Raw genomic sequence first — 249,329 nt, 5'->3', positions numbered from 1 at the left:
CAGCACAGTCTTGTTCCCTGACCATGGTGACCGGTCTGAAACTTTGGGCAGGGCCAAAGAGAAGGACCGAGAGAAGGTGGGCTTGTAGGGTGACTTTGCATTTGCTTCTGGGTCTCTCAGGTTGAGAGGAGTTTTGTGGTTCCTCTTCTCTCTTCAGTTTCCTTCAGTACTCCACAGTGTTCCATTTTTCTTGTCCTTCACTAGACTCTCCTTCCCTTGGTTTGCCTTTTTATTTTTAATTTTCCACTGTTATAGCAACTCCTAGTTCCCTGTTGGCTTTTCTCACTCTTTTGGCTCTTTGCAGAAGCAATCAGTAATTCAACAGTTAAACTGGAGAACTGAGATGTTGTTACTGAGTTTGAGGTAGAAGCTCACATCTCTTGAGTTGTTCATCTGAAGGTCTGGGCAGATGTCCATAAATAACATGCACAACATGCCCACTTGGAAACCTCACAGCAAAGAAGTCTATAACTTTACTTTAAGACTCAAATTGCCATCTGGTATAAGCACAGCACACCATTTGGGTCTGATCTGTCAGATATTTGATGACACTTTAGCAATTAATGTACTGGATTTGTCTTCTGAAAGGGAGACTGACACTTGTGTATCAAGTGACTATTTACTGCTTCAACCATGGTAAACTTTTGCCTCAAAAAATGATTACATCCAAAACAGTATTCCAGGTTTCCTCATTGCATTTTCTTAGCAGCTTTCAGCGCAATGCATGTTCGGGGAGAGTATTTAATATCTTCCAAGGAGCAGGAAGTGCAAAGAGCTCTGAATAAAATTCAGGTATCGCATTGCTGGCAGTGAATTGTAGTTTAAGAGGGATGTAACACACCATGATGATACAATGACAATCACTAGGAAGGTATGTTGTTAGCATCTTTCACAAAAAAGCAGCTTGCCAGTCCTGGCAGCAATGTATCTTTCAATATAGATTATAAAAAAACAAATTTAGAATGATACAAAAGTTTCCTAAAACCATCATGCATCTCTTGTCTCTGACATGAGTGTCAGCTCACTCAGAAAATGCTAGTTGTGCTGCCACTCAGAAGACACCACAGATGGTGGCTCATTTTTGTTCCTCTTGTCTGCTGTAAGATTGATCATGTTTGGATTGATGAAATTATTTGGGCAGGAGCTGCCATTGCTGTCCTCCTGTCTGTCCACTGTTAAGAGAAGTGGGAGGAAAGGGGATATAAAATATACTTTTTAGTGTCTTTCTCTCTTTGGTAATGTTCTATTAACACTTAAAAATATTTATGGAGGAGAGTGTGGGCTTGCTGACCATGCTGCCTTGCAATGAGCTCTTATCAGCAAGCTTTATATTTTATAGCCTTCTCTGGGCTTGGTTTTTTTTTTTTTTTTTTTTTTTTTTTTTTTTTTTTTTTTTTTTTGTAGTGCTACAATTTGCAAGTTAAAGTTAGGATGCAGAGCTCTGGATATTTGTATTCAGCAGTGGCTAAATAACTGCTCCTGTGCAATGCAAGTCAGAGGTTTTCATTCTCACTGCACACTGGTGCCATGAAGACCAACCATTGCATTGTTGGAAAAGTTAGCAGGTGCCTACCTGCATTTTGCAGAGCTTCTCTAGAGTTAGTATCTTACTGCCAACATTGTTTTAGGGAAAACAAATTTTCTTCTTGTATGAGTCTCTTTTGCTACCAAGATGTGATTATGCAACCTCTCAATTTTGTAACTTAACTTTCCCTTTGAAAAAACAACTTTTGCTTACTGCTTTCTGTAGTTACTTATTTTAGTGATTCCTATGCTAGCTGCAAATGGAAGAAAGAAACAATAAGTCTACAGCTAGCATGGGATTTTTGGCCTCTATTTAAACAGAAAATGCAATTTTATAGTCAGACTAAACCCTTGCCGTGAACAGATCCTCCTGGGAACAATGTTAAGGTGCATGGGATATAAGTAGGTGATTAGTGACAGCCAGCGCATCTTCACTAAAGGCAGATGGTGTCTGATGAATTTGGAGGTCTACGATGGGGTTATGGCATTGGTAGATTAAGAGAAGAGCACTGACATCATCCGCTTGGGCTTGTGCAAAGCATTTGACACTGTCCCAGATGACATCCTTGTCTCTAAACTGGAGAGACATGGGTTTGATGGATGGACCATTTGGTGGATAAGAAATTGCCTGGATGGTCATGGAGAAAATATGATACACTCCAGAAAGACAAATAGCCTGAGGTTAAGGTAATTTTTCATTATGTGGGAGACCCCAATCACTGTGTTAACAGCTCTTCTAATGTGAAAGCTTTCCCAGATTTTCTGAGGTTTTCACTTTTCATGTCACTGACAAAATTGTATCCAAAATGGAATTCTTATTTTCTGGTTCATCCTCACCAGACTGTTTATGAAAAATTAATTGTTATAGGAAAAATGTTCTCAGAGTGTGATGAATGTATTTTGTGGCTTAGTTCAGGCTTGTTTTTTATTAACCACATACTTTTCCAACAAACTGTACTAAATCAGTGACTGGAGGATATTCCCACAGTCTCATTACAGCATGCTATAAGCTAAACTTTACCAGTGCCTTTTTGGCTTGTGAGCCTTTCCCCAGTGTGAGAGGAACAAGAAAGAGTGAGCATGAGAGTCCTGTTGGGGTGATGATCTCTTGATTTTGGTGGGGTTGTGTTCTCTTGACTCCAGTGCACAACTGTTTTACCAGAAAAATATTGAATGCATTAAAAAAGCTGCTGGTGCTCCTGTTCTGTAGGCTCATCAAAGAATCAAGTGTCACTGTGAGTAATGACTTGTTCTTGAATCCTTTTGTATAAATTGGGCTTGGCTTTTGGTTACATAGTCAGACTGCTGAGGAAAATAGATAGTGAAGATCAGGAAAATGGTAATCTAGTACACTTTTTTGGGGAGGAAACCTTAGGTGTTTTTCTCTGACAAGATGGAGGTGAGAGCATCTCTGTAATCATCTGCATATAAGCCTTGATCTCTTTCCCAGGGAATCCAGTCTTAGTTCTTAGTGGGAGTGGAATCATGGCCTCTGTTTAGTAAACCAAAGGATTGTGCGAGGTACCTGCTGTAAGTTCAGGTAACTGTAATTGAGTGATGCTTTGATAACAAGCTTTCATTTTCATTTGCAAAATAATAACATAGTTGCCTTGACAGATAGGTGGGAACAGATAGCTCCATTCGAAATAAACCTTGACTGAGGCACCCTGACACAGGCACTCTTATGTGTGTGCAGGCGTGCTTGTGTTAAAACACTATGTCTCTCAAAGCTTAATCTTTCTGGTGACAGATGTGATGTCTTCTTACATTTTTATTACAGTAAAAATCCACACTATTTTACTACATCCATATTTCAAGTCTTCCATAGCTTGAGCTGTATGCCCTCAGGATTTTATTGCTGCTTTATTCCTCTAAGAGATAATTATTGACTGTTTTGGCTAACTCCTTACTGAATAGCACAGTTGATGTGTGTGATCTTGGTTTTGTCTGCTCTCTCATCCACTCTGGATGGATGGATTTCCATATGGAATGCACTCTGAGAAGTTTAGGGCATCTTGTGGTGCTACTTGTAAAGAGTTTTTGAAAACAGGGAATGGTACAAATCCTCCTGGGTGGAAGCTGGAAGCTCTACTTGGAAAGGACTTGTGTTTCCCTTAAATGCCTATCAAAGAGCCCTATATTTAGGTTTTGAAAATTTAGTGGTTTGGACCTCCTATAGTTTCTTCTGCTGCCCATTGGTGTGTTCAGTAGCCATAACTGAGGCAATATCCAACTGTCTCAGTCTTGCCCCTTTGAATCTTATTATTCAGTGGCATAGGTATAAAAACATTCTGCTCTTCTGCTTTTTTCATTTATTTGTTAGCTCTCACAATTTGGGAACATCTAATTTCTGGCTACTCTAGTGTGAAAGGGTTTCATGGAAACTGAATTATGCTGAACATGGTAATAAATGCCTTTTCCATTTGTTGTGGTTTAGGAATGGTACTCCAACATTTAGTGCTCCCACTGAGACTCTCCCAAACCAGATGCTGCTTATTCCCCTTCCTCCCCACTCTGATTGAAAGCACAAAAGGCAGAGATCATGTTTGAGATAAGAGCAATGCTGGAAACAGCCATGAGATAAGAAAACAAACAGGAGCAGCAGCAATATTAATAACAAGAGGTATAGGACAAAGAAATGACAAATACCAACTGGCTCTTCCCTACTACTCAGAGTCCCTTTCTCCACCCTACTAATGATGTGAGGTGGTATCAAATAATATTAGGGTCTGGCCACACCATGCTCCTGGCTACTGTAAAAAATTAACCCTGTTCTGGCTGAAACTAGGACACCAGGGCACTTTGCATGTCCAAGTTCCTTAACACATACTGAGGTTCATAACCCCCATGTAGGAGTGGCACTGAGTGCATATAAAAAGATCACTTTATCTAATGCTGAGATAGGGAGGACTCTTTTAGTATATTATAGCACACAGAAATGCCACAAACTATTTTAGCCTGTAGAACAGAGTGCTGTATTTAGATAAATCTGTAAGATTGATTTAGGTGGTTACCTAAATTGGATTGTCTCCAGGCCAGTTGGATTAAGAACCCGCTCTTTGCAGAAAGTGTTATGAGGCCTTTAATGATCGTACAAGGTCAGGACCCGGTTTTATGTCTCATCTGAAAGACCATGAACTTAAAACTACTGATCTGTCACTGTCTGATCTGACTATCTGTTCTAGAGACTGCTTTATTTTAGAAGAGATTTGTGTAGCCAGGAGTCTAAATGCCGTCAAAGCTTTTAGTCTTTGCTCTGTTCCTTGCCTGAGGAGTTTTCTAACAAGTTTTTTGTTATGAAATATTGTCTTGGATTGTTTTTCCCTTTCCATGGCAGGCCAAAATGAGGCTGCAAAAAATATTTTGCAGTTTGTATGTCTGTCATTTGCTGTACTGTGCACAGAACTGCTTACTGATCTGTGCCTGAAAATTAGTTAATTTCTGGTTGTTCAGGAGGGTATGCAGCTCTCAATACTTTTTCTGGCTAAGTTCATCTTTCTGTCTACATGGCCACCTCTCTGTAAGGCCACTTGTTCCCCCTTACTGTAAAACTGCAGCCACAGCAAACTGCATAAATGTAGCAGGAATGTGTAGACTATGCCAGTCCTGCTTTAGCATATCAGAGGTAACTGGATTCTATGTTTGTGTCCCATGTTAAAAAACCCTCTACTTATCATATAAGCAAAATTTTTCAGCACAGTAGCTGCACTCTGAAGAGGCATGTGGGAGGAGGTTAAAGAAGCTCTCCTTCCCCACTTTTCTCATCATATTATATGTAACTTAACCAGTATTTTCCTTTATGTCAGCACCCAGCTCATAACCTAATTGTTTATGTGGTGTGGCCATCTGATTCCCACCCTCTCCCATACACTTTACCTGTGCCCATACAATTTCCACGTTGCCCTCAAAGACACACTCACTGTAGTGCTGCTTGATAGCACAGGAGTGTGTGTTCCTGTGGTTCCTGTCAAGAGCCTGTTTGGCCTGCAGCAGGGAAATGTGTCTGTGCCAGATCTTACCTGAGATGGGAGAAAACGGACAGAAGATAATGCTTTCCTCTTCCAGAGTGTCCAACGAATGAGCTGTGCCAAGTTTTTCCATCGATACAACATTTTGCCTACGTCAAAAAAGACGTTGCTTCGTGTCATCTTCACTTTTAGCAGCTTCATTTTAGCAGCAGCAGAGGAGATGAAATTGAAATCAGAAGGTCTTAATTTCAGAGAGAAGTAAATTTGTTCAGAAACAAAAGGCTTTTCTCTCTTGAGTCACCAATATATTACAACTCTTGATTGGATTTGGAAGCTAATTAGGATGCTTCAGTTATGTGGCTGGCTGGCAGTCTGGGTAACCTCATCACTGATGTGCCCATGAATGGCAGACTGTGAGTTGGTCACACCATACTGTTTGACTCATGAATTCTGAAGGTCAAATGCAACAGCCTTGTTTGACAGACTTGGTTGGCACCAGCAGTGAAAAGGGACACACTACAGGAGTTCACAGTGAAATGTAGCAGCAAATCAGTCCTTTCTGAAGAGGTGGGTGGAGAAGGAAGCCAAGTACACAAAATGAAAATATAACTGGTGGTATTGTACATTAGTCAGAGTTTCTGAATCATCTGGGGAAGTTATGCCAGCCAAGCCTACTTGTCTAGAGGAAACTTCTTGTCTCAGAGCTGAGGTCGTAGAGCAAACCTGAAGGGCTTGTTCAAGATTTTGGGACCTGTGCATTCTGCTGTTTGGAACAGAACAGAGTAATCAAATTTCCTGACCAATTCTGGGCTGACCAAAGTAAAGCAGTTTATTAAGGGCATTGTTCAAAGGCCTTTTGAACACTGTCAGGCTGTGGAATTGAACACCTCTCTAGGAAGCTTGTTCCAGGGGTTGACCAAACTCTCTTGGTAAATCAGTGTTTTCTAATGTCCAGTCTAGATCTCCTCTGGTACAGTTTTGAGCCATATTCACATGTCCCTGTCTCTGCATCATAGGGAGAAGAGCTCAGCACCTCCCCCCTGTCCCTTCCTCAGGAAGCTGTAGAGAGCAATGTTGTCACCCTTTGGCCTCTTTTCTCCAAACCAGATAAACCCAAACTCCTCAGCTGCTCCTCAGGACATTCCAGCCTCTTCACCAACTTTGCTGTCATGCCCTGGACATGTTTAAGGATCTTCACTTTCTTCTTAAATTATGAAGCCTAAACTATGCACAATATTCAAGGTGAGGCTGCACCAGTGCTGAATACAGCAGGGCATCTATGTATATTCCCCTGCAAGGCCTCTTGTCCTCCAGGAGTCAACAGCACCTCTCAGTTTGGTACCATTAGCAAACTTTCTAATGGCACATTCAACTCCTGAATCCACATTATTGATAAATATATTGAGCAAAGGGGGGCCTGGAATGAACCCTGAGAAACACCTTTAAAGCTGATGCCTCAAAATTTGATCCTTGACTTGCCCACCCTCCCCAAGTTTTTGTTTCCCCCTGTGCTCAGCATATCTTGAGGCAGACTATAAACACTAATACACTGAGTAACTTGTTGCCTGTTTGGAATGGTTTGCTTCTTTCTCTTGTTTGACAGATGAGAAAATACAGCACAAAATGCAGGGACTGCTCTTGTTCAGTCTTTAGGATCCTGATGAGGTGCATCTGCCACCATGACTGACCCCCAAGTCACGATTGCTGCAAGTGCACACAAGTGCATTCCAGCTCAAGTATGTTGAAAGACTAGTTCCTTCAGGAAGGAGTTCTAGGGACTCCTGCAATCCAGTCAAATTGAAACTGTGTGACAGAACAGAAAGCAAATGTATGGAGTGCTTGTGTGTTCCATGGGAAGTGGGGAGTGAGTAGAAGAGAAGTGGGCCTCTATTTGTGTCTCTGCTGAGACAATAGCTCTGCTATTTCTGCCATGTCTGCTCAGTCTGGTTGGAGCCAGCTGGCCAGTTACACATCCCTACTGGCCACGGAGCATCCTGCTCTTCTGGTGTGCCCCTCCATAAAACAGGAAAAGGCATGGGAGCCTGAAATTGACAAGTGGGGGATGTCTGTGTAGGGAAATGGTAAATAGCAGCAATGTGGCTGAGGAGCAGAGTCCTGGACAGGCACAAGTATTGCTGAAGGGCTTGTTCTGTGCAAGGCCTTGACTAATGACTGGGGAAACAACAAATAGCCCATTAGTTCACTGATGCTGCTAATGTGGAAAGTGGTGTTGAATACCACATAAATACAAAGGCAACTAAAATGTTGAGATCTGGACAGAAGTCAATACAACAGGATTCTAACAGGGGAGATCATATGAAACGTGGCTTAACTAAAACAATAAATCTGTTCGAAAAGGGGTTGAGAGTGGTCAGCCTGGTCTCCTTAGGAACAAAATGCCAGCTGAAGCCATTGGGCTTGGGTGTGCACACTGGCCTCTTCCCAGGGATTGAGGTAACAATAAGATATGTTATTTTATGCAATTTGGAGCTTCCATCCAAATGGCATTCCATGACAAAACTCCCCTGAGCAAAATTGCTCTCTGATTGAGTAGAGAGAGCTTCAAGTACAGAGTCCAGTGCAATATTTCAAATGTGATGATGTGGTCTTTTGGGTAGAGTTCAGAAAAGAGTCAGAGAGACTGTAGAACAGTGAGGACCAATTTTGAAATGCTGAAAGGAGTAAAGTAGGTAATTGCTAGGCTGTACACAAATAATGAAAATAAAATGAGCAATTTTGTAATAGCTTGTAGCCAAAAGAAGAGGAGAAATAATAAAGACAAACTGTTTCGAGAGAAGTGTTCCCAGAAGAGTAGTGGGGATTACTGGGAGCAAAATTTGCACAGAAATCATCCCTACTGTTTGTTGTTTTGTTTTGAATAAAGGACTTGTACAAAGAAGGCCTAAGGCATCTTACACTACAGCAGTCAAAGTTCCAGAAATTCTCTGATTAGCTAGAGAGACTAGAAGTAAACTTGAAGATGTAATTTCCTTGTGTGGAATGTGCTTGGAGGCATTCCTCTCTTCTGCTTGAGAATAAAAAAGCCTTAAAGAGCAGTGACTCCTCTTGGATCCTTCCCATTTCCACTTTGATTGTGTTTGTTTTCATTCTTTTTTGCTGGAATGATACCTCCCCTTCAGTGTATATTTTGATGAGGTGTTCAGGTACAAATGTATTTTCCCAGAAAACCTCAGGCACATCAAACTGCAGCAAAGGGACATGTTGTGGCACTAGATTGTGTGGCACTGCCAATCCTCTCTGGACTGAAGTGCACAGTTCATGCTGATTTGCCTGAGTGGTTCCTGGAGGCAGTCCATACACTTCAGAGGCTGTGCTGGTAAATAACACCACTTCATCTCTTCAAAGGATCATGGACATATTTGTTTTCTTAACAAGTTATTTTCTCTGACTAGGAAGGGCAATGCTTTCTTTCCTTTCAAATGTCCCCGAGCTTTTGGTTGATTTTTTGGCCATCTGTTTTTCCAGAGGTGATCTTACAGCATTTGGCCTCTCCCATTTTTCTCTGTTCTCTGTAACCTGCTCTGTGGAGTGCCAGGATGCAGGGGTTGTGTCCTTGTGCCCCAAACACCTTTATGTCAGTCTATTCCACCTAATTGGTGCAGTTGGTTTTGTTTGATGGAATAATTGCAAACTCACTTACTATGCCTAGGGCAGGGGCAGGAAGAAATCCATCTTTTATGTCATTAGAAGTACAGACAAAAAAACCCAATCCAAACCAGATTCCCTTGAGGGTATCTGTGGCTTTTAATGTCATTTACATGTAGCTTGATTTTTGCTAATCAACAAACTGTTTGTTTAGGGCTCTTAAATGAACCTTCAGCTTCAAGGGCTGCTGCTGAAAGAAGGGAGAAGGAAAAGGGCAGAAGAAGAATGTGTAATGCCATGAGGATATTCATGTGAATTGTTCTCTTTTTTTTTAGCTAGATGAGCTGCTCTACTTTGTACTCCTCAAGCAGCTCCTCTGTCATTTGCAAGGTCAGGATTTTCTGGCTCACTTGGAGAGGATGCTCTCTGACCAATGAGGCATGAAATAGCAGTTGGAGAAGGGCTTGATAAATATTGATTCAGAAATTGCCATGGCTGCTGACTTTGCGATTGGCTTGTTTACCCAGCAAAAGGAAGAGGAATGGAAAGAAGTTGTCTATTTCTCAGTGATGGTGGCACATGCATTTTTAACACCACCCTAGATATTTGAGGGGAAAGGGTTTGAAAGCTCAGCCCAGTAAGTTTTTTTAGGACAGCATAAATCCATCACAGCAGATTAGACTTTGGAATCCTTCCTGCTGCCAGGAGCCTTCCCTTCTTAGTTTCATTAGACTCTGTGTAGATGGCTACACTGTCCCTCCAGGAGGAGGAAAGTTTTCCAATGCAAGCAGGATAGGCATTTTGCTGCTTTGGGGAATACCTGTACAGTGTTCGGACTAAAATGGGTACACACTATCTGTGCTCTAAATTGAATGAATTATGTCTCTCTTAGCCAGCTCTGAGCCTGAATCTGTGGTTCCCCTTCGAGTGGTTTATGTCTCTTACCCTGCTGGGTCTCAGCAGTATGAAATGTGAACCAGCAGAGTGTTATCAGACCATTTCAGTGTTCTGCATTTTGCTGTTGTGCCACTGCTAACCTGCTATGAGGGACCCAACATTCAGGTTTCCTGTATTTCCAACCAAAACCTGAACTGAAAGCCAGAATTATGGTAATTAATTCAAGCTCTGCGCTATGGCAATGCTATTGCCAGGTTGTTGGAATGTCTCAGAGTACAGGTGAAAATGAACTCAACATCTGATAGCTGTACTCAGCAGAGGCATCCCCTGGGTGAGCTGTTTCCAAATGCCACCTGAGCTTATGGCAACCCTGGCCAGTGTTACAGGGTAGCCCCTTTCCCACACACTTGAAAGGAATCCTATGCTTCTGCAGTGCTTCCTATCCATACTTTTCCTGTTAAATATTAAACTCACACACAAATTGTAAGAGGCTATCACTGAGTCTCTTCTGCCACAGGAATTTTAACACCTTCTAATCCCTCTGGTCTATACTTTCGGTGTGTTCAAACCTCTGAAAGATTAATGGGTATGATTTTGTTTCCATTTAATTTCTGCTTCTTGATAAAGATGCTTCGATTAGAGAGGTGGCTGGGGACTTTTGTCAGAATCAGGAGTTCTCCAGATTAAGTGTGTTGAATGCATGTAGTGGTACAGAGAAGGCTGGAAAAAGAAAACTTTTGTTCTGAGGGGCTTGTGGTCTAGGCAAACAAAAATGAGAAGGAGAAACCAAGCACTGAGTTCAACTGAGGGGAATCTTTTTGTGAATAATGAGCCAATCAAAAAAAAAACCCAAACATTTTTTGTAGTATTTTCATTAGTCAGTTTGAATTTTCTGATGTGTTTTGACTAGATGTGTTGTTTGAAAGCCCTAAATTCACAAATAACTTACAGTGATGAGATGGAGAGCTTGTTCCTCAGCACTTTCCTGTCTGGTAGCTCAGTTGTCCTATGACAGTGTTAGATTCTGTTCCCCAGCTCTTCATATTTGTGTTCTCAACACCAGAGCTCAGGACCCAGAGGAAAAGGTCATCACTAAGCTCTGTGTAGCCTGTCCTATGACAGCTCCCAGGCCCAGAATCACCATCATTTGACACACCAATCCACCAGTGTCCTCCTAAGCCAGCCCTGCCCCTTCACAGCTGGGACAGTCCTGCCCCACAGGGACAGAAACTGATGTCAGTTCCTTTCAGCACGAGGTATCACTGTGGTCTGGTCACAGAGTTCCCTTTGCTTAGCCCCTCTCACCTGGCACACAGGTGTTTCCTACTGCTCCTGTATCCTTGATGTTGTCAGCAAGGGCTGCCAGTCTTTCTGGCCATGCATCTTGCCTTTTGCTGCCTCTGGGGAATTAACCCTTTTGTACCCTGCTACTGTGTGCTGTGGGACACCCCTCACAGGCCAGGAGGTAACTGCATCCTGACCCTCTGGGGAAGGAAGGGAATTGAGGAACAGAAGTATATGAAAGCTGGTATAGGCTGCATAGTGACAGGGCTCTGCTCTGCCACAGGCACCTTCTCTTGCGCTCGCTCCTCATGACTGCTCTTCTTGGATTAATAACCTTCACAGGTCACTGTGCAGTAATACCTAAATCCTGATAACCTCCTTCAACCTGCTTGGGTAGTGAGCTGCTTCTAGAGAAGGACACCTTTTTATTAACATCCAGCTATAAAGAAATATGGCTGTGGGTTGGGGCAGGGCTGAGAGGGAGCGGGGCAATGGCGTATGGTGAAAACATTCCAGAGGCTTATGGATGTATCTTTAAGGAAGGGAAGGGCATACAGAATTACCACTGGAATAAATTACACTGATACATTTTTGGAAACCTAAGCTGTTAAACATTGATACAGTGACACTGCCTGTCTTTTTCTTGCTAAGAGAATTGGTTTAGAAAAAAAAAAAGTCTATTTAGCATTGCCCAGAGGTCAGAGCATGAAGATTTTCAACTGAGTTATCAGTTTTATTCGAGCTTCATATTTAAGAAGGAATGATTCTAGCCAACATATTGTACTCAGCTGTGAGAAAAATGCATACAGTACTGGCCTCTAAGATGACTTGTCAGTGCAGGCTGAGTTTTCAGGTGGTTTAAAATTACTTTATGTTTTTTAAAAAAAAGAAAGTCTAATGTAGAAACAAATTTACTTTCAATGAACCAGCAATAATGTAGTGGTGTATTGCTTTTGAAATTGCATAGCTGTTTTTTTTTTTTTTTTGTAGTTGCACTAATGCAGGTTTTCCACAGTTAGTGGGTTTTGTACACCAGCCTGTTATTACAGGAGAGACATCTCTTAACTGGATATTTCTGCAAACCAGCTTGGTGGTGTTTTACAGCTTTGTAACATTGCTTATCAGATACTGTAATATTAAGAAACAACTTCCTATCCAAAAAATGAATTCTCTGAAATTGAAAAGAGGGGTTTGTCAGCCTGGCTGATATGATGTTATGATCATACAAGAGTGGTAGGAATAGATTAGTCTATTTAAGACTTTCTGTTGCAAGGCTTTGAAACTACAGACTAAGCAGTAAAAAAGCTGAAGAAATGGCCTCTGTCAGAAAGATGTTACAGGTGAAATGTAAGACTGTAAGATAAATATGGTAATACAAGAAGTGATAGAACTTTTCTAATATCTTAAAACAGGGGACTAGGTGGTTCTTGTCTTCATAGCTGTGACATTGTCATATTTATTCTCAGAATCTTAATTTTTTCCCAAGAAGTCCCTGTCCCTTAGGCTAAAGATTCACTGGAGTTAGGAAGTCCTGGCTACTGCCTTTCATTCCCATCTTTGGAGTTGTTAGTTCATTATGAACAATGTGCTGCTGTTTCCTTGGCAGATGAGAAGTGGCCACATCTGGTTTGTCTCAGAGGACTCTCAGTATTGGGACCTTGCTCAGGCTTTTAGTATTAGCAAAGATCAGCAACGCAAGGCTGAAATGGTCACCTCCAAGCAAGACATGCTACAGGAGAGTGAGGGGGTCTCTCTTCTCTCAGTTCTAGCTCAAAATCTCATCAAGGCACTTGATTGTTCTACATTTTGAGCTCATTTTAAAACCTGGTATTTATTGTCTGGCCTTAGGGCAGTTTGAAACACCAGGTTTCCCATCACTTGCATAGGAGCCCTGCTGTGGTGTATACTCAGTGCCAGTTCTGCATCCACAGTGAGTCCTGTCTGAAGGGTCTCAGCAACTGCACTGGCTCTGAATGCATAATGTGCTGATTGGATGCAGATGCAGCTACTGTGTGCTCCTCATGTGCTGCTGTGCATTCCTGAATACTACCTACCTTCCACCCTTAGTATATACACATGAAGAACACTATACATCTGAAGGGAGACTGTCCTGGATGTATTTCCCAGGAGTACTGTTATTGGCCCTTTATTATAAAATACTGGTTTTGAATGTAATTCAAAGCATTTTACAGAGAAGATCAGTTTCATCATATTTTACAAATGTTAATTCCCAAAGGTAAGTGCAGGAAAAAGACGTACCTATGGTTACAGAGGTAGAGGCCTAGATTTCCAGTTTTCCACATGCAAGAATGCCACTTGATCCAGCAGGCCTTGCGGCAATGGATGGTGTTTTCTATAGATCAGGGTTTTTTGGGATCATTTGATTGTTGTGATGAAGATGTTACATTAAAAGGAAACACTAATTAATCTAGCTCCAAGTTCTAGATGTTGTTCACATCAAGGATTTCATAGCTCCAGCATTTCTGATGCAGCTGTGACATGTGCCTGTGCAATGCTTCTGTCTGTACTTTGAAAGACTAAGAAACCAAGGCAAGGAATAACAAAGTGACTTCCAGAAGTCAGGTGTGGAGGAAGTAACAAGTCAGTGGATTTGTTTGGAACGGTTTGTAGATGTAGTACGATGATGTGCTTCTTCAAGCCCTGCATACACACATATCTCCACGTACCAGAGAACGAAAACTGGCAGATGGTGATGGAGAACACATGCATCCAGGCTGTGACGGTGTTTCCCAATTGTTCTTAACACACAGTGAAGAGGAAATGGTGGAAGGACAATGAGAACAAAGGCAAAAGACCCTGACCCATGTGTGTATCAGAATAACCCTCTCCATGTGTCCAGTGGGAGGGGACTGCTTGTGGCTGTACTTTGGGACGAGATGGGATGGGGGTTCCCAGTGCTCATCAATAGTGTACAGCAGCTGGTTCAATGTGGATCTTTGATTGCCTGTAGCCCTGGAGCCCTTCAAGCGTGTGTATGTTTGCATGCAGCCTAATTAGCGCCATTATCATTGTCATTAAAGGCTTTTAATGAAGAACAGATGGTCCTGTCAAGGTTTCAAGCTGTGAAGTTCGCTGACCCATTTGTGCTAAAAGGAGGGGAAAGAAAACAAAAAACCCTCTCTGGTTCCAAACTGATGGTGGTAGACTGAAAATGAAGATCACCCAAACATAAACCTTATGTTTTCCTATACAGCATGATTTGAAGGCATATGCAGATGCTGACCAAAACCCTGCTTTCTCTGGGGAAAACAGGATTTCCTGGCACTTATCTTCACGAGGCTTTGGCACATCAGTTATCTTTGTAATGTTTGAACTGAGACTTCGCCATAAAAATATGGAGGAAGGAAGGGATTGAAATGATACACTCAGGCCTAGGAAAGGGTCATTAAGCTTGGTCAGTACTATGGAGGTAAGGAAACAGAGAAAGGGAACATAAATTTGGAATGATTCTCACTAGTGTTCAAGTAACCTAAGTGAAGACTCCTAAAGAATTTTCACTTTATTCTCTTATTCTCTTTAAATTTTTCTAAGGCTTGATTATCACTGGCTGTGAATGACATTTCTCTTCAGGGCTATAGTTAGAAGGTTTTCTTCCAGAAGATGGAATGCTGCTGTTCTTCGTTAGGAACTCAGATGGTCAGCAGTAAGTATGGGATCTTGGTGGAGAAAAATTGGAAAAGATGAATCCCAAGTGCAGATCGTTTGCTAGGATGTAACTGTCTACCCAGGTAGCAGCTTTTCTTGTCTTCTAATTTGCTTAATAATTATTGAGCAAAAAGGGATGTGTAAATTATAAACTCATATTGATCAGTGCAAGGTCTGGCTTAATGAAAAGAAACTCCTTTTCTCTTTTAATTGTGAAGGAAGTTTTTAGTCTGCCTATGATTCAGGATTAGCTATCTGCTTTTGGCACGGTGCTCTCGATCTGAATAAACAGCATGCAGATAGTATGGAGTGTGCTCTTGGTGTTCACTTTTGTCTTCTGTTACTGGACCCACCCCATTTATATGGATCATTCAAGAGTATCTGCAGAGCACAGGAAGGGCCCGATCAAAAATCTTATCATTATCCTGATCATGTTCAAAAGCTTTCCTATCATAATTCCAGTTAGAATTGCCAGTGTGTTGAATGCAAGTTGTGTTATCACTTTGTAGAGGAGTTTCACACAGGATCATGTGTTTATCGCTTCAGATCCATGTAGGTCCTACTCTTCAGTGTGGACAGGTGAGATTTGGAGCTTGAAATAATTATTGGCTCAATTGCAATGTCCTCAATTTGAACTTTCAATGTGCTCATTTCTTAAAAAATTTAGAAACATTTGAAGACATTGGTGAAAAGTATTGTAAGTAAGAGTAATAAATAATTTTATCCTGGTGTTGGAGGAACACACCATAGGAGTAAACGGTAGATGTAAATTCATCTTCTCCCCTGCCAGCCCTCTCTTCTTTCCCCTCCCCTGGCTTCTTGTTTTTACTTCATACTTTCATTTGGAAAAAGGAAGACATTAAATCCATTAGCACTGATCCAGTGCCATATTTAATTAGCTGCACTATGGGGCACTTCTGTAATCTTGTATACTGAGTTCTGTGAGTTAAGAGGTTCTGTTTAGTTTGGGTTTTTTTCTCTTTCCCCTGCACTAGCATCTATTAAGGATTAAGTAGTGATATATCTGATTAATTTACATTGCCTTTATCAGGCAGCAGAAATAATTATCTCTCACTGGGAGAGTTTTCAAACAAACTCAGTCATATCCATGAAGTAATTTCCCAAGGAGTCTTTCTGGAGCTGCGAAAGGAGACTTAGAGCATTAACAATCAAAAATTCTACTGTTCTTCCCTGAGTCCTCCCCAGCTGTTTTACAAAGCTTCACTGCCTTCCTGCCTGGTTCATGCCTATCAGGAAGAGCTTAGGCTCATAGAAATGAAGACCTCTTATTTCATGAGATGATTTCAAGAGCTGTCTTGCCACAATCCCTTAAGTTGTGTTTTAGATGTGTGCCTGGGAGTAATGCACTTTTTGTTATACTCTGTCCTGTGGAACTTTAGAGAGGAGGGATTGGGAAGGCCTATGGAAGTGGCTTCAGCAGAGCATCCATATGCAATGGCTTTAGGTGCTTAAGCTTTCCTACATAATGTGCAGAGGAAAGGCTTTTTCATTAACTCCAATACCAGGCAGCAGCTGAAGACCAAGGGTGAAGAGGAAGCATGGCAAGCTTCACTAGATTGAGTGGAAACATTTTCACAGGGATTTATGGAGAGTGAAAACGTCACGCTGGTGATCAGTAGAAAGTTTAAAAGCTGCAAATGTCTGCCCTAATTCCATCTCAAGCCAGGCTGGAGGATCCTTTTTTTCCTTACTTCTCTTTAGTTAATACTTCATTATTTACATATACAGCAAAGCTGTTTAAGGGTTCTTTTTAGTATTTTCTTTATCTTAATTTCAGTTTTCCTGGGTTTTGAGGTGGGTCAGGTGTGTGTGTGATTTTTTTTTTCAAGGTCTGTAACCCATATGGGAAAGTGAAACATTTTCCAGGTAGGAGCCTGCAGGAGAGACAGGGATGAGGAGAGCTTGACTGGCTGCAGCAGCAGCCAGCTGTTGAAAAAAACACTGACCACCAATAGCAAGTTGAAGCTTGGCAGAAGGAAGGGTGCAAGTCCAAAGAGAAGGTCTTGTCTATGCAGATGGGAAAATACTCTAGAGGCTGCTGAGAGACAAAGTAGGAAAACACTCAGGTATGAGCCAGTTTTGAGAATCATCTACTTGGATGCTTTGGAAAGTTCAAAGAGATTAAAAGAAAGAGCAATCTCTGAGCAACAGCAAAAGATGTGGAGGCTTTCTAGGAGGGTGGCTTGGGAAGCACAAGCGTGAGAGAGATGACTGAAAAGGGATTTAAGGAAAGAAATGAGGGGAGAGTCAGGACAGGGAAGGCTCTTGCATGGGGCAGTCTAGTGCTTGGAAACTAAAGTATTTCCTGAACAGGTTTGGATGTATCAGGGTAGGAGTCTGAACATTTGTTTTTGAGAAATAGGGTAGCTCTGTTCACTGGCATTGATGTGCTTCTTTATTTCCAACTTGGATGCTTTTGCCAGGCCTTTTAATGTACTAACAACTTTCTTTTGGAAGGCTTTCTCACCCCTGATTAATACCTGTATAAAAAAAGCACAATTCTAGTACACTCAGATTTGGTCCAAAATGTGGTTTTCAGGTTTAATGTTAATTAGTGCATCAACACCTGTTGCAGTCTTAATTGGTTTCTATCTGTCCTTTAGTACCTAAACATTTAGACAAGGGTGTAAATACAGGATCTTCACAACTTGCTCTTCCAAGAATTAGTCACTTTTCAGTGCTGGCAAATCGCTGTTCCAAAGTATATCCTGGGGCAACAATTGTCAGTTAAGATCTAGCTAAGTTAAGCCATTTATTATTTTAGATCTTTGATTTCTTTCAAAACTATGCCATCACCACTGTTTTCCACACTTCAAAAAGTATTCAAATACATAATTGCCTGAATGAAATCTCTCACTTGTATTTTTCTCCTGTTCTGAGATGCACCACATCATTAATTTTAGAGGGGGAAAAAAATTGATGAAAAATTTGTGGCTGTATAGCAGTTTCCATGGGAACCAAGTATGTGATACAAAGGCTGGGCACATGGCTCATCCACCAGCTCTGCCCAGGGAACCTGTGCAGGTGACAATGAACAGATGATGCCATGTGACTGTCCTCACATCATGATTTAAGTTATAACTGGGCACATGCAATATTTACAGAGAAATTTGAACCCTGAACCAGTTCAGCTGGCTTTGTATTCTGTTACAATTTAAATCACCAGTTTAAACTTGCCAGTACAAAAATGTCAGGTTACAGCCATGTTTGCAGAATTGCAATAGGAAATGGCACCAATAGAGCAGATACCGAGGGTGTGTAACTGCAAATATTACTTGATATGTTTAAGACACTTGACATTTTTTTAAGCCATCTGTAAAGTGCATCTGAATGTTCACTTAAATTTCAGTAATCTCTGGAGAGTCCTAGACTCAGTTTTCAATGCAGTCCTATTTTAGGGTGTTGTACCCTAATTTACATGCAAATAGTATCCGCATACTATTTTGAAGCAAAACCCAGGGAGGATCTGGTAGAGGTCAGAAAGGCTGAGCATATGGCTTGTATTTAGAAATCCCTGAAGTTTCATTTAGCTGTACTTGGTGCCTCATATGACTGTGAAGTGGATAAATACAAATACAAATGTACTTGTAAAAGTGATACTTAAGGTTGTGATGTCAAGGTTATTCCACAGTCAAGAACAAGGTGTACAATGAAAGAAATTTTCCTTTTTTTTTTTTTTCTTTCAAGAGGGAATATATATATTTGTGGAGAGTCTTGTTTGTCAGCCCCCTAAATATCCTTGGTTTCAGCTGCTCCTCTTTGGAGTGCTGTATTTGTTGAAATTTGTTGAAAATCACCTGCAAGGCAGATGATATTCAACAACACTACAGCAAACAAGCTTTGTGGGCACCTAACTCCAAATTCCCACGTTTCAAAGTAGGAGCCCAGAGTTCAAAGTGGGAGCCCAGAGTTTGCCCATTACTAGAAAATTGAAGTATGTGGGATACAACAAATAGTGAGTGTCCAGTATGGGGAGGAAGAAAACAGGTCTAAGGCAGGATTCCTCCCTGCTGGGCACAGGCTGAAATTATGGCAGAAATGTTGCAGGGCATTTTGCTGACCAGCTGAACCCGTGGGTACCTGTGTGACTGATCATTTCTGATCAACTTGATATTCAAACTGATTTCTGTTACAACTTAATTACTACCAAAGCTTTGAACCAGCAGTGTTCATGCTGTCAGCCCACAGGACAAGTAGACATGGCAGCTGTTATGTCTTGATTTTAAGTAAGGCTTGGCACAGTGCTGCGTGGCACTCTTGTATGAAAACTCAGGAAGCAAAACCCACACAAGATTGGCACAACCAGTGGAAAAACTAGACTGAGTAATCTATCAATAGTTCCTTGTCAAGCTGAGAGAACATTCAAGTGTGGTCATCAGAAATCTGTCCTGAGTCCAGAACTATTCAATATTTTAATTTGTTATTTTGACAATGGGAGGACAAGCACGCTTATGGGATTTGCACATAATACGAAGCCAAAAAGGATTGTCAGCCTTTTGGAGGACAGAATTAAAATTCATAATGACCTTTGTAGACTGAAGAAACTATGTAAAATTCAATGAGTTAAAATTCAGTAAAGACAAGTGGTTAGAAAAAGGAAAAATCAAATATACAAATACAGAAGTATCCAGTTTTGGCACCATGCTTTGAGAGTGATAGACAAATGTGAGAGAGATCAGAGTTGTAGAAAATATAGAAAGATGAAAGGAAACTGTGTGAAAAAGAAAGGAATAATATATATACATATAATTAATATAATAAATAATACATAATAATGTGTTATCTAACAATATAGTAATAAATATAGTTACTAAATATATATTATTATGATTGTTGATATATGCCAGGTAGTTGCAGTGAAGATTAGATATTCTCAGTATCTAACAAGGTAAGAATATGATGAGTTTTATTTGCAAGGAGAGTTTAGGATTAGATTTTAAGGTAAAGCTGTTTGTACCTTTAGGAGATAACAGTGTAAGAAGAGCTGCCTTGAGAGGTTGTGAAATCTGAATTTTTCAAGTATTGGTGAGATGAAAATCTGTTAATGATGGTTTTTGTATACCAGTTCTACCTCATGTGAGGGAATGTAAATGTATTAGGTGGAAGCTTTTCAATGAATCTGTGCTAGACAAGGATGTAAAGGAGAATAATGTGTAGGTATGAGTGTGTGAAAAATTGAAGTATCTGTCTTTTTGTTCTGTAGTATAGCTTCACCTTTGTATTCTTGCTGGTCCTCATGGGAGACCATCTTATGTCTGTGGTCTTCAAATAATATGGGCAAAACCCTGTGCAATTTTATTTAGCTTCAGAGTTATTTCTGCTATGGCAAGACTGGCAGAGTTGACTCCAGAATTGTCTTCACCTTCAGTTAATCTGTGAATCTGTTTTATATGGCCTAAGATTATCAAAGCTCTTGTTGCAAAAATTTTAAGGAAAAAGGTTTGACAATTTCTACAACCAAATAGATAGGAACTTCTGAAAATGTTGGTCTTTCTTGGGGTTGATAGAACAGCAAAAGAAAGATTAATAGATGCTTAGTGTTTATTTCCTTTGTATTGTATGCTAAATCGATACATTTTAAAATATGTAACTAACTCCATTAGGAAATTATAACAAACATTCTCTAAATATCACAATCCAGAAGCTGTATGCCATATTTGCATAAAAATGGGCAGGTTCAAATTAATTCAAAGATCTTTTAAATATTTGGTAACTTTGCCAGTATAGAGAGAGCATGGCAGTGGAAACTATGAGTAAAGCATGTCTACTTGCAGGTATAAGAAATTCGATGGCATTCACTTGCTTCTATGTGCAGCAGGTCAGGCAACTATGACAACTCGATGATAATCATTGTACTCTGCAGCAACTTTTTCCATTTAATTACTTGAAGCTGATCCCAGAACAAGAGGATGTATATTGCTGTGTTGGTGGACAGCTAAGTGTCTCCCATTCAAATGTAAATACAGAGATTAAATTTATAGCAGGATATGGCACAGTAGACTGTGTCATGAGTCAGAGTGAGATAATGTATGAATAGCTTCAAGGTCAAGAGACAAAATGTGATGGGCTGATCTTCGTGTTTAGCTTATAGATAGAGAAACTTGAAACATTTGTGAACATGGCTTTTGTTTCTAAAAAGCTGTTTCATGGAGCTGGTTGAATGCCAGCTTTGCTTGTTGCTTCAGAAAGAAAATCGAGTTGCCTGGTGACCTGTGTGTTGTGCATTCTCACACTGGTCTTCTGGCCTGTCTTTGGTGGGGCAACTGGCTGATTTCCTGGACAGCCTCATGACTTCTGTGATTGTCTGGTTCCTTCTTACCAAGGTACAAGCATTGAAGGTTTACTAGCATGTTGATCCAGTTGCTTAAGATTTTGAAGTTCTGAACAATGACCAACTGAGGGATTGTCTCACAGTACAGAATGGCTACCTTCTTATGCTTCCATTGGGGAAGCTCCACTGTAGTTTCCTGGGAAAGTTCAGATATTGGATAACAATATGATCCTTATGAAGGCTGGAATGAACACATCAGTTAGTGGACTACACACCCAGGTGCATAGGCTGGGCAAAGGAGACTTCATGAATTCTATTGTCACCCAGCATTTGCACACTGGTAGACAGCACAGCCTGAAAGAACAGTGGAGCTGGAAATGCAAGGCAGACTGTGAGGTACAGAGAACATGGACCACAGGAGCACTGAAAAGCTATGTTTGCCTTATCATATACAACCACACACTAGTTTCCTCTTCCCACCCCCATCTCTTTTCCTTCAAGGCAGATTTTAGATTCTCAAAGACCTTTTCAAGCAGGATATGACTGAATTTCAAATCTTTTCTTTATTGTGCATTGTGAGAAGGGAAACTGATGGTAACCTCCCACATGACTTAGTTCAAGCAATACTTTTCTCTGGCTCTGTGTGATATTTCCTGCTCCAGTTCTCTATATGAGCTTTAATTAAGCTGTAGCAAGTGGGACAAGGCATGGGTCCTTTATTTTCTTGAACAAATGGCTGGCCTCTAAGACAGTCTTCACTGTCCTTTAGCTGTGCTGCTCTAAATGTCTGTTAAACGTGCAAGTGGCATGTACAGTGTACATTGAAGTTAAAAATTTACTAAAAAGGTAAGAGGACTGTATTTATTTAGTCTGCTGGTCCACTTTCAAAAACTTGCAGTGCTTCCTTCACCCTGACACACTCATGCATCTCACATGAGCATCAGGACTGTTAATCAATGCAGACTGACTTTTTGAAATTACAGACAGCTTCTTTGTATTGTTTTTGCAGGCAGTGACAAGCATCTCTTTATTGATTTCACAAATGCTATGTACAGTACCCAACATAAAGACAAGAATAAATCAGTGAGGGATTTGCCCCAGCTTAAGGGCTCAAAGTTATGAGAAGGACATTGCCTTCACAGTCTGCCCTACCCATGCTGTGGTCTACTGCCTGCTGGTAAGTTTGCCAAATCTCTGTATCCCAGTTACTATTGCTATTGTTTGCCTGTGGGAAGTTGGTGATTTCAATGGCTGACCTGTGAACTGCAGTGATTAGAATAATAGAAATGTAGAATGGCCTGGATGGAAAGGGACTTTATATAGATCAACTAGTTCCAACTGCCCTGCCCTGGGCAGGGACACCTTTCATTAGGTCAGATTGCTCAGAGCCTCATCCAGCTTGGCCTTAAATACCTCCAGGATTGAGGCATCTCCAGCTTCTCTGGGCAACCTGTTCTAGTCCTCACCACCCTCATAGTAAAAAATTCAATTCTACTATCTAATCTAAACACACCCTTCAGTTTAAAGCCATTCCCCCTCATCCTGTCACTATATGCTCTTGTAAAAGTCTCTCACCATCTTTCTTGTAGACTCCTTTCAGGAACTGGAAGGCTGCCATATGGATAGCTTGAGGCCTTGTCTTCTCCAGGATGAACAATCCAATTTCTCTTCACCTTTTCTTGTAGGAGAGCTGCTCTATCCCTCTAAACACCTTAGTGACTCTCTTTGGACCCACTCCAACAGGTCCCTGTCCTTCCTGTGCTGAGAACCCTAGATCTGGATGCAACACTGCAGGTGGGGTCTCATGAGGGAGGATTAGAGAGGTGGAATCCCCTCCCTTGCTCTGCTGGCCATGCTGCCTTCAATGCAGCCCAGAACATGGTTGGCTTCCTGGGCTGCAAGTATAAGTTACCAGGTCATTGCAAGGTAAGTTGTTTAGCCCCTCATTCACCAGAACCCCCAAGTATTTCTTGATAGGGTTGCTCTTGATCTGCTCATGACTGAGAACAGAAGGATACGCTAAACATTGTGTGGACTCTCCTGTGGGAAAGGTAATCACAGGTAGGAGCCCAAGAACTGCTGTCTTTGTCCTCACAAGTGATCTCTAGATCAGTGAAGGTTTGTGAATCAAAGCCCTGTGCTACCTAAAAGGCAGTTCAGTTTTCTCGTGTAGCAGAATGTGTAGGATTGCTCACTTAAAGGCATTCATGACAGCTTTCAGTTGAAGGTGTTCATTGCAGGAAACTGAATCCACTCTTGGATTTGCTAATTCAGTGCTAATTTACACGCCAGTCAGTCCAGCCTAAGTAATTCTTTACTACACAGCCTTAATCCTGTGGGATACTTCAGCTCATGAACTGTCTGTCCACTCTATACAGAACACATTATGCCACAGCTTCCAGTGGTACTGCTGATTGCATTCACTTGTTTGCATTGCTGTAATAAGAAAATATGACTTCTCTCCAGGACTCTAGGTAAAGACATGCATTGTTAACAACTCTGGAAATCAGCTAAAATAGGTTTGGTGGGTGGGTTTCTTTTTAATTCTTTTCATGTCTACTGAAGCTGAGATGTAATACTGCCCCTGTGTAACAGAGTGAACTTGAGGGCACAGATTCCCACTATGGCTTCTCTTGCATTTGCTACGTCAGGTTTGAAACCCAGTTTCTGTGGGAAACATAAAAAGTGCTGAGGTGATATGCTGTCAGAATGCTGGGGCTGGTACAGATACACAAATTCCCGGCTTTGCTGCTGCCTGGGTAGTCTCTGACATGTCATGCAAACTCTGTGTCTGCTTTGTAAAGCTGTGCAACAAAGCTACTGTTTCCATGCCCCCCGTTGTGTGCTTGTTCCACTTGTTTGGCTGTTGCCTTTTGAGATTCTTTCAGTTCAGCTGAAATGCAGTTCAACTTACTGTGTTCTTTCTGACTTTGCGTCTCGCTGACGTTGATTGGTCATCTTCTTTCCTCCTTTGCATGTCAGTATGTACATAGTATCACATCACAAGAGGATTGGCTGCTCAAGGTAATAGCAAATGTTTTTCAAAATATGCAGCTAGGTAACAATTTTTTAATGCATCTCTGCTTCTATTATGCTTCACAAAGCAAGCTGAATTTCAAAATGTGCATGCAGTTACTCTGATATTTTCTGGTGATGGTGAAAAGAAGTTTTTCTATCCCACTGACAGCAAGTGCTTCAATTTGTCAAATACTGTATTATGGATAGACAAGTTGGGTGCTCAGCTTCTCCCAGGAAGAAACTAGTTTGGAAGAGGTTAATAGTTGTTGCCATAGATATCTCTCTCAGTGATTCCTCACAATTGAATAAAGGTGTGTTTTTCCTTTGAAGTTCAGGTGAGGATACATTTTACAAGTAAGGAAACAAAAGGACAAAGAGGGTTTTCTTTCAAAGATCACATTTTGATCAGGAAATGAAATTAAATCAGAAACCTGAAAGCAAGTTAAACTCCCAAACTCTCAAAGGTTTCAATTGATGCTAATTATAAACTAATTTAAAAATTTTTTTTAGGTCCAAGGGTATTTTAGGGATTAAAAGTTAAGACTTGGGGTCAGGAGGTGGGAGTTCTGCTCCTGCTTTGATCATAGTTGAAAAAAGGGTTTATGTACAATTCTGTCTAGAATTTGTGTTAGAAATACTACTTGGCTTCTTCATGTGGAGAAAAGAACTGCCACTCATCCAATGTTTCAATTCCGTGTAGAAGCCTTACATGTAACCACATATTTCTGTGGTTTTTCAGCATTGCTTTGTGATTTTCTTTGGGAAGTATTTTGAGATTATTGAAAGAAGAAAGACACCAAAGGGAGGCAGATGCAAAGCTGTGAATTTAACTTTCACAAAGGCCAGTTTTTGTTTGGTCACTCTCTGGGGATGACTGGATAGAACTCCTATTGGGTTTAGTTCGTAACAATCCAACTGAATCAGTAGTATGATGTTTCAGCACTTTCCTTCCTCTGTCTCCAGAAGGTAGATGTGCTACTTAATTCAGTAGACCTATGCTTGTTACCGGCAGGAGGATGGGACAGACCCAGGAGCAAAACATGGCTGGACAGAGGTTACAAAAGTTATTTTGAACAACTCTTAGTGATGTGTCTTGGTTGTAGGGGAAATACACACATCACCATTGCTTGCTATTCAAGACAGCAGAAGTGAATCTTTTATTTAGCTTAGTCCAATGTGCAGCTCTGAATGGGCTCTCTCATTAGAAGTGAGTGACTTAGTAATGACATTGTACAAATTAGGAAGAAGGATGGATCACAGGTGCTGGAGGCCAAGGCTGCTAGGAAGTGAGGGAGTGTGATTGGTGTGGAAAAGGGCAGGCTGTCAGCATCCTGGTGTCTGGCTTAATACCTTGGCCAACAGTGATTTCTGGCAGGCTGCCAGGTTTCAGTGAAAATGAACATCAAGTTGGTGATTCATAGCCAGTGCCTTTAAAAGAGCCTGTTTGCTTCCAGATGGAGTTTGAGTCATGGTTCCTCTATGCTTCCCTACCTTGCTTGCAGTCGTGTGCTTCTGAACTTCTCTCTGCTGGTGCCCGCTGACAGTGCAGTACTTCAGTCCCAGTTCTTTAAGCCATTTACTGCCCCTTCTCCTCCTGTGTTCCTTCCTTAGCCAGCTCCCAAGCTGCAGGCAATGCTCCCTGCAGAGATCTTGCTCTTTGAGTACTGTGGCACTTCCAGAGTTCAGGTTCTGGCTGTTTTTAACTTTGTTTTGGAGAGGGACTCCACAGCTGGACAACACTAATCTTTCCTTCCTGCTCAGTTGGGGTGAGACGTGTTTTCTGGTAATGGACCAACAGATTACTAAGGGATGCATCTATCACACAGACAGAGAGAAAAGCTGCAGGTTTTCTTACAGGGCTGAAGATTTCAAAGGATGCTGAATGCGTCAATGCTAATCCTGCACTGGGCAGAATGCCAGAGTCTGCCTAATGCCTTTGCTGGTCTGACATTTGAGCCTCCATCCTAATGGATGCCAAAGCGGATCCCTCCACCTCGCAGAGCCATTAATTAGAGCTTAATGACTTTCTGAGAGAAAGGCCTCGGAAATGAGATTCAGAGAATTTCCTACTGATAATGTGTGGCGTAAGTTCCAGGTTGGCTTGCTTTGGTCAGACTCTGAGGTCTTTTAAGTCGAATGGTCTGTGCTTCTGTTTACAGTATCCACCTTTTTTTCTGTCACTGTCACATAAAACACAAAATCTATTCTGTGTAGAATGCCACCTTCTCTTACTTCTGAAGCCACTTTAGGTCTTCTCTGGGCATTAAATGAGTTTTAAGCTCTGCTGATACTGGCATGGTTTTTGGAATGACAACTCTGTTTACACCCAGAACTCCTTTCAGTCCCAGGTTCCTGCAATTGTGGTTTCTATAGATTTTTGCTTTATCTGAAGTTGGGTCTAAATGTACAAAGATCCCGTTTTGGTGTTTTTTGGTTTTTTTTTTTTTTTTTTTTTTTTTTTTTTTTTTTTTAGATAACATTACTGCTTTTTTTTCCCCCTAGACATTGAATTCAGTGTCCATTTTCCATCAGTTTAATTTTGAAATTCCCATTTTCTTAACAGAACCAAAATGTGAGCTCTCCAAGGACAGGAAGCAGTTTCCCTTCCTAAATATTAATGCTTTATGTATATTCTAAGATTCTTAGGCTTTAACCTCTGGCTATGAACTGTACTTGTGTGTTGATGGTAGAGTATATGAATATGAGGTGTCTGTTTTTTGAGAAGTCTGGTCACAATTATGAGGGCTGGACGTATCAATATTTTCTATCAGTCTCTTTGTAAGGTGACTGGAAGTTCTGAGAAGTTCAATTCATACTGGTAGCAATCAAATATATTTTCCCAGTAATTTTCTTAGAAGTACTTGTGTAGTCTGCACAATCTACACAATGCTTTTGTCAGATACTCATTTGGTGTTGCTACTGTGGGATTATTGTGCAAGGATTGGCTTGCACAAGAGTTGGAGGAAAAAAGCTCTCTGAATTTTGACTTGAAGGCACAATCATGTAATTTTTCCAGTGTCACCAGCAGCTACCCTGACTTCAAAATGGCTTTCCAAGAATTTGGTTTCAGTTAATGCAATCAAGTTTTAACAGAGACTTGGTTCTGAAGACAAGCCTCTCCCATTTTGTTTTTCTCTGTTGGATACATGTATCTAAGAGCTTGGATCCCTTCTAGAAGGTTATTTAGGACATATTACATGTCAACTGCTATACCTCTTATATAAGCCTTATACAAGAATTTTGAAGTATAAGGCTTTTTTTATTTTTTTATACTTCAGTGCTTCTACCTGTTTTATTTTTGCCAAGTCAGGATCTTCAATTTCATTATAAAGTGAACCAAAGCTGAAGAAAAGTTGAATGAGTATGGCTTTTTATTTCTTCATCATTGTATTTTTTTTAATGTGTAAATTAACTCTTTTCAGATTTTCAAACTTATATTGAGAGTAAAATGTATATTTAGCTATATTTAAAATCCTAGTATAATCTTACAGTTGAAAATGCAGGAGAAAAGAAATGCCAGAAAACATTGCCCTTCTACTGTGCACTTTACATTACAGGGTGGTGCTAAACTTCAACTCATAAAAGGGAGAAAAGCTGTGTGGGAGCCATGGGATGTGCATGTGGGTACCTGTGCAAGTATGAGGCAGGGGGCTGATTTAGTTAGAAGCAGGATGGGAGATATTAACTATGGATGGAAGAAGAGAGGGGTTCTGGGATGTTTCTGAGGAGGTCTGCACACCAAATCCTCATGGAAGGACATGGGAGTTGTGCCTTCTGTAGCTGAATGGTTCACAGTGTGTAGTGCCAGGAGCACCCTTCTGTCCCAGTGCTGCTTCATTATCTCAAGACTCAGTTTTACTGTCATCTTTGTTTCTCTCACCCACTTATTTCCTCTTTTTTGCATGAATTATCTTTTCTCTTTTGAGCTCAGGATGCCATAAATTTACCAGTGTGACTCACAGAAATAATGTCCCTCTCAATGCTCTAAGGAAGAGATTGGCACCCTTAGCTCCAAGGCAAAAGTCCAGTTGGACATGACTTCATGGTGTCAGGACATTGTGACCAACCCACTGTGTGATGGCCCAGCACATGACTGACTGGGGAGGGGGCTGGTTCAGAGAGGCCTTTGGCTCAGGCTTGGGAGGGAACACGGGATGTCCAGGCTGTGCTGGGATGTCCAGGCTGTGCTCGCTGGTTGCTTTAGCCATTTTGTTGTCTGCTGCATTTGGTAGCAGGTGCACTCACTGTTTCTTTCAGTTAAGATAGCTTGGTGCTGGAACAAGAACACTGTTGGTTTTTTGGACTCTGAACTGATTTCTAGGATGGGGAACTGTAAATTTTATTTTGGTATGTAGATTTGATAAGGACAGGAGACTGATTATTTGAGAGGGATGGTAGTTTACCTCTTACTGTGTACCTACAGACCTTTCAGCTATGTAAGCATAACATACGTAACAGCCTGAGTTGTTCTCATCAGAATCTAAGGAATCACTGGGCTCAATTTTACCAGATTGATACTGTGTCTATCCAAAATGCAGTCGTAAGCTGTGTCTGACCTGTGGACTCTGAATTTCTCAGCCACACAATGTGAAAACAAGAAAACATTCAAATTTGATTTTTGAGGGCTCAGATCTATTTTACTCCAGTGATAGTAGTAGTGGCTGTTGCTGTGCAACATTTTGTTTGGACATGCAGAAGTCAAAATCTTTAAATTATATCTTCTGGCAGAGGGGAGGGAAGAAGGAAGAACAGATTGTTTAAATGTATGATTTTAATCATGTAGGAAAGTGGCAGGAGAGGAGGTTTCGTAAAACCCCTAACTTTCACATGGCTTCATTTAAAGATTGTAGATTTGACCAGACTTCTCCTTCTTCCTTTTCTCTTATGTCCTGAAAAAAAAAAAAAAAAAATTGCCTCCTTTTCATAGCTATTTCCCAGCAAAAAATTTGAAAAATTCTCTGGTTTTGTTTAAAAATAATTGCCTAATATTTTCACTTTGCTGCATGATTACAAAACCACAGATAATGATTTAAGTCGTATCACTTGCAGGGATTGATGTCAGAATGGAATTGTCTAGTACCTCGGATACAGATGGGAGCCTGGGTCTGGCCTCAAGGCTGGTGCCTTGTAAGACTATGGCTGCAGCACAAAGGCTTTCTTTGGGTAACATGAAATTATTAGAACGTGAATAAAATACATGAAACACATATGTGTTCCTTTGGTGTGGGGTGGGAATGATGGGAACATATAACTGCATACATACAAGGCCCTAATTCTTGGACTTCCATATCCCTTAACCTTGAGGAAGCTAGGGTAGATATAATTTTGGAGGAGCATATAAGGGAGCATTCACCAAGGACAATTTATACAAAAAATTCAAAGGAGACAGGTTGCTGGTTCCCCTTTGAACAGGAGGGGCTGGGGATGGGGAGAAAAGTTGAGAGAGAATGGCATGAGAATAAGGTGAAAGAGGCCAATTCAGCAGTCAGCACTTTCCCATCTCCGGAGGCTTGCATTTAAGCACATCCATCCAGTGCAGCTGCAGCTTCATTTTAGGAATCAGGAAATAAGCTGAGTGGCAAAGAAAGATAGGAGCTGACAGCTCTCAGTGTTCAGGCTCTCCCCTTCGCACTGGGAGAGCAAGTAGAGAAGAGCTTTTCTCCTGCGGAAGCGTGTACCATTCAGCAGTGGGATCATTGCTTAGTGGAGAAAATGGGATAGAGAGAGAAGGACTTGGGAAGTATATGGTCCCAGCTGCCTGGGTGAATTAAGCACGGTGCCTGTGTGAGTTTTGCTGACTCTGTGCCTCCACAGGATCGGGATGGGGAGATATGGGCTGGGAGAGCAAATGACAGGTGTGAATCTGCTGACATTTTGTTTCCAGTGGCTTCACCATTAACAGCTAAGCTCATGCTCTCTGCTCTAACAAAACCCTTTTAGAGCCCCATTAGCGCTGTCTTTGTTTCTTCTAGCCTGTTTCATATATAATCGTATCTTGTTTATGGAAAATCCTGAGGTGAAGTGGAAGCAATTTCTCTTCATTCCAGGTGGCAGCAGAGTGGAAGCCAAATCCTGCTGATGCCAAAGACCAGTGCATTCCTGATCCTTAATGCTTCTTCCCTTTTTCCCCCCCTCTCATTATATTTATTCCAGGACCAAAAAACCACCAGCGTGGTGAGCTGTTTTTCTTGGAATTATTGAAGATGGCCTATGGGCCCTTTCACACCATATTGAATTTCACTGCCTTTTGTGGAGCCTGGGGTGTATGCAGGCAGATTGTGTCCTTGACTGTGTCGCAGCAGGGTGCTTCCATCACATCTCTTATGGTAGTGCTTTTGGCAACTGTACTTTCCAATAACAGAGTGTCTCTCCCAGCAGCTTCTGGTGTTTCATGATTGTCTGCCAGAGGCTTTTAAAAACTACTTCTCCTATCAGAAACCAAGACTAATTATGAATTATGTCCCCAGTGGGTAGCAAGTAGGAGTTAGCAGTCAGTGGTATCTGCAGATGTGGTGGGTAGCACTAACTACCCATCCAGCTGTCAGCTAGTCCATAAATAATACACATGTGTAGGGCACTGAATGAGACACTGAATAAGGAAGCTGCCTGAAGTGTAACCCCTGCCCTAAAAATGCTTGGTTACAGAAGTAGCAGAAGAAATACTAGATTGAACATATTTTTTTCCTTGTGATTCTTTTGGTCACTTAGTTGGCTTCTTTTCAGGGGTGCTTGTGTAACTTGTGAGTTAAAAGATCACAAGAGGCCAAAGTAATGTAGCCTGCTCATCATTTCTATAGTGCAGTGGGCTGTATGTGGTGCTTTAAAAATAAACCTACATAAACTTGTAATTTCTAAGAGGTGTATAGAAATTGGCCAATTGATTTACACTTTTTTCAAATCCTAGGTCTCATTAAGCAAAACACTGGATTGAAATAACTTTTATTTTTGGTTCTCCCTCTACCCCCAAACTAGAACTAGAAATATTTTAATTTGACTTCAATTTAATGTTTCATTTAGAATTAAGTATTTTCATTTCCAGGTAATTACAGTAAAAGCCAGTGAAAAGTAAACTTAACATGTCAAAGAATTGCCTGATACCCAATTTTTTCATGTTTGGTATTTGAATTGTTCAGGTATTTTCTCAGAATATGGGAAAGAGAAGTTCAACTTGCTCTTCTGGATCAAGACCCGGACTCTAAATTACATTCTCTTTCTGTCACCAGGATTGTGTTTTTAAGTTTGCTTGAATTACTATTGCAGTATTTTGTTTGTAAGTCTCATCTTCATTCAAATGTGATGTGTTCTGCGAAGAGGTTTGCTGAGCCCATCCTAATGGCTTGTGAAAGCCACAGTACTCTGCCTTGCTTTTGTGCTGCTGTTCTTGTTTCTTATAGATAGTCCATCAAGAACATTTTCTCTTGTGACTTCAGTGAAGGTAAAATCAGAAATGGAAAGTGACTGAGGAAGAGTGATGGAATATGCTGCAGTTGTTAATCTACTTTAAAAAACAAATAGTCCTTCCATACAGACTCACTGCAACTATACCAACATCTACTAATCACCAATTCTCTGCAGTTCCTTCAGTCCTGTTTGTTTCTTATTCTCTTAGACTTTAGGAGCACCTAAAGTCAAAGAAAATACCCTGGAAGGTGTGCCTTCTTTTTTTGCATCATTTACTCATACCTCACCACCTCCTGTTGCTGATTAACTTAATATCATCTCAGTAGATCTTGTTGCGGGGCAGGTTACCCTGAAAGGTGGCCTGATACCACATATCAAGTTGTTAAAACTACTTGAATGAGAAACAAGGAACCTTTCCTGTCTTTGAAGGAGATCTCTGCAAGGGCTTCAAAGCATGGACTGAATAACAAACAATTTCCAGAGAGAAACCATGTGTAGAGACTTAAACATTTTGCCATATTATGGAGGCTACAATTCATAAAAAATTGCAGATAGGATGCATAAATACATATGTAAGTATATGCAATTGCAGAGTATTTGAATGAGAGAAGAATTAACTTCCTTAGGCCAAGTGAAGTGCTCTTGTGTGGGCAAGAGCACATTCCCATGTTCCTCACCTGCGACAGTAGCAGAAGAAAGCTGTCATGCAATGATTTTAAATTTCTTTGTGTGAGAAAGCTATCTAAATTATTGATGTTTCACCTTGCCACCAGCAGCTTGTGTTATGGAGATGTAATAACAGCTTCTGCTGTAGGTCACAGAGATCAAGTAACTTCATCCTCGAGAGATGACTTTATTGGTTCTTTCTTTTCCACGTTACGTACAGATTGTTCAGTTCATGTGGATGGCTGTTGTGTCCCTTTGACTATGTGTCTGATTTTTGAGGGCTACCTTTACCTGAATTTTCTTTTTTTTTGTGAGGCACGTATGAGAGTGTATGAATGAGAGTTGTGGCTTTGCAATTGTGGATTTTCCTGGGTTGGTTTTCCAGTGTGTATGTGTGCCTCTTTCTATAGCTTACAACTATACTGCTGTTTGGCTTACAATTTTCTTTTACTGAGCTTTTCTTCAGTTTTACCTTTTTTATGTAACTTCTGGAACAGTCCTTTCCTTGACCTCTCATCCCACTTTGTATTCTTCCATGCCTATGTCTGCTTTGCACAGTCTCCCATCAGTTTCATCTCCCACCAGATTCTCCTGCTCTTGAAGGATATAATTTCTGCTCACGTTTTTGCTCCTGTCCACTGATTTTAACTTAAAATTACTCTTCCCCCTCTGCCAATAATTTTTGTCTTGATTTCTTGATTCGTATTTTTATGACTTTACTTTGGATTTACGTTGTGTTTGCTGGAGTGTTTATTTTCAGTCTGTAATTATATTTAAGGCAGAAAATATGTCTGCATTTAAACCCAACATGTAAATCCATGGTGCAATGTATATCTGACTTCAAGAGTTACACAGAATGCATATCTGACTTCAAGAGTTACACAGAATAATCCATGGATTCAACGAAGGGAGGCAGCACAACCAGTGGGGTAAGAGTTGCAAAAGAAGTATTCTACTTCCAAGGCATATGGGCCTAGGAAAGGGACAAACTCAGTACTTCTGTGCTTCTTTCTAATTTTCATTTATGTTCCTTAAAAGATGTTCAGATTCATGGTACAGCTGGTTAAGGGAAGGATTCAGACATAATATTGGTGATAGAAAAGAAAAGGTGGTTCTCAGATACTTCTTTTGCTGTCTTCTTTACTAATTCATCATGGAGCATCCTGCTGATGGCAGCTAAGACCCTACACATATACCCTGTGCATTGGGTAAACCTAGAGACAGACCTGTGCTTTGTTAGTGAGCAGAAATTTCTTCCTATCAAAGTTGAAGAGTACTGAGGACAGCTCAGACACCATCACAGGACCAGACCACTTGACCTCATTTGGTGACTGATACTCCCGCAATTGTAGTCCCTAGACTCCCTAAGAATCTCCTACAATTGGCAGTAAATAATTCATGACACAGGTTTTCATAGCTGAAAGTCTGGAGCGTGAACTGGCTTATTTAGGATTTAGATTCTACTGTAGTTCCCATTTAAAGTGTCTTTTTTGTATTGTGGCTCTTTGTATTTTGGGTAACTCATCAGTGCTGTTCCCCCAAGGCCAGATAGAGAGGGCTTTCGATTGTCATTAACCTATCCTAGATGTCAACTCAAAATGAAAAGTGAAAGCCTGATAGCCTGTTAATGGTCTCCTGGGATGTCCATTTATTCCATGTGTCATTTTCTAGTCCTTAAACACTTGAGTATCACAGAACAAGTCTTGAATGTGTCACTGGCACCACTCAGAGAGGATGCAGCAAGAGACAATTCTGACAAGCACTGTGGCATTTACAGCCCTGCTATTGTGACCTAATCCTGTGGTAACATGAATCACTTTAATGGAGATGCCATCTGCAATTTGAGTCCTCAGAATCCAGTCTGACCCATCATTACATCCACCAAATACAGCAACATAACTTAATGATGCTGCTCAATTTATACCAACAAAAATGCAAGGCATTCATCCTGCAGAATACACAGTTACAGCCAGAAATGTTTAATTAAGAGCTGGTGCTAAAGAGTTGAAAACTATTTCACACACCTTGTTGTGATCGTGTTGGAATGAATTAAAACTTCTGTCCTTGCGTGCACATTTTCTGATTTATATTCCTCGTCGCAAATAAATCTCTGATTCTCTTAAATGCATGGTCAGTAATGTCAGAAAAATATTTTAATGGCATTGAAGTAAAAAAAGAAGGCTTTTTCTAAAGCCTGCTTTCCTTTAGGGTAGGCATGTGTGAAGTCTTAAACAGCTATTTTGTTATTACCATTAGCTGTTTTTTCTGTATGTTTAGCATAGAATAGCCTAAAAGATATCTATTCAAAGGCAAAGCATGTGGCTTTTTGTTGAGGTATTTTACCTATACTAGTTTGTGTTAATAATAGAATTCATGTTTGTTCACATTATCTTGGAATAAAATTCCCCCATTAGTTCCCATAACTTAAAAGAGCATAAAGACTTAAAAACTTAAAAGACTGCATGGGTGCTGTGGACTGGCACTGGTATTGAGTGAGACATGGCTTTAGGCTGAGTTGGAGCTGGTGTAGGTCCCTCAGATGTCATTTTGGCCACTCTAACTTAATGTTAACTTGCATCCCAACTGTAGAAGAAACTGTTCTGTATCCTAAAGCAAAGTCTACTTCAGGATTCTGACAATGGCCTGAAATTTAGAAACATTCTTTTCTTTAAATCAGGTTATTCTTATTTTGTGTCCTCAACTGCTGGAGTGAAAACCTTGAATCCTAGAGATAATTGAAATGGGGTAACTTACATAAATTGCTTCTGAATTCTTCTCCAACAGCTTGAAAACAATTATAATTTAGAGAGTATATCAGAGGGCTTTCAACTGTATTTGTATTTTCCTTCTATTTGATCCATTGTCAACAGAGAGGAAAGTAATAGAATTTGTTAATGTAAGTATTAAATTATTAGGAAATGTTCTCCAGTTTTCAGGAGTTAACTGTGCTCAGGTTGTTTCATTTATGTCAATGGGATTATTTAAATCAGTAATAGTTTCAGATCTAGATAGTCTTCGAAGGATAAAAGATAAAAAGAAAAAGATAAAAAGAAGAGGTTAGGAATAGACGAGAGTGGTCTCACACTGCGATTAGCAGTGAATGGGCCAATCATCCTGAAATGTGGATGTAAAGGATCTGTTTCTTAGAATGCAGAAGAGAGGGCTTTTAGCACTCACACGTGTGCACACACGGACAGGGAAGAAATAATGATAAATAGAGTGGAAGCAGCAGAAATGTGAGACAGAAAGTGAGAAAGTCAAGCTGGCTGTTCTGTGTACTCCTTATGGCTCCTCCTGTCTGTGGATAGCCAAGAGAGAATGAGACAAGTGGTGTAGCTGAAGACTTGGGGGAACTGCCTGAGCATTGCAATGTGCAGTGCTTTGTAGGATTTACCTCTCCTTGTGTATCCTTATCTGTTCATGCAAGACACTATTTTGAGCTGTGGAGTCCTTTGGAGCAGTAGTGTGTTGAAAATGTCCCATTGCTAAATGTCATCTCTAAAGCAGGGAAGATGGGGTTGATTTAACCCAAACTTCTTTACCTGTGTGTTGCTTATTAGTGAACCTTTTAAAGGAGATGTTAAGGGTAAATAAGGATCTTGAAATATGCTATTGAATTTTTAGATGACCTCTCTTTTTATGGCCCCTCTCTGGGGAGAGTAAGAGAATGAGAAGTCACAAAGTTTTCATCAGTCTTAGTTTCTTTCTGTGATAAGAGGGTAAAATTCTGATGCTAACAGAGACAGAAACCTTTAGCTGATAATGAGGTTTATATTTACCTGTAGTCTTCCTCAGGTTCCTAAGGTATATATCCTGAAGGCTAGATGTTTGGCATACCTACTCCTGAATGCAGCCATGGTTTTAGATCTTACTGGAAAACGACAAATCAGTTTTAGCACCATAAAATTAAGGAGGGAAAAAAAAGCTAGCAATGTCTTTAGCTGTACCGCTATCTTTGTCCAGAAGGTTGCAAAAAGGCAGTTTGGTTCAGCCCCTGCAGGAGCTGGCACCTGTATTTAAACATTTCTGCACTTCTGTCTCTTGATACAAAGCTAGGCCTTGAGCAGCTTCTGTACAAACAACATCATAAATTCTGCTCTTACACTGCTCATGTAAACTAATTGAGACTGTGAGGTGGTGCCAGCTTGGCTCAGGTACTGCTGGCATTGAGGTGGCTGTGTGGATGGGTAGAATTTCAGGTTGGTGGGCAAACTGCATGCCTGAGTAAATCCTGGACTTCCTGGACACAAGAAGGACCACCCAGGTTATCAGGGTGCATCGATTCACAGGCATTTTGTTCCTGTCTAGCCATATTTCTATGGTGATGTGTCCAGGACATGCATCTTTTCTTCCCATAGACTCCCATGTGGACAATGCTGCTCAAAAAGTCTAGCAATAAATGGGGTCTAACTTCCACTGATGCTGATAACAAAAGCTGATCAGGTAAGATTAGAGTCACTATAATTATATGAGGCAGTGTGGGACCATCCATCTCAGTTAAGGCTGAGAAGCTCTCTTTCATTAAACTCAAAGGCTGGCACTATTGATCCTGATAATTTTTTTTTCAAAACATTTATTATGACAAAGCTTTCTCACAGATGTTTTCACTTGCATGGTAGGGAAAACAAGACAAAACAGGATGGTATTCTGCAAAAAAGAAAACGTCAGGAAGAATAGCTCCCTATTATCTTTGCTAATTTACATGCTCATCAACATCCAGTTTGGCCTTACTTCTCAAACCAGGGTAGTGAGAAATGACACAGCATGTGGAAGGCACAGCTCTTCACCTCAGCTGTTGGCTCCAATTTCTCTGTCAGCTCTTGTTATAGCTTGGATTAGGTGCTAAAGGTTTACCTTGACAGTATGTCTGTCCTTTTTCATTCACTGAGCCTCTTGAGAATGAGCAGCAAGTGATGTTTGTGGTGCTTGTGTGATTCAAGGCCAGTAGAAGAATTGCTCTTTACAAGATATTATTCCAACAACACAGGAAATACAGAAGCAGTGGAAGGGAGAGTGGAAACCATTCTCTGTTTCCTGGATACATTAATCTCAGGGAAAGGAATCAAGAGAATAGCTGTTTCTACATCTGTATAGAAAATGGTCCACTGATTTGCAGTGATGTGCTTTCAGCTGTCTGCTTCCTGCCTTGGACCTCTTGTGTCAGTGGAGTGGTTTTATTCTCTGCACTCCCACTTCAGCTCACAGATGGAAGAATCTGCCTCTGCTGGCACTGAGGCCATGTTTGGGCTAAGAGAGAAATTTGCACCTCCTACACCAGGAGCATGTTCTGCCTTGTCTAATGCACTGCTGCTTAGAAGATCTTGCCACTGGTTGTCATGCTTGACTTTGTAACTGGTACCATTGGAGGGATATTTGGAAAGCATTCCTGCCTTAATTGCTTTGGATGCATGCAACTGGACAATTGCATCAAACACTAATCTTCTTCACAAAGTTTCACAGAGGTCACATCAGTTTTAATTTTTGTTTAATTTGATTTTTTGAAGATCATTAGATGCTCTGATTTCCTTCTAATTCACTAAGCTTAACTGTGATTATTTGTGTGATTTAGCTTAATTGCTTTTTGTAGGGTGTGTCTATATGGATAGAAAGAGGGGTCAGTATGTAGTGTGAGCTGAGGCTTGCTTCAGTTTTTACATTTTCCACATTTCAATTTCCTAATATTGTTCAGTTGCCAAGAAAACAAAGGAAACTGGGTTGTGCCTGAATGAAAAAAAAAAAAATTAGTAATTGATGTGTGGCTTGGGCTCTTATTTAATGGGTTAAAGATCTCCATGAAGGATTTAACAATTGATATAGCCAATATTAAATAAAGCCTATGTTTGAAGAAAGCTCCATTACTTATAATGGAATATAACCACTGAGAAATGTCACTGCTCACTTCTATTTGTCATGAAGATGCCTCTAGGGATTTGGACAAATAGCAGAAATGTCTTCTAAAGGGTGAAGTCATACACATGCCAATGAGAATGTGCCTCTCTGAAGGCAATTTTAACTGCAATGTGTAGTAACTGGTTAATTTTAAACCTTGCTAAAGAGTAACTTTGAAATGAGTATATAAAAGAAACAATATTTTGATATTTGCTAGAAAGAGTTGACATTTCAAACCCACAGGACACAGTCTTTTATGATTAAGAGCTAAAATAACAGCATGGATAGCTTTTCAGGTAACAAGATAATTGAGCATAGCATCAACTTAGATATACATTTTTTAGGGAGAACCCTATTTGAAAAAGAGCTTTCTTAAGAAGCCTTTCATGATAGCTTTTGTCTTTTTTGTGTGTGCAGATCCACTGTCAAACCAGGCATGATACTCAGGGTACAAGATAATATACTGGTTTTAGCCAGTCCTGCAGCAGAAACACACAGTGCTGGTTTAGTCTCAAAATGATAAACAAATCAGAGATAGAAAAATTCTCCTTCACTGAATTTATGGTTGGGAGAATTTTGCTTCCTGGAAGTGCATTTGAGATATGCACTCCTCATGGCAAATCTCTGCTATATATAACAAGTACTTTTATCAGGGTTTCTTTTTTTCCTCAAGGTCCACAGAACTACCCTGTACTTAAACTGTGCAAAAGATGCAATAGTCAGCATGACAAGAAGCTCAAAAAGTAGCTGTCTGGAAAATCCATGTTTTATATGAGCAGATGAGGATCCTGTGATTGATTGTTAGGTTATGGGTATCCAGGGGTAAATATCAACAGGTTAGACTGTGCAGCAGCTTAGAAGATGGAAGACCTAATTTATTTGTGTTCTGGACACCAATTTTCCATGTGCCTTTGGGACAAATGTCAAACTGTGTTGCCTGAACATGTCCATTGCTCTGAGTCAAACTTGACTTTGTACCAGCTAAAGCATTTCCAATTCAGAAACTGATATTACTGAGCACGGGGGAAATATCAGAGTTGAAGTGTAACTTTCTGCAGGCAGTTTTCCATTGTTGGAACACCCTTAAGAGGTTTGGGTTTTTTGAGGACTGGTTATTGTATTTGTTCAATTTGTGTGGTGTACTTTATTTGATGTCTGCAAGCTATTGAGCTGTCTGGAGTTTCAGCCTCTTCTACAGACACATCTGCTAGTGGAAAATAATTTAGTGGAACTCCCTCTTCTGTTGTTTGTATTTTGAACTATGACTGGTTTCTGGTATTAGAATAGCAGCACTGTGCTCACCACTCTGTTGTGTATCAGAGAATTGTTTTTTCATAACCGCTTCAGCTGTAGTTGGCTTTGGAAGTTGGTAGCTTGTGGAAAGCCTTAGACTTTGTACATTACATATAGACATTTCTTTGTTTGTTTATTTTACTTGAGTGATAGGAACTTTCATTTTTGATGTGTCTTTTAAAAAAAGTTGATACAGACAAAATGTTAAAAATTAATTAGACCTGGTCACAAATGTTTACTAAGAAAACAGAAACAATGCCACAACTTCAAAATTGAATGACCTTCATTGTTGTGTTGTTGTTGTAAAGAAAGAAGAATAGACTGTATCTCACTTTGATTAATTGTGGTTAACGGGATTTTTAAATGTTAGCAGTGAGGTTGCATTGATTTTTTGAGCTTCACTAAGTGAACATGTTGGCCAGTTTTAACAGTTGTCCTGAAGATAACAGTAGATTTTTAAATTAAAGAGATTTGTAAGTCGTAATTCCCTACAGTTGTTTAAATGAAAGCATCTTATTTCATTAGGACTGCTTTTGTAAGTGGGGATTTACAATTGTGTCTAACATACCTGTGGCTGAAAAATGTGTCCTCAGGTAGAAACATTGTTTTCAGCTCACAAACTTGGTTTGCAACTTAGTTTGATGTTGAACCTCCGTAGTCTCAGAATTCTCCTAAAAACCGCGAGTCTCTGGAGCACAGAATTTCTGCAAAGTATTCCCCCGAGAGTTTTGTTGTACAAATGTGTTAATAACTTAAATGAATAACAGATGAAGTTTTTGGAACTACCACTTAATGCAGATTGATACTGGGGTGAAAAAGGAGAATTTATTTGCTTGAGAAACCATGTCAGTCTGTTGTTAAAGCTCCATAAAGCTCCATTAAGTTTTTTTTCAGAGCAATGACATAACTGAAACAGCATTTCTGCCTTAGAGATTAATTTCAAGTAGAAGGAGGACCTGTGAGGTAACAATAACTAAAGCCGCGCAAATTCTTTGCAATTTAACAGAGTTTTAAAGAACTGCAAAACTTTGTAAAGTTTGATGACAAAAATAATTCTTTAATGAGTGGGATAATCTGTACATACCTTATATGAGGAGAGAGCTATGCTTTCATGTAATTGTCACAAAGTTAAGTGATTTCATTTGTCCCTTCTGAGCTCATAATTGCACATTTCACATGCAAATACTACCCTACAGCAGAAGTCATTGGAAAAGGTATGCATTAAAAGAAAAAGGTTGGAGGATTGTTTAGAATGATTGATTAAATTTTTTGCTTATCTCCTGCTTATTATGAATGATAATGCTTGTCCTACGCTTTTCACCTGCAGGTGTCTTCACCTCTGTAAAGCCCATTTAAAGGGAAGAGATACCTTAAGTTGCAGGCACAATAAAGTCAAACCTTCAAACTTGGACCCCAAAGGTTGATTCAAGTGCTTAACAGCTATAGTTCTCTTGTATACGTGGCCTTAAAATGGAATTTGCAGTCAGTGGGGGCTCTGTTGGCTTCTTTTCTCAGAATAATGCTATTTTATTTATTTTTCCCCACACCTGGCACTGGCTGTACACATGCGCTTTGCAGAGGGTCTCTCTGGAGGTGTATGAAGCACCTGGCAATTCCACCAGTTCCCAGAGGCTTACACAGACTCTTGTAAGTTGCAACACAGTCTTACAGCCCTTTGACCCCAGCAGTTTTCCCTCCTGCCACCCCTTGAACTCTGCCACTTAGGACTGCTCTGCCCTGTTTGCCAGCACTGTCAGGAGCACACACAGCACCCACAGCTGTGATTTCTGTCTCTCAGGGCTGATGAGTGCAGTGCTGCTGTTACCTCTGCCTCCTTCCTTGGGTGGCTGATTTCAGCAGTGTTTGTGTGCAGCCTGCACTGCTCTGCTGGGGTTCGTCACAGGCTGCTGGGGAGCCTGGGCTTTCAGTGGCCACAAGTCCATTCTATCTTTCTCAGTTTCTCAGGCAAATCGACAAGGTCTGACTTGGGAAACTCTACAGCCTCCAGTGCATGCGACCCATGAATATTTGCATGCTGTAGGTTTCTAAGCCCCTTCCCATGGATTCAGGATCTTCCTTTTTGGACATGGTTATGAGCCCAAACTCGAAGTTTTTGGGGATTCTATTCTAACTGCAGGTCCCAGGGCGATAACTGAGGTCTTGGCTCCAAATGTGATTTGAAATTAAGAAAGATGTTAGAAAAACAGCTGTAGTGTTGGTAATGTTTTTCACATCTATAAAACAAAGGATTTTAAGTCCACAAAGATGGAAGACTGTTTTGTGTTTCTAATATATTTTCCAGTGCCTATTGATGCTAGAGTGATCTGTGAAATTCTTCATCACCTGTACTAGCCACAGCCCTCTTTTTTAGGTTCATCTTTGAGATTGTTATCATACATCATTTCAGGGTAGTGTTAGTGGTTCTAGGGGCTCACCCTGTGTTTGCCGCAGAACTTCATTTAAAGAAATGGTCCTAAACTTGTGTTCTGGGGATTGCACTGTGGTGTCAGGAAAAGTTACAGGCTCCAGTGTCTATGTCATGGAGTCAAAGCTGTCAGTGTAGCTTTCTTTGCAAACAGGTGTGTTTGCAAATCTGAGACCTGAGAGAATAAATGAGTTAAGGCTCTCTAGAGAGATTTCCTTAGTCCTTTCCTTTATTCTGTTATTTTTTTATGCCTATTTTCAGTGCAATTAAAAGTGAAAAAATTTTCTGGGAAACTGAGGCACAAGCACACTTCTCCGTGTCTTGAACTTTCCAGAGGGGAAATCTGGAGGGGAGAAGGGAGATGTTATCAAGGGACCCTTCCCAGCCATATTGATTGACTCTAACACCAACCCTTTCAGAATGTCTTTACCCTCCTTGAGAAGAATATTGTATACATTTAAAAGCTTTATTTTTCTTTTATATTTCTTGACAGTGTCTGCACTATTATATTTTACTTTCTCTGTGGACTAATAAAACCATACAAAACTGGGCACTAGAGTGTTAATTACTTCTTAATTAGATTGATTAATAATGTATTGAATGATGAAAGCTTTCCATATTCCTTCTCAGGCCTGTTTCCCACTTACCCATTCTTTTTTAATTGGCTATGGTTAATTTTCTCTCCTTTCATTAGCTAGAGTGATTTTATTTTTAGCAAGTATTTTGTTCAACTGGGAATATGTCTTAGGTTTCCATAAATAGCAGCTTAGCTTCCTAATTATCTTTAATCTATAAAGAAAGATTAAAAAACAAAGGTTGAACCAGTCATAAAAAATTAAGTCAGGCAGTCTGGAGGAAGAAATAGATACTAGAGGTGGTGGTATTGCCTCTCCCATTTGAGACATTGGAGACCCAAGTCCAAACCCTGTATTTGCCTTTGAAAGTGTGACTCTGTTTCCCACATGATTGTTTTGACAACCAGACTACAAAATATTTGGCTTTCTTTCTCTCATTGTTTCTCTGATACTGCTGGTATCTAGAGGAGGAGGGAAGCTGTTGCCTCCTCAGAGATTCTGTGGCTATTATGAAAGATAACACGAAGTACACAGAGTTAAGAGAGGGCTAAAATCAGAGCAAAATGCTTTTGGAGCTAGTTGTGCAAAATGTTTTATTTTTCATAAAACAAAAATGCTTAAGTTCACTGCTCTCCAGCACTGATGTTTTCTTTGATGGTGAGAAATGGGGGGGATATTCTTTCAAACAAAGGTTATTCAATATGATCCACTCTTAGAAACACCATGCTGTGTTTTTTTATATTACTGCAACCCACTAACTTCTGGAACCATGGTGATACTCTGGTTTGTCCCTCAGTGCTGTCTGGAGAAGCTTGGCATTAGACTGGAACCTCAGAGCTGCACTCCTTCCCCCTGGATGATTAGCCCTAGGCACCAAACCCAGATATTTCTGCAGTCTGGGAAAATGCTGATAGCTGCATCTGAATGCTGTAGCAATGAAAAGAGCCCTAGTATGCCATAAGGGTGCATTTGTGGACTTGTTACACTTGAGAATCCAGCTGAAAGAGAAACAATATTTGCCAAGAAAGTTGTCTCACATGCTGCTGGTCTGTTCCTACCCAATGATATTGGAAGCAAATTGTCACAGGTGAACCTCTTTGATGAAAAGTTGACAGACCTGATCCTAAGACCAGGTTTTCCAGGAAGCTAGCCACTACTTCTTGGTGCAGGAAAAATCACAAGTCAAACATTTCTGACAGGTGTTTGGCATTTTTTTCTTCTTAATGCAAAAGTATGTAGAAATAAAATTAGCTCATTTGCAGAGATTAATGGAATTCATCAAAACTGCTACAACTTGTTTATGTAGGATTTGAGCAAATAAACAGCCTAAGTTCGTACTACTGAGGATATAGAAGACAGTACTGTACTTGCTTCTTAATGCACATGTTTCCTCACCTGGCTACCTACACCAGATAATTTTTTGAGGTAAGTTATTGTTTGTGGTTCCTTTGTATGAATTGATGGTCTGTTGCTTCCTGCTAATCAGATGGTCACCTTTAACAACTATTATTAGTGTGCACCTAAATCCAGTGTAACTACACTTGCAATATCAGAACCCTGTAATGGCTGTGAGTATACAGAAACTTGCTTTTTAAAAATTGGAGTTGGAGCAGGCTTTCCTTTGTGAGAGAATTCCAGGGAGGCAGCGGGGTGGTAGTGTATGGTCCTCAAAAGAGAACACATAGTAACCCTATTATAAAATCAAGGTTATGCAAATTTGAAAAATAATTTTTGTTTGCTGTAGCCAGAATCTGTGCCAAAGCATTTCTTATGCAAGGCATCTTGCTCTTTGAGGAGAAAGACCTGTTGAGCATTTGACGCTTGGCCAAATGATTTCTTGCTTTATATTCACAGCTTTTGGGAAAGACTCTGGCTGATTATTCTGTGCAAAGTACAAACCAGTCTTAGCACTCATTTTCTACAATATATCTGAAAATGAAGCTGAATAGAAAATCATGAAAAAACAGACGTTATAACAGAAGTTGGCCTTATGGCCAGCTACATTTTCTTTTTGACACTTAAGTCTTTTCCTGGTGTGATAGAAAATTCTGGAATTTATTTAATGAGCTTGAGAATCTCATTTTGGTAAAATAAGTACGTAGAATACAAATGTATGTCATTATGTTCACCAGGCTTCTGAAATCTAACAGTAATTACTGGTGACTCTTGTAATTCAGGAGAGATGGCAGGTTGCTGTAATGATTTACCTAAAGAATATGTTACAATAATCTACACTAATAGCTGATTTTCCATGCATTTCCTGGTTTTTGCTCTGGTTTGGGAGCGATATACAGACAATGTCATTATCTCTGAAAACTGGAGGCCTACAATGGAGAACAACAGTCATCAGTATTTGCAGCCCACTTGGAGGATGATGGTAAGTAGCTTTTGACAAACTGGAAAGTTGCTGAAGAAAAGAGAGTAATTATGGAGAAGAAAGTAGATCCCTGAAACTTGCCACTATATGATTTGTGTGTATAAATAGTGACAGATACATCAACTGTCAGTCATTTATATTGCATTTCAATATCTATTTTTGTTGTCAAGAACATCTATATTGTGCTATGCACACTTGAACTCGAGAATTGGAGTCCATAGGGAATGTGTGCTCACATAGGATTATTTCTTCCAATGGGAGTATTGGAAGGGGGCCAGGATGAGATCTCTAACACAGCACAAAGCTTTGGGAGAGCTTTGACAATGCTGAAGTAAGGATCAACTGAGAAAAGATGTAGAAATTCAGTCTTGAAATAGAATATCTTGCTCTTTCTTGACAGCATATTTAGCATGGAGTCATGTGATGCAGCCTGTAGTTTACTAGCTGTGTATCCAGAGAGTACTGCTATGAAGTTGCTCCTTATCAAAGGGAAATACAGAGTCCTCAGTAGCTATGAAAACATCTATTGTACATCAGACTGAATTTCTGCATGGTTCAGTGTAACATTAATGAAACATTGACAGCTCTGTAACAACAAACCAGCAGAAATGCAGTGCAACTCAGTGTAATAGAGGCATAAATGACAAGCTGTAGCGTAACCTTCAGGCCTTTGTTTATGTAGCCTAAATTTTTTTGCCTCTTTCTTGCCTACCCTTTCACCATCCTGATTTATCACAGCATTGCTTGGTGGTGGCTTTCCCATTTGCACCTCTATAAACCAAAGTGTTTCAGCCTACCTGTGTGCTGCATAGAACATGGACAGATGGAGTGATGGCAGATGTTATTGCTTTTGGATGTCTTCCTTAACTTGAATTTATCCTGCTTCCCTACATAATTTCATTCTGTGGAAAGTTTCTTTAATCCATTTCTCTGGATGCACTTTCATGCTGGTATATCACAATATTCAAAATGGGGTTGTCTCTGTGTTATGTTTGTTTCTGCAGTTCTTAAAAGACTTCACACTTCAACCAAAAGTATTCTGTCTAGTTTGCTTTTCTATGCAATCCTATTCAGGGTTGCAGGTGCCACTGTATTGAGATGAGAACATCAAAGGCTCTGTGTAAGTCATTATGATTGCATTCATGATGATCACGGTGCTTATGTTCACGGTATTTGGATTAATCTTGATCAGTAGTATTTTGGGATCTAATGCTTGTATTCATTGTTGTTTACCTGCTCACAAAGCCTAGATATGTAGCTGGGCCCAAAGAGGTCTTGTGAAGCCGAGGCCACAGACAGTAAGATCCAAGACCATTTCTGCAGGGATTAATTCTGATTGTAGATGAGAGCATTTCCATAACCATACCAAGCTGTGAAGTTCACCAGGAACCTCTACAGTCCTTCTAAGCCCCCATGTGATTGTTGTACTTGTAGCAGATGCTTTAGGAACTAAAAAATGACTCAGTGCTACAAGGGGCAAGTGAGAGTGTACACTAAGAAATCAGTAGTTTTAAAGGCAACATTGCCAGAATCAAGTGTAAAGCTGCACTCACAGGCTGCAAAAATAGCCCTGTGTCTAGAATACTATCTTATGGAAATTCTGTAGGAAATGAGATGTATTCTCTGTAGCGGTGTCTCTCAGAGGTAACACAAACAACTTAAAGGAAGATGTACAGAAGATGGCTTTGAACTGACTTGAGGACTGACTGAAATCTATTGACATCTGATGTCTGCTCAGTGCAAATAGACTCACACTTTTCTATCCCTTACCCTGAACCAGGAGATGAACTGGACACGTCATGTAATGGCATGGCTGGGTAGGATTTTATTCCTCACCCCTAAATGTGCATATTTCCCTGTATTTAATTTCAGGTTGCAGAGTTTCAGGTGCCTTACATTTAAGATGGAAAGTATAAAACATATCTATGGCTGATTAACAACAACACAAACAACTCAATATGATACTAAAGACAACAAATTTACAGAGCAGGCAGAGAGAGAGAGACCAGTGGCTGGATGGACGTAGAGACTACCAGTCACTCTTAACAGCTGTGCCTTATTGTCACAAAAATTGTAAGATGCTAGTGTTGTTCAAGTATGTCTAGGAGGCTACATCCTTTTTCAGGATTTCCAGAGCTACTCTTTCTCAGGCTACCAATCCACCATCCTTCAGTTCAAGATCTGGCAGAAGCTGGAAGAAATCTAGAAGTCCTTCCCTTAACTGACAATAGCAATATCTGAAGGTACCATTTTCATTGCTTGCCTTTTCTAAGGCCTAAGTCCTTTTGATATTAAAGAGACTAGTTGTGTATCTGTCTGCCTAGGTATCTAAATGCCTTTAAGACTTGCTTGTTCATATCTTTGTGCTTCAAGTTTCTATTTCTTTTAAGAAAGAACAATAAGCACTTTCCTACCACACATATAAAAACCAAAGTTCCGGAGGACTATGAATATTTCTTCTCAGTGGTGGTATGAGGGGAAAAAGGAACAAGGGAGAAAACAAAAGATTTTGAACGAATCTGCAGAGCTAGTAAATCTCTGCCTATGCAAATACTAGGTTTATGATATCATGAGGAGGTGACTGATGAGCAATCTGAGGTAGAAACTGTTATGATGAAAGCTTAATATAATAATAGATGCATTAACAGTCTCTAGAGGAAAAAGGTTGTAAGGCCTGAGATATTTGTGTGTAACCACACACACATTACCAAAGCTGATGAAGGAACTTGTTTGAGACAGGGTGTTCTAGAGATCTCCAGGAGTCACCTGAAAGGCACCCTTGAAAGTCTCAGTAGTAACAGGCAGGCACCACTGTTAGACATGTTGCCCTAGCTCAAGAGGTGGGAGTGACAAGGAGCAGGCAAGGGCATAACTAATCCTTGCCCTCACTGCTTTCTGCTGGGCTTTGTGTTTATCCTCAGCAAAGCAAACTGTGAATGCAGATCATCTGCAACATCTGTCTCTTGGCACGATCATGTGCATGATGATGATGCAGCAGATTGAGTTCTAATGACTCAACTAATTGAGCCACATACCTAAGAATGAAGCAGCTAGTTGCCTCCTCATAACCCAGAAATGAAATATTAGAAGAATTTCTGGAGCAATTCAGATATGACAGAAATTTATAGTGATTCTTCAAGAAAACTTTGGTCTTGATTCCTTAGAAAGGTGCACAATTACACACCACTTAGCCACATGATCAGTTCAGAACAGCAAGTATATAAAATCCTTTCTCTCTTCCTGCCCTTTTTCCTACCATCTTTTGAAAGTGCTTTTCTATCTTTCAGTCCCCAATTACCAGAAGCAAGTGAGAAGAGCTTTTCCTTAAACTCCAATGTGTAAATGTCAGTCACACTCATAGTTTTAATTTTCAACCAGGGGAGGCAGACAGACAGGTGAACTCATAATCAAATGGGCTAGAGGGAAAAGACTTTTTCTGCCTTCAAGCTGGGCTTGTACAATTCATTCTTCCATGGCACTCTGAATTCAGGCATAGCTACTGCATGTCTGCATTAATTCTGGTACTTTGTTATAGATATTCTCACCAAGAAAGTCGGAACTGGTGAAGTTTGGTTTGATCAACTGCTTGGACTTTGTCAGTGCTATCCACCTGTAATGCATAATTTTGTGGGCTTTTCAGTATAGAAGCTGAATCTTGTATGTGTTGTTAGACCTAAAGGAATATATTAAGATTAAAACCATGGGCTTTAATAAGACATTAAAGGGGCCTGGAAGGCCACACATTGAATACTGTGCTCAGTTTTGGTCCCTAGCATGCAAAAAAGATGTGAACAGGCTAGAGAGGGTCCAGAGAAGGTCAGAAAGATTATCAAAGGACTGAGAAGCCTACTGTGTGAGGAAAGGCTAAGAAAGATGGGTTTGTTCAACCTTGAAAAAAGAAGTCTTAAGGGAGACCTTATCAGCATATTCCAGTATTTAAAGGCTGGCTAAAAGAAGAGACTCTTTTTACAAGGCAGCACACAGAGAAGATGAGGGGTAATTGGTACAAGTTATTCCAAGAGAGTCTCATTAGACACTAGAGCAAAATTTTTCACAAGAACAGTCAGCCATTGGAAAGTGGTATATTCCTCAGCACTGGAAACTTTTTAGATTTGTCTGGACAGGGTGTTGGTCCATCTTGTCTACACAGTACATTTTCCAATAAAGTTTGGGCCAGGTGATCCTTAAGGTCCCTTCCATTTGGTATTCCATGATTCACTTACCTGCATAAGTAGTAACATATGGAATCAACTCAAGAGTATCCAAAGCTGGAACAATAGAAAAGCATGCTGGAATGTTAAAAATATGCATGAAACATGAATAAATTATTATCTTAGGAGGGTGATGGCACCACATCATCTGAAACTGTCAAAAAATATATTACTTGGACAGTAATATGGCTGATTATAGAAATGACTGACTCTGAATTTGAATAAAATTTTGTGGCTATATTATAGAAAATAAAAATGCAACACACATTCTCTTTGAACTCATTTAACCTGCCTAATCCACACTATCAATCAACAAGACCACTTGAATAATGTTTCTATTAAAATGCCAGTGTTGTTTATAATCACTCTCTTCTTATTTAGATGTTTTTACAGCACATCTTGACAGTTTCTTTAAAAAAACCTAAGGCAGGTAGTGAAAACATCAGGTGAAGTGGTCTCTTGGTTTACGAAAAGGTTGCATATTGATTCTCATGCCACTCTTTGAATCCCCTTACAGATCAATGAAGAGTTGCTGTGTGGCTGGGCTGTAGTACTTTACTGAGATCCAGCTATCCCTCATACCTGGTTTCTGTACTAGATAACATCAGGCCCTACTAGGAAACACTAAGTGCCTTCTGTGATGTTGCTGCAAGAGCAGAGGGTTCAGCCATTACTGTGGAGAATGACTTGTGATTTAAACTCAGGATCTCAGTAAGAAATTGTGAGTCATTCAGGTATCTATGAGCTTAAGGTGCTATTGAAAGAAGAATGCTTTTGTATCCATAGGTGCTTAGGAACTTCTGGTCATATGTGTTGCCAGACAGCATCAGTAATTCTAAATGTATGTAGCAGGGTCTTCAGAAAATGCAATTTCCTGGGAATGTTACACAGCAACTGATTCGCAGGGTGGCCTTCCTTGTGTGATGCACTCCTGTGACTTTTGAACTGTCTTGGCATCCATTCTGTTGTTTTGCCTGTTACGCTTTTGCATGTGTAAGTTTGCTGTCTTGGGCAAATGGCATGGGCTCCAGGTACTTCAAGTAATTTTTTTCGATTGCTGTTTTTCCTCATCTGTCTCCTTAGATAGCTACAAGTCCTCAGGGGCTCTTGACATCCATTCCTGTTAGCACAGGCACTCTTGTTTTCAATTTTCCATTGAATGAAATGTCAGCAAATGACACGCCATGTTTTGCTGGCGCCATGCTCTGATTTAACAGGGCTGAATATAGCCTCTATCATCTTTCATTAGTAGGTGCTTTCTTATTTTGACACTGCTTTCTACTGACTTGTTGTGCTGGAAATAATGGGGACTTATAGAGACATGCCTCATATGTACTTCGCTGCAAACTGCTAAATCTCATGTTCATTAATGGTGTCTTGTTGTCAGACATTACTAGCACAGGTACTGTAAAATGCAGCAAGGATAGCACTTTGTCCATGACATTTGTCATGGACAAATGACTTAGCTTTTCTTCTATGTAGGAATGAATTTGACAGTTGAGGATGCAAATAAGTTTGTTTTCTCCCTGCAGCAGTGAAAAATCTATGCTGCCTTTGCTCTGGGGTATTATTAGGTAAATATCAGGATATTTTTGCCTTTTTCCACAACCTACATCTTTACCTCTCTTTCTGTCCTGTGCAACAAGCATAACAACAATATCTTCAAATTTGCTGTTCATCTGAGGCTAGTGTAAAATATCATTGGTCCTATTTTTAGATTTTAAATCCATAAATAGTTCTGTGCATGTCCTTTTAAAAACTTTTGTTTTGCCTGATGTCTGAGGATTTAATTTGCATTGAAATAAAATCATACTTAACAGTTAAATTTAATCCTTTTTTTGCTTATTATAATTTTAAGGGGTAAAGCCTGACTTTTAGCTATTATGCACCACTTGGAGCACTGGTGTTATCTGTGGCACTAGCCCCAATCACTTTTTGTAGGGGTGCGCCCCCAGCGATGTCTGTAGCAATCAAAGTTCACATTTTTTCTGACCCTAGATAGATATTTTTTCTTTAAGAGCTTGTGTGTGCAACAGATATAAAATCTGTTTCTGGGTATATTTTCTTCATAGTTCCTTTGTAAAGTACTCCAGAGATCGTGTGTCTAACCATCATCAGATCTTGCTCAGTTTTTATGGAACATTGAAATCATATATTTGAAACCAAAATACTTTTGTAGCTTTTTTGCTTGTGGGAAAGGTTAGGCTGAGAATTTCCAGGTCCCTTAGGCTGTAAAGAGTTTTATGATCAGTTTCAGCTCACAAAGTTCTTCCATGCATGAAGACATGAAGCTTTAATGGCTATGGAGTAAAGCCAAATGTTTTTTTCTTTATTCATTTACACTAACACCAAGTTTATTTTATGGATAAGTGACTGGTTTCAAAATCTGACTATGCAACTTAAAAAAAAACCAAAACAATATTCTCAGTAGAAGAATACAAGGACAAATTAGTCTTGTGCTTAGATACCATCTCTGTAGCTTTGGTCTTCAGGTTTCCAGATGTTTTTGTAGTAGTCAAATCCTATGTCTGTCAAAGAGTTTTGTGGACCAGTATTCAGGATGTTAAGGCAGGCTGACTGAGCACAAATTTCTTTACATTCTTTGTGTTTGTTTCAAACAAATCTGTACTCTTTCATTTTAGTGTGCCCAGTCTGTACCATCTCACCCCAATCACCTTGCTCTGCTGGATATTATTTCCATCGTAAGGAATATTTTTTAGCTTTTGCCCTACAGCTTGTTTCTCATACAGGATTATGAAATCTCTGACTGCATTTTTCTCATATTTTTCTCAGATTAATTTATCATGATACAGACTTTTGTCCTGGCTATGCTATCATAAACATGCTGTATATTTCTATGCACCATGCAGCCCAAGAGAGAACAGTATCTTTCAAAGATGGTGTTGGAGCTATGTGAACATTTGTCTTGCTTGGTGTCCCACGTAGAAATGCATTTTGGAGCAATCACCAATCAATGCTTTTTTCTGTTATATGGGAAATATTTCCCACTGTTTATAATTTTTGTCCCCTGAGGGTACAGGTAAGTGAAAACCTTTTTTATGGCACTGACCAGACCTCCATTGTGGAAGCTCTGCTTGCTTAGCAGCTGAGTGTCTCATCTCCCTTCAGTTCTGAGGCATTTTCTTGGTAGCATGGTTGGAACTTGCCTTGCAACCCTATTCCAAATGTTTTTGAGATGGGTTAGATTTCTGTGTAGTGTTTGCAATAGATGTCTGTGTCTGTTTGCAATAGTGGATGCCCTCAGAAGAATGTAAGAATAGCATAAGCACATCTTCTTCCCTCTCCTGGGCTCCAGTAAGTTGCTCCTGTGCTGCTGAGCCAAAGATGGTATCATTATTTAAGACTAGTGGGTTTTTCAGTTGCTGGTCTCCAGAATTTGGCAGTGCTCTAGTGCATAAGTGCCCAATTTAAAAGCTTGTAATTGTCCCAGTTCCTTCCAGACTGGCAGTTCAGCTCTCTGATGATGCAGCATTGTCCACTGCTCCTAATTACTTCTACAGAGGTTTCCTCTGCAATAGTTGTGTTGCTGCCATTTTCTTGTGCTGTTGTTGGGCTTTTTCCCTTTTGATGCATGCTCTTTTATCACTTGCACACTGATGGTGAGTGGCACTTGCTTTTAATTCCTATCCCACTTCCAAATGCTGGGCATTGTTCTGACTCCTATTGTTTTCATACTCGGTATATCTTGTAATACTTTTCATTGTGAAACATCTGTTTTTCTGTGTTCTGTCCTTTATCATTAAAATCTTTAATTCCCTAAAATATCAGTTTTTGTCTGGTCTGGGTGAATCCTTTGCTTGACAGATGTGGGTTATCTTGCTGAGGATTAATTATGGACCTTCCAGTAGACCAAGGTCTACTTTGCTTATCCAGGGCTCAACCTCTCAAAAGTGTCTAATGAGGCAGTTTGTCAGAGATTAGTCACCTTATCTTCTGCTTTTGCCCTCTGCTTAAAAGCATCACATGCATCTATCTATTTTTTTATAGAATGCCTCACATTTCTGTAATGAGCCTCAGAATTCATCTGTCTTTGCCAAACTAAATGAAAACCAGTTCCATAACCATGGAAAATACAAATTTACTTAAAACAGTATTAACAGAAACAGTGTCTGCTGCTGCTATGAGTTCCTTGAAGATGCAGACTGTTTACATTTCTGTTCATGGGAGGGTTTAGGTAAGTATGGAAATTTCCTGAGGTGCCCCTACTTTTTACCAGTTGGGAGTAAAAAATATCTGCTTTGTAATCCCAGAGCTTCAGCCAAGATATTTATTTATGAAGAGATGGAAAGCTGGCAGCTTTTTTTTTCTCTCTCTCTCTCCCTCTTTTTTTTCTTTTCTTTCTTTCTTTTTTATTTCTGGTCTTGGTCTGTTACTTTGCTTAGGAGACATTTTATATAAATTTAACTAGTAAGCAACTAATAATGTCTGTCCTCTTGCTACCATACTTTTGTAATTGATGTGGCCATAGAGGAAAGCCTCAGAATGATGTTTGCTTCCAAATCATCCAGGTTGTGTTAAAAATATGTTTCTCTAAATCTGCTGAAAGTAGCAATATGTTGCTGAACAAAAAGCAATTTTCTAGATCCAGATAAATTATTAAGATACAAAAATAAAATCTACCCTTCAGGGCTGCATAGATATTGGTAGGAAGACCCAGAGAAAGTTAAGTAAATTAAATAAATTTTTAGTCTGTTCTGTGAACCAGAATTAAACATGGCATGCAAGCTTCTGCCTTGTAAGTGCCAGCCCCACCAGACATAGGGCTTTAACTCAGGTCAGCTCCAAATCTCTCCAGTTCCTACAATTTTGAATGGTATTTTATTCAAGACTCAGGTACTACCTGTTAAATTCACAACAACCACAATGAATTATGCTAATTTGGACTAAAGCACCCCTATTTCAGAGTAAAAGTATCCACCTGGAGAATTAGTCATAAAGAATGCATTCTGATTATAAAAAGAACATCAATTTTAGAATAAACTCCCCATGAAGGAAAGACACACCTGCAAAGAGATTGAAGGTGGAACGAACTAGGGCAGTTGAAATGCTGATGGTCCTGAAGAAAACGGAGTTTGGAGTGAAGTGTTTAAAGAGCAAATGCCCAAGCTCGCAAGGGGAGAGCCCACACTTGGCTGTGCTGCATGTCCTCACTGTGTGTCTCCAACAGGGGCTGTCTTGCTCGGGAGATAAGAGGTTATAAGTGACCCTAGGGGAAGAAAGGTGGGAATCTAGGTTGTGTATATAGCTCCAATTTCTCTTTCAGGTCAGTCGGTGAACACACTTCCAGGCCGTGGGAATCCTCTCTATCATCTTAAATATGAGGTGAGCAAGTCCGGGGGGATGCATGAGTCTCGTGTGTGTCATTGGGCCAGCCGCAAGGGAAGACGGAGAGAGGGGAACGACCCACTTAGATTATGAATTCATCTTGTCCTGATGAATACTAATGCCTCAGAATTTATAGATGGATGTGTTCGTGTCTGAAGCAACTGCCTTGTGAATTTGCTGATCGTGCAGGAACGGTATGCAAAACGGGAGGAGGAGGAGGCAAGGAAGAGAGGGTGGCTCTAGGACCCATACGAGCCTTCCCGAGCAGGAGGTGGGAATTTTCCTCCAAGGCAGCAGGAGCCCGAGCCCGGTCTCAGAGCTCCAGCGGAGCCCGCAGGAAGAGCCTGGCACGTCCCCTCCACAGCCGCGCACCCGGGTGGGACCAGCCCGCACCCCGCAGAGCCATGAACCGGCTACCACAGCTGCTGCTGTGGGTCACTGCAGTGGGTAAGGAACTTATTTTTCATCCCTATCATCTCCTTATTTTGCAAAGTCTATCTTCTACCCAGAGGCTCAGACTTATTTCATTGCCCCTTCTCTTTTACCTTTAAAACCAGAAAATCATTATTTTCAGAGCAGTAGGGAAAAAAGGAGGGTTGGGGTTTGAAAGTGCTGGCATGAAACATATGTGAAGCGGGTGACATGGAGGAAAATAAATCTTGATTGTAAGTAAATTTTGTTCACTGAAACGAATAGGCAATCTGTAGTTTTAGAAAAGCTGCTGCTCTCGAGGCTCTGAGGCTGGATGCAGGCAGTCGCTGTACAAGGGTTTGGCATGAAGCTAACAGCTATACCCCAGGACCATTTTGCTTCTCTGGCTGCGGGATTGTTTTCTTAGGGGCTGTTTTGGAGAGGGGGATAAGAGTAATGCTCCAGGAGCAGTGGAGGTTGCTTACAGGAAAAGGTGCAGTTTGGAGAGGATGCTTTGTCTAAGCAGAGAGATTAGGGACATGGATAAAGAGAGGAGTAAGTACTGGGACTATGAAAGGGGGACTTATGAGCTCCCACCTAGAAAGTGGTTCTCAGGCTAAGTTTTGAAAGGAATCTTTGTGCTGCTCTGCTTGTCACTGTCAGCTTTGGTTCTGAAGTACAACAAAAGAAAAGAAGTGACAGTAGGAGAGAAGAAGAGGGATATTAGGAGGGAAGCTACAGGAATAGGAGAGAAGTTGGGGGGTGGTAGTATGCAGGCGACCAATGATGGGAGAAAAAGGTAGGAGTGGGACACATATACTTGATGTGTACAGCGGCAAGAAAATTTGTTATGAATATTAGGAAAGAAATGCCTCTATCAGGACATGCTGAACTTCTCAGAGAGCTGCAGTTACAGTAGTACCCCCAGTGTAGATACAGTGACTACAACGTGACCCTTAGACAGGACCAGGATACACTTTGTATTTCTCAGTGTAACAGAGAAATGTAACTCATGTAACTTCCAGGCAGGAAAGGAAGAAAGGCAAACAGGTTGTTGGGTGCTCTTGCTAGAGCAGTGCACTTCCTCTCTCTGGCTAAATGATGAACTTGTATATATTTACTTTTATATGCAGACACACTGTGACGTCAGTTTCTAAGCAGGTTTTATAATTTATTTCTATTTACAATTGCATGCCAAGGCACAGCACAGAGTTTTTGAGTCCAGGCTTTTTCTGGCCTTTTATTTCTGTTGGGAGGAAGGAGGTTGTTTTACTGTCGAAGGGTCCCAGGACAAGTGTACCTCATGCAAGCAGATCTGTATGTCCCTACCTCAGCTTTCATGGCATGTGGTCTCATCAAGAATTGCTGAGTATCTTTCCAGTGCTTTTGGTGGAGTGGCTTGCAACATACAAGAAATGTTAATGTAAGGAATAATAGTTATATTTGCTGCATATCCAAGTCTGTGACATGAAGCATGTCTGTATTAGGAAAGAGATTTTAAAAAGGGTGTGTTACAGAGAGAGTAAGTAAGTAAAGAGCTACATGAAAATAAACGTACATTTTACAATCTCTGTCCAAACTTCTGCCAAAAATAATCTCAATCTCTCGAGGAGATTTCAATGCATGAGCATTTAACTATGTAGCTACTGTCATAATTTTCACATGGAGGTTGCTTGCCTCGCTATGGGGGCTATTGTAGTCAGCTCTCAGACTCTATAGTCTATTAGTTTAAAAACCACTTGTATTTCCACTGTACAATTTTTACTGGAGTGGCTTTACATTTCCTTCTTTATTTGGAAAGTCCAAGATCTAAGTGATGAAGGATTTTGCAGGTCTTCTTCTCACTCTTTTATTTTCCTGGCTGGCATACATATTTCTAATGAGCTCTATAATAAAAGGATGATTTCAGAGTTTCTATCCACCAACAATTTTTGGCACATGGAAACACTGGAGAATGTTGCAAGTTCCTCTTGGTGCAAAAATTAAGACACTATGAGAAAATTCAGAAGGTTGTAGAGAACAATAGCAGGAAAAAAACCTCTGAAAAAGAAGCACCAAACCAAAGGTAACAAAAACAGGAAAATACTTAATCCACAGGTATACATTGTTCAATGTCAAAGCAACTTCACAATCTTTTTGAGGCTGAAGTTGCACACTAGCCTCAGCTCTCAGGAGGTGGTTGGGAAGAAGGTGATAAAAGCCACTAGATCAATGTCTGGGAGAATTTCCTTTTCATTTTAAGCACAAGTATTACTTTGAACCTTCATAATGGACTATATTCTTTTGATTGCTTGAGCTTGGTAAGGGGTGGGTAGGTCAGTCCTTTTCTGCTCTGTGAGAAACCAGGCTGTGCTTGGCTAGATGTCATAGTCTTGACTTTGAATGTGGAGAGCCAACTATCTGCAAAATTACAGCACAGCATACATCCTGAGCAAACCTCAAACACCTTTCCAAATGTGTGGTCATGTTTATGTCATTGCTCAGAGTGTAGCTATTGAGTATAACCACAGTCCATGAGATAATATTAGTAGAGGCACTTTGACAGGATTTCTTTGCAGTCCCTTCCAACACTTGCAGTGCAGCCATCACAGAATAGGGTAACTTAGGTTTAATTTCAGCCCAGTGAATAGTTATGGTTTTGGGTTTTGTTGGATCCTTTCTGAGGCAGAGAAGCATAGGAAGGTTGATGGCAGGTTTAGGAGTAAGACAGTCAGCTTCTCTTTTGTTTGTGGAATGGTATATCAGCATGGCAATGAAGAACGCCTCATTCCCGGGTGCGTGCATTTGTCTAACTACCGGTTTTCAGAAACCCCAAACATTTTGTTTCTCTCCCTGGATTTATATACCTGTCTGGACTGAGTTTGCCTGTTTTGTAGAAGGAGTATAAAATGGCTTAAGTTTAGTCAGTCCACATTGTACAGGAAGATACAGGAGTACCTTATTTTGTTGTAAGCCAGCTTAAGATAAACCAGTGCATCTATTTCACTTAGACAAACCTTTAGAGCTTTGTGTATCCCTTTGTTGGAGGAGAGCATGCCAAGCATTGGAAGGGATGAGACCCTGTGTTCACTTTTGTCTCTTCATTGAAGAACTTTTTTCTTATTTTCTTCTTCTTGTGCCTATCTCTGCTCAGGTAAAGTAGCACACAGGTACAGTAGTGATTTCACTTAAATGGTTCCAACCAGAACATCGAATGATCCTTGAAATTTGTCTTAGGAGTTCTATCCACAGTCCTTTATTGTGCAAATGACAGCATGTCTCCATATACTGTGCCTAGTCTGAATATCCAATTCAAGGCACTATGGCTGTCACTGAAAGTCAAATATGGGGCGGATGCCTTGAAAGGAAAATAAGACAGTTCTTTTTAAGTTACAGACATTACAAAGTTATGGACTCTTTGAAATACAGTGGAAAAGGATATGATAAATTTATGGGAATCCCACAGTAAGGGAGCACATGCAGAGAAACACCAGTGATTTCTAAACTGCATCAGGAGGGAGGACTAAGCTGGAGGAGGTAAAAATCAGATAGTTGTGGAAGGATAGAATATAAGAAAATAAAGGTAGTGCAGAAGGTAGTCTCACACCTGAGGAGTTGCAGCTGTACTAATCACCAAAGATTAGGAACAGGCATGCCCTTAATAGGCCACAGCTGTGTCCAATAAGAAGATGAGTCCTACAAAAGAGTGGGTTAGCTAGGTGAGAAGAGAGTTGGAGTTTGTTGGTTGTGCTGTGAAGGGGGCTGGAGTTTGTTGGCTGTGCTGTGAAGAAGAAGGAATCACCCAGAAGGTATGGAACTTTTGCAATAAGATGACAACAGATAGTGAGTCATGTGTAGTGTTACTTTAGCGCTGAAGTCAATGTCTTATGAGCAGCCATAGAATAAATCAATCTTTCTATCCATGCTATGTAGCTACATAAATTCTAATTAGCCCATAGGATTAAAGTCAGAGAAAAGGATGCCTCACTTCAGTGAAGTTTCTAAAGCATTCTCCTACTCCCTGGAGTCCCAAACAGATCCACAGGAGGGTCCCTGTCTTCAGCCTGCTTGTATATATAAAGGAGCTCAATGCTGGCTGTGCTGGTGTGTAGAAATGCATCAGCGATATCTGTGACAAGAGCAGAGAGAAATTTTCACCTTGAATTAATTTTATGAAGACTGCTGATGTTTGACACTAAGGTGCTTCATAAAGTGCTCTAGGCTTTGAGCTGTTACATTTGGTCATTTGTTTTGTGTGTGTACCAGTTAGTTTATACTGAGACATTCAAACAAACCTACACATTTAAATTTTTTTAATTTCAAACTTTTGCTCAGAAAAGCCTTGCATTCAGAAATCTGGCATATTTATTTAAAAAGCATAAAACATGATTTAATATCACATGCTTAGTTTTTACATTAACTGTTCTAGTCCCGTACTCCCTGAAATGGGTTGGTCTTTGCGATTTTATGAAACTTTTGATTCAGAAGATTTTTAGGTTAACCTGCGACAGGTTTTTGTTTGTTTTGATTTTTTTTAAAATTTCTTTCGGCTTGCCAATGACTTGGAAAATCCTGTATTAAAACTTCCCATTTATCTTATAATACCACATTCCAGTTTGTACTTAGATTTGTGCATGCAGGTGGTTGTCCTTGGACTGATGCTCTTTACTCTACACGCACACTGTTTGTAGCTTGGTATTGGATCAAATTACTCAGAAATAAAAGAAACAAAAATAACTTTTTACAAGTCTTTAGTAAAAGAAAAAAGAGCAGCTGCTGAGAGGAGAGGCAGGTGAGCTCCTTCCAGAAATAAATGGAGAGGAAGGAACCCACAGAGTTCATAGTTAACATAATATGATGGATATCTATGGGAATACAGTTACAGCTATGCAACATCTTGTCTTCTGTATCTGGAGACTTTTATCTGAGACTCCTATGAGTAAGCATGATTCCTGTATTGAATCCTTAAATCAGAGGAGGAAAATAATGACATTAATTATGTTAATTAATTGGATCAGGCTTATAGTCTTTTCCTGCCTCTCAGCATCAGTCCTTCCTCTTACAATTCCTCTTCCTCCCATTCCATTATAATTGCTCCTCTGCCTCTCTCCTCTACCGGCATGTAACAAACCCAGTGCTTTGATGTAGCCTGCTAACAGCATGCACAAAGGTGAAATCCATGGCAGGTAGGAGAGCAGGCCAGCTTGGAAAAGGGGGAATTGTAGTGTTTGGTGAGGGGTGACTTGTAGCTGACAGGTATGCTCTGAGTGTGTAGGGACAGCAGGTCCCTTAGGTCAGTGGTGACAGGTCACGCTGGTGAGCAGGAGGAACATGTAGCGCTTTTGTTTCAGGTTGTGACTCGTTCAGCACCACTAGGTTATGGAGGGCTTGTGCCTGGAGAATGTCAGGTTCCTGACTTTTTATGCTGCATGCACAAGAGGGAAGTCAAGGTGTAGAACCTTCATGATTCAGTAAATGCCGTGTCAGGACCTCCTCGGACCTCTGCAGTGCTTAGAGGATTACAGCTCCCAAACAATTGGCAGGGTATCACTGAAGCATTTTGCTTCCCTCAGGTGTGCTGTTTCCAAGAGCTTTCCTCAAGGTGCTGTAGCTCCATGTGCTTTCTCCCAGTTGTGTCATACCAACACAGCTGGACCCATAAGGAGAAATGGAAACAGAGGGAAATGACATAAAAGGAATCAGAGGTGACATTCCAGTTGTCTTCACCTAGAAAAAGCAACTCAGCCATATGCACTGAGTAAATAAAGAGCTCAGAATTTCAGTGAGTTGTAGAGTCACGGGCCAAATGTTACCTTTTTAGGAGAATTTCGGGTTGGTCTTCTACATGTTTTCTTTAACGCAAAGCTGGCTGTAAAAACATGAGACTTTACACAATTCTCCACTTGTTGGTGTAAAACTTCTTAAGATTTCCAGTTGGCTTTTTGTTTATTTTAATTATTTTGACTATATTATTGTTGTAGATCCCTTCCAACTGAACTATTCTATTCTCTGTGAAGGTATAAACATCCCTGGCACCGGCACTGATTGAATTAAAAAATCTATTGTACAGCAGCCTCATCAGAGTTAGTCAAGAATGAGAGTGAAATATGGAATTATAATATAGAATTATAGAATTAAATGCTGAAGTCTTTTCAAAAAGCACAGATTTATCCTTGCAATTCAGATGAACTTTTGCCCTGTCTAATTGGAGAACTCTGTCTTTTAATACGGCATCACAGATTTTCAGTTAATTGGTATCTGAAATCCCATAAGATTTGGCTTATCAGCCAAGAATGATGCATTTATTCATGCATTTCAATTGCTCAGTTAGGTTTTTTTTTCCCAGTTTGTAGCACAGCATGTGTTTGAGGGCATAAACAGCCAAACTTTCTGGAGTTAGAGCATCCACACCTCTCCTCTGTGTCTATGTTTGTGGTGATACATATTTATATATTAAAAATATAGGAGTTATAAAGTAACTGAATGTGACAGTAGGAAGTGACATGGAAGGATGTGATGGTGTTCTGCTGCACAGAATTAAGTACAGGAGGTGAGAAGAACCTATTCCTATATTGTTCTGGTGAAGAGTTTTTGTGTTATTCAGGAGCCAGTAGAAAACCCAACTGCAAGATTTTCCTGCCTTGAAGCAGAACTGACCATCACATTGGAACCTCAATGAGAATGGAACCAGACCAGTTACCGGTTCAGAGTCACAGTTTGCTGGAATCACAATTTTCACATCAGAGGTGCTGTTGGAAGCACTTGCTTCCCTGCAGTGGTGCAGGGCTGTTTTGAGTGGCTCTGCAGCTGGGACCAAGCCCTTTTGCTATTTGCTGAGGGTGAACTCAGCCCTTGCACTTTCCCCCTTGTAGCTCTGCCTTACAATATCTGCTCTGCTCTCCTGGCCTTAGGGAGGCAGGAGGAAACTCTGGGGATGCACAGAGAGGATAGGAGGTGGCCAAGGCTGGGTGGTGAAGCAGGATGAAGGAATTCTGTTCCAATGGAGATGAGGAGCCCAGCCAGTGTGGTTTTGGATTACCAAAAGAAGGGTTAGCAGCTGTCAGCCTGAACTCAAGCAACCTCAGGCAAAGCTGAATTCACTCTGGAACAGAACTGAAAAATGGCTTTTCTTGTCTCAGTAACTAATTTGGTGGTTTTGCAGATCCATGTGCCTTGACTAATATTTTAGACAATGTAAGGGGCATGGATGATTATGCTTAGGCACTTTTAATAACTTGGATGTCATGATATTTTTTTTTAATTTTCTGTTTCTGTTGTTATATTTAACTGCAGTTTAGATTTTCCAAGTATTTTCTGTTTATATTTTTTTTCCTACCAAGCTCTGAGTGATTAAAGACTTATTTATTACTTTGACTTCAGCAAACAGAATCTCAGAAAAGCATGACTGCTTAAAATTTCCATGGTTTTTAGCATGTTTTCAGAGTTTTCTCTGTGGCATTTTGATGTGTACTGTGCTGGAGTTCAGATCTCTTCACATGAGTAACACTTTTAAAGTATGTAGTTCACAACGGGAGTATTTTCTGTGTTTATAGTCACGGCAGGAACCCAAATAGTATTTAAAACCTCTGAAGGAAGCTTTCTTTAACCCCATGCAGGCAAACAGTTCAGCCTAGAGCTTAGTGGGACACTGGACTTTATGAATCTTTTAAGCCCTGATAGCATAGTAATCACTATCACTAACTTTTTTCAGCTTTCCTGAAGTCCCACATACCTCCTGGCCCTTCAAGATCTATCAGGTTCTTAGAAGAGTTTAAGCTTTCCCAGAGTTTGACATTGTGTTTGTCAGTCTGTTGCAGACCTAGAGACAAAAGTTAGTAAAATTTGCAAAAATAAACTTGTGAATTAACTATAAGAAAAACAAGGTGAATAAACCAAGCTGGGGTTTATTTAGCTGCGTTAAAAGGGCTTGTGTTCCAGCTATTCAGAGGGACATAAAACTGGGAGATATATGCAAATCTAGCTCTTTTCACCTCTTTTAGGGCTGTGCTAGGTTAGTCTGATGAGACTCAAATATTTAGCTTCCCTTCCAAAAGCTATTTTCATTTTTCATTTGCAAAATTTTGGAAAGGGCATAGGTTTTTATTTCTTACCTTCGTATTTTTGATTCCCACAGAATTTTTTTCCTCTCTTATGTGCCTTCCTGCATGCATATATATATGTGTGTATGTGTGAAAATTAATGGAAGGAAAAATAAATGGAAAACGTCTTTGCTTTAAACATGTTGTCTTCCCTCAGTGGATACAGTTATCCAAAACTGTACACTACTCGGGGGTTGCTTGTTATTTTGTGTGATAATATTTTAATTACCTATTTTATATAGAGATTACCATTGTTCAGGGATTTGTGCTGCATGTGGGTGCACGGGTTATCAGCTTTGGTAAATCTAGCCAATAGTTATTTTTCAATTAAATTTCAGAAGAAATTACATTCATTTTTGTACTAAGAAATATGTAGAGTAAGCTGGAGAAGTTATTTTATTATTGGTAGGAATTGCTTTGTGGCTGCAAAAAAAAGGATTGATGAGAAGCAACATCCCAATTAATACTATTATTGATATTCTTCCACTGAGAAAGGTGAGGGGAAACTTATATCAAGTTGTTGAACTTTATTCCCACCCAGCAAAAATGTCCCATGCAGCCATTCACTCCCCCACCAGTCAGAGTGGGGGGAGAATCAGAAGGGTGAAAGTCAGAAAACTCATGGGTGGGATAAAGACAGATTGACAGGAAAACAAAAGCTGTGCACACAAACAAAACAAAACAAAGAATTTGTGCACTGCTTCCCGTAGGCAGATGGGTGGTCACCCATCTCCAGGAGAGCAGGGCCCCATAACATGTAAGGCTTACTTGGGAAGAAAAACATCATCACTCCAAACATCTTCCACTTACTTTTTCTTCCTCCCACTTTATATGCTGAGCATGATGCCGTATGGTCTGGAATATCCCTTTGGTCAGCTGCAGTCACCTGTCCTGGCTGTGTCTCCTTTCAACCTCCCATGCACCCCCAGTCCCCTCACCCCTGTGGCAGCATGGAAAGCAGAAAAGGCTTCTACTCTGTAAGTCCTGCTCAGCAAAAACCAAAACCATCTCTATATTATCAACCCTGTATTCAGCACCTATCCAAAATACAGCCCCTACCAGCTGCTGTGAAGAAAATTAACTCTGCCCCAGCCAAAACCAGCACACAATTAAGTGCAGAATTTCAGAGATAGAAGTGCTGATTCTTCTGCTGGTTTCTTAGGGCTCTTGAGACAGAGTGAACATGGAGGTCAATATCTGGGTGATGTTTAGCTTGTGTCTCCAGCTTGTATGCCCCTCTCAACCTCTCTAGGCAACCCCCAAGTAGTAGCATGGTCTCATCTCAGCTGTCAGTCGTACTGCAGGGATGCTTTGCGATGATCTAGAATAAAAGCTAGCTTTCTTGGTTTGTACATCATTTTAATGTTTCAGTTATGATGTGACCCTTTTCAGCTTGTGTTCAGTACAACTGAGGATATGGTGATTGCTGCACAAGGACAAGAAGGGCATCAGTCTCAGAGTGGGGTTGAAAGGACAAGAAGGGCATCAGTCTCAGAGTGGGGTTGAAAGGAAGACCAGCTGGGGCAGAAGAAATTGTTCTGGGAAACACTTAGTCTGCTGGGTTTTTTCTAAATTTCTCCCAACAGTCACTGAAACAAGTATCTTGTGAAACCAGCCTGTAGGATTAGACACCTGAATTCAGACTATGTGAATACACCCCGATCTAGCTTAGGGATGCCTGCTTTCCAATCTCTGCAAGGGAGCAAGTGCTCAACGCCAGCCTTGTCAGCTTGGAATCAGTGAGTTGGTAACTGCCTTATGAATTTGTACTACTGTGAAAACACCTATGATCTCATTGTATAACTAAAAAATATTTGGTTTAGCTGTCATTTAGTTCTGCTTTCGACGGTTTCTTATTTTTGGAACCTGTTAGTGTTTTTGCATATAGTTAACAGAACTTGTAACAGTTTTAGAGGACAAATTTGGGCTGATAGTCTGAATCCTATCATTGATGCTATGATGCTGAGGAATAAGAGATACACCATGATGTTGTATGGTGTTCAAGTCTCCCCTTTAGCCCTTCAGGTAAAATAGTCTGTTTTCAACATTGACCCCTACGATTTACAGAGTGTTCTTAAGAGGAGGTGCTCTTAAACATTTACGGATAGGACTGAATCTGTTCTGAAGGTGAAGAGTGGGGGTTTACCTTTGTCATCTTAAAGGTAGACAGTAAAAAATGTTTTGAACCCTGGCGTAAATTTTGTGCACAAAATATTTCATACTCTCTAGTATACACAAAGTGCTCCCATGAGCTTTTAAAGAAACATCAGCTACGTATAAGATTATTCTTCAGTGTGTCTTTTCATTCTTTGTGACACTAATACACAAAGGGGTAGGAAATAGAGCTGGCTAAAGCACCTTTGCATAGTGTTTCTGAGATTTGCAAAGGGAAAACTTATAGCAAGCACCATTTTCCTGGTTTTTAAATTCTCCAAGCTCAGGTTTCACAGATAGGGTTAAAAATCATCAAATTAAACATATTTATGAGCCATCTGGTTTCTGAGTCTTTCCAGTTTGTGTTTGCTATCCTGGGTAACTATTAAGTCATTTTTGTTGCTGTAATTTTCATGTCATTACATGGCTCCAGAAACTGCATGTTTAAGAAAAACACTGTAGAGAACTGAATTCAGAGTAAAATTATAAGCACTGGCAGCACTGGAGACATTTGTCATTCTTTCAGTCAACCTAACATACTACTAAAAGTAAATGTACAAATTAAATCAATTTTTTCTTTTAACGTTTATCTAAGTTAGGCAATGCAATCTTTCAGCTCTCTTTGCATACCTTTCTTACAATATGGTAATGAGAGTCAGGTTTTCTAGGGCTAGTTTTCAGCCACAACTTTTCCCTATGATTTCAGGAAGATTCCTGAGCCTTGGTGCTGTAATCCTTGTCCTAATTTACCTATTTTATCTCCCTTATTCAGATGTGGTGAGATATAAAGCAGTATATGTTCTAGTTCCTTCAATTAGGTCCAGTGCACAGAATTACAGATTTTTTTCTGTTTTATAGTAAAATAGAATTAAGAAGACTCTATAACTCCATTTCAGTGGAAATTTGCTTTGAAAAAAAAATACTCTTTCACATTGAATGTTGGGTTACTGATTAAGTTTTCTAACAGCATTGGCTTTTCTGTTGGTAGAGGGACAAAAGTGTTTTCCTTAAAAGGTGTACATTGGTATTATTCTTCCATAAAGTATCCTTATCTGCTCCTGAGAAGGCACAGCACTGATGCATAGTTGCAAAATACCTTCTTTTTTTTCTCTGGTGACCTGGTTGATATTCTTCATGCCAGCTTTGTCATTTGTGACACTGAGTCAATTTTCAGAGTATGGTTTCATCTTACGACGAAAGAGAAGGGAGGAGATGTCTGTAATTGCTGGTGTTTGTTTTCTACGTGCAACCAAATGCTTATGCTATTTGAAGAAATTTTGTGAATGCTACTAAAATACACTAACCAAGTTCTCTTTCTCACTCTGCCTTATCATTTTGACAGTGCTGTGTTCTGTTATCAGTTTTCCAAAGTCAAATTCCATTTTATGGGTTTTGGAACCTTTCTGGCTATTTTGTGTGCTGTGCAAAGCATTCCCAATTCCCTGCACTTTATTATCCCTGATGTTTGTCTTGCTCTTTTGCATGTGTCTTGGTAACCCTTAGACACAGTGGATAGCAGTACCTGGCATGCTGATCTCAGTGAAGGATGGACTGGCATCTTTAGGTCTTGTAAGAAGTACACAGCTTATTTATCTCATTTTCTTATTTGCATCTGGCATGAGCTTTAAAAAAATGCAAAACAATCACCTCATGACTCTATGCTTTTACTTTCAAAGCCCAAATTCCCAGATGCACAAAGAGGAAGGAATAAGCATATGCAAAATAGAGCACACATTACTCTGGCTCTGTGTGCTTTGGAGCCAGGAGTTCCTTACAGGAGCAGAAGGTGCCATGATGCAGAGAAGGCATTTGAAATCTTGGCTGACAAACTGTTTAATACACTGCTTAAACTTGTGCTCAGTTTCACATTCCACCTCTGAGTGTTTGTTTGACTGCTTTCCTCTTCTGGAGTCCAGCTGGCATTGAGAGGCTCAGGTACTAGGAAGCACATTTGGGAGTCTCATCTGGCACTGGCAGACTCCACATGCTGCTGGAGTACTTGCTGGCAAAGCTGTGGTCCCTACCTTGGAAGCTGTCAACAATTTCTAGCTGAGGCTGTGAGAGAGATGTCAGAAAGGTGTTTGACTCTAGAGCTGCAAGGCTGGGGAGCTAATAGGAGGGGAAGGTGTTTGTCCACCTTCACTGGCACAGCAATGGCACTCTCTTCAGACACACAAGCCTGGGCACTGCACTGTGTGCTCTCAACATGTTGGTGTGCAGATACAGCAGTGTCCATGACTGCCTTCAAAGCCAGGTGCAGGCCTCCCTGTGCCCTGCATGCTTCAGCCTGCTCCTTCACAAGGTTGTACCAATGAGGCCTGTCTTTGTAGTGTCCTGGGAATGGAGCTGGCTTCCCACCATCCCTGAGAGTAACTTCAAAAGCTAGTCTTCTCTCAGAAGGCTCTGAGTGTAGAAGACAGTGAAGTAGATATTCAGTGTCCCAACAAAAACTACTTCTACCCAGACATCCAAAAATACCGAGATATAGGAGGATAAGGTAACAGATTCTAGCTTGGATTTTTCAGATATGGTTATGACATAGGGCAGGGTATACAGCAGTTTTTTCTAACATGAGATGGAATTACTTCCTTTGTGGAGGAACACATGTAGATATAGATGTATACATTTCTTTGCCTGTGTCCATGTGTGTGCCTTGATTATGTATGAATGTTGTTAATGTAAATAATTAAGTCACTCTTACAATTATTGTAAACCCTATTGAATTGATTACTTTATAATTTTTAAATCAGTTAATGATTAAGTGCTACTAAACTCTTCTGCACCCTTATCTTTTGTGTTTATAAATTTGATTTGATTTTCCTTTTTTTTGTTTCATTCATTTGGTAAGTAATAGAGTGAAGCTTGTCACTGAACTCTGTTAAAAGTTACAAATTCATATAAGAACTTGTTTTTTGCCAAAAGATTTAATTCTGATTTTTTAAACATCACAAACCACTTACTTGCAACAGAAGGCAATGCAAACAGAATCACAGAATTATTTAGATTGGAAAATATCTTTGAATCCAGTTGTTAATCCAGCACTGCTAAGTCTACCACTAAACCATGTCCATGAGTGCCAAATCTACACATCATTTGAACACTTTCACGGACGGTGATTCCACCACTTTGCTGCACAGCCTGTTCCACCCTTTCAGCAAAGAAACTTTCCTAATGTCCAGTCTAAACTTCCCCTGGCACAACTTGAGGACATATTTTCTTGTCCTGTCACTTGTTATCTATCAGAAGAGGCCAACCCCACCTGACTAGAATCTCTTTTCAGGTAGTTGTAGACAGAGATAAGGTCTCCCCTCAGCCTCCTCCAGGCTAAAACCCCAGCTACCTCAGCCTCTCCTTGTAAGACTTTTGCTCCAGAGCCTTCACCAGCTCCATTGCCCTTCTCTGGACATGCTTCAGCACCTCAATGTCTTTCTTGTCTTGCAAGGCATCAACATGTGCTTCCAAAAGAATATACTGTTTACTCTTGACTGTGCAGTTCCCTTAGAGTGCATATGTTGTGCTCTGTCACACCTCATTACTGTAAATAAAGTGAGGTTTGTACTCTGGTTGCCAAGAAGCAATAGCTTTTATTACAATACCAGGTAACTGGCTATTGTGGCAACAGGGATTCTTGGAAGTTCTTGGGACACTTCTTGTATTTACAGTGTCATTTGCAACTTCCTGACCCAGAGATGTTGAGGCTTTTTCAGGAGAAGCTGGTACAGAAAGGATGTTTTGAAATGTGTGACTCTGTGAGAGATCTGGAAGAAGTTCTGTTGAACACTCTCTCCTCTGTTGGGAAGATATCTAGTTGAGTACCAAGTGGGCAATGAGAACACTTGACAAACATACACAGAAAAAAACAGTACTACTCAAATATGTATTTGATCTTTTCGTATGGATTATAATCTGCCAATTACAGCTACAATTTCAGGCTGTTTAGAACTGAAAAGGTTAAATTATATGCTGGATGAGTAGTCTATGTGTGGTCTGAATGTACAGAAACTGACAGGTGTGCTGCATTTGGTGGGCATAAATCAAGAAACCCATCCTTGGTCTGGTAGTGCCTTTCTGGATATCAGAAGAGTGTGCACTGGAAATGTAGGAATTGTGTGGAATTAAAGAGCCTTTCAAGCAGTGTCTGTGTTAACTGTTATAAACTATGTTCTGCTGTGAGTAAAGGACTTAAGTCTTTTATTAAGGACTCCATGTTGATATACTGCACTGGGGGCAGATTAACTTTAGGACTTGTTCATCCTCATTAAAAGCCTGAATCACAGAGAAGGAAAACTGCACAAACTCTTGACCTCATGTTGTTTGTTTTCCTCATTGTGCTGGCTGGTGTCCAGGGAGCAAAGAACAAAGGCTGTCTGCTGTTCTTATGTTGTTCATTTGAGGACTGAAGAATAGAAATCTCATTTTTCTCCCTTGCATGGACAGCTCTGGACTAATCCTTTGCCAGTGAGGAAACTGGCAGCCCTAGGCCAGCAGTAGTCAGACATTGATCTTTAGGGACACTCTACTGGAATATATAATATCCTCCATAATTCTCTGATAAAAGCCTGGCTAAAGCTGAAAGGAGCTGATGATCTCCTACCGTTTCCTCTCCTATCACCTCCAGAGACTGAGCGCTCTTCTCGTGAACCCAAAAGAACTTAGTACATCACAAGGTAAGTGGTGGTGAAAGTGGTCTGGCCTCCAGCAGTCACAGTGTTTCATGGATTCACTCCAATAGAATACAGTTTTATTTTCTCTTGCACAAACCTAAGAGCTTGATATGAGATATCCAGAGAATTCAATATTTATGTGTTCTGTTTGTATCTAGTGGGTTTTATGTTCTTGTTTCTCATGCAAATAAGCACTTTCTAGATATATCCAGAAATGCATCCAATTATGTTTCCTTACTGCCTGTAAATTAAATAGCTCAGGACTGTCCCCAGTCATTTTCTTTCAGGCACTACTTTTTTCATTAGTGCTTAATCAAATTACCCATGGTCTGAAAGGAAGTCAGAAATTTTTCCAAGAATCTTTGTTTCTTTGCAGACACCCATTCTGGTTTCTCTTGTTTTGTTATATTATTGCACTGATTTCTCACTGAGGTGGTGGGTTTTTTGTGACATTCTCATCTCCATGATGAAGCTTGAGATAAACTGAAACATCATTGAAAGCAATGAAGGACAGAGACCCCCTTGTCTTAAAATGGATCAGGTCAGTGCTTGTGTTGTCTATGACCTATCAGCCATTTGGATTTTCTACTACTCATTCCCTTCCATGAAACCATCTGAATGTAAGAACTGGAGGATATTTTCAAAGCAATTCATGGGTGTTAAAAGTATCAGAATAGCCACAATATTGTTGGCTGTGCCACCCTCTTGAGTAATGCATAAAGGTGTCAAACCCTTAAGCTCACGCTCGCAGTAATGAGAGACAGTAATCTGAGGTCCTCTTCCTTGGCAGGATAGACATTCTCAACTTCACTGTTTTTGTTTTGGGACTGATTCTGAAGGGCTCCTTTAAAGAAAAGGAGGAGCTCGTTATATTCAAGGATTTTGTGTCAGAAATAAAGTAAAAGCCTTAATAGGAAATATCCCTGCTTAGCTGCATTCCAGTCAGAAGTGTGATATTGTAGCCCAAAGATTTAGTCTCTAAATCACATTTCCCTCCCTAAACCACACCTTACTCTCTTGGAAGCCAAAAATAAAACGAAATGTAAAGGATGCTTTCAGTCCTAGTCATTATTTACAACACAACTGTCTGTCTTTTGTTTTGTATGTTCTGAGAGCAGTGGAAACATCTGGCTTATCATCTTCACTGCCTTCTACATTTCTTTACTAGGGGAAAACAAATGATAAAACTGAAATACAGGTGATTGCTTTTCTGTTTGCAGAGTCAGTTTCCTACCACACACAGAGTGGTACAATCCATGCATCTTGGTTATTTTGTTTTAGGCCACGAGCAAAAGCTGTCTTATTTTTTCAACACAAGGGTGACTTTTTTGGATCAAAAAAAAAAGTTCAGGTCTTGGCACAAATTACAGAAGTGCCTTTAAAAATAAGGAAATGGTTTGCCAAAAAACAATAAGGTAGTCTAAGTCATCCCTGACTTTTAGATCTTTCAGGAAGTTCTGAATTCCAGGGCTGTCCCACCCACTTGAATTCTGTTACACAAAGTTCATTGCTCACAGCAGTAATTCCAATTGCAGTTTGAAAAAAGATTCTGCACCTCTTTCATTGTACTGGCTGTGAGTGAAGACACTAATACTGGAGAGTCATCTTTCAGATGGTAAATGCTTTGAATGGTGCGAATGAGCTTTGTCCTAATATTTTCCATAAGAGAGCTGTACAGATCTTAGGAGACTGCCCAGACTCGCTTTCTTCAGGCTTGACTTTCTGAAGCAGTGGACAATGAAACCATCCCTCTTTTTAATGTTCAGCATACCATCAAGACTCCATGCTTATTAAACTGTCTCACTATTAAGAGGACTGTTTATATTGGTGCTGAGACTCACATTAACATCCCAGCCCTGTCTGCACAGATTGATTTCCTGATGACTACTCCAAGTCTTACCTTTTTTTCTCAGGTCCCTGCTAGTTCACAGTTTTTCTTGCCAAAAGTGGTTTCACCAACCTCATAAGTACTATGCCCTATAGCCTGCCAGGCGTCTCATTGACAATGGCCATCTACCCCTTTCTGTACTTCTTGTCCTGTTGCTGTTGAGGAGGGCCTTCTTGGTCTCTGATGTCCTTCCTTGACATATTCATCTTTCTTTTCCTTTACCTTCTTAATTTTTTGACCTCCTTGGACTGGAACTGGTGTCTGCCTGCCCCAGCATGTCCTTGTCCTCAGCTTTGCCTGCACTGCTGAGTCTGAGGTTACCCGTAACTTGGTTTTCCTGTAGTTGCCACCTTTTGCCACTGATTTCTGTAGCTGTGCATGGGCCTGCTCCCCTACATGCAGTGCACTTGTGTCCAAGGCCACAGCAGCATGGCCTTGGGCAGCTTGTGTACCCTGGCACTTCCCTTTGTTACACTCTGCTCAGCTCATCTTTTTCCCTTTTGGGCTGTGGCACATTATGACCATGTGGAGCTGTCTAAATACTTTGAGTGCACTGATTTCTGCTCTCTACTTCTGAAAGTGTCTATTGTGATGATACAAAACTGCCAACTAATAGTTCATCCTCATATCTCTTTTTGCCCTATGGTCATTTCTTTCTGGTGTTTTTAGTTATTTGTTGCCTTTCAAGTATCTTTTTCTACCTCTCTCTTGCAGTTAAATCTGTGGCACTTAAGACAAATGTGACATGGTCTGTAATTTATCCATGGTGCTTTTTTCATTAGTTGTGCTGGACTGTGCAAAATATTCCTCCAGTTTCTTAATTATAATTCATGTAAACATGCCCACTTCTGGAGAATGGCTGAAGTGGCGGGCCATGGTGCTAAGATAATTTCTGTCATTAAAGAAAAAAATCCATTCTTACTTTGCCAAGCATTGGGTTGGGATTTAAAAATTGTGATCTGTCCTCTTGTTTGAGAGGTATATTGTTTGCATGTCTTGCATTGTTTCATTTGCACCTCTAATTAAGTACATGCTTTTACGTACAAATAAAACTGGAAAATTAGTAATTCTTGTTGAACTTCAAACAGCTCCTCTCACTCTTCTTTCATTGTATCTTTACACCCTCCTTCTCAATTCGCATATTTTGGTTTAGTCATAGCCTACCTTGCAGTGTTCCTTCAGAAATCAAGAGATGTCTGATGCATGGAGTCTTTATTCTGACTCTCTTCTGACTTTCATCTTATGCACATGTACTTAACAATTACTTTTTTATGTCTCTTTGTTAATTGTCATGACTGGGTCTCATGATACAGGTTTGTCTCCTCCTTGACATGATTTCTGTTCTCTTATTTCCATTCAATAAGCAGGAATGTCCTCGGCATTAGCTGGTTAGGGGTCAGTGCAGATTAAGTGGAAACACTTTTCACTGCAGTTAGCCTAGTCACAGTTGAATGGACATTATGAGAGCTCTTTTTCTTCCACATTTGCTCATTTCTTTGCTGGGGACTGTGCCAGTGCTGATAAAATTCTGCATTTTCCTGGGCTGCATGTAGAAATCTTTTTTTAACTTCAAATTGCTCCCTAGAGATCCATTTTTTTGTAAACCATTCTTTTTATGCCATGTGACTGCTTGACTGGTTCTAGCCCTTCATCTGTATCTTTTATCTTCAGGATTATTCTTCAAAGTTACTAGTTGATGCCAAAGTTCTTCACAGTATAATATAAACATCCTCTCCCTTTCTGACGTCCTGACTTTTTGTGGGGGAGGGGAATACAAGGAGTAAAAGAATAGAACGTGATCCTGAAGAATTTACAGGAGACATCAAAGGATGAGCAGGATTATAAGTTCTTCTGCCCTCTTCTTACAGTAGTCTGGACACTAACAGATGAAACCCCAGGTAACAAGTGTTGGGAATTTAATCTGTGGTCTTGATCATGAAGAATGCAAGGGATATTGACAGAAGATTCAGTTTTTAGTCTTGTACTTTCCTGCAACCTAGTTTAGCCATTGAGGGGCTTTTTCAGGCATCTGTCTTTTATTGTCATGTCAGAGGTTCTTAACACGTGTTAAGAGGTATGCAGTGAATGTGTGACAAATCCATTCACTGCATGGCACTGACAATAGAGGTCCTTTGGGCCAACTTGAGCCATTCAGAAGTGAGTAGTTTAAGTCAGTCTTCTCTATGAACTAGCTTAGTGTTAACATCCAAGTAGTAGGTGCCTGAAGTTATAAATCCCACTCTCATGTATTTGCTGGACAATTTATGGTAAGACATAGTTTAATCTCTTACCAGTATTCTTGTGCATCCTACATTTTAACAATTTATGCCTATGAAAGCTAAGTTTTGGCATGGAGCAGTTGGAGCCTCTCCTTCTGGAAAGGAATTTGGCAGATACTGAGAGGAGACTTGTGGCAGTGCTTCCATATTTTCCTGGCGGTATTGCAGAGAAATTATGGAGGATGGAATCTGTGCTGCTCCACATAGCTGCTGCCAAGGTACTGCTGGTAGGCATACTGCTAGTTGAAGTTTAGCAAAAAAATCCTGTATTCATAGTCTCATATAAAAATATAATTTGAGAAATACAGTGCTTTTTGATGAAGGAAAACCACAAGACTACAAGCTCTTATACAGCTTGTAAATCAGATATGTTAACTGGAAAGTTAAGCTGAAAGTTGAAATCCTTGTGTTATAAGGGAAAAGTAGGATGAAGCAAGTTACTGGGGAAAATATATTGGGCACCTGTAGGAAATTAGTTGTTTGTAAGGTTATATGAGCAGCATTTCCCTGGTATTAGAATCCATTGGACACCTATTAGTAACCTGTGGCTGGCAGAGTGTAAACAAGAGTACATAAATGTCAGTGGTCAGATCAAATTGTTTCTGATATGATGACAAAGAATTCTCTTATAAAATTAGGAAACAGAAAATGCAAAGTCTGTACGCTTCTGAAACCCGCTGTCCATGAACAGAGCTGGAAGGTCCCTATCAAAGGACATCAGTTTATTATTTGTTTCTATTACATGAAAAGCTTCTGAATATCATTGTGAAAGGCAGGAGCTTGCTACCTTAACACTTCCTGATCTATTCCCTGGAGACCTAACATGTTCTATAATATCTGTACCAGACAGTGGATGATAAAGAATGCAATACCAACAAATGAACTAATAAATGCCGTTAAAAAGAAAATTCACAAAGTAATCAAGAATGTGTTTTCATATAGGTTTAGCCCAAAAGATCTCAGAAGCAATTTCTTTGCCATATTTGGAAAGCTGGTGGAGTAAGTCCCTAAAATCACCAACTGCAGGTGTGGTTTTAAATTGATGGTTTGTTGCAACTTTAGGGGATGGGAAGACCGCAAAGAGTCTAGGATCTGTAGGATATGTTCATGTGGACAACACCATTATAGTCTCCAAAGATTAGGGTGGGTTTAAAAGAAATTTTTATTCCATGAAACATTGTGTTTTTATCCATATTTCTGTTGTTAATTAGTCAAACATAATACAATATTCCCATTATTTTCTTCAAGATTGTGATCAGGATCTGGCAAATCATTTGGCTCCCCTTTTACCCTTTTTTAAATGTCAAGCAAATATTCTCTTTCTTTGCATACTGTGATACTTTCAGCATTTTGAGACTTTCTAAATTGAGTGTTAATGCAGAAGCACCACCAGCCAGTTTGCGAAGAACTTTTGAGTTCAAGCTCTGGATTTTTAATCTGTTTATGCCTAAGGAAGTAGTGCTCTTACATTCTCATATGGCATTGATGTACTGTGGGTTTTTATCCCCTTTTATACAGAATCTTCTGTTAATAGAACATTTGCCTTTTCAGCATGATTGAGAATTTTATAATTTCTGTTTAGTAAATATTCATATCTTTACTTCCTCTTGTGCTCTGTGCTACCTAATACTAAACCAAGTACATTCAAGTCTCCCAGCTCTGAGGCACCAGTGATGTAACATAGCATGTCACTGATTCATCTCTTCTCTAATAGAACCTTTCCTTCCTATGCAGGTTTATAATCTCACAGCAGCAGCTTCCCTAATATCTCAAGGGTTCTGGAAAGATGTGTACCCAGGAGCTAATTACAGAGATAGACACACCAGTTGCTGGTTCACTGGATATCTGTTAAGAATTTGATACTTCTGACCTTGTTGAATGACCTCAGAGTCTCTTTCTCCTCTGCATTGGAGAACATGTATTCACTTCTTTTATTTCTGTACTGTGGTTATTTTACTGCTCATCTATATCCTTGTGGTTATCTGATATATATCACTGTCATATGAGAATAAAAGCATCAACCATGACTTCTTAAAATCAGTCAAGGAAGATTTGTGCATGCATCAGCAAAGAAAAGAGAATAGAAAAAATGTTAGTAGATATGTCAGATAGTACTTACAGCTGTTGTATATGTGATCACACAGATCTTGGAGTTGTGTCTGTCACTAAGGTGCATAAAACACCAGGTGTCTGATCACTACAAACTGTGCAACACAGAAATGAATGTTAATTTTTGACTGGGAAGAATGATGGGAAGAGGATGAATGTTGAATTCTGTGCTGCAACATGTCGCCAAAAAAGCTTGAAAATGACCAGGTATGGTTAGACATCATCTGCTATATTTTGTGGCAGAAATATTGCAAAAAATACACAGTTTATGTGGAAGCAGATGAATCAGCAGTAAATGGAAAAGACAGCAATACAGAGCATGTTAACATCTAAGCATATTAATTTTTAGGTTAACATAATCAAAATTATATAAAAAGAAGTTCTGGTAGTGCAACAGGGCTTTGATGTGCCTGATGAAAGAATAAATTAAGCAAGGTTTTTAATTATTTTTCACAAAACCTGTGGAATTGGGGTAACTTTGAAATTAATGGAAAGCATTGAGTGGAACATAGAGTATTAACTGCTGGATTCATGAGGATAGATTCATTGAGGACAGCAAAATAGAATTGCGACCAGATTGAGGAAAGACAACGTTAGACTAAGTGATACATGTTTTTTTATGGGTAGAAATCACTGAGTACTCAAAGCCTGTGTTACAGATACTGTAACAGCATCTATGTTTCAGGAAACAAACATAATGTTGCAAAAGTACTTGCTGAGGATAGAGATCACAGGCTGTCTTAGAAGCATGCTTGGAAACAAACAAGCTATAACATAATGGAAGGGTTAACGTGAATTTAAAGTTTGGGGTTAATTAGGCTGATGTCTAGTTCCAGGAGCATCATGTAATGAGGACTGCCCCCTCCTGTCCTTCTCAAGCCCTAGGCCTGCCTCTCCCTCCCAAAATAAATCTGTGTCAGAAAGATGGGAACAAGTTTAAATATAAGACTTTGAAGACTATTTCCAGCAGCACCCGTTTCCGGAGGAAATGGCAGCATTAAGAAAACCAAATGATCTAATATATACATTTAAGAGTATTTTATGCAACTGGCCAAACTTCCGAGCATAAAAATGTACTGTGTATAATAATATAAAATTGCTGAATATTTAATGACAATGTACATATGATTATATGAAAACATAATATAGCATGCAATCAGAGATTTCAGATCTTAGCTTCAGCATACAACTTACTACTGAGAAAAAGAAAGAAACCTCTAAATTTCATCAGTGTCAGTTCTGTTGATGTTACAAGTAAATATCAAGGTTAAGAAATATGTAGCCAATTCAGGAAGCTACAATAAATTCCTAGCAGTGTTAATCCATGGCTGGTGTTAGTCTACTCGGAAGAAACAGGAAAGGTTTCCTTTTATTAGCTGTTACTCCAGTTTATTTTCAACTGAGTTGGAGCAATTCCTATCCAAATGCATCTGGATAAACTTTAATTTACATAAATTAAATGACATACTGAAAAAGTTGAGAGCAAAATTTATTCTCTCTTAATTCAGATGAGGCTTTCTCTACTTCCCTCATTTTCTCAGTGCAGTGATGGGGTAGTGGTTAAGAAGTGTGTGAATATGCATATGAGATTTTTGGAAAGTTGTTTTATTTATTTTCAGAGCTGCTAGTAGGCTGTATGAATTTAGGTAAGGAATTGAAAGCAATGGTTCAGCTGTGAGTTGTAGCTATGAACATTCTGGGATCCTTTTAAATCAAGTTCATGCTGTCTGTACTGTCCAACTCTTACTCCAAAGAAAGAAGAAAAAGAGCATCCTTGATATTATTTTCTGTTCACCCTAGCTGAATAATGCTTTAGTCACATTCATGGTGCTGTGGGCTCTTTTGACAGTGTCATTGGGGTTCTCTGTGGAGAGCCAGGCCAAGCTTTGACAGGCAAGTGCCAAGGTACCGTGGGTTTGTTTGTTTTAGATGTGTTTTAAAACTCCGGCTAATGTAGCCAAAAGCAGGATCTTACAAGAAAATTAGATCACACCACCTCTTTCTAGGGTGTGAAAGTCACTTAGCTGTCCCTGGATTTGATATAACAAGGTTCCTAAATCCCTTAGCAAGTGGGAGCCATCGCAGTATTGATAATTTTTGTTTATTTTTATTCTTCAAAGAAAAATTATGCTTATTAGGCAGAGGGCTCCTTCTCATGATTGACCACTTGTATCAGCAGAAAAATATCTCCAGTTCACTTTTGTTGGCTGGGACGTTAAGACACTTGTCCTTGGCTATATCAGTGAAACATTTCAGTCCTGAAACACTGAGAAACACTTCATCCCACCTAGCCTGTCCAGAGAGAATTCAATTCTGTCACTAACCCACAGCTGGCAGACATGCAATGAACTGCTTTTTTTTTTAGAGAGACTGTTCTCTGCCCAATATGTGTACAGGGGGCCTGTAGATAGACCAGGTGATTTGGACACTTCTCTGTCTATAGAAAAGAAATCTCATTTTATTTCTAGTTCTTTTTCATCACAAGCTGCTGTACTGTTTGCTGCTGTCATCTGCATCTAAGCTTTCAAGGCAAAGAAAAACCCTCCAAACCTAAGTCTCATTTTCCCTTTGTTTAACCTTGAAGGATAGAAACTTTCTTGTTCATTACCCTACAGAAATATGTGGAGTGTCAGGATGGTTGAAGTGGTGGGAAAAAATGTTGTTAATAGTTCCCTGCATGTAAATGAGACCTGGATAGGACTTTTGGAAACACATGAGGAGGTGAAGGATTGTTATTCAGAGCTAGTACTGTGAGCTAATGGCCTGTTTCAATAATGACTTCCATTAAACGTTCAGGGTTTTGTATACAACATCAGAAGTAAGACCAGAGGAGTAAGTCTGTGTAACAACAATGTAATACAAGAAAAAAGCTTGCTGCTCTCTCTTAAACTTGTTTGACAGTTTAAATTCATCCTGGAATGTTGTGTTCCACAGCAGCTGCACCATGACCACTGTGCTAGAACAGAACCAAGGTGCAGCTTCAGATCAAAGAAAAACAGCCATCACTTCCAATCTCCTGGTGGAGGATTGATGAAAAGCAATTCTATGTGTGTTAATTTTGTGATTTGATTTGATTAGCTGATGCATTCATTCGGTGATTTCAGAATTTGATTATCTAAGACACCAACATTAACCTATTTGATTTACTGATCCATATTCTTTGTGACATGGCTATAGTTAGATTTTAATTTACAAAATTTAAACTAGTTTTGGCCTAGTAATATCTTTGTTTGTTCCTAATATTTCCTTACTAATTTTTAGAGAGAAAATCTCTGCAGAGTGCATAGGTCTATGTTTTGTGTATTATTTGTTCTTTAAAACCCAGAAGCCTTCAGGGAAAAAATGTAATTTAGTTCTGGTGTTTGAAAGATATGGCTTTCTTTAAATTAGATTCTTTGTTCCCACATATTGCACAATATTTCAAGCAGCAGGGAAGCAATACCCTGTAAGTTGCAGTTTGCTCATTATAAAATCTGAAATTAACTAATAGCTGGTAATTATCCACAAACTGTCAGTCATTCATTTCAGTAAATCTCTTAAATACATCAGTTCATATGCATAAATCCCAATCCTTACTGTCCTGTGAACTGACTTAGCAGAAATATAATTAGCTAAAGAAAATAGCATCCAAAATCTCAGCATTTAGTTCCACTGAAATATCATAATGATGCTCAAAATGAATCATCAAATTCACTTATTTGGAGACCTGGTTGGAGGTCAAAAGCTTTTATATTTAACAGGCTTCTTTAGTGAAAGTCAATTAATCCTGAGATAGTTGTGAGCGAATGCAGTGTGCAAAGGAGCCAGAACAGAGGGAGAAAGCCACAAAAATGTCATCTGTGGGTGGGAATTGATACTGGATTTCAGTGGAGAGGTGAAAGGCTCCTACAGATGAGGGCTGGCTCTGTAGGAAGTGAGAATATGTTCTATGTCTAGGAGGACACCTTGACTGTCTCTTGCTTGGAAATATGAAGAATTGCAAAGTGTAGTTGTGTCACTAATGCTGAAGCAACCTTACAGCTTGATTTCTTTGTGGCTCTGTTTGGTTTGGTGTTCATGCCAGACTACATGGTCTTATGTAATTGTGCTGTAGCCTGCCAAGGCAAGGAGTCCTCAAGTGTGTGACTTACTGACAGCAGATTTACTTGAGCAGCCAAGCCTTCTGCAAAAAAAACCAGAGGACTACAGGACCCACTGAGTCCCTTGGGTTACTGAGTACGAAGTGCCAGAGATCCAGGCAGTCCTGTCATGAGAATTTAGATGAGAAAGGACCCCAAAACATTCAACCTATGCCAAGAGTGCTGAAAATTAAAAAAAAAAAAAAAGGGGCAAGAGCTGGCTGAGACACTAAACTCAAATCTGAGGCAATGGAGCACAGCTGCCTGATGGGTTTTCTGACCCAGGCCAAGTGTCAGAGCCAAAGATTAAATCTGATTTCATTTTCATGTGCCAGTTGCAGCATTCCACCTGAAAAAGATGGTTGCTTCATTAAATAGTGATTTGAATTGTTGCAAGGACTGCTGTAGTATTGCAGCAGTGTCAAATTAGGTAAGAGGACATGCTCTGATAGTGGGAGTAAGAAAAAATAATTATAATAGAATGAGTTCTTTTCACTAGCTTGATTTTTCTAGACATCTGAAAACAATTTTGGGAAGCTTAAGTAAGAGTACCCCACAAGCTAAGATTCTTCCTGTTTAGTGGAATATGCTGAAAGGAGATTTCTTTGCTTAATTTCTAAAAAACTGGTTTAAAACATCTCAAGAAAATTGTTCTATATACCAGTCCTACCAGGAAGGAAACTAAGTACTAACTGTGCAGCATGCCTGCTACCTTGGTTTTTAAGATAATAAAGAAATTAGGGTCATCAGTCTTTGTTCCTCTGTAACTCAGTTATTAGACTGATTTCTAAAGAAAGAGCAGGCTTAGGATCTAATACCAGTAGCAATATTTTCCATTAATGTCTGTGCTAATGGCATAATACAATGAAAAAGATGAGCTTTTGTTTTGCTGATCCCCATCCTCTGAGCTGCAAGTTCAATTGGATGTTCACTGATCTGCCTCTTACCTTCCCAGGGTCAAATAGCCATATTACAGGAAATAGCAGAAGCAGCATGAGCAGAAGAACCTTTATTCAGTCTTGGTTTATATGTTGAATGCAAAAACCATCAAGACGGGTTAGAGAAAATTGATCACATGAATAAAATTAGCCTCTGCCTAACTACATGTTTTCGTTACTTTCTGTTTTGCAAAAAGCAGAAGTGATAGGATCTCAGTCACTAGTAGTGCTGACCCACACATAGTTATATTTACAGGTGTGCTCAGTGATACCTCTAAGTGAAGGCTAGGAAATGTATGAGCTGCAAGTAACAATACATACTCAGATACTGCCTTCTTGTATGGAAGCCCACCATAATTACAGTGTGGTGTATTTTTCCCCTCACCAGTGGGTTAATTAAAGAGTGGTGGGTAGGGCTTCTGAGACAAAGAATTCTGAGGAAGTCAGTATGGCAAAAAGCAGATGCTGCTGTTCTAAAAAGGCATAGGTCTTGTACTCCTTTACGTGGTTCCCAAGGTCTAGCAGCTACAGCCTTTGGCTGCCTGAAAATGAGATCCTGATGAGTGCCTGCTTGTGAATGAGAACATAGCTTTGCTATCATACAGCAGTTTTATTAAGTACACTTTGCCACTAACACTCCTGGTATGTTCTGTAATTTTCAGCAGGTATCATATCTTCTGCTTGGCAAAACAGGATGGCACAGCTTGTGACAGTTGGAGACTATTCACTTTGGGACTCCAGTGATGTATTCTTAAAACAATGGGCATTACCTGAGGTCATTGCTCCAGGTTCTTAAAATCAAAACAAAGCAACTCCAAACAAAGACCACAACAACAACAAAACAACCCACAAAACCCAACCAACCAACCAAACCCCAAAACCAAAACACAAAAAACCCAACTCCCCCCAAAAACCAAAAGAGAAACAATGTTTTAAATATTTGAATGCAATTCAGTTGGGTATGCTTCTTTTCTCATATGAGTTTATTCTTCTTCTCTCTATGCAACTTTATTTGCGGTGCTAGTTCTTCATTGTTACTTATCTAAGAATGTGAGGTGTGAGCTGGGAAGTTGGCTTCCTCTACATAGATAGAGCCTGATTCTAATTATCTGTGTTATCTCTGTGGAGTGTATTGTTGATCAGAGCTTCTGCCTATGCCTAGACTGTCAATAATCCATGGAAGAGCTGAGATTGGGACCCAGTTCTTCAGGTCTTAAGAGTTTCTCTTCCCATCCTGAATTTCATAACAGATGTTTCATACAGCTCTAAGAGACCACAGTCTCATACAGCTTAAAAAGAGGTGGCCAGCAGCCAACTTCCAAATAAACAACCTCTGCTCTTTCATTAAAAGAAAACATTATCATAATATTAAATTACATGTCAAATGGTGAAGGTATCTTTCCTTGTGTACAAGATGTTATGCTTTGAAGTCACAGAGCCCAGAGTGATTTTCACATGAGGGTGACCAGATAGGAAAGAGGGAAAAAATAAATAAAACAGTAACACTGGCTGCTTTTCACATTCTTCTTCTGGTTATAGAAACACATGTGTTTGGATAACAAGTTTCTTGTTACCCACATCATCTTCTTCCCCTGAACTTTAATGCCCAATATTCTTTATTTTTTTATCTAGGGTGCGTTACCTTTCTGGTATGCTTCTCCTTATTGACAGAAAAGGTTTACTTTGCAGCTGTACCTTGGTGAAATATTTTGAAGTCAGGTATTCTATCCAAACTCTAGTTGCTGTTGGGGGAAAGAGTAGGAAGCTTGCCAATGAATCTAGTTGAGATAAAGGAGAAATTTCATGAAAGAGCTGATGAAAGGCTAATTTTTATCCTGGTGCTAGGTAGCAAGCTTTTAGATGAAAGAGATGACTAGCAGCTAACTCTACTGACTATTACTATTTTTCTTTCTTTTCAAACGATGCAAATAAAACTTCTCACTCATAACACACCAGTTCTTTGTAGAATACAGGAAAGTCAGGAAAGTGACCTGGCAAAGCAGTGTGAGAATCTGCCTCATTCTTCATTTGCACCAATAACTTATTTGAACTTTGGTTTCACACAGTTTTTTGTCCCCTGACCCCTTCCAGCTCAGTTGGGGACTATTTCTGGGGCTGACAAGTGTTTTTGTTGGCAGCTACTGATTGACAGTCTGGATCACCAAGTATTACAATGTATTTAGCATTCTAGATGCTACAAGAAAAACAAATCTGGTTGTCCTTGAGTTTATTTTGTCTTTTTTGGTGCCAAATGATCTCTTAAAAATTCTGAACACCTGCTTTTAATCCGATTGTACGGTTGCTGCCCTTTAAAGTTTGCTATTGACTGTGTCTTTAGAATTCTGATACTCACTTCTGCTAACTGGGAAACTGAGTGACATTCTTAGTGAAGTCTTGCTGTTCTGGTTTCCCAGCACATTAATATTTTAACTGCCTCCCAGTTCATTTTTCTTCAGAGGTAAAGACATGAAGTATAAGCAGTAACAACTGCATTCTCCTTTGTTTTGTGAGTTTGAATTGGTAAGTCATGAATGATATATTGCAATAACTATCATGTCAAAATAGTTGTTATTTGTTCAACTAACCTTGGCACATTTGAAATTATTGTTCAAATTAATTAACTAAAATGAGAGTGTAGATATAACTATAGTAATCAAAATGTAGTTTACAGTGTTTTGCTCTCTTAATAATATGAAACTTCACTACAGAAAACTAATTAATCAGACTAGCTCAGTAATAATAGGTACCATTTCTTAACAGATCTCTATTCGAATCAGACCAAAGACAATCAATAATGTCATGGTTCTAGCATGTCTCTCATTCTACACCCCATGGTCTGTACATACTGCTGACTCCTCCTGTGGATGGTTTTTTAACAATAACACAATATTTGTGTTATTGTTATGATAAGAGTTTTAAGCCTCATTCTTACACTTTCATACTCAGATCAGTACTTTAAATCACACATCGTGCTTCTGATACCAGACTACATTTCAGTACTGTAAGGAGGATTGTAGCTGTGAGCTTTTCCCGTTGCAAGATTTTCTGCCTTCTTTACAGAAGTTCATGTACCAGCACAACATCAGGTGTAACCATTTAAGTATTGTTAGAGAGTTGATAGTTTAACAGCATTTTCCACAGTCTCCTAAGAAAAAAATCAAGTATCTGGCAGCTCTACATCTCCTCCCCGTTTATTAACCACTCTGCCCAAGCTGAGTGTGGAGGGGTGGGCTGTTGGCTTCTTTTTTGTTTTAAAGTTGCTTTTGGGGAGGGAAGGGGTTTCTTGGGTTTGATTAATTTATTTGTTTAATGTTGAATTGCAATACCTATGAGTTATGCTTTTGCTAGGTTTATTTAGATCCATCATAAGCAGTTGTTCCTTCTTGGATTGAGATGAACATCATCTCTGGGTCAGTCTCTGGAGTGATTAAATAAAGATGAGTAGAAGCAAATAATTAGCAGGCTCTTTCAGTCTTTGGTCTTTCTATAGGGGTGGTATAACTCTTTGTTCTTCTTCCCTCTTTGTTTCTGTTCTTCAGCAGTGAGTGGATTTTATTAAGTCTTAATGAAACTAGGAGATGATGATGTTTCTGATACAAAACGGATGGATTTATCTGCTACATACAAATTAGTTTCTGATCCTTCAGCAATCTCCAAACAGATTCATCAGAAATTGAATGTTGGAGAAAAGGTTGTAGGTTTTATTGACCAAAAGACCTGGAGAAGGAAATTAGTGTTGGCTGCGCTAGTTGGTTCCTTGTCCAGGTGAACCAGGAGAGCTGATAGGACAACAGCAACGAAGTCTTTGCTTCACAGTTTTCCTTTTTTTTTGCTAAAAGCACCTTCCCCAAGAGTTTGATCCCATCATCTGTATTATTGCACACAGTGGCTCAGAGCATTAATAGCAGGATGGGAATGGGGACTCTTCTCTTGAGTAGTGTCTGCTCAACAATGCTGTACCTTGAGAGCCTCTGTTCCTGTCTGGGAAGAGTTACCAGACAAAGGAATGTACCAAAAAAAAAATCTTTTAATGATATATGGGCATCCTTGTAGCTGTCCTGCACTGCTGTGCAAGGGTTAAGTACTCAAAAGGGAATCCTTAGATGATGAAGAGCTGTTGACAGTCATCCTTGTGTAAAAAGTAGATCAAGGAAAAAGAAGTGCAGGAAATGTGCCTTTATGCTAGGATAGCCTCTGTGAGCAAAGCAGCCCCTGAGGGATTCTTAAAGCAGTGCATGCATTTTGAGCATTCCTGAGGTTCTTACCAGTAAAACAAGGATGGAAAGGGACATTAAGTAACCTCGAAGATCAATGGAGCTCAAGGACAGATTAAAGTCACTTTTGTCCTCTCCACTTATGTTGTGTGAAATCAAGTAATTGAAAATAATTTTATTTTTACTAAACTTAATTCTGCAGGATCAATTGCATATTCATTGTAATAATTTAATCAAGACCTGGATCTGAAAATCATATTTCTTTCACTTTCTTGCTGGCACACAATTCCTCTTTTTCTGTGAAATGTTGCAGTGCTGTTATGTGGAAGTTGAAGAGTGGGGAGACAGAGCTCCTGTACACACACTACAAAGTGCAGAGGCATCCTGAAGCTGGAAGATGAGCATCTCCTGAAGGACAGATCTCTAGCAATTTCTCTCTCACCTATTTTTGCTGGTTGCTCTGGGCAACTTGCAGATTTTTTTTTTTTTTTTTTTTTTTATCTTAGCATACGAGGTTGTTAAAAACTAGATATTCTCTTTCATGGGAAACTGATTTTAGAAATCTTTTTTCATTCTAATGATGATGAAGACTCATAATCGTTACATTTTTCACAAAACAAATTGTTGCATTGACTTTATTAAAAGTAGTCATTCAGTATGGCAGTCTGTTTTGAGAACATTATTTTCCTTTAGCTAGATATCCTTTTACTGTATTAATGTTAACTCTAAACTCAGAGCATATTACAGAGTGAAGATGACATGCTTCAACCTTAACAAAATGATGTAATATTTTCCACTTGATTATTTGGAAGATAGTAGTATTTCCTATTAAGTAATGGAGCTGACATTTCCATACAAAAACATACCATGAGAAAATGGTCACTCAGCATTTTGCTATCATCAGCAGAGAGTGAGGCTTCAGGTAACCTTTTGAGGGATCCCATCCCTTCTGCTTTTGTCTCTGCATCCACAGGCTTCATATCTTCCTTCACCTTCTATTGTGCCTGTCACCCCTGCATGTGTGAATTCATGCATGCCTCCTTTTAAGCTGCAATTGAAAAACCCTAGAGTGCTGTTCTAGAGGAATAAACCAATTACATTTCTTCCTCTACATTTATGTGCAAGAGCACATCAGTTTGGAAGTGCTGTTCCCTTGGAAGGTAAAATGTATTTCAATTGTGTATTCTTGGTTATTTGTAGCTGCTTGAAGTGCTTCATTAGGAATTGGACACATTCCCTTACATTTTATTCATTTCAGTGTAATACGTTACGTAAGTCAGTCATCTAAGTTGCATTCTCTCTGGGAGGATGGGTCTTTGGCAATTTGCTGTAAAACAGGTGTCTTAGGGTGAAATTTCTTATCTCTTTTCTCAAATGACAAAGGCAGATTGAAAGGCTTGAGTCCTTCCACTCTCCCCATCTTGTCATCCTTCTGATTTTGGCAACAGCCAGTGTGGCCTGATGTGAACAAGACTGAAAATATTGAAAGTTAATCTAAAACATTTAACCAATGAGAAAGGAAAATTTTCCTTAAGAATGGATAGTATTTTTATTGCAGAAAAATGAAAAAGTATTTTGAGGTTTGGAAAAGAAAGAAAAGTTCTTGAAGAATCAAAGAATTTCATGGTTTTGGTTCATTTAACACTTTTGCTTTTTTTCTTTTTACTTTTCTTCTATTTCCCATTTCTGTTTTTGGTCAGTTTTCAAGAACCCAAGAAAATCCGTATTCCTTTCAGGGAAAGCACAGTTATGCATCTCTTAAATGAATTTTTCCCCCATTAATGTGAGTGGAGGAGGAAGGGAGGAAGAGGTACCAGATTAAGAGCTCAGGATGTGGAATTCTGCTGTCCCTGACACAGGTGTGCCTTATACATGATGTCATCCCAGCAATGTCCAATTTTCAGATGCAAGTCTGTAGTAATGGCAATGGAATCCTACCAAGAAGAACAGAAGTTGATTGACAGTGAAGCTGTAAGTGATATGGAGAAATCCCTCTTTTTCAGAACTGACATTGATACAGCCTTTGATAGCTGTCAGGATCAAATCTGGACACAGGTAGCAGGAGGGCAGTAGGTGCTTCTTCTACCACTCACCCCAGCCTGAACAGAGGAGAGAAAATAAGTGGAGCAAAATGAAGTTCCAAACACTACATCTCAAATATCCTTAGAAAACCTTTGTGCTGTCGTGCAGCACATGATTGACTCTGGGCAGCCTAAAAAGAGGTGAGACACAGTGCAAAATCCAGCCCTTATTACCTGTAGTGGTAATGAGTAGTGAACAGTTACTATTATAAAAATAGACATTTCAGTATTGAGCAGCTTAGCTATAAAAAGAGAAATCTTTCCAAGTTAATGTGGCAATACGTGCACACATAAGTATGTGCATGTGTACAACACACAACCAGTAGGATGAAGTAGATGCCGTATTTTTGGATTTCAAGAAGTGGTTTTGGCATCCTATTTCTCAATAGTAATTAAAATAGTAATTCAAATCTAATTTAGGAGGTTTAGATATACACTGAAAACTGAGTAAGAAATCATAATTAGCAAGTTGCTATTCAAAGGCAATATGCCAAGTTAGGGAAGTATTGAGAGGAGGACCCAGGAATTTCACCTTGCGTCCTATTCAATAGGTGAGGTTTGTGAGAAAAATACAGATGGCATGGGCAAAATTTTTTCTGGGTGAGTTCTGTCTAGTGGCTGTAGCACAAGGGTGGAAACCTGCAACGTACTGTACTTAGTGCCAGAGCTTCACAAATCTTTGCTTTTGAAGGGAGACACAGTGATTTTGTTAGAAACAAGTATTTGATGCACGAAGGGATGAGGATGCACTCTACAAAGTGTTGGGGAGAATAAAGAGTCGTTGCACAAAATGATTCAGGAAACACCACTATCCAGGGAAGGAACTGGCCACTGAGTGACCGAATAAAGAAAGCGAGGAAATGTGAGACAAAGCAGCATTTTGTGTATCCAGGGGCAGCCAGGAAGTAGCTTGCTGTGAACAGCAGGAGAGGGGACTGGAGGAATTTCATACAACCCTAAGTGTCTAGTCATTCAGTATATCATGGAAACTGCATATAATCTTTGGCAATCCAAGTGAAAATTATAACAGGGACTTACTGGTTGTGAAAATCCCTTTGGATGGATTCACTTACCACCCCTCATGGAAGATTCTAGTCAGCAGGTGGGCAAGGAGGTGGTGCTCTGTCTCTTGGGATTGCAGCATCTGAGAAAGTTCTCTGAAGAAAATATCTACCAAGGCAGCTACCAAGTATAGTCCATAGCATAAGTGACTTGGTTTAGTTTTGCAGAATACAACTAACTTTTAGAAATTTTGTAATGGTGCCAAAGAAGGATGGACAAGGTATGTTTTTAGATACTATTCATGTTCTGCATATAAAGCAGGAAGAAAGTTAAAAACAGACCAAATAAATAAAGGTCTTCAAGTATTCTTCTAGTCAGATAAGTTGTATAAGACTCGGGTCAATGAAATGCATGTCTATATTCTCCAGTGAGAAGAGATTGTGCAGTTTGACTGGCCTCCAGCTCACTGGAGAGGAAGCCAACTTCCAGATTTGTCAGGACAGACTTTTTCACATGGTTAAATTAACAGCCAAGGGAAATGATAGAAAAGGAAAAAATAAAAACACTTGCTTAACAGAGAGGCAAGATATTGAGAATAAAATTAAACAAGACCCTAAGGACTAAAAGAGGAGTTCTCCAACTGCCTGTGATCAACGTGATGAGGCTGGCTAGTAAGCAAGTAGCAGTGAAATGCAATTAATAATTTCTAAACCTACAGTGATGATAAACTGGAATTTCTCAAGCTAGGAGGAAGAATTCCTGTAATTCAAAGGACAGAAGTAAATTTGGAACAGTGTTGTATGTAAAATGACATTGCCTCTTTCCCCAGCCATTGAACAAAATGATCTTGAAAGTCAATTAATACCTAAACTAAATGTCAATGGGATTGCTGATGATTGCTATACACTGTCAAACCCAACTAAAGATCTGGATAAGATAATGACTAGCCTGTTGTGTATAAGGGGAGGGAAAAAAGTATTTTTTTTCCTTGTGTGTGCATGTGCATGTGAAGCCATCAACAAAAGTGGCATATTGGTGGTTTCATTCTGCTAGCGTGGGAGCAGATTTGCAGACATTGAATAGATGACACTATCAGAATGAATTCCATTGTCACTTGTTGGGATAATACCTTCCATCCATTCTAAGCAGATCAAGAATTGAGGTAAGAATTGAGTTCAGAACCAAACTCAGATGTTCAACAAGTGGAAGTGTTTGTGGCTTGAGTACACCTTTCTTGGAAATAGAATAAAAATCTTAAGTGATCTGATGTGTACCTCAGATGAGGTATTCAAATAAAGGGACTTCTGTGCCTAAATAACATCTGAAAGTGGTATATCTTGATAGTTCCAGAAGAGCTAAATCTCAGAATTTAAAACAGTGCCAAAGGAAAGTGCTCAGTTGAAAGAAAGTTCATGGACAGAAAGATTCAGGTAATAATTGCGTTGCTTGTTTAAACAACTAGAAAGCTACAAGCCTATAGCTGACAGGGGAGGCTATGCTGTTATAAAAAATAAGGAAAATACTACATTGCTTGCACTAGAAGGAAGTTGAAAAGTTCAAAGTTTAGCTATAGATTAAAAAAAACAAAAGAAATTAAGAAGAAATCAGCAGGAAGTCTAAGGAAATTTTCCAAGTACATTAGTAGCAAAAATATTTCAGCAATTATGTGAATCTGTCATAAATGTGTGTGGTAGGTTTGTCAATAATAGAGACACAAAGAAAGATTATTCAGTAAACATTATTATTCTAGGAAAAAATAAAACAATTGATTTTTCACTGTCACATAGAAATTGTGCAATGGCTTTCTTAACAATGAAAAAAATATTGTGACGAAAACTGTTATTAAAATGCCTACTTTGTAAAACAACTGGTTGAGACAGCTTGTGTTCAAGAATTTTGAAAGAACTAGTTAAGAAACTTTGAAACACTTCCATGTGTTGATATTTACAGCAAGTGTGTCAGGATACTGAGGAAATTCTGCAGAACTGGAAGAAAACTAATGCTGCATTAGTACTTTAAAAGGGTAAATAGAATAAGCTGGATGACAATACTTAATTACATCTGCTCTACTCCTGCAAAGTAGGACTGCTTGGTAATATGAAGATTGCTGCCTTAACATCAGTCTGAGTAAAAATACCATAATAATATATATAGGATCAAAGAGCTAGAAGAGGGTTTATAAATACTTGTCAATCTAAAGGGCTTATTTGAAGAGCCATTTTGTTGAAGCATCAGTTTGTCAAATGCATTTACCAGTGTGACAAAAGTCCTCTAGGACATTGTACCTTCAGTCACATTCTTAAATTGATAACTCCACATGTGTACTTAAGTGAGTGTCTGGTGCAAATTGCTGTGTCATGTTTTTGGTTTAAAACACAAGTATCAACCAGAATTATTGTCAATTAACTCTACCTGTAAGTTTCCTGTAAATGTTTGTTCTGGATTATGTTCTATTTGGGAGTTTAAGAATAAGTCAGAAGACAACATTAAAACTGTACTGCTGATCTGCTGATAACTTACAGATTAAGGCAGGAAAAAAAAGGCAGTGTTCAATGGAACTCACCCATGGAATTAGGTATCTCAAAGAGAACTACAGTAGAGGTTGGGAATACATGTCGTAGAAGGAAATATGTCACAGGACACTTGATGTCATGGTAGACAATCAGCTACAATAATTTATTTTGGCCAAAATGTTTTATGAGATTGGTGCATGGATTAATAGGGAGATCTCAGGAGAGAGAGAATGGCCATTCTGCATAGCATGACATTAGTGTGCACTGATGTCTGCCTTTCTACCTTTTTCCCTGAAAAACTGGAGAGGCCTCTAGAAAATTCTGAAGTAGCACCTTGTAAGCCTTGGGAAAATTGTATTTTGTTGTGTTGCTCCCTTTTGACCATTACCTGCAATCTGTCCAGACAGAGTACAACAAGAGTGATCAAGTAAGCAAGGGACTTGGGGTAGAACCAACTAATGAGCAAAGAATAAGAGAGATTAATAACAAGCAATAGGAGATCCCAGTGATATTTTCAAAGAGCAAGGTTAATAACTTCAGGCTGTAAACGCTCATGAACAAGAGAGACTATTTATTGAGCTGAAAGTGGAAGTTTTAGGATCATTAAAAAATGCTTGAATTTTTAGCATAGCAAGCAAAGAGTCTTCTTCAGGCTTAGTGTGACTTTCTGACAGAGCTATTAGTCTGTATATTAATCTTCTCAGAGAAACAGTGAGAAACATTAAGTGGCTATTTTGACATTAGATGGAGAATACAACTAGAAAGTGCTCTAAAGGAAATTCCTGTTTTGTCAGAAAGATGCCTTGGCTCGTCTAGGATTGATTTCCCATCAGGAGTTCTATAAGTATTTTCTGGAATTTTCTTCTCTTCTGCAAGGTAACAGCAGGATGCAGGATAAAAATCACCCCTGCAGCTATCTTCTTGCTTTTTTTTTTGTAAGATAGTGAAAGAAATGGAATTACCTTCTCAGCACTGGAGGTTTCTTATTTTACTGAAAAAGAGATGGATTTGTGATGTGCTGTTAAAAGATCCCGTCTTTTTCCTGCGTCAGTTGAATATGTTATACTGTTTCTTCCTGATCATTTTATGTTCCTTAATTACAGACTTAGCTTAAAATCATTAATCTCCTTCCTCTCCATTTTATATTTCTTTTCACTTAAACAATTGACTTTTGCTGATCAAGGTAGAGAAATCATAGAGGTGAAAAGTAATAGTCATTATTTTTTTCAGGCTAAAATTTATGTAATACAAAAATTACATGCAAATATGTGTGAGAGGACATGATGTGGGATTATCAGAAACATCTTAGCGACTATGTATGCTAGATTTTTCAATTCAATCAAAGAAGTTGAAAAAATTAGAATGAAAAATAATTGGGAGATAAAGTAAGAGCATATGCTGGACTAGAGGCTGCTAAGCTGCTACTGTGAGTCTTCTTCTGCTCAGCCATAGCCAGACATTCTTTGCTCTGATGAAATGAATTAATGGGGACCTATTTCTGTGGGTGCATTGTCTATCACTGAGTCTAGGCTCCTCTGTCCATTGGCTGTAATGACTGCCCTTCCTTCCTCTCAGATGTCCAGTTAGGTAAGTGGCATCTTCCCAGGACAGGTAAATATGGTTGTTACACTCATTAGAATGAACTCTTGCAGTTTTTTGCCAAATTGAGTAGGGTGTTACCATTGTTTTGTATCTTATTTGTCTCAACTATCACCAATGGCAATGGAGGTATTTTCCACACTGAGGGAGTAAATTCATGTTTCAAGTAGCTTAGGGCTTCTTTGCTGGTAATATGCCACTGGATCTTGTGCTTGTTAATGAAAAACAAGAGGAACATCCCAAAGGTGCTTCTAGGGGAGGGGGGTGGGGGTGTGACTGAGTAAAATATTTTGTGTAAGTTTTAGTTGTATCAGGAAAATTGTCTCTAGCAGAACTTCTGCTATGACTGTACTATGTTTGTGGGTCCCATGATACTCAGGCTATTTCCAAAGTATACAAGCAGCTTGGAGTGTGTGAGGAGACGAGTGGGTGGAACAGACTTTACATAAAACCCTGAGGGAAGTAAATACTGAAGCTATAGCAGTGCTGAGTGAAGACTGGGAGATAGAAAACTGAGCAGTATCTCAAAACACACAGAACGTAAGTTGGGAGGAGCAGACTTCAGTTGTCAAATGCCCTTTACATAGCAGAATTTCTTTTCATATAATGAAATAGATTTGTTTGCAATATATGATTGTTCATAAGCATGGATTTTTCATAAGGCTGGCTAAATTTTGGCCACATAATTCCCATTCTTTCTGAGGATTTCATCCTGTTATTGAAGATACTTTGCTTATCAGGGCAGCGCCTGTGTCATATATGCAGTACAAAGTCAACTTTTCCTATTTTAATGTCCCTAAATATTTGGAAACAGGAAAAAAATATAGTGTTTGACAATTGATCTGTGGAGACCCCAAATCTGTCACCAGTAGAGCATGTGTCTGCTGCAGCATAATGCTGTTCAGTTCTAAAATTGCTCTTCCTTGGAACCCCTTGAATTACTACTGTCTTTAGTAACATAGTAAAAAATGGAAGGATGCAGCATTTTCGTGCTATGAAACATTTCACAGCATTTTACTCACTGTGTGATGCATTGTCATATATACTAAAATTAAAATTGTAACAGCAATTCAAAATCAGAGCAGATATTTCTGAAAACTTATATGGAATAGTGAGTGAACATATGGACATATGTTCAAGTTTGAGGGGTTTTTCTTTTTATAGATATTGATGCAAGTGAATTCTTATTCATGTGAATAAGATTCCTGTCCCCTCTGACATGATTTGACATTTTTATATTGCTGAACTCATAACCCAAATGGCCAAGGTTTGAAAGTAATTAATTTTGCTTTCTGCCTGTGAACACCTTTTAGCAACAAATATGTTTGTTTTTGCCAACTTGTTTATGACTTCTAGGAAAGACCAGAGATAATCTTAGACACAAACTATTGCAAGCTTAGCTCAGGACTTGTGTATTTTCACATGTACAGGTTAAATAAATAAAAGAGCTGCTCTTGGTATGAATTGTTCTGGAGACATCAGGATGGTACTGCCCCAATGCACTGCAATGAAGGTGAGAGTGATGTAGCAGGGCTTTGTTATATATATGCACATGCTTTATAACATGGAAGCAGAGTTTTGTAAAGCAACATCAAACGCATCCCTTCCTCTTTTTATTTTGTTATAGCTGTTGCCTTCTGCTCTGGATCACATGAAGAAAACTCTTCTTCACCAAATCGAACTCAGAAGCTCTCCCTGACAAAAAATAGGATGGTTTCATTACATCAGCCTTCTACACCAGGTACCACACATCCTCTTCCTTACATCCTCCTTATTTCTCCTTCAGAATCTAGGTGTAAGATAGGTCACAAGCAGTCACAAGCACCTCTTACCAGAAAGCTATGGCACTGTATTTCTGACTGGAACTAGAGCAATGACTCAGAAAGACCAGTGTAAACTGAAAGGAATTACTTATTTCTGTATTAAACCAAAACAAAAACCCCCACCAAACCCAAAACCTAGCAAGCAAACCAAACCACAAAGAACCCGAAACAACCCTCCACAGAAGAAACTTACTGCCTCCCCCCTCAATAAACCAAAAAAATCCCCAACACAGCAGGAAAAGGGAAAAGAAAGAAAAAAGAAAGAAAAATACAACCATGTCGATCAGCACACTGAAATCCATCAGATTTGAGACTGGGCGTTCTTGAAATAAAAGCTAATTAGTGTCGGGTTCGGCTGTCTGTCTCTGCCCCGACACGGGTAGTGTGGTTCCTGGGTGGCACGCATTTCAAAGGATGAGTCTGGACTCTTCAGCTTTTCGGTCTTCGAATTGTTTATTATTTCTTATCTACAAAATTTTCTGTCTGCCCAACAGAGGTCTGATCTGCAAGCAGTCACAGGCACTCTCTGATCACCCACGGGGCGGTCATGTCTTTTTATACTAATATCTACGTACATAATATTTACCTTTATTTCCCAATGCTTTTCACACATGTTAGCAAGTGCACCTTCACCATAAACCAATCCCCAAGTGCCAACATCACCACAGGAGATGGAGGACAAGAAGAAGAAAGAAGAAGGACGAGACACGCCCTGATCCCTCCATCTTGTCTCCATAACCCCCCTGTACCAAAAACCTTAAAGTCTATATTTCACCCTCTAAATGTGTCCCTTTTACACCTTTTACTCTAAAGTGATTCTCTTGTCCTCAAACTCTTGTTATTTCTGTGGATGGATCAAAATCAAGCCACCAAACACTTCTGGCAACATCCCAGGATTTTCGAGACCCCCAAGGGTTCTCCTGGCATCTCTGGACATCGGGAACGATGTGCTGAGATCCCACAAATTAGTAGAGCTGCTTTCCCACTACTATAGAACAATTTTTTTTTTTTAATACTGAATGAAGCTTTTTTCCAAATGGACTTTTATTTTCAAGGCATTGTGAAAACCAAGTGAGCTGTGAGGTTTTTTAACACGTGTTCACTGCCTCTTGTCCTGTCATTGGACACTACTGAGAATGCCTAGCTTCTGCTTCATTCCCTGTCATCAAAGTGTTTGTACACATTGATAAAATCCCCCATACCATACTTTTCTACAGACTTAACAATCCCAGCTGTGCCAGACTCTCCTCTTATGTAAGATGCTCCAGTCCCTCAGTCAGGACCTGTGCTGGACTTGTTCCTGTAGGTCAGTATGTCTCTTGCATTAAGGAGCCCAGAGTTGAGCACAGATCTCCAGCTGTGGTCTCACCAATGCTGAATAGAGAGGAAGGATCACCTCTCTTGATCTACTGGCAGTGCTCTTCCTGATGCTGCCCAGAAAGCTGTTGGCTGCCTTTGTTGCATGGGTGCATTCCTTGCTCACAGAGAGCTTGCTGTTCACCACGCTCTCCAAGCCCTTCTCTTTAGCTGCTGTCCAGCCACTCAGCCCCCAGCACATACTGCTGCACGAGCTTATCCCCTCGAGGTGCAGCACCTTGAAGGAAAAGCCCATTGAGATCCCCAACCTGCTGAGGCTGCTCTTCGTGGCAACACAGCCCTGTGATGTGTCAGCTGCTCCTCTCTTTTGCAACCTCTGTGAACTTGCTGAGAGTGCACTCTGTCTCCTTGTTCAGGTTGTTAATGAAGATGCTAAACAATAAAGAAAGGCCTCTGGGTGTCAGAAAAGGCACACATTCCTCCCAGGGGTGGCAAGGTGACGTAGCCTTGCCAGATGAATGTTCCTTACAGTAACCTCCTCCAGATGGTATCTAATTCTTTAAAGTCCTTTCTGACAAACCCTGGACTGTCCATGAGCTTTTTTCAATCCAATCTTTGGAGCATTTTTGTAATATCTTAAAATATGTTCTTTGCTGATTGTAGTAATACAGATCTATTTCTCTATTATACCTTTTTTTTTTGCTTTTAATTTGTCATATTCTTCCTTTTGCTGACTTGTACTTGAGGTTCTACAAGTTCATAAGCAAAGCTGGATAAGAAACACCTGTAAGGTGGTACATTAGTGGTGTTAGAGGTTTCAGTTTTCAGTGTTTCTTTCACTGTAACCACGAGTGTACCCAGTTCTCTTACTCTGTGATTTGTGCTAAAAACCAGCTTATTGTTAATCCATCACAATGGAATGCATATAATCTCTTCCCAGAGAAAACAGTCTTTTTTCTACTGGATGTCAAAAACTTTCCAGATCAGTTTCAGACTCTTACAGGTATTCAGATTTCTTCAGTGTCAGGTTGTGGCAGACAGACATTATAAAGCTCAGAGAACTGGGAATTAGGTGCTTTTCAAGGGAAAAGTTGTGTTCACCTATCTCAGCTGGGAACCACCTTGTCATGTATGACACACCCAAAGGACTAAGTCTGCATTGTTACAGTCCTTGCCACTGCAAGCTGAGGTATTAGTAAGGTTTGATGAAATGATTTTGTCATTAACAGTAGTTTCAAGTAACTGTCTACTTGAGAAAGGAAATTTTTCTTTCCTGAGCTTTCACTTTGGTCTCTTTCACTGTTATTCTCTTGTGAGAGAAATTGCTTTCTGGGTTTAACCACCAACTAAAAAAAATTATCTGATAAAAATATTATTTCTACTAACAATAAGTCTGTAGGTACTGACTTAACCTGTCAAACCTCAATAAATTTGAAACAGCACAACAGGTTTGGGTCAGGACTCTGCTTTGTTTCACATATCTATGGAGTTTCTGAGCTCTGAGATCCCTTAAGTTTTTTTATTGGATCATCAAACCATAGCCCAGAGCTGTGCACAGACATTTCTCCCTAGATCCAATAGAGCCAGGAGTCCTCATTCCTGTGTGCTGCTGGTATCTAGCATTGCATAAACACAGGCATACACAGTTTGCCAGTTCATCTGCTTGTGGCTTCCATGTAAAAATGATGTGCTGAACAGTGCCCAGGCCTTTCCTAAGCTGTATGCATTTCATGAACTGGGCAAGGAAGGCATTTGGATGGTTGGCCCAGGTGTCAGTTTGAGAGAGGCAGCAAACTCCAGTATGAGCAGTCCAGAAAGAGTTGGGGAATATCCAAAGCAAGGGAGTAGAAGTGTTTGGGCGGGAGACCACATTCTATGCCAACCCAAAGTTATGTGCAACTCTGTAGCATCTGTGTTTATTTTTCCCCTGCTTACTGGATGTTGTTTTATAAAAATGAAGTTAGAATTAACTTCAGTAATTAGGAGAAAGCTTGTCTGCTTTTGTTGTCACATTCAAAGTTTCCTTTTCTCCTTTGTCTAAAAGTTTAGTTGAAATATAGGCAATCTTCTGGAGGCTCTTATGTTTTTATTTTTGCCATACCTGTGCAGCCACACTTCCTTGTTATATCTCTCACCTTAATTCTGTCCTTCCTACCTGCCTGTTCTCCTCCACAGGAATAGGACTACAAAAGCATTTCTTTGTGTCATTTGTGTTTGCAAGGTTTAAATACCCTCTGAACATCAGGTTCCTCAACATGAATGTTTAGTCTCTTAATATTTCTTACTTGGCCTGGGGACACTCCAGTTATTATTGTAATATTATTATTACTACTGAAAAATATCATGCAAATTAATATCAGCTCTATTCAGCTCCACTCTGTGTGGGAGAGCTTTGTGCAGCGAACATCCCTCTAGGGAGTTTATATTAGATTGATGAGAGAACAGTGAATTACTTCTTGTCTGGTTTATAATATGCTGATCATGAAAAATTCTGGCCAAGATGATCTAGTGTTTTTAGTACTGCGAGCGAACTCTGGAGTTTGTTGAGAAGGAATTCTTATCTATCCTGCTAGAGGAAAGTAAAACTATTTTAAAAAGACAAAAATAAAAAAAATGTGTAAAGCTTGCATTGCTCATCTATTTAGCTTGAGACCCTGTCAGGCTCTTTCTATTGCTAGGAGAGGGTTGCCCTGAGAGTATCAGTTCTTTCTTTCTGCCAAAATGCTAAATCCATACAGTTTCAATATCCTTGTTGATATTATTGGTATTATTCTCCTTTGGGACTTTGAATACTTGTGGTCTAGACCTTCAACTGATATAAATTCATTGTTGATACCAGTGGGAGGAATGACTGACATTCTGTCAAGAATTTGCAGGTTAGTTTTTCATTCTTATATGTTCCTTGACCTGCTCTGGGAGAGATTCTGTTGCTATAGCTCAGGACAAAATTTTCTTTTTCTCTTCAATTCTTCTATTTCTTGGGAGATACAGCCCCCATACACTGTACATTCAGTCACTCATGTGCCCCTTGAGCTGGGATAGGCCTCACTGAAACCTTTGGTTTCTCACAACAGAAATCTCTTGTGTCATCGGCTCAAGCTGTTCATGGGTGACGTCCACAGACAGTTTTGGAAAGCCAGACTGGGTGTTATCTTCCATTGGTGTCCTGGCATCCCAGGAGAGGCAGCAGATGCTTCTGGAAAACAGTTCCTCCCATGGAGATGTTGAAGGTAGGCAGAGCTACAGTTCCCCTTGAATGGATCCTGGCTGCAGCAGGAGTCAGCAGGCTGAGGGCTCAGGCCCATGTCACTAGAAGTGCCACCATGTGCTGCTTCTGGTGCGAGGCTCCCAAAGGCACAGTCAGTGCCCAAGAGTCAATGAGAAATTACCTTGTAATGCATGTGTGCTGCCTCGGTTGTGTATGAATGTACCCTCTAAGGAGCCAGCCCCTTTATACACTTATTTCCTGTCTCCCCATTTCGGGATAAGCTGCTTTTATTTACGGGGTCTGCATTTTTCTTTGGAAATTCAATCCTATACAAGCCAGTGCTGGCTTCACTTGTCTGCTGTCTGACTGGCAAAGTCTTTGGCTTTTGGTCTGTTGGACATGTCTTCAAGCTTTTTTTGGTTTCATTTTCCTCGTATTATGTCTCTTCCATCCATGCTGTGTGTCTCTTGTTTTGTTCTGTTTTTTTTTTTTCCTCTTCACAGGGGCCATTTTCCTCCTGAACACCAGTAGACTTCCAGATAGATGTGAGTTCAGCCTGCAAAGCCCCATCCTGCCTGGGAGCTTGGATTCTTGCTTGCTGGAGCTGTCCATAGGTTCACAGGATGCTGTTCCTCTTCTCCAGAGATTCACAGTTGAAATCAAATATTCAGAGACAAACAAAAACACAGTACCTTCTCTGAGAGCTGGCCATGAGGAGAATGCCGGGTAAGACAATCAATTTTCAACTGTTGAGCCTTTGAATTGCAAGGCAGAGTTCCTCCAGGCTGCTGTTTATCAGTGTCTTTTGCCTTCTTGAGATCATTACTGCTATTACAGCAGAAAATAAAGGTATGACTTTCAGGACTAGAGCACACAGCCTCTTGACAGGATGCCTGTAATAGACACAGGTTTTGTGTGTCCCCTTTGCAAAGAACACACTAGCTTAGGTCTTACTCTGCTTCTCTCACATTTGGAAGGGTGAAGAGTGATTAATTTTTTCACTGATTCTAGGACTGCAGCTGTAAAATGCATTCAGTCCAAAAACTGCCTTGGTAACATGACTGATATCTCTATAGATTCAGTGGATTCTACCAATGCTACAAGGGTCCCAATTATCATTTTGAGGTGGGGTTAATTTTAGTTCTTTATTGATTTCCTCCCTTCTAGTAGGTTCAGTAGTATCCACTTCTGCTCCAATTGTAGAGTTCAGGGAGGGAAAAAACTGAGGTAAGAAGAGGTGAAGGAAAACAAAAGAAAGTGTAACAACCACAGATCTTGTCCTGTATTCCCTTTGATGTGCCAATGTTTTACTTCTTTATCCCTGTGTGTACCAGAATGCAGTAAGGAAGAGAAATGGGTAAAGGGAACAAATCACAACGGAAAAGAAAGAGAAAAGTCGACATCTCATCTAATTTTTCCATTTTCCATGTGCTTGTTTTTCCTTTGCTGCAGTCCAACTTGTAAGAACCTGGGTCAGACACATAATAGAGTTTTTTATTTCCATCACCTGACTGACTCTCAGGGAGAACTTAAGCAAGAGATCCCAGTTCTTGTTTTCTTTGAATTCTTTGGCACTCCCCAGGCTGCCATGGAGATCTGTAGTGAAGAGTCCCCGTCAGCCAAAGATAGCAGAGTTTGACTAAAAAACCTTTTTTTTCCCCCCAGATCTCTCTCTCCCTCTTTCTCTCTCATTTTCAGCTGTTGCTCAGTTCCTTCCTGGCTATTCCTTTCCCACCTTCTTGCCAATTTCACTGGGAATGTGTTGTGTTTTCTGGAATTAATTTCCAATATCCTTTTTTTACTTACTCAAAGCTGCCCTTGCTGCTTTTTGAATATTTGACAGGCCTCTGCAGCTGCAGCTCCATTCCACAAAGTAAACTCATAAAATACCCTTTTGCTACACCTTACTGGTCAGACCAGGCTTTGCTGGTAGTCACTGCAGCATCTCTGGAACAGATCATAGATGTTGTTTAGCAGCTTATTTGAGCACTGCAAAACAATTCTATGTGAAGTCAAGATTATCATCTCTCTAAAAGTGATGGCATTTAGATTTATTAGAATGAAGTTAGCTTTATTGGAAGTTGGCACAGACACTGGTATTACTTTTTCTTACTGAATGAAATGAAGCACTGGTAAGTTCAGAGAATTTACTCTTAAGATTTTAAACAGGCGAGGAGACCAAGTCCTGTTTGAAATCAAGATAGAAAGGAGGATAGAATAGAGATAAAACAAAGTTAGGAACTATCAAATACCCTTCCTTTCCTCCCTCATTACCGGGGAACTTTAAAATCTTGGTACAATTAAAAAAAACCTCACCATGTAGGCAGAACAGAATTTATTTCTAACACAGTGATTGACTTGCTTCTTGCTAGGCAGGTAGCCTGAAATGAGTATTCTCTCTATGATTAAGATTTTAACAACATGAGGTGTTAAGGAGAGATTACCCTGAAGGGTTCCCACCTTACAGGGACTTTCCACAGGGAGTAGGAGTTCTACAAGCTTTTCTGTCTTAACCAAACCCTGCTGCACAATTTAGAGCAGAACACGGGGGCACAAGGAGCAGATGACCTTGAGATAGATGCCTATGTGTAGTACCTAGTGTAACCAGTGAAAATTACTACCAAGGGTTTGCCTTCAGATCAGAATAGAAACCTGGACATAGAAAAAAAGTCTAGGCGGCACTTTTTTCAGATAATCAGACACACCAGGAAATCCTGCTTCAGACCCTTTTGTCACCTCTCAATTCCATGACCAGGCTATACTACATCATAAACTCCAGCTGCACCAGATACTTCAGTGAATTCTCTTTCTGGACCTAGAAATATTCTCCTGATGGTGTTTTCTCCTTCAGGATCCATCAGCTACACAGTTCCCAAAAGCTTAGATATATGTCACATGTAAGAGAAAGTTTCCTGTTCACCTCACCAACTAGTAGGACTTATAATTAAATTGGTAGTATTGAAGCTTTTTCGCACATAAGCCTTAATGAAAGAAGAAGAAGCAGATAGACTTTTGGTACCATGTTCTCTGAACAAGTAGGGCAAGGTCACAAAGTCATGTTGTTTATTTTTAAATACCACACCTGTAGATCATGGGTGTTCTGAGCTATTACTGTTAGAAGGAGAACTGCTGAGGGAGTGAGGTGTTTGAGATTCTATGTATTTACAAAAAATATATAACATTTAATTTCTCATTATATCAGTAAAGCTCAAACATCAGGACCCTGTAGCCTTGCTTGCAAGGCCAAGCCTTCTTTGTCTGGCACCTAACTCAGAAAACTATTTTCACTTCCTCAGGGTTATGGTTACGGTGCTTATTCAGGTCACATCTAATATATGTTTTCTATTTTTTTAAAAAACCTTTTTTTTTCTTAAATGCTTTTACTATTTTGCTTATCCCACCTTTTCATCTTTACCACACAGACCCAGAATCAGCCACAGTTGAAAATTCTTGAGTCCTGTGTAGTTTTGAGTGTTTTCACATGCTTGTGTTTGTTGTGGACCACAATTATTTCAGTGTTCTTAGCCAAAACTGTTTCAGTAAGAAGCTAGTTTCTTTCAGCTCTAAGTACTCACACTTCATTTAAAAGAAAAAAGCATCATTTGGGGCAGGGATGATATTTTCACTTTCTGTAGTCAATAAGCTTAGCTAATTTTGTTCTGTTTTCATTCTGGAATGACCACGGTAGTCTCAGTAGATCAGAAAACAAAGTTCATGGCCATGTGCACACATGGGTTTTCAGTTAGCCAACCTCACAAAACTGTTTTGTGTTTTCTGGGTTGCTTAGTTTTTTGTGTCTTCCCCCTTTTTCTTGAAGGGATGGTGATAAAATGCTCCACCAACTTCTGAGACACTAAAAAAAAATTTGCTGTCTTTGACACTTCTACTAATGTGGTTGTTTTTTTCCACAAAAGTTATTTAACTTCTCCTACTGTATGGATGACAAGGGAGTAGCCTGGTAAGTCTTCTCAGATAATGTCTAAATGTGTGCTGACAACAATGAGCAGGACTCTTTTGATTAAAAAATGTATCTAGAAAGGGTGGGTCTGTCCAGCTGCTATACACGACTATGAATTTTGAACACCAAGCTGGGAGTATGATTCAGTTAGTGCCTCTTGTGCCTCTCTTGAACTTGCACCCAAAAATATACTGTGTCAAAGAATAACCCCCTAAGAGTTTGGTGAAGGCTGGAGTGGTAGGCATGTGTTTTGCACTCTCTATTTCCTTTTAAGTCCAGTGGTTAGCACTGGATGTATGTGAGGACATGCAGAAAACAACTTCCTGTGTGTATAAAAGTAAAGTACAACATCTAATCTTTATATTCACTGATTGAGTCTAGAAGCATCTAGCATACAGAGCTTTGTGCAAAAACCCATGCAGTGGGACCCCCTAATTTAGAAAATATTTCAGCTTTCATATTCTGCTTTATTGCATTTTTCAGTCCTAATGAAGAAATCGTTATTCTTTACATAAAATATTTCCTAAAATTAATCATCAATTACCTTTGTTGGATATTAAAAAATCACATCATAGAAAGGATTGGTAGGAAGAGGGTGGAAAACATCTGTTCAGCAGAGAAGATTGAGAGGCTAATGAAAACCCGAAGTAAACCCTACAAAAGAAGATTTGGAATTAAATTTTTCAGGGTGAATCTTGAATTTTCTTGCATTAAGCATTAGATAGCTTGCAGCACTAAACTTTCTATCCATGCAAATTTCTCCAAATTATATCAGACCCTAATAGTTCTTCCATGCATACAGATGAATTTTAACATCTCTTTTTAGGAGAAGAGTAATATTGCCTCAATACTTAAGATCTGGTTTGACATAAAATCAATAGTGAAGTTATTGCCAAGTCTGGTTTATCTGGAAGCCTGCTGCAATGATCCATCTTCTGCTGGATCAACACTGGGCTTCGTTCCTGATTCCATTAAGAAAATTACATTGGCTCTGACGAGCTTCCGTTTCAATGGTGGGAGCAAGCAAAGAGGTGTAATTATTTACAGTGTTAGAAATCTTGCTGCAGTTGGATCTAGTGGGGGAGGCTTTCTCTGAAGGGGAATACCTTGATGATGAAGAGACTTTATATACAAAAGCACTCTATGTAATGCAAAGCCACATGTCATTTTTGCACCCTTTGAATGCTAGACAGCTTCTTCTGGCATGTTATAAATGGAGAAAATTTCAGTAGCAGAGATAGTTCAGAACTGGGATGTTTCGTGGGAACTTAGCAGCTCTTCTGAGCCAGCGCACTAATTCACAGAAGTAGTGGCTTAAGATGGTGGCCTTGTTCTTCCACCAGATACCACAGCTCTCCCAGCAAAGATGGCAGAATGGGCAATCTGTCTTCCTAAGTCATGGCATTTCAGAGCTTGCTTGATTGACTTAGATGGCTAGTTTTATTTTGATGTACCAGTCTGTAAACAGCGAGTTCCAAAGTGTCTGGCTCATAAAGCATATAGTATTAAGGTGCAGCAGCTGAAATAGTCATTGTTTTCAGCTGTGGGGCTCTTCAGTTGCTACTGCTAAATGTACCACTGGCTGTGAATCAGAGGCTGTGTGCCACAGGTTCTGCACTCAGTGTTGTGTTAACACTGGCAATACTGTGGTGTCTCAGCTGGAGTGTGGGTTGTAACTTGGTAGAGGTACTAGAACTGTGCCTTATAGCTAAATTTGAAAGATTGTCCTTACCTTTATTGGCTTATTGCACCAATTTGATTATGGCTCGTTCATTCTTGTGGTCAACAGGATGCAATGGAGTGATGAACAAAGCTGTGTCATGTAGCAGAAGTGACTCAGTTCTGGGTCAGTGCTGGATGGTCTTGGATGTTGTCCTACAGTGTGGCAGGGGGAATATTTATAAGAATATTTATGAGATATATTTATAGGTGCTGGATGTTCCTGAAGCTGCACTGCAATACAAATTGAAAGCAAAGCAGTTTTCTTCCATGTTGGGAAGTAGAGATTGTGCTGTTGCAATTCAGGGCTGTACTTTTCTGAAGAAGAATTAAATTATAATGAGCTATTGAATATATTATGATGGGACAGGAAATAGAGGAAACAGGGTCATCTTCATGTAAGAAGAGCTCAGTTTCATATGAGTTCAGAATATCTGTGGGTATTTATGTGTGTGTACAATTGTGAAGTGAGAGGTGGGTGGATGCCATAGAAGGGATAGTAAAAAATTGTCCAGACAAAATTATATAATTATCAAGGGAAAATGCAAGAGAGGGTGATAAAAAATTAAAGTTGCTCTGGATTTTTTGCAAGTGACAAATACAGTTCTGTGATTTTTATACTGAGTCCAGAAGAGATGTGCTTATACTCTAGTGTTGCCTTCTAAGGTGTTTCTGGTGCAGGACTAAGGCTACATGACCACTTCAAGGCAGCTGAAGGCATTTCCTACATGAAAAAATAATCCTAGGAGCAGAGCTGATCAACATGTCTTAACACTGTGGCCTGGCCTTCTTATTACTCCATTGGCAACCACTTCGGTCACTTGTCCAGAGTAACATCAGCAATGTGTAGGATGTGGGTAAAATTATCTCTGTCTGATACTATTTTCAGAAAAAGAACTTAGAGCAAGGATTCCTTTCTCACCAGCCTTGCTCCAATCTATTTACAAAATAATAACACATATATTTAACTGTGCTTTGCTGTCTTGCTAACATAAGATATAGGAACATAATTGGAAACAAAAATAAAGTAAAAAATATTTTTAAGAATTCTGCTGTAGTTTTTAAATGATACCTGGATACCCTGACTTCCATCAGACTTAATCTGAGTGAGGTACTTCAAAAAGCCCCTTTTGGTATCTCTCTCTAGCTTGTGACGTCTGACAACCATCTTTAAAATTAGGGTACAGGGATCATTTGTTTTTCTCCAAACTGCCACAACTGCTGCACAACTGAGAAACCTTTGCAGTCTAGATTTGCAGGTTATGGCATTTGGTCTGTAGTGAAATGTAAATGGCACAAGTAATCTGCATTTCCTGGAACAGCACTTCTCTTCTATCCCTTGCTTTATGGGTGCACTGTGGTTTGCTAAGGTGGAAAATCAGGCAACATACAGAGGTTTTCATTCAACACCTAAAGGTTTTCATTCTTGACACAACCAAGAAACATTCAGGGTCAGACATTTGCTTCCAGAACACACAATGTCAGTGTTGGCTCGAGGAGATCCAGAGTCTTGTGCAGCTGCTTGGTTGATCTGTACTTTAAAGAGCAAACAGGACACAATTATATGTGAAAAGCACATATTGGGGTAGTGTGTCACCAAAATTGGTGATAATTTAGGATCCGTTTAAGAATCATTGGGAATGGTTGGATCTCTTCATCATTGGCAATAGGCTCTGCAGCAAAGATAACCTTACATGAGCTTGCTAGGCTGAACATCACTTGTTTTATATTAACACCCATTTGTTATCTTGCTATTTGCATTCATTGATCCATATCCCACATGGATACTATTACTTCTCTTTGGTACAGTGCAGAATCATTATGCTGGAGACTCCATGGAATCCGATGTGCTGTGTGTATGTCTGATAACATTCTGTTGTCCTCTAGGATGAAATGGAAACACCTGGTGGCCCAGATTGGACGAATAGAAAGACCTTTCAAAATCACCCTGGTGTATTCAAACTGTGGAGCACAGGAGGTTGGAGTACTGGCAGTGGGCTCCTTGCAACTCAGGAACTGCTTTCATGGTATGCTGCAACACAGACAGGTTTGGAATAACGAAACACATTCTCACCAAAATGGGGGACAGGATAGGATTTAGAAGAAAGATGACTAACTCAGAATTATAGAACTAATTCTAGTGATCCTCTCTGCTTTTGAACTTTCTTTGCTTTGTTTGATCTTTATATGGGAAAAAACCAAAAACAACTGGACTTATGCTGAATCCAAAAACAAGGATGAAAAAGTCTTTATCTAGATTATTTTAGCATTTAGTATTTTTCTCTCTTAAATAATCAAGAACAGTCTACCTTGTGTAACCAAAGCCTTTTCCATACTTGGGCTTTATCTAACAAATCTATGAAGAAAAGAAACAGTTATCTGCCCCTGATGGGATCTGTTTGTTACTGCTAGGCTGAGAATTTCTATCTAAAATGAAAAGAATCGGAATGCAATTATTTTCTTTTATGTGCTTAGTGTTCAGCTAAGACCTCAGTTTTACCTGGAGCTTACAGTTTTGTTCTGAATGTCATGCAAATGATCCTCAGCGGCAGTGCAGAACCTAGCTAATGTCATTTAGGCTTCTTGGAAGTGCAGGAGTCTGTCAGCACAGGCAGTCTTAGGTTGGGGACATAATCATCTTCAGTTCCTGAATTTCATGAATTAATATAATGTTATTGTTTCCATTTTGCAGACTCTGTAGAAATTGCCTGGAATGTAATGTAAAAAGAAAACACTATTGTGAGCATGGGTTTGATCATATTAGAGCTTTAATTCTAGTCATTATTCTTTTAATTTAACATGCTATATTTTTTATGTAATTTTTTGACAGTCCTAGAGTTTTGAGGGGATGCATACAGCCTGAAGCACTGTGCTTTCAGTCTCTAAATAACCTGGTGCATGTATCTGGCACAAAACAGTGTCATGAAAAATTATTATTTCAGAGTGTGTACCTGGATTGCTGCAGAGGTGTTCTTTTCTCTTTCTCCTGCAATTGGTTCCCTAACTTTTGCATTTTTTCCAGAGTAGTAGCGGTCCCAATGTAACTTCTGTGCAGAGCTCTGCTAAAGGGCAGCATGTCCCTAACTGGCCTGGGCACAGGCCTGCATCCACAGAACAGGCTGGGTGCATTGAGAGTTATGCTTTTGGGAAATATCAGACTTAAAAATCATGTTCAGCCTGGTTGATGGATACCTGTGAAGTCAGTCTAATGCTCCCAGACTAGAACTGACTAGACTAGTTAGGGTGCATGTATAAAATTTGTGTACAGCAAGCCAGCTTGCTGGGGAAGCAGCTTCTTCATGGACTGGATGCCACAGCTGGAAACTGGCACAGAAATGAGGCAACAGCCCAAGTGCTGGTTAAACTTGAGCTTCAACAGGGCATAGCAATGTATCTGGAGATAAGTGGGTGTCCCTGCCTCCAGCAGCAGGGTGCCATGCAGCATGTCACAGCTGCCTGGCAGGTGCACAGTCATGTGCGCAGAACTGAGGAGCGCATCACAGTAGGAAACTGCTAGGCCCTTCATTAAAAAAACCTAAAAATTGTCTAAAGATAGAACAAACACAGCAAAAGCAGTACATCAGAAAGAGGAGGGCAAAAAATTTGGTCCAGGAATCTCACGCTGGATAGAAACCTACATGAAAATAGCAGAGATTTATCGTACGAAGGGCAAGGTCCTACATGTGAAAACTAGTACACACAAAGGGTCATACATGTTCTGTCAATTCATCTCTAGATTTAGTTCTCTTTTTTTTTCCCCATTAGATAAAGAAAATCAAGACCTTTTTGTATATGACAAAGGCTCAACCTTCCCCTGCTTTCATGGAGGCTGTGTCAGCCACCTACAGATCTGTGAGTTCATCAGTGATTGCCCTACCAAAGAGGAAGGAGTGAGGTGTGGTGAGTATGTGGCATGACATTTCATGGGAACCTTCATTCCATTAGAAGAAATAATTTAGAATGCAAAATAAGTTAAATTGATTCCATCTTTAGATTAATTCAGTATTTCACCTCCTGAATTAATTTGTCCCATTTACATTAATTGGATACCAACATTCTCTTTGAAAATTCACCCTGTAAAGAACAAAATGGATTTCTTTTTTAAAATTGGTTTGGTTTCTTAAGTATTGGTGGTAAGGAGCTCAATGACCTTCCCTTCACAGTTACTGCTATTTCAGAGAAAGGCAAAATTTTATTTACATGTCTGCAGGTGGGTGAAAATTTCCTTCTGGACCCAAGATCTAAGCCTTCCCTTCAGGGAAAGGTATTAATCATCTTTCTACTCTTAGTTACCTACAGTGTCATAAATCTGTTCTTCCAAGATCCCAGTTCAGGAGTTCTTGCACACCAGGACAGAAAAATCCACTAACAGTGTATGAGCTGCTAAGAAGTAATTTTAGCTTTAGCAAGTACACTGGTGTTTTAAAATAATCTGTTGATTTTCCTTCCTTTAAGTGGACACAAAACTTTGTGATGCCTGCAATTTCATATGTAACAAGACCTTTGCCAAATTTGTGGCTGTGATTTGCCATTCCTGAGGTTACAGGGGCTGCAGTTTTGCCCAGAATTTAGAGTATGACAGCACAAAAAAGTCTCAAATGTTTACAGAGGCAAAGCGTTGGCTTTCTAATGGTGACTCTGGAAATAAACAAATGAGACCTATTTTGATAGTGTAGCATATGTTGGATAACTCGGACAACAATGGATTTTAAATTTTGTTTTTGTTTGTGTTCTTCCATAATCAAGTTGCTCCTATTTTCCTACTTTTTCTTGTTCTCAATTGTAGACAGTCTCCCAGAGGGTTCACATTGCTCATTTGAAGAAGGTCTGTGTGGCTGGACACTGAATGAAACTGCAGCATCTCCTTGGTCTATTCGGGGCTTTTCCAAAATGATTCAAGAGGACTCATTTATAGGGTCTACTTTGCAAGCCACTGGTGGTAGGTTCTTCATTGTTCTCTCTCCCACTCTCTGCATGCATGTACACAATAGCCTTGAACTTAAGTTTATTTAAATTGGTTTAAAAATTTTGGCATCATTGCCAAATGAACTTCAGCATCAGTATTATGTGTAACAACTTCAAATGTAGCTAAAATTAACTTTTGAACATGACTCAAAACTTTATAATAAACAAGTTCTGCAAAAAAGTTAACTCAAAACTCTCAGAGATAAGGATTCTCCTTCACCTTTAAAACATTGTATAAAGCATATTCTTCCCTCCTCCTTCCTGTTATGAGCTGTGCAGTTGCAGAGCACCTCAGCAGCAAAATGATAACTGCTGCATCACAAGGTAAAAACTGCCCGACAGAACTGCAGAACTGTCAACTTGCTAAATAAGAAGGGGGGAGGCCAGACCCTCAACTGTTCAGGCTGAAAATCAGAAGTGTTAGCACATATGAGTCTTGCCTCACAGTTCCCTGCCAAAATGAAGGGTTTCCATACAAGTATCCTGTTTGTCTCCTGAGAGCTTATGTAATCTCTCCCTGGAAACAAAGACTGCAAACAAACTCTTCCAGCCCAGTGTTTTACTCAGCAAGAGTCATTGATGCTAATGGTGTAGGAATTAGGAGTGTAGTTTGGTGTGCACCTCTGTATGGGAAGACCTTGAGTGGTCTCTGAAGTTTATCCACTCACATTCCAATAGGGGGTTTGGGATGATGGCTTTTGTGCTGCTGAAATCTACCAGAGTGTTTACTACAACCTCACCAACCTCACCAACCATACAACCTCACCTACACCTACATATGCTTACATACCTAGAGAAACATTAATGTTAAATTGTTTCAAGTGATTACACAAAAAATCAAGAGATCATTTTGTCTTTTTCACTTTTGTGTTGACAGGACACTTCCTCTACCTGCGAGCAGACAGCACTCAGACAAGTGGTATGGCTAAAGCTTACAGTACCAGCTTGCCAGCCAGTCTTGCCACTGAAGACTACCAGGTGTGTCACTCTAAGCACCTCTGTAGAGTAAATCATCAGGCTGTACCTGACTGTACCACATAGGAAGAGTTACTGAGAGGTAACTCTGAGAGGTGCCAACAGCTAAATTGTATGGGGCAGCCAGTGTTTGCAGAAAAGGGAGCTGTCTGGCTGGGCCATTCAGTCTTTTAGTATATCTGCTGCTGAGATTTTTCTTCATAAATTCTGCAATACTTGTGCAGGAGTTAATAAACTTGATAGTTTCACTGAGAACAGGAGTGTGAAGTTAGAATGCATTGGATTTTCCAGAAATAGATGAATATAATAAATTTCTGTTCATATTTTTCAGGAATTTCATAAGGTTAATGCAACCTGGCCTTGATAAAATCACACAACTTGCCTTGCAGCTCTGAGATGCTGGAATTGAAAGTAATAAGTAATAGTGTAATCACAACACTTAGGAAAATTAAGTTGCAAGTTTGAGCTGGAGTCCAGTCTTGCTAGGGGAAAAAGAGAAAGTTTGATGCCTCCTAATTAGAGCTGGGAAAATAAATACAGTGCTGATGCCAGAAATGTAACTTTGGCATTTATATTTATTTATAAATCCAGGTAAAATATGCTGGGTACAACATAAACAAGAAAATAAAATGTGATTGGAGATAGGTTTACAAAACCAGGAGAGGAGAAGCAGTAGCTGTTGGATATTGTGCAGAAGCCACAGGAGATTTGGATCCATTCTTTTCTCCACTGGCAAGGATTTGAGGCCACATTGAAGGATCAAGGAACATCTGTAGTTGTTCTTTGCAGAACACGTGTGTGTTCCCTTTCCTGCTGGTACTGGAGCTCTCTCTAACATTAAGAACAGCTGAATATTCACAGTGGAGGTAGAAATGACAACTTTCTCTTGCTCTGTGGCAAACTGGAAGTGGTTGCTTCAAAGAAAGAGGAATAAGTCCTGCTTCAAAACATTCTTTGGCCTGCTGATTTTGCTGTTCACTTGTCTTAGAGGTGCTACAATTCAGGTGGTGCCTATAAATTGGAGCAGGTAGATGGACTGAGGTTTCCTGCCTCTAGAGATAGTCCTTGTTTTAAAGGTATTCAGGGTAGGACAGCTCTCCCCTCAGAGAAGGCAGTAACAAGGAAACCAGTCCTCTCACGCAGATGGTGTGAGAGGCTGTAGATATTGTCATCCGTGGTTGAAGAACAGCTGCCCAACAGAGTGTCGTCAGTTCGGGTCTTTCCTGAGAGAATTCTGTGCTAGTAACGGTGCTGAGTCAAATACAGTCAATGAGTGGGGGCTTAGTGATTTCTGTCATTAAAGAATTTGACCCAGACTCGGAGGTTTGGTGTCTCAAATTCCCAGGGAAGGGAGAAGTGACTACCTTTCCCTTTTGTCACATTACCATTCTTTTTCTCCTCTTCCTCTGTTACAGATTCAATTTTCAGTGCATGTTTTTGGAAGCTACAATGGTACAGTCTCCTTCTCTCTCAGGGAAGAGATAAAGGGAGCTCCAATCACCTTGCCAATGTGGGAAAGGGCAGGGAGCTGGAGCGACCACTGGTTCCTCATCACCTTACCGATGCCAGTGCTTCAGAACCGGTAAGAGCTCCACTGTCAGCAGCCAGGGTTATCCCTATAGATTTAGTAAATTGTTCCTATCCTTGTTGTGAAGTGTCACTTTCATTCCTGCCTTCTTTCAGAGCTGTTTTTAAGTGACTCTGCTTGCTCAGGAAGTATTCTGCCATAAGTGCATATCTTTGTGCACATGCACAGCTTAGCTCAACACAAGCCCACACCATGTGACTGCACTTCTGTGCAGCCTCAAACAGTACTTAGGTTTTGGGAACAGCAAGCATCCGTACTAAAAACCTTTTAGCAATCTGAGCAAGCCAGTGTACTTACAGGGGCAACGTGCTCCCAGCAGAGAAACAGCTGCATTAGAATAGCTGCACTTCATACTCCCACAGTAGAAAACACTCACATGAGTCAAAGGGATGGTAATCCCACAATTCAGCCAATAGAGCTGTCCAGTTTAGGATCTATGTCAGTGTAGCCTGGGCAGCTGGAAATCCTTCATTGCCACTTACTGATGCAATGATTTCAGAAAAAGACTGTTGCCCAAATGAGCTTTACACTAAAGTTTTCATGGGTTTAAATGTAGAAATGCAGTGCAACATTGGTTTTCAGATGAAGTGAAATATTGAAGATTTAAAGAATTTCAATGCAATCAAATTTAATTCATGTATTTCTTCTCCCTTACTTAGTGCCACTCAATCTCAAGCCATGTAGCTGGTGTTGGTAGCTGTTTTTTTTTTTTTTTTTGCATATTCCTGAGGAAGGCCTGTTTCACATGAAACTTAAGGAAAAAAAAACCCTCCAAAGTTATACAGTGAATATTGTAAATGTTGCTCTACCCGCTTTCTGGTTTAATTTCCTGATTACTATCTTTGGTGTCAGTATTATCACGTGTTCACCATGCACACATTTGCCATGAATGATTCCTTTAGGGTAGGATTGGTCTGTCTGCTAGCACTGCGTTTAAAATTCTTGTCTGACACAATCTGAAGCCCTGTGGATTAGTATCTGTTAGTTATGAATATGTAAAGTATGGCCAATATGTAAAGAATTAGTGCAGAATAGCTCATTTCTCTGGGCACTCTACTGTGGACCTGTCTGCAGCAGAGACCAAGGGGCTCTTCAGAGCCATTTAAGACCTTCTGCCTCCTTGATATACAGTCCCTTATGCTTGTTCCTTGAAGCCTCCAATTTCTGTATTGGCCCTTAATTCCAAAGCAAAATGGATCTTATGTGGCAGAAGGGAATGGACAGCAAGACATTTTTTTTGAGCACTAGCCAGGATGGCATGAAAAACAAATTGATATTCAAATGTTCAAATACGGTAAAGTTTGAAAAAGTTGAGCACTTAGGCAAAATGAAAGATGTAGTTAGGTTATGCATGCATTAATTATTACAGTCTGTTTCAAGTAGCTCTGTCTTGTTTTACTTCATGTAACCTTTCTGCATGACATTTTCAAATTTAAAACTGAGTGGCATAACAGCGATGATCACAGTGAGTAAGGATGGGACTGTTCAGTCCAGAAGGCAAATCTGTACCAGCTGTGATAGCCAGGTAAATGGCAGAAGTAATAAGTTGCCATTTGCTACATTGATCAGTAACAGACACAGAACAAGCACACACTGAGTTGAAGGTGCTGAAGCTATTTCCCTAAGGGAGGAAACCCTGGTCTTTGTGCTCCTAGGACACAGTCTCCATCCCAGTCCTCTTGTCTTTCTGTTTCCATGCTCTATTCCTGTGCTGTTTTATCTGCTACTGTGGGCACTTGTTGCCTTTCTTCCTTGTTTTCATATACTTGGTCTCTCTTTCTTTTGCTTCAGCCTCCCATTTGGGAAACCATTTTATCTATCTCATGCCTCTGGTTGTAATTTCCTTTCTGAAACCCTCCCTGCTTCTTGTTTCCATCTCTCTTCTAGCAGCTGCTGTCTCTGTGTGTTGTTTGGTTTTTTTTTTTTTTAATTAAGAAGTCTGAATCTCTTCCCTGCACTTCCCTTCTCCTTCTAGCTATCTCTTGTGTGCTTTCATTTCAATGCTCCCTACAGTAAAGGTTTATTCCCAGTACTCCTGTTTGATTGGCTATTTAATTCTCTCTGTAGATCTTGGGCCCAAATCCCCTGCACACCAAGTCTAAGCCCCTCTGCTGTAAAATTCCCTCCTGCAGTGAGCTCCCACAGTGAGCTCCCAGCCTCTCTCCAGGATAACACCTTGTTAATGCTGGATTCAGTTTAGGCAGCTTTTTTTTTTTCTTCTGTTTGGCCAAAATCAGCAACAGAAAGAAAGGCTGGGGAAGAAGCTGTTTATCCATTAATTTGGAAGGGTAGTTCTCACCTCATGTAGCTGAAGCAGGACTGACATGGATCATAATAGCACTGTGTGGAAAGTACCATTTTGCCTGAGACTTTCAGATATCCAGGGAAGAGGAAACTGCAGGATTAAAAAAAATACCAGGCATGGAAATGTCAGAGATTTAAAAATTTCAAAGATATTTTCTTAAAATTTTAATTGATTCTCGTTCATGTGGAAAAAAAACCACCTCAGGCCTGCCATGTGACTCTCTTCCTCCCAAATTTCAGATCCCACTTCCAACACCTAGTAGCAGAGAGTGCTTAAAAAGTTACCAGCATTTTTGAGCATGGTCAGAATCATGAATCCCTGCATTGCCTCATCCTCAACACTCAGAAAATGTTTTGACTGCTAGAAAAGCCATACCAAGTCATCCAAAATAGAAAAGTTCAGTCTAAGTGACTTTAATGTTAGTGAAGTTGAAAACAATTGTGAACAAAGCTGTGTGATAAACATTGCTGGACAATTTTACTACAGTTTGGTATATAACTTCATGAATGACTATTCTGTGTATTTATGGATGTTGTCAGCTTTCCTTGGTAATGCAAGCTCTAGCAATGCTGTGCTTGGGTTCATTTTTAGTGCAGATTTTGAGCTGGGATGCTGTTTTTCTGTATCCCAAATCTTTGGGAAACTCCTGTTCTTCTCTTGCTATAGGAAAGTGCTGTACTTTTCCCTGGTTCCTTAAGGGGATGGTAGGCAGTAGTAAAGTGGGCAAGAAGGGCACAGACCACACAGGGGGAAGAGTAGGCATGAATTGAGACATAACAAGTTGCAGGCCATGAGCTGCTTCATGGGGCCAGAAGTAGAGAAACCTCAGCAAAAAGAACAAGAAGGACACAAAGGCTCTATTTAGGTAGTTTTAAGCAACACCTTCATCCAATAAATTTATTTCTTAGGAGAGAAGGAAGACACAGTTTGCTGATCAGCCTCCCAGCTGGGCATCTTGCTACTTTGAAAAAATGCTTCTGGTGATTGGCTGGTTTTCACTTACTTGTTTCACACACACAAGGAGAAATAATGCTACCAGAAGAAAACCAAACAGGCAGAAGACCAGACAACAGGGAGCTGGAGAACATAAATTGTTGGGGTCAGCAAAAAGAGATCAATGAATAGGATATCTGGAAACCCCTCAGGCCAAGACAGACTGAGTTCAAAAGACAAATTCCTCCCCATTTTCTGAAGTTAAGAGGAAGGGGAGGCATACAGAGCCTAGAGGTTATGAAATGTCAATTCTCATGCACTGGGGATGGGGAGGGGCTGTCATTCCTCAAGGTCCCCCTTGTACTGTTCTGCTCCTGCTTGTGGAGCAGAAACCTACCTTGTAGTGCAGTGCCAGGGACCCTTGTCTGCTCTATCTCCATGGACCAGACACAGCAGACTGACCTGACCAAGGGTATAGTGCCGTATGAGTGCTGTAAATAAGGGGTAGGATGTGGTGCTGTGCCCGTGCCTGTGGGTCCTGCAAGTGCCCTGGTTCTGGGGTCAGGGTGCTCTGATTCTCTTCCATCAGACAAATTGGGGAATTATTGTCATTTGTCAGTGGACTTATATACAAGGTTTGAAAATGCTCTTGCTAAGCCTACTGTTGAAGAGGAGGGTTTCTGTAGAAAGGGGTCTAATGAAAAATTCCTCCTCTAACACCACAGATAAAAGGTCTTTCAAGAGACCCTTGATTTGCATTTGCTGCACTTACTCTGAGTGCTCAGATCCTGAAGGTGTGGATGCTTTCATTTAAGCACAAGGGGTCATTCTTGAGTTGGTGTAAAAGCAGTTTATCCCTAAAGATTTTTGTGCAGCCATGCAACTAACTGTGGATATCAACCAACATTTGGTTGGTGGGTGGAATGCACACACATATTTTACTGCCACTAATTTGGGACAAGTGTGTTTCTAGGCTGAATGATTAATGTGTTAGGCAGGTCAGTGCTTGATCTCTCATAAATCATCATTGAGCTTTACCAGAGACAGCAATAGAGGTCTTGCCCATATGCTTTTAATAAGCTCTAAATGGACTGGACATCAGACATCTGTTTATTATTGAAATGTAATGAAAAACAATTCAGCTCTATCCATTAGAAGGAGATCCTTCAGCTCATTTTCTTTCTTCCTTGTGAATTCAGAAGGTAGCAATACACATGGACATGACTGAGCTCCTAGATAAGGAACACCTGGTCATAGTGGAAAGAGATGAGACAGCCCAGGGAGTTAAATCTTCAAGGAATTATGGCTGAAATTTATAATGTCCTACCCTTCTGAAATAAACTCATATCACCTTCTGAGTTACACTGGCTGAGGAACAGGTCCAAGACATTTGGATATTCTGCTCAGTGTTTATCTCTTTGGGGGTGGAAAGAAGGAGATATTTTTTCCCTCAGTCTGACTCTCTGACTGTTTCTGGTAATGAATATGGATGGTTGTTTGTGTATAAAAATTAGTGGGGGTCAGTTGCTTGTATGTATGTGCAGATAGCAGGGGAAGTAGGGCTCTCATTCTTGTTCCCCATGAAATGTGAAATTGTATGAATGTTGTGGCACTTACAAGGGGTTTATATGTGTCTAAGACTTAGAGCAAGCTCTTTTGGCTGCTCAGCTGGACTTGTCTGGAGGAAAAATTCTAAACAGCAATGATGTTTTTTCCATCATAAAGGAACATTGTATTTTTAGGGAGGTTGTTTGTTTGTTTGTTTTGTTTTTCCCTCTCCTTAGTCCTTTGTCAGTCTTTAAAACATCTGTCTTATTGCAAAGGTTTCAACTGGAACTCCTGGCAACCTGGGGCTGGAATTCCCAAGCTGACATTGCTATCGACAACATTACATTTGGCCTGGACTGCTTCACTGACGGTGAGCCACAAATGTCACAGAATCCCCCAAAAATTTAGGTAGTGTAATCAGCATCCCACAGGTCCAGGACACATGTTCTGTTCTCCCCACAGAGTGTGTATGGATCATTTGTGTCAGCTTTGTCAGCACAATGCAATTTTATCTCAGACCTACTGAAGATTGCAAGTAGAGGCAATTTTACTCTGTGTCAGTCTCCCAGTACTCTTTCTTTTTTCTCTAAGCTGGGATATTCTGTATCACATAGTTGAGACTTGTCTGTGTTTCTTGGCAAGAAACACTGAACTTATTCCTCAGCCCTAAATGGAGGGATTACATCACACTCTTTTTCCACAGTCCCTGCTGATCTATGCACCCTGGTAATTGATACCTGAAACAAATCTGTTGAAGTCAAAGGCAAAAGTCACCATATTTTTGTGCAGAAAAGGAAGAAAATGAAGGAGTAAATTGACTCTCTGATAATAAAATTTAGATTACTCCAACAAGTTTGTTTTAGTCTGTAAGGAGGTGTGTTAGCTATCACTGCCAGATATATAACGGCTTTCCTTTGCTTCATTACTGTGAACGTGACTGACAACTATTGCAGAGAAAAATGGAGCCAGTGCTACCCTTTGAAACATGTTAGCAGGAGCTGTAGTGGATTTTCTTAGCAGACAAGGGGAAAGAATTTAGGTACTTGGACTACTTGCAAATATTAGAAACTGCCTTCTTTGTCCCTGGGGAAAAAAAATGCTTGGTTGCAAAGGAACTGGAAGATATGCAACACTTGAATGGTGAATTCTGTTGCAGACAAAATGTGGATTGGTGATATGGTGCCACTCTACGTGTCACCACGCTCAATATGTCAGCATTTAGGGTCACAGCATGTCCCTGCAGTCGCTACCTGTAGCCTAACATAACATGTGGGAAGGCTTATGTCAAAACAGATGTGTTAAAAGCTCATCAACAGAAGCTACTATTTCTTCCCATCTTTTTCTGGTTCAGTGTCCTGTTCTCTGTCCCTTTGTTCTATGGGCATTGAAACCACTCTTCTATAAAATGCTGAGTATGCACAGTTTCACTTGAAATTAAGAGGAAAAGCTGATCCTTTATGGTAATTTCATTTTTTCACTCCAGCTCTTTACAGTCCTCTCTCCCAACTTCCATGCTAACAGCTAGTTTTGGAATCTTGAGAAAGATGGAGTGACTCCAGATGCACTTGGGCCAGCTGATGGGCACCCAGCTGCTGGAGTTTACTGCTCTCAGATAGACCCTCCAGTTTACCCACAGACATTTTGCTGGGAGTGGTCCAGGTATGCATCCTTTGGCAAACAGGTGGGGTGTAAATGCCCCTGCAGCAATTTTATCAGAGCTTGTCCATTAGACCACCCAGGCTACTCCTTATTTTCAATTGGGATGAATTGCACTGATGTCCAGGAGCAACTGGACTTAGCCGATCTGAAGGCACGACCCAGGGATGTGTGAGTCACAGAGATGAAACATAGCACAAAGGAAACATTTCTCAGAAGCCTTGCACTTGCCCCTCTTCCTTGAATCCTCTTTGCGAATTGACGTTTTCTCGCCTCTGAGAGCAGCCCCCTTGTATTTGTCTTCTCATTACTTTAATTCAGTTAGGTTACAGAGAAGCCCAGCAGCTCTGCTGTGTTTCCAGTAATGAAATTACTTTTCCCTGGCAGGGACAGGTTTCAGATGTCAGAGACAGAGCCAATTAAAATCCAAGCAGTGAATTCTTTTCATGAGGGCAGCAGGAAGGATGTATGGCAGGAAGGAAGGATTTGCTGCTTGCTAGGATGTAAATATTATTTTCTTCATCTATTTAAATTTTGTAGTTCAACTCTCTACAAAATCCAGTGCTGAATGAAAGCACTGTTTCTGTATGCAAGATGGGAAAGAAGGTGAGATTTTCCACAGACCTTAAAATTGAGAGGAAAGGTTCAGTAAGATTAAAGTGAACAACTGAGTAGTGAGGGCAGCTCAAGAGACATCAATAAGGACAAAATCCAAACAGCCCATTCTTTGGATGGCAGCTCCTGGGTATTGACAGATGTTTTTCCCTGTGGAAAGGGTGAGGTGAAACCACATTTTGGCTTATACCATCACCTTGTGTAAGACAGTGTCACAGACTGGATGGCATGTCTGGTTCATTGTGAGAACTTCAGGCAGGCAAGCATAAAGATACTTCATAGTTTTAGTGAAACAGTGCTCATATAAGAAGAGGTCTGAATTTTGAGTGTTTTAACATGAAAATGTGGAGTAGCACAGCAAATAGAATACTGATAGTTGAGTTGCGCTTCTCATTGCCTTACTATTATGTTTTGGTGCTCTAAGCATCTAATTGTTCCAATTAAGATCACAGGTCTGTGGTCTGTCAAACTATACTGCCCTGGCCTAGAAATTTCAGTCTGTGCATCATTTTCGATTTCCCAGAAGATTGCTTTATAAATGGCAAGACTGTCCAAAGAGAGCTTTTGTACAGATTACCTCTACTTCTTGATTTTAGAGTCCCTGATCCAGCAAAATCTGATTTTCAGAAGTATTGCAATCATCATTAGTGAGGTGAGATCTCTGAGGAGACCATTCACACCTTGAGGATCCTGTGAGGCATCTCACTCTGATTAATCTCAGCCACCAGATCTCTATCTCCATTTTCACTACAGTCACAGAGATATTGAAGCAGTGAATGAATGAATTACTTTAGCTCTCTGCTTGCAGAAGATGTCTCTTTCTCCTTTACACTTCCCTCTGTCTCATTTCAGTGGGGAAATCAGTGTTAGCTAAAACCTGGAAAGAGGAAGTCTGTGCTTTTTGCATTTTTTTTATATAGATACACCTTAATATGGATTAATTCTTGTTCCCTTCCATTCACTCTGCAGTCAACATGTTGGCTGTTAGAAGAGGAAGTGGAAACTAAAATAGACTGAAGCACCAGCCCTTGGGTCCCAGGCTACACTAGGTCTGTAGAAAATGCCACCTTACAAGTTTGTGTCTCACAGTGCATAAATCAGCCTTTAAAGCCTTAGCAGCTGGTGTGGACAGGGCCATGCTCAGCCTGTGGTGGAGCTGATCTGCTGCTTAGCACGGAGGAGACAGAAAGTTTCTTCTGGAGAGCAAGGGTTTGAGACTGTTTGGAAAAGGAGGAAAGACTGTTTGGAAATGAGGCATTGCCTTAGGATACTCATTGGGATGGGATGCCACAAAAAAATCCATGCAGACACAAAGATCAACTCTCTGTTTCCGTGAGTGATTTACATTCCTTTGCTCTGGCAAACATAACCAGGCTTCTGGTACATCGCTAAGTGCCTGAAACTGTTGTGACCTTTGGAATTTGCAATTCAGTGCAGGCCTTGGGGAGCACCTTTTCTGGCCATGCATTGTATTTTTCATTCTCTTTCCTCCTTGCATTTGATTAATTTCATTTGTTTTGGGTTAATTTCATTTTTCACTGGCTTGACAACTTCATCCATTGAAGTTCTCCCTCTCAGTATGAGCAGAGTGTGTCAGTACAAAGCTTTCTTCTGTTTGCATGCATCAATGTGCTTTCAGTCAGACCTGGGGGGAATATTCTCAGGAGTAAAAGCTCAGCAAGGTCTCCATGCTTCAATTAGTTATTTGGCCTTTCTGACACAGCTAACAAGGGTGTTAATTATTGCTATTTAGAGCAGTGGCTTTGTGGCAGAGATAATTGTCCATCTGGAACTGAGTGAGTCTCTTTTCAGTAGAGCACCAGACAGCTGTTAGATTCTCACAACTGGAACAAATTGAAATATTTGTAATGTTTTTCCACTGATGAAAAATGTTCAATATTAAATTAACTGAGGGCTCACAAAAAAGAAAGAAGCCTGCCCTTTTTCTTAGACATTTTCCAATCAAAAAATTTGCATAAAAATGGGTAATTTAACTCTTGATACAGGATGCTTGCAGATTATGAGGCAAGGGTTCATTATTACTTTTTCCTGCTGTAAGGCAGCATTGGTGTTGCAGTGTTCTCAGTGCATTCAGATTATTTGGATCAGCAATTGATTTTAAATTCCTCCTCTCTGAGAAAGGGCTGGTTTTCAAAGGCCTATCTCAGTGGTCAGAAGTGTATGGTTTTGCTCTGTGATTTTCAAAAATGTTTGTCCAAAGATTAACAGTTTGTGACAAGGGTATTTTTCTGTTACTTAACTGTGTATGTTAGTGAGGCATGTGATTTTATTTAGTTATTTATTCTCTAAGTGAGCTCTCAGGGGCTCAGAGTTGGTTGCTGAGGTGGGAGTGATCTGTTAAGCTGGGTTACTTGCCATGACACTATTCAGAACCAAAGACAGTGATTTATGTCACCACTTTCCTTTACACCTCCAATCATTTGACTGTCCAGAATTGTCACCTGCCTGTTTGACCAGCAGAACATCAATACCTGGTATCTGTTCTCCCACACTACATTTTTCCTAAAATCTCCTGTAATCACAGCTATGGGAAATTGCAGACCAAGGAGCTTATCCTGCATGGAATAACGTGGAGGGTCTGTGTTCATGTGAAGACCCACTGCCTTCAGCATAGATACAAGTAGCTTACCTAAGACAAGGGCTCAAAAGAGTAATACAAAATTATGATTGTTGAAAACACCTTTTCTACCCAAGGTAATATTTACTTATCTTAACCATACTGTTGTATTTAATTAATTCATGTAATCTTTAATTTTCCATCACTCTCTTCTATCATCCTCCCACCTCTTTCTCTGTTCTACAAACTATTACAGGAAAACAACTGAATCATTTTGGTGGGAAACGCCAGTACCCACGTGAGATTAGTATCCTGGATGAGCATCTTCTGAACCCCCTGGAAGAGCCCTCCCTCCCAGGTACATGATTCAGTACTGAAAACCTGTCTCTTGGCCATAAAAGGTGGCTCCCTTCCTGACTCCTGTGTGTGATCTGCCTGCCTACAGCAATGAACCAACTATATATAATCCAAAGATGTTTGGCTATAGGCAAGCAGTTTGCTGGAGCCCAGCTCACCAGCCCTGAGATGGCAGGTCCTCTTTACAGAAAAGCAGAATCTCTTCAAGTGAAAACTGCATGAAGTTTGTATGAAGCTGCATGGCTCAGATTTGTAGTGCATGGAAAGGCAGCTTAGGAACAAAAGGCATAACTCTGTACAGAAAGTTGGGAATAGAAAGAGTGCTGAGCACTGAAGCTGAATAAAATGAGTGTAGAAAAGTGGTGCAAAGATGAAAATCCAGAGAGAAGAAAGTAAGGATGAGGAAATACACTGAAGAGAAAAATTGGATGAAAAAGCAGGAGGACAAGAGAACACTGGGGACTAATTTACTGGTAGTGGTAGAGATTGCTACTCTGGAGGACAGATAAGGATTGTGTGGGTGAGAAGAGCTGTCTAAAGGAGAAGGTCAGGAGGTGAGCTTTTCTTGAGGCTGTTTTTTCAGTCAACAAATACCAGCATGTGACTGTCCCATCTCCTGAAGGCTGTGTCCACCTAGAATGTGACAATCTGTACTGCTGTCTGTTCCCATTAGCTCAGGGGAGTGCTGTAATGCAGCTGAAACTCATACTGCATTGATCCATCTGCATGTTCACAGGATGATGTCTGTTGGGGATAGTTTTGCTTGCCTTTTCCTTTAAACAAGATTGGAATTTTTCTTTTAAAAGTTTTTAATTTTTACTTCTATTTTAATAATTCATCTCTTAAACAGTTCTACTTTTGACTCTGGCTTTTGTGCACAAACTGTATCACACATTTTTTCAATATATTACTGAAAAGTTTTATTCTTAGGCCTCATCTAATTCAGCGGAGGAGATGGATTTGTTTGGGTCTTAGAAAATGGTTGTGAAATAGAAAGCATCCTTATCTGCTGCACTGTTGTAGAAACAAAAGAATAATGCTAAATGAGAACCAGGATAGAAATTTCCCGGGGAAGAAGGGTCCCTACAGATGGTAGCAAGAGGCTGTTCCCTGGCAGTTTCTGCTGCCACAGGCTTCTTGTGCAAGCCTGAGAAAAGTCTCTTCAAATGTTCACTGTGTTTCATAAATGGTCGCTAGCTGTAATGACAGATGTTTTCAACCCTTGTCTCTGTGTACATGGTTTAGTTCTCATTTGGAATGTTGAACATCTTCTTGCTTCAGACTGGCACTGAGAAGAGGAATTTGATCATATCTGTGAGACACTCCGATAAACCCCCTCTTAGAAGTTCAGTCTCTCTTCCCTTTTCCCTTCCCCCCTCACACCCAACTGATAAAGTTTATCTTCAGCCTATGATTTATCAAATAGTGTGCAGGAAATAAGGGGAGAGAGGAGAAAAGCAAACAGTAACCATATGAAAGCAGTAGTTGTGCTATGACGAGAGGAAAGTAGGTATAATCTAAGTTCTGAGAAATGCAGGCAAGCTCACATCTGACTCAACTCTTGCTGTTTTGCTCACAGGGGACACAACTGTTGTTCTGTGGTGGTTCTCAACATGTGGTGCCAGTGGTCCCCATGGGCCAACTCAAGCTCAGTGTGACAGTGCCTACAAGAACAGCAATGTGTCGGTGACTGTGGAGAAGGAGGGCAGGCTCCGGGGAGTGCAAGTCTGGAGAGTGCCAGCCACAAACAGATACAGGTGAGGATCAGTGTGTGCTGGGGGGCAGCCACCCTAACTGCTTTTTGTTTGTGGAGTTCCAACAAGCACGAGTGTGGGACCACCTGTACTGAGAAGGTGGAGGGGACAGTGAAGAAATAGGAGCAGTAGATATAAGGATATATATCTGAGCTACTGTGAAGCATGGAAGGGTGAGCAGAGATGTAGAAGAGATCAGAAGAGGAGTGAGAGTGGGCATGCAGCCAAGGAGTGCTGCCATAATCTCAGTCCTGTAGCCTTAGACTTCTGGCTGTACCAGCTCATGCTATTTGTTCCTGCAGTCTATGTTTCCAGTACTCAGGTGAGGGTTGGTCTGTCCTCTTGTGCCGCCTACCTACATGGGACTCAGACAAAGAATAGTCACAAGCTGCTACAGCAGGGGAGCCTCCTTGGGAGAAATGTCTGTTTGGAAGTGAAGGCTGGGAGACCTTGCAGAGGGATTTATTTTGTGGATGAGAATTGTGAGAGCTGTGTCTTCATTTATTTACTTTGTCTTGCAGGATTTCTGCCTATGGAGCAGCCGGGGGGAAGGGAGCCAAAAACCACAACAAGAGGTCCCATGGGGTCTTCATCTCAGCCACCTTCCACCTGGAGAAAGATGAGCTGCTGTACATCTTAGTGGGGCAGCAGGGGGAGGATGCCTGCCCTGGGGTGAGGGCCATGAAGCACATGTGGGCAGAGACCTTGCAGATTCAGTGGGTGGCTTGGGGTTTGGTGATAAAAGATAGAAATCCCAGAATCTGGAGAGGAGACAGGAAGGACCCAATAAAAGAAGTTAGAAAGAATCTCAAAACAGATATAAAGAACACTGAAAAGAAAAACAATCCCAAAATGCACAAACAAACATGAAGCCCACAGAAACTTTGCTTTAAGCTCCTGGTGTTTGAAATAAGTTCTTCATCAGCTCTCTTGTGCTTATTTTAAGCAGGAAGCTCACAGGCAAGAGATGTGCTCCATCTCTTGTTGGATGAGAGAGATTCTCACTCAAGAGAAATGGAAATTGGTGACATGAACACTTAGGTGTGTGTCCTCAAAACACTATACCAAATGATCTGAAAGTAATTTTGTCACTTAGGCTCAAAAACAATCTCTTTTCAGCATCAATTTTTGATACTGCCTTGTTCCAGAGGTGTTGTTAACCCCTGCCCAGGAACCAAGCTGTTTTGTCCTCACAGACTGGTGTGTTTGGGGATGCATAAACTATTCCTGTAGGCATTTGAAGTTACTATTTACTTTCCCAAAGGAGACGATGTCTTACCCAGATGCTCCAATAGACTCCAAACCCACCCTTTCTTCACTTTATATAATAAAAAATCATATCTATTTAAATAAAAGATACATTTGTGTATCTGCAGTTCCCTTTACAGTGCACTCTCTCGTTTTAGGTCATAATCTGAAAAGTTGTCCATTATTCTCTTACATTTCATCATTTGTTCTCCAAATTGCAAATCACAACACAGCACTATCTCCCTTTGGCAGGTGCTACTGGAAAAAGTTGCAGTTAATTTTCCCACTTCCAAAGCCCAACTTTCTTTGGCTTTGAAAATCGTGATGAATCTGTATATTGGGTGACTAATGTTTGTTTTTCTTTCTCTGGAGTTCTGCAGCTCCAAACTTTGATTCTCTCTCCTCAGATTTACCCCAGTTGCTTTTCCCTGGTCTTTATCTACCCTTGCCATCATTTGTTCTCCTGTTTAAATTAAGCAGACAAATTGCTTCACCAACTAAGAAAGGCTATGCACCATCACTAACAGAATTGAGAAAGAGCTCTCCCTCTGTCAATTTTCAATCAATCTCAGTCTCAGTCTTGGGATGAGATGCAATGGGCAGAAAATGGAGCATGTTCCACCTGAATGTGATGAAGAGCTTCTTTGCTGTGAGGGTGACTGAGAACTGGAACAGGTTTCCCAGAGGGGTTGTAGAGTCTCCTTCTCTGGAGATAGTCAAAAACCATCTGGACACAATCCTGAGTTACATGTCCCAGCGAAGTCTGCTTGAGCAGGGAGGTTGGGCTGACTAGATGATGTCCAGCCTTTCCCATTCTGTGATTCTGCATGAATGAGAGGACACAGGCAGTAAAACTGGTGCAGGAATAGGAAACTGGATCTCCAAATTACTCTTCTAAGATGTATCAAGAGATTATTCCCAACTATGTGTGGGTCACCTTTGCTTTATGGATTTATCTCCTTGAGAAATAAACAGTAAATGTGTCAGTAAGAAAGTTCTTAGAATTAATCTAGAATCCAAAATATTTAACTGTTTTGGTTACAAGAAGTTCTAAATATGCAAAACATTAATTATTTAATTAATGTGAAATTAACAATGATTTATTATATTTTTGCAAATCAGAAGTTACAGACAGATCTATCCCTCAGCTGTCAGTCCAAGTAGAAAAGGTCACTTTCTACAAAGATAATCTACATACTGGTTTATCTATGTCTAATATGCATGACAAGTATTATCACATAATTATACTGAAATACACAGACAAGTCTCAAGAGTTGGACTTTGCTGATATCTGACTCCATTTTTTTGTCTCCTTTCAGGGCAATCCTGAAACTCAGAAGATCTGCTTAGGGGAGTCATCTCTCATTGAAGAAGATTACAAAAAAAAAAGGGACCTGAAGGAATGGGCTGGAGGAGGTGGGGGTGGAGGAGGAGCAACCTACATCTTTAGAGTAAGTATTTCCTCTTTGCATCCTGCCTGTGCAGTGTCCAGAAGAGCTATTAGCTCTCACTGTCAGTCATGGCATATGATAAACAGTTCTTTTAAAAAGGATTATGAAAAATGAATCTTTCTCTTCTGCCTTTTTCTCCCTCTCCTCTTTCTGTCTCTCTACGGGTTTTGTCTTTTTAGTTGTTGATCTCTTTTTTATATACTTGTTTGTATTTATCACCTTCATTAGGCTAGCTGAACTGTTCCTCAGTCCTTAACAGCTCAGATGTGGGAATTACACCAGGATCCCACTTTAATACTGGCAGCAGTCTTTAAAAAATGTATCACAAAACCTTGACTTTCAGTTAAACAGTTACTTTTGTACTCAGGAACATGATGTGAAATATTTTTGTAATGATTCTATGAGACAAGTAGTAGCATTGCCCTGGCCTTAGGCCACTCTTCTTTGGGATGCTTTCACCATCTTTGATAAGTTTGTATGAGTTGGCATATCCAAGGGATGTGAAGTTTTTCTGATATTTGCTGGGGGGTTTTCCAGCAGAAGGATGGGATTTTCGAACCTTTGCTCATCGCAGCAGGAGGAGGAGGAAAGGCCTACCTGAAGGCTCAGGACAATTCCCTGGATGATGTACCCCTGGAGCAATTTGAGAACAGCACCGCAGTACCTGGAGTCAGTGGGAGGACTGGGGCAGCAGGTGAGACACTAAAACCACATCAGGTCTGAGTCAGGTGGCTGAATACACCCATTGACTTGTAGGCATGAAGTGAAGGGCTTCTTTTTCAGTCTTTTGGTATTTTTCTGTGGCAGTAGTTTTTAGAAATACGCTGCTAGTCTGTAAGGGATATCTTCTTATATGTTGTGTCACCAGATAAAAAGAGAATGCACAGGACAGCTGATGAGTGCTCCAGTAGAGGCCATTCCATAGAAGAGAGGAGGACCCCTCTCTTCTGTGAGCTGAATTGGGGAAAATGATGTTTGGGGGATGGAGCCTACTCCTTCACACTGTAGCAATGGCCTTTGAAAAGAAGACATTTTCCCCTTACTAACCTTAAACCCTAACAACAAAATTGTATTATGAGAATTATACCAGAAATGGAACCTTATTTATAATCTTGTGATGGTTGTGCCTAGAATCCATTACTAAGAGATAAAAAAAAATCTGGTGGTTATCCATCTCCTGCTGTAGTAGGCTTACAGAGAGGCCACTAAAGTGAGATATAGAAATCCAATTTATTTTTATTTCCCTGAGGAACTCCGCATATTACATGGCTGACTGCCCTAACCAGTTATCCTGAAGGGGAGTGGTAGGCTCCTTATTTTCTTAACACCACAAGAAATTGGTGCTGAGGTGTTGGTTTATTCTGCACATACCACAGGCTGTGCATTAGATTTCCTGTTTGTTATTGCCCATGACAGCAAGGAGCTTGTCTGTATATTCTTTTAAACTTAAAGAAAGATTTACCTTGAACTAGGAACTTAAGAAATTAATATGGACTCATCTCCATCTCTCTGCAAAGCATCTCTCCTTGTGCTTCTCTCACCTGTTCTTGTTTTCTTTTCCCACTCTCTGACCGAAGGTGGAGGTGGTGGCTGGCAAGATGAGAGTCTGCTTCCTCAGGCTGGGAAGTCCCTTCTGGAAGGTGGAGAAGGAGGTCAAGCTTGTCCCCAAGCGCTAGCCAAGCTCCAGTGGACCACCTCTGGTGGTTTTGGTGGAGGAGGAGGAGCTTGTACTTCTGGGGGAGGAGGCGGAGGGTACAGAGGTAAGCCTTCTGGGGCAATAGTCATGGTGATTAATTTTGTGCCCTTCAGAGCCCCTGCAGGTCTCTTAGTGCAGAGGTGCACGACCGCAGGAGGTGAGGCACAGATACTTCAAGTTGAACAGTATGAAACCCACCCTCTCTCCACCATCTCTCCATAACTAGAGAAATCAAGGATAAAAGTGTTCCTATGTGATTTAATATTTGGAAGGTGTGATGAATCACCCCTTCACCCATTTCCAAGTTACCCATGGAAAATGTTCCATTTCTTTTTTCTGTTCAAAACAAATACATTTTTACCTTGCTGAACTGAGAAACCTGCATCAGATGAAGTGACTTCACTAACCTTGATACTGGCTGGGTCAAGTGAGGGTTTGACATTATACCATCCAATATCACTGGAAGGTTGCAGAGTGACCCCAGGTGATAATGGGAATGAATGCAGCTTTCAGAGACATCATATTCTTTGCAGCATGCAGCACTGATCAGCTAGCCATACTCTTCTCTCCCCAGGGGGACATGCCTCTGATAGTGATGATATCACAGCTGGTGGGCAGGATGGCATCTCTTTTGTGAACCCCATAGGAGAGATCTTCTTGCATCCCTTGGCAGGTACAATATGGTTCTTACTCTCATTTCTTTTCTTCTTCCTTTTTCCTTCTTCCTCTCTATTTCCTCTTTCCTCCTCCCTCTTCTTCTGTCTTTGTTTTTCTGTTCATTCCATTAAAGCTTATTTCAAGCTGCAGGTCTGATCTTTAGCTGTGGTCATTTCTTTAAGTATTTTCATGGTGCTCTGGGACCTTTTTTCTCTCAATCTCTAAGCCAGGAGAGACACCAGGTTCAACCACACATCCTCAGTCCCTGACTTTTCCAGGTCAATTCACTTCAAGGCCTCTCTGTTTGCTCAAAGGACCAAATATCTTCTTCCCTACCGATCACCATCAGGCTTCTGACATGTCCACACTGTGTTGGACTATCTGCTCTCCTGCAGAGAAGGAGAGAAGTTGTAGGTAGCTGCTGGGTTTTGTTCTGTTGGCTTTTTTACCTTACTGGAACAAGATAGGAAAAACTGAACTAAGTCCATCTGTTGTGTCTGATTCCTTGTTCAGCCATGGAGAGTCATGGTGAGGTGGAGGTTCAGATCTATCTTAACTGCAGCCACTGCCACTCAGACAACTGCAAGAGGGACCCTGACACCAACCTGCCAGTGTGCCAGTGTGAGATGGGGGCTGTGCTGGCCAACGACAATGTCACCTGCACAGGTAAGTTTTAGCCTCACTGGATAATATCTCTATTCTTTATAATATATCTCCTTCTGGCTTTTTTGATGTTCAGTTCCTGAGTTAGAGCTAGTGGATCCAGTGGACAAGGTGGTGTGAGAAATGTCAGTCAAACACTGGACTGAAAATTCCTGCTGACCTTTGCTTACATGCTGAGTTGCATCTATGCCGCCATCTCCAACATTCACATTTGGATTAGGCAGGAGGTAAAATATCTGTAAAGAGACATGGTGTGAATTTCCTGAATGGGCTCAGTGTATCAGATATTTAAGCATAAATACCTCTCCAGGATAACGTACCACCTACTGCTGAGTTATTTAAGCCACAAATTGCTTCCTTCCACAGCAGTTTCCCACTGTGCCTGTCAGCTGATGCCTTGTACTCACAGTAATTTCCTTTCACAGTATCTTGGAGTTCCAAAACATCAAGGCTGTAGACATTTTCAACTTATGAGTAGTGATGTTACCCATTTATAGAAAACTGAAGAATGGATAAGAAATCTGTGTTTTATCAGTTTGTGTTCTATCTTCACAATGATTTAAAAATTGTTTAAGTACTTCAGGATTATAGAGGGATTTGCTGTAATTTTTATAAAACGCTCTGACCATGATCTCTGTACTGTTTTCTGGAATATAAGCAACCTTCAGAGGGATGCTTTTACAGTAGCTCTTGTTGTTTTCTGATTCATGCTGCTGTTTTTATTCTTCCAGTGCCCCAGGGTCCTATACCAGAGGGACAGCTGTCTCTCCCCCTCCTCTTGGCTGTGGTGTCTGTGATTGTGGTGCTTGGAATGATCCTCACCTGTGGCAGCCTGTCCATCAGTAAGATACACTTACTTCTTATCACCCTTTGACCTGGCTTTTTCCAGCTAAATTAGACAAAAGGAGACCACCTGGCCATGTGCCACTGCTTTGAGTACTTGGAGCCAAAGTGTTGCAGTCTCCCAAGTGGATTGGAGGAACAGGGAAAAAGAAGTGATAGGAAACATCACCACCCACAGTTAGTCACAAGCATAGTCCAAAGGGCAAGGACTGCTCTTCCCCACTAATTGCCACAGAACAAAAGAGCTAGGGAAGCCTTCTTAGCAGGTGTTTCTGTAGCAGCCACTGCAATACTAGATGAAATCACAATCTGTGCTTAAATATATAATTCATTCAAGGAGATGGTTTGCTTTTTTGGATTTGATGTCAGCAAGATGTCTTGTGGAGCACTCTTCCTCAGCCAATGCACAAAGCAGCATAGGAAACCTAAGTTGTTCCCAGGCGATTAGGTGTTTGCAGGAATAACACTTTTTACATATCCGATACTAAATCACTGAAGACTGTGAAGAAGAGCAGGATACAGCAAGCCAGAGTTGTTTCTGGACCTTTTATAATTCTGGGATTGGTGTCATTCTGTTCTGTGTGGCCAGCATTATCTCTTCTGTCCAGTTGTAGATCTTGTTTATGCATTTTTATTAATCTCTCCACCCACAGTTTATCACCTGAAGAAGCAGCAGCTGGAGGGATCCAGATCACGACTGCAGAGCCCAGAGTATAAACTGAGCAAAATCCGCACATCTGTCATCATGACCGATTACAACCCCAACTACTGCTTTGCAGGGAAGGCTGCCACTCTGAGCGAGCTGAAGGAGATCCCACGGAAGAACATCTCTCTGCTTCGGTGAGAAAACAAGGCCCACCTCTCTTGCTAACTGCAAAGCACCCAGTCCAAGTCAGCCAAAATACAACAGATGTGATACTAGTTATGTTCTCTAAGATAATTTGATTCCATGAAGTTCTCAAGCAGAAGTGTAAGATTGTGAGTCTCCTGTTCCATGTTCCCACACATAGGTATTTCACCTCTACTGTGATTGTGGTTTTATTGCACTTGCCTCCTGGCAGCAGCTCCCTTTCAAATCTATAGCAGTATGTCTATTTCAGCATTTCCTATCACAAGGAAATTTCCTGTCACAAAGAGATACATGCTAAGTTGCTCTTCATCATCCATATGATCCTGATAAAAGTTATATAAGCTTTAGAAGGAACAATTTGATCATTCTTATGTCTTATACAATCTCCTGAAGACATCAGTCTGCAGCCACCTTATTCCATTGCTCTCCCTTTTTCTTGTCTTTCTTTTGCCACAGTTGGTGATAGACCCTAGGATTGAGCAGGCCTATTTTTTGTTCAGAACGATCAAGGATCCAACCTCCCTTTTTAAGTGATAGTGACAGAGAATACTGATAAGCTATTTTCAGATGTTTTGAGTTGAAATCAAACTCTCTTTTTGATTTGTATTGGACTGGATGAAAAGAGGAGCTTGGCCAGCTCTTGGATCCAAGGACATATAACATCTGTTACCCCTCTTCTTTTCTTGCAGGGCATTAGGACATGGTGCATTTGGTGAAGTTTATGAGGGAACTGTGGTAGGCATTGCAGGGGACCCCAACCCTCTACAAGTGGCTATCAAGGTTAGTACCCACAAATTTCTTCTACAGCAATAATTACTCATAAGAGCCATGTTATCCCTATTCCAGCTGGAAATGTATGTGTATCACATGTATAATGGCATATGCATATGTGTGATGCAGGCTTGGACACATTGCTGCATCCAGGCATTATCAGCTTTGATGAGCACTTTCTCACAAGTTTTTCCACATGATGTATTTAAAAATCTGTGTTGTTTCTCAATTACTTCCCTTTATATTGAGAGTAGTGCTTTTCTACTGTATGTGAAATTTTCAGGTAGTTTTTTGATATTGCCCAGTGTTAAGGATCCTGTTGTGAATATATATTGCAATTTCACAATAATTTCTCTGTCATTAATGGCAAGAGACAATAGGCTGGTTTTCTTGAAATGACTGCTGTTGCATCAGGATTTGTCAATTATTCAGCCCTGAAGTTAATGATGCTCATATTCTGCTTCTGTTAATTTATAAGCCTGTGACTCATAGAAACAAATCTACTTCTATGAGTTCACCTCAAGAACATAACCTTCATTAATTAAAAAAAGTTCTACTGTTATTCATCCTGTCTTTCATGTCATGAACTTCCCTGTGTCACTGTACAAATGTGGGTGAAAACCCAGGACACTAATAAGCAGTTGGAACTGCCAAACTCAGTTTCACTGGAAGAAGCACCAGAGCACAGTGGAAGAAGCAGAAGGAGATCAGCATGTCATTCATTTGTGGTAATCCAGTTCATCTGTATCAGCAGAAGATGTCCAAATCTGCTGGCAGGAAAGAAAGCTACAGGGACATGTGACACAAGTGTTTAAATCAAGTGGCTGTGTGTGTCATATGGCATGCAAGCATGTGCTGCAATGTGGACACAAAGAAAGGAGAGAATAAATAATAGCTGTCATTTAAAAAACCTTCCTAGGTCTGTATGTCCCTATCTAATATTTTTCTTGGTGTGTACCTGAATATATTTTTGTTCCAGAGTTGTGCATAGAGTTCAATTCACACACACACACACAAAAAATTTTCAAGTAGGTCATTTTTTCCTATCGTGACTTATCTAACATATAGGTCAGATGCAGTGCAATAAACTCAGCACTGAAAGGATGAGCCCCTGCTCTTAGGTGCCTGAGGTGATTTATATGTTACATGCTCATTCTTTTATTTTCTTTTTTTTTCCTTTTATCTCTGGTGGTCACACAAATATTCTCAATTCTTTGGTGGGATGGCCCTCACTGCCTCAACAGACCCTGCCAGAAGTCTGCTCTGAGCAGGATGAGATGGATTTCCTGATGGAAGCATTGATTATCAGGTATAGTTTAAGGGGCTTTTTTACTGATAGTGGGCAGGGAGGAAAAGAGTAATGCAGGTAATCATAGAATCCTTTATTTCCTTGCCTGTGTTCAGAAAATAAATTCAGTCTTATTTTTCACCAGATGGCATTTTAGTAGCATATAAGGTACTACTTGTTTATCTCAAACAAGATAACTGAGGTTCTTTTGTTGCCTGTTTCTGGTGCTTTAATGCCAGTAGGCAACTTGGCTGCACACAGCAGAGGGATGGAGAAGAGAATCAGAAGGACAAGAAAGCTCATGGATGAGATAAAAACAGTTTAATAGGTAAAGCAAAATCTGTGTGAGCAAGCTAAGCAGTGCTGAAAAATTCCTTCCCTACTTCCCATGAGCAGGCATGTGTTCAGCCATCCCAGGAAAGCAGGACTCCATCATGCACAGCAGCTACTTGGGAAGACAAATGCCAAACTCTGATTGACCCTTTCCCCTCCTCCTCCTTTCTTCAGCTTTTATAGCTGAGCATGACACCATACAGAATGGGATGTCCCTTTGGTCGGTTGGAGCCAGCTGTCCTGGCTGTGTCCTCTCACAACCTCTTGTCCTCACAGCCTTCTCGCTGTGGGGGAGGTGCGTGTGTGTGAAAAACCTTAATGCTGGGTAAGCACTGCTCAGCAGTAGCTAAAATATCAATCTGTTATCAGCACTGTTTTGATCACAAATACAAAATGTAGCACCATATGAGCTACTGTGAGGAAAATTAACTCTATCCCACCCAAAAATCATTACAATTTAACAAAAACTTTGGTTGATTGGTTCTGCTGATCCTGTTCAAAAGAGTAAGAAAGCGCAACATTTTTGTACAAGCGTGTTCTGCATTTGATTTGATGTCTTTGCAAGCTTGACAGAACCTTTATAAGGTCCTATGTGCATGACCCTCTGACAGTGAATTATAAGATCTATAAAATCTTCTTGGAAAATATAACAGGCAGCCATTACTCTTATCTCCTGTACTTTAGGTATTCCAGCCTTAGAATTTACTTCATTAACAGAAATCCATAATCTGAAAACAATAGTAGGATCATGGATGACTTTAAAATAGTAGCATAGTCAAGGTTAATTTTAAGTACCTGGAATTTATATTTTGAATTTGTTCAATGTGAAGTTCCTCTTCTCATTGTCTGGCCCAGCTTATACTTAGATGCTGGTTTTCTGCTATTAAAGCATGAATCTCATGAAATAGTGCCACTCCCTACAGTCTGCAAGAAATGTGGTAGCTGAACAGGAGATAACACTGATGTATGTTTTTTTAAAGAGCAATTTTAATCAATTAAGGAGTGCCTTGATTCACTTAGCACGACTCTTTCTCTTCCCCAACTTCCTTTCTATTTTTAGTTCCTTTATTATCCAGGTAATTATTATCTAAGGGAAGATGCTGCTGTCTAATGACTGAGTCTTACTGTGCTTCGTGACAAGCTCAGCTTCCTTTTATAAAAAGCAGAATCACATAAGCAGCTGCTGCAGTAGGTATTAGCTGAGTCCCTCTGGCAGACTAAACACTGAGTCCCTAGTCCCAAACTAGACAGCACTATGTCTAAAATAACCAACACTGAATTAAAATTCCTACTAGCCAGGACGTTGTATCACAAATGCCAATGAAATTTGCATGCTTAACTTTCTTATCCCTCTCATGTCACTCTCATCTTTCAGTCAGTGTGTCCATTAAATTCTGTCTTCACAGACAGAAGACTCTGCTTTGCTTTTAGCTTTTCATACCTTCTGTTGAAGACTTTTCTTGGACAAAGCCAGGCATAACCCTGTTCTTGGGGCTGTCATAACCAGAGAGGTATTTTGATATGGCTGAAGATTTTTTTTGTAACCACATCAGGATTTGCTTCAGTCCAGATTGTCAAATATCAAGGCAGAATGAGAATGGATGGATGTTGGCCAGGTACTAATGCTGTGTTTCTCTTCCATGTGCTGTGACCTTGGCTTTCAGTAAGTTCAATCACCAAAATATTGTGCAGTGCATTGGTGTCAGCCTACAGACATTGCCTCGCTTCATTCTGCTGGAGCTCATGGCTGGAGGAGACATGAAGAGCTTCCTTCGGCAGAACCGACCCAGGATGGTGAGAGAGCTTCCATGTGAGGCTGTGGTTGATTTTAGTATGACTGCTTTTATGTTTTTATCAACTGGATAAAGGCACTGAAGCCAAGCTAGGCTGTGTGTGTGTCCCAGCTCCCACAGACTTCTGGATACTTGTGTTGGTTTGCTTGATGCAAGCAGGTGTCAGTGAGACAAAAACCAAGCAGGGCAAGAAACTCCAATAATTGAGGAGGTAAAATCCTGTCCTGCCATTGCAGACTTCACTGACAATTAGACCAATTATAAATAATTGGTCTTCTTTTTTTCAATACCTGCTTTGTTTTCCATGTACTGTGATGGCACGTGAGGAGCTGAAGTTATAATCAGAATTCATAGCACTAAGTCCTCAGCAGGTGTGTGTCGGCACCATATGGAGAGGTACAAATTTATACCAGTTGAAGAGCTGAGCCTAATTTATTTGATATATCTCAGACTTCCATTAGCAGTGTAGTAATTTCTCTTCACCCTTCCTGAGAACAATAAAGAAGTTCCTAGAGAAAAACTGACAAAAATTTCCCTATGGAGAATGATGTAAAGGGGGTGAAAATAAGCAAGGCTCCTGGAAAAAGTTTTCTTTATTGTTCTTAGGGAAGTGAAGATGGTAAAGGGTTAGTACCAGTCCTGGAGTCCTGTAGTAAAGCATTCCTTTTTTGCATACTGCTTCTGAGGCTAATCACTGTTCTACCAGGTACAGATAATCTGATGAATGCTGATGATGGTGTAAAGATGTGCACTTGTGCATTTTTACTCTCTCTCTCACTCTCTCTTGTTCATGCACTAATTTCTGTTGATAATTTACTGACTCACCCTTTAAAAGTGGGTACTTTTACATTCTCTTCTGTCTCACCTTTTAAACCTGCTTGTCTTTTGACTTCACATAACACAGCAGGGAGTAGTTCTCTCCCACCCCCTTTAACTGGCCATTCACACCAGGCCATAAGTCTCTTGCCAGATTGCACTCATGTACAGTGCTCAAGAGAGGTGAAATCTCCTGAAAATTTTTGGGATTAAACAAGAGTTTACTCATTTTCTAATTCTTTGCTTTGACCTGCTTTATGTCCCTCTTTGCTCCTGACTCATTTAACCCTTCCCTCATCCTGTATGTATATCTCTCCCTTTCCCTTCTTCTGTCCTCTGACTATACCCTGCCTGAATGATATTCTTCTGCTTCACTTTCCTTCCCTTACCATTTTGTGTCCTTTTCCAGAATCAGCCATCCACACTAACAATGCAGGACCTGCTGAATATAGCCAGGGATATTGCCTGCGGCTGTAAATATCTGGAAGAGAATCATTTCATCCACAGGTGAGGAGAAACAGTCTCTTCTGATCTGTCTCAAGGTGCATCAGGCTCATACACTTTCTATTTGCAATGGATTAGACAGGACTAATCTCCTCAGGGGAGACAGATTATTTCCTCTACCCCACTGCAGGCTTGTGCTTAGATGACCAAGTGGATCTCCCTGGGTTTTTTTAGGAGTTAGGCTCTGCACTGCTCTTTGCAGTCCTAGAGGGAGGGCAGTGGTCTGTTCCAAATGAGAGGCCTTAAGTACTAGTTTGTGGGTGTCTGCAACGTTGAGACAGTTGAAATTAGCCCTGCAGTCCACTAGATGGTAGTGTCACTCTGTGTTGGCTGATAAGACAATAAGGTATTTACTTCCTTTCTCACCTCCCTATCTTGACTTAAATGCTTTCCCTATCCCACCAGTACAGGACAGTCCATAATATTTGATCCAAAGGCTAGAGAAGGGTAGAGCAAGGGTGACAGGAGATAAAAACACATCTCAGGCTTTCTTCCCAGCTCAGTGTCTGACCTGCTTCCATGGTTTTGGGAAGCCCGTATTTGTTTCTTCAAATTCCTTTTTGCTCATTTGTTGAGCAAAAAATGTTGATATAGCATGCTTCAAATAAGACAAAATTATTATAGAAGGGATAAAGGTTATAGTTACCCTTTTAAAAATTCTGGTCGGGTACTGAAATCCTTCATTTTTTATTTAGAATTATTTCAGCTCATAATGTTCCTAGGCATAGTGGGCAACTGGCTTCCTTACTGTGAATTGCATGCTGTGTTCAGTGCTTATTTGTAAAGGAGAGGAGAGCCCTTGCACACCAGAGGGTCACAGAGGCTCTAAGCAAACCAAGGTGCAGCCTGGAGATGTGCAGGCAGGCAATTGGGCTCACCCACATGTGCAACACATGTGGGGCTGCACAGCACAGAGATAGGAAACAGTGGGCAGGGGCTGGAGAAATCCAGGGAAACAATGGCAAGCAGACATTGGAGCAAAAAGCCAGGAGGTTGAGATATGGAAATATGTTATATGGCTTTATTATTAGAACATCTGAAACAGATTTCTACTGTTTATATTGCAACAATAAGCAAGTTCTGGTGGAAAAGGGTTAGAGATTTCTGTCATTAAAAAAGAGCAGTAAGAATGTGCAACAGGTTGTGGCTCTTAGATCTCTTAGATCAGTATTCTAATTGGAAACCTCTGAGTTAATCACTACAGCATTCTATTTTAGAATCCTTACTGTAATAGTAACAGCAGTGTGTGACTTTAAAAAAACAAACCTCTGAGTCAATCTTTGCACTGTTAGATGTCTAATATAAGCAACCTGGGAATGGATTCATTTTGTCTTAGCCAACAATCCAATAAATCTGAACACAAGGAATTTCCCTCAGGTTTTGTATTAGTATTTGTTAGTGATGTCAGCATTGCTTAGAGTGGGTAGGGAAATGAAGAAGGCTTTCATTACAGATATTAGGAATCCTAGGGGTAGTGTAGTGGGGTTGTAGAGAGGCTTCTACAGAGCAGGAATTGTCATCTAGGAGTCACAGATGATAATAGAAGAGAAAGTTGAACCTGACCTCCAAACCTCAGAGATTTTTCAAGGCTGGCAATGGAAATAAACATATGAGTTGTTCAAGGAGCTTATTTTTCTTGGCAGTTAACAGGACCCCCACAGTGCTATGATTCTAATGACTTTCTTTTCAGAATGCATATTTAAAATGAACAGAAATATTTTAGCCTTGGCCATGAAGGCATCACTTCCATTTCTCACAAGCTAAACTTGCACCCAGCTAACAGCTGCTTCCACGTGGAGCTTTGACTGATTCCATGGGAGATATCCAGAAGTAACAAAGCAACAGATAACCAAATCTGGTTGTACATAGCTTTTCAAGCAGTTTACTAAGACTGTCTAATAGCATCACATCCGTAACTGATGAGGACACTGCTGAGATGTCCCTCTTTAAAAAAAAAATAGAGCAAGAAAGAAATCTGTCATAATGTGGTTGAAGCAAAAGAGGTTAGGTCTGTGCTGTTTTCTGCCTTAGTGAAAGAAGGTGTGAATGGGGAAAGCTTGGCAGATGCTGGGTAGAAGATATAATTCAAATGCAGTTTAAGAATTGTGGTTAACAAAAACGATAATATAACTGGAATTCTTTCATATTTTAACAGAGCTCTTTACATTTGTTTAAAGATTACTCAAGTAAGATTTGTAGGACTGGGTCTAATACTTTTTTTTATTCCTTTAACTACTTGAGAATTTAGAATTATAATTAATTTTAATTTTTTTAAGAGATATAGCTGCAAGGAATTGCCTTTTGACCTGTACTGGAGCAGGACGAATAGCCAAAATTGGTGACTTTGGAATGGCCAGGGATATTTACAGGTAAGTGAAGGGCAATTTCAGTTCTGTGAGTAACTCAGTAATCTGCATAATTTTGACAGGTTTGAACTGTTTTGTTATATGTGAAGCAGTGGATTAATCCATTAGAGATCTGAATTTGATGAGCAGTTAACTAATTTGTGTTAACAGACTGTAAAATAACAGATTTATGCTTATGAGCCAATCCACTTCAACTGTGGTCCCAGGAAACTACAAACACTTGTGGACACTAAACCAAGCATAGGCAAATTTATTACCTGTTTGATCATAAATAATCTTAAATTAAAATTAAAAACCCCCAGCAACCATACTTATCACTTCATAATGTCAAGAAGACTTGCTGCACCAACACCCTGTGCAAAGCATTGGCAAGTTTGATGCCTTCAGCTGTGCACAAGAACATCCTCTGTTTCCATCTCAGTTGCAAAGAGGATATAAAATCCTGCTTCAATGCACTGTTGTGTTGATGACTTTTCCTTTTTCTCACTTGGCCCCCACTGTTACTTGCAATCCCCAGCTGCTGTTACTGTGGTGATAAGATCTTTTCTGTACCAAAGCCCATTCAGGCTGCGTGACATTCTCTGTGTATTTCATCTTTCCCAGAGCAAGTTACTACCGCAAGGGAGGAAGAGCCATGCTTCCTGTCAAGTGGATGCCACCAGAAGCTTTTCTAGAGGGCATTTTCACCTCCAAGACTGATACCTGGTAATAAATGTCTTTTAATCACTTCTGCTACTCACTGAAAAGCATCAAGAAATGTACTGCTCAAGGAACAAAAGTGTGCTCAGCAGTAACCTTAAAGTCAGAATTTCCCAGAAAAATATGAGAAGTCTTCCCACTGCATTCAGTAGAAGTATGGCTAAAGAATGCAGAATAAGAATTTAAATGTTGAATGTAAATAGAGGTCATAAAAATTTGCTGTTCATAAAAGTAGAATATTACAAAAAGCCAATCAAGAAGTAAAAGGCAAAGCAGATTAGATTCTCAGGATGTCTCAGTTAAACATCCAGACAAATATCATCAAATGCTTCCCTCAGCCTTCAGAAACTTCCAGTTTCCATCAGTGACAGGGTCTGCTTATATCTCTTGTAAATTACTCTCTCTGTACCACCCAGGATTACTTTTTTGGATATTTTTTCTTGTTGCCTATAAAATGACAGCGGGTTTAATTAGAAGTCCTTGCTGGTTGCTGAGGAAACAATATTTATATACTGATTTCTCATACGACTTGATCTTTCTTTAAAATAAGCACTCCCTCAACAGTAGCGCATTCATGCACAGGTGCTGGGGTATGGAAGCTTTCCAGTTGCTTAAGAACACTTCTTTCTCTGTACAGCAGATCCTTCAATATGCTGTACTGAGGCATTCCCTCAAATGCCACACTGACCCAGTTTCCTGAAGTTGTTAGTGATGCCGGAAGACAAGGATTGCTTATCAGTGCCTAGTTGTGAGCAGCCAGCACTAAATATTTTGAAGGAAAGTGCTACAGTTCCTGTAATAGGCTATTATAAGTAACATGCATATACTGGAAATTTGACCTTTGTAGCAAAAAGTGACTGAAAATTCTGACCCTGCTGAAGTCCTGGCAGAATTCTCTTGACTTCAATGAGTCTAAGTCATACATAATTCCTAGTGGCACTATCTGACCTGTGGATGTAGAAAAAAGCACAACCATATCAGAAATGCTGCTACCTTTCAGTTTCACTGGATGTCTCTCCCTTGATTTTATACTTGAGCAACTTGTTCTGAAACACTGATTCAGATATTTAGGAAACATTTGAAGGTCCCTGTCTGACCATCTAGGAGCCATTCCAGAAGTCACACTTGAACCTCTTGAGCTGAGTAGAGGCTCCTTCACAGCTACAGCCCCCCACACTCACAGTCAGACCAGGTTTCCTTACCAGCTTGGCACCAGCTTTCCCATAGCAGGGCCTCAGAGGTCGGGATACTTAAAATAATTTAATCAAGACGCAGTAACAAAAGAACGACTTGAGCTCCTTCCTCTGAGGAGGGGCCCCAAACAAAGGAAGCTCTGGGCTTTTATACCCTCACAGGCTAAATGTGCCAAAGTCTGGAGTCATTGGCTCCTGCTGTGTCTCTGAGTGTCCGGTCACCTAGCAATGCCACAGGTCCTCGTCCCTTGTTTTGCAGAGGGTCCCTTGTTTTGCAGAGGGTCGGTGCCAGGTCACAGCCTCTTGCCTTGGGCTTCTGCCACCCAGAGCTCAACCTGCAGCCAAATTACCAGCACCAAATGTATTCCTCAACACAAAAATCTCAAGTTTTCCCAACTAAGGCAAGAAATATCCATGCCAGATCTAACAGTTCTTTATGGTTAGACCATACACAGCCAAGGGTGCTTTGGCATTTCCTGCTCTACTAATAATGAATGCAGCAGAAAGAAAGCCTTCAGAGTTACTAAATATTTTGAAACCTCTGCAAAACTTGTTTTGGAGCTTGAGCAAAGGTTTTGATTGATTGGGGTGTCTTCTTATGTAAACATTGACTCATTATCACACTAATTGCATATTACTGTAATTGGACTGCAGCTTTGAGAGGTCATTGCTGTGGTGTTGCCTACACAGCTACAAGCTGGGTTTGTGGAGTACAAATGAAATCTGACTCGTATTTTTGGCTGGTTTCTGACACAGGTCCTTTGGAGTGCTGCTATGGGAGATTTTCTCTCTAGGCTACATGCCCTACCCTTGCAAAACCAATCAGGAAGTGCTGGAATTTGTCACGAGTGGAGGAAGAATGGATCCACCAAAAAACTGTCCGGGGCCAGTGTAAGTATTTCCTTACTCTCACAAGCCAAGGTGTAGTACATGTCAAAAATGTGGACAAAGACACCTCTACTCAGGGAATGGTGATTGCCCTCTGTGTTAGGTGGGTACTGCTAAATATGTCTTGAGCTACTGCCTCTTGTATACAGGTTAGAGCAATACAGGATTTGCTTTAAATAGCAGCTCCCCAGTCAGGCAGGATCCAGGGATCTAGAAATGATAGATCCACTTTTGCACTCCTCCTTTGAGCCATGTACCAAGTGTGATCCTTTGGACCCTTGATCACTTTATACTGAATAATCTTGATTAATTTCCTTTTTTTTTTTTAACTTTAAGGTACCGGATCATGACACAATGCTGGCAGCACAGTCCAGAGTATCGGCCAAACTTCTCAACCATCCTGGAAAGGATCAAGTATTGCACCCAGGTACTGGTCTTTGGTATCCAGGTGGATGATAATCCATTGAATGCCAACTATTCAAAGACATTAGCTTTAGACCCTAAGGCAAGTGAAGGGTCCTGTCAGACTGACATAATTACTTTACTAGTAACGTAATGAGTAACATGGTGGTGCTGTTGGCTCTTTTCCAATGTTCATCCTCACTCTCCCATCTTCTGCCCAGCCATAATGAGCATATACTGTGCAAATGGATGCTTTTAGCTCTCAGCTTGTTCAATTGCAAAACGTCCTTCATTTTGTGATGGAAAGGTATTTAGATCTCTCTCAAGGTCCATGTTCTGACCTTGCCTAATGTTGCTCAAAAGCCACAGCTGAATAGTTATGGAGTGGAGAGGGGGAATGAAATGGTACAGTGAGTTCACTATCCAGTAACATTTAACAGCTCCAGGTCTGAATCCAACCTCTCAAAAGAGAAATTTTATACTACAGCTTAGTCACTGATTTCAACGAAGCACAGTCTCTTCTCAAAGGAGACATGTAAATCTCAACAGCATGTGATGTCCAGATGGACCATAGCACCTTGTTTGATGTGCAGGAGTACCTGTGACAGTCACCCTGAAGATGTAACAGACTCTTGTCTCTCTTTTTCAGGACCCTGATGTGATCAACACTGAGCTGCCCATGGAGTGTAGCCCTGCACCAGAGGATGAAGGGAGTATGGTCATGCGCCCAAACATTTCCAGTGGGATAGTGCCACTGCTGGTAAGCCCTTCTCTCACCCCTCAGACAACACCTAAGACACTGGAATCCCACCATGCTGGGCACAAACTTGTACAATGTCCACAAGAGCTACTGGTGGAGAACCTGAGCGACCGGACTGCCCGAGGGCCCAGCTTGCCATGCCTCAGTGATTTCAACAGTGGGTCATGGTTCCAGCAGACCTCAAACCAGAAGCTGGAGCCCAGCAACCCATCCGCCCACAGACTTAAAAACAAAACAAAAAATCTTTGGAATCCAACATATGGATCATGGGTGCTAGAGAATATCTGTCACTTCAGCCCCAGCTCCAAGCTCAAAGCAAATCCAGAGCGGGAAGATTCAGGCTTTGATGGGAATTGCAGTTCTCCTAGCTCTCGGGCATCTCCAGCATCTCCAAGTCAAAGTAATTGCCCTCACCTGGATATCAGTGGGATTGAACTGGTGAAACTCCAGACTTTCCCCTGTGGCAATGTAAATTATGCTTATGATGACCTATGCTATAGTGCCGAGCACCAGCCATCAGCCTTGGCAGAGGTCAGAGCAGCTGTGCTAAGGAGCTCCAGTCTTCACAGAGATGAAAAGCCTTTTTGTAAAAAAGAGAAAACATCAAGAGAGAGAGACTCTGGTCTGTCTTTGTCAGATGACCTGAGTGTTACTCCAGTATAGTAGAAATGGTTCTTCCAAAGATCAGGGAATGTGTGTGTCTGGAAGGACTGCTTCCTGTTTCACTAACTTCCTCCACTTTAGCTCGATCAGATGGGTGAACTCTCAACATCAGCAATGTTCTGCTTCCTCTGTCTACCTGCTGGATCCCACATTGTTAAAGGCACTTGCATTTCTATCTCTGTCCTTCAAATGCATTCCACTGAACCAGCTTAGAAGTGGAGAACAATGGCATTGTTTGTCTGATTCAGAATACGGTTCCTAAGGAAAGAACTCCTTTTCAATCTGCTCAGGTGAAAAGAAATGGACCTGCCATCCAGCTGCAGTATTTGGCTGGAAATAATGGCCAACACAGGTTGTGCTTCTTTCTGAACCAAGAATCTAAAAACATGTGCTGTGCCAGCAGCAACCAACTTGCAAAGGCTACGACATTCCTGAGAGCTTTTTACGGTCCTGGTGAATTACTAATGCTTATGCACTATAAGGGAAGTAAAAAAAAGTAGCAGCCACATTTGCATCTGTTTTATTAGTAGACCTTGTGGAAGCTATTGCTCAAACTGGAAGCAGTAGGAAGAATGAAAAAAAAATCAGGCTCCTCTGAGCATGTGCTTTGTAAACAAGCAATGAAGAGGAAAACATTTACCATTAAAAAAGCAGTAGCTGGTGGAGCTGATAATATTCCTTTGAGTAGTGAAGGAAATGTGCTGCTTGCCTCATGGTGTTGCTTTCCTCACAGCTCTTGTCATCGAAGGGGCAGGTGGTTTTTCAGAGAAGGGTGAGCTGCATGGTGTGATGAGAAATGGACTTATCTTTTAATGGACTTTACTTAAATTGAACTTCATTTTTGTAAGTACTTTGATATTCAGCATTAATTCTCTATGCTGTGTTGGTAAGAACTTAGCTGAGGTTCTTGGGTAACTATCAAGCATGTGGTATGATGGAGTTCTTGGTTTTAATACTCTGAGGTAGAAAGTAATGCAAAGGAGAAGAATAGTGAAGGGAAATCTAATGCAAACCGCACTTACAGGAAAGTTGAATAGCTCAACCATTTGAGAAAGGTAAAGCCATGACTTGGCTTCACACAGCTGAGCAGGTAGCAATTGTTCCTTGCCTTGCAAGTGCAGACTTGTTTATAAAGGTAGTCATTTGTTTCCAAGACAGCTCATTTCTAAGGCTTTCTTCAGTTATTTAGGATCTAAATTCATGTTTACAGATTAAAGCTGCAAAATAAGGAGACTGAAAAGGCAAATAATTTGGATTAAGTCTGAACAGTCTTGGAAGGATTCTGTTCTTGTACCACTCCTGAATGTCACACCTCCAGTGGCAAATTACATGCTGTCTTTGTGTGTAATCAAGCTGTGTAGTGAGATGCCGGTTGTAGACTGCTCCAGTTCCTTTCTGAGGCAAGAGGTTCTCTGGTATATGCTTAGTGATCAGCTGCATGTCAGTCTGAAGGTGCAGGCTAGCAGGTGATGGCTTGCTTAGACCACAGACTTCCTGTCCTTTACATCAGTCAGGGTGGACATTACTGAGCTATGGTAAAGAAAATCACAGGGTGAGGAGTCTGAATCCATCCTCAGTGAAAGGCATCTTCAGCACAGGTTTATGCTTCATTGGTCTGACTTTTTATCTCTTCCATGCTTTGTATAGTTTTAGGCCTTTGACTTTAGAATGGACAGTTTTATACAATGTCAATTCAGAGCATACAAATACCTTAGGAGCAGGTGTCAAGAGGATGGGAGCAGACTCATTTCAGTGATACCCAGCAACAGGACAAGGGACAACAGGCACAAATTGAAACATAGGACATTCTTCCTGAGTATGAGAAAAAACATGTGTTTACTTTGAGGGTGACAGAGCACTGAAAGAGGTAGCCCAGAGAGACTGTGTAGACTCCTGCTCTGGAGACACTCAAAACCCACCCAGACATGATCCTGTGCAACCTGCTATAGGAGAACCTACTTGAGCAGGGAGGTTGGACTAGATGATCTTTGGAGGTCCTGTTTCACACCAATCCTTCTATGATTTCCAGACATAAATGGTGATGATGGTCACCTTTCAGCAAAGACCCATGGTGTGGAAATAATTCTAAATCTATGGTGTTGTAAAACCATTGATAGTCAGAAGAGAGGGGTCCCTCTGCGTGGGGCAAATTTCAGTACAAATGTGGGGACTGATGGGTTTAGTGACCAAGGGAGATGAATGACTTTGCCTATGCCCTTCTTCCCATTTCACCTTTGCTTTAGCTCTCTAGCTTCTCTCATATTTAGTTCATTGCCTGTCCTGCCTTAGATCCAGGAGTTGTTACAGTCCAGTTGGATGAGGCAGAAGAGCCCATTTAGCAGGAAACTTTCTCATTCTCTCCTCTTGCAAAGGCTAACATTTTTGATCATATTTCAGACTGGCCACCTCTGGACCATGCTAGTCAAAAATAAATGCATTTACTTTTAACTAATGGAATTTAATCAGTTTGTCCTTACCTTTCAGATTGTATTGCTTTTATGGTTCATATATTAGTAGGTTTTTTCCTCCCAAAAGATGACCTATAAAACTTTCCAGTAGTTGTGACTTGGTGCCAGCACCTTGGCCCCTTCCTCCGTGAATATGAGATAAGGCCACAGCAGAGTGCAGTGATCATGGTTCAGCTGCAGTGGAGGTGATGCCAGCTCACTCTTCAGCCCTTGTCTGTCCTGAGCAGAGAACTGGTGGTCAGGGCCATGCTTTTGCAGGCCCATTATGACTCTGCTTTCAATTCTCCTTAGCCATTAGCAGGGGCTGGAAACTGGTGGCAATAGGAGTGAAATACTGGCTGGTTCAGAAGCCATGGGAAGTTAACTATACTACCTTCTCTTCCCAGAGACTTTTAATAGCAGAGAGAAGACAGTTCTTCATATTTTTAAATGACTATAAAATACCCCAAGATTCCAGTGAGAAGCAGGCATGATCTCTACTGTCCAGGTAGTTACCCAGCTTTGAGCTACCACTGTTTTCCCCGTGAAGCCCTTGCCTCAACATAACTCACAGATATAGAAAGGCCAGTAGTGACAAAACCAGGGAAGCTATTGAAAAGTGAAGTGAGAGGAGAGCATAGTGCTATTAGGAGTGCCAGGGCAGTCTTTGCTGTAGCTATGCCTTCATTTTATAAATAAAGTGCAAGTCCAGCACATCGGACAAATACCTGATTTTACTGAATAGCTGCATCAAGGTACTCATTTACAGGAAGCACATAGACAAAGCTGCACTGAGACTGAGCCAGAATTCTATCTTGACCAGGATCTTATCCCTAAGAGTGATCAAGAGTGGGATGTTGAAGAGCAACTGTAAGAGTAGAGTAAGCATATATGGATTATTTATTTCCAAAACAGACTCTGATGGTTTACAACAGCATTTAGCTCAGGGCTGCACTGAGCCAGATGCAGTCTTTTCTAAAAAGACAAGACATGGAGATGCAGGTACCAAATGGGCACTAAAAGAAAGAGCTGGGAATTTTAAAAGAATCTGCATTAGCAGCCTCAATACTCTTAACTCTCCCAAATGGAATGATCTTCTGTCAGCATATTGCCATGAATCTTTGACCCGTAGTAATCTTTTTTTAGATGCTATTTAAAAACCCTCACAGATAATGAATTTTTAATTAACATCCTGGAGGAAATATTGTTAATATTTTTCCTGTTGTGAGGTTGAATGCTACATGCTGTACAAACCATTTTATCTCAAAAAAAAACCCCAAAACAATTGCAGTGATACATTCTACAACCTTCAGTCCTTCAATTCTGAGACTGAAACTTATTGTTTGTACAATCAGAGATTTCATAGTGCTCAACTGCTAGCATTGCAAAACGTAACTTGTGTGAAACTGTTTTTTATTGAGGAGACATTTTTAGGGCATCATCAATGAGTTAAACCCATACTGTCAAAATTTGATTAATTTGGAAACTGGAAGCCAAAACCCAATTCTGTTTCCTAGAGGAATGACATGAGCTGGAGATCTGGGATTAATTTAGTCTATAATCCATGTGAAATCTTCCACTACTTCCCTCCTGCAGAATCAGCCATTTATAGGGTTGTTATAAATTGCTCTTCCTGATAGGTGTCTGTTTTTTAACATTACCAAATTGGTTTTGTAATTGTATGTATATAGTTGGTTTTTGACTGTGTTTAGCATTAATACTTTATGTTGCTTCACACAACCTCATCCTTACATTTTAAAGAAGGGACTGATTAACAGGAGATGAAACAATAATGGAAATTTCAATTTGTCTTTCTCTGCTTTTCCACATTTGTTGCTACTCCTGCTTCTCATTTCTTTGTAATCCTTGCTTCTCATTTCTTTGTAATCCGTGCTCTCCTAAACAAACAGAATTTTTAATTGCACAGATCTAAGGCATCCCACTTCATATCAACCCTTTTCCTGAGCTAAGTTCTCATTTAATTTGCCCATGGGCTGGTGTGCACTAAGAAAGCTTTCCAAGGGTGCTAAAATAGATATGGGCTTTTGCAAGTGTAACTTCACCTCCAAGACACTCTCCCTACTTTCCTGAAAGAGAAGAAATTGCTGCTACTGGGAATACTTTTCCCCCCACTGTATTTGCATCTCCACAGCAGTGTCAGAAAGGGACCAGACTTCCTTAGAACCTTGAGCTGTGTGAGACAGTTTCTCCTGTAGGCTTGGCTGTGCTCTCTCCTCCTGGCTGTCCACCCTTCTCAATCCCATGCAGAGACCTTAGTGATGCCATGCCTCACATCTTCCCATCACAGCACACAAATGGAAAAGTCACGTGAACAGGTTTTGATTTGTCATTGCCTCTGACCAAGGCAGCACTTCAGCCAACGTTCCTTTCTGAGTGACTACTGTACATAAGTAGATGACACACCTGCTTCTATGCAATTTAAAGCTAGACAAGTGTATACTTCTATATTTGCAACACAAAATAAAGAGACACTAATGGTGGATATTTCTTTCCCTCTCTTATAAGTACTTTTTGCACACTCTCTATGATAAGAATACACTCTCTCTTGCTGAGAAGTGCTGCCAGTCCTAGAGAGCTGAGTGCTTTTTCCCTGTGTCCACACAAAACTGCCCAGGGGAACAGTTTAGTGCTCTGAGTCTGACAAGTGCCTCTTGGTGCACTTTTTTTTTATAGGCTGTAGACCATTCACTGAGATTTCTGAGACAGAGCTTACCTTGAAGGAAGCTGACAAGCTTTGGGTGAATCAGGTTCTAAAAGTAACACCAATAGGTTTTGGAACCAAGCTCCACCATTTGGCTTCTGGTTTTGCTTTAGGAAGTACCATATGGTAAAGACTAAAAGCAGTGAAACATACTGTTTTTCTCCCTTCCCTAAAGAAATTCTTGAAGAAAAGATATTATTCTCACATGACCAAATCACAGTAGATGTCTTTTTTTCCTTCAGTCTGATTTATTTAGTAGCATACACACTTCAGAGTAACAAACACTCATCCAATACAGTCAATGTCAGCATCGCATTGTAGTGTTCAGAACAGATGCATGTGGATGATACAGGCCATTTGATCTCAGTACCTTAAGAATAACAAATAATAACAACAGCAATAAAAAAGTAGCAAAAGCCCTCTGAGATACATTGAAATCTTTCCCTTTAACAAGAACTGGATCAGATGTTAAGTGAATTCCTCCCTGTACAAAATTTAGAGGGATTTAGGTTTTACCACTTTGGTTAAATTTCAGCCAAATTTATATCTCTGTGGGGCTTCAACATCCATAATTTTTAAACTTATCTGATCTATGTCTGTGAATTTTTCTCTATATTGCACCTTCCTCCAAAGAATCTCACAGCAGCTTGCAGGCACTAATGAAGGAGAGCCTCACACCATTGCCACGAGGTAAGTAGGTCTGTTCCCATCTGTAAAACTGGAACAAAACAATGCCTAGGAGAGTTGTCCAAGGCCAAAAAAACCTAAGTCAATGATGAAGCTGAGGGAGAGAAGTCCTAGTCCTACTTCTTGATCTACACAGGAATGCAGCAGTTACAGCACTGCTGCACCTAACTAGTGTGTTTAAGGACCTTGGAGCCTAAGTCAGAGGTCATGTGTTCCTAGCACCAAAGTGCCTCTAGGCCAGCATCTCTGACCCTGCTGTGGAACCACATGTACTCAGTGTCTCCAGAGTGAGGCACTCTCTCAGCAGATGCACTAATGAACGACATTCTGGACTTGCATGTGAACAAGTTCCTTGGTTACCAAGCATCAGCTCCCCCTGTGTTACATGCCTGTGCACGTGCACCATGTCGACCCTCTGGTAAATATAAGCTTATTCAACACAACTTACCCAACAGTGAAAGAAGGCCATGCTGCTTCCTCACACTAGCAACTGGGTGTCCATAGACAGGGGCTCTGGGCCACCTGATGAGAAACAAGGAATCTAAAACTTACCCTCAGTTTGCTCCTGAGCGCACAGCCTCAGGTCCTTAGAGCGCTCAGCTGAAGTCCTACACTTGCAGTTTGCTACGAAAAGCTGCCTCCTTCTCTCCTTCCCCATAACAGCAACAGATGATTGTGATTTCTTTCTTTCTAATCCCCTAGCAAGACAAAGATCCATTTCAAAACTAACATCCTAGAACTTACATCACCTAGAATGAGTTTCCGGATCAGTGTCTGCTATAGCAGAGATTTTCCTTTTTCCCTGACCTTTCCAGCTACTGCAGTGGAACAAACCCCAGGACCACCTACTGAAAAACCAGCCAGGTGCTACCAGGATTTGTTTTCTTTGAAGCTATTGATAACACTTTGTTCCAGTTCTCCTTTAGAACTGACCAGTTATTCTAAAATTTTGTCTTAAACTCTCAACTGACATTTGAGCACCAACCTCTACTGTTTAGATCTCCTCTCCAGAAAATAGTTTACATTGGTGCAAAAGATCCACATATGTGGTAACAGAAGAAAGAAATTTAACTCTGAAGATTATTTAGGCAAACCATTAATTGACTTCTGTCTTTATCTTATTTCTAGCTTTAATAATTATTTTTAGTTATGGTAGGACAGCTTGCAATTTCAGTCTCATAAAAAAGGCAATGTCATTGAAATCCTGCCTATGAGCCCTATTTACATGCTATTGTCCTTAGGCACTGCTGTCCATGGCTTACCTGCTGGCTGCAGAAAAGGGGAAATACTTTTTTTTTTTTAACTGTATGGAATTCACTACAGATTCATTTGTCATCTCACAGCAGTTCAAAAGTTAGGAGGCATCTGGAATGATTTCATCTGTGCTGTCACTTCTAAAAACCTAATGTAAACACTCTGAAACTTCCAAGTGAAAAATTCATTAACATACTACCATAAATATAAAACAGAGAAACTCTGGAGGCCACAGAAGTTGTCTGAATTTGCAGCAAACTGCAAAAATAATTACCAGTTTCAGACAACTTCTGGTTTAAGATGAAATATTTCCACATGTCATTACTTCCTGCAGAATACCTACTCTATGTCATCTAACTTTTACATCACAACTGAGCTTCAATTTTCAATACTCCTGTTTTTAAGTTTATGAAAAAGTAATTAAATCTGACTGATCTTTTAGTATGCAACAGACTCTAGTGTGTTACACAAAGTAACTCCTTTTAGAAATTAAGTCTGTCCAACTTTAACTACAAATATTGCAGATTTCATTCCAGATCTGCACTCTATAGGGTTTTTTTTGCTTATGATTTCAACTATTATTGAAACAGCAGTTTCCCAAAAGTGCAGTCACCTTCATCCAAAGTTCTCAGACTCTTTCCTGAGCACAGGAAACCAACAAAAGACAGGAATTTATGATCAATGTGCATTACTACCTCTAGATGTTGAAAGGGCTTTAGCCATCAACTGGCAATGTAACTCTTACCTGCATTGTGAAAACTACATCACCACATTATTCACGTTAAAACCTGGCATGTGAGTCAACATGTGACTAATGATAATATTTATATTGCCAGCATGTAAAAAATTGTTCCAGAGACTAGAGGCAACCACCAGAGAAGGTATGTGAAGCCATTGCAAGAAAACAATTCAATCTTTCTTGATTTTAACCTAGAAACTGGTTTTGCTGTGGCTGTGCTTGGGTCACAGTAAAATAATGAAGAACAGATCACCCTGTGATTCCAGATAGGGAGTATAGGATGTAATATATTGACATTCCTCCACCCAAACTGCATGGAGTTAAGAGCTGATACCTTGGAGGAAGGATGCCTGGGAATTATCTCATTCTTGTGTAATGCTGTGAGTGCAGAAACATGACCTCCCTGAATGCTGTGCCACTTTATATGCCTAAGTGGCAGCATCATATTTGAGAAGAGGGACATGGCCAAGAAGTCACATGCATTTAGAGACAGTCAAATCATGATCTTAAGAGATCACACTGGTTGCTGACTGCTAGTGTGTGCATGTGTATAGGGGTTTTATCTTCAAAAATAAACAAGCCTTGGGAAAAAAAAAAACTAGTTCCCTGTCGAGTTTGTGAAAGATCATTAGTGATTTTCAGAGCTGCAGTTCAGCTGCAAGAGGCCTAAGTCTCCAACTTAGCAACATGTCTAACAGCCCACCCAGCTGGAATGTTTTTGGAGACAATAGGCTGCTATTCTCTCCCTAGAGTGTTTGTAATCTCCTGAGCGGCTACAGAAAAAGCCAAGGCCTTTCTTGGATAGAGGCAAGGCTAGGGTAGGGAAGGGGAGAAATGGTCAACAGCAGTTAGCCACATCAAGCCACTATAAACTGCTGTCTCTCTTTGCTCCCAGTTTCTTGTGATTAACACCCATTTGCACCTTGCTCACTCTGTAACATAATGTAGCAGAAGTTGCTGGTCCAACCTATAGTGTACACAAGAGGACTTGGTATTAGAGAGGAAAAAACACAATCTGGTTTCAAAACTATGCAGTTCCCTGAAAAATCATTTTTCCTGCCCTGAGTTCCCAAGCATTTGTCCTGGTTCTCTAAGAAGCAATTTGTAGTCCCATTTTGCCAGAAATCATAATCATTCTGGCTTACCACACAGACCTCTTGACTCATGCTGGTGTGATTCCCGAGTATGGAGATCTTCATTCTCTGAGGACCAGTCTCAAGTTCATCTGGTGCAATACAGACCAATCTGGAATGATTCATTTAGGTTCATAGAGGGCTGATGCAAAGTAACTTTGATCACTGACTGCTGGGTTCTGGATGCAGCTCCCTCTGCACTGAAAACCTCAGGAGTTTGGAGTTAAAGGTTTCCTTCTAACTGAGTTTCCTTCTACTTCAGTAAAGCAGAAAGTTACAGAGAAGCCCTGCAAGTTTTGTGCCTTTCTCAACTCATCTTTCAGTGATGCTTTCCAAGATGCCAATCAAATTGTCCAATCCCAACAAGTACCCATCCTCCCTGTTGCCTTCCTGCCAGGGGATCCGGTGATCCAGTGTCTGCCCATCAGGAAGAAGGGTGGTCTTTCCAAAATCGATCAGCCACACATTGGCATTCCCACTGCCATCATGTACAAAAAGTAGTGAACTTCCTACAACCTGGAAGACAGATTGAGACAGCCTAGTTAAAAATACATCTTCAGCCCTCCCCCACCAATTAACACTTCCTGCTAAGAAGATGATCTCCTCATCTCACCTGTGACCCAAAAGACTTTTGGGCTGCACTTATAAATTGATGATTTAGATGCCCCAGTAAGGTACAAATGGGAGAGTAGATAATAAATGGGACTCAGCAGAAAACAGGAAGAAAAGCAATTCTTCATCTTAGCATCAGGTCTCAATTTGAGCAATTCAGCAAAGCTAATAACTCCTTTCAAAGACACATCATGACCCATGATTAACAAAAATATCTCTAGTGATAAGAGAGCATCAACAAGATAAAATATCTAATCTCAAAATCTTGAGCTGTTAACAAGCAGAAAATACAATGCTAACGATGCCTTCTGCACAGCAAAGCACACTGAGAACATAGACATCAGAATTAAATGGTATTTCAACATAAATCCATTATAAGTAATACAGCCTTCATTGTCAATCTATAACTGAATGCTACTGTACCAAATGCAAACTTCCATGATGCCATTCCCCTGTAAATTTCACTGGAGCACATCCAGGTTAGAAAAACCATATGAAACTGGTACTAATAAACTACTCCATGCAGTGGTCCAGAGCTATAAGTGCTGGGATGTCATAAAGACAGGAGGATTTATTATTGCTCAACTAGTTTAATCTCCTGTACCATCGTGGTGGAGGCTTTGTGGTATCTGTGTTGTAAACATGTATTAGCTTTCTTCTACAAAACCCCTTATACAGCAGGCTGTTCTGAAGTACACTGGAATGACAAAGAAGCAATGCACCTCCAGAGCTTTGCAGTCACTGCTCACCTCATGTCGCTTGAAGAAGTCCGAGGATTCCAGAATGACATTGATTTCCTGCAGACGTTTGAGGTATTTTTTCTGGAAGAAGAGAAAAAAAGCCCAAAACAACCCATAAACATTTCATTGAAAACTGAATAATCTGTTTATGAGAGTCAATATAATTAGGAGATCATATTCATATTTAGGCTAGAGGTCCTTCAAAACGACAGGTTCATCACTTGAAAGTCAATCTGAAAATACATTTCAAGCTTTCATAGTGAATTAAAAGACTGGAGTTCATCTGCTGCATGTGTTACACCAGGCATACTTATCTCCCTTGATTTGGATGTCATCAGGCTTTCTGCAATTTTTTTTTTTGTTTGTTTTTAATAAAGAGAAAAGGTTTTTAAGGAATTAAAAATCTTCCAGTTCCCCAAAGTGAAAAGAAAGAAATTGTGTTAGAGAAACAAGGAGCTCCAACTGTGGTGGGGGCAGAGGGGGGATAAAAAGAATCAAGGCCTAATATACAAAGTTCTAGTGCAGATTTTTAAGGCTGCCCTGAGCTACCAAGCACACTCCTCCTGCACGGCTACTCTGCCTTCATAATGGCTTCCACACTGCAGCAAAACATTACAGCATCCTTTGAAGTTCCAAAGACAAGAGATGTGTTATGCCATCTACCACATGCCTGTTGTGCTACCCATGGATTAGCACACAGGAATTCCTCTTTGAGATGAGTTTCACACATGGGAACACAGCTAGTCACCAATCTCACTTCCTGCCTCCACACTCTGGTTTAATCTTCTCCAGACCGAATTCCCAAATCACAAGTTTTCCTGCCAACACAATCCTTGCTTAGATATCACCCATCTAATGCATCTCACACCCATGACTGAAGCTGATGGCAAGCCACAAGTTAGTTAGTTTGAATGACATTTTGATAGCATGAAGCATTTGGGGTCAACTCATGGCAAGAGCTGATAAAACTTGTCTCAGTCAACTTCTCACAACCCACCAAATCCCCATGTCCACCCCATCTCCTGAGAGCAACTGGAAGTCAAAACCACTTACCCCCTTGGTATTCTAATTCCTATTTCCTGTACCAAAGAAAGCATGGCCCTGGAGCAAGAGCATTGGTCCAAGATCAGTGCACCTGAAGAGCTCAGACTCACCAGAATAGTTGTGTTGCCCTCAATGAATTCCGCAAAAACCTGTAGAACTTGCTCCTGTGTCTTTGTTGTTTTGAAGTTTGTGTTACATGTTCCATCCGCCTTCTGCACAGAACCCACACAGAGAGAGATTATTTATACTGCACTCATATCATTCCCCTCATCACTCAATCCTCTTGAACCAGCAACAGCTCAGCCCTTGCTAACCAGATGAAAGTAAGCAGCTGAACAGGAAGAGAAACCAAGCAAGAAGAAGAGAAGAGATACAAAAGCTGATTGGATAGCTTTAAATGGCACTGGCAGTTCATTTCCTGTTGAGTACAAACAACAAAAAAAGAAACAATTCATGATATTACCAGCTTGCAGGAGGGTTTTCTCACATCAGTGCTAGCAGTGCAAAGTTCAGTGGGGAAACCACAGAGACCTCTTTGGTTGTACTCTTGTCTGGCTAGTGAAACCCTGGCTGAGGGTGTGAGGGAACATTTCCAAAACCAATTTTACTAGTCCTTTAGTTTGGGGGTTTCTTTTGGGTTTTGGTGTGGATTTTTCTGTTGTTATTTGGGTTTTCTGTTGGTGGTGGTGGTAGTTTTTGTTGTTGTTTCTGTTTTTCACTGGGAAATCAAAGAATCACAGTTAGGATTCAGTTCCAAATATAGCTTTGAACATATAATGTGACCCAGAAGTCACAGAACAGAAATCTGTTGCAGATAGGAACAACCTGGGATTCGCAATGCTAGCAATGACAAAGCAGGTGAATGAATTTTGGCAAAGGACAGTGGAGGCATGCTTGTTCCAAGTGTGTCCTGGAGAAATTCAGAGTATTTTTGTGCTAGCAGTAAGATTCAGTACAGAAGCATCCTGCTACTGAAAAAGACAAGTATTTTTATGTGCTTCTGGAGCTACAAGCAAATAAGAGCAGTGCATGAATTGGAGGTATTTGTAAACACAGAATATATGAATATGCATGTCCCCAGGAGCATCCTTGTTGCTTCAAGAGACACGAATAGGAGATTTTAGGATATGGGTGTAAAATACAGCAATTATTACAATTGGCAACAAAAATCCACTAAAAGCCTGCAGGATTATCAAACTGTTTTCCTCTCCATTGTTTCAGTCCAATCCCTCCTTTTCATTGTGAGTAAATCAGCAGGTCAATACAATATGTTGTCTCCTACATGTTAAGTCACTACGCCAAATTCACTTAGCAGGTGAAACACCATTTATTCCACAGCTGAACTTTGTTTCTAATGCATACATGAAAAACATTCAATAATGCTAAAACTCCAGATCTCTCATGCAAAAGAATTTTATTCCAAGGCTGTTGGACAGACACAAGTGCCACATGTCAGCCTGATGAGATGTGCAAGTTATGCCAGAGCAGTTCAGCAGGTAGGCAGTGAAAGTTAGAAGCCATGTGATCTGATGTGTGATAATACTCAAGAGCACATAGATATTTGAAACTTCATCTCATACCTCTTCACTGGAGAAAGGCTGTTTTAAAAATAATTTCTCCCTATGCTGCAGATTGTAGAGCAATGTCTAGAATAGCTGCTTGGTGTTTGTTCCCTTTCTAACCTTTTGTGTCTGGACAAACTAGTTGCTTGCTTCCCTTTTTAGCACTTTTATGATTTTGCTCCTTTCCAGTGGTTGGCAGGAAACATGATTACTGTCTGTCTTTACTTGCTGTAAAGAACATCCAGAGTTTGAATGGCACCACCCCAGTATTCTAAACCACGTTGGCTCTGCATGTACCTGATCCTCAGGAGGCACTTGCCTGACTCACTCCTTGATGTCATACCTTTGCTAAGGACTCCACATACACCCCTGCACAGCAGAGTAGTCTGTCACACAGTGCAGCTCGTGGGCCAGTTCTTATTAGATGTGACAGTGACATGGCTCACCAGAGGGCAAGTGTCACAGCTCCATAAAACAGTGCTATTCATCTTAAACCATGGGGTCTTGCTCAGAGCCCTCTGCAGACTTCCCTTAAAGGGCTCTGGGTTAACTTAATGGATTCACGAAGATTTATGAATCAAATCTGATATCCTCCTGGGAAAATGGCTATCCCTGATCTACAGCTAAAGGAATGGTACCAAAGGAAGAAGTCACTTTTCAAACTGCACAGATATTCACTGACAGAAGGGGAAGACAGAAATCCCAACTCTCAGTCGCAGGCATTAGCTTAGTATTATAGAGAAAATGTTTGCAACGCCTGGTCTTCAGACAGCCCCTGCCAGAGAGGAAATGTGCATTTGGAATCAGGCAGGCACAAGATACTGAGCAACAGGTTCCAACTGTAGGGAAACCAAATGGTTCAGATTATTTTTGATAGGAGGAAAAGTGACAAATCCCATAAATGAACTTGACTTGATTTTAGAGATCCAGAAGCAAGGCAAGGATAAGAAATGGATCAACCCAAAAAGATACCCCATTACTGCAGGAGTGCATATGGTGAATCAGATCTCATTTATCAGCAGCCAGTTCACAGAAAGGTTTATGATTTCACTTTCTTTGCTTTTGCTTCTTATTCAGGCAGCCACAGGGCAGGAATAACCCAACCCAACATACCTCATCAGCTAACTCCAGGAGTTACCAGTCCAGTCAGGGAGAGCATCCCCTTGTTCCCATCAACCACTAGCTGGCACCACTGACTTTTACAGGCTTTCTTACCAAAATGGGGATCCCTGCAGAATGGCTTTGCTTTTCTGCAAAAATACAGAACTGGATGTACAGTTCAGCTTCAGTGGAACAGTGCAGGCAGTACTGACTACCTGTATTGCCTGAACAATTTAGTTTCTGCCACCTTTTCTCCATCTAAAAAAATTTAAAAATTATACTTACATTCCTCATAACAGCACAGGGAGATAGAGAGAAAGGGAATGTGCTCTAAAGTATTTCCTATACTTAGTCAAGGATTAAGTATTCTTTCTGTGCACAGTTACAGCAGTGTCTCCACAGAGGGAAACACTACACAGTCTGTGTGTCATACTGCTCCTACTTCTGACAAGAAACAAATCCACAAAGAAAAGCCAGGAGGTTTGTCTGAAGCACCCATGTTCTCCTTTAGCTCAGTTACTCTCTGGGACTGTACATCTTCACTCACCAACTATCTTTCCAAGAACACACATGAAAACTCTCAAGATCATCTGGGTTTCTGATTCCGTTACACAGAGGAGCATACAAAGACATAAGTTGTACAGGAATAAGACAGGTATCTTCATAACATCATTAGCTGGCTAAAGGGCAAGGCAGGATCCTGTGTTCTGGCTGGACTGGAGCCAGTCACCTACTCAGCTACCACCCAGACAGTTCCTGCATGAGGATGCCTGTGTCTAACAGCCAGGAGTGGGTGGACAGCACACAAGGGGCCAGCACTGCATGAGCTTGGAGCCCCAGTTCCAGTATCACAGCAGGAGAATCTGTGAATAAGGAAGGGAGAAGACACAAAGCAAAGAGAAGAAAGAGGTATTTAAAGAGCCTCTGTTCATCAGCATCACTGTCTTTTATACCTTATTTCTATGTGCTTGAATTGTGAAAAGGAAACAAAACTAATCCAGGTTCTGGAGTGGTGCAGTTGACACACCTGAAGGATGGGATGCCATCCAGAGGGACACAGGCAGGCTCAAAGGTGGGCCCATGGGAACCCCGTGCAGTTCAAGTGCAAGTGCTGCACGTGGGTCAGGGCAGCCCCAGTATCTATCCAAGCTGGGGGATGAACAGATCAAGAGCAGCCCTGCTGAGAAGATCCTGGGAGAGCTGGTGAATAGGAGGCTGGACATGACCCAGCAATGTGTGCTCACAGCCCAGAAAGCCAGCTGTGTCCTGGGCTGCATCCAAAGCAGCATGGCCAGCAGGGCAAGGGAGGGGATTCTACCCATCTCTTCCTCTCTCATGGAACCCCACCAGCAGTGCTGCATTCAGCTCTGGGGTCCCCAACTTAGGACAGACATGGACCTGTTGGAGCAAGTGCAGAGGAGGCCACCAAATTGATTAAAGGGATGGAAAACCTCTCCTATGAGGAAAGACTGAGCAAACTGGGGTTTTTTTCAGCCTGGGAAAGAAAAGGCTTTGGGGTGACCAAACCATGGTTTTCCAGTACCTAAAGGGAGCCTACAAGAAAAATGGAGAGTGTTTTTTTACAAGAGCAGGCAGTAACAGAACAAGGGATCCTTTAAAAGGGGGAGTAGGTTTAGAATAGCTATTAAAAAAAAGATTTTTCACTGCAAGTGGGGTAAGGCATTAGAACAGGCTGCCCAGACAAGTTGTGGGTGCCTCATCCCTGGAATTTTTCAAGACCAGGTTGGATGGAGCTCTGAGCAACCTGGTCTAGTGCAGCATGGGGGTTGGAACGACATGATCTTTAAGGTCCATTCCAACCCAGTCCATTCTATGATTCTATGAAAGATAAGTAAGTAACAGGTAGGAAAGCACCCATGTTGCAAGAAAATTGCCAAGGTTCTACTGCGGCTGTAAGGTAGTATCCTAGGAATGGTGCAGGGACACAAATTTATCCATCAAGAACAGCAGATAAACTTGGCTGATGGAGAAATTTCATTTTGGATTGCTCTGGCTTTATTCCAGCTCCATCTAAACTGGATCTCATCATGTATTTAAAAGGAAAAGTGGTTTCCTTGATCCCAAGAGTATCTAAGCAAATGCTTTTAACATGCCTTGCCAATAAATGTAACTGCAACAAAACCCCTTTACTGTGATTCACTTGGAATAAATATGTATAGTTCCTGGATAAAAAAAGTAATTGCATGCAGAGAGGGAGTTAATACTTCTGTTCTGAATTCCTCCTTACAAACAGTCTCATTTTCATTCTATCTGCACTGCATACCTCCTTGTGTCCTTCCTGTAAGGTCTCTGTAGTTGATTCAAACGTGGCTGATGTGTATCTGAAGCTTAAATTCATTGACACTCTCTGTTGCAATTAGAATGAATGCTTTAGAACTGCAATAGAGTGAACTCTGTGGTTTCAGCAAGTGCATTTTCACATGATTCTTTGGAAAAGCTGGCTACTGATGTGCACAAGCTTGTTTGATAAATCAAAAAAGTTCAGTCTTGAGGAACAGGCAGAGGTGAAACATTTACCTTAATTCCTTCAATCCTGAAGCCCAGGTTGGCACTGGAGCTGATGGTTTCTCTCCACTGCATGTACCGGGGTTTGGTGACAGCATGCTGGGCGTTCTCTTCTGCCGTGGGAGCAAGAGGATCCACTTCAATCATTTTCTTGTACATGTCCTTACGCAGCTTTGGTTTCTCTCGGGCCTTAGTCAGCTCTTCCTCCAGGTATGTTCTGCAAACATCACATCCCAACACATCCTTAAGGACTTCCTCAACATTTCTTTTTACAGCTCACAAACTGGCCTCAAGAAACAACAACCAGGAAAATAAGCCTTATCATTGCCCCAGTTCTGCATACGGGGAAACCAAAGTACACAGAGCAATGACTGGCATATTTAGTGTACACAGTACACAGGCATATTTAGTGAAACAGTCCCAGGAATCAGGAATTCTAATTCACTTCTTGTTCTAACTATATCTTTACTTGCTGTTATAAGTTATGATTATTTCCTGGTTACAGAATAGGAGGAAGCTGAATTCCCACTGTGCCATAAAATAGAACTGCATTTTCAAAGGACAGGTAGGAGAGATCACTTATAATGAATTTTTTAAAAAATAGGGCTATTGAAGACTTACTGCATTCTCTCTCCTCAAAAAACTTTAAAACAGTCATGGGTAATTTTTTTAGGCCTCAGTTTAAGTTTTACTTAATGCATCTCAGTTAAAGACAGCATCACTCTTCATATAGAAAAAACTAGAGTAAAGCAGATTATCAGAGTAGTTCCAAACCAGAAGAGGTAACTAAGAACAGGGAGGTGAAGAGACACAAAACTCCCACATTTTGCTCTTATCACTCAATCTGCTAATCTGGTAGCCATTAGAAAGGCACTATCCATGTCTTCTACATTCCACTGGATTCCTAAAGCTTGCACTTTGTCATGTGCCTGAAGTTTACTTTCTTCATCACAGCGTAACAAACCAGGATGGCATTTAGGAGATGATGTCACTCACTGCCAGAATGTCACCTATTTTCAACAAAATGTGTATGTATTGTTGCAAATCCATCTCCTATTTCTTCTGAACGTACCAGTTCAGAAGAACTGCTACATCTAAGTAATTTAAAATTTTGCATCTATTTGAAAAGGCATATCTGCACTCCTGTAAGTAGAGTAACTAATTTATGACAATAACTCTTGAGCATCTGAGCTGACATCCCAGCTGAAAGATTACTGACAGCTCATACTTCTCTGTACTGTTACCTTACTCCAGGATCTCAACAAATCTCTATCTCTTTGTTATGCTCTTATGCTACAAAAATATGAAAGCATATTTTTGATGCTTTCATCTTAATCACAGACAATGAATGGAAAAGAAAGTAAGAACCTGGAGAACAAAGAGATGGCAACACCTCAAGATGTCAGAGTAGGGAAAAACACAGGTCAGTCCTGAGCAAATGGTCGACTCTTTAAAGAAAAGATCAATACCAGCAAAGACTCATTCAAGCATTGGAAATGGGCTTTCACACTGGTATTCCACCATTTGCATTGGGAGATGGAAATTTTACTTTGTGAGGCTTTCTGAATCACTGCATACACAAAGATTCAATGAACTGGCAGTGAATAAATCATGTCATTTTTTTCCCACGTATTATCAGGCCATTGCAGAGAAACTTTGTCTTAAATCCGCCCTGAACATTTCTTGATGTGGATAGTTTTTGAGGATATACATCAGCTAGTTTCCAGAATCCATGTACAAACTGGCAATAATGGGACATATTGTCCTCAAGTTGTCCAAGGTGACTGTGAACATGACCACATCTCCCCCTTCCTTCAAATGCAGAGAAAGTACATTCTCTTTCATTCACCCCACCTGATCCCCATCTTGCAGTCCATCACACTTGGCCCTTCAAAATCAGTGAGCAAGTCATCCAGCTGGATGTAGCTCTCGCCATCTCTCTCCACCACGCCATGGAAGCAAGGGACGCAGGAGCGTAACGGATCCTTCATCAATCGCTCAAAACACTCCTTTTCATTCTCTGAGAAGCGTTTCAGAATCTTCCCACTATCAGCTGCCTTGAAATTCCCTGAAAAAGAAAATCAAACACTTGCTGACAAGATTGACAAGCAAAAAAAAAAAAAACCCCTTCCCCCACCATTCCAGTTTCATCTATCTCAGTCTCATAGCAGCAGTTAAAGATTTCCCCTGAAGAGAAGAGATAAGATGCTTTCCATAAAAAATAAAACACACAGGACGAACAATTGTTAGCAGTGAAAGTCCATTTGGATACATTCCCATGTCAGAATTTATGGCTTTAAGCAGTGCAGTTCCTTCAGGCCTTTGGGCTGTTTGGATTTTTTTCTGTGCTAATCTTTGCTAGGTTATTAAACAGTACTATACTTGCTAAAATGCACAGGAAGAAGCCACGAGCCAGAATTCATCATTAATCCTCTGACAGGCTATTTTAAAGCTGCATAACACTGCCAGCACTGGCTTTGTCCTTAATCCTCACCCAGGGTACATACACCTGCTGAGCGTGTCCAGACAGAGGCAGCGCATCAATCAGTGATACTTAAAGAGCCAGAACCAGGCAGAAGCCAAGCACTGCCCTTTCCCACACACACACACACACACACACACACACACTCTGTGACTACACCTGGGCCTGCCTGCAGGTATTTCCTCTCCTCTGGAAACCTGCTTATCTGCTAATGCCCTGCAGGTACAGCCTGGAGGACGAAGTGCTTTTTACAGCCCTGTGTCTGAATACTATCCAGGACAAATGACATCTGCAGAGGCCACAATTAGCAGTAATCAGCCTCCACCTGTCCGGAGTTTCCAAATGCTCTCCTATCCTTGCAACCTGCCAACAGTGTCTGAGGAAAGTGCACGTTTCATTCAGAGGCACCCTTTAATTGAGATAAAATCAAGTGAGCACCAAAGTAAGAGCCTCACTAACCCTGGGGATAACACTCAATCTTTACCACAGCGGGATCCTTCAGCCATTGCAAACTGGTTCTTCTCTGACAAATCCCAGAACAGGCACTGCCTTGGCAAAAGGACAAGGCTGGTAACAGCTCAGGTTCTAGTTCAGAAAAAAACTGTCATATCAGAGAAGAACAGCTGCAGAAAGGATGGAGTAAACCCAACCACAGAACACTGCTAAAAGGAAACTGGAACAGTATCTCTCCTAGTCAGCTTCTATTAAACTCTTAACTCTCCTCTTCCACCCTACTATGTGAGTCTCCAGAAGGGTGATGATTACATGACCAGTGCCTCACTCCACACAGATGAAGCCAACTCCACACTTCTGTGACAAAAACTGCATTAAGACTGGGTCATCTTGGCCCTTTGTGTGATACAAATCAGACACAAGAACAACACTGTGCAAAATACAGTTACTCAATTTCTAGGGCTCAGTAAATTTCTCAGCACAGCTTTGAAGTGCACCATATTAGGGCATCAGCATACACAGAGGTGGTTCACGTACTGCATTACAGCACGATGCAGCGTGGGTGCCTGCCCACATGTGTACTAATAAACCCCCACCAGCACTGCACAGGAATTATATGAAGCACAAGAGACACAAACCCATTGACTTCTCTTTGTTGTTTTTTTGCCTTACAAATGAAACTAAGCCTCCATCAGGAGGACACCTACCAATTTTTACCAACACAAAACTAGAACCAACCAACTGAGCTGCTTCTTGCACTTGTACAGTGAACAATGACAGACTCACAATGCAAAAACATGGTCAACAAGGCAATTTTCCCATTTGTTTTCCACCCAAGGACCTACATTCAGATGAGGGGTTTGGAGTGGTGTTAGAAACACTGTCCTTTCCAGGGCTGAAGCACATACAGGCATGGACAGGAATCCTTCCACCTAGAAAACTAACTACTGGCTACTCAGCCAGGAAAAATGATCCCATACTGCAACCAACAGCACCAGACAGATTAGGGCTTTAGCTCTCCAACCTCTTGTTTCCCTCTAAGAAGTATTTTACACATATCACCTTACAAGCCTGGCCCTTCTCCAGAGTCTGACCATTGCTTCCCTGCTGATCTCCTTATTCAGGTATATCACTCCCACTTCCCTATACGCACCACAACTGAAATATGTTTTAGGTCACAGATTTGTGTGATATTGCCTGCTTCCTTTTTACCTGAAGGAAGGAACTAAACAGAGAAAGACTGTTCTCCATGCCGCAGTCATCCTCACTCCAGAGACAAACACACTGAAGATACCCCTCTCACCTGTATGCCCAGCCAGCTGCACCCATGAGTAGCGTTTCTTGAAGGGGCTGATGACTGGTAAGTTAACCATGGTTTTAATTGTATGCCATGCTTTTTTCTGGAAAAGAAAAGAAATCTTAAGTTGGGCAAAAGCTGAAATCCTGACACGCCACAAATGCATTACATAGCTTCATGCACATTGAATTGTTCCTCACTAATGTGTAAGTGCTCCAAGGTGGAACCACAAAACAAACACTATCATCATTGCTGGAAAAATATGCACACAAACCCAAGAATGGACAAATAAAGATAACGTCCTGCCATGCACAAGAAAGCTGCCTATAAGGAGGGGGAAAAAAAAAGTCATAGTGCACGTCACAGGCCTGTTCTTAGCCACACCTTGCCCTCCGTGTGTGAGTCACAGAGTATGCGGACAGCAGATGCTGAACGAACACACACATGCACACATACGCACGTTTAAGTTTCCATGAGACATGCACATAAGCTGCTTGTTACTGTCAGCAACACTTCCTTTCCCAGAGAACTTCGGCCTCACCTCATGATTAGCAGCTTTCCCCAAGTCAGCAGGTAAATCCTACTGGGACACCTGCACAGAAAGTGCATCTCCAGCTGGACACGGAGCTCGCCCAGGTCCCTCAGCACCCACTGACAGTGCTGTAGAATCTACTCCAGGTCATGAATTTTCCTGCTCCCTCCCCTCTTTCCCAATCCTGTTACTTTTTAACAAAGCTGGGCATTGCTCTGGCAACATTTGGCTGCAGCTGTCTGGGTACCGCTGCAGGCAGACAGGGAAACAGAACAGCTGCTCACAAAGAGCAGCTGAGTGCTCTGTCACAAAGGCAGGAAAAAAAAAAGTAGAAAGTGAAAAAGTCTCATGCTCTGGAACTGAAACCCAGATGGGAGAGAACTACAGCCCACCAGCATTCATGTTACAGTTGGAAGGATCCCAAAGTGCTTTACAAACAAGGAGAGCCGGCTCAGTTCTTCTATCACTAGAACAGAACACCCTGCTGGAGAAGAAAAATGGAGCTGCATTATACTTATGGCATGACAGTTTAGTGCTGAGGAGGTTTTGTTGAGATCAGGTGTAGGTGGGGATTAGGCAGCACTTACAGAAGTGTCTATCAATGGCTCAATTGGAAATCACCAAAATCAATGTGAGGTATTAATGACACTGAAAACAAGTTTAGGTGCTTGCTCATCAACTGGAAAATACACATTCAAAACAACTGTCTTCTCTAGCATGGATATTGATCTGGAGATTTAGATGCTTAGGATAAGTAATTTTTATTGTCTTCTACACTCTAAGTGTAAAACAGAAAATGTGAAATTGCAGGAAATGATACACAGGCAAAATGTTGCTCTCCAGATCACTCTCTGACCTAGCCATGCTTCCCCAAACTTATTAACTTACACAACATTTCTTATAAGGTACCCTCCAGCAACACTGGTCACCATGTGAGGGCAAAAACCTGCAGTTATCTTAGAATATATCAAGAACATATATGAACCACAGACACAAGTGATTTTTTTTAAGGATTTGCCTTCACAAGAAAGTTTTAAGTAATGCTTCAAATTAAACTGACATAACAACATAATTGCCATATGAGCATACTTACACTGAAATGAGATTGCTTCTATCTATTAAACTTTGGGTTTTAATGGAGTTTAAGCTGAAATTAATCCACTCTTAGTCAGATATGTGCCCCATGCAGCAAACATACTGTGCCAGTGAGAGGAAGCGTCCAGAGAAAATCCTGGATGTTTGAGAATTATGAAGACTCAGTTGCACTTATTAAAACTCCACAGATGTTACTAGCTCTAGCTAAATTCCAACTGCATAAATAACTTCTGCAGATTCATATGCTATATTATTTGGATTTAATATTTGTTAAAATTTGCCTTAAGCTGCTCCAAACTGCAGCCTTGCAGTGTTGAACAGTGACTTGTGTCTATTGCAGACCCAGCTGCTGTTCTGTGAGGATGAGCAAGACTCTTGAACACCACTTAAATATGTCCATAGCCTCCTTCTGGAGGAAAGTGCAATGTAAATACTGCTTTTCAAGTAGCAAAGAAATAATTTTTGTCTAGTTTATTTGTGAGATTTCACTGTTAGCAGAAGCTCTTCAGGCTACTGTGCTGTTTCTACTTCAGAAGGACAGAATCCCAAGTTATTTAAACAACAGTTGAAAAAACTATTATTATGAATTAAAATGACCTCTTTGAATGTAGCCCCTGCCAAAGATTTAGTTTTTTAAGATTCCAGACCAGTTTTCAGGGCAACACTGGTTTTTCCCCATCCCTTAATCAGAAATCAACATTGCTCTATAACTGCCATAAAGACCCCCCACACATCATAAAGTTCCACTCCTAACAAACTGCATCCTGTCTCCCAGTGACTTGTCATACTGCTGCACGCACCAGTAACGAGAGGCACAGATTCTCAACGAATGCACATCAACTGTCAATGCAACATCACACTCCAGTGGCTCTCCTGCCTCCTCCCTCCCACCAAATGCTAAGAAGCTGAAGCTTTTATTTGTACTGTGGGCGTGAAGGAGAGACAATGGGCCAAATTCAGCCCCAGCTCAAGTGGACTTTGGCTGCTTAGGTTATGGCTGCCTCGGATAAGGATGTTTAAGCTACTCATCCAGTAAACAGACACTGACAATTTTTATTTACCATTTTAAATTTTAAATAATCTCTTCACAAACCTCTCCTCCCCCTCAAGATAAGGAAAGCAGAAGGCTCAAGCTAGGAGGGAAAGGACTGCCTTCAGACCTGTCCTGTGGGGAGTGTTGCCATCAGCAGGGGTTCAGCAGTTTCACTTTCTTCTACCTCAATTTCTAGTCTCCCAGCTCACTCAACCCAGGGTACAAATTGCCAGGATGCAAGCAGGGCTGCATGCTGGTAGAGCAGTGGTGTGAGTGGGAAGATGAAAACTTTGTGTGCTTGCTGTAGGAGGAATCATTCTCACTTCTATTTCTAAAGCAAGATCTCTTCTTCTTTGTTAGCAATGGCATTATGTGCTTTTCAAATCACTGCTTTATGCTGCAATGGCAAAGAGGGCTTCTACCACTGCCCATCTGTATTTGCAGCCTTATCTCCCTCTGCTCCTGTTTCTTCTGCTAGTCTTCCTTGATTTTTTTCTCTGCCTGGGTTTCTCTAAGACCTCACTTCTAGATTCCCAGGAGAAACTCAGGTATCTCTGCATTCAGGATTTTCTGAATTGACATCACTGATGCTGTTTTATATGCCTCAACATGCTCAAGAGTTTTCCAACAGTAAGAAGAAAGGCATTCCAAAAGAGTCAAGAAGCAAACCCGAAAAATATTAACATTCTTAGACTCAGCACGTAAGTTACTCGATGTGAACTTTAACTGACACATGATATAAACACCCCTGAGCAACACACAAAAGGTGTGGGGCACTAAGGAGGGAAAAGCAAGTTTTCTGCCAATGGGGCAGACCATGTGACAGTCTGTGCCATGGCATGTGTGCCCCTGGCAGCAAATGGACAAAATTTCAGGGAAGAGAAGGGGAGAAGCAATTATTGCAATGCAGCCACAGTGCATGCAAAGGAACTGTGGTTTGGTATCTGATCTGCTACCTGGATTACTCTCTTGACTCACTTTCCTAAATTTGAAGCACAGCTCTGAAGAGAAGCACACATCCATGCAGCAGATGTGGAGACCTGCTCAGTGCATATGCAGACAAGATGCTGGCTGGGTGAGGTATTCCCCACCTGTTCTACCCTGGATAAAGGCGGCTGCTGCCATCCTGTCTATCCTTTAAGGGAGAGCAAAGGGCAGCAGTAACCAAGCACCACTGGTTTATGTGAGCCCACATTTGTCCAGGCCTTTTCTCATGATAAGCGTGCAACTTCACACACAACCAGTGTGCAGACACACAGCCATGATGAGCCTGCACAAACACACCAGAGGATGTATGCCTTGCCTGATGAAAATCCATTGAACTCTCTGGGAGGTATTTCATCCATTTGAAGGAGTTTGGCCTCAGACCCCACTGTCCCCAAGAATAAATCTCCAGGAACTGCCAGGCTTTCCTGAAACCCTCCCATCACTGCAGGACAAGAGCTGTAACATCCTAACAAGCAAGCTCACTGAAGAGATTAGTGCAAACTCCCTGAATTGGATGGGGCTTTTTTAGTTGCTACTGTTGTTTTACAGGCAGTACAGAACAACTAGCATGTCTCTGAGCATATGCTGAATTCCTCAGGAACAGGAGAACCACTCTAATTCTAAAGACAACAGTGCATAGAGACCTGAACACTCCTCTGCTGTTCTATGGAAAAATAAATAAAATCTCTCACTTATTTAAGGGTAAAAATAAAACAATAATATCTCAGTTCTGTGAATGTCTGAAACACATGTAACTACCCTCAAGCAAGAAATAACAAACAGGTAACATACATAAGAATTTGTTTCACTTAGGAATTTCAGCAATGACAATAATTAAAAACATCAGTCACATCTAAATTAGGAAGCGTTGGGGGAATAAGAAAAACCTTTTTTCAGAAAAATGAAGTAATTTAGCTTTCATAATTCTGGCATATTACTTGAAACTATAATGAGTTGAAGAACAAAAGAACACTAAAATTCAATATAAATCAACAGGGTCTCTTAAAATATCCATGATTCCATCAGCAGCAGAGTGGAGGTGTAGTTTCTTGCCTGAGCTGGTAAATCATCATGGAAATTCTGTTAGGCAAGTGTAAACAATGACCACTGAATCATTTCACTGGGTAAATTTCAGCCATTTCCTTACCCAAGATCCTGTTGTCTTTTTTTGTCTTTGTTTTTGTGCATAATACAAAGCCTACATAAGAAAGCTATTATGACAGCAAGAAACAAAAGGATAACGAGAAATTTTTTTAGTAATCATTTTTTTCCTAGAAGGCTTTAAGAAAGAGTACTTAATCGTCAGTCATCATTACCTACTGTTCTCCTAAAGTCTTTACATCATTTAGGCTAAATTCTGCCACTCTGGGACATGGGGGCTGAAATCTAATCTGTTATGCTGGTTGCCACTGCCTACTCAGTGTCTCACTAACTCCTAGAAGGAACAAAGTTCCTCCACAGGGACTTGTAAGGAGTACAGAAAACTATAATTATCAAAAAGTTATTATGTGCATTTCAGAACAATCCTGTAAGAGCCATGTGCCCAAAATGCAGGAGCACTGAGCAACCCCTTGCCAAGGGATCTTGGCCAACACAGTGAGCAGCAGGCACATGAGAAGGTGATGAGCGTTGGCCTCCTTTGGGGCACAGTAACAACAGCAACAGTGTCTGGAAACGTAAAAAGTGTCTGGGAACTTGTCAGACCAGTCAATGGCTGGAACTGCCTTCTATGAGGCCCAAAAATAATACCAAGAATTACTAAACTGGGTATCAGTTATGACTTATCCAGGCACAGAATTAGTCATTCTCCAGTGGCTCACCTTTCTGCTGGGTAGGCTTTTTTGCCCCTCTTCTCTTCCTTCCTGGTCACACATTAGCAGCCTTATTACTCTGAGTGACACAACAAATCCTCAGGAGGTCCACAATATTACACACGATATTACTCACACAGGTGGCTTAAGTATCAGCGTGAGCAGCTGGTCACTTTCTGTTCATAACTGTTTCTTTTAAACTCTGTATCTTCTACAGTTTTATTATTGTTTCACAGAATGGGTCAGGTTGGAAGGGAGCACAGCGGGTCATCTGGTCCAACCTCTCTGCCCAAGCAGGGCCATTCTAGAGTAGGTGGCACAGGATTGCATCCAGATGGTTCTGGACTATCTCCAGTGAAGGAGACTTCACAACCTTGCTGGGCAACCTGTTCCAGTGCTTGGCCACCTGCAGAAGTTCTGCCTCCTATTCAGGTGGAACTTCCTGTGCTTCAGTTTCTGCTCACTGTCTCTTGTCGTGTTGCTTGGCACCGCCTAGCAGAGTCTGGCTCCATCCTCTGACACCCTCCCTTCAGACACTGATAGACATTGATGAGGTCCCCTCTCATTTTTCTCTTTTTGAGGCTGAGCAGGCCCAGCTTCCTCAGCCTTTCCTCGTAAGAGTTGCTTCAGTCTCCTAATCCTCTTCAAAGCCCTTCTCTGGACCTGCTCCAGGAGCTCCATGTCCCCCTTGTACTGAGGAGCACAGATGCAGCCTCACAAGGGCTAAGTAGAAGGGTCAAATCTCTTCCCTAGACCTGCTGGCAATGCTCTTCCTAATGCATTCCAGGATACCATTGGCCTTCTTGGCCTCCAGTTTTACTTTTTATATACACTTTTTTTACTTTTATATACATTTACTTAAAATGTTTTATAAAACCTCAGAGTTAATTTTATTTACAAAACCATTTACTGCTTTATTTACCATAGTTTATTAAAACTGAAATCAGTTTGAAGGCTAATTTGTTTCCCTAATTATTTATGCCATTTTATTAAATTATTTAAATAATTTAGAAAATTAAAATATATTTGTTCTCTGCTTTCACTACTACTGTTTGCCACTTTATTTGAATTGGCTTTCACCTGACATATTGGACCTACACATGTATGGAACTTAAATGTAGGTCTAAAGCTATTAACCATATTATTTTAATGGACTAAACCTAGCTGAAACAAAACTTTCTTTTCATCTGTTTCTACACAGTCAATACCTGCCACTACTATAAAAAGCTTTCATGAGAAATAATTTTGAGCAAATCACAACCAAGAAAATTGGTGGTCTAATTTAATTACTGAGTAATTAGATCTGATTCTTTCTCTGTTTGAATGTAGTCAATAACAACAGTACTATAATTACAATCTACTAAAAAAAAAACCAACACATAACACTTAAGCAAAATATCTAAAGTATCTACTGCTTTGTAAAATCACAATACTCTACCAAGACAAGTTGTTATCAGCACAGTTTCCCCAAACCAAAGACTGTTCCATAGGTGCAGCTTCCCAGCAGCCAGCTTCAATGGTTATTAGGGATTTCATTTTCTCAAGGAGTATAGCTCTGGGACAGTTCACCATATGGTTTCACCTCAGGGAGAGAACTGAGGATCTGAGTGATGTCATATAAGGAAAAAAAAAATTAAAAATATAGTGATAGTTGCTGAGCAACACAGTATCTTTCTGGTTACAGTCACAAAATCTGCCTATCAAGGGATTCTGGTTTTGAGTTCTTTCAGTTTGAGGCTTAGTATAGTTGTCTTTGCAGATATGAAACAGGCAGGCAGTCATCTTGGTCAGATCCAGATCCTGAACCAGCTGACATTTTTATGCCAAATGTAAGCAAAACATAATTATCCTCAGTGTTTCTTCTAGTAATATATGCATACACATTCATGCATGCTTTTAAACACCTAAAGCAGATTGTAAAAGACTTTGATCGCAGATGATCAAAATTCCATTAATTTTTTTTATAATTATCCAGACTATAACAAGTCCTAGGCTTGAGATCATCTGGTATTTGAAGAAACTTAGAACACCTTACAAGACACAGAGCAAGTGAGGCATACATGACATTTTTACTGTATTTGCTGGGAGAAATATAACTGAAATATCCACAAAGGCTCTGTGTAGGGAAGTAAGGTGCAAGATTTTCCCATAGCTAAAACAAAAATGCCCCAAACAATGACAGCAAATCCCTGAATTTATCATAGAAGGCACTTTATACTTTCAGCAGCCAGTTTCTGTGCTCTTGCCCCCTATTAAAGGTTCCTGGAATCCTCAAGCTCAGGAGATTCTTGCTGCCAAGTCTACTACCCACTTGGCTGAATCAGACATGAATCACAAATCGAGACAAAGATCTCAATGGGTGGGAGGTGAAAGAGCAAGTTAAGTAGGAGAATGCTCCCCAAACGTATGTGAGTGAACCCTCACACAAACCTTTATCACTGAGCTCCTGAGTGCAACACTTAATTCAGCTCCCAAGGTAGGGCAAGGCTTCTACAGCAACTCAGCCCCATTATTACCACATTTCACCTTCTCTTGGTCCTGGGCAGGAAACAGGTTCCTGAAGCACCAAGCACTGATCCACAGAGCAGTCAGTGTTTCTGACTAGACAAAAAACTGTTTGGGGCCAGAATGCTGCATTATGATAACTGCATTATGATCCTGGTCCAGAGTCCGGAGCTGCAAGCATGGGCTTTGGACAGTCTGTGCCCTGACAGGCAACAGCATCATTCTTCACACTGAGATCTATGCCAATCAATGCCAACTGATCATCTGGCCAAATCACAGCAAATGGCCTCCTGCCAGGGAAGTGGCGTCACTTCAAATGCTGTCAGCTGTTGCTCAAGGAATACAGTGTAACCACATCCCTGGTCAAGGATATCCCTGAGTCCTCTCCACCTAAGGGATGCCTTGGCAGCCGTGACCATCCCTGCATCTAAGTTCCCAAGGGAACTTAACACTCCCTGCTTTGTCACACAGTTGATCTTCCCGTGATGTAGGAGTGCCAGCTGGAGCTGTAAGACTGATAATCGACAGCAAGGGAGAACATGCACTCCTAAAGAGCAGCAGTTTGCATGCTACACAAGCAGCCTCCTGATCAGCACCTCTCATCAGACTGCCAGGCAAACTGTGAACACACCTTCAACTCTCCCTCCCTCTCTTTCTCCCTCCAGCCTCCAACCTTAGAGAAGAAACAGTGCTTAGACTGTTCTTAGCCTTGATGCTTCTGGCTTTGCACTCAGCCACGGGTGAGGGCCACAGCTGCTCAACCAGCATTTGGCAGGTGGATCCTCTGACTGCAGGGTTTCCATTTCCTGTTTGTGCTGCACTCAGGATGGGCTGGGCTAAATCTTCGGAGTCATGAGAAACACTTAATGCAATAAGCAGAAACAACACTGCAAGTCAGAAGCCTCAGGTTCCTGTGTTTTCTCCCCTGTGGTGCCTCACCATGCAGTGAGATGCACACATAATTTGGTTTTGCTACTCTTTAGGATACGTGGTAAGCCTGCTGGATGTTCATTATGTCTGGACTAAAGGAAGAAGTGAAGGTAAAAGAAATGGATGGTCAGTATCAGACTCAATTACTAGGAGCAGAGAATCTCATGTCCCACTCCATAGCTGGATTCTATTTGTACACTCCAGGATAAGTTCCCCTCTAAATCAGAGGAAAAATAACTACAAAGAAGCAAAAGCCTTGTTTGTCCTCCTGCAAAGAGCACCAAGAGCCACAATCTGCTGACTATTCTGCAGGGATCTATGTTGGCATTTTGTTTCTGGTTATTACCAGTTGAAATTTCTGCAACCTCTACATTATTCCTGGGCCAAAAGACAAAATAATAAAGTTAAATGGCTTCAAAGGTGCGTTGTCACAAGGTTTCCTTCATTTATCTCACAGATATGTTGTAAACACTGATACTGTTGACTGAAAGATAGATTTTAATTCAACAAGAATAAATGTTTTCTAAGGGATACTAAACTGTCTGCCTTCCATAGCAGGTATTAAATATGGCCATTACCCCTACTCTCACATCTTGTGGTCTGCTCTGAAAGACACTGGGTTTCTAACAGGATGGAGCTCTGCCACCTGTCCCTACCAAGCACAGGAAAGCTGAATCCACGACATTCTGCTCCTACCAGGTTTCTGCCAAAACATCAGTCTTGCTGGAAACTGAAATGTTACTATCCAAGAAGTAAATGGAAAGTTCCTCACTATAGGAAAGTTGACTCAGAGCCCAAACATTCAAGATTTATTCAGGCTGTCCATCACCCAGAACAGATATGTGGTAAATCAAACATCACTTTAACAGATGGTGTGGCATAAGGAAAGAAATCTTTCTTAACCTCCAAAACAACTGCAGTTTAAATATTCAGAAACAGTCTAGCAAATTGACAGTTCTCTGCCTGTCTTTCACATCTCATGGGTCACTGACTGACTTCTCGAGTCATGAGAAGGGGACATCTAGAAAGACAACACTCTTTACATGATAAAATAAGCCCAGCATCCTATCAGGTAGGACACAGAATTATCAGTTCCAAACAGGATGAATATTTGGTAATACTTGATATCCAAACAGATCCACATTTCTCTGTGCACAGACCAATAAATAGGTTTATCCTAAAACATAATCACAACTTGTTAAGGCACAAACTTGTCATTTGTGAACTATGCATGACCTCAAATCCAAATGTGCTACAAGTGCCAATCAGTTTAAATCAGGTGTGGTTTCTGTGTAACATCAAGGGAGACTGTGTTCTGGCAAGAAGCCAGGAAATAACTTCAACAAGCTAATCTCCCCTGAGTGAACTTGGGAAGGAAGCTGAGCATGTGCTGCATCTCATTTGCAATGGTGGTGCAGTCTGTTACCTGGAGACACAGCTCTATCCTGTCTGCCCAGCAGCTCAGGGCTAGGCACACCACCACTTCAACATCCCAGTGACTCAAGAGGCCACAGCGGAATCTCCAGTCTGGACAGACAAAGAGAAATAAAGAAAATTTTAATACTTATCCTTTCTTACACTTTCCTATTTGCCAGAAACCACTACTGTCCAACAGGAATTGCAAAACTGTTTTCTACTAGTTGGTCAAAGATCCCTGTCCTTCTATCCCCAGCAGTTTGGGTTAAGGGACACATGTTGAAAGCTGACCCTGCTTTCAGCACATCCTCATGTAACAGCCCCAGAAACTGCATCCCACACAACTTTGAGATTCTGCCTGAAAGAAATGTAACAGTGGAAGACTATTGTACTGTAAATATTTTTTTCTATAGGAAAGGATAGGAAGCACAAGGACAGAATTAAGATTCCTGCATGTATATATCTACATACATATAGAGAGGTTACTGATAGATATTGATTTTTAAAATGTTTTCACTTAACTTTTCTTTCCTACCATGATAATTCAGCTTCTAACATCCTAAACTGTCAGACACTCACTTGCAAAAGATCTTAGCAAATTTCACTGCTTCAATATGGAATCTAGGTCCAGATATGTGCCCTTTCTCTGCTCCAGTTCCCACAACTGCAGGTTATAACAACTCTACCTCAGAACACTGTTGAATAATTTAGGTAATCAGTGCTTGTAAAGTAAATTAGAGGCACTCAAATAAGACAGTCAAGTACTCAAATAAGCAGTAATTCAATGTTAAGTGAAAATGATTACGAGAGTCTAAAAATACATCATGTAAAAACAGACCACACATATAATACTAGCAGTTTGCCAACTGCTCTTCCATCTATCACAAGACAAAGTCCAGTACTCCACCTCTCCTGCCTTGTCTCCTCTGAATTGCCTCTTCCATTATCCTCTAAGGAAGCATAAGGACTTACTGCCTCACCTGCAGTGCACGGCACTGTTCAAACAGGGCCCACCCCTGGCAATGGAATGCAAGTGTCAACATGCAGCAGGCACTGCTACTGAGTGGGGTGTGGTGTTTACCTAGGGGAAAGCCACATCCTTCAACCACTTTAATAACTCCAAGCTTCAACACAGTATAACCCTGAGATTATTCCAAACCACTCTGTTGAAAGGATTTTGAAACAAACAAACAAAAAAAAATAACAACCCCAACCAAACAAAAATCCATGCTCCTATTAATGGAATGTGGCAATGATTAAGAAACCTGTAATTCTATGGAAATTAGTACTCTTCACCTTATCCCATTGGAGCAAGAGGCTTACAAGGTTTGTTTTTGACACAAACCTGAGATTAGAGAAACTCTTCCTTCCCCAAGTCAGCCCTAAGAACTATGTAAGGAATACAGAGAAAAGATGACATCTCCCTTGAGCAAAGACATCTCCCTTGAGCAAAACTACAGGATCAAAAGATAATTTCTGTCAACAGAAGGACGTAAGAGAAGTGAGTTGAATTCCTCCTCTGTATCAGTAGCAGCTAGCCCCAGAGACAAGGGGTTATTTAAGATTTGAATTTCCATAATGTAGCCTTAAGAAAGAGAATCAAATTCCAACCTTACATAAGCATGAGTGACTCAACTAAAGACTGAAACTGAAACAAGGCATCTGTCTTCCTGAAGAGTTGTGGGTGTTTGAACAATAGCAAATGTGTTTTATGGAGCATGCTTCCTCTGCCCGGAAGGTAAACCTGCGTTCACCATCAGGATGCTGGAGATCCCACCTTTGTAGAAGCATAAACATCAATTGCCGATTATTAAGATGTAAACTCACCTAAAAATAAAGTAAAATAAACAGGGTGTAGTTTATAAGGGCAATTTATCTACCAAAATTATTATCTCATGGTAAAAGAGATTTAAAAACCCCCATAAAACTTCAAAGAACTTCATACTGTTGGCTCCTAGCAACAGAACTGCAAGCCACACTCCCATATCTTGCACAACCACCTACACCAGCCTCCTGGTATATGGAGCAAGCAGCAGCTTCTGTGCCACATTGGACATGGGTAGCAAAACCCAAGAGCAACCAATATCAATTTACCAGGGTTCAACAAAGAGAAGACAGACATTTGAAATGTCATCTGCAGATGGGTGATGACCTACACTGGACACAGAGGAACAGGCCATGCAGAGAAGTTACTTCACAAGACAAGACTGATTTTGCTGCCCATCTACTCTTTTTCTTAAAGAATGCAATGTAAAAAGAATATTGGTGATTTGGCTACATTCATCCTATAGTCCCAGACAGGACTGTTTCCCGTAAAATCAGAGGATTGAAAAGGCAGACTAGGATCAAAGCACAGAACTATAGCAATGGAAGAAGACATATTTCTAGAGATCATGTGGAAAATCCCAATGAATAAATAGGGACAGAAGACAGATGATTAATTATGTGTCACTCCAGTTTTAATATTGGAATGAGGAATCATAATCAGGACATCAGCCAGTCCTATTACTGGAAAAAGACTTGGAGACTGTTGGCATAGTGATTAACTATCACTGGACTGTTACAGAGCTCAGGACTTGCTCCCTTTCTTGGCATCTTTGCTGAAAGCAATAATTTTCTGTGGTTTTGCTATAAATTTTGAGAAAACAACTCATGAAACTCTTGTAGGGGCCTGATTAGTGTCCAAACCCAAGCACCTGAAAGTCAGGAGTCTCCACTTTAATATCCTTTTATAGGTTTTTCAACAGAATGGCAGGATCTGTCCTGAAATGAGTAACCTCAGGATAACCCTTCTGGGTTAGTACAAAGAAGGCAAAAAAGTTCCTTATTTAAATGCCACTGAGCAAGACAATACAAACTGTATCAAATTATCAGCTCAAAATTCTGATACTCAGCATTTTGCACTGTGAAAAGTGAGAGCTGAGGCGTAGGAAGGTTTCTTAGTTTCTTCAGATTATATTTTCCCCCAAACAAAGCTGACCCTTTGTGGGGTCAGTGACGCCGTCCCTACAGACCATACATGGGTGGCAAAGGAGGGAGCCCACACCAAGCAGAGCTTGTCATTATTAGAATATTCAGGTCAAGTGCACTTAGCCAACAACCCACTCAAACCCCACACAAGATAACAGCTGATCTGCATGCAAAAACACTGTTCACACAGATTTTTATCCTTTCTGTTGCATCACATAAGCATACAATGAAAGAGAAGAGTCCAAAGGTGATATAGTCTTCTCTAGCTCTGCCTCCTTCAGAAGACCAGGGTCCCAAAACCCAGATTTCCTGCACAACCAGGAATGCACAACCACCAATGCACAAGAATTCTTTGTAGGTGTTTCATTCTCTGGTGATTTGCTCTAAGTTAACCACCTCAAAAAAGAGCTAAAACTCTGTTTTTTTCAGATTGAACAACTCTTAACAAAAACCTGAGGTGTTTCCAAGGCTAGAAAAAGACTCATATTGACCCCACTACAAAATTTCTAGTCAATCCTCTTGAAAGCTTTTTAACTTTGAATTTTGAGGAAGGAACCCGAAATCTAGGAAGAGGAGTGTTTTCAAAGCAGGAGTCAGCAATGTGAGGAACAGAAGTCAACCTGACAAAGCCTGGCAAATTGTAAGAACCTCAAATTAATTTGCAGTAGACTGTCATTAGTAGTTAATTACCTTCTGTGGTGACTGCTTGGCACAGCACAAACAAGGGATCAATGCAGCTCAGCTGTGAGGGATGTGTTCAGCCATACACAGGAGGGAAGTTGAGGAGGCTCAGCTGTGCACCAGGGAGCTGTGAACTAGGTGTTCCCCACAACAGAGGGCACCTATGATGGTGCCTGAAGAGCCTCTCCAAGTGCAGCCCTGCAGTGAGTTCCCTCTCTAGCATGGGCACCTCACCCGGGCCAGGCAGTGCTGCCTTGTTCCACAGGGTACACTTTGGGAATGGAGAGAGGATGAAACATCACTGCCAGATGTCAGCACCTTCTGCTCCTGGAACATGCTCAGATCCAGAATTACATTTGAGCTGGAACTTTAATAATGCCTTAAATGCAAAACTGAGTACTCAGAAGTTAGAAATTTTCAGAATGGAAGTTTTCGGTACAAACTTAAAGACGACCGTTACAGCAGCAGTACACTGTTTTCCAAATGTTAGTGAATTTGTTTTCACAACCTATTAAATGAAGGGGAAAATAGTGAAGGAAAGATAGGTTAATGTGAAAAGTACAACTAATTTTGAAAGCTTAAACTGAGGTGTCAACCTTTGCTTTTCCTAATAGCCAGTGTTATACAATACTGTAGGATACTGTTGTAGAACAGCTCCCATTAACTTTGGCTGCATGCACAAATGTTCAGTGTTTCTGCTAGTAAGGCTCACTCTCAAGTTAGTCAAAAGGAGAATGAAAAAAATACAGTTATTGGCCATGGTGAAAGTCTCCATAAATAACTTCCCTAGTCTCTTCCCAAGCAGAGAGGGACTGTGAAACTGTCAAAGGCAGCAGCTCTCCACATCAGCATTCAGCCGCGTTAAATTGGGAAGTCAGCCTTTCCCTTCTGTGATCCGCTGCAGAGCTATCTGTGAATAAACAGAGGTTCTGCAATACATTACATCAGTGACTGTGGAACTGTAACTTATCCTTTGAGTTGACTGAAAATATAGAACTGTGAAAGTCATGAATTCTGTGCATCAAGTGCTATGCCTACTTGTAATGAAAGACAGTAGAACATTAACATACCCACACTGCAGGCACGTGAGTTCTTTCATTACATATACTTTCAATGTTTGACTGATGATTTCTTAATATAGTTGTCACATGTTCTCCTGGGGTTTTTTTGAGAATGTATTTTCCTTGATTTTTAAAGCAATAATCTGCTTGCCTTTTAAGTTTTGCTCTTCCCCTCGCATTTCCAGTACCCTTCCCAATCCCTGTCGGTGACTCCCCTTCTGTCTGATGGTACATAACCTGAAGCTATTACAACCCTCTTACCTCCCTCATCTCCAAAGTTTTGCTCTTTACCTGCATTAGAACCTTGCAGCTGCCCTTTGCAATATGGGTACCCATAAGACTGGCCATTTGAAAGCACATGACAGTACCACTACCTGTGCCACATGCTCAGATCTGTGCCAGATGCTTCAAAATCTTTGAAGATTTTCAGCAGAGGTGGTGATTTCAGAGCATTTGAAGAGGTTCCAGTAGTGAAAGGTCTCGATATACGGCAACAATGCTCTCTTCATTTCCAAAGTACATGCTGCAGAGTGAGCCAGAGCTGGCTGGTTGGTGAGAGATGCCTTCTTGTATGGGAAAACCCAATTCACAGTTGCCTCGTGCACAGCTGAGCCTCCTCAAGCTCACCTCCTGTGCCTGGAGGGGGATGGCTGCATACATCCCTCACAGCTAGGCTCCCTCCATCTCTTGTGTGCCCACAACACACAGACTCTGACTAGCACCAGCACCTCAAAGGTGAGAAGTAGAAGCCTGCATTTGATTCAGCACTCCACCACAGGAAGCAAACGAAGTAGAGCACAGAAAATAGTTCTGCCTCGAGTGAACATCACTAGAAAGAACCACGGCAGTGTTCTCACTATATGGAGCTGCTTGAAAAGAGCTGAGACGCAAAGAAAGCTGTGTTCTCTGTAGCAGCTCAGAGTAGTGAATGCAGCTTTAACTAAGACTGGATCACTTTATGATTGGATGTGGTAGAGATCAGGAGACAAAATCAGTTATTTTGATAATTAATGATCATTTTCTACCATCACTGAAAACAAAGACCTTCAATGTGTTCAATGCAATTTATCAAGAGACGTTATTCTTATCACACGAAAATTGTACAAAGTACACATGAAGTTGTATGAAGCAGTTTCTGCTGATACATCCCAAGTGAACTATGCCATTCCCACTAACTAACTCATACAGTTCTACAACATCCCAGCTTCCTGTTAATCCTCTGGATGAATCAGACACATTTTCGTACCAATGACAGCCAGACTAAACAAGTTTCTATACATATTCTTTGTCACCTGTAACCACACCTCTGCTAGAATGTGGCTCACGTACAGATGAGGTCAGAAGGCTGAATAAAGCAGCAGACTGAAGCTGAATGTGAGTAAAATAAACGTGGTAATAGTGGGCTGAGGTAAACAGTTTAAAGTGTTTGCATCACTGCATCACCTTACTTGGATATTTCAGCCTGTAAATACGGAGTGCTCCTGGATTCTGGGTTAATGCTGAGCTCCCAAAAGCAGTGTCTGTGCTCTGCTTGCTATAGTCACCAACTGACTTGGAGAGTCTGTCCCAAGCTCTAAATCTGGATCATGTCAAGTCTATGATCACTGCTTCACATGAGCTGTCGATTTGTCTTTGGCTGACTTCTTACCAAGCTTGCCAAGGAACAGAAGATTTGCTAACAAGCAACAATAGCCAGGCCTGATGGGTTCAGGGTAGGTTTCTGTAGAATCTGTCTCACACCTACATGTTTTGGAATGTAAAAGATTTCATCCCTTGTGAGAAGATCATCATTCATCAGTATAAAAATCCACTCAAATGCTGCTGGTTATGTTATCCCAGAAAGCATTCTCCATTACTGACAGGAATGAATTACTTAAGCATTGGAAACAATACACCAATACACCACCATTGGAAACACCACCACCACCACACTGTTATCCAGTGCCAGGCTATTTGCTAGCCTGACTCTGGATGAACAGGTAGCCTCTCCCTGTTCCCTACACTTTTATTCAGAAGGAGTTGATGGACACTAACACCTGCTCTCACTCCCCTCCTTTTTTTATTATACTTTTCCCCAGGTATGCTATGCTTTGGACAGACAATGCCACCTTACCTAATTTGTGAGCTTTTGAGATGAAGCTCTGTTGGTAGAGAAGAGCACTTAAAAATTCCATTTAAACCTACACTATGCAAGATCCAAATTAACATGGACTGACAAGCCAATTTTCTCTGCCTCAGCCCCCTTTCACTGCAAGAACTACCCTGACTGTGAAGGAAGAAGAGAGATAGACTTCACTGCTGCTGTACATAAGATCACCTTTTCCTTCCAAGATGTCTAAGGTTAACATTATTTTTTCTACCACCACATTTTATAGATAATCACTACAAAATGCCATATGATGATCCTTAGTTTTTCTCAGCCACTGCTAAACAAAACAGCTATTTACCACATAAATACAATGTGCATTCTCAGCTTCCAATATTAAATTGCATCACATTGTGAGCATTTAATCTAACCAATCCACTTTACCACATTCCATTTATAATAAACTTTAGATGTGAGTTGAGGTAATTTTTGAATATGTTAACTACCACACTAATTACACATGGTAATCAAATAAACCAGTTAAAAAATATTCACTCTAATCAAACTGGTCTAACAGGGTAATAGTGTCAGAACCCAAAAATACACAGACATGCAAAATTTCCAAACTATTGCTCCAACCACTACCCTTATTTCTTTTAAGACTGGCATGGGTTTTCACGAATAAATCTGCTGAGTCAATGACAGCGTGAGAAAAATACACTTAGGTATTACCTCTTTAAATATGCATCACCCAGTGATGAAGAGTTGCTGTTACTTTTTTCTCACCTTTCCAGTTGAAACAAGCATTATAAGGAGGTTTGAACTATAAAAGTGGACATACAAAGAAACTTCTACAATACACCCAACACAGCAGGTCCATAAGGAAAAAGTTATCACAGAGTTCTTTCAACTTTAGACTGTATGCCCAAACAACATGTCCTTTAACATATGAAAAATGAAAACTATCAGAGTGGAATTGATTCAGAAGAGAAGAATCTTGTAATGTCTAAGTCACCATTTCAGATATATCCATAATTAGAAACCCTTATCTGATAAGGCATTTAATTGCCTCTCTCTCACCTGATTTGGGAACAGCTAAGTCAATTTCCTTACAGACAAGAATCCACACTACTAATAAAAAGTCACCATTAGACCTGATACTGCTGATGGTTTGATATACTCCACCACTGTAATGTACAGTGGTGAAGAATTCATCCTCAAACTGAGAGATGGCTCTCAGTTCAGAGTTTTGTTCCAAGTACTGTGCAAACATGGAACATTACCACTGTTTGCCTCAAACTTGTTCAGTATACAATAAGGAATATTTCAGTATTTAGGACTGTCATTACAAATATGCATGTTTTTAGCAGCATGAAATGTGTTCCATCAAAAGCAGCTCCCTGGTGAGCAGAACACTAGAGAGAGAAGCTTAGTTTCTACTTGACTGGTATCTACTGTCCTGCACCCTTATCAGAGTATCTACAGCTGGTCACTGTCCTCTATAAACTTGTTCCAAAAGCTCTCCTAGCTCCCTAACATTTCCACACCTCCTCATAACTTCCTCCCTTTCACCCCTGTGCCTCAACAAGCACCTTCCACATTGCCTAACCTCACCAGCCCACAGCAGTGTATGATCCCTCCCACACCTTCTGCTAATTACCCTCAGGAGAGGAGACACTACCTGCTGCAGCTGGATTCAGCATGGAAGCACCTCCTTGCCAGTCAACATGCGAAACAGAAGACAGCTGTTTATCTCCTCTGGTACCTTCCCCCCAGAGAATAAAAAGTATGCACTTATTTTGGTATAAAAAGTATGCACTTATTTTGGTTTCCTCTCTTCCACCCAGTCTGACCTTTCTGAAACTTTAAAGAGCTCTTGAAGAAACTTTGAGATGTCTATGCCGCTGCCAAATTTGGCTAAAACCTACTAAAGCAGTTGAAATTGAATTGATAGAGTGATTACACAAGCTTTCTTTCCTTTGGAGAGTAGGCTAAAATCCCATTAACAGTCTTACTTATGTCATCCCATCATTCCTATTCTTCATTTAAAAATAACAATTATATGCTACTGCATTAGCTTATGTAACCCACCCCTGAGCCAAAGTAGTTAAAACTTTCATCCTGTATTTATTAATTTATTTAGTTAGTTAGCTATTAAGTGTGTGTGCCTTTCTATACGCTTGTCCATTTTGAGGTACTTGATGTTATGAAAATTACAATTAAGAAGATCAGTGAAACCAAACCAAATGCACTTCACTAATAAATATCCCCCAAAGTTTCTGGTATCACTGTAGGCAAGAACTGAACTGCTTTTTCTCTAGCAAATTGTCAGCTGTTCTCATGGTTACAGTTCTAGGAATTTGGAATGACAGGTCACAGCTATGAAAATGAGTAGATTTATTTGGCATGTTTCTATCTAGTAAATAACATTCTCCTATAAGGAGGACAAAAGGCTGCTGTACATTACTGTGGTATTTATTCTCTGTGAAAACCACTCTTTAAAGTCCCTGTCCCAACAAAGAAGGTGGTAACCAGACTTCGTACTTCTTAAAACTGCTCATTCACAGAATTAAGACAAAAATAGATAAGTCTTGTATCTTCTCCATTGCTATAAAGGCACCACTGGTGTTTTCACTGCAAGATTCAGCTGTGTATATACACCTCCCAATGGCATGAAGCAAGGCTACAAAAGTATGCTTCCCATTTAAATGCAGGAATGTTAGCTTTTGCCATAGGGTAAAATCTATTCTGTCAATTGGCTATTTGAAAAATAACCAATATTTCTTAAGTCACTGCCAAGAGTTACAAATATCCAAATATGGCATTATGCAGTTTCCATTATCACAGCTTTGCACCCTTGGCTTTCACAAACCCCAAGCTGAACCAACAGGACAGCAGCAAAATCTGCTTCTCTCATATTTCCATCCCTTCACTGTTAGAAGGGTCTTCTTTCAGGAAAGCCTGGATAGCCCCATTTCAAAGCCTCTGCTAATTACTGCAAAATGGCATGAATAACTTATGCAGAGAAACTGGAACACCACCCACTGAGCTGCTCTCAGAGGTGGGCCTGCCCAGATGTGAACTGTCTCAGTGGAGCCAGGCTGGGACTACACTGTCACTGTCATCAGCCCCAAGGTATTCACTGCCCCCAACACTCCAGGGACATGCCCACGTACTGTGCTCAAGAAGAAACAAAAATTTAACATCATCATGATATGTCAATCCATCCAACCCCAAATGCTCTGTGAAATACTTAACTGAATCACTCATCCTCTTGGAAAATAGTTTGCCAAGTGAATTACCAAGGAGAACTTTCCTCCAAGGAATACAGTCAGAGACAGCACTCCCAGGCATATCATCCTGGGATTTAAGTCCTGAGAACTCCAGGACACTGGACACTGAGGCTCCTGAGCTTCCCATCTCCCACACAGTCCTACACAGGTAGCTTGAGAGCCCACAATATTTCAGACTCAGCTGGGTCTTCATCTCCAGATCAACAGTAGAGAGGTCTGGGAGGGCCTTCTTCAGCTCAGGTCTCAAGTTCCTGGGTCTCCAGATGGAAGCCTTGAAGCTCTGATAACAGGAACATTATCAGAACTTCTACTCCCACAGTTGAAGACCTGGGCAAATTTCCAAGGTCCCTGGTAGGCACTGGGGAGCCTGGTAGGCTTGACAACCCAGCAGTTCTCTGAGCACTGGTCTGAGCTTAATCATAAGGCACCAGGCTCCAAATTAACTTCTAACATTTCCAGAGAAAAGTCTCAGGGAATTCCTCAATACAAGAGAAATTTCAAAATGTCAAAATTTCCCATGAATTAGGAAACAGAAAACTTTGGCCCACCTCTGATTCCAGTTTCCTTCAGAAAAGTCTCTATGCTTTGTGTTCCACTCTTAGAACAAGCCTTCACCTATTAAAATACACTGAAAACAATAGATAGAAACAAAATGTTCCAAATTGCCTCTAAATCAAATCTTCAAAATATAAAACCATTCCACAGAGTATCCTAAAATTTGTAGTTATTTTCACTCGCATGTTTGTGCCTTTAACCCAAAGCCTTCCACTCTAAAATAAACATTCATACTGCCTCAAGATTTACAAGTTGAAAGGACACATCCTGTACAGTTGAACCTCCAGAGGTTCAAAGCATAGACTCCGACTTTGGCACAGTATGAGGTCACTGTTTTGCTGAAGAAACGACTGGACAGCATTGTCCAGTACCAAAAGACATCAATGACAAGAACTGTCCTGGATGCCTCCAGATATTGCCGAGCAAACAGTGCAGCCATCTGAGATGAAGGGCAGTGCACCTGACCACAGGAGAAACAGCAGATTCCTGGGATTCCAGCTCTTGGTGGGTAATGCAGCAAGGAAGGGAAAGATGAGCCATGTAAGCAGTCACTGAGCAGGTGAGCCCATTTAATTTATTAGGTAGTGCCATGAAGTTCTGATGGTTTAGAGTCCTAGGTACCAGTCCCTGCTCTGGTTTGACAACTTGCCACAGAAGGGATAATGAGATAAAGAAAATCAGCCAGAATGCAAGCTCCTGGGTGCAGTTTGCCCCATCTTCCCCTATACTGCAGGTATGGAAACATAACTCAGCCTTTTAAAGCATCAAGTATTTCACTTGAGTTGAGGAAATACTTACTTTACAAGGAGGAATTAAACAGTCCTGCAGCTGTGCTAAACTTCAGAAAACTGCAAAAACTTTTTCAAAAACTGAATTATTATAATACTATCGAAGTTCTCATTTTCCCACACACCTAAGTGAACAGGATGGTCTCAGAGTTTAAAACATTTATAATATGGATGTTTTTAGTTTGTCTATAAATCAGTGTTAGAGATCTTCTTCTTTAATATTTTATTTTCTTGTAATTAAAAGGTGACTATAAAGACTTCCTAAAAGAAAGTAGTAGCACTCACATTATACATGCATTTCAGACTATAGGGGAGGATACAGCCCCAATCATTTAGGTCTCAATACTGTATTCAGTACCAATGACTTCAGAGAATCAGAAGCATAAGCTTTGACATAGCACAGCTTCTCATCTGAAGAATCAGTTTTGCTTCAGTCTATACTCACACAGTTTAACCAGATGCCACGATGCCATCTCAGAGTTCTCTTACCGCTGAAACATCATCACTTAATTCTTGCTGCACACATATTGCCACAGCAGGGATATTGAGTCAAATGATCCCATGGCCTTTTATTATCTTTAATTTCTGTTCTCCTGCTACTTTCACAAAATCACATAGCATGTCTTTTAGAAAAGAAAGCAAAACAAGTGATTTTTTTTTGTGCAAACCAGATTCTATCTCAGAATCAAAAGTACAAACTAAGACTTATAATTAGATGTTTCTTTATACTCAAAATGACAAAATACAAAACTCTTTTTTTTCTCTTCCAAAATCAGGCCACAAGTTGATGCAAACAAAACCAATATTGTGCACAGCATTTTAGTTCCTGGACTATGTGTCCTTTAAAGTAGTAAACCCACAATTACCATGAGAAAAGTCCAGCTGGAGGTATCACCTACAGGTTGCATTACTTCTTCTTTATACCTTTTTTATCAAAGCATATGTTGTGCTTGAAAACAATTCAGCACCAATGAGTTGGCAGTAGAACAACAATTTAAGCAGCAGTATCAATGAAGGTGGGAGGGGGAATTCACTAAAGCTACATTTTTCAAGTACAAAAGCATGAGAAGCACTCTGTATGGAGTCAGGGAAATATACATCAAAGACTATGAAAAAGCAACTAACTATATGCCTTTAAAAGTGCACTTCATGGATGAAAGCTGCCAAATTACAGAGGGGATTTACTGAGAAGAATGTGTTGCTGCCAGAATGGACAAAAGCATGCATTCTATCCATTCCAAGCTCCTCCCCATCTCCTGTCATGCTCACAGCAAGAAGTGGCTCAAAAATTGACAACCACAGACTCCAGGACCTAAAGAGACAAAAAATACCTGCTGGGAAATGCCTGGTAAAATTTTATTTTGAGCATCTGACACAGGAGACTGGAAAAAAAGAAAAAAAACAACCCACTTATGATCAAAAAACACCTCCCCGTATTCTTGGGACGTAAAGTACAACTCCACAGCAGAAAGAAACAGCGCACACCTGGCCGGGTTTTTGACGAGCCCACGTGCAGAAGCGCTTTTCCAACAGGCACAGCAGCCTGTGCACCGCAGCGCACTGCTGCCGGCCCAGGACAGGAGCTTCACGGAGCTTTCCTGGAGTTGGGTCACGGAAACCTCACTCCAAGCGGGAGCATCTGCTGGCCCCTGAGGAGCCCAGCGGGTGCCCAGCTGCCCGGCCAGGGGGCAGCGCGTCCCGGGCGAACCGCTCACCCCGCACCCCTACCTGGCCGGTGTCCTCGCCGTGCTCCAAGTGCACGATGCCCTGGCTCCTACACTCCGTGTCGCTCAGCACGTCGTCCTCCGAGTCCTCCAGGAGGGACGAGGAGCCGGTGGAGGAGATCGAGGAGTTGGACAGTCGGCGGGACTGCAGGTGCAGCGAGCTGCCCGTCCTCAGCCCACCGCCCTCCGGCCGCGCCGGCCGCGCCTGGGGGCTGCCCTGCGCCTCCTCGCTCTCCTCGGCGGTGACGGTGAGCCGGGGGATGACGGGCGGCAGAACCCCGTTCGGGGGTCGGCAGCCCCTCTTCGGCCGGTCAGGCAGCTGACGGGCGGCGGCGGCGGCGACGGCGGCGCAGCGAGCCTCGAAGAGGGAGCAGAGCTCCCCCACGGTCAGCCGCTTGGCCCGGCTGAGCTCCGGGCTGCTGTGCAGCCCCGCGCGGGGCTCCATGGCGGGGTCGGCGCCGGGCGCCTGCCGAGCTGCGCTCCAGGAGCGGCGGCCGGAGGCGCGCATGGGGGAGCGCCGCGCCGCCGCTGCCGGGGAAACTTCTTTGTGGATCAGTCAGTCTCCCGCGGCTGCCCGGAGCCCGGCGGAGAGGCGCATCGCCAGCCCACCCTGCCCGGGCAGCTCTGAGTCACCCGCGGCGACAGCCGGAGGCTGCTACCGTGCCCGCTGACCCGGCGCCAGGGCCATGGGGGCGCGCTGAGCCCGCCCGACCGCCCGCCCGCCGCCACCGCCCCGCTCCGCCTCGGCGCTGAGGGGAGGAGCGATCGAATCGCATCGAGCAGAGCCGCGCCGCGGGAACCCCTGCCCGCCCCTTCCCGCCGCCACCACCATCACCATCACCGCCCTTTTGGTTTCGCTTTCCCTGCGGCGGTCCCCGGGGAGCGGCCTGGGGGTGTCCCGGTGCCCGTCCGAGCGTGCCGCCTTACCTCCGCGCCGCCGCTCCCGCCCGCCGCCCCTCGCCCGCCGGCCGCGGCTCCCCGGGCACGGCGGCTGCGCAGCGCGGCGAGCCCCGGCCGCCCGCGGGCCGGAGGGCGGCGCGGCCCCACAGCCCAGCCTCGGCTGGAGGCGGCCTTGGACCCTCCCTGGGGATTTCGGCCCCTCAGGGCCGCGCGTGGCGGTCCGGGGTCCGTGTGTGAGCATCCCCTCGGTGCGCGCTGACACCGGCGGCCACCTGCAGGCCGCCGCGGCTGCCGTGGAGGGACCGCGACATCCTGGGGTGGCTCAGCGCGCCCCGCGGGGGCGGGGATGTGACTGGGCTGTCCCCAGCCCGCGGGGACCGGGTGACGGTGCGTGAGTGACCGCGCGGTGCCGGCAGCTGAGGGCGCTGCCCCGGCCGCGCTGCGGGTCCCCACGCCCCGCTGCAATATCCCCGGCGGCTGCGAGCGGGACAGGGGCTTGGGGCAGCGCCGGCCTCCCGGGAAGCCCGAATTGCCTGTCAGTCAGCGCGTTACTGCTGAGCAGTGCTCAAGCAGGCTGCCTTCAGCCGCCGGTTGCTGCGATACCCAAGCCCCCTTGAACGAATTTCAGCGTTTGACACCCCCTGCCTTGGTACTTCTTGCCTGCTAACTCCCACTCTTTACCTAAAATGTAACCCGTGCTGGGTTGCCGCATGTGTTGTAATTGTAGCTATTAAGACCTTTGGAACGGGAAAGGCGTTCTACCATAGGGTTACATCAGCTGAAATGATTACTAAAATTAATAATTTTTGGAACCAAATGCTAAAGTCTTCAGCTGAGTTTTTGCTCATTTATCTCATTGTTTCCTTGTACTGTCCCATCTGTCTCTCACCATCTGCTCTCTCTTGCCTGGTGCTTGGGCTCGGAGCTCCTTGCAAAAGGGGCTGTGGAGCTCCACCGCACCCAGCGCAGTCCCAGCCACGGCTGGGACTCCTCCCTCCAGTGATGCTATAAATGATTTGTTAACCTGTCTTGTGATTCGGACAGATTATCTGTAAAATGATCAGTTGATTATTTTACAGCTTGATCTTTCAGGTTACCTTTGAAAAAACTTGTTCCAAAAGGCACCGCACAATGTGCCTTCCCTTGAGGTGGCTGCTGTGCTTCTCACAGGGCCCACAGCTTGTGAATGCTAAGGAGCAGACAGAAAGGCAGCTGAGAAACTTAAAAAAAGAAAAAAAAAAATCAGTCATCTTTGGACACTTTTCTGAAACTACATGGTGCCTAGGCAGGAATTTGGGAAGTCTGGATTTTCGGCTTAAACGGCCAAGCTTTGTGGTAGACTTAGTTTTGTGTAGAAGCTGTGGTGGGAGTTCTCCCAAGGTGTATGTGATGGGGGAGGCAGGGTTGACAGCAGCTGCCAAATTATGTGAAAACACAACCAGTAAAGTGCACAGTAAAGTGGTTGGCAGTGCAACTTTTCCCCAACAGGCCGTGAGAACACCAAAGCACCTGTAGGAGGGTATTCCTTCACAGTAGACTGTAATAGATTTACGTTCTTTCTGAAAGAAGATAGTCACTGCTTTTATTACTAATTTTACAATCACTTTCAAATTTCTTGGAGCAGAAAGGCAGTCTCAAAACATGAAAATTGATTAAACCTAATATATACCTAAAGTCATAACAGTTTAATCAAAAGCATGATTTTATAATTGATGGTTTTATAAGAATACTCACAGTAATAAATTTATAGATAGAGCAGAAAATGCAAAGGGCAGTTTTAAATGGGTATTCAAGATTATACACAAGGTTGGACCCATGTAACTCTTCTATGTCACTCTGGCAGCTTTTGTCTGTAGATAAGCAAGCTGGAAAAACATATTTATTCACAGGAGAGGTGTTACATGTGAGCTTTCATAGGGCAAACAGGAGCCCTTCAGGAGATGGCCTGCTGCATGTGGAAGGACATTTCAGTTTCCAGTCTCTTTTAGCCATTGCTCTGTCTGCTGATTCTGCAATTACAAGATTATGTGTGGTCTATGATTAGGAAATCTTATTTAGGAAACCTTAACCTTGGTAACGGTTCTGGGACTAGCAGCTCAGTTCAGTTATAAAATATAATTTAAAAGATTTTACTTTCAAGTAATGAAGATGAAAACAAAAACATGTAATACATTATCATTTTAATAAATACATGAATAAAAATTGCTATTTTATAATATTGATTAGTGGTGATTTCTTGGATAAGGTTAGATAGGTTTAATTGACCTCATTTATAGTATATCACTCTAGAGAGCTGAAGTTTGTGTAAGATTTAACTCAAAATCTTTCAAAGGTACCCAGGGAATAAAGAGATTCTTCAGTCAGTATCACCACATTTCCTCATAGGTGTACAGCTGTTTTAACAAATGGAATGGTGCTCTGTGTCCTGACAAAGTGTTGGTGACTTGTACTTTTCACTTGTGAAATCCTGCATTCCTGATAGGACAGGGCTGCCCGCATCCACCCGTGGTGCTTGCCAAGAGCTGGCTCTGATAAGATACAGATAAATATGTCCCTGTTGTACAGATGGGTGAACTGATAGACAGTACATGAGTTGACTACAGAAGTTGGGGGCAGGAGCAGGGAGCTTCAAATTTGCTCTGTGCTACTCTAACCACCAGATCACATTCCCACCTCCAGGGGTGAAGCGTTTTGCTTATCACAGTCATTCTGGCTCACATCGGCACTGCTGCGCACTGCCAGGGTTTCACATTTCACACATGCCTGCTACAAAAACTGCTTTCTGCCTTTATTTGTATTGGCAAAAATAAAAGTCTATTTCATTCCCATGAAATCCCTTTCTAAACATTGTTATCATTAACATATTGCTTATTTCTACTTCCTTCCAGTTTGTGTTCCCATAGGGTGTCTAAGCCTTGACGATACAGAGACAAAGATGTGACAGACATTTCTAAATAGATTAGAAAGATTTCATTAAGACAACGGTTTAAATATGATCTAGAGAGGAGCCTTGGGTTTAACTTGGCCTGTGTAGTACATGCATATTGTTCACTGCCCACATGAGATTTCTCAGAGACCTTAGAGCATGATAGCTGAGAAACGCCACCTCTTTCAATTCCATGCTGAGCATGACCTCAGAACGCCTGAGAAGTACTTGAGTGCTGTGATTTGCAAGTCTCTCTTGGATGCAACAAACACAAGCATTTATTAGTAGTTACCATATCTCTTTCAGGATATAACTAGGGAGGAAAGGAGTTGGGTGTGTTTTTATACAGAAAGGCCCTTTTTCCAGAACTGGAAGAAAGGCACATGGCCCAAGTGCTGGCCACGCCTAAGGGAAGATCCCAACTCACCCACAGCCATTCATGCCTGAGGCAGAGTTTCCCCTCCGTGGCTGAGATGAAGAGCACATCCCTTCCTGGGAAGCCAAGCGGCAAGCAGTGGGTGGGCTGCCTGCCTCTCGGAGTGGTGTCAGGAGCAGCTGTGCCAGGGGATGGTGCTTCTCTGCACAGAGGAGCTGGGAGCAGAGCAGGGGATGGTGTGACCAGTCTGGTGGAGCTGGCAGAGGAGCAGCAGCAGGGACAGCAGGCAGCCTCAGTGGCTCATCACCCGCTCCAAAGGGGCTGAGCACCCTGGCCACGTGTTTTAGTTATTCTGTCTTTGCTGCTCATTAGAAAAAGTGAGAAAGTTAGTGCATGTTACAATCACATCCTCTTTTTGTCATACAAACACAACCAGATAAAATTATGCAAGTACACAGCTGCTGCATGCAAGAGGAGAATGAGACTCCAAACACAGGTCCTATGATGTGAAAACAATTGCTGCACTGAGAGCTCTTTACTTTTGGGATTCATTTTTGTAGGCTATTTGCCAAATTTCTCTATGCAAGACATTTATATATTTTTGATATAAACTCTGGACACCTAATAAATGAAAGCCATATTAAAAATAAAAAGGGGGGAATGATTTTTTACCTAAGAAGAAGCAAAACTGTAACTGATCTAAGTGTATGGATCACACGAACCTGCAGGAAAGAGACAAAAAACTATGAAGGTCCCCTCGTGGCTGGAATTAAAATTGCATTTCCAAGTCACGCCTGCACAAAGTATCTCCGGCTATTCAGCTACCTCGCATACCTAAACTGGAGAGAGGGAGACAACACACCTCGGGCACAGTCAAATGCCAATGTCCCCTTGGAAAAATGGGTGCTAGTGTTTGAGATCATGAGGTGATAGCTATGACAGTGAGGAAGGACACAAAGGATAAGGCCACAGGGGAGGAAGGAGAGTGCACAGCACCCCTGCTAACAAAATGTCTGCTGGTGTATAGGGCATAGGGTTACTCTATAAGAAAGGGTAGGGAAATACTCTGGAAAGAAAGACCTACGCAGAAGGCGAACATCACCAGAGAGAAAAAAACCTGGGAGAAAAATAATTTTTCTCCCACATCTGCACCACCTCATGCTGCAGGCAGTTGCTATTCTCCATCATGAAAGAGGAAGAGAAATGCCTTTTCTTGTCACTTCCCTCTCACTACTTTTATCCCTCACATTCCTACTGCTGCCCTGGGGGCCAACATATCCAGGGAATAACATAAAATGGGGGAGGAGAAAGGGCCCTAGGTATAGTATTCCATGACAGGAAATGTGTGCTGAAAGGAGCAAGCAGGTAGCAGCATCACTGGCTGCAGGTTGTTGGTTTGGCATATGGATTGTGCTCTCCCTCCTCAAATTTCCTGTAGCTCCACGGAAGAGCATCTGAGATACTGACATGGTTTCTGCTAATGTTTTTCCTGTTCTTGCCTTAAATAAAGGATTTATCTTCCACAGCTGGCATTTTAGCAGAAAAACACAAAAATTTTGTAATTAAGCGTAGTTGTTATTTTTGACTAGCCATATGTAACCCCTCAGAACACTGGGACGTATTTGCCTGTATTTATGGTGACACATCAAATTTTGTGGACTTACTCCTGGTTTATAATAGTGTAAAGAAGAGGGGGATGTGTCTCCTTGTGAATACAGACAGACTGTTTCAAGACGTTTAATTTCACCTGTTCATCCTTCAAATTGTGGGTGTGCTTAAAGAACAAATCATGGTTCTATTGTTAAAAGACATCTTCAGCAAAAGACTATTTGACTTCTGAGACATTTAAAGGAATAAACTATTGTGGTGGTTTGGCCCTGGCTGGATGCCAGGTGCCCATCAAAGCCACTCTATCACCCTCCTCCTCACCTATACGGGGAAAAGAAGATATAATGAAAAGTCATGGGCTGAGGTAAGGCTTAGGAGAGATCACTCACTGATTACCATCACAAGCAAAACAGACTCAACATGGATAAATTAATTGGATTTATTATTAATCAATATTGGACTAAGACAATGAGAAGTAAAACAAAACTTAAAAATCACCTTTCGCCATCCCTTCCTTCTTCCTGGGCTTTATTTTATTCTCAATTCTCTACCTTCTCCCCACCAGAGATGCAGGGAGACAGGAATGGGGATTATGGTCAGTTCATCACGTGGTTCCTGCTGCTGTTTCCTCCTTAGGGGAAAGATGCTTCCCCTGCTCCAGTGTGAGGTCTCACCCACAGGAGACAGTCCTCCACAAACTTCTTCAACAGGAGCCCTTCCCACAAACCACAGTTCTTCACAAACTGCTCCAGTGTTGTCCCTCTCCACGAGTTGCAGTCCTTCAAGAACAGTGTCCAACCTGGATCTGCCACAGGGCCACAGGTCCAACCAGAAAACCAGCTCCAGCATGGGCTCCTCACTCCGTGTGTCCTCAAGTTCTGCCAGGAGCCTGTCTCAGCCTGGGCTTCCAGCAGATCACAGCCTCCTCTGGGCATCCACCTGCTCCAGCCTGGGGTCCTCTGGGGCTGCAGGAGGATCTCTGCACCCACTCCATGGGCTGCAGGACACAGCTGCCCCACCAAGGTCTGCACCATGGACAGCAGGGGCATCTGGGCTTCGGTTCCTGGAGCACCTCCTGCCCCTCCTTCTGCACTGACCCTGGTGTCTGTGCAGTTGTTTCTCTCACATATTCTCACTTCTCTCTCCTCTGTCTGCAAGTACTTTTGCACAATAAGACTTTGTTCCTTCTCAAATGTTATCCCAGAAGCACTTCTACTGTCACTGCCTGGCCCAGCCCCAGCCAACAGCAGATCTGTCTTGGAGCTGGCTGGCATTAGTTCTGTCAGCTCCTCAAAGAAGCCACTCCTGTAGTCCCCATATACACAATCCAAATAAAATTATAAAAACCTCAGTAGATTATGGGAAAAAAACCCAACAAAACTGAAAGCCTAAAATAACTAGATTTTAATGAAGATTTAAGCTAAATATAATATTTTCCACAGAAACCATCACTACTATTATTTTCTACAACAATCTGGCATAGTAGCTGAATTGAAATAGTCTTTTTAATGCTGTTACTACTCAAATGGGGCCAAAAATTTATATCTCAACAGTCACAGGCTTTTATTTCCCTTTGCAAGAGGGATATCTCTGAAAAACTCATAAAACTTCTTACTGAGCAATTGACTACCTGGATGCTGGAGAAAGGGGAGCTAAGTACACTAATGTTTCTTTGTCCGCACAATTTGCTTTGCCAGTTCATTTGAAAGTGCTGCATTAAGAATCAAACACATCTTGAAAGGTCATAGACACACCCTAGTGAGATGAATGATGCCACATGAGTGTATCTTTAAGAAAAAAATCTAAGCAGGAGTAACTACTAAGCAACAAGCAAACAGCTTTATTTTAATGTAAAGGGTCTGGTTTGTGCTCGTGCAAAAGAACTCCAAATGGTTTGTAGAGGGTTTTTTAGGATATAAAGGTGCTCTTTGGCATGGCCATAACTCCAAATTGGTGCCGATATGTCTCTTACAAGGTCATTTTACCCTCTGTATTCCCAGCATTTGTTGGCACACACATTTGCCCAGCTTTGTGGACTAGACCACAGTACGACACAGAACTTGACAGAGATTTTTATTCACAAGACTTGACAGTTTGTCTCTGGAATCAACTCAAATATAGAATAAAAACAGTAATGCAAGAGAGAATAAAAAGTAAAATAATTTGAAAACAATACCAAGAAAACTTTTTCTCTGGGGTTTTTGACATTTCTATTTCACAGAATCAAATAGTGTATGCTTTATGTTTATTTTCCTGGGAGAAGTACTTTCTTCACTTGAGGTCGTAGAACCGATTTTGCACTAATATATGTCCACGTTGTCACTGTCTTCAAGGAGTTTTTAACTACAGCTATTGGAATTTTTTCAGGCAGAGAGTGCATTCCATTCCAGTCGATCATAAAGGTGTCAGGGAAATGAGTGGCCTATGAAACTCACCAAAAGCAGAGGAAATGAGGTATAGGCAGAGAGGCAGGCGCGCAGCCCCGCCGGTAACGCAGTGGCCGTGCCGGGCGCGTTCAGCACCGCGGACAGCTCAGGGCCGTGCCCGGGCCCCGGCCTCGGTACGGCCAGACACTGTACCTGGGACACGGTAGGGCCATGGGTGCCGCAGCAGAGTTTAAAACCAGCACAAAACCTAATGTTTGTACTCAGTTAAATCTGTAGTTCTGTCTTCAAAACAGGGAACCCATATTTTGTCATCATTTTGAAATCCCCAACACTACTGTCACTAGTAATGCCTTTACAAAATGTCTGATAAGGTTCTTAAACAGTGTCCTGGTTTGGGCTCGAATAGAGTTTGTTTTCTTCCTAGTAACTGGTACAGTGCTGAGTTTTGGATTCAGTATGAAATTAATGTTGACAGCCCACTGTTGTTTTGGCTGTTGCTGAGTAGTGCTTACCCTAAGCCAAGAGTTTCTCAGTTTCCCAGGCTCTCCAGTGAGGAGGTGCACAAACAGCCAGGCAGGGGGGAAACAAAGCCAGGACAGCTGACCTGAAAGGGCCAAAGGGATATTCCATCCCATAGAACATCATACCCTGTATATAAACTGGGAGGAGCTGGCCAGGAGGTGTCTTCCACCATTGCTAAGAGCACACAGAGTTCTCTTCAGTAACTAAACTGGGATTGTAGATCATTAGATTGGGTTTCCATCTGTTTCTCTTTCCATGTGAGCAGATTGCTAGAAAAAAGACACTGAAAACAAGACAAATAAACCAACCATTCTTCCTTGTAAGGAGCTGCATAACCATGAGTCAGGGGTAGCCAATATTTCACCAAATTCTTCTAATTCCTCAGAGAGAGTAAGTGGCACAGCAACCAAGCATTCCTCCAGCCTCCTGAACTCTAGGTGCTTTCCACTGTTTTGTCTTTTCCATGGACTAGTAGCACAATTTGTCAACAGTGATAAACAAAGTAGCCCTGCAAAAGTAACAGGGGGAAAATATTCCATGCTTTTTCTGGCATAAAAGATATTAACGTAGCATTTAACATCAAGGAAAAAATACAGCAAAATGAAGAAAATTGTCAGAGGTGTTTTATTCATGCATCCAATGTATCAATACCTCAGGTAAGTACAATTTTGCAAGGCTGCCCGATGACTAGACAGGAAGCAAAGAGAAACAAACCTCCTCTTCAAAAATGCAAGCAGAAAACCTCTGCTTCCCTAATGGGGTTGTTATCAAGCTGAAGAAATGATTTTTGGGTTTTGCTTTACAAAGCTGATAAGTATGGCTATTAGTTAGTTATGATATTTACTAACTGGAAGATAATATTTTTGTAGCGAGTTTTTTTCCGTATATCAGATGGAGTAATAATGAATTCTATTTCTCTTATAATGTTATCAAGGTTCTTGCCAAAGAGCTTAAGAAATTTGCCTCTGAGAGTATAAGCACCTTCAGAAATGGAAAGACTAGGCTGAGATGATACAGGGAGACTGACTGCAGTTTGCTGGATTTCATTTTTATTCCAGAAATTGCATTTCTCTCATAGGCAGCTGTCTGTAATTGTCATGAAAACATTTTCACTTTGATATAAATGCATATGGATTCCTGGAAAACAATGTTATTTCTGCTTTCATCATGTTCAGCAGAACTTTGGCTGAAATCAATAATGGAGGTATTGAGTTGCACTTTATACAGAAAATGCCTAATGACAGGTCACATATTCATATATCCATGTACCATACCTGTTTTTCAGGTCGTCAAATGAGAATAAAACTCATAAAGAGGTATTCAGAGAGACTGAATGGAAAAATGTCTTCCTGAAAAAATTACAGATTTGAATCACAGCACACAAAAGAAAATGCCTTTCCAAATATAATTAAGTGAATATTAACTGTCTTCATAAATAATTTTATATAAAATGGAACCATAAAGTTCAGTTAGAGCTTAGTTATAAATCAAATCCATAATGCCGTATTTTCCTGCCCAGTTACAGGCCAGAAAAAATTTTTACGAAGGTAGGCTTTCACCATGGAAGAAGTTAAGAAGATCTTGCTGGGACAGCAGAGTGTAACTTCCAATGTCAGCAGCTGCTGAGTCCTCATCACCAGGCAAGTTAGGTAGGAAAGCTTGTAGTGAACCTGTAAAAAAACTACTGGGACAAGAAAGCTTGACTAGTGGTCAAGTTGAAACTGAATTCTTGTCCAAGGAAAGAGGAAGATAATCAGAGGGAGAAGGGGAGAGAGAGAGAAGAGGCATGAGAGTCTTGAGATGCAAGGCTTCAGGAAAAAAATTAGTAGAATTGAAACATAGCACCCATCAGGGACCTCTGCCCAGGAGAGCCTCCCTTGCCGAGCCCCTTTCGCCACCAGATGGCCCCATATGGACGCGGATGGTAATTGGATGCCTGCTCCAAAGACTTCGGGCCTGGGTTTCAGTGCCTAAATTCCAAGGATCCTAGCTGCCAACAGGTAAACAAAACGAAACAGAAACAAACCCCAACGTCCAAAACTCAGGCTGGAGAGTTTGAACAGTCCAGGTTCAAGAGCTTGGATTAGAATACACGTCTCAAGTCCTGGGATGTTTTTCATGAAGTATCATGGTTCAATTTTTAAATCACAATAAGTGATTTGTTCCTACAAGGGTTGGCATTGAATTAACACTGAACTGAGAGTATAAACGGGAACTTAATAATATGTGACGTACCTGGGTTCATACTTTCAATCTATGTGGCATCTGTAAAGTCACACTTTTGCATCCAGCTTGGGTGCTCCAGGAGAGCTGGAAAACATCTGGAACTGTAGAGAATTCAAAGGAGAGCAGCACAGATGAACAGAAATGAAACATTGCCAGCATGCAAAACCTGAAAAATTGGCTTGCTAAGCTGTTTGACAAAGAGCTTTGTTGGCCAGTTGCAGGCAGCAGCTGGCATTGTGGGCAGGGTCCTGAGTTAAAGTTCCTAGCCAGAAGTTATCATTAGGATAATAATCTGCTTATATTAATTTGTTTGCTTTTCCCCTGTGTTTGTTTCTTGCCTGTGCTGTCTTTCTGAGATAGACTGGACCTAAAATCAATTGTTTAATGTCAGGTGTCAGGTGGATTCTCTCTTAAATTTGTCACTCTACTTTTCCATGCTTATTTCAAGCTAAAAACCTTAAGGGGCTCTTTTGCCATGCAGGCATCCCTAAGGACCAATCTTAACAGATCTCTGAGGGTGAACAAAACTTAACCCTGCAGAGAATGATGGCCCCTCATGAAAGAAAGTTTCCTGGAGCTTTTGGTTTATGATTAACAGAGGCCTCTGAAACCTGATGTAAATCCCCAAAAAAGCATTCTTCCTTGACCACTAAACCTATCTGAATAGAAGATGAACTTATTTTTAAGGGGGTGGATTGCCTTCAAAACATCCTTCACTTTATATTTACATCTCAGCTTGTAGTAGCTAATATCTCGCTGGTGGAGCAGGTGCTTGAAGAACTTTCTGACATAAAAAGCCTTCTGAAAATAGTTGTAATAATGCAAATTCACCTGACAACAATCTGTGCCTGAGTAAGTTCGCATCTGTAGCACCTGTTTGGAGGCTCCCAGCTGTGGGAACTCAGGCAGGAGTCCCTACATGAAGCCCAGGGGAATACTGAAGAAGGGATCTGGGAAAAAATGGAGGACAACACAATCAAGTGAGGTAAGAGTCAGGATATAGTCATAGATTTGTACATAAAGAGCTTTCCCCCTAGTTCTGCTACAGAACAGAAATATAAACTGGAGTATGCCTACCTGAATTTGGGTACTCATGCTAAGTTCTGCTCTGAGCCATACTTGTGGCTGGATTGTTGCTCCTTTGATGGGACTCCACAAATGCTGCATAGTCTTGTTAACAATGGCTTTACAGGGTTATGGGGAATGGGACTTTTTGAGAAAACCTTTTCATCTTGCTGATCTTTGGTACATCTCCAAAAGAAGCCATAATCAGGGTCCTGAAGATGTAAAGGAAGCGATTTTGTTGTGGTGAGCAAAGGTGAGGTACATGGGTAGTGCTGAAACAGTGTGAAGCCATTTCCTTTTCACAAGCCTAATGCTGTTATACATCACTCATTTTTGCTCTGCTGATTCATTTGGAATATCAGCCTCAGTATACTGACTGAGATTTACGATCACTTGAGCTTTTTCTATAAAAATAGTTCTTACTAGAAGCATCATTGCAACTGCCTCGCTGTGTACATTTGATACCTGTTCAGAACTTGCAAGAGGAAGTTCCTGAAATTTCAGACATTTCTATCAGGTAAATTCTCTGCCTGTTTTTATTTTTGATTCATTTTGATTCATGTCTGTCACCCAATTCAATAACTTTTTGTTTTATACTAAATCCTGTCCTAAATTATAATTCTGGAAGGAAGGGAGGTGAGAACTGCTGTGACAGAGAGAAATCATGTCAGGCCAAAGGCAGGGTCATGGAGTGTTGGTGCCTTTTTCTTTTCCTGTTTAATTTTCTTTTTCTACTTCTATGACAGACAAGCCAAAAAAAACCCCTGGCTATCATCAAGGTAAAAGCTTTTGACTTTTTAACACTCTAAACACAGAAATGGAATCCCCTTGTAGCTGTGAGTTCTGCAGTTTGTCTGAAGTGTAATGTCTTGCATGGGTGCTGTTTCCTCTTCTTCCCACTAGTCAGAGACACTTCTGTGGAACATCAGACATTTGAAGTTTCACCGCTCACACCTTTTATTCTGTTCACAGCTGTCCTGCTCTTTGAACTTCTCTGAGCAAGAAATCACTAATCACAGTTTATCTGTTAAGACTCAAGTTCAAAACTCTGTGAAAAATTAGGACTGTTTGCAGGCAGAATAATTGTTTTTAAAGTGGAGGGAACACCTGGTGACGTGGTCTTCATTGCTGACAGACATGGATCATCTGTTAGATCTGTTATACTTCCACGAAGAAAGTGGGATGTCAGGTTTGTGGACACCTAGCCTGAAAGCATGTGTGAGGTTTTCTATGAGAGTGGCAAAAGTCTCTGCAAGATTTTTTCTTTCTCTTTCTTTTTTTCTACTTATTTGCATTTTTTCTCCAAACTGGAGCATGTATTAGTATTTGCTAATTCTTTCAATTCTTTAAAATTTCTGTGAGTCAGACATATTAATGTAGCAAAGCAGAGGCAAGCAGCTTTGTATTGATTGTTGCCTAATAGTGTGCAGCCTTTGTTTTGATTTGATAGAACAATTTGAGGTAGGTTTGTTTTTCAAGCAGATGTTATTGAGAAGGATGAACAAATAGATTAATGTGTTAACTCTCTACAGTTTATTAAAGTAATCAGAAATGAACATTGCAATGATTGTATTGCAGGCATATAACAATAAATCAGAAGATTAATTATGGCACTCCCTCCCCATTCAGATCCTCCCCAGGGCCAGAGCTCACCACACTGCCTCCACCTTTGCTCCCAACTGCAAGAATCCATTTTCCTCCCAGGAACACACCACCAAGGGTTAGCATCCAAAGGAAAGAAGCTCCACTGAGGGTTATTCTCTGGGCAAAAGTCAGGAGGGAGCCTAGCTCAGCTTAGAGCCTTATTCTGGACAGTGCACTTGTAGGAAAGACAGTACACCCTGTTATATGGGCACACATGCACACATATGTCCTCTGCTGCTTTTTTTTTTGTTCAGACCCAGCTACAGCATGCAGCCAGTGAGCTGAGGCAATGTGCTACTTACAGTTCACTGTAGGCAAATAGCAAAACTCAAAGCCTGCTGTGAATAGTTACAGAGATTTTTCTGCTTTAATAGATACCCTTCTGCTACTGACTAATGCTTGTGATGAATGAATTAGCCATCACTTTTCTGCAACCACTGTGGGAACAATATTTGAACCTGTGAAAAAGGAAATAAGAATAGAAAGCCACTCACATCTAACAGCAAGAAGCTGGAGGGGGGTGTTAACACTGAGTGCTGATAGCAAAGACATCAATAAAACTCTGTCAGTAACATTTCTTCAGAGCTTTCCTAGGCTGGATGAGGGTGCCAGAGTACTCATGAATTTTTAGATATTCTTACAGCTTCAGATATAGCTCTGGAGAGATCTCTCATGTAGAAGTGAGTTATGAAGCAAATCTTATTCCCCTCTACCTCTGCATGATCTGAAGCATGTAGCTGTGATTCAGGAAAGAGAGACTGCATCCTTCTGCATACCCTTAACTTTGATGGGAGTAATTTCCAGCTTCCTCTGACTAAACAAAACTAACAAGTAAAGAAAAAGAAAAACCTACATGAACTACAGAGTTGCCAGGGTGGCATGAACAATCCGATATCAGGGGATAGTAGGTTTATGGGGACACCAAATACGGTGATGGTGAGGGTAAGATCCAGAAATATGAATCATTCTGCATAAAATATAAGCTTTTTTTTTTCCCAAATTGTTTTGCTATTCTTGCTTGGTCTTCTCACTTTGAATCTCTCCTTGTTCCAAAGGTGCCCCATTTAGGAAACAGTCAGCCAGGCAAGACCTGCCAGATGCACAGAATGCTAGTCCTGCTTGTGTGCAATCTGCTGTCAAGGGGGATAGAAAGCATTTCTTTCTGGGCCTCTCCTGTCACTGTGGCCTGATCACTGTCTTCAGCTGATGTCGTATATCACTGCACCTTCCCACTGGAGCAGATAATTCCTGCAACTCACTTCCTGCACTGGAGGGGCTCCTCCAAACCCTCCATTGTGTCAATTTTTCACAGTCTCCTTTTCCCTCTCCCTTGCCCATGCTGCTTGCAGCAAAGGTTCTACAGATTGGTGACTACTCTGTGGTTAATTTATTTTGTATCTGTCCTTTTCTGTGTGATGAGAAGCTGAGAGCCAACTTTGGGTCCAAGACTAGTCTGCCAGCCTTTAAGCAGCTGCAGATTTAGCTGAGAGGAACTAAGTGCATTTGAGAGATTTTCAAATAAGCTGCTGAGAGACTGACATCCCCTAGAGGTGGTGCCAATAGTCACAATTAGTTGCTGAAACTTGTTACAATTAATATGGTCACAAATTAATAGTTGAACTTGACTAGACAAAAGATTTTTTTAATGGGGACAAATCTCATTCTTAATATAATAGCAGTTATAGACCCCTCAGTGATCTCAAACCAAAGTCACCTAGGAACATAAGAAGGGGGTAATGCTTTGAGTTGTTCCTCCCATGTTCCTTGTTCCCCTCACCATAACTCCACAATTTATTTGCAGTCATTCTCTTGTAATGTGAGAAAGCAACAAGTAGAACAAATGTATTGTCTAAGGTTACCCAGCTCCTCCCAAGCACCATGCTCAGGTAAGTCCCAGGAGCTTGTGGATTCCAGCAGTACAAATGGGAAAGCCCAAACATTGTCCCCATTGCACTCACTGCCCTGTCCATTGTCTGGGTGTTAAGTGCTTTTGGAGAATAAATAAGAAACACCTTTCCACTGAGATTTTAGATCATGCACCACCCTGGTTGAACAGTTTAGAAGGTACCTCTAACTACTTCTCTAAACAAACTCCAATGCATTTTTCAGACCTTCTGCTGAAATGCTTACAAAACTGGTGAAAAGAGTTTGTAAGGTCACCATGAATGCCAGATCTGCTCATCAGAAGATTTTTAAGAACTATAATGCTGACAACTATGCTGCTTGAAGGATGAGGCTGATGGGCTGTGATCAGAGCACTGCTACACAGGAAGATATCCTGGCATTAGGTTCTGTGTAATGCAGCTTCAAACATCTGAAGTTATTTGCTTCTTTCCTACAGCATTTATGACCAAGGCTCTTGCAGACAGAGTGGTTTAACTATCAAGCAGATTATTTATTGCTTCTTATGCAATTTTCTAATTAAAAAAAAGTAAAAATGGTGTTCTAAAATATTCATTGTGAAATACAACATTCTTCATCCTTCCCATGTCTTTTACCAATGGACCAAAATCTATAATTTATGAACAGTTTTCATGAAACAAACATATGCTGTTAAAGATCAATAGGAAGACAATCATTTCAATAGGTCAAGGTCTGCATGGAACAAGAGATCATGGCAGGGATTTTATATAAGAGTGCTTAGAATGCTAAACCATATCTACAAACTCCAGGATAACCTCAGCAGCAGCCACCAACCCACCGATCAAGCACCTGTGAGGACAAGTTCTGCCCATTTTGTACAAAGGAAACTGTTCTTTGTTTAACCTGCATTAGTCATTCAGGGGAAAATAATCCTCATATTTCATAGTATAGTTGAACAAAAAAAAATCCATTTCATACAATTTTTTTATCTTCTCAATTTGTTCTGAGGTCAGCTGTCTGAGGTACTCTAAGGTGATATCACCATCTGTTCGTTTCTCTGAGCTGTATCTCTTCAAGCTGGGGTATTGCAGGTTCTCTGGTGCACCAATCACCTTCAGAACATGCTCAGAGTCCAAGCCAAGGGTTTCATACTTACCCACAATATCATAGTGAATGTTGCAAGGATCACAGAGCAGAAACATCGGTTTCCAGTGAATGTCAAGAGTATGCGGTGGTTTTGCTATAATGAAGTTGACAAACTCCTGGAAACTCACTTTTTCAGGAGAATTTTTATTTTTCCTGAACATTGCCCTAATCTCATTAGCAATAGTGGTACTGTAGAATGGTTCAGAGTGCAGGAGTTTGTCTCTGTAAGCTGAAACCAGCCGTTCCAAGGGATGTCTGGTGAACATAATTTTGGTGTAATTGCTTAGAAATTCCTTTTGTAAGGCAGGAGGGTAAGACACCAGCCTTTTAATTAGTGAGGTATGGTGGATGTTGTCATGCTCAATTTCAGAAGCTTCTGCATTCAAGTCTGACTGAAGAAGAAAAATAATTCTCTTCCAGTTGGAGCAGCCTACCTTAGGCACCTCACAGTAGATAAATTTATGCTTGTGCTCCACAAAGAGTTGATTTGCAACATGAGAATCCAATTTACTTCTTGGTTTATTGAGGTTATTCTTCAGGCAGACAGAAGCCAGTGTGTTTTTCCGACCGTTTTGAATTGCCAGCCAATTTTCAGTGGGATTGGAAAAAGCATCTGTAACCAAGGAAGAAATTGAAACCATTTCAGTGAAATAGGCTTGTATGAATCTCTTTATCTGTGACAATCATAGCACTCTATCACCCTGCATACAAAATCTAACGAGGATGCTAAAATATTATTTTTTTACTGTAACTGGACTAGACCATGGCAAACATGCAATAAACTATCCTCCCTAGTGAAACATTTATTAAAATGAAAACTTTCAATATGTTAGCAGTACTAGTCTAAGCAAGTTTGGTGTTCCAATATCATGCTTTTGTAGTGCTCTCCTCTCATATATTGCTGAGATAACTACCATAGTGATAAGTGACTAGGCCTTGAATATTTTCATAATATTGTTTATATCTTGGGCTTTATAGTTACTATCTAACACATTTGGAAAAGGTGTCTCTCTTTCTAAAAAACATTAAATTTTTTTGGTAATTTCTTTACTCACCTGTTAGGGTTTTTTGTCTCCTACAGAAAAACCCAAAAAGAAATATTCCAAATACAAAATTTGGGAGAAGGAAAACTAACACCTTCTGGTTCATGTTATTCTCACACGAAGGAAAATGATGTGGTGTCTAAAGTGGAAATCTGTCTTTCTGTCAACAAGGAAAGATGATTCAGGTTAGATTTTGTATGACTGATATAACAAAGATAACATGTATATCTCCTACAGAATTTAGGGCAGCAGAAAGACTTTTCAAGCCCTATAAAAATAGATTTTGCTAATAAGAAAAAATTCTCTCACGGAAAAGACTCATCACAATTATATTGTTAAACCAAATAGATAAGTAATATGTTCATTTTGAAGTATTACAAAATTCTTCCTTTTTTCAGAACAGTGAACTGCTTGTGAGCAAATACTACTCCCTTGTCTTTTAAAGCTGTTGGGGAACAATAACTTCATTTAGAATTACAAAGTTGTATTTTTTTATCATCTTTGGAATCTGGGAACACAAAGATCTTTATAAAATGTAACAGGTGTATCCACAAAGACCAGGACATATTCAGGATGAATTTATTTCCATTTATTGCCCTGAAGCTTTGTACTTTGGACAAATACATCATTGTAGGAGAAACTCTTTCCTATTCCTGCAGAGAATCCACACCACTAACTTGAATTCTCCCATTTTCCCTCTCCAAAGACCCTGCATGGCATATATGTTTGTTGCCATTGCTGCTGCAGCAGGAGAGCCCCAAAATGGCTCAGTATGATAGGAAATGCAGAAAGTGGTAAACAACAGAAAAGGAGCTGTTCCATGTTCCCAGACAGAAGGAAAGAAGGCAGTCCAACACAACATATATTCTCTCTTGTGCTCACTCATTTTCTCCTGGCACTTCATGGAGAGAGACCTATCTAAATCCTCTGTGCAATCTTACTCTGTTTCCCCCAGTAGAGAGGTCTTCATAAGCATGCTTTTATTGGAATTTGCAAAATTAGGTGCAAAACAATAACTACTGGCAAACATATCATTCTCTTTCTGTTCCATGAAGTCTGCACAATCAAAAAGTCAAACAGCACTGTCTTCCTTTCCTATTTCTCAAGTTTTCACCCTGAACCTGCTGGCAACAAACACATCATTGTCTAGATTCCTCTAGGACATAATTTATTTTTTTCCCAATTTTTCTTATTTTATTTTGTTTTTGCAAGATATGATAGGAGCACTTCTGGTACCAGTTACACTGCTGAAACTGTACTTGAGCCCAAGGGTTCCTCCTTTCAGGGCTGATATGTGATTTTGATATCACACACTTTTACCAGAATATCTGCAGACTCATAGAGTTAGCAGCATTATGGACAATTAAATCTCTCTTAGAGTAGGTATGACCTAGGGAATGGAGAGGGACACTGTTCACTATCTCTGTATTAAAAATTTACTCATATTTACAATAAAATGTTACAATAGTAATACAAATTAATGCAGCATTCTTAGACACAATGGCATTTAGCCTTTATTTTTTTCATTCTCTTGGCTGTATAAGATCATTGTAAGGGCTACAGGAAAGGTCATGGGAAGATTGCCTTTAACCTTTCTTTCACTGTACATCAATTCTCATTTCACGATGTAATCCTTGAGTCCTAATGCACCAGAGGCCATTTTCAAGGCCAGCTAAAGTCAGTCAGGCTGTTCATTGATCTCATAAGGGCCAAGATTGAGTGTTCCCTTTTTTTTCTCTTTCAGAAGCAGTTTGAAGAGACAACTTTACACTGTGTAGCAATTAAAATCAATATGAGTCTAAACAATTCTATACAAGGACTCCCTGTTAGAGTATGCCTAGGAGAAAGATGTTGGGCTTCATTCATTTTAAATGCTGTCACTTCAGAAAAGAAATGTTATCATACCTGTCTCAGGAATCAGAAAATGAACTAGATTAATTTTACCCTATTATTATACTTGTATCATGCATATTTAATAATTACACTACCAGTAGAGACTATAAGATCTGCTATAAGACATATTTCATATGGAAACACGTCAATGACTCATCACAGGGAAATAGAAGAAATTTGCTTCCTTGGGGGAAAGAAGATGTTTAAGAGCTAGTTACACACAGAAGACAACTCCTCTTCAAAGACTTATGCATAATTGTGGAAACAAAAGAATCTTTAATTAAATTCATGAGAACAATCAGACCATTAGAAGGCATAGAACAAGCTCCAAGCTGACAGGTGAAATCTTTCTGGACTCCTTAGAAAACTTCACAGAGCAGACTGGCAGTAAGAGTTAACATTGTCCTCAAGTAATGAGGACAACATGACATGAAGCTACCTTAAGGTGAAGTCCAAAGCCTTCTTCGGAAGATGTTTTCAGATGTGAGACCCCAGTATGGAGTTCTGTGGAATGCAAAGTTTCCACTGATGAAAATCACCTAAGGGAAACCTGAGGAAGAGGAGGAAAGAAAATTCTGAGATCCATTTTGTCAAAGAGGGACAAGTCACCTGGAAATTAAAAAGGAAGGAAAAAATCAAAAATGGAAAGCACCTTTGCCCATAGGTGTCAGTGTCAGTAAATCAGATGAACTTTTCCTTATTTTTTTTAATGGCTTTCCCATGTAATTGTGTTTGCTGTTTAAGATGTAATGAGTTAATACTTCTCTTTGCATTTTCCCTCATCCTACCTTGAATTAAGTGTGATTTTAGGTAACTTCAAGGCATTCATCAGTAAAGGAATGGTGAGTCTATTAACACAACAAGTTCATACTGAATAGAGTATTTCTGCTGTAATTAAAGGGCAGCAGTATGGGCTCCCCCAGGCAAGAAGGAAAGACAGCATCATAAGACTTATGAAACAAAAAAAGCAGAAACCTCTTCTACTGAAAAGTAACAAAACAGGAGACAGGGAGACAGGGATCTAAATATCTCTTTGAATCTTACATATTTCCAGAAAAGAAGATCCTAAAAATTAAATATAAGTCATTAATCTGCACTGTTCTTGTTGTACATAGTGGAGGGAAGCAGAGAGGGAGATGGATTTTTTTTTAATTTTTTAAAAAAATTTTAATTAAGCATAAAGTCTTCCAGATAAGAGCCTTACGCTGCACTGTGGTTTTTTCCTTGTTCTTCAGATCACATAGTTATAAATCAATTATACAGAGCTATGGCTTGATATTTTTAATATCTGCATGTCTTACTGGATTCTGCAAATTGCATCAAAAATAATTTTCGGACTTGTTTTTGGTCATTACTAAAGAGTAAGCCAGGCCAGGGAGCAAGAATTATCCTTGCAGTATTCTTTCAAAAGGATTGCTATCAGGAGATTTTTTGAATCTTTCTTGCAGGAGTCTTTCAGAAGGATTGCTATCAGGAGATTTTTTGAGGCCTGTCAGTTAATTAGTGTTTAATTTCTTCATTGTGTGTCCAGCTGTTTTGATGTCTTTCTAGCACCTAAGCCAGAACATGCTGTCATGTCAAATGCTTTATACAGCTCTAAATCCACTACATCAGTGCTATTGCCTTAATCAACCAAAGCCAAGCAAAAATAGTAAGTCAGTCTGGTGACATCTGTTTCCTGTAACATAATCCAAAGTTTCTATATGAGAACAGCCAGAGCAATTGTTCAAGCAAAGAGTGGTAAGAAATGGGGAATAGATTACTGGAGAAATCAATGCCAATCATCTCATGTGCATACAAAATGGCAAAAAGGCTTGAAGTCCCCATAAAATTAAAAATATTTACTGAATTCAAGCCTTCTTTGCACTGCTGATAATTCCACCAAGGCCCTCTATAATTCCTTTTCAAAGATTCTTTTCTTCCTGATAAACACACTGCAAGTAATGAAGCCAAAAACATTGTATCCTGTTGTTCATATCTTTGTTGTCAAGTTTGCTGACCATAAAGTATTCTTCCCATCCTGTTTACTTCAAGAAATTTCTGACAAATTTATGCTTTTAATTACTTTCAACATCTCCCTTTTCTACATGGTACACTGGGTATGGAGGTGGCTGACAACCTACTTGCACATCCCATGCATGGCAGGTGAGACTCACTCTATCTCTGAGACTGCTCTCTATCTCTGTATTGTACTTTTCCGGGGTGTCAAAAATCGTCATATGATGACATTATTGGAATATTTTTTCTGTTAAATTGCTTTTTATTGGTTCATTTGTCTCATTCTTGCTTTACATTTTGTGATACTAGACCTTCCGCAACCTTCCTCTCTATGTCTGTTAGTGGTCTGTACTTTAACTGAGCATGTGTAGCTACACCACAACCAGTAACACTTGTCCAACCACCAGCTTTGGATTTATAATGAGTTCCTTTCCCCCTGACCAAAACAAGGTCTGATAGAAAATCTCTAGTATTCCTTCAATTGGGAAATACTCAGTCAAATATGTTTTAATAATAGTCACACAAGTACATGACCCAACACATCCACACTCAGACTGAAGTTCTTCCTCCTGCCATGCAGATTTATTTCCAGAACACGCACCAAAGGAATAGGTTACACTGCCTTGCATAGGTAGCACTTGTACACTGCTCTATCCTTGAACTGCTGAAATAATGATTCATAATATGGCATTCCCTAATCCTTCTCCTGGAGCTTCTGAACCATTGCAATTACAAAATCTTCAGTATTCAAAGAAATTTAGCAAAAAAAAAAAACTTTAAATATTTTTATACTTTCATAAACAGTAAGAAGTACTATAGCTGGAAATGTTGAATAATGTTAAGTCTTTTTGTGTGGCACCTATTACCCAAGTACAGAAACACATGTACACACACATGTGTACATATATATACACACACATGAATAGTTCCAAAACACATTAATATCAGTTACACTGGCATATTATTTGCTCCAAGTAAACTAACTAAGCAGGCTGATAATGATTTAAAGTATTCTGATAAACTTAGAAAGGTGTGTCTCAAGCTGGTTTTTCACAGACATACCTTGGTCAGAGCTGAGCATGTGGGACAATCCTCTGCACCCATTTGATAAGTGGAACTTTCCAGACTAAAAGAATGAAATTACAACAATACTTATTTGTGTTCCTGATACATTTGAAGCCAGAAGAAAAAGAAAGTACCAGTACAGCAGCTCAGTGGAAGGTAGGGAAAAATCTCTGAAAACAGATAACATTCTCAATTGCTGAACCCCATTCTGTACTTAAGTCCTTTCAAAAAGACAACTGCAAATACATACATACTGATATGTGCATGGGTACATAGAAGGTGAGGAGGGGATGATGGGTAGAAAGCCCCCAAGAACAGCCTGAACAGGAAAACCAAGCTCTAGGTGCAGTTCTGCATGTGCTGTTCTATCAGAGTGAATTGCAAGGGCAAGACTCTTGTTTGACCAAATCTGCAGCACCCTTGCTTCTGTACAGTTTGTGATGGGTGGACAGGAGGGAGAAGGACCCCAGAAAGTGGAGCTTTTGCAGCCAGGCTGGCCTGTCCATGAAGTGGAAAATCAGTAAGGGGTTAGGAAACTCATGCAAGTTACAGACAGCCAAGGGCTAGAATAAGTGTCTTATCTGGGTCATTTTGCCAATAAGAGACAGCATTTAACATCATCTCATTTGCAGCAAGGGTTGAATGGTGTCAGGTGAGAATGGGTAGAAGCTCAGTGGGGAGACAACATATGGGCTAGGCTGGGAGATCCTGAGGAAAAGGCTGACAAGGGCGGCCTACAGACCAACACAGCCCTGAGGTGGGTATGAAGCAACAATTTCCATTACAAGCACAATCTAAAACTCTTGTTCTGTGGTCACCTCAGCCCTCCATTACTGCATCAGACTTCCTTCTGGTCTCATCAACTGTAGTGATACCTTCCTTGATGCCATCATTAATCTGTTTATTATTCTCATTATACCACTTATGCCTGCCTTTTAGCTTTTCCTTTTCTACTTAATTCCATGTAATCTCCTTGTCTTACCTTCCAAGCTTTTTTGTTATCTATACTTTCTCATGCAGTATTAAAAGCTCAGCTTTACTTTCTGATATATCATATTGGTAGCCCCTCTTGTCATTAGCCCTTGATAACAAAGGAATAGTTTCTGCTTTCTCCTCTGCTGCCCCTGCTTTTGGATTAAGTTTATGAAGCACCTACAGAGCCATTACATTTTTCACCTAAAATCACTCCTAAAAGTTTTCCCTTTCAGGGATGCCAACACCAGTTATGATGCCAGTGTGCTAAAACTGTTACCAACCAGTCCAAAAGAGCAAGTGAAAGGAAGAGCCAGTTTGGGGATGAAAAGGACCAAAGTGAAAAGGAAAAAAAAGAGTTCATGGGGAAAGGCAGCAGCAAGTCTGACAGAAAAGCTCCCAGAGAGAGGCAGGAAACAGAAACCCAAGGAAAAGTGGTAGAGCTGGGGCCCAAGGGAAATAGAAAGTTTCTGTAGCCTGCTCTAGGTTGTGCAAAAGGGAGGTTGAGAAGTGGACTGAAAAAGACACAAAGTACAATTCAGTGAAGAAGAAAAACAAATTCAAAGAAATGAGTACAGAAAGCAGTATGCTAATTATCCAATAAACTACCAAAGATGTTTAAAAAGGAATGAGACTATATGCACTGCAGTCACTCTTGCACTGGAACCCAGCCCTTAGTATGTGATCAAAATTGTATTTCTTTTCCTTCCTGGAACTTCAGACAGAAAGGCCACAGACTTTTGATTTTCTTAGAAGAGATGTGTTCAGTGAGAAGACCCAGCTCGTGGGTGGGCCCAGCCTGGCTGGAACCTGGGAAGCTGGATGCCAGCTCTGCTGCAGCATCACTGGGGCAGGGACTGGTGGCCTCAGGAGGCTGACATGGGGTCCTGGACTGTGGGCAGGGGAAGCAGCCCCAGGGAACTGGGCAGTACCCTGTTACTGCTTTTGGTGCCTGACATCTGGTAATGGGCTGTGAGACCTTTTTATCTAAACACTTAATTCAAAATTCTATGCACTTGTCAAGTGCCATTTAAATCTTGCAAAACCAATCACAGAACAAACTTCACTGCTTTCTTTTATGGAATCTAGATAAGTCTAAAAAACTTGGAAAGAAGGAAAAAGGAGAAAAAAGAAGCACGGAAGAAAAGTTTAGAACAGTGCACTCTGGCCAGGGTGGCAGTGAATGATCTCCCCCAAGCTAGTTTTGTAGCAGATGGGCCTCAAAATCCCTCTGCTTTGTCACATGTATGACTAACTCTCTGTCTTTGCATATGTCTCAGTGTCCCCTCCCATGTTTCTCTTCTCAGTTAATGTCAATAATAGCAATGTTTCCCTTGCCATTCAGGTCTACCTGCCTTGTCTCAGCCCTAGATCCTCTTTGTCTCCTCCTGCTTTTCACCTCCCTGTGCAAGCTTGATTCATTTATTCCTGCCATTGCACACCAAATAATACTGCCAAAACTGTTTGTAAAAGTCCTGTTTACTTAGCACACCACCCCCAGGCAAACTCCTGTTTACTGTTCACCTTGTTATACCCTTGTGTCCCCACCCCTAGTACCCCTTAACCATAATTGATGACAGCTATGACCTCTCTTTCCCTCTTTACACTCCAGTGAATACAAAGCATTTCTGTTTAAATGGTTTTCCTTTTTGCTCCTATCTCTTCCAGCTTCTCCTGTCATTTTAGTCTAGATTTTGAACCTTATTTTCAGGATCCAAAACTAATTTTGTCTGAATCCATACCTCTACTCTCATTAGCCCCCACTCTTTCTTTTTTATACTCCTTCAAAAACTCCCTTACAGGAATCATGTGCAAGTCCTATCACCAGTGATTTGGTGTCTGCTCTGTTATTACAGAAATAACCTCTTTGCCTGAAACATCCTGACACTTACTGACAAAATGTGTGTACACCTTTTTCTCTCTTCCTACATGAATCTAGGCTTATTCTTTCTTTCCCTTCTGCTCTCCTGTGTGTTGCAGGGCAAGCTGTTCAGCAGAAATGTTATGTTTAAAGTCTGTTTCTATGAAACATGTTTTATAGCATATTATGACACCTGCAGTATCAAAAATTAAGAAGTTTGGAGACAGTAGAATTAAACTGATAATTTAAATCATAGAGAGTATAAAATGAAGTGTCTGCTGGCTTTTGGCAGAACAGTCTTGAAACTAAAGACTTGACATTTCAGAGCATTTGATGTTACACTACACTCTAAGTTCAAAATAGTCTTTTGGATTCAGTTACAGATAGAAATGCTTGAAAAATCTGCAAATCTGGTTTCCAGACTCTGCTCAAGTATCCAGAAAATGGAGAATGGTCAGTCAATGAGTCTCTGAAAAGGTGGGTACCACACACCCCATGGGATTATCATAGCAGACAAAGAATACAAGCTCTCCTCCTAAAAACTCTTGCCTGATTCACTGCACACCTTCCTTCATCTGACACAGATAGTGGGGATCCTACTGGACAGCCCTTGAGTGTCTCAAGAACATGTTCATCCTCTGAACCAAACATGTCAAGTTGTGTAGAGTATTTTGTTTCTTTAAAAACTAAGTGTTGAAAAGGTACTCAAAAAAGTATTCATGAAGTATCACAACAACATGCACAAAAGTAATTTTCAGGGTTGAATCAGCTCCCCTGACCAGTCTTATGATACTCACTCTAATGGAATAACCAATAGTGGCAGCAGATTGCTATCTTCTGAACAAACCCAGCATCAACAGTGATAAGTCTTAAACTCACCAGTTTTACCTCCTGGCAGCAACAAAACAGTGAGACTTGGTCATGTGGGATGCCATTCCAGGCACTGAAGGAAAATGGTCCATAGCACAGCTTGTCCCTGCTTCCCCTGCTCCCAGCATTAGCATGACCTGCCCAGACCCTTCCTCTCCTGGTACCCCACCTCTTTGCACTCCACTGTCCAGCAGCACTCCCACACTCCTGCTCAACACATATTTATTTGCATGGGCACCAGAGCTTTTCCCTTAGCCCCCATCCCAGGTGTGACCCCATCTTTCCCAGTCTCTTCTACTCCTCAGGCAAAACTTTAACCCAATCTCCAGCAAATTCTCACCTCCAAAAGCCTTCCTCATATCGTCCCCAGGCAGCTCGCCCAGCAAATCCTGTTTTCCAGCTTCCCAAACACTCATCAGATTTCACCCTGATTCTGCTTTCAGCCTTCCTCATGCACAAGCTAGTTCTTTGCTGGCTCCTCCTGCCAGACTCCTCCCTTTGTCTCCTCAGTCAGCCTCACAGCCCCCCCTCCAACCACCACACTTCCGAGCCCAGCTCATCAGAACTGTCTCTCCTTCTACTTCCAAGATTCCCACACAGCCCTACTGCTTCTCACTCTCAGTTCTGTTCTCAGCTAGTTCCAGGCTCTACACTTCAGCTTCTATAGTTATTTTAGTATCTGCCAAACTAAACTGATACATTTTCCTTTTCTTTCCTTCCCACATCAGTTTTCTCACTAGCCATCAAGGCACATTTTCCTGCTGATTTTGTTCCTTGAATCTATTTTGCCAGCAATCCCCAACAATTTCTCCCTAGAAATCTTACTCATGCTTGTTCTTTAAAATGAATTGTTTATTCTCCTGTGCAGAAGAGGTTCCACTGAGAATGTACAAGAGGAAACTCTTAACCTCATTTTTGAAATGCTTTTTTCAAAATCGGCAATGTACCTGAACTTCTTAGAGAAAAGGTCGCTGGAATAATTTAAGAGAAGAAAAAAGAACACAGATTTCCTGTATAAAAATCAATAAATTATTTTTTTTCAAAGGGATTAAAAACTATCCTCAGGCAGATATCTGGCCTGAGGATAAAACTTCTGCTGAAATGTTTGAAATTTGACAAAAACCTATGTAGATGCAAACTGTATTGAAATTAGAAGAATCAAGATGCATACCACCCTTAAAAAAGTCAGAAAGTGAATGAAAGCCATTGTCATTTCATTTCAGGCACCAGAATCCCTGTAACATCAACTTCTTAACTGAGGAAAGCCATAGCAATGAATAATAGACTGCCAAAAAAATCCTCTGTAGATTCATTTCATCACAGAGTGATTTGAAAAGCTAAACAATGTCTCAGTTTATGCTTCAAAATATTTGATGTCAATTTCTAAATATATAAACAAATAAAAAACCCAACCAACTCTGAAAAAGAAATCTCTTTTTGCAGAGATTTGCCTACACTTACACAATTATGGTGACAGGAAAAGCTACTAACAATCCAATTTTACTAACCAATCAGACAGCCTCAGTGGAGATTTCCCATGCCTCTGAGTGATGCTAAACAAACAACAAAGATTCAGACAAAGAAATGTCAGTCCAGAGAAACATGTCATTTTAATTTTATGCTTAGGGATGGAAAGGAAAGAGGGGAAAGATTTTGTGTTCTCCTTACCTGATCTTTAAGGCTGGGCAAAGTGCTTCTGTATCCACACAGATGCTTTCACAGGAGAGCATTTGAAACACTTTGTGCACTTTATATTTGTCTCTGTTTTGATTAAAAGCCCCACTAAAAGTTGCCAGCGTTTCCCTGAGAATCTTTAGGTGAGCATCTCCAGTTGCCCTTTCCAAAGCACTGTGCTGTGTCTGTCTCTAGGTATAAGGAGCAGCATTTAACCACTCCCCGCGCAGGGTCTACAGCAGCTGTTAGAGACTGCCAAGTGCTTCAAGAGCAGCCTGCCAAGAGGCTGCCTGCTAAGCAACCAAGAAAGGGGATGGTTGGGAATATGAGGGCAAAGGTAATTTGGTTGAGAGTAATTGTGTTGTGATAATATGCATTATTTTTAGATGGAGAACAAGAGGCAAGATAATTCAAACCCAAAGAACTCTATACAAGAAGACTCCAATAAACTCTGGGAACTGGAAGGTAAGTTCTCATGAGAGACATGGCTAAAGCAGAAGGAATTCAGTAGAGTTGGCACTTCCTTAAAGAAATTATGTTTAGGGTACAAACACAAACAGTCCTACACAGTAGGAGGATAGGAAGTATAGTCAGAGACCAACTTGGCTACTTGGCTAAGCAGCACAGTCTTCAGTGACCTGAAACACAAGAAGGAAATGTACAGAAAATGGAAACCAGGTCAAACTCCTAAGGACTAGTATGAAAGAATAGCAGTAGATGCTGAAACCAAATCATAAAGGATAAAGCACAAATTTAACTGCAAAAAGCAATGGATATAAGAGGTAGCAAGAAAACAAATCTGGAAGGAAAAGAAAAACCTAGTGATAGTTCACTTGCAGAAGGCTGATGTACATTTTCCATCATTCTTCATAAAAGGGTGAACTGTAATTACATGACTAATAACTAAACTCAGCAAGAAAGAATCTATCTAAAATAGGAAAGGAACAGGACCAAAAATAATTTGAATATACTGCAGTTCACATCATCCTCAATTATACCACTACAGCATGTCTCCAGGAGAGCTCTCTAGTTGTGGTTGATGTACTAAGTGTCCCTGGACTGATATAGGAACCTACATCCCTGCACACATACAGGAGGCTCCTTCATTGCCTGCTGAAGAGGTGAAGTGAGTACTATACAGACTGGCATCTGAGCCTGAGGAAGTGCATGTTAAGGTACCTTGGCAATGGAGAGAAGAAAGGTCAGATCTGTTGGTTTTGTCTGAAAACCCTCAGAAGTTGTATGAGAAATGTGTGAAGTGGTGAACACAGTGCTACATTGCTTTATAAAGTCAAGAAATGAAGAAGAGATCAATTCTGGAAAAAAAACTAGAAAAAATGAAAATATAGATTATTCATAAAAGGTTGGAGATACTCAAGCTACGTTGTGTTGTATTTTTTGGCATGTTGGCCATTAATTTCTGTAACATGGCAAGTCTCACAAATACAGATGCAGTAGGTCACATAATAAGTTTTAATTTTAATAATGGTATTGACATTATAGCATTGACTCATAACATTTTCAAAAGTATATTAAAGTGAAACTATTTCTAGAAGAGTGAAAAACTAGCTGGGCATAGGTAACAAACAAGGAAAACAAATCCAAGCAAAACCACAGACTAAGATTAGTTTTTCATCATTCACTATCTAACTTAAAAAATATAATAAGTAAGATTCTAGCTGGGTCCATTCTGGGCAGAGTAATGGTGCAGGTCATTAATGATTTGGATAAAGGAACAATCCTTCCATCTCACAGATAGCAGTAAGCCCATGTGAACACTAAACTCATTGCATGATACATTAAACTCAGAATGCTTTTGACAAATAAGATAAATTATCTGTAGGAGAAAACACATTACAATGCAGTTGTGTTTACATGTGTTAGGTTCTAAGGGAGGATAATAGTTCATAAAAATGTGGCAGCCATTCTGCCAAAAAAGGGATAAGAGGGGTACTAGTCAGTCACAAGTTATTCACAATAAGTAGCATTTCATCGTATCAAGAATGCAAACTGCATATTAGGAAGAGAAGCTGCTTTGATTGTGTATTTGGTTGATACATTAAGGAATGCCTCCTATTATATTTCTGTCTAGCACAGCAACAAGTAGCACTGTGTCCTGTTCAAGCAAAACTGTTCCAAGAGAAGGCAGACCAACTGGAAAGAGTCCAGAGCAAAGCAGAGAACATGGTCAGTTGTCTTGGGAAAAAAGAAAAGTCACAAGAAAGAGAGATTGAAAGAATTTGGGTTACTCAGTTTAAAGAACAGAAGGACAACTAGACATATGAGAACCATCATCTACAAAGGTACCTCTAGGGAGATAAGGAGGAATTATATTTTTTTTATCTGTAGCAGACAAAGTGATGGGTTCAAAGTACGACACTGAAGGTTATGCTAAATATTCAGCAAATCTTATTAATAGTAAAGACAATTAGATCCTTTTTCATTTCTGAGATACTGTTGATTCTCTTTTGGAGATTCAGAATGCACAAGATGAAGTCTTGAGGTCTTTCCCAGTCTCCTTTTCTTTAAGTCTGTGGTTCATCCTGTTGTATAATTTAGACACCCCATCATACCTCTTTACAAAAACTACCTTTATCAAAATTTTCATGCTAAATTATACCAATCCAGACTGTTATTTCAATATAGTGACTCTGAACCAATGGAGCCACTATGGGGCTTAACACAGCCCAGACTGGCATGTCACTTTTTTTTTCCTACTATAAATCCCATTAGCTCTCATAAAAAATGTGAAGAGTTTTGGCAAAAGGACCGCTATCTTCCAGAAAGTAATGTATCTGGTATTTGATGGTAGTACACTGCTATTTCAACTCCCAAAAATTTGTTCTTTCCTCAGGATTCCAATGGAGTCTTCTAGAGAAGTCTTCTTATCTGCTGAAGCCTGCCCTTCTGGTAAGCTACTCCACCAACTGCTAACAAGACACAGAGCTCATTTGCCTCAGAGGCCACTTATTATGATCAGAGATGAAAGACACAGAACTGAGTGAAATGAGATGTGTGCAGAAAATATGGAGACACACCTTGTTAGAGGGCTGCAGAATCAGGTTACTTCAACTAACAATTTTTTCATGTGCTCATTCTTTGTATTAATCATAATTCCAGATCACATGATTTTAATAAAGTATCCTCACTCGGCAGAAAAGATTGAATTCCTTTTGCCTGCCTTCCGCCAAAGATCCAATTCTGTAAAAGTACAAACATTCTTGGCCAAAGAACTGTATCATATAGATGACCAGCTGTCCTGGTTTAGGGCAAATTTGGAAGGAAACTCAAAGAAAATCTCATAGAGGGATGTTGCATCTAGTGCATTACAGAAGCTCCAAGAACATGTGACTCCATTGCCAACAAATACCATTGTTGGTCATTACCTGTATTGCCTCTTCAATTTGCTTATGGACACATGTTCAGGTGATTTTGTACAGAAAAAATTCTCCTTGAAGCAGTTTTAATCTTGCAGAAAAAATACATTTCTCACATTTTACAAACTATTGGAACCAGGAAAAATCAATTTGATACTCCTTCCTGGTCTTCTGAATTTCTATTGAACTCTGCATTTGTCTAAAATATACAAGATAATCTGTTTCTGTGAAACATACGTTTCAAATTCAGAGTAATACCCAGCATAGCATTAAATTCATGCTTACTCTGTAATAACATACTGGAGGAGTCATACAAGAAATATTTTTTCCATAAATTCATTAGCCTACAATTTTTCTCTGGGTAAACCTTTCAGATTTTGCTGAAGTAAATTTTTGGTGAGGGCTAGGTATTTCACCTCAAATAAGGCTGAGAAGAAAAGAACAAATAAACTAAACCATTCATTTATACTATTAGAGTTTAAAAGCTTTATAAATCAGGGAAAAATTTTACATCTAAAAGCAATGTCTGTCCCTCTGTTTAAGCAACTATTTTGGCCACATCCACCTAAACCGAAAGGCAACATTAGTGACTGAGTCCCAAAGGATCTGCCAATAGCTGTGCTTCTGAACCCATGTTCCATTGAAATTAAAATGTAATAAAAAGTTTAATAAACTTAATAAACAGAGTTCCCAGAGCCAAGTTCCAGTACATGAAGCAATGGTTATCCTGAGAGAAAAATCCTGTTTCCTCAAAGATAAGAGATGTCAATGACATTTTTGGATATGAGATAGATTTTTTTTTTACCATGTGGAATTGTTTTATAATATCCGTGTTCTTATAAGGCTTCAAAGATGAGAGACGTTGAACTATGTTAATCAGTAGCAACACTGTTTAGAATTAAGTAATAAGTCAGATAAACTTCAGTTTTCTCACAACTTCTACTCTTCCCAAAAGAAAAGTAGCACTAGCAGCATCCAGATTTCAGATAAATAATGCAGCCTCAGAAAAGCAGTTCTGAATGAAACCTTGTAATGGAACTGTATGGACAGATCATAAATTTTTTAATTATTGACTCTTCACTGCATTCTCTTCCCCCTCAGATCCTACTTTAGCCTGAATGTAGTAAGACAAATAAAACATGGCTTTTTATGGCCCTTTTAACAGTTCTTTAAGAAACAGATCATGGTACCATGTTGTGCAACCATAGCATGGGCTATACAAATGTGGGTAACCATGCCTATGTCCAGCTGTGAGCCAGGGCTCACTTACCATGGAAGAGCAGAATGAGGAATGTCTACAGGAAGATGGCAGGATGCCCTTTGTGCAGTCACAATTCAGTAGCACTGGTAGAGCTATCCCTTGCTTTGTCCATACAGGCATGACTAAATGTCTAAAGCATGTCTCTGTTACACATTTACATGCTGACTCAGAAAATCTGCCAGTACTGTTCACTAGAATTTCTAACTAGTGAAGCACTTCTAGTATATGTGAAGCCCAAAGGGGAACAAACCCACAAGGTGGTCCTTCATTTCAGTTTTATTTGCTTCAAATTTAGAACTATTAGTACCTTTTAAAAGGTCAAAATTAAAAAAAAAAAAAAGCAGAGTGTGAAATAGAAGAAATAGAATAATCCATTAATTTGTATATTCAATTTGCAACCCCTATTCAAATGCTATAAGAGCTGAAAAAAATAGCAATTTGCTGCTTCCAAAATAATGTAGTCGAACCCATCCTACAAGTAAAAGTGCTCAGAAGTTTAGGATTTTTACTGGGGAAAGATTTACCAAGCAGCTTCAGATTTTGGCAAGTAAGAAACCAAAAGGAAAGAGTTTTCTAGAAATAATCTCAAAAATAAAATGTCAATAAAAGAAACTTGTGAGCACTTTTGTATTTTTTGTATGTTTTCATGAATAAGAGTCCTTGCACTACTAAAAAAATAGGTTCATACATCACCATATCTATCATATTGATAGATAAAAAAATTCAGAAATTTGAAGGGGCAAAAAATCTCTTGCATTAAGAGGCTTTTCTAGGGTTTTGAGGCCAAGAGTTTGAGATATCAGTGAAGAAAGAGAAGAAGTTAAATAAGATTGTGTTCTGGTTTTTGATCAAAGCAGACAGAACAAAAATACAGAAAACATAGAATGTAATAACCTATGAAGTTCAAATGAGTCTGTAAACAATATAAACATTTCTTGTTTAAACTACTACTTTAAATCTATTATCTAAAAAACATTTAGCTTCTTATGTGATTTATGTGTCTCCTTTACACGGATAGTTACACATAATACTTCCCAGATAATAGGAATTAATCCTGGACATCTGGCTTAAATTCTGCGCTCTTTTTTTCCTCCCTGAAATTAAGGCAACATAACAAAAAAACTAGCAAACCACATGGAAATGTTAACAACTGCAAAATTATTAAAATTATTTCTGCATCTGAGGAGATCAGTTGAAAAGCCGATTGCCTGTGACATCACTAAACATAAATCAGAGCTCAGTGTCTTTTAAAACACAAACAGGAAACACAAAAGTTTTAATTTACTAAGAAAACACCTAGAAGATTTAAAAAAAAATCCTACTACTCTTCTAAAAGGAATAGATAAAAAAATAAGTACCTCTACAACATTTTCTGTCTCTGGAGGTTCCTGCTGGATACGTCTTTGTGCATGTCTGGCTGAGTTTACTGCTTTCTGTTTACTTAATACCTTAGCTCAGATAAAAAAGAAGGTGTATCCTTGAATACTATACGTACAGCACAGCACAGCATGGTCTTTCTTCAGCAAGCAAGTTCAAATTTTTTTCTTAGCAATGTTTGACTTCTGAAAAAAGGGAAGAAAGTATTTACGCTGAGTGACCTTCACCTTAATTTTCAAAACTTCCTCGATTTTAAACAATTTCTTTCATCCATACCCTGTCCCTGCACTATGTGACCTTTCAATTTCTAATTCAAAAAATGTCTGACTCAAAGCTCAGAGAAGTTCTTCTGACACATTTCAGTCACTGATGTCAAATACATTGATTTCTACCTCTTCTGGTGTGGTATGCAATCATTTCACTTCTAGCCTGTCTGTGTGTCAAGATCTGTTTGGTGACGTAAGGATGGATAAAAGTGCATATGTGAAGTACTCAAAGAGATGAAAGTGTATGCATTGGATTCACTCTGAGACTGACATTGATTGAAGGATTGAAGAAGATGGAAAAAGGAATGAAATACTTGAATAGAATGCATTTGTAAATATTTTTAAAATATCTGTCCTTAACTCTCTCACAGCTCACTGATGATACTATGAAATAACCCTTGTCAAGGGGATGCCTGAAGCCCCTCCATCCAAAGGGACATGACAGACTTGAAAAGTGGGCCTTTGAAAATGTCATGGGTTCACAAGACTGAATGCAAGGTCCTGCTCCTGGCTTGAGGCAATCCCAACCACAAAGGCAGGCTGGACATGGAACGATTGAGAGCAGCCCTGAGAGGGCTTGGGGGTGTTGGTGAATGTTAAGCTGGGCATGAGCTGGCAATGTGTGTTTGCAGCCCAGAAAGCCAATTGTACCCTGGGCTGCATCAAAAGCAGCGTGGCCAGAGGGGTGAGGGAGGGGATTCAGACCCTCTGCTCTGCTCTGGTGAAACCCCACCTGCAGTGCTGTATTCAATGCTGGAGACCCCAACACAGAAAGGACATGAACCTCTTGGACTGAGTCCACAGGAGGGCCACAAAAATGACCAGAGGGCTGGAGCATCTCTCCTGTGAAGACAGGTTGAAAGAGCTGGCATTATTCAGTGTGGAGAAGTGAAGACTCCATGAAGACCAAATTGCAACCTCCCAATACTTAAAGGGGGCTTATAAGAAAGATGAAGACAAACTTTTCAATAGGGCCTGTAGTGATAAGACAAGGGGCAAAGTCCTTTAACTGAAAGCAAGTATATTTATATTAGATATAAGGAAGGTGTTTTTTTATTATGAGGGTGGTGAGACACTAGAACAGCATGCCCAGAAAAGCTGTGGATGCCCCATCCCTGGATATGTTCAAGACCAGGTTGGATGACGATTTGAACAACTTGATCTAGTGGAAGGTGTCCCTGCCCATAGCAGAGTGGTCATAACTAGATGATCTCTAATGTTCCTTCCAACCCAAATCATTCCATGATTCTATGAAAACAGTTGTTCAACTCTAACGAATACATAAATAGAACATGGGCCTGTCCTATGCACAGCAACCTGTGTATTGTGACTGCCCCTTTGTCATGGGCAGCAAGGGGATTGGAAGAGGTAAGCTGGACTTCAAGCCTAACTTAGTACCTACTGAAACCAACAGCAACTTGAGCTCATGAGTGTTAAGTCTAATATGAGTCACAGTAGTGCCCTGTAGTCATGCATCAGCAGCTTTGCCTAGGCTTATCTTTTAGTTCACTTCACACCCTCTTTGGACCTCAAAAGTGAGACTCTGCAGTCTGCAATAGAGTTAGATGTTCATTTTGGAAGAAGAAAATCAGACCACATCACTAGACCACAGTGACTGCCTAAAGACCTACATCACCAGTACTCACCTATCCAAAGAGAAGGGCAACACTCTAATCAAGTCCACGGCATGAACCTGATCCCTTCAATTTCTGTAAAGCCTAAAAGTGGTATAGTTGCAATTAAAAATGCAAAAGTGCAAGTGACTTTCTTGATAAATTTGCTGATTCTGTGCTTTCTGGAGGTATAGCACTATGTTATCTAATGTACATTTAAAGAAAATGGAAGAAAACCAACAGAAGTTCACTGGAAGTTGCCTCCCAGTATGTTTCTTTGTTGTCAGTGACTTAGAAATCCTCTGGTGAATGATGGACTTTATTGACTTTATTAGCCAATCACAATTAATAAGATTATGAGATCTAATAATTTGCAGATAATCTTTGTCAAGGTTATACCCTGAGGCAGAACAACACCTTACCAAATAAAATCACAAGTGGATCAGTTATACATTATCTTTAGAAGTTAAACTGCCAACAAAAGCAACTGTGACATAAGTATGATATACAGGCAATTATTTTCAGTTATGACTTTTTTTAGGAGAGCAATACCTAGAGAAGAATCAGAATGTAATTTTTCTACCCAGAAGACCTAAATTACAAAGGAGGACTGCTGATAGAACAAACTAATCTTGATGGCATATGCTCATTATCAAGGAGGCTAAGCAGAATGTTTCAGCAAAAGTGACTTTGGTATTAGAGAAATAAGGAGAGGTTCTTACTCTCATATTTTTATTAGAAGAATGGGGCAAAATGTTTGTGGTACAGGAAAGGAATAAGCAGATCATGTTGCAGATGTGAAGGAAATAAGCAAATGCTGGTATTTTTACAGAATAACATGGTGCAAACTGAGGAGAATCTATCTCAGTCTTTAAAACAACTCTCTGGTGGAGTTTTTTTAAATTTACTTCTGTTTCTACTTGTGGTGGGAAAAGAAGGTATAGCAAAGAGGGAAAGTGCCTGTTCAATTGTGTTGCCTTGTGTTACAATGTCCCACAGCTTCTGCAAATTTGGAAAATCCAGCTTGTCACTGACTTAAGAGACTTTTTAGAGAGATATAAAACACCCCAATACAGATGTAGTATCATGAAGCCCTGTGCCCAGAACAGTATTTGTACCGTCCTGGTTCACATCACAGATTTATGAGAGCTTCTTAGTGGAATTACTGAGACCTTTAGTTTGGGGAAAGCTTTCCTAGATGTAATGGGGCAAGGGACTCTGATTTTCCAGGCTAGTCTCTTGCAGAACTCACATCTGACTTAGTTACCACTTGAAACTAGATATATATGTTTGGGCTAAAACACACTTCTCCAAAAAGCACCCAACCCTGGTTTTAATGATAGTAAAATGTGCATTTTTAATGATAAGAAACCCATCCTCTGTTCTTCCATCTTAACTCACCACCACTTGAGTCTTCCCTAATAAAAATTGCCACCTTTTTCCCAGCTTGAATTTGTGAAAACTCAGTCACCAGCCCCAGAATCTTGTTAAACACTTCTCCAGCCAGACTGAACCAACTTCTGCCATCAAGCTTTGCTCTGCAAAGTAGAACACAGACAGGAATAAAAGGAAACTAAGAGCAGCTGGTAACTTTGAAATGTACTCTACATAAACACATTTCAGTTATTTTCGTTATTCTTATGACCCTTCCCAATCTTCAATATCATCCATAAAGTACGAACAGAAGTACTGGAGCTGGTACCAGGAAAGAGCATATATCATTATCACAGAGAAAAGTTTCAGTTTCATTTAATCAGTAATTGAAATGCAGTATTTCAAATACTGATTAAATGCAACTGAAACTTTTCAGTTATATATATATAACTGAAATAATACACACTCAAGCCTAGAGGGCTGGATGCATGCTGTCTTGTCATATGATGGTTTGTAGCAGGCATTAATCATTACAGTCTTTTATCCTTTATCTTCTAAAACAGTGACCTGTAACATAGTACATTTGATCTTGCTTTGAAAATACCAAATAAACTTAGTTTTAATTGGAAAAAAGTAACAAGTGAAAATCAAACGAACGTTTTCATTCTGAACAACAAAATTTGGGAAAGATTATAAGAAAAAAAAGTCTTAAAACACTAAAAAGTTGTACAAGTTTAAAGTAGGAGTAGCTGTATACCTTTTACCTCCATACATGGATAAACATTAACATACTTACATGGTTGTTCGGAAACATAATAATATCAGTTACTACTGGTGAGCACTGTAGTATTTGTCCCAAGTAAACTGATGAAAATGGTTGATACATATTTAAATCTCCTGGAGATAAATTTCTAAGTGCAGGTGTGTCTCAAACAAACATTTGGTGGGTAAAAATCTTGGTCACAGTCAAACAGAGTGATCTTCAGCACTTGATCTAGGGATAAGATTTTCCATGTAAAAAATAAAATTACAATAATACCCATATATGTTACCGATATGTTTGAGTGTTGAGGCAAACAGTTGAAGTGACAGGTTTCTCATAAAAGACCAGCAAGACCTCTGGAAGCAGAGAGCAAGAATAGTCATTGGGCTGCATTCTCTGCATAAGCTCTCTTAATCATTGGATGGTTGATATGCCAGCTGGATTTTCCATAATTCAAAAATTTCAATTTGATTATTTGAATAACCAATGCAAAATAAGGTTTGCTCTCATTATTTTATAATCAAATTCCTTCAAAAGTCTTGAAAAGAACCTGAACCAACCAAAGAAGCTAACACACACACACACACACACACACGACCCCAAAACAAAACTGCTGATGCTGTGATCTGAATTTGGAAGAGAAATATTTTCTCTCCTGATGGAAGAAAGGAAGGAAAGTAGCATATACTTGCTATGCATAAAAAAGCAATATTCAATAAGGAACACAAAAATGAAAGGAGAATACGCATAGAAACCCCCATGGTCCCTCTGTTAATATGGCTTAGAAAAATAAAACTCATAATTAGACTGTTGCCCCCTCCACACCAGTTATTCACAGTGCTCTTCTCAGACCTTAATAACTGCAGTCTTACCTTGCTGTAATCACTATATTCAGAAGTCTGATATATTACATCCAATGTTTACATCTCCTTTCAATCCTTCATTTTGATCACACCACACATCAATTGCTTGTCTGGGTTCTGAAGATTCTGAATGTCTTTGCTGTGTTCACCAGAAGTGCTCTCTCAGCTGCAAGACTGCCAAACTGGTACTGTATTACTGGTTCTTCTGGAGTTGGAGAAAATTAAATCAATAGCATTCCTCTTAACTAGACAATAACTTTTATCAAAGGTAACAGATCAGTACAGTGTGATCTACCTTTGGAATAATTTATGTTTCATTTATTTTTCTGCTTTAATTACTTTCTTTCTTTAAAATCTTGGAAAAGAAATGTAAAAGCTGAAGTTGTTAGGCTTAGAGAAGACTGATGTGAAACATAACAGTCTTCAAGTAAAATAAACCTTTGCAAAGAAAAGGAAATAATCTCTTGAGTTTGGAAGAAATGAGAAATAATGTGTGTGTACTACAGTGAAAAACTTCAGTTAGACATTAGAAATAAACATTTTATGATAATGCTGTTAAGCCCCATCAAGAGGCTGTCTAAGCAGTCTGCAGTTTCTCTGCCAGCTCAGGCTTTTGTGGCTGATCTGCAGGTGTCCCTTCTCTACTTCTCTGTCATTCTCATGATGTGGCTTTCTTGGTTCTCAGTGCTTCCCCTCCTGCAAGACCAGAGTTAATGAGACCCAGCCCTCTGCATGAGAGGGTCAACTCTGGTTTGCAATTTTTTAAGGGAGAAAGAGGGGTTTTTTTGCTGTTCTCAACCCCAGCCTACACAGTCACACTATACAGCAGCCACAGAGGTGCCTCTGGAGCACCATCATTATCTTCTCTCACAAAGAAGGTTTGTTCTGCCCTGGTAACCTAAAACAGGGACCAAAATTCTGTTCTGTTGTGGAAAGTCTATGCACAACCCCCCACCCATGCTGGGGTTGCTGCCTTTTCATGCTTGACGGTGAGTACCACACAATGAGCACATCAGTGGCCACGGACAGACAAGAACAATGACTTTCTTTCTTGATGGAAACAACTGCTAGAAGAGTGCTTCCAAAAGCCCAAAGTATACACATTAGGGTCCCAGAAAGAGAGAGAAAGAGAGAGAGAAGAGAGAAAGAGAGAGAAAGAGAGAAGAGAGAAAGAGAGAAAGAGAGAAAGAGAGAAAGAGAGAAAGAAAGGTAAAAAAGAAAGATCATTTTTCCTGGCTTTATGAGCATTTCTCAGTCAAGTCAGGGTCATGAGATTTTGTCAAAGGTCACCTGTTTGCATGCTAAGATGATTATCTTGTCACATACCTCTACAGATGTGGATATACCTCCAGGGGTGAATTATGCAACATACACGTATGAGAAAATGCATTTGTCAACTAGGCAGAAAAATTGGGATGTGCAGGTTATGAATGCCAAGGGAAGAAAGGACAGATATTCTGTAATTGCCTTCAGACTCCACAGAAAGCTTAATTGAGCCCATTGCAGTGAGGTTATAATATGGAATAATGTGTTTTCTCTTGTTCTAAGAGATCAGACCAGTCTGAAATTTTCTAGCCACCAGAGCAAAGGGTGAGTTGTAATAGAAAGGTATGGATGCAGTTCAATTCTTAAAATTCAATCATCTGTGACTCAACTGCAATAATTAAAATAGTGCTGGCACCAATCAGTATAATAATTCTAGAAAGCTTCTGACAGTGCTCCTCTAGCTGTAACAGAAATGTAGTCATCAAGAATGGGGCTGTCAGAAGTTAGTGCAATCTTTTGTTCCTTCATTTTACTTATTGACTACTGATACAGTGTAGGTGAGCAGTCCTTGGATCCTAGCCTTCAGACCATAATTCTTTATCTACCCACAAATTGGTTCATTCTTTTAAAAACTAGTCTCCTCATTGCCTCAACTCCATCCACGTTGTTGTTTTTTTTTTCCATAAACAGAGACCAAAGTTTCCTGATAGCCTGTATGCTTTATTTGGAATATCACATTCTCTGCTCAAATGCTGCCATTGTGCTGGTAAGTAATAGTCAAAGACTACTTTATTTAAAAAATGTTGGAAGAGTCCTCTGAAAGTCACCTGGTCCAACCCCCCACTTAAAGTGGGACACTCACCAATATGAAACCACATCACCCACAGGCTTGTCAAGACTTGAAAAACTGAAGCATAAGAAGGAAGAAGGTCCTGTAGGAGGGTACTAGTACAGCTTGCACAGTGTCGGTGTTCATTCACAGGGAATGTTTCCCTGAGATGCAGCCATGGTAAGGAGACAAAAGCCTTTGGACACTGTTCTGAACACACACATTTCTATGCTCTAGTCCTTGTAATATAACAAAAGGGTGTTTGAAGACATCTGAGGTAAATAATCTCTTTGTTTACCTTTTGCAATACAGAATGAATGATGGTTTCCATTACCTGTATGTTTATGATTGCTTTGACAAAATCCCAGAGTGACGTTGATCATTTAACACATATCTGTCATGAACGGCAAGGTGTATTAAGTTAAGCAACACTAAAAAATAGTTGTCTTTTTCTCTGTTCCACAGTAAAGTTTTCACCCAAACAATTGCTCCAAATTAAGAGCTAAGGCCTCACGAAGAGTCACAGCTGATGTTTCACTGCTAGTAGAACTGTTAGCTGTGAAAATAGGATAGTGGGGTTGGGAGTGAAATCAAAGATATTGTTGTCACCTAGAGCTATCAGGAAGTTTTCCCTGACACTCAGAATAAGTTGTCCCACTGAAAAGGGATCAGTGCATACTCACTAAATTCAGACCAGTTCAGAAAGGAATTTGGCCTCATGAATCATAAAATAGTTTGGGTTGGAAGGGATCTTTAAAAGTCATCAGGTCCAGCCCTCATGCCATGAACAAGGACATGTTCAACTAGACCAGACTGGTCAGAATCTGATTAAATGAAGTCTTTCGGATAACCCTAATACACAAGGAAAGTAGTGCTCCCATACTATCTCTGATAACAGTTGTATAGGCCTTGGCTCCTGACTACCTCCCCCTGTCCCCATATGAGAGGACAGGTTTTTTACTAGAGATACCTCCTCTGAAGGTTCCTGCAATCTTCTTATGTCTCTTTCAGAGGCAGGAGAATATCGGCATATCTGACTTTCCTGGGACCCTTTCCATAACCTCTTGCTGTAGAGCTGAGAACAAATTGATGGGTTAAATAAAATTTTATTTACATTGTGCAATGTCAGCACTTACAACCAGCTATGCTGACTGGCTTTCAAAGAGTGTGTCTTGATTCCTTTCTTCTGCTTTGTAGTAAGAGTAAATTTACCACCAGCTTTCTGATGGTATCTCAGAACAATGACATACAATATAGCCATTGTGCAACCTATTCTCCAATTCCACTATACATTTACAGATTTTTACATTTACTCAGATTTTTGATAACTTGGAAGGAAATTTGGATAAAGATACTTGTCTTAACTACATTCTGCCAAGAGTGATATGATTTTATAAGGGTAAGCAGTGCTTAAACAGCACTGGAAATGTACATTTTCTGAGGAGAGATGGAAGGGCTCTGGGAAGGCAAATCTTAAGGGAAAGACTAATATATTTTGGGCTATCATCTCAAAACTGCCCTAGAAGCTAGAATATGTTAGGGATAAGGGACTGCAAGAATCCCTTCAAAGAAGTGCAGAGAATGCTTCCTCTTTCTATGAGCGAAAGCTTCACAAAAGTAGTATTTTTTTCTCTGCCACACAAAAGACTCCAGCCTTTGCAGAAGACTGGAAAAGGTGTGCAAGCACTGTGTAGTCTAATACATAAGCAACAGGTAATTGGGGAAGAAGAATTTTTTTTTTAATTATTATTTTGTTTAAAGGTTATCTTCCAACACCAATAATTGAGTATCTCACAATAAAACAGAATAACCTGGGCTTTTGCCAACAACTTGCAAGAAAGCATTAGAGAGACTTGTCTTCAAGAACTGCTGGTTCTTTCTTCCTGTATCCTATTTTTGTTTACATTTTTGAAAACTAACAATAATGGTTAATCAGGCAAGACATTGCTGATTTTAACCCCTGACCTCTCTTTAAGATTACCTCCTTAAGACATCTAAAAGGCTTCCAACCAGAAAAAAATTACAGGAAGTCTGAATAAGATTTCAGACTCTCTTTGCAGGGATTTGGCTGAATATTGATTAGGGAAGGCAGATGAAAATACAGAAACAATGAGAGGAGAAACAACACTAAACATGGGCCCTCCATATGGCAGGGAAAATCCTAAAGTCGTAAAACACTGTAAGTGCCTACTGAAAAATACTAGCTGTGGAAAGTTACCTGACAGTCTTCCTGTACTCAGGAATGCAACTTCTGTCTTCACTCACAGAACTAGGCAATCTTCATATCTAGATCTTCTGCCAGTTTTTCTTCCTCCTACATGACTCTTACTCTGGTATCTGCCTGGAGATAAAAAGTGAGATTTCAGGCATCTTGCTTTTCTGAATGTGATACATGTTCAGAAACTGCAGGTTTTTGGTTTCTCCTGATGTAGGTATTCCATAAAATTCCATATCATATGTAAAAAAGAAAACGGATACATAATTTTAAAAGGTTTTGTACTGTAAATAAAACATTTGAACTGGTAGACAAAGATGTGCAAGAACTGACTAATGGATGGTGACTATTGTGTGTTTTTCTGATCATGCAGAGCTTGGCACTGTATTTTCGGGAGAGTGAATCAGAAAAGTAGTTGGTACACTCCAAATGGGCCTTTGTATTGCTGATCACTCTTATCAGACAGTCACTTCACCATTGTTTTCTAGAAATCACCTGAGTTGGATCCTCTGGTATAAGACTGACAAATGATTGAGATTATTTGCAGACACTAAAATGTTAGATTTAAAGCTTCCCTGATTAATCTAGGGGATATTGGCTACTTTTTGAGGGAAAAACCAAGAAATTTCTTGTTAACAGAAGAAATAGAAGAATTTCAGGTAAAGCAATCTATCTGTAGTTTCTTGGGAACCACCAGTACCATCAGTTAAAAAAGAAGTAGGAAAACAAAATCTCCATCTTTAAATACTGTATATGTAGTAATTTTACCAATCAAGGCTTTTTACCTAGCCTGGGCCAAAAGAGAGCTAAGGGAAGGGAGGGAGTTAAGAGACAGCCACCCCACCAGAACAGGCTTGAGCTCTGCTCTGCATTGGTGCAGCCTCACCTGCAGTCCTGTGTGCAGCTTTGGGTGCCACAATATAAGAAAGACATTAAGCTATTAGAGAGCGTCCAAATGAGGCCATGAGGACGATGAAGGGCCTCAAGAGGAAGCCCTTCATATGAGGACTGGCTGAGGTCACTTGGTCTGTTCAGCCTAGAGAAGACTGAGGGGAGACCTCACTGCAGTCTGCAACTTTCCCATGAGGGAAAGAGGAGGAGAAGACATTAATCTCTTCTCTGTGATGACCAGTGACAGGACCAAGGGAATGGCCTGAATTTGTCAAGAAGTTTAGACTGGATATTAGGAAAAGGTTTTTCACTCAGAGGATGGTTGGGTACTGGAACAGACTCCCCAGGGAAGTGGTCACACCACAAGCCTGACAGAGTTCAAGACTATTGTTTGGACAATACACTTGGGCATATGGTGTGACTTGTGGATGACCCTACTCACCCCAGAAGCTGGACTCAATGATCCTTGTGGGTCCCTTCCAGCTTGGCATATTCTGTGATTCTGTGATTTTACCTTCCATGGGCAGAACTGAGAGCATGAGAGAGCAGGGGGTTCAAGTGCCACAAAACAATCATGAGGCAAAGGTGTGACCTGGCTGGCATAGAAACAAAGTCACAATAGATGCACTACTCACCTGCTTGTATGTTTGTCATCCCACAGCTTTGCACTAATGACTAGAGACTAAAGCCACAACCCTTCCTCAGGGCAGCAGTCCTGGAATGAAAACTGAGTGCATGGAGAAGCTCCTGAATCCAAGATGGAGAGCAGGATGGCAGCTGCTCCTGCAGCACTGGGCCCAAGGAAATGCCCAGGATGGCGGGGCCTGTCCCGCTAAGAGAGACAACAGCTGGGTCCCACTGACAGGACCAGGCTCATGGTCCTGGGCCAGGGCTGGATAAAAAGCCAACGCACAGGGCTGGGCTCAGCTCCATCATGGCCATGGGGACAGGCCATGCCAGGGCATTGGCCCAACACAGGCCCAGAGCCAAGGTGTTCCACAGATATGGCTGAGCTGGGGGACAGCATCCGGCAGGGCAGGCAGAGGCTGAGGGCCCTGGGCTGGGCTCACAGAGAGCCTCTGGGCCTGTGGCTGTGGGCAGGCAGAGGCTGGGGCAGGTCAGGCTGGGTAGAGCCCCCAGAGCTGACCCTGCTGCTCTGGGGGGCCCTAGGGGTGACATGGGAGCTTACAGCAAGCTGTGGACCTGGGCCCCCTGACCACCTGACAAAATAACAGTGCTAAGGTTCTTCTATTTCTGCTTTTTTGGACTCCTATATCTCTTCTTTTGCCATCTTTTTTTTTTTTTGCATTATTTTCACTGGTTTGCTGTACTTTGTGAAAACCAGTTTTTAGTAGATTTCCTTAAACTCATTCCTTTGTTTGAGCTGATTGGTCCTCAGGAGGATGTAGCTCACCTGTGGGAGCCACAGCTTCCCTAAATCTACGGCTGAAGAGATCCTTGGGCTGTTTTCTCACTAGGTCCCCACACTCATGTTGGAGACAAACCATTGGTCCCCTCTAAGCCCTGGTGAACAGCAGTTCCCTGGGGCTGCAGCAGCCTCCACAATGCTCTCCATGCCAGTTGCCCCTGTTCTTGCAGTGCTGCAGCCACAACCACACGGATGAGGCTCACAGGGATTTGGTTTCCCATGGAATGCCCATCAGCTCTTGTTCTCTTGTGTGCATGTAGTTAATCATTTTTGAAAAGCAACCTTCCCACAAAATTTCATATCTGCTGTTAGAGCTTTAATCTCATTTGCTGGAGAAAGTCAGATAAATAGTGAATGGAAATAATCAAACTGCTGTGCCATAACTGCATATTTTCTTTACATTCAGCTTCTAACAGACCCTCACCCCTCTGAAGTGTTCAGTTCGCAATTCAAGTTTAAAATATTTATTTTTTTGTTCCTCATCTTGTTTGCTCAGTGCCTCACTCCCACTGTTCTGCTGAAAAATGGGCGAGTGTGAGTAATTAAGCCAGAAATAACACATGCACCAAGCTGCTACAATTAGTCCACCAGTTAGACTAATGCAGTCCTATTTTAAACTCTAGTTTTCCTGATTTTTCTGTATAAAATGCTGCACTTTTTAATCTATCACACCAAAACTTCTGCTTTGAATCAAAAAACTTATAAGAAGGGTATATTTTTACAGAGTTAAAAGACTGTAGGGGGTAAACATGGAGCTTAAGACTGAATGAATAAGTGACAGAAATCTGGTACATCTTGCACTTCCACAGATCAACAGCTGATCTGGGTTGATTGTGCCATTTTCAGAAAGGAACAATTATCTTTACAACCCTCTCTTCCATAAGAAAAAAGATTACACAAGGCATTTTCAAATGTCATTTGATGATTTCCAAAACATCTCCTACCATTTGCTCTCTGCAGTGATTGGCTCACTCCTGTTCCTCAAAGATGTCAACATTTAACAGCCTGTTCTGCATTTTCACTTAAAAACTCCTACTTCTCTTTCCCACACCTTCCCCTTTTTATGCAATAATTCATATTTTCACTGTTGCTTTTATATACCTGATATTGTTAGATAATAATTTTGTGCCTACCTGATGAAAATTTAGAAATGCCTCTAGTCTTTCCAACTTGTTTGCCACTGTCTCAAGATTGCTTTTTTCTAGAATATTTTCAGTTTTATTTTTTGCTTGTGCAAGTAGCAGATCACAATATTTACATTTTGAATATTGCCAATTATATTGTAAGGAAGTTCAGTTCTCAAATTTTTTTTGAAAACTACCTGAATTCAAATATTTTTAGCTATGCCAATTAAGAGTTTGGGCTTAACTCACTAGTTTAAACATATCTATACTTTTTCTTCCATGGTAATATTGGGTAGTGGATACTCTACACTCAGTAGAAAATGGACACTGTTGTATAATTTTGCAAAACATTTGAACTTATGGTAATCACATTGGGTACTATTTAAAAGCAGTTATCACATTTAGCATGGCATCACATACATACCAGATATTACTTATAGCTTTTTTAAAAATTACATTAGATATTTAGTACTTGAATTGAACTGTTGCTGCAAATTGAGAAAATAATCCAAACTGGAAGAGAATTTCAAGTATGTGCCAGCAAATCAAGACCATTTTTCAACTACAGATCCGAAGCCTCTGCAGTTATCTTTGCAAATTTTTCTTGGGTATTTCTGGGTTTTTTCACATTTCCCATGCTTTGATATATTTCTAAATCTTCATTCCTTTGAGTCTAATAGTGTACAATTTTAGCCATTTTTAGTTTGCATTATTCCCTGGAGCTAAACCTAAATAAAGTTTTACATCCTCATTTTCCATAATTACTACAGAATTAATCAATTTGATGGACTTCTCTTTGCTGTTCTATTTATCAAATTCATCTCCACATTTCTGCTGGAGCACTAAAGAAACATTTGTAGGTGTACTGTAGGTTTTTGGCAATACTGCCACATCTTGTATTACAGCAATTTCCTTCTAATATGTTTTAAAACATTTCTCCATTAATCATTCTGTCTGTGAATATATGTCTACCTTATGTACACCTTCTCCTAACAAGCCCTGGCACATTTACAGGCATGGAATAAATATTTTCCATTCTAAAACAATTGAAAGCTATGCATTTCCAAGATTTTATATTTACACCTAAATTATTTATGCCTGGGAACTTATTTATGTGCAATATATTCTGAGTCATGTTTAACAAGAATACATTTTTCTCATTTTTTTCTTTATGTACATTAATATCTCACTGCCTGATGAATATGTATTAAGATTTCAGCCTACAGGTAGATGTTCAAGTCACTTGACACAACTCTTCCTTTAATGTTTTCAAAATAATTGCGTTTCACAAAATCCTGTCACTTCAGAAATGCTGGGAGTCACTTCAGTCTTTGTTGCTTCCTTGTGCAGTCCTGTGTGCTGCTCCCTGTCAGGGCTTCCTTGGAGCCTTATTGGTTTTATTTTGCTTCCTGGTGCATTTGATTGTTATTTACTAAGTATAAATTGGGCAATTGATTGTTATTTACTAAGTATAAATTGGGCAATTCTAACTATATTTTCCTCAGTTGTGGATTTTGACATCTTCTTGCAAGACAGTCTTGGACCAGATAGCCTTTCCCCAACATCTTTTTACTTATTTTCATTGTAAGGACTTTATTTCTTTCTTTCTGGAAATTCTGTGTTCTTTGGTACCCAAATGACTTTTCTTAACTTACCTTCTATTTTTGACGGATATCTAGCCTCACACACGTACCCCTCCAATTTGCCTGCCACGCTTCTACAGCACTTCAGGCACCCAGGGGGTTTGGTTTCCTCATCTCATATACACAAGCTCTTATGCAGTTTCTTGACACACTTTTTTTCCTACCCTGCTCCTGGCATAACTCCCTGTGTTTGGGTTCTAGTGAAGATGCTGGTCCTGCTTCCAAGGAGCACTCTTGCACAGTAGCTAGAATGAAGTCAGTTGGTGACTTAGACTCCAGAGGAAACTTTAATAAAACACCACCAGCTTCTCCAGCTGGGCACTCCCATGTCTCTTCCTCTTTTCCCAAGGTTTCCTCTAGGCAGGGCAGACAGGAGGGCCTGGCAGTGTGCAATGGTGACAGGGTGATGAAGTAACTGTGAGCACAGTATGTGCTCCCTGAATAGACAAAGCACTTTCCTCTGCAGGGTTGCAAGATGAGCAGCTTTCACCAGCACCATGTTTGTTCAGAGTAAACAAAGGCTAAGGTATTGCAGATCAAAACATTAACAAACCAGATTGTCATAGCATCATAATACTGAGATTTCAGCTCCTCTTGAGTGAAATTTAGATATTTCTGTAGTATCATTTTCTTTCATTCTGCACCAAACACACCAGTTTAATTATATTATCATGAGTCTGGACAATTGACTTTTTTTAATCCAAAAGGATGAGTTTCTGAGGACGTCGTTTTCTTCATTCTTCAGTTCTCTGTGAAAGACACATTCTGTGTGTCAGAAATATTCAGTCCTAACCCTAATGCACCTAATGTCTTAACTTAGTCCATGACATAAAGCTGAAAGCATGTTCAGGCTTGGAGAGAGAGAGAGGGAAAGATATGATGAAACAGCAACTGCGGTATACCCATTGTTTGACCATTTGAGAACTGTATGACCTCTGAGTTTACTGAGAAATATGAATAAACATGTGAACATAGTGAGTAATTTCTCTTCTCTGAAAGCTTATTGTGTGTCAGTTTTTCGAAGAGACATTTATAACATTTGTTTTTGTCAAAGATAAAGGACAATTCCTCCTAGCTACCTTTACTCAGCTCCAATGCACACATTGTGAAGTTTTTCCTGTAGAGCATGAAATAAACAGGAACTCCGGGGAGCATAAATATTTGAGGACAGATTAGAATTTTCTGTCCCGATCATACATTTTTAAAATAAGCCTGACTTGGTTCTGCTCATGTTTTTCCAGGAGGCACAAGCATTTCTGCAGAACTGATCCAGATAGAACAGAAGGTTATGCGCATTATGGTGGGGAAAGAAGAGAGTTACCAGCAGTCCTGTGAGGACATGACAGACACCATTACAAGCAAAGGCCCCAGGATAATGTGTATGAAGAGGAACACAAAATCATCAAAATAGGGTTCAGCAAGATCACCTTAATTGCTTACAAGCAACTGCTCTTCCATGCAGAAGCAAGGAGTGCCCACGGGGCACTGTGATGGGAAAACCAAGCAGGACACCAGTGTGCCCCTTGGGAGTGCCTGCACACATGCATGCAGCATTGGGAATAACCATGAGGAGCTAGAGATCTGCCTGCCATCACAGGCCATGATCTTTTTGGGACCACAGAGACATGGTGGGATGGCTGTCATGGCTGGAGCGCTCCAACAGAGGGATACAAGCTCTCAGGAAGGACAGGCTTAGAAGATGAGAAGAAGTTGCCCTTTGTGACAGAGTAGCTTGTGTGCATGGAGCTGTGCCTGGGAATGGATGATGAGCCAGCTGAGAGCTCAGGATGTACTCCATGGTCCTGGGTAGGGAATCAGGAAAGAAGCATCATGAAATGTTTTGCTGAGCACTAGAAGAGGTTGTCAAATCTCCGTATCAAAAAATAATATATTAAAAAGCCACCTGAACATGGTCTTGGGCAACAAGTGACACTGCTTGAGCATGGGGGTTGGACATTTCTTCTAGCCTCAACCATTCTATGATTTTGTGATCATACAAAAACTGAAGACAAGTGTTGTCTGGCTAATCCAAAAGGAGTCTTGGCTTTGGCTTAATAAAACAGTCAAAAATAGCTAAATTACAAATTCTGTTGTTATGAGTCCTTTCAAACCACCACTCTATGAAGTCTGGAGATACAATCAGCAATGAACCCATTCTTCATTACAGGAGCAATCTCTGAGCTCTAATCATAACAACTTCATGATAACTTAATTCTTTCATAATGAAAAATAGCACCTGGAGTTTGAATGTACTACACTGCCTTCCAAGGCCACAGAACGCAACGGTTACTGCATTGGACAATGTCCTCTGCCCACACAAAGATGCACATTCAGGATGCTGGAAGTGGGCACCAACACCAAAGAAGCAATGTTTTGAGACAGAAGTTTTCATTCAAATCCTATGATTAATGCAAGGAAGTACTGGAGTTAATACTTTCAGTAAGAACAAAAAACTCATATGTTGGAATCACATAAAATACATTCACTCAATACATTTGCTTTGTTGATTCAGATGATAAATACATCAGTAAAAATTCCTGAGTGTTGAGCGGAGTAAAGGGATCAAGTCATTGTACCCTTTCTGTGATACTGATCTGACACTTTTTACCAGAGTTCCTCTGTGGGTTTGGTGGTACTGGTAAAATGTTAGCAACACTGGAAATATTTGTTTGCTTCAAACTGGATTGTCACTAACAGACAAGAGATCAGTATCTTTGAAATTAACCTGTGTGTTCATTACCTATTGGAGTGGTATTTTAAGAATGAAGTCACCTGGTTTACACTACCAGTTCTTCATCGTAAAATCCAGGGATTATACTTCCTCATAGTCCCTTTAAAAACATCCTGAGATTTGGGGGGAAAAAAAGAGAACATTCTAATCAGTTCATCTCTGTACTTACTTACTCCTAAGAGGAAAAGAAAATGTGTGTTGCACATAATTTTGAAGTGGAAAAATGTGTGATATGGAGAGAGAACAAGATTATTTAAAAGTTATCTGAGAACAAAAAAAAAAGGAAAATATTGATTTATCCCATTTTTCATCAAAAAATTAAAATTTCAGACACCCTTACAAAAATTTCAGGTCTGAAGAAAGGAAGGAGAAAATACATGGAATGTAATACAATTATTATCTTTATGGTAGATGCAAAAATAAATATTCTGAAACCCAGTGTATGGATATAAACTTTTCATGTAGAACACTTAAGTAGCATTAAGACTTACAGTTTAGTTTCCTTTTCAAACACATTAAAGGAATAGTAAAACTAAAAAATAGCACTTGTGACCATTTGGGACGGCCATGACCTGAATGAGGGGATCATGTGCCCTCTCAGTCACTTTGCAGGCAGTACCAAATTGTGTGGGAGTGTTGATCTGCTGGAGGGCAGGAAGGCTCTGCAGAGGGACCTGTACAGGCTGGATTGGTGGGCTGAGGCCAGCTGTATGAGCTTCAACAAGTGACGTGCTGGGTCCTGCACTTGGGTCACAACAATCCCAGGCAGCACTACAGAAAAGTAGTGGAGAAAAGTGGCTGGAAAGCTGCCCAGCAGAAAAGGACCTGGGGGTGCTGGCTGACAGCAGCTGAACATGATCCAGATGTGTCCACCTGGCCAAGAAGGCCAGTGGCATCCTGGCCTGGATCAGCAACAGTGTGGCCAGCAGGGTCAGGGCAGTGATTGACCCCCTGCACTCGGCAGTGGTGAGGCCACACCTCGAGTGCTGTATCCAGCTTGGGCCCCTCACTACAAGAAGGACATTGAGGTGTGGGAGTGCATCCAGAGAAGGGCAATGGAGCTGGAGAAGCGTCTAGAGAGTAGGTCCTATGTGAGGAGTGGCTGAGCAAGCTGGGACTGTTTAGCCTAGGGAAAAGGGGGATCAGGAGTGACCTTATCACTCTCTACAACTTCCTGAAAGGAGGTAAAAGTGATAAAATAGTAGAAATTACCTCAAGTTGTGCCAAAAGAGACCAGGCCAGTAGCAGAAGTTTCTTCACTGTAAGGGTGGTCAGCACTGGAACAGCATACCTTGGGAAGAGGTGAAATCACCGTCCCTGGAAGCATTCAAAAAACATGTGGACATGGTTTAGTGGTGAACATGTCAGTGCTAGGTTAAGAGTTGGGCTCTGTCTTAGAGGTCTTTTCCAAACTAAGTGATTCAGTGATTTTCTTACCCCCCTGCATTGGCAGAGAACTTAGCTGCTGTAAGTTGTCAGTCATAGGTAACAGTAATTCCATACTCTCTCCTTTGAGATGTAGCCCTTAAACTACACAGAGTATGCCTAAGGTCTGTTTGGCATCTTGTCCCAAGGCCCTCTGATGTTGTAGTGAATGTTACAGTGATGACAAAAGGGGAACAGGAGCTTCTAGCAAACAGTCAAACTCTTGAGTTGGCAAAATTGCTTTCTTTCAGCTTTCAGCCCTTTACATATAGTTGTGATGGTGGCTCCATAGGTTCCAAAGGATCAGAAAATATTGATAGGTTTGAAAAAATTTCTCCTCTGCTTTACTCACCATGGTTTGTCATAGAGGATTAAATTTTCTGCTTTTCCTCCCATATTCTGCTCCTTAAAACAGGTCTGTGCTTTATTTGCTCTGTGTTCTCTTCTGCATTTGGGCAACATTCACCTAGCAAATTCATAAAATTCACCCAGCAAAAACTCTTCTTCTGACCTTACATTAAAACAGAAAACTAAAGCAAAGGAAAGGAAAAACTGCACCAGGTATTAACAAACAGAAGTGGCAGTTCAGCAGCAGTGCTTTGCCAACTGGACAAACCAAATGGCAGTGAGTCTGTAGCCTGGCCTCAGCCTGGAACGTGATTTCCCTTTTAACTGCCTGTTAGAAAATTCTGTCAGTGACTTGCAGCCCAAACTAACATGGCAGGAGCTGGTGCTGCACTGGCACCTGCCACTAAATGTGAGGTTAAAAACACGATGGGAAAAAAACCCCAGCTCTACTGCTTTCTCCTGCTGGATGGCTGCGGTGCACTGCCCAGGGAAGAGCTGAGGCAGAAGGCTGAGCCTGACAGGCTGGGAAGTGAACACAAAAGGAATGTAGTGTGGCTGGAGGTGCCAGGGTGGGGAACTGGGGCTCTGTAGAGGAAACAGAAGGATAAACTGATATCCTTGAGAATATTTACATAAATATTAAATACATAAACTCTCGAAACTGGACAAGCAACATGGTAAGGAAGCATGGAGGAACTTTCTGAAAGATATTTAAGTCAGCCATAGAGAACAAAGACAGCAGTCAGTGCCTCATTAACAATGACAGAAAATCAATATGGTGGGGATAAATAGCAGAGAGCCTTAAAAATGAAGGCATCTAGCCAATGTCTGATGTAATTAGAAAAGTATATCCCAGAAATGGGATATAAAGAGAAAGAGAGAGTGGATTATATATTGTCAACCAAATAAGACTTTAGGACAAGTCCCAAGCAAAGTAATCAAATTAAGAAAGATGAAGTCCTGTGCACAGCAAGTGACAGACACTATAGCAATTTCTCCCAGTCTTTTCTCAGGGCAGCACAGCTCAGACAGCTGAATCCTCACAGCAGAGGAGATTGTGAACATACATACCTGTCAGAAGAATGATGCTTGTTGCCCCACACCAGCAAAGCTCCTGTATTGTTTCTGCTTATACCTCAGCAAGGAGCACATGCCAGCAAGCCAGCCAGCAAAAAAGCATGATGGTTGGGCAGGAACTCTGTTCCTCACACTGCTCATGTTGAGGTTTGTTGTCTTGATCCAATAAAAAGCAGAGGCTTTGAAAATGTCACTGAAACCTGCTCAACACACCACTGTTTCCTCCAGTACCACACTTCCTTTTAGCTCTTCTTCACCTATTCATTGCTTGAAATAAGAAAAAAACCTCAAGATCTTTAACAACAAGGCTCTTGTTAAATACTGACTTTTTAAGTCTACAATCATACCCACAGTACACAACTCCTCTGCAAATTTTGGATCCATGAACGACCATCATAGTTTCTCCTTGACCCTTGTTCCTCCTCCAGAGTTCTCTTGTCCAGTGAATCCCAGAGATTCCTCTTCACGTTTCTTAGCTTCTATTGGCTGTAAAAAAAATTGTGTTTTCTGCCACTTTAGTCTTCTTGCGCTTCCAAAGGAGATTGTGAACAAACAGGAAGAGGCTAGGTCTGCTGATGGCTTATTTCTTATGTTCATGTCCTAATCATCCCACACTGGCTGTTGTCTGAGACGGGATACTGGCTCGAAGGGATATTTCACAAGACTCAGCCTGGCAACTCTGATGGAAGCCCTTCCCTGCCTAGAAGGGGAATGCTGCTTTTCCCTCTAAAGAAGCAATGGAATATTTCCTGGCAAAATTTCTGACAGTCTGTCTTCTTGTGGGAGCCCTTCCCACCCAGCACAACTTTCTTTCTCCACTGGAGAGGTTTGCAGTATTTTTAAGACCATCCTGTTGGGAACCTGTCAGAAAACCTACTATATTTCTTCCTCACCGTACAATTTTATTGTGAAACTTTCAGTTCCCTGACAGAAAAGAGAGAAATCAATCTTCTACAGCCTAGTCAGGTAAGTAAGAAAGTAAAGCTTATTATAGTTGCACATCTGTCCCGTATAGAATGTCTTTACTTTTTTAGAGAGATCCTTGCAAGGGATGGTCCAGTGCAGGGCCAGGAGTCAGACTCAGTGGTTCTCTTGGGTCCCTTCCAACTCAGCATATTCTGTGATTCTGTTTCATTTTTTTAAAATGAATCCCAAATCAATTTCAAGACCACAAAGAGATAGCAAAGATTCCACAAAACCCTTGTCTCTCCATCCTGACTACCAGTTTTAGGAGTGTTTGTTTAATTCCTGGAAACTGAATGCAGTGCTCACATCTGATGCAAGTTAGCTCTGTAGCCTCATGATCTGCTACTGTCTAGAACAAGAAATTTCACCTTAAGTATTTTATCATGACAAGCAAGTGCTCCTTCTCTTTTTTCTTTCTAATCTAAGTACTTCTTTCTGAACAAGTCACATTTTCTCTTAACTTTGTTCATCTCTGAAGATAAAGTCTGGGATAAATGAGACAAAACAGAGCATGTAAACATTTTTACAGGTATAAGCTAGAGCACCATCTTAGCCTGTTCAGCCAGTGAGCCACTAGCTCCTTCCACAACTATGCAAGCAAACCAAACAATTTTATTCACATCCAAAGTCTTAGTCCTCCCACACCAAGAGAAACCCCTCAGGAAATTCACCTTTTGCTGTGCTTGTTCAATGCTAGAGCTAAAAGGGCACCTAGAATTGCAACAATAGCCTGGCTCCTAAACAGGGTTTGACCCTAACAGGGTCAAATGTTGTCACTCCACTTGCAAAAAGTATAATACCTGAATATGCTTGCCCAATGGATTGTTACCACAGCTCCCTGCCATGGCTGAATGGTGCTTTGCCTCCCTGAACTTGACAAATCAGTTCTTTTTAATACTGAATGAGTTTCTACAATACCGTGTTGGTTTTTCCACAGGATTAATTTTCAGGCTTGGTAATAAGTTAAGAATAGAAGTATGCATAAATATAATCTTTTTTAATAAAGAAAACAAAGCAATAGTAAACTACATACACGTTTTTTCCCAGAACCTAATCAAGTACAGCTGTGTTTTTACAAGCTTGTGCCAAAAAGCCAGTGCAGGCATTTGGAGAAGGGTGCTTAGGAAATGCTGCTGAGCTGTGGCAGCTATTCAGCATGCTCAGGAGCAACCTTACCTCCCTGCTCCCCTGAGCTCAGGGAACTGGAAAGACAAGCCAAGAGACCACAAATGGAGTCAGGCCCTGCTTTAGAAGCACAGTTCTCAGGTTTGAATGGGCTTGCCTTTGAGGCACTGCCTTTCATTCTCTTTGCTGCCCAGGTACTGCAACCCCAGCATCACATCTTTGGTGTTCAAGACAGGCCATGCTGAGAGACCAAGAGTTAGAAATACCTTTATGCTGCCTGGACCACTCGCTCTGTGACAGCCCACTCTGCCAGCCCCTCCTCTCAAGGCTGGGGTTCAGATCACATTTGTTGTATTTTTGTAAAACTCCCACTTCAATTCAGCCCTACTTTAACATCTGAAAAAACATCTGTTGTTCTGCTGTGACCATCTGCTTCCACCCCCAAGAAGGCAGGCCAAAAATACCCAGGGAATTCGAAGAACAGTGTTAGCTGAGACATATTTATGTTAAGACAGACCAGCAAATGGGTTATCTTAAAACTTACAGGAATCAATGGAACTTAGTTTCTACCTCCAAGGGTAAGTTAGCATCATTATTCCCTTTGAAAAGGGACTGCAGCAAATGGAACTAATATACCATATAAATATGCAAGGTGTGATAAACTGAAGAATTTACTCAAGGCAGAAGTTCATGAGCAGGAACAAAGAAAAACAGAGGGGCAATAATCCTTTGGAATTTAAATTATTTCTAATTTTATAGTAATAACTGAAGATTATTACTATTAACCAGGCATCAACAAACTTGTCATGAGTGATGAGTCACTTTATGGTAGATTACAGTGGATCTCTTTATGCGTCACTTTTTGAAGAGAGCAGGACCTGAGGAACTACCCAGGCTGTCTCTGCCCATAAGTCAAAACTTTAGTGTGTGGCAGTCCACAATGAGCTCTGCCTTCACTTTTAGTAAATAACACAAAAAAATCACCACAGGAAGAGTCCTGCCCTGTGACTTTGCAATTTGAGTCACCTGTGAGTAAAAATATTCCTCATGAGGACTCTATCCAGTTCCCACTGCCTCCCACAAAGTCTTCCCTTTCATTGTAACACTGGCTAAATAGACCATAATATAACATTTGGGACTGTATGCCTTCAGGCTTCTGGGCATTCAACCCCAAAGTGTTTCAAGATACAACTTATTTTTCCCCCTCTGTACTCTTATCTGCCTCTGGAAGAGCACTAGCTGCTGTGAACAGATTGTGCTAGCTGAAACAGGCAACACAGTGACAGGAAATCCAAGAGTACACTCTGTAATAGTAATGCTCTAAAATTAAAAGCTCTTCATTGTTATGCACTAAAGGGATGTTAGCCCAAAGTGAAGGTGTTTGTTAAAGACCATTTACCCCATGCTGTTATGAAAGTTCATTCCCACTTCCAGACTTTGGCTGCTAAGCTAAATTGCAGAACTCTTCATAGCAAATCCTTTACCAGGAGTAGAACTAGAAGAGGATTTTACAAAATGCTAAAATGGTACTCAGCTTATATTTCACCTCAAGTTTGGCCATCATAGTTTGCTATCTTCAACTTCCTACCTTTGATCATTTGAGAAAATATTGCGGAAGTTTGCAATGGAAATAAAAAATCAATAATCAATTTAATAATTAACTAACCCTGATTCAAAATTGAAAGTAACTGCTTTGTGTTTGAAATTCATCTAGTCTTTCTCAGATGAAGACAGCAGTTATTCCAACATTTAAGTTTACTTCAATAGTGGAAAACCAATTTACCTCCATAGTCCATTATAATATTTCTGGGAGAGAGCTTTATTACAGTAAAAATAGCTACTCTCTGTTTTCAACAACTGAGAAGTCTTCAAGAGCAAATCATGAAACAAAAGTCTGGGTTTTTTCCTTTTAAGTATATATGTTGTATATGATCTGCTTTTTCTAGTCACAGATCAGTTTGTTCCCCCAGCCAAGGAAGACTACATTAAACTGACTGTTGAGTGAGGGCTTGTGCTAACTGCAGCCAGAAAAAACATTGCATTAGCACCACTCTTGGGAGAAGCTGTAATTTCTCATAGTAACCTTCTAAAGCACATGTGGGATATGAGCAATAATTTTGCTCTAATTTCTGTAGCATTAATCAGTACAAAAAGTCGTTAGGGCAGTAACGGTTTCACTAGAACTGCCCTGTCTGAAAAGAGCCACGCAACAGCTGCCAAGGCACCGGTGTTCAAATCGCTTCCGCTTCTGCTACCGCTTCCAGCACACGGCCCGAAAACTGATTGCCACATGGCTACTTTCAGGAGTTGAGCTTTTACACAGCAATTTCACTATGAAAAATAGTTGGCAGATATACCACAGGAAGAATTACAAAGGGATGAAGTAGACACCACTTACACTGTTGCACTCCAGGCAAATATTCTTGCGTGCCAGGTGGGGTATCTGACAATTGCATGTTTGTCTGTAGTCTTGAAGGAGAGCCAACAAATTATTCAAGAACAGTCTTTCAATAAAGCCCAAATCATCTCGAGTCTCACATAAAATTTTATCTGTTTAAGGGCACATTTTACGGCTGTTTGAATATCCCCCTCCCTGCCCTAAAGCAAAGATATTTTGAATTTCTTTCCTGAAGCAGGCACATTGAAACAAGGCATTGTGATCTTGTTTATGCCATTTACAAAGGCAGATCACTCCAAGCCTCTAATGTTTTACTCTGCTGCTGCCTCTTCCTTCAACCCACTGAATCATAAATTCAATCTCCCCAAAGACTTGATGTCTTTTGGTCATCATACATATATACTCATGCCAGAAAAGAACCTGTATTCTTTATTTCCATTCCAATGCTCACTTAGCAATAAGCTGCATTTATGAGTCTTGTCTAACATGGTCTTTAACAAGTTGACAAAGGTACTCATCTGCAGTGTAATTTATTACCCTATCCACCCCTGTATTTTCTGCAGAACAAGCTGACAGACGTTTAATAACAAAAAAAAACTGCCTCAGGAAGACTGAGGAAATACAAAGTTTTTACTTGAATGTTAATGTGAGATTTAGGACATGAACCTGAGACTTCCAGCAAGTTTTTTTGCCAATGGCCTTCTTCCCTTTCTCTTTTTTTGTGATCATGGGTTTCTGTACTGACCAACTCTAATTTCTCCAGAATAGTACTCAAAAACCATAGCTCTCATATAACAAAATTGTATACATTTACTAAAACCAAATAAACTTGTGCAGAATCCACAATAATTGATGCATATTCAATTAAGTCAGGGATGTTGCTTGCAAGCATTGTATGAGTAACCACTAATTACCCAATTTCAAAACTTTATTGTTTCTTACAAATAACTTTAGAAAATTACTTCCTGCATGATGGTTTTCTGTAATATGGGTGAAAACAATGTGCTCCACTCATACCTGGTTCCACATTTGGAAGAAGTGGAAGGCTAACCATGAGAAAGCAACATTATTGTCTTTAAATTTGCACGGTATTCCTCCTCATGGCCCAGAGGTTCCTAGTGTTTCCAGGCTACAACTACTCTTTTCCCACCCTCCTTATGGCTCAGTGTTTCTTCTGTTGCCAGGGGATTACAAATGTGTTTAAAGACAGAAGCTCAGAATGGCATCTAAAGAGTTTAGTGGAGCAGGGTCTGCTGTTAGCTTTCAGGAATTAGACATCATCTGTTGTCACAATCAAACACACCAAGAAATTAAACCAAATCTTTTTCTAAAGCCTGATATGAAGAAAAGAAAAAAAAAAAAAACACAAAGAACACCCCTCCATAACTATCACTCTTAATACACTCCCCTGCTTCATGCTGCTTAAGGGTATTGAGTCTCTTAAAGTACCCCCCTCACAGCAAGTGCCAGCACTTAAGAAAACAATTTTTTTTCATTTCAAATAATTACTCATGTTCCAGTACTGAAGACAGAATGCCAAGTTAATGACACAGAGTACATTCTACCCAAAATACACTCTATGCAACTTAATCACACTTAGGTAAATTATTTGCTCTACAGAAAATACACTTAACAATCCACAGACTGCTGGAATGCAGCATATAGAATTTAGAAAGACAGTTGTTAAATTCCAGTATTTTCCCAATATAGAGAGAGAGCTGCTGCCCACACCAGCAGTGGGCTACAGGAACAGAACTGCACTTTACATTTTGCATTCAATTAAAAGACAAAATTTAAGAAACTTATGTGCATTGTATATTTAGAGAAGCCAGACCTCACAGGAATCACTCACTGGCAAAGAGCCAAGTCCTGTTTGGCAAGCTGGGTAACTCCTATCAGTTTTCTTAAAGCAGTTTCACTATGGAACAGACAAGCTACAGCAAAGTAAACTCAGGCTTCACTTAGAATCTACTGTAAATAGAGTCATAGTATAATTTAGATTGAAAGGGACCTCAGGAGGTCCCCAAGATTAGCCTCCTACATCCAGCAGGATCAGATCCAAGGCCACATTGCTCCAGCTTTGTCCAATTGAAAACCTCAAAAGATAAGCTCTTTGGGCAGCCTGTTCACTGTCCACATAAAGGAGTTCCACCACCTTTAATCAAAACCTCTAGTTTCAAACGATACCATTGTCTCTACTTCTCCCAGAACCCACAACAGTAAAAAGCAGACCACTTTCCTGAGCACCTCTCCACATTCACTGGAAGGCTGCTATTAGCTCCTCCTGAAGTTGCATCTTCTGTTACACTGAAGATTTTGTTTATGGGTTAAGAGGAAGCATAACATATATACAAGTAAAGCTAAGAATTTATTATTAACATATGGAAATCTTAACCCAATTAGTCTATTAGTCTAGATGTAATTACTACAGGAAAAGAACAATAATGCAGGTTGTGTACTTTTACACAGAAGTTGCAGTAACAAACTTTTAAGACACATTTCTCCATTTCCCTCCTTTTTAGGGGTTATTTTCACCCTTCTGTTGTTACTCTGCATCTCAGAATTAATGTCTCCAGACTGCTGGAAAAGATAACCTGAAGCTATCAGCATTTCTCCCTTTGTTGGGAGGAATATGCTGCTGGTGTCTTGTTCCTCGCTCTAGGATCTACTTGGGGTGGTTTTTATGTTTGCTAACATGCTCTTACAACTTTATTTTTCCCTATTGGCCTTCAGATCCAAATATATATGAGCCCTTCACATATGTTAGATGTAATTTCTTTTTTCTGTTACTTCCTAAACACAATTTCATCCAGTTCTTGTTCTGCCTTGAACAACCAAACCAAGCCAAACAAAAAACCCACCAACAAACCAATCACAAAATCAGGAAAACCTACTAAAAAACAAACCACACCAAAAAAACCCACAGCCCAAACAAGGAAACAATTCCCCCACCCCTATATTTGACTGTTGGTGAGTAACCACTCACCAATACAG

General features: G+C 40.6%; 3 protein-coding genes across 9 annotated transcripts; 1 reads left to right on the top strand and 2 right to left on the bottom strand.

Annotated features, from left to right (window-relative positions):
* The first annotated feature begins 54,797 nt into the window (after positions 1 to 54,797).
* On the top strand, positions 54,798 to 148,044 carry LTK (leukocyte receptor tyrosine kinase). Its single transcript, XM_054515288.1, has 29 exons — positions 54,798 to 54,885; positions 94,114 to 94,227; positions 98,701 to 98,856; positions 99,338 to 99,560; positions 106,399 to 106,538; positions 108,277 to 108,411; positions 109,298 to 109,450; positions 110,354 to 110,454; positions 111,867 to 112,033; positions 117,101 to 117,195; positions 121,931 to 122,032; positions 123,611 to 123,788; positions 124,307 to 124,457; positions 126,353 to 126,484; positions 127,022 to 127,178; positions 128,062 to 128,244; positions 128,755 to 128,853; positions 129,351 to 129,503; positions 130,232 to 130,342; positions 130,997 to 131,183; positions 131,883 to 131,973; positions 133,209 to 133,273; positions 135,250 to 135,379; positions 136,604 to 136,701; positions 138,975 to 139,067; positions 139,668 to 139,769; positions 141,713 to 141,847; positions 142,181 to 142,271; positions 142,896 to 148,044. Exons 1-29 carry the CDS (start codon positions 54,843 to 54,845, stop codon positions 143,667 to 143,669), a joined length of 4,359 nt encoding a protein of 1,452 aa, XP_054371263.1. The 5' UTR covers positions 54,798 to 54,842; the 3' UTR covers positions 143,670 to 148,044.
* A 1,018-nt stretch (positions 148,045 to 149,062) lies between these two features.
* On the bottom strand, positions 149,063 to 188,595 carry ITPKA (inositol-trisphosphate 3-kinase A). Of its 2 annotated transcripts, XM_036385014.2 has the most exons (8): positions 187,940 to 188,595; positions 187,543 to 187,593; positions 164,475 to 164,571; positions 162,091 to 162,304; positions 160,249 to 160,453; positions 155,158 to 155,259; positions 154,013 to 154,084; positions 149,063 to 153,167 (listed from the first exon to the last, which is right to left on the bottom strand). In XM_036385014.2, the coding sequence occupies exons 1-8, from the start codon at positions 188,441 to 188,443 to the stop codon at positions 152,964 to 152,966; spliced, it is 1,449 nt and encodes a 482-aa protein (XP_036240907.1). In that variant the 5' UTR covers positions 188,444 to 188,595; the 3' UTR covers positions 149,063 to 152,963. The 2 variants fall into 2 exon arrangements, with proteins under 2 accessions (XP_036240907.1, XP_036240908.1); XM_036385015.2 differs by lacking the exon at positions 187,543 to 187,593.
* Positions 188,596 to 198,990: 10,395 nt separating this feature from the next.
* Positions 198,991 to 216,157, bottom strand: LOC118687439 (carbohydrate sulfotransferase 9-like). Of its 6 annotated transcripts, none has more exons than XM_036384411.2 (5): positions 214,641 to 214,760; positions 207,974 to 208,084; positions 205,654 to 205,801; positions 204,609 to 205,211; positions 198,991 to 199,830 (listed from the first exon to the last, which is right to left on the bottom strand). In XM_036384411.2, the coding sequence occupies exons 3-5, from the start codon at positions 205,745 to 205,747 to the stop codon at positions 199,796 to 199,798; spliced, it is 732 nt and encodes a 243-aa protein (XP_036240304.1). In that variant the 5' UTR covers positions 205,748 to 205,801; positions 207,974 to 208,084; positions 214,641 to 214,760; the 3' UTR covers positions 198,991 to 199,795. The 6 variants fall into 6 exon arrangements, with proteins under 6 accessions (XP_036240304.1, XP_036240300.1, XP_036240301.1 ...); XM_036384407.1 differs by lacking the exon at positions 198,991 to 199,830 and adding an exon at positions 210,595 to 210,658 and having other exon boundaries at positions 203,961 to 205,211; XM_036384408.1 differs by lacking the exons at positions 198,991 to 199,830; positions 214,641 to 214,760 and adding an exon at positions 215,969 to 216,157 and having other exon boundaries at positions 203,961 to 205,211.
* Positions 216,158 to 249,329: the final 33,172 nt, after the last annotated feature.

The sequence above is a fragment of the Molothrus ater genome, chromosome 6 (genome assembly GCF_012460135.2).
Source record: "Molothrus ater isolate BHLD 08-10-18 breed brown headed cowbird chromosome 6, BPBGC_Mater_1.1, whole genome shotgun sequence".
NCBI classification, from domain to species: domain Eukaryota; kingdom Metazoa; phylum Chordata; class Aves; order Passeriformes; family Icteridae; genus Molothrus; species Molothrus ater.
The sequence above is the reverse complement of the archived record's forward strand: the minus strand, read 5'-3'. Positions and strand labels throughout refer to the sequence as shown.

Coding starts and splice junctions, on each gene's coding strand:
- LTK (XM_054515288.1), top strand. CDS start 54,843: ATGAACCGGCTACCACAGCTGCTGCTGTGGGTCACTGCAGTGG. Junction 123,789..124,306: donor CCAGCCACAAACAGATACAG/GTGAGGATCAGT, acceptor TTTGTCTTGCAG/GATTTCTGCCTATGGAGCAG. Junction 130,343..130,996: donor CTGTGGCAGCCTGTCCATCA/GTAAGATACACT, acceptor CTCCACCCACAG/TTTATCACCTGAAGAAGCAG.
- LOC118687439 (XM_036384408.1), bottom strand. CDS start 205,747: ATGAACCAGAAGGTGTTAGTTTTCCTTCTCCCAAATTTTGTATTTGGA. Junction 205,212..205,653: donor GAGACAAAAAACCCTAACAG/GTGAGTAAAGAA, acceptor CCTTGGTTACAG/ATGCTTTTTCCAATCCCACT.
- ITPKA (XM_036385014.2), bottom strand. CDS start 188,443: ATGCGCGCCTCCGGCCGCCGCTCCTGGAGCGCAGCTCGGCAGGCGCCC. Junction 162,305..164,474: donor GCAGCTGGCTGGGCATACAG/GTGAGAGGGGTA, acceptor TTTCTTTTTCAG/GGAATTTCAAGGCAGCTGAT. Junction 160,454..162,090: donor GACTGCAAGATGGGGATCAG/GTGGGGTGAATG, acceptor TGATGTTTGCAG/AACATACCTGGAGGAAGAGC.